This window comes from Polypterus senegalus, chromosome 3, assembly GCF_016835505.1.
Source record: "Polypterus senegalus isolate Bchr_013 chromosome 3, ASM1683550v1, whole genome shotgun sequence".
In the NCBI taxonomy this organism is placed as follows: domain Eukaryota; kingdom Metazoa; phylum Chordata; class Cladistia; order Polypteriformes; family Polypteridae; genus Polypterus; species Polypterus senegalus.
In genome coordinates, this window is record NC_053156.1 from 231,864,759 (window position 1) to 232,127,923 (window position 263,165).

General features: G+C 39.0%; 4 protein-coding genes across 12 annotated transcripts; all 4 read right to left on the reverse strand.

The window, feature by feature from the left end:
* Positions 1-346: 346 nt before the first annotated feature.
* On the reverse strand, positions 347-62,678 carry tnnt2a (troponin T type 2a (cardiac)). 4 transcript variants are annotated; one of them, XM_039748722.1, is made up of 16 exons: positions 62,619-62,678; positions 53,332-53,380; positions 42,194-42,204; positions 42,003-42,047; positions 40,664-40,744; positions 29,599-29,625; positions 29,324-29,342; positions 28,145-28,205; positions 23,802-23,918; positions 23,063-23,140; positions 19,102-19,209; positions 18,908-19,017; positions 17,233-17,323; positions 16,823-16,863; positions 12,519-12,524; positions 347-525 (listed from the first exon to the last, which is right to left on the reverse strand). In XM_039748722.1, the coding sequence occupies exons 2-16, from the start codon at positions 53,364-53,366 to the stop codon at positions 474-476; spliced, it is 882 nt and encodes a 293-aa protein (XP_039604656.1). In that variant the 5' UTR covers positions 53,367-53,380; positions 62,619-62,678; the 3' UTR covers positions 347-473. The 4 variants fall into 4 exon arrangements, with proteins under 4 accessions (XP_039604656.1, XP_039604655.1, XP_039604658.1 ...); XM_039748721.1 differs by having other exon boundaries at positions 29,324-29,345; XM_039748724.1 differs by lacking the exon at positions 29,599-29,625.
* Positions 62,679-64,049: 1,371 nt separating this feature from the next.
* Positions 64,050-153,309, reverse strand: lad1 (ladinin). Of its 4 annotated transcripts, none has more exons than XM_039748726.1 (16): positions 153,117-153,309; positions 119,893-120,024; positions 112,411-112,651; positions 91,863-92,042; positions 91,339-91,560; positions 86,011-86,078; positions 85,073-85,235; positions 83,299-83,412; positions 77,620-77,663; positions 76,874-76,928; positions 73,862-73,905; positions 73,660-73,726; positions 71,573-71,710; positions 70,890-70,979; positions 65,508-65,593; positions 64,050-65,079 (listed from the first exon to the last, which is right to left on the reverse strand). In XM_039748726.1, exons 1-15 carry the CDS (start codon positions 153,152-153,154, stop codon positions 65,519-65,521), a joined length of 1,671 nt encoding a protein of 556 aa, XP_039604660.1. In that variant the 5' UTR covers positions 153,155-153,309; the 3' UTR covers positions 64,050-65,079; positions 65,508-65,518. The 4 variants fall into 4 exon arrangements, with proteins under 4 accessions (XP_039604660.1, XP_039604659.1, XP_039604661.1 ...); XM_039748725.1 differs by lacking the exon at positions 153,117-153,309 and adding an exon at positions 121,617-121,702; XM_039748727.1 differs by lacking the exons at positions 91,339-91,560; positions 153,117-153,309 and adding an exon at positions 121,617-121,702.
* A 12,779-nt stretch (positions 153,310-166,088) lies between these two features.
* tnni1a (troponin I type 1a (skeletal, slow)) lies at positions 166,089-190,779 on the reverse strand. Of its 2 annotated transcripts, none has more exons than XM_039748730.1 (9): positions 190,704-190,779; positions 186,260-186,287; positions 184,507-184,513; positions 184,216-184,257; positions 182,574-182,705; positions 182,384-182,473; positions 180,720-180,896; positions 176,810-176,921; positions 166,089-166,298 (listed from the first exon to the last, which is right to left on the reverse strand). In XM_039748730.1, exons 2-8 carry the CDS (start codon positions 186,265-186,267, stop codon positions 176,814-176,816), a joined length of 564 nt encoding a protein of 187 aa, XP_039604664.1. In that variant the 5' UTR covers positions 186,268-186,287; positions 190,704-190,779; the 3' UTR covers positions 166,089-166,298; positions 176,810-176,813. The 2 variants fall into 2 exon arrangements, with proteins under 2 accessions (XP_039604664.1, XP_039604663.1); XM_039748729.1 differs by having other exon boundaries at positions 166,089-166,413.
* Positions 190,780-212,183: 21,404 nt separating this feature from the next.
* Positions 212,184-251,067, reverse strand: phlda3 (pleckstrin homology-like domain, family A, member 3). Of its 2 annotated transcripts, none has more exons than XM_039748745.1 (2): positions 250,287-251,067; positions 212,184-212,417 (listed from the first exon to the last, which is right to left on the reverse strand). In XM_039748745.1, exon 1 carries the CDS (start codon positions 250,712-250,714, stop codon positions 250,307-250,309), a length of 408 nt encoding a protein of 135 aa, XP_039604679.1. In that variant the 5' UTR covers positions 250,715-251,067; the 3' UTR covers positions 212,184-212,417; positions 250,287-250,306. The 2 variants fall into 2 exon arrangements, with proteins under 2 accessions (XP_039604679.1, XP_039604678.1); XM_039748744.1 differs by lacking the exon at positions 212,184-212,417 and adding an exon at positions 232,780-235,810 and having other exon boundaries at positions 250,287-251,063.
* Positions 251,068-263,165: the final 12,098 nt, after the last annotated feature.

Below are 263,165 nucleotides of genomic sequence, written 5' to 3' on the forward strand. Positions count from 1 at the left end.
CCCAGAGTCTTTTAATCATCGTTCTGACACCTGTGGCTGCCCCAAAAGTCAGGTTGTGGCTTGTTTTCAGAATGGTACAATCTAACATGGCAGATCAAAAAGTCATGAAGACTGTGCCCAAGTGAACAGGAACATGTTTAAGGATTTTTGACACCGGTGTGAAAGTTTCTGCACTGCCCATATTATGGGACTTAGAGAGGCTAGGCTATCGCTCAGCATGACACTCTTTAGGGAAGGACAACGTCGGTACAACAGGCTACAATTTCAATGACTTCATCACCCCATACCTGTTTATGTGAGATATTTGGAAAGGTAGGCGCTAGATCATTTGATAAGGCTGACTACAAATTTTGGAAGTTGCTTTATTTGCAATCTGGCCCTCATGTAGACTACTATAACACAAATGTGCACACACACAGAGGAAAGGAACACATATCTCCTCCTCAGGGCTCCACTCTTCAATCTAAGGAGGCTTACTTCCAACGGCCAGCCACTTTGCCTTTCCCACCTCGGCCTGCTTTTGTGCTGTAAGGATAAAAAGAAAATGGATGAAAACAAAAGAGGAAAACAAATTGTGCAGAGCAAGAGACACCTTTTAATGTCTCTTCAGTGATGAGCAAATAGTGTTGCAATATGGGCGTCAGTCACTTAGAACTTCACCGAAAGCTTTTTTCTTTAGCATTAACTTGGCATGTTACTTACCACAGCTGGCACTGAGATCACTCAGTTTAAAGGAAGGTATCTGCTTTTTGCCTTTAGCCTTCTAGAGCAGTCATTATTCCCATCAGAGGGTTTTTAGTCAGCTTTTTTACTCAAACAGGCCACACATCATTCATGACGCACATCTCTCAGACATTAAAAAAATATTTACTCTTGGAACATCTGTTCAAGTGGCCTTATGAGAAAGTATGAAGTAGTTGCAGAATGAAGCACATCTGTCTTGATTTTAACCCATGTTCTAGCTTGATGAAAGAGAAATGACTTCCCATAGTTCACCTTGTCTGTATTCCTACTCCTTGTTACCTTGCTTTGCTATTCCATTGCACCTGACCTTTTCAATAATGACCTTACTTGGATAGCCCAGTCTGCTCTACTTGGCTGTTTAGAGATTCTGGTGTACTTAAGAGAACTTGTAGGCAAAGGTCGGGCTCCCGCTTCAGACTGACACACTTTTGTGACATGTTTCTTAAATAGCCCTTATGGCAAATTGTCTGGGTTGAGTTTTTGTATGTATGACACATTTGTGCACATGTGGGGTTCTGATTTCAGGTGAGAGTATATCAATATTAGACTTTTTCTTATGATCATGGAAGCCAGAGACTGTTACTTTAAAATTAGCTCAACAAAGAATACAGGGACACAGTTGATAATTTCAGACACACATTAGAAACTTTTTCTTCACTTGGAGACTATACACATACAGAATAAATTAAAAAGCAGTTTTGGTGGACAGGAGGACTACACTGGATTGGCAAGTTATGCTGGGCTGAATGATATATTCTTGTCAAAAGTGTTTCTGATGTTCTAATTTCTCAGTCTTGGAATTTGTAATGTAGGCAACAGTGGGCCAGGAGGATAAATGGAGTAACCCCAGAGGCAATGGCATGTATGTTTAAAGTGAGCGCACCCTGATTACAGGGGCACAGAAATAGAAAGTGGGATTTAATAATTCAACAAACGAATCACACAGTCCTAGTCCTAAGGCAATAAAAAGTTGTGTTACAGAATGCTTGGCCTCCTTAATGTATTATGGCAGCCAGGCTACCTGGGGTTTACCTAACCTTTTCAAGTGTGTGCCAGAGCTCTGACATACAGAGATGCCTCAGGCTGGCCTAAGAAGTTCCAGAGGGCAAGTGTTCAAAGGGATGACCAATGAAAAGTTCCAGTGAACGTGAAGCTTGGAGATAAACAGGATATTGGGCTCAACTGGCTGGATGTCAACAGGCCACTGAGTGGAAAGAGCAGCACTGAAGTACTTTTAGTGGCCACCGTACTACATAAAGAGGAGGCCATTGTTGCATTTATAAAAGCCCAGGAAGACTTCTTGTTGTTTTCTTCTTTTTATATTGACTTTTTGTCAGCTTCTTTTGTTATTGCCTTCCCTTGTGTTTATTATCTATATATATAATTTACTAAGGGCACACAAGACAGTGAGCGCAAGCAAGACAGACAGCCACGCCTGCCAACTCACAGAGCCCCGCTCGCCAACTCTAAGACCATGGAATACGCTCGACAGAGCCCCGCCTGCCAACTCTAACCCTCCTACCGCGTCATGGGATACGCACAACAGAGCCACGCACACCAGCTGTAATCATCCTCCTGTGTCCAGCGTCGCTCTCGAAGGCATGTGCACTGCCTGCTCATGTGCCCGCAAGCAACAACTCACCAAATACAGCCTCAGTCGCTTTCGTCTGTGCAAAAGTCCACATGCATCTCTGAGCCACGTTGACTTTTCACCACACGCAAGACAGAGAGCCACGACCGCATAACTCACAGAGCCCTGCCCATGGGTTACGCACGAAAGAGACACGAACGCCCACTCTAACCCTCCTCCCACATCATGGGGAACGCATGACAAGGCCCTGCCCACCAACTCTCACCCTCCGCAGGCTTCCAACATTGCTCTCGAGGCAATTATATGGCGACATCAACTTCTCAACTGTCACTCTGAAACAACTCAGCACACGAGCTATATTAAGCGTGACCAACGAAGACTCAGCACACCTTAATGAACAGGTGCTGAAACTTATCCCTAACAACGAAGTAACTTTCACCAGCGTTGACTCCATTGTCACAGACGATCCTGCAGATCAACTTGCATTGATTTCTTAGTAGTCTTACTCCCACTGGCATGCCTCCATATAAACTCAAAATTAAAATTGGTTCAGTCATCATGCTTCTCAGGAACCTCATGCCAGCAAAAGGTCTCTGTAATGGCACTAGACTTTCTGTTACCAGCATTCACCGCAATGTGCTGGAGTGTAAGACTATCACATCTACTACCTCACAAACTGTCCTTATTCACCGGATTTCACTGACCCCATCAGATTCTAATTTGCCTTTTACTTTTACACACAGACAATTTCCTGTTAGATTGGCGTTTGCAATGACTATTAATAAGGCACAAGGATAAAAACTTTCAAAAAAATATGCCTGTATCTGCCAAAACCTGTTTTCACTCACGAACAATTGTATGTTGCTCTCTCCAGAGTTTCATCTTTTCATTCACTGACAGTTGTATCCTCAAACCCTCCCCATTTGGACAACTGTGTCTTTCAGGAAATGTTCACTCATCAATAAATAATTATATACGGTGTATGCTACACCGCGGGTTGGCTAGTTTATAATGATATCAATAATTATCATATAAATTAGCATTCTTGGTATTTATATGGGGTTTTAGATTACTTTAGAATGCACCAACTTAATTCTTTTTAAGACCAATGTACCCTTTCAACACACGGGACTATAAACTAATGCTTTTTAAAAAAGGCAGCAGTACATTATGTTTTTTAGAGTGTGTAAAACTGGAAAATGAAATGTTTTAGTGACTTTCTAGTGGGCTGCAGACACTGGCATCAATTATCATGCACAGCCAATATCTTGGAGTTTTCATAACTCAACATGTTCACAGGGGTCTTGAGAATTAGTCACCCAGAAAACACCCAGCCAATGAGAGTTTTTATGGTCAACAACAGATCACTGTCCAATTTCATCGATGAATTTGGATGCAAAATTGCTGGCAAAATGTTGAATTAGTTGTCTGCAACAGGTTACATTTATACAACTCTTTGCCAATCACTTTTCTTTTATTCAGTCATACTATGCAGCAGATAATACTAGGTGCCTATTGCATATATTATATGTAGGCTCTTCCCTGTTTCAACCAGCAGCTATTCTCTCACTTGATGCAGAAAAAACTTTTGATCACATAATCGGAACTATCTCTGGCTGTTTACGATCTTGAGGGTGTTTGGTGAACATTTTATGATTAAATCTTTATATTCTTCCTCTAAAGTTTGTATATCTTGAGCCTCTCAGAGTTTCAAAGATGTTAGTCAAGGTTGCCTGTTTTCTCTCTTTACTTTTTAATGTCACTCACCAACATTCAATCTCTCGATTTAAGATCTCCTATTATGGCCTATAATTTCTATTTTCATTGATGATTCTATATTTTGCTCTTTCTTGGTAATGATCTTAGATCATTAGTTAGATTATTTAGTACATTTAAAAATGTATCCGGTAAAATCTGCTCTTCTTCCCTTAACTCACCTCTTTTGTCAATGCATGTTCCCATCTTACATCCCATCAATCAAGTCATTGAAATATTTTGGTATTGATATAAATACTTTATCTACCATTAGTATGTTCTATGTGTGCACCCTTGATGGCCAGGGACCTTTCCTTCAGACTCAATCAAATCCCCCACCCCACTCCACCTAATTCGATATAAACTTCAAGTGTTTGGTGTTGAATTCACAAAAGGAGACCCCATTCAAAGAAACGATTGAGTCTCTTCAAGTAGAGAGTAAAAGTGGGAATTGCCACACTGCGTGAAACACCTGGGCACCCAAGTTCCATGAGGCAGTGCAAATATTGGGCTCGGATGGGCTTAGATCAACCCACTTTTCTCATTGGCCTACCCTGTAGCTTAAATGCTTACATTTTTTTTCTTCAAATGAATTTTGCCAATATTGCATGCAGTCATTTTAATATGCATCTCCCTTGATTAAAATATCAGTTGATTATAAACTTGCACAGCAAAATTATCAGTGTTCACTTTATCACTAGAAAAGTTTATTTAACTCTTAAAGGAATATTTGGAAGTGTATACAATATATGAATAGTGATTATATAGCATATGTCTTCAAAACAAGGTTTAGAAAACAACATTGACATAAAATTTTGCCAACAGGAAAATTTTATTTCTCAAAGGTTGATCTTTAATTCTTAACGCGGTTAAGCGCGTTACCGGTCCCGGACATAACAGCGTTTTAAAAAAGTTACAGTAATGTGTGCATGCCCATCTGCCATGCATCTCGACACCCTACCCATCAAATGAAACTTCAAAGTCTCGTCTTACCGATGATATAAACCATTTTGACACACAACAACCACAGCACTGACACTAAAGCCTTTTTTACAGAGAAGTACATACTTTTAAGAGTTGACTTTCCCTACCTTTGAAGACCCCCTGCAAGTCAAACATCAATATTTCCGAGCAGTATTGATCCCATTGTGTCCGTAAGGCTCCAGCGAATATAATCCAGTAAAACGATTTAGGTCCAAAACACACGATATATTCTCAAAGGGACAAAAACTCCAGAAAACGTTTCATAACTTGAGACCACCTACGTAATTTTTTTTCATCTATATTGCTCATATCAGACATAATTTGTTTCTGTGGCGATAACCATGCTACCGCATGAAACACGGAAGTGTTAGCTTCGAAAGACACCTAAGTTGGCCAATTACGACAGGTCTGGGGTTGACTGGCACCTCGTATAGCCAACCAGTGTCACAGAAAGCTTGGAGGATGATGTATAGCTTCAAACTCTGGTAGAATCTACCAGTTTGATTGGACACTGTGACTGACACTCAAAACTTACAACCAATGAGCAGCCGAGCATTTTGATATGTAACTTGCCATACTAACTTGTAAACAAACGATCGGAGCTGCGAAGGTGGCATTTGTGCCAGTCTGCAGAGTTGGTGCGTGGTTGTTTATTGTGATTTCGCCAAGTTTTTTCGCATTTTAAATATGAATAAAAGTAGAAGTTTAAACGTAAATAAACGCTCAATTAAATAATAGATGCATGTACGCATTGCGAAAGTATTCAACCGGCCCAGGAGACGTGTAATGGCGGAAGCGACGTGCCACGCCCTTGTGCTTTCTGCTTGCTAGTGATTGCTGCCATCAAGTGGCACATGGAAAACGCTGAGCTGTGTTGTAACAGTTTGTAAAAGAAATATATATAGTTTGTGTGCATTTTATAAAAAAAGTAAAAATAAAAATATAAATATATTTTTGGCCCATAAGACTTGTATTGACTATTTTTACATAGAAATGTGTATTTTTTATTGTTTTTATTATTTTTATAACTAATAGAGTGACACTGTGTGTAGATATAGATTCCTTTAGGTGTAAGCTTTCAGTAGAGCCCTCATTGATATATGTGGGTTGAAGCATTCAAAAGTTATTACACTTTTCCATATGTTCCAAAATGTGGATAATGGTCCCTCTAAAAAGCCCCTGGACATGCCCACATACAAACTGGTGTAAAAAATGTCATTTTACAGGTATTCTTTTCAAATTTGAAATTTGAGTAGTCAACAAGTTATTCTGTTGGTACATAGTGTGTTTCTGTCCCCACCAACCTACTGCAGCTTTATTTTCCTTTATTTTCATAAAAAAACTTAGGCGAGAACAAAAAAAATCATTTTTTTTTGTGAGTTCTAATGTGCATAACTTTTGATCAGTCACACCTACAGTGATTCTGACTACTAAGGGTGAAACTAGAGAATGTTACCTTTACAAAGAGACCAAACATGTGTTCATACTCCAGATAGTTCAATAACAGCAATGATTCTAATTTGGAGAGGTCGAATTACAAGCGATTTAGCAAAAATGACCCCGCTTGATAAGGGGTTTGGCTCATGAAACTTCACATTTATGTCTCATTCAAGAATCGGCTTTGTCACATATGTTTCTCCTTAAATTCTTTAGGAGAACTAGCTTTAGACAAAAAGGAGACATGAGATACAACTGAACTAAATGGAAACAAAATTGAGAAATTGGCTGGAAATGCATGGTATATTTTGTGAAATCCAGATTTTTATTTATTATTAGACTGATGCCTTTATCCAAAGGACTAACAACATTTGAGGTATGAATGGTTGCATTTCTTTTGCTAATTGAAGGACGGGCAGATGAAGGGACTTTCTTATGCTCACAGAGGTGTCAGTAGTGGGATTTGAACAAACAAACACAGGGTTTGAAGCTGGAAGTCTAAATCACTAAGTCACACTACCTGCCTTTTCTTCCAGAATGAGTATTATCTAACTAAAGTTAAAGCAGTTACTTAGAAGCAAGGACTACACCTTTGCAATCATGATAAAGTGTTTAATTACTACTGTCCATACATTTCACCATATATTACTTAGCACACAATGCAAATACTTTGAAACTGCAAGAAAAAAAAATGTCAAGACACTACTTAGAAGATCTGAGCCCATTGTATGACATTGCTGAGACTTTCACTGAAACTCAGAATGAGGCCATTGTGAGAATATGGGTGTATTTTTTCTCAGGAGAAAAATCTGAGAAACAGAAGATAAAAGACAATGTTTCCATTTTTTCTCTTTCTGATCTCATTGATATCGAAGGGAAACTGAAGCTGTTCCAATGAGCGGCTACTCAAAACACGCAACCTTAACAGGAGTCAAACAACTACTAACTTACCGACGTTGTTTCGGCACTCCCATGGAGCTCCACTGGATCGATTAGCATGACTCACTGAAAAGTCTTTCAGAAAGAATGAATTGTTTGCAAAATCGTCCATCATTGCTGTTGGGTTAGCTCTTGCTGGAGGGAAACATGAAGGATATCTCAACTGACTGCCATCTATGTGTAATGAGTGCTCCAGGCATATTTTTGCCCGCAGGTTCCTGATTTCTGGTCTATTATATCTAATTCTCTGTCTTTTCTTCTTTTCACTTATATGCCTCAAATTAAGCTTTGTTGTCTCCCTCCTACACTTATCAAAGTGAGGTTATTCCCTTTAGGTACAAGCACTGCAAAAAACCTCATTAGTATCTTGCTGGAAATCACTTGATTCACTTACTTTTTCTTTATGACAATCTTCTTTTGATAATTTAATTTTACTCAAACTCTTTACATTATGGATCAACAAGTCATCTGGCCCCAATATTGAAAGGTTGAGCTCAGTGATAAAGCTAGCATGCGGTCAGATGGCAAGTATCATCCCACAATGACCTTGCCATTAGCTTTTTTTTCTTTCCTTAGTCTTAATTACATGTGTGGCCTTCTTTCTGTTTCTGGGTAGCTCTGGCAGGTCTCGGACTCTCAGTTTTTCTTATAAGGCTGTAGGGCACCAATGGATGGGTACTCATATTTTTGTTAAATTTTAATTCTCCCTTAAATTAATGGTATCATCCATCCATCCATCCATCCAGTATCCAGCCCACTATATCCTAACTACAGGCAGAGGCGTAGCTAGGGTTTTCAGCGCCCGGGGACAACTGAAGATTTCACACCCCCTCCTGTTTGCCAAAATGCAATGGGTAAGGGAAAGAAAATTTTAAAAAATGTATTTAAAATAACAGTATTTGAAGAAAAAAATTTTATATTTTTTTATTTTAAACAGTTTTAAATTTTTAAATATTTTAATAATAATAAGTCAAGAGTAGTGGGGGGATAAATTATTGTCTGTTGGGTATATAGAACTAATACCTGCTTTCAAAATCAGAAAGAGACAAAAAACATAGGAAAAAGATATCCTCATACTGATGGAGTGATGGACTGAGTATGAAAATGTTATTTATTTACTTTTTAGTGCATTTAAGAATATAAAACATTTCATTCTAAAATTTTATAACATCAATTTGGTGCCCCCTGGTTGCTGGGCCCGGGTACAGATGTCCCCGCTTGCCACCCCCTTAGCTACGTCACTGACTTCAGGGTCACGGGGGTCTGCTGGAGCTAATTCCAGCCAACACAGGGTTCAAGGCAGGAAACAAACCCTGGGCAGGGTGCCAGTCCACCGCAGGGCATGCATGCACACACTAGGGATAATTTAGAAACGCCAATACACCTAGCTTGCATGTCTTTGGACTGTGGGAGGAAACCGGAGTACCCAGAGGAAACCCATGCAGACACCACGCAGGGAGGACCCAGAAAGCGAACCCACGTCTCCTTAACATGAGACGGCAGTGCTCCCACTGAGTCAAAGTGCCACCCTAATGATGTCATTCTGAATCTAAGTTTGCATTTAATCTTTGATTGATAATAAAAATTTGATTAAAAGAAAAAACAGATTGTCGATGGGATGGATTAACAGTGGCTTTCATAACTGTCAGGATTAAATCAGTCAGATGGTGAATGGCAGCCAGATTCCCTCCTATCATTGAATAATAAGATGTGGTGGCATTTGACTAAGAAACATAAACACTAGACACTGATTGATACTCACGATGGGACCAAGACATGATGAAATGCCCACAAGCCCATGGAATCATTGTGCAATAATGTAGGGCAGTGGTTATGATGTAAATGTGCAGGGTGTGCTTTGTGGATTGCATTGGAGCTTGTGACCTGACCAAAGTTTTCAGTGCCATGGGATAGCATAGCATCATTGCTATTTATGGACGTATTTTCTTGATTGCAGGATAATGATCCATGACATAGGGTTAGAAAAAGTCCAGAAGTGCAAAATGACCAGTGATCTGTGCATCACTGTGGCCTGTAAGCAGGGTTGCTTTTAATGCATGTGTGCTCAATTCCCTAAGCAAATGAATTGTAAAAGAAACATCCTTCCAATCAAGTATAGATATCTTAATTAAAACTAGAAGTAGCACGGTCATTTTGCTTTAGAGCAACTAAAGAAAAAAGAAGACAGTAACAACTTAAGGATCAACTAGGCAAATATGTAAGAGCATAAAGCACAGCTTTAAATAGATACTATAAACGCTTCTGGTACATGCTGACTTGATAGCGTCACCCAGTTTTTTTAGCCACACACATTCATGATGCATAATTTCCTTTCCACGTAAGCCCAAATACGCTCTGTTGGATTAACATCTTGAAGTAAACTGAAACCACTGTCATGAAATAATGTGTATTTAACCTGTTAGTGGTATCGACATGAAAAAGAGTGTACTTTAGCCCTAAAGGGAAGTATGCTATAGCATTCACATCATACTCAACTGATATTGGGGGAGAGATAATGGGTAGCAAGAAGGCATATCCCACCTCACACTATCACACCTAGCCTGTACCATTCATACAAAGCTGAAGTGAATCTATAGGTTCATGTTATTAATTCAAACTTTTGCCCTTACCACAACAGAACTTGAGATTTATCAAAATAAACAACACAATTCCAATCTTCACATCACATTACACGAGCAGAGAAGAAAATCTCAAGCCTTGTCCTTCTGTTCATAGTGGGCAGGAGAACATATCAATGTGGTCTTCTGCTGCTGCAGTCACGTCATCTTCAAAGTGTGATGCATTATATATTTAGAGATGTGTTTGCATTAACCACAGCTTTAAAAAGCTGTTATTTGAGTATTTGTGGTCTTGCTGTTAGCTTGAACTAGTCTGTTCATTATCTAAGCTCTTTCATTAACAAGCAGCATTGTTTCTCACTGGACATTTTTATACCATGATATTCTTAGATAACTCTACAGAGTGTGCATTAATATGGTAAGGAAGCTTTTTCTAAGATGCTGGGGCCAAAACTGATGGCCACTATGTATATTTACAGGGCCTATAAAGAGTATTCATAACCTTGGAAGTTTTCACATTTTATTGTAATACAGCATAAAATTGCAATGGATTTAATTTGGCGTTTTTGAAACTTTAGTGACAAAGTCAAAACAGATCTCTCTAAAGTGGCCTAAATTAATAAAACAAATAAAAATGATCATGTAAGTATTCAGCCCCCTTAATATGATACATCTAACTCATCCGTTACATGTGTTCATTAGTTAAACGGAGATCGCCTGTCTGGGGTTTCAATTGATTTCGTTATAAATGCACTTTATCTGGAAGGGCCAACTGGTAGGGAGTCCGTATTGTGGCCAAACCTAACAGTACAGACAAAAAGAACACTCCAGAGTGACTGAAAGGCACAAGTCAAAGGACGGAGACAAGAAAATATCCAAGTCAATGAAAAAGCCAGTGAAATCAATAATTTAAAAAATGGAAAAAATATGACACAGCTGCAAATCTGTCTCGTGAATGCTGTTCACAAAACCTGAGTGATAGTGGAAGAAGAAAATTAGCGAGTGAGTCCACCAAGGATCCTATAAGAACTTTATAGGGGTTACAAGGGGCTTTGTAGCTTTATAGGAAAATAACAAGGAGAAGTCATCTTTCAAAAAAAGCACATGGCTTTGAAGAAGCTAGAAGAAGTTTCTGTGTTCTGATGAGACCATAATTGAGCTTTTTTGGCTCTCAGACTGAAAGCCATGTTTAATCACCACAGGTTATCAAGAAACACGTGGTCCAACCACCTTGAAGCATGCTGTGGAAATGCTTCTGTTCAGCAAGCTTGTGAGGGTAAAATGATTAAAGCAAAATACACGGACATTCTGGAGCAAAACGCGAGGAGGTCTACAAGAAACCTACTTTGCCAGAAGATTTGTTTTCTAGCAAGGCAATGACTGCAAGCATAAAGCCACAGCTACACAGCAATGGGTTAATTAAACAGTAATGTTAATGTCCTGGAGGGGCTGAGTCAGAATCCAGATCTCAATCCAATTGAGTATTTGAGGCTCGACTTGAAAAAGGCCATTCACTCACAAACCCAGTGCTGCCTGACTGAGCTTTAGCAGTTCTGCAGAGAATAGTGGGAAACATTCCAGTGTCCGGATGTGCAAAGCTGATAGAGAGTCCTGCATGCACAGACTCAAGGCTAACAAAGGCACACCTACTGAATACTGACTTGCAATCTATTATTTTCTGCTTTACATTTGTATTTATTTTAGACCACTTTGCAGAGATCTGCTTTTTCTTTAACCTTTTTTGTCAAAAAATCCAAAATAAATCCACTTTGATTCAGTGTTGTATAGCAATAAAATGTGGAAACTTCCAAGGGGGTGAATACTTTTTATATGCACTGTACATACACATTTCTAGCGTGTACTTTACAAGTGTATGAGTTGTGTGTTGAGGATTAGTATATGACTGCGGTGGGCTGGCACCCTGCCCAGGGTTTGTTTCCTGCCTTGTGCCCTGTGTTGGCTGGGTTTGGCTCCAGCAGAACCCCGTGACCCTGTAGTTAGGATATAGCGGGTTGGATAATGGATGGATGAACTCTGTATATCCAATTAAAATATTCTGATGATACATGATAATGGATGGATGGATGGATTAGTATATGAGTATTGAGCATATAGGACATTAAGAATATGCACATATGGTTGTGTGTGATGATCATGGGTCTGCGTGTTTGAGCTGTGTTCTGAGTTGCCTCTGTGTGATCGTGGTGTGTGTTGAGCATGTCTCTGTGTATTTAAGCCCTTTATTTTTGTGTGTTTAAGGCGTGTTGAAAGTGCATATTGTGGATTAATGGTGTGTGCCGAACTTGCGCTCATATGTTGAATGTGTGTGCTAGTGGGTTTTTCATGGCTGTGTGCCTGCCAGGCTTAATGTTTTCTTTTTCTCACAGCTAACGTTGCCAGCATAAAAGCAGACATGCTGAAGCAGGTAAAAACTTTCATGCACACAGCAGATATGAAAGAATCCAAGAAGAAAATAAACAACCGCTCACCTTTTTCTGCAAGCACAGGCAGCCCAGGTGAGGAGAGAGAGAGAGAGAAAGAGAAGAAAAAAAAAAGAAGCAAAATTACAAAGTGAGTCAAAGCACTTCCTAAAGCAACATCAAAGGAGATACTTTCTCTACATTCTTTTCAATTACCTCTCCCTCTTAGCACTCCACCCTTCCACATCTTTACTACAGCCTGTCAGTCTAGTCAGCATTCACCTTATCACCTCTGGACCCAGCGTGAGAAGGAAGACACAGGCTTTGGTAACGTGCCCTTTGGTGCTGTCAGCCTAATATGGAGCAGCACAAATGGTGCAACTGGATCACATAGGAAAGATTTGCTCAAATTCTGCCCTCAAAGTGACACCTTGCTAAGGATAAATGACTTTTAAAATTTATCTGTGCAACCTATGCGTGTCAGATACAAAATCTGAACCGGGCCAACACCCAAGTAAATAGTGCTATTAAATGTCTAATTACATGCACCTAAGCTGTAGACACAGAAGAGCATGTTGTCTGGCAGCTACTGTTCTCAAAGACGAGGTGGAAATTAAGAGCAAGTGTATTCAGGACAGAAGCCAAGGAGCACAAGTCCTTTAAATAGGGTATAAAGATTCTGGAAAAAGCCCCTCACATGAAACAAAAAAATGTCTGAATGACAAACTGGGACACTTGTATGGCTCATTTTTGTCTAGCTGGAAATAACTGGAAGCTGATTGATAGTGAAAATGAAACAGGAAGTGTCTCAGACACATACACGTGCGTGTGCACACACACACACACACACACACATATTCAAAGTAGACAGGACCTGCAGGTGTGCTGAGTGCCTCCAGCTTGCAATGTTATGCTTGAATTGTAAGGGGAATGCTTTGTGCTATTTGGATTACTCAGGCTTTTTTAAAAAGAAAAAATGAACAGTTACTGTATTGTTTCAAATTTATTCATGCAGGCAGAGCTCATGTTCTACTACCGCTTATGTGTTTGAGGTATGGAGCAGTGGAAATTGATGCATAGTGTGGCACCTGACTAGTTTAAAGACTAATATATGAGAGGGGGTTGTTATAAAAAAAAATAACGCCACTAAACAGTGAAAAATGTATTTAAGGACTGTTCAGGCAGCAGAATATGCTGGAGTTTGGTGCTGACTAAATCTTGAACTTGTTAAAGGTGTGCTCACTTGTTGTTGTTGCTGACATCTACTGGCAAATTGGGGAACTGCAATAACATAACATGTGCCATCACCGTATATAGCAAAAATTACGGTTGGGCACGGGGTTGGGAGTGGTGGTGGGGGGTGGGGCGAACACCCTATAGATTAGGCCAGTTGGATGCCCCTCTAGAAGTGTCCGAATGAAGAGTGCAAACAGATGGGGAACACGCCTCTCTCTCATTGACTATCCTTTCTCAAATGACCTCCACAATGGTTGGGACAAAGACATATTTTTACATGATTGACTTTTCTACCTCACTGTTTAAAATTACAAATCAAACAATTCAGACATGACTAAAGTGCATATTGCGCACTTAAATTTAAGGGTATTTACATACATTTTGGTCATGGTTGGACTGAAATGTGTGCAAACAACATTAAATAAAGATCTGCAATTTGCACTTTAATGATGTCTGAATTGTTTGCTTTGTAGTTTTGTGGAGCAGAGGGGTAAATCAAGTTAAAAAATGTGTCTTTGTCCCAGCATTATGAAAGGACACTGCATATGAAACAGCTTATTTGTAATGCATGGATAAAGTTGGAGGCGTTCACCCAACAATAATAATGCCTTGGATCTCTTTGGCTACTTGCACAGTACTGCTGCGCTCAGGACCCCAGAGCAGAACCAATGGGAGTCTGGCCATGCCTCCTGGGTGCCTCTTTTGAGAGATGTACTAGATGCAGGCAACAGAGGAAAGACTCAGAACATATTGACAGTATTATTGTTCTCAAATTGCTCGCGAGCATTGAGGAATTCCTCAGAAAGGAGGGCTGTAATAAATTTCTGAGGATGGGGTGGCCCAGTCTGTCCAGCTTACCATGTTTCCACCCTGACTGACCATCATTATGATAAGTTTAGTGAAAGTGAAGTAGATAAAGGTGGAGAATAATTCAGTTAATGGGTAGGCTTCTCGACCTGTTGAAAATATTTTGTTTGACACAGCAGGGGGACAATGAAATGGATTGAAGAGGTGGGGATGTGTTTACTTTAATGGAAACACTACGGGGTGCAGAGTGGGACAGAAGGTTTCCTGAAACTCAAGGTCCTTAAGATGATACATGCCAGCATATGCAGGCTTAGGCAAAAATGCTCGGTGCCTTTGTAGCTCTCACCTAGTGAGTTTGAAGCCCAACTGATTGATAGCACAGTCTTGGATGGATTTGTAATAAAAATATAGGGCAATGTGTAAATGATTCATAAGGAGAAGTGTTGAGGGTATAGCAGGAAGATCACGGTGATCAAAACCAACACCAATGCATCTGGTCTTGAAAAGCAACTCTAAATTTAGAGTGGCAAGAAAAACCATCCCTTTGGAATTATCTGGTTTTCTGCATTAAATGGTCATGAAATGTGAGCTGATCTTCATTTAAGTTACAAGTATAGACAAACACACAGATTATTATAATCTCTCATGTCTTTATTGAGCACACTAATCAAACATTCACTGTGTGCTGTGGAAATAGTAGGTGAGCACTTGGATTGAGTAACTGGTGCAAGCTCCCTTGGCAGCAATAACCTCAAACAAGAGTTCCAGGCAGAGGCAGAATAGACCTGCATAACATTCAGGAGGACATTCGGACCATTCTTCAGTTCAGAACTGATTCTACCTAGCCATATGATTTGGAGTTCTGGTGTGAACAGCTCTCTTGAGGTCATTCCACAGCGTCTCTATTAGGATAACGTCTAGGCTGTGATTGGGCCACACTGGATTGTCTTTTTTTGAAGCCATTCTGTAGTAGACTTACTTTGACGTTTATGGTCATTGCCCTAATGCATCTGCTGAGCTTCATTTGATGGACAGCCTCCCTGATGCTTTCCTATAAGATTCATACATAAATTTGGGAATTATTTTCCCCTTTATGATAGCAGGCTGTCATAATGCTCAGATCACTATTTTCCACCATTGTTTTCGGGTTGGTGTGCTGTGCACTTTTTATATCACATGAACTTCTGCATATTCTTCCTGACCAGTTCAACCTTTGTTTCATCAGTCCACAAAATATTTTATTGGTGTTTTTGGCAAACATCAGGCGTGGAGCGATGTTTTTTTTTTGTTTTTTTTGGAGAGCAGTGTCTTCGTCTTTGGTGTCCAGACCCCATGTCTCTTCAATGCTTTGTGTATGGTAGACTCATGAATAGAGATGTTAACCTGTTCAAATGATTCTTAAGAGGGGTTAGTTGTTACTCTGTGGTTCTTTATATCTCACTGAGCATTCTGCATTGAGCCTTTTGAGTCATCTTGCCTGGGCGCCAACATATAGGGAGAGCAGTCACAGTACTAAATCATCTAACGGTGGACAAATTAAAATATAAATCCTTTAAAATTACTTTGTAATCCTTTCCAGCTTTATTCAAATCAACAATACTTGAATGTAGATTTTCTGAGATCTTATTTTAGCGAGGTATGGTGTATACCACCAGATGCTTCTTGCGAATAGGAAACGCAAAATGTCTAAGTCTTTTTTATAGGTTAAAATAACTAAACAACACCTCCAATTTTTATTTCTAGGTTTGCCAGTTGCTCACTCCAGTTAGCTTTTCTCGAAGCCATGCGCCTAGGGGTTCACATACTTTTTCTAACCTATACCTGTGAATGTTTGAATGAGGTGTTCAATATGTACAAGAACAAAACAATCATTTGTGCATGATTAGTTAAACCAGACTGTGTTTGTTAGTTATTGTATGTATGTTAGATGAAGATCAGACTATATTTTAAGACAATTGTATACATAAATGTAGTTATTTACAAAGGGTGCACATATTTTTTTGTGTCACTGTAACTACTAAGTTATGTGTAGAGGGTTTCATCAAGAATGGCCTATTGACCATTCTAAACAGAAGGATGCACTAGTGAGGTGTCACTTTCCTTTGCACACACCAAAGGGCACAAGCCCAATCACACCAATCCAGACTTTTATAGTGGTGGTCTCCAAGTTTAAGATATCTGACTCCTCAGTGATTTTGTTTGCTATCCTGCTTCTGTTTAGTTTAACTACTATGTTTTGTTAACATATGAATGCCCAATTTTGCTAACCTCCCCTACATTAAGTATGAAGCATGCAGAACAGCAAAGACCCACACACATACAATACTTACAGCTTCTGGTGTTCACTGACACGATTTATCAGGACATTAATCTGAAACAAGCAAAGTCAAGTGAATGGGCTTGTTATTGAGAGTTTCCATTGTAACTACAGTGACTTTTTCTAGTGATCCCCATCTAAAAGTGGCCTTATCGATAGAATATGATATAACTGCTTTCATGTTTCCACAACTGAAGTACTGGCAAATAGGGTCACATGGTGACCAACAGTCTTGTTGATTATAGTTCAGTAGGTCATACCCCTCAGCCCAGCTTAGTTTATGTGTAATACTTTATGTATAATTAATGCATCTCTTTCTCTGTTCAGTTTAAAAAGAATTACACTGCTACACACTCTCTGTACATATGATTAGATTGACTAAAAGTAAATAAGTCTAACATGTACACTAATAGTAAGGCTCACCTCGTATCTCTGCTTTTTAAATTTGTATTGGAGATCAAATTTCTCTGCTTCCAGTTGATGCATCCACTGCCAGAGTTCCTTGGCTTTTTCCCTGTGGAAATGATAAGTGGGGCAAAATGTTTGCTTTACTATTCTAGACACGTTAGGCATGCCTGCTTGAGAAAGTGCATACATTGTATCAACAATACTTTTTAGTAAGAAGGACATTATAATTTCTTTAGGGCAATGGTGAAGCCTCATAAAGTTTTCCAAGGAAATTATCATTTTATTGGTAAAGAGTTAAAGACTCATTAGTCATCTCTGTAAGTAAAAGCCAACATTGATTGCATAAGAACTCTAGCTAGAAGGAGGTTTGTGGAAACTGTTGTGGCTATTGATTTGATTAGATGAGATTATATTAGACCTTTATTGTCAGATGGATAGTGAAATTCTTATGACCCAGTTGCAGGAAATATGTGCTTGCAGAGAAGTTTACTCAGGCAATAAGACAATATGATGATAAATAATAAATAAATACTGTAAGTAAGAATACCAGAATGGCCTAATGTAAACAGTGCAGAACAGAACTGTACAGACAATACAGATTATGGGAAAAAGGTAAAGTGCAGATGGCAGTGTATACTGTAACATAAAACAGAACTAGAAATAAACCAGCAGATGGGTACAGCACAGGACAAGTAAAATCAAGTTGCCAAGAATTTAGTGCTCTTATGACCCGGGGAAGAAGATATTCTTGATGCACATGGAACATGTGGTGAGGTTCTTGTAGCCTTTACCAGAACACAGAAGTGAAAACAATGGATGAGCTGGATGGCTGGCATCAAAGACGATGGATTCAGCCCTCCTCAGACATTGAGTAGATGGTATAAATATTTGGAAGATCAGCCCCAATGACTTTGGAAGCAGTAAGGACAGTCCTTTGGAAGAGCTTGCAATCCTGGCAAGTCAGGTTAGGATGTATTCAATAGTGAAGCTGTAGAAGTTCACCCCTGCTTCAAATCTCCTTAGCCTCCTCCGGAAAAAATCCTTTGCTGAGCCTTTTTGAGGATACATGTGGTGTTGACAGATCTCAAAAAGCAGTCAGTGATCTGCACATCCAGGGGAGCTGTTGATATGGAATGGAGGGTGACTGATCTTTTGTTCTTCCTGAAGTCGTTAAAGACCTCCTTTGTTTTGTCTATGTTCAGGGAGATGTTCTTGTCATGGTAACATACAGTCACATCTTTGATCTACCTTCTCAAGGCAGCCTCATGTTACCCTCATGCTTTGTTACATAGTCATAAGTAAACAAACTATAGAGCAGTGGGCTGAGGTAGCAGCCTTGCAGAGCACCAATGTTGCTGGACAGTGCCAATGAGGCTTAGTATATTTCATTAATTGTAGATTTAAATAAGACTTCCTATCATCAATTCATTTACATAGATTTTAAATTTACAGTGTCATTATCTATACATCATTTAACAAATCAACTCAATCCAATTACAGGGAATAAGGTGATGTAAGATACATCAGACAGAAGACAAAAAGGATTCAACCTCATACTGGGGCAGTTCTGAGCCACAAATGCTTTACCACAAATAGATGACATATCCAATTATTTTTTTGTAAATTCTCCTCATTTGTAAATTGTGGGAGTAGCTATTCTATAATTACTTTAATGTGAAGGTGGACTGACCTCAACTGTTCTTCACTTAGCACGTCCACATCTAAGGACTTGTGTCGCTCACTCAAGATTTTCTTCTTTTTCTCCCGTTCTGTCTGCTTCTTGCCACATCTCTTCTCTGTCTGCACATAAACAAGATGACAGACAACATTAAAGTGGTCTTCCTGACCCCTTATGCCTATGAATGCCTACAACATCATATTCACCCTTTGCATGTATCCGCCAAAGTGCAAGCTGGTGAGGGTTAACTTTTTTTTTGCATCTTCTTCTGCCTTTTTCTTCGCTTCCTCTTCCTCCTTGCGTGCTTTCTCTTCCTGAAATGTCAAAGAGCAGGGATGATTTGACAGCAAAAGTAAAACTGTGACATTCTAGATGAACGGTTGAGGGGCAGAAGAGGGACAAGGATACAAACAGTCAGAGATACGAGCTTGCATGTTCTTGATACAAATCCATCAATAAAAAGCACAAGGCTCATCCTCAAACAAGTCCCTAAGAAGGAAGCCACTTAAAATGAAGATTGTTTTTTGAACTGATCTGTTCTGAGCCCTGCTAGCATTTTAAACAGAAGCACAGTTTGAGAGTAAGTACAATTCTCTAAAAGAACAGAGTGGCCACTCATAGAACTGCCAATAGAAGCCATAAATCCTAGGCTGGATGTCCAAGAATGCTGGTAATCATTATACTGTAACTGTGCTTTGGCTCACCTAATAAACAACAGAAGGGTCCCAAAAATGAGTCAAGATATTTGATTTCATTGAACACCATGAAAAATAGATGATGAGTAAGTGTCAAGCTGAAGATGTGTGATGGCATGAAGGAAACAGCTGTCCTCCTGGAATTTAAACACTTTACAGTCTGTGAAGTTTGTAAAGAATGGCATTTTAAAATAAAATTTCAGTTAAGTGGCAGTTCATCTTGTAAAACCACCATGCTAACATGAGAGAGTTGAGAGAGAAATGGCCAAACTGGTACAATTTTGTGTTGACATATGCTATGGTAAATATTGATTTGTCACAAAAGTCATGTGATGAGTTTACACTCACTGGCCACTTTATTAGGTACTTGTACTTGTAATGGGCTGGAAGCCCTAATTCTTCGTGGCATAGATTCAACAAGATGGTGGAAACATTCCTCAGGGATTTTGGTCCATATTGATACTAGAGAATTACGCAGTTGCTGCAGATTTGTTGGATGTTGAATCTCCCATTAAACCACATCTAAAAAGTGCCCTATTTATTTTAAATCTTGTGACAGTGGGGGCTGTTTGAATATAGTGAACTCACTAAGGTGTTCAAGAAATCAATGTGAGATGATCTGAGCTTTGTGACATGGCATGTTATCCTCCTGGAAGTAGCCATCAGAGGATAATTACACTGCAGTCATAAAGAGATTGACATTGACGGCAACAATACTCATGTAGGCTGTGGCATCTAAATGATGCTCAACTAGTATTAAGGGTCCTAAAGTGTGCCAAGAAAATACCTGCACACATAATTACACCACCACCACCAGCCTGAACAGTTGATACAAGTCAGGATGGATGTTGTTGTTCATGCCAAATTCTGACCCTACCAACAGAATGTTACAGCAGGATCAAAACTCATCAGACCAAGTAATGTTTTTCCAATATTGTATTGTAAAATTTTGGTGAGCCCATGTGAATTGTGGTCTCAGTTGCCTGTTCTTCGCTGACAGGAATAGCACACAGTGTGGTCTCCTGCTGATATAGCCCATCTGCTTCAAGGTTCAACATTTTGTGCATTCAGAAATGCTGTTCTGCCTCAAGTGGTTAACGAGTGGATATTTGTTTTACCGTTGCCTTTCTATCAGCTTGAAACAGTGTGGCCATTCTTCTCTGACCTTTGGCATCAACAAGGATTTTTTCATCCAGAGAACTGCAACTGGATATTTTCCGTTTTTTTGACCATTCCCTGTAAACCTTAGTGGTGGTTGTGGGTGAAAATCCTAGTAGATTCACAGTTTCGGAAATACTCAGACTAGCATGTCTGGCAACAACAACAATGACATGTTCAAAGTCACTTAAATCACCTTTCTTCCCCATTCCGATGCTCAGTTTGAACTTCAGCAGGTTGTCTTGACAATGTTTATATGCCCAAATGCAATGAGCTGCTTCCATGTGATTGGCTGATTAGACACTTGCATTAACAAGCAGTTGAACAGGTATACCTAATAAAGTGGCCAGTGAGTGTGTATGTTATTTCTGCTTGCTAAAGATATTTCGGAATATAATACCAACATGTCCTGCGGTGGGTTGGCACCCTGCCCAGGATTGGTTCCTGCCTTGTGCCCTGTGTTGGCTGGGATTGGCTCCAGCAGACCCCCGTGACCCTGTATTCGGATTCAGCGGGTTAGACAATGGATGGATGGATAGTACCAACACAACAATTAGCCCTTCCCGGAAGCATTTACTAATTCTGCATATGTCTGTCTGTCATATAGTATTTCAATAAAGATCTCTAGTTAAAAGAAAAACCACTGGACTCTTTTCTTATCATGTGTAGACATTTTAAGGAGTCACCAGACATGTTCTGGTAGTACAATCCCTACTTTGCCAGTTGTAATGGCGATCTCTGTGATCACAATCCTAAAGATGTATAGGGGAAAGAAAAGAAACTTGAAACTCCATAGTGCTTGGAGAGTATAAATCCTCAAGTTTTTCTGCAAGCATCGAGAAATAGGAAATGGTAGTTGTTAGGTAACAGGGGAGGGCTGGATGTCACGTTTAAAAAAAAAAAAAAGGTGATATGATGTGAATACAAACAATTGATTTGACATGGTTGTGACAGGTCACATGCATTACATAGCTGTAGAAGAGGACATAGGTACACACTGAAGTTTTTCCATTCTTAAAAATACTTTAAACCTCCCAATATCTCATTTTAGTTTTTTTCACGTTTCACGAATGCAAAATAAATTTGTGTGTCGGATTCATAAAATTGCAATCCAAACTTGCCTGCTTCGCTCATCATTAGCTGCCACCTTTAATGTTTTGCATGTGCCACTTTGTTTTAATTTTCTGCTCCTTTCATATGGTCACCAAAACTGAACAACTGAATATTGGAACAATGTTACCTTGTCTAACAAATCTTGACTTCTGCTGTGATACGTAGATAGTAGGATTAGTAGTCCAGTCTTGTGTCAATGTTACAGGCTAGTGGTGGGTAGTACAATGAAGAGGGAATCATTTCTTGGCCCATATTAGGTCTTTTACTGTCAATTGAGCTTCATTCGAATACCACTGTGTCCCTAAACATCATTGCTGACCATGTGCATCCCTTTAAAGCCACAAACTACAAGTGCAAGATGACGCACTATTGTCTCAGGATGGGCCCATGAAGGTGACCTAGATTACGTTATATTTCAATGGCCTGCGCAGTCTCCACAGCCCATTGTAGTAGACTACCTTTGGGATGAGGCAGAATGGGAAATTTTTTAGCATCAATGTGTGGCTGAAAAATCTGCACAATTGACATGATGCTGTTAAATCAGCATGATCCAAATCCATAAAGAATATTTACAGCACCTTGTTGAATTCCGTCACTCAGATAATTTAATCTTTTCTGGAGGCAAAAGATGGTCCAACCCAATACTAGTTAAGTGTACCTAATTAAATGGTCACAGAATGTAAGTCATACTTTATCTCTCTCTTTTTTGTCTCAAACTACTGGCATCTAAGCAGAGTTGGTAAATGCAACACTCTGTGCCATAAAGCAAATTAAACTCCCACTTGGAATCTACCAGCAACTTCTGGAAGTGCAGAGTGATTGACATGCCAACGTTGTGGTATTTTTTATAACTTACTTACTAGGAAGTTCAATATTTTATCCCTTCACTCCAAAATCACAAACCCTTCTACCAGGAAAATGAACCTGGCTATCTGTCCCCTGGGCTCACTTCACTTGAAAATTGAAAAGAGATCAAAACTGAATGAAGAAGTCCTACCTGTTTTAATTATAATAAAGTATTTTATACAATGTTCTTGATAGTTAGAAACACCACAAAGCACTGTTTTCTATTAATTCAAATGAAGCATTTTGATACACTCTTGTTTAGCTTGATGCTGGAGAGTATACAGGCAAAGAAACAGTAAATTTGGGGACTCATAATGGCTGACAAGAAGAAAAGAGGAGAGTCTGATCAACTTACTGCGACTCGTGTTTGCCTCTCCTTCTCTCTCTCTGTCCGGATTCGGATCTGTTCGGCTCTTTCTGCCCGCCGATTCTCCTATCAGAACACATGCATAGAAAATGGGGAGACATCGAAAAGGTAATCGTAATTTTAATAAGAAGAAATCCATCGATCCCACTTCTCCAATCCTCCTGTATTAAGGCCATGCCCTAGACAGGCAGAAAAGCTCTGAGTTGTGCCTTTTAGATGAGAAGTGCAGGGGACTCAGTGGCAGACATAGAGTTGCCATTTCTCAGTTGTCCAAATAAATGCAAAAGGAATGCAGGATGTGACAAACATGCTCAAGATTCACATCACAAAAAATCAGAAGACATCAAGCCAGCAGTTCATCCTGCTCAGCCTTTTCTGCTCTCTTGTTCATAAATGCAGAAACAGGCACCTTCTGACCTGACCTGATACCAGGGATTCTGGTAAGAAGGGAAATTGTAGTTAGTACACAGGTTATATTTCACACATATCTGACCTTCACTGATCAATGTGTGTTTTCTGGCCTATAAACGGTCTGTCTAAGAACAGTACTTGAGTTCTTCATTATCACTTACCACTGGCAAAGTTGGTACAGCTATTTTTTTTGTGTGAGGAACCAACTAGTAAGACTTGATTTTGCATTTCTTAAATTTGAATGGGATTGCCTTTCACACAAAGATCACTCAGTCACTTGTCATAACTGCATATCGAAAGTAATGGATCTGCTTACAATTCTGTCCTTCAGGCCGATGAGCTCCTCTTCCTCCTTTTTGCGTCTCTCAAAATGAGCCTCGATCAGTGTCTGCAGTTCATTTAGATCCTTCTCCATCCGTTTTCGGTGGATGTCCTGCGCAGCAGTCAACCAAAAAGAAAAGCAGAAAGCCATTGAAACTCTTGTTGTTTGCATTTGTCTTGAAAAGACAGAAGCCGTCTAACCTTAAACAGCAGGCAAAGCTTTGGCAAACACTAAAGAGAAAAGTTACCTAGAAAGTCTTTCCTGAAGTCAACACAGATCCCAGTGCTGAGCTGCTTTATTTTATATAGTGCCTTTATTTCCATGTAAGCCTCATGTTACAAAGGATCTTAATTAATTCAGCCTGCAAAGTTTGAAAGGATTTTTTTTTCATAAAATTCACTTAAATAAGGCCGAATGCTTGTTGATCTGCAGAATCTTTGCATACATTGACTAAGCTTCAACTACTGCTGTCACAAACCGTATCGTTCTGCATTTGTTATTGATCTTGAGACATAGTCTAAGATCACAGGTTTATGTAGAATATTACAGTGCTTTGAGTTGAACTTACAACCAGAAAAAGGGTACCTGCAATGATCTGTAATTAACTAGAGGTACCTTTGACTTGTAAAAATTCAGGTAGATGACTACCAGGGGGCAGCATGCCTCCTAAAGTTAAGAAGACACTCCCACAGTGAAGTGGCCTTTAAAAAGTTAATGGTGAGCACCAGAAGTAATTAACTCGAGAACAGATACCTGATTAAAACACTTCCCCAAACCAACAGGGGACAGTAGTGGGTTCCAGCACCTTCTGCCCTGTTATGTAGTAAGAGTGTCTGAGACAATGGCTCCTTGACTACGTTTTGTTCTTTAGGATGAAGCTCTGGGTAGACAGCCATAAGATATTTCAGGGGATTTTTGACCATGACAAAATTAATAGGGTGGATCATAAAGCATTAGGCAGAGTCAAGTGGTCATCTGGGCAGAGGCTCAAACTGGAATGGACATAGTGGGGCTGCAATTGTGAGCATTTAGGGTTGTCTGTTGCTAGTGGAATGACTACTTTGCCACTGGATAGGAAGGGACTGTGTATTTGGGTGTTGTCCACATGATTATTCTTGTCTTCTGTGAATTATGTATTAAATAGAGCAAGACCATCACTACATGTATATTTACACTAAGCATAGTGCTTGATCTAAGATGGCACCAAACTCACAAGGAGATTTTGTAGAGAAAGGCCAAAGGAGCTTCTGAGCTACAAGCTGACAGTACTGGGGGGACACTACTGGGGCCCCCATTAATGTAAACGGCTAACTAGAGGCAAGTATTAATGCAGAAATGCTATATCAGTTAAAGACAACCAAATGCCACCTGGGGTGGCCTTTATTGTGGAAAACAAAGATGTGCAATCAGTATGTTATGGCTGCAGGGTTCTTAAAATTAACTGGCAGCCATGGAAGCTGTAAAGTTCAATCGTATTCATGAGGTTGAAAACTATGAATTCAAAAACAGGAGAAGAAATGAAACTGCTGATGAAATGAGAAAAGCACTGTGAGCAGCTATGGAAAAGAAGGATGCCAGATTTAGCTTAAAGGAAAAGAAAAAAGGCAATAGACATAAATTGTATGTAAGAGCAAAACAAAGGTCTGGTGCTGGCGGTGGGCAATCAGCAGACATAGCCGGAGACTGCAGAATGTGGTAATTCTAGTGGAGACGGTGATGTGACTAAAGTAGAGCAAATTACTACAAACCTGAGTACTGTATTCTTACAAAAAGACTGGAGTGTTGGCCGTGGCCACTAGAGGGAAACACAATCACATAGTTTAGCAACAACCATTTAAAAAAAGAAAGAAAAAAGTGAACGATACTAAAGTGAAAAATTAGGAGGTGAAAATGGGCATATTTACGTTTCTACTTCTGAGCAACAACTACAAGCCTGTTATCAGATGGCAGCAACACTCTTATTATCTCAGCCAGACGTTCGTGTGTGTGTTGTGGTGGGGTTTTGGTTTGTTATATTTATTTTGAGCTTCCCCTATCTATCTATCTATCTATCTATCTATCTATCTATCTATCTATCTATCTATCTATCTATCTATCTATCTATCTATCTTTACTCATTTCATATATATAGTTCTCTGTATGAGTAATTCTCTCAAAATATTGGAGACAATTATATAATCTTTATAATCTTAATCATACTCTATATTTGCCTCTTTCTTCTTTCCAAAGAACTGATTTAATTAAAAAAAAAACCTGACGTCCACGACACTTACTACATCATTTTAAACACTGGCATGTCCTCATCTCCATTTGCCCAGACTTTCTCATCATTTGCTCCCTATGCTTCATTAATTATTTCTGAAGCTCTATTCTTTCTCCATGTCATAATTCAGCATTTGTTTATATGTAGATTCAATCTAGACATGTTTCATCTAGCTTTATTACATACACCTTATTGACAGATAAATATATTTTTTTTGTGACATCCTTACGGCACATTCAGTATGCAATTATGGATGTCCTAGTTTTGGGATTTTCTCTAAAAACATATTTCTACTTAGAATTGGATGTATTTTTATTTCAAAACCATTGATTTTTTTTTAAATTTAATTTTGATGAACAGATTTTTAGGTTTTAAAAATGAACCTTTTATGTATCAGACTGCTCAATTGTTTATGTAATTACATTGCCTGGTCTTTAATTTCCTAGATTTCTGGCATTCATGTGCCTCTGAATAAATCATTACACTACATCACTTTAATGTGTTGTTGTTATTTGCCACTCTGTTAGAGATTTGGCCTAACAAGTGCATTTCAAATCTTAAGCAAAACCTCTCCTGACATCTGTTCCAGACAATGTGCTGTATAACCCAACAATCTATTATCATTTTTAATTCCTTCTGTTCTATTGCTAGCTGATGGCAGTTTCAAGTCTACTAACACTTCCTATTGTTTTTCCTTATATACTTTTCTTCTTTCAACCCCTTATATTAAAGACCTAGGAGTTGTGGTGGCTTAGTCACTATCAACCACCAGGCAACTTTCAGAAACCAATAGAAAGACTAACAGAAAGTTGGGTAAAATAGCACAATGTGTAGAGTTCAAGTCAAAGGAGGTTATGCTCAAGCTTTATAACACACTGGCAAGGCTTCACCTGGACCACCGTGTGCAGTTTTGCTCTCCAGGCTACAAAAATGACACAGCAGTACTAGAGAAAGTCAATAGAAGAGCTACTAGTCAGATTCGAGGACTGCTGTTTTTGTGTGTAGACTTAAATCATTTACGATATTTATTATTTCAAGATTTTACGCATTAGCTTAGCTTTGGCATCCTCTTCATTCATTAGGGATAGGAGGGGTACATCAAGAAAACTGTTTTGTGTTTTCTTTTAAATAATATGGAGTTCTGTATTTTAACACATTCTTGTTTTTCATGTCCCCAGAGAGTGGTGATATGTGACATGGCCTAACATGCAAGTAAGAATTTCATTGTATTCTCAATATATTACTACTACTATCGCTAGATACAAATGTTGTTGCTACTATTATCAATCTATGTTATGTAAGCTCATAATGATTCATTATTTAATTTATATCATATTTTAAAATGTCATTACACCTGTTTTGTTTAGTGTGTCTTCTAAGAGCATCATTGTTTTGCGCATTGTTTTCTGTTGAGCTGCCATATTGTTGTTGGTAATGATACGGCTGCTAACCACAAGGGCTAGCAGCAACACAATGTGTGACATCATCATGTCACTGCATTAAAACTTCCAAATTTTATATTCTGCTAGCTGTGCTACCTGTCTAAAATCAGTTGAAATCTGAGTAATAAGGGTTAGTGTTAATTGTTTTTAGTGTGCCGTGTAATGCATATGTCTCCATTATATGGTAATTTGGTATGAGATTAGTAAAAGCAGTGTTTGTGTTTGTGATGCACCACCTGTTGGAATGACAAAGGCAATGCAATTTATTACAAAAAATGTTTGTGATATGCTTTCTTTTGAAATGACAGAGACATTCCAACCGGATGGACGCACAGACAGACACTTATTCTTTTATTAAGATCTATTACTAATTCACTATTATTCTGATCTGTTTTAAGTTTCATTTTCTTTTAACTACTGCTTTCACATCTTGTAACGCACGTCAAGCCAGAACCTGTGTGCTATTGAAATAATTGCTGTTGTTCCCATTAATTCTAACTACCAAATGGAAAAATGGCATATTCCCAATTCATCCAGTAAATTCTGAAAGTGGGCTGTGGATGTTGAGAGGCATCATCTTACAAAAAAGTTTAAGACATTTGAAACAACAAACTCTTAAAAAATGTACTCACATCAAAGTCGACACGTTCTCCATCTGGGATTTTAGGAGGTACGAGATTAGGCATGAAGAGCCTGTAAAGAAAAAACAAGTTTAAAATGAACTCCCCAGGTGAAGCAGACAGTACTGTCACTGGGTTTGTCTAAGGAGAAAGAGCAATACCATTAAAATCCAAAGAGAACTTGGGGACTGCGCTCTTCTTTTACATCTTTCACCAAGAGAAAAAAAGATCTTTGCATAACTTCCTTTATAATACTGTTAGCATTGTTTTCCTTGTGAGCAGCTTTATAACACTGTGGGCAGAATTTGTTCATCACGTGCACATACACTCTGTGGCCATTGTAGCAGGTACACCTGCTTATTAACACAGCTTGCTTGAAGACATGGCTGTTCAAACAAATATTACTATAGGCAGCATGTATGAGATAATTAATTTTTTTGAGTATTGAAACCTAATTGTTCCAGCACCTTAGAAACAATACCCTGTCACACGATGTAGTCTCTAAAGTCACCAAACTTACATCTGATAGATCAGCTTTGTGTCCCTTTGGGAAAACAGTAAAAATTTCATCTGAAGTCAATGATGAATTTGATTGGAGAAGCAAAATTCAGAACACTACCTTTGGAAAAGTGTAACGATCGCATTTGTAATCCACGACGTCTATGAACACCCAGTTCTAATTACTTCTGTGGTTGGGTTATTATGAAGTTGAGTCAATGAATCCTTTAGCATTTAGGCCTCAACTTAGTATCCAACCCTCCAAGTTATACAGTAAATGCATTTTCTTTGTTTTAAGGCTGTGTGGCACTGGAGCCTAATCCATCAGATGGGGCATCAGGTAGGAGCCTGTCCTGGATAGGATGCCAGTCCCTCTGTGGGTACAATCCTTATTACTCATATGGGACTAAATTAGGGCCACCAATTAACAGAACAGCCAGATCTTTAGAATATGGGCATCAAAGTATGTGGAAAAAAACATTCGGACACAGGTAGAGAATGCAGACTTCTCACAGATGATGAACAGATTGTGATTTAAACTCTGGTGAAAGAATAGCTGAATTGGCAGCACTGATCACAGCACCATCATGACGCTCACGTCAGCACCGCACAATTTCCAGAAGCCACTACACACCTTGTCCTATTGGAGGTGCTGCTGCTTTCAGACAGTAGTACACTCACACCAATACTTACTTTGGCTTGGGTTTGGCCTCTTCTGGGTGCCAATTTAAGATGAAGAAAAAAAAAAAAAAGAAAGAAAATGAAAAATACTGTTAGATGCAAGAAAAAGACACTTTTATGATGCAACAGAATATTTTTGCTTAATTGTGTCAGTAACAACCTTCTCAAACAAGACAGTTTCCTGTATTTATTGCATTAATATTATTATGTAAGTAATGCAAAAGGTAGCCATTAGTTTGAAGCGGTCACTTTAACTGCTACTAATGAGAGCAAGGCAGATTCTTTACCTTCATCTTCATGCACTTCCTTGTGTCCTAAAAGCATAAACATTTTACATTTGCATGATATTTGTTTTTTTATCCTTATAGGTAGCAACAAAATTTGGGATTGACTAGTAGTATTTTTCCTCTGCTAATTCAAATTTTTAATCAAGGATTTACAAGTTACTGTAAGAGTGTCAGGAAGCCTCGTGACGCAGCCGTAGGCTCTGCTGATCTTTAGCAGTGTGGTGTCTGCACTTTCACTACTTTTCTCTTTTTAGTTTTCTTACAGATACTCCCAAGGCTTGTAAGTTAGGATACCTGGCAAATTCAGTGGGTGGGTGTGTGAGTGGTGCCTGTGTTGGACTGGTTGGTTCTTATTTTGTGATGTTGCCAGGGCAGGCACCAGTCTCCTGTGACTCTGAATTGAAATAAGTGGCTTTGAAAGCATCACTTCATTAATGGAAGGCAGTATGATAGCACTCTGTTCGTACTGCTACTAAAACAGCTTTTGGAAAATGGATTTCAGTTCTAATCTGGTAATGGGAAGAACTGGCATTATTGCTATGGCACTGCAGGTATGTTTGTCAAGTTAAATGGTGATGTTATGTTATCCTTTCACAGGCGAGTGTGAATCAGCTTACCTAGAGGTTGCTTTCTACTTTGTAACTAGTTGTGTCCCTGTGGCTGGCTACTCATAACCATACAATTAAATAGGTCAGTCCATTAAATTGGTTAAAGTACAGTTGGGATGATGCTATGGTGGTCAGCAATCCACCTTAATATAAGGATGCGTGTCTCTGTGGCTCTGTGTGTCCATCCAGTTGTTAGGTGTCTGTCATTCCAAAAGATGGAGCATCACAAACATTACCTCTGCTTTTACAATCCCATACCAAATGGCATACACCAGAGACATACGCATTGCAGGAAACAATGCAAATGTTAACTCTCAGGTCTACATTGACTGCTTAGAATTCAACCAGTTTAGCAGACCTAGTAACACCTTATTACCACATGCACCCAAGCTGAACTCTCATCCTATCCCTGTTTGCGTGGCATCTGCCTGATTGCCCCTCATGCATTGATGGGTTTTCCTCCTTAATCCTCAATATTTTCATGTTCATGTGTGACTGGACTGATGCTTCATTCCGAGTTTGATCCTGCATGGTACTCAGTGCTGCTGGTGTAGGCTCCACATAAAGTGGAATCAGAAAAGGGACGGATGAATAGAGAACACCTCATCTTCAGAAGGTGGCTCAGTCATGGATGATACTTTAGTCCAGAGGTCTGCAAGTCAGTCCTGGAGAGCTGTAGTGGCTGCAGGTTTTTGCTCCAACCTGATTGCTTAATTTGAAAGCAATCTTTGTCAATAACAGATCTTGTTTAATTTTGCAGCTTGTTAGTGCTTTCTAATCTTCTAAAGATATCAGCCAAATGATTTGTATCCTGGGCAGCATGGTGGCGCAGTGGTAGCGCTGCTGCCTCGCATTAAGGAGTTTGTATGTTCTCCCCATGCCTTTGTGGGTTTCCTCCCACAGTCCAAAGACATTCAGGTTAGTTGTGTTGGCGATCCTAAATTATCCCAAGTGTGTGCTGGGTGTGTGTGTGTGTGCCTGCAGTGGATTAGCGCACTGCCAAGGATTTGTTCCTGCCTTGTGCCCTGTGCTGGCTGGGATTGGCTCCAGCAGACCCCCGTGACCCTGTGTTAGGAGACAGTGGGCTGGAAAATGACTGACTGATGACTGATTTGTATCATAAAGCAGATTAGTAGTTTTTTCTCTTTTTTTTTTCTGTTTCCTTCCAAATCTTTGATTAAACCAGGAAGTTCACTCTGAATGCACTTACATGTAATTGGAGACAAGTTAGATGCAGAACTACTGGTTCCTTTGTCATTTGCATCTCACATCTTGAATGCAAATGTTCAAGGCAAGCAAATAAGGGTGGGAAATCATAAAGAAAACGAAGCATAAAAGTGTTCCTTGTGCAATAAGTTCTCATTATGAAAATGGGTTAGAACAAAACCTACAGCCATTCTAGCCCTCCAGGACTAACCTTTGCTTTAGTCCCGTGGTTCCCTGTCCCAGTCTTGAGGGACCCCTGCAGTTGCTGGTTTTAGTTTGGACTAGTTACACAATCCATGAATCATTTCACCTGAAGATGTTCTGAGTGTTTAATCCATGTATACTCGCATATACGTCGGGTCTTGAAACCCAAAAAATCAACCATAAAATCAGACCACGACTTGTATGCCCGTTCCAAAATGCAACATTTATATTTTTTTAAACCTCCAATCTCACATCAGTTTCTCAGATGCATCGAATTTTGCTGCAGCAGTGCAGTTACTAATTTCTTTCGCTACTTCAACGATGTTTAATTTAAAGCCAGCTTCATATTTTCTTCTGATCAAACACTCCATTGTAGATAAGGGATGCTCTTACAATAAAGGTGTATAAGGGTGTGAGATACAAAAACACAAATCAGTGCAAACTTCGCTTCGGAAAAGTTCGGGTATTACCGTGTGCTCACGTAGGCACAACACATAGGGCAAAAAAAGGAAGCGTGCTCCGTGATTACTCTCTCAGGTGGGCGTTAGCATATCATAATCTCTTGGACCAATATCGTGTGTTTTCCACATTCAACTTATACGACCGACATTATAAAATACAGGTAATTATACGGTAAAATCAAGCCCCAGCTTATCCGTGGGAGAACTTATCCGCGAGTATATTAGGTAGTTTTTTTTTTTTCTTTTCTTATTCTGTATTTCTTAAAGTACAGAAGTGTGAGATTTACATTGAGAAAGAATTTACAAATATGTATATTTTTGCTATATTTATTAGTTCTTAACTATCTTTTTTAATTTTAATATTAATTCACATTTTTCCCTGGAATTTGATCTCTTATCCTACTCAAAATTTAGAAAAAGAGAAGCAAACAAAGACCTGCTAATTAAACAAATGAAGGTGAATTTGAAGTAAATTAATCACTGATTGTGAAATACTGCGGTGGGCTGGCGCCCTGCCCGGGGTTTGTCTCCTGCCTTGCGCCCTGTGTTGGCTGGGATTGGCTCCAGCAGAACCCTGTGACCCTGTAGTTAGGATATAGCGGGTTGAATAATGGATGGATGGATGGAATATGAAATAAGATGAAACAAATATCTGCAGCCACAGTTTTCTCCAGGACGAGAACAACCACATTAGCCCTCTTATTAAACTGTAGACCAGGGTCCCACTGTGACTTCATTTCCCCAGTTTCACAAATCAGTGGGTCAGGCCAAATTATTCAACTGGCTGGCCTTTTGTGAAATTGCATTCAGAAAAATCTGCTTGTATTGTATTTACATGTAAAAATAATTGAGAAATTTGTCCTTTTCCATAACTTTAAAAAGCTTAATAATAATAATTCTTTGTGTTTATATAGTGCTTTTCTCACTACTCAAAGCTCTCAGCAATTGCAGGTTAAGGGCCTTGCTCAAGGGCCCAACAGAGCAGAGTCCCTATTGGCATTTTACAGGATTCAAACCGGCATATTCTTTTTACTTCACCTTTTTTTATGGAGTTTGCTTCTTTATCACTTAATTGTATCCAAACACTGCAGAACAAATGACCCTGAATGATAAAGGGGGGCAGCTACTTCAGTGTCATATCAGCTTGCATGCTAATTAGCCAGAAATACCAGAACCTTAAAAATGAGAAAAATCTTAAACAGCAAGAAAAAGAAAATAAAAATTCAAAATATGACAAAGAAATGCAAGATGCATTCCAGTAAAATAAGAACAAATCTGTTCTGTAATTTCTGGATTGATGCAAAAAGGCACAAACTGGGAAATAACCGCTTTCTTAATGCAAGCAGGGGTACATTTAGAGCAGGAGAGGTTTGGATGAATGCCTGCAGAAAGAACTCCTGCGCAAAGCTTTTCCTTCCTGATTAGCACACAAGTGAGTATGAAACAGTGGTGGCAGCTCTGCTTGACCGGTCAATGTCATTTGGCATTGCTTGTCAGTATTTGGATACAATTAAGATAGCAAACTTCTCAGAAGAAGGGAAATTAAAAAGAAATAGTGGAGCAGGGCTTCTTCTGAGTGCTCCATAGACATGCAGGTTAGGTGAATTGGTACTGCTAGCTTGGCCCCAGTGTGCACACGTGTTCACCCTGTGATGGGCTGGCATCCTATGCAGGGATTGTTGGGCCCACTGTTTGTTAGGATAGACTCAAGCTTCCCCTTCACCCTGATCAGGATAAGCAGATTTGGAAAGTGGAAGGTCAGATAGCAGAACATGGCTTTCATACTCTGCTCCTGGATGGCTGCAGTGTCTGCAGCTATTTTCTATCAAGTCACCAATTACTGCTGCTAATGAAACATTGCCTACCTTTTCATTGGCTTACATTTTAAGATTCAGAACCCTTAAATATTTCCAGCAACCAAACAAAAATGAGATGCAAAGCAATCCAACAGATGACCTCCTACAGTATATGCCTGCTTGCCAACTCAGTGTCTAGTTATGCCGCTTCTGCATGGTATCAAGTCTCAATCCACACTTTTTTCTGGGTAGTTCCTAGACGGTGAAATGAGCTGCCCACCTCCATCCAAACTGCTGACTACCTCAATGTATTTAAGAAGCCATTGAAAACTCATCTGTTCTGCAAATATCTGTCTAATTGATAAGTAAAAAAACTTTGCTCTGTGATATTTCACATTGTTGGTTAATTTGTTGTTTAAATTTAATTACTGTGTTGATTGTAATTTCAATAATGATTGAAAATTATTAATTATCACATCTATTCACTTGTGGCAATCAACTTTAGTTACTTGTCCTATTTCACTTGCTGAACAAACAGGCCCTAGCCTAATGTTTTTCGATTATGTCTACCTCTGTTGTAAGTTGCTTTGGATAAAAGCATCTTCCAATCAAATAAATGTAAATGATCTGCTAAATTGATTTTCAGTATGTCCACCATTCAATACCTGTTTCAATGAAGTATTTGAGACAAAAAAACTGAAAGCCTAAGAAATATTAACCTGCTATAGTCCACAAAACATTTTGATTTTACCCTTCCAAAGAAAATCTACAGCTCTGGAAATGTTTGGTGTTAAGGACTGAGAGCACTAAGGAGCCATAGAATTACCTAATTACCTTTCAGTAACAGTAAGAATGGGCTTCTAATTAATCCCCTTGGCATTAATCCCGAGTGTGACTTGGACTCAGAATTCTGTGTAAATGTGGTAAAGCCTAAGCCAGACTCAGAGAGACATGAAATGATCTGCACTACAAAAATGCATATGCAAAAACTAAACTAAATAATCATAAATACAATTTTTTTGATAAGTCAGTAATTCTTACAAGGAAAACTAGATTTAATGTCATGATATTTTGACGTGTGAGTCACTGTCTTGCACTCCAAAAAGGAGGCTGAGTCTCAGTACTTTATCAAAACCAGCTTTATTCAACTTGAAATAGGAACAGCACAGTTAATTATTGTAGGGGCATCCACCACTCTCCTATACACAGACACAGCAATCAGGCAGGGTCATGGCCAGGTTAATGGCCAAGTAACACTGTTTCCTGCATTTATAATGTTTTTTGCATAACCCATCGGCGACAGGCATTTATAGCGCGACCGCGACTGGCTCGTAGTTGTTTCCACGGCGTTATGCTGACACACTGTGAATCTGAGGTTGCCTCTGCGACAAGCAGCCCTCCACAGACAAAGCAATCACGCTTCAGTGTGGGTCCCAAAAGAGTTCAGAAATCTCACAACATAAATACTTTCATTTTCTGCAGCTTGCTTTACTCGTGTTGAGCGTGCATAACTCTCGGGATAGTGTTCTGCTGCCATCTAGTGGATTAAATAATAATCATGCTAGAAAAAATCTCATGAACATTTCTAGGCATTCTGCCGCTTTATGGTAATTCTATGCTGGGGTCCTGAACTCTGGTCCTGGAGGCCCAAAGTGGCTGCATATTTTTGACTTTTTAATTAGTTATTTTTAATTTTAACTAATTTTAAAATTAGATGGCAGGCTTAGCTGATAATGAAAAGCAAATTAACTAATACTAAACCCAAAAAATCATATTGCTTTTGTAGTAAATTAATGGGTTCTAAGAACCCTTAACTGCCTATTTTATATTTTAAAAAACTGCATTAAGATTTTACTTTTTGCCTGTTTTCTTCACCAGCCATCATTTAATAATGATGTTCAAATGAAAATGGAACCACCAACTCCAATTTTTCCATTTTAAACCTATGTATATGCATCATGAAGTATTACTAAAATGTCTTGAAATAAATTAAAGAGGAAAGGGAAGGAGCAAGAGGTATACATGTGTGCCAGAACATATAGATAATGTTCTCAGAAGATACAAAATTTACAATGTGATGAAGATCTGTCTTAAAGTACTAAGAAGCCATATAATTAAATAACAAGTTTCATTGTCTGCTAGGCCTGGTCAATAATTCCAAAACCTGCAGCCACTGCAGACCTCCAGGACAAGAGCTGAGCACCCCTGCTCTATTGTCATCAATATTCACGAGTGGAACCTTCAACATAAAACACAATGGCAAATGAAAAGCCAAAAAGATAGTTTTAGAACAAACTGAAACAGAACGAATTGCTTGAATTGAGTGATAGTGATGATGATGTAAATTTGTCAACTAATATTGACATGGACAGTGAAACTGACCCTGTTCAGTAAATATGCCATGTTTATGTTTGATGTCACCTTCATACTACTGCTGAATATCCTGCAAAAGTCACAGTAAACTATTTGCTTATTGTAGTTACTGGCAGCTTGTTACTGCAGACACTAGTGGGTGTTTTTCAGCTTCCTGATACTGCAGAGCAAAAGGAGTAAACCAATCCAGGGATGGTACTGGTCCACAAACGGTTGTTGTAGACATTCATTTTCAATCAAGAGTGTTTTCTAGTCTTGCAGCACAGAGAGATGCATTAGCTCTGGTCTCTTCTGAAAGGTGTTATGTTTTGTTAGCATATTTGTTGAGCAGTGTAATTATAACTTATATGTCAGGGAAGACCTACTAAAGATTAGAATTACATGCAATAAGATTCCAACAAGAACACATCCCGAACGAGATCATCCACACAGTGCGGTCTCCATGGATTAAGATACAGGTCCGGAGACACAGGGGGCAGTGTAGAGAAAGGAAGCAACACTGGTGTATGGACCAGGCTAAAGAATGCTCCTCACAAAGTCTACATTTACATTACTAATTCCAAATTGCTCAGCAATAAAGTGGAAGAATCGGAAAATGATCATTTTAGCACAGAAATCAGTGTGGGACTACTCAGTCATGATAACATCTGAGGCCTGGCTACATACAGGGATCCCTTACAAAGTTATTGTTCTAGGAGGCCACACAGCTCACCGTGTCGACAGGAACAAAAGGTCCAGTAAGATTGGGCCAGGGGTGCTATGCATTCACTCTAATAATATGTGGTGCACTAATGTAACCATCATAGACTGGAACTGCTCACCAAGTTTAGAGTACGTGACAGTAAGATACTGACCTTTTTATCTGCCATGGGACTTTCATAGTCATTATTATTGTGGTGGTGTATATTTCACCAAGTGCTAAAACCAAGACAGCACGAGACATCCTGCTAACAGCAATCAGCAAGCTACAGACTTCTGTACTAATGGGATTTTTATAATAGCTGGAGACTTTCACCATGCAAATTTGAAAACAGTCTTCCCTATGTTCTACCAACATGTGACTTGTCCTACAAGAGGACTAACCCACATTGGACAATGTTTACAGCAACATTAAGGAAGGATACAGAGTCTCCACCCTCCACTCCGTAGGTCAGGCCAACCACTTATCTCTTTCTCACACCTGCATACAGACCTCGTATTAGCAAAACAAAGACAACTATGAAAGCATCCAGACCTGGCCTGAAGGGGCTTCCTTTCAATTCCAGGACTGTTTTGAGTGCATACACTGGGATATATTTACACAAGACTTAGAGGAATACACATCCACTGTCTTGTTTTATATACAGAACTATGTAGACAGTGTCACTTCTAGAAAGTACAATCGATGCTTCCCTAACAGTAAACCGCAGATGATCAGAGACATTAAGCTTCGGCGAAAAGAGTGTAATACAATCTTTAGGTCTGGCAGTGGTGAATTATATAGTGCTGCCAGATCCAATTTGAAGACAAACATCAAAAATGCAAAAGCAAATTACAGGCAGAAGGTTGAAGTTCATTTCAATGATTGAGACTCCCAACGTGTATGGCAAGGCATCCAACACTTTACATACTATAAAGGCAATAAAGACCCAACCATCAGCAATAGCGATTCACTAGAAAGGGAATGCATCCACTTTTATGACCATTTTGAAATGAATTAGATGACTGAGGCAGAAACTGGGACAGCACCATTATCAACTACTAACAGTATGGCATTTACAGTTAGCATGAATAATGTCAGATGAGCACTCCACAGTATTAATACAGCTCTACACACTGCACACTCACTTGGAACACCAGGGGGCATACGTGAGAATGATATTTGTTGACTTCAGTTCTGCCTTTAACACGATCATCTCTAGCAGGATGGTGACCAAACTGCTCAACCTGGATGTCAATCAGCGCACATCTAGATGGGTCAAGGACTTCTTAACAAACCGACCACAAACTGTTAGTCTGCTGACCCACCACTCCTTGACACTGACACTCATCACTGGAGCTCCACAAGGCTGTGTGCTGAGTACTCTTCTTTATTTCTTACATTCTCACGATTGCACATGAATACAAAGCAAAAATACAATAATCAAATTTGCAAATGACTCCTTTTTGGTGGGACTGATACATAACAGTGATGAGTTTGCCTATAGGGATGAGGTCAGCAAACTGTCTGAATGGTGCTTCATCAACAACTTGACACTCAACACCTCCAAAACAAAGGAGCTGATTATCAGCTTCAGGAGGCAGGAAGAGAAACCTGCTCCTCTATACATCAGAGGTATAGTAGAGAGAGTGCTTAGGTTTAAAAATTTTGGCACACACATCTCCTAGGACCTCACATGGTCTGTTAGCATAACTTCTCAGGCGAAGAAGGCACAGGAATGACTCTATGTCTTTAGGATGCTAAGAAAGGCTAACGTCTAAGTATCTGTGGGTGTTCTTCTATATCATACTTACCTGTGACTTTTTGGAATGGCATGCTGGCTGCTCCATAGCTGACAAGAAGGCTCTTCAGAGAGTCATCAAATCAGCACAAAAAATGACCAACAGCCAGTTACCTTCACTAGAGGACATACAGAGAACTTGATGTTTACGAAGGGCCAAAAAAATCATTTGGGACCCTTCTCACCCAGGCCACCACCTTTTTCCTCTGCTGCCTTCTGGTCTTTTAAGACACACACTTCCAGGCTACTAAAAAGCTTCTACTCGAGTGCTATTAGAGAACTAAATTTTGTTAAATAACTTTACTGCATCTGAGTGCTTTTAATCTAAGGTTTTTCACTGCCACCCATGACATCAATGGGACAAAAGTGAAAGATTCAGAGACTCATTATAATCACTGTGAAACTGCTCCACTATTTACTTTTATATTTTCCACCTTCAAAGTTTTATTGGTTTTATTGTTTTATTAGTTTATATTAATGCATGTGTGTAACTTAAAATGCAGAGTATATGTTGAATCTGTTGAAGATGCTGTTTTTATTATATTGTATGTACTCTACATACTCTACAACTAAATTTCATTGTACATGTACAAGATTCTTCTATCAAATAAATGCATTTCACTAATAATAAGCTCAGAAATTGCACAAACTGTGGAATATATTTCACATGATCACCAAAAATATGAAGAAAGTGTATGTTCCTGATCATGACATAAGTATGACAAAGTTTCATGGTTTACAAAGGAAGGCTGTTGTGGATACAATCTATCATATCCAAATGGGCACAATTCAGTATCGATTTGTACATGCTATGCCAAGCAAGCTCTAAGTACATCTGTAATATTATGAAAATTTTTTTTTTTTTTACATCTGCTCAAATAGTGCCTATGTGCATTGGTGACTGCATCAAATGAAGCACATATCACACAAAACATTACATGAAGCATGTATACTAAATCTGCATCAGTATAGTAGTGGATATTACACTTATTGTACTTTTTCTGATGTGTTGACGATTTAGTTTTACATGTTTCTATTACACACAACAGCAACAATTGTATCAGTTTTGCTAGGAATAAATGTAACACTAAGGAGTAATGAAAATGGTGGCACCCAAAAAACTAAGTTTCATACCCCTGAGGTAGCTGGAAATCTTCAGTCTCTGCATTGCATTATTGTTTAACTGCTGGTCAAACAAAAAGACACAAGGTGTTTTAAATTTTAAAAAGAAAATAATTTAGCATGAAGGCAATGAAGGTCGTTCCGTTAAGCATAAACATTTGGTTACTAATTTAAAAAGTAGCAGGAGCAGAAGCCTGCAGCCACTGCATGTAGTACAAGAAAGTTAAGCATTTATGCATTTTTCAGTTTCTTCTAAATGTAATTATTACCTTAGAACATTTTTCTGAATGCAAAATAAGAGAAGAAAAAACACCAACTAATTAAACAATTAGGTACCAGAGTGACTCTTTGATTTGTGAAAATAGTTGGAATAAAACTTGAAGGTATAGTGGCACCCCAGCATGAAGCTGAGACTTTCTTTTCTAGACCAATGCAGTTTATACCCATGCAGCGTCAAACATAAACCTCTTTGGAGTACATAACTTTAAGTGGATTCTCACTGCGAGTCATGTTTTGCTGCCAAGTTTATTCTTTAGATGTCATTTGACTGAGTAATAAGAACAATAATGTATGCGCCACAGGAGGTACAGAGCACAGGAATGGCTTCTTCCAGCAGCTTAGCTGTAAGTGCAGAATTTACAAGGCTGAAATGAATAATCAACTTCCCTGTCATGGGTATGCATCATAAAACCGCACCCCTAAAAGACATATTCATAAATAGAATTAGAGGAGCAGGTTGCATTTTTTCTTCCTGACAGTCAAAAGTTAATCTGAAAAGGGTTTCACTTACAGATTCACAGCTTTCAGATATTTACCTTCTTCAAGCTCCTCATCTTCTTCATTCTCTTGATTCACTTCTTCATCCTCCTCCATGTATTGTACTTCTTCTTCATTATCTAAATGATGTAAAAAGTAATGCAGCTATGATTTTACCTGATACTCGGATTTTCTAATAGCAGAAATTGAATAGATGACCTAAAAAGATCTAAAAAGACAAAACCATTTGTATTGAGAATTAAAATTTGCTCAGAAATGATAAAATACTGAGTAGAAACGAACTGATTTAATGGCCTGCACAAAGTTACATTTGTTTTATGAAGCATTGCTTTGTTAGTGTTCCTTTAAATTTGTTTCACTTTTCCATGTATTTGTAATATATAGCTTTATGATATTTATTGTATATTATAGGAGGAGAATATATTGATGACTTAAAGAAAGAGGCAGCATTCTAAAAATAAGCCATTATAACTCACCATAGTGTTAGCAATAGGATCATAAAACATAACTTCTGTTAAGAGCTCTGGCCATCTGTGATGGGGACGGGAAGATTTGACCAGAGTGGGACAGGTCAGAGGCATTGGTTTAGCTTATATGAGCTTACAACTCTTCCTCCAAGGAAGAAGGCCTGGACTCAAAGGGACAAATAAATATATGACTCTAAAACGAAGCAGGTTTGAGGTGGCAGTTTACAACTAAATTTCCTGTATATCCTTTTTTTCTTGTTTGTCTGAAGCTACATTTGTGCATCCTTTAAAACTGGAGAAAATGCTGGCGGGATCAAAAGTTGGCTAGTTCTGGTGGAGAGGGAGGCTGTACTAGGGTAAAGAGATAGCTAAATAGCATTGTTCATTGAATCAGGAGAGTCAATCTGTACCATGACACCCCATTTGTCAATGAGGCATGACAAGAAACCAAAAGAGTGGTATAAGCTTGGTTTTTCTCTCTCTCTTTTTCGCTCACTTTCTGTAGACACTTTCAGAAGGCCATGTAACCTGTTACTGCTATTCCATCCATGGGCCACACTGAACCACATCAGACCAGAGACCAATCAACATAATAAGACAGAGAGCCACCTGGTAGTCTCTTATCAGGTTGTAGTTTTTACCAATGTTTATTGTACTCTGTTATTCTGGGCATATTATGTATAATGGATGAATAAACATGTAAGTTTCTTTCCTGCCTGTTCTGGTATTCCATCTAATTGACTGAAGTTACAGATATAAATGAAAAAGGGAAATGATGAACAACAGTAGCAGTCGACCCTGACAGTATGTTTAGAGTAAGACTAGATGATTAAATGACATATCTGAGAGCTGAGCAAACACTCCAAAAATGGGATCCAATGGTTTTGTGTGACATATACATAGTACCGACCTTCTTGTAGTGTTTCTTCAGCCACCATCTCCTCATCTTCCTCTTCTGATCATAAAAAGAAAAGCAAAGAATCAATATAAAGATGAGAAAGGCTAGGAGGCTAACTGTGAGGCCAAGATGGTTTGTTCCTGCTGAACAGTGGCTTCTCTTCAATTCCCTACTTCATAGATAGCTGAAGTGTTCCATCTTACCTTCTTGTTCCCTAAAAGAAAACAAATAAGATTTTAAATGTTATTGAAATAGGGAACAAAACTTCAATATTCTATAACATTACCAAAACACAACATTCTCCAATCCCCTTTTCCAATGTAGGGTTGAGAGCCCATTTATGAACACATTCCTTGAAATTGGCTTTTTTAGAATGGCCATTCCGTATGTACCTCTTTGGAATGTGGGAAGAAAAAAACTAAAGAAATCCCACAAACACGCAGGCTTTTTTGATTTAACATTGATAAAATGTCTGCTCTGTTCTGTCTCATTAATTCTATGAAGGAGCACAGACGCTGGAGCTTTCTAGACTTCTGAATGTTATGTGGGCTGGGTTACTTGCACAATAAATGATGTAACTGACAAGTATTTAGGAGACTATATGTTCTGCACAAAGAGGATGAAAGGCTGAGAAAGGAAGGATAAAGGATTGAAAATCTATCTATATTGGTATACGATTGCCATAATGCCAGATGCCAAAAATTACATTAGATAAGAGGAAGCAAAATGCTATGGAATGGCTCAATAACAGTTGTGGTTTTGCACTCAGCACTCAATTGAGCTCAGGAAATTTAATTGCAGTGACCCACCTATATGTCTGTCTCAAAATGATTGATTTCATAATCCCACCATTTTATTATTTTTTAAATGAAGGATGAATTAGTAAATAGCACTTAGTTCGCATGTGCTATGGCTTTTAAGTGTTTAATCTCTGGATGGGACAGATCCTACTTCTATACCTCTGAATGGGAAGTTCTCAGAAGTAATTTTCTATCTCATGAGCCCCATGTCTGCCATCGAGAATCTTAATTTTCAAATGAATCGATAAATAGAAGCCCTATGGAAGAATGTAACTTGGCAGCATCCATTTCTGTCTGTCTGTAATTTGTTTAATTCAAGGGTTGTGGCTACTTTTGATTTATAAAGTTACACATGTAGATGACTTGTGTAGAAATTATAAACAGGCAGAAGCTATCCTGGCACCACTTAGCATAAGACAGGAACTAAACCGGGATGGGTTGCCAGTGCATTGTAAGGAACACTCACAGACTCATGAGGGCATATTTAAAGTTTCCATTTGGCCAAACACAGAAATCGTAGGATACGGAGGCACCTACACAGTGAACTCTTCATCCCCACACAGAGGATGACTGACATGGAAATGAAACACAGTGTACTCAGTTTGTGAGGTACCACTAACCCTGTGGCTCCATTAAGCCCAATTAAACTGTATCAAATAATATTTACTACTAAATGTGCATACAATCATAATAATTCAGTATTTATGTGTTATCTATACTAATAAAAGGCAAAGCCCTCACTCACTCACTCACTCACTCACTCACTCATCACTAATTCTCCAACTTCCCGTGTGGGTAGAAGGCTGAAATTTGGCAGGTTCATTCCTTACAGCTTCCTTACAAAAGTTGGGCAGGTTTTATATCGAAATTCTACGCGTAATGGTCATAACTGGAAGCAGTTTTCTCCATTTACTGTAATGGAGATGAGCTTCAACGCCGTGGGGGCGGAGTTTCGTGTGACATCATCACGCCTCCCACGTAATCACGCAGTACATAGAAAACCAGGAAGACCTCAAAAAAGCGCTCAAGAAAACATGCATTATATAATTGAGAAGGCAGCGAAACAATAAGAAGCGAGCGAGTGACATATACAACCATATTTATGAGTTCTGCTACTTTGGAAACAAAGCACGATGTAAACCTACACTTTAAATTAAGTTCATAGACAGGCTGCCGCTGGCGTTTGTAATTTAGTGCCTGCCCATATAAGGCCGTCCGTCAGCGGCAATCCAATAGCAAACTGCCACGGGTAAATATTCACGGGTGAAGGACTGTGCTTAAGGAGAGGAAGATGAGATGGTCAGGGTGGTGTCTGACACAAACTCAGCGAAACTGCGAGAGAAAGTTTTAAGTGCCAGGACTAAGGTAACATTAAATAAAGCTATGGACATAGCACGAGATGGCACCAGCACAGCTGGGAACCTTCGATGCAAGTACACCGAGTGGCTCACGTGATAAAAAGCAACAGTTCCAAAGAGCGCTGAACAAAACCCGAATTACACAATTGAAAAGGCAGCAAAAAAATACACTCACAAAACAAATACTGTATATTGACAGTCATGTTAAGTTATTTTTAAAATGTTCCCTTTTCTTTTCTACCTTTTTAACACACTACTTCTCTGCAATACGCGGGTATATATATATATGTATATATATATATCCCGCTCTACATACTCGAATAATGGATACTTTATTTGCCATCAATGATTGTTTTGGTAAAGACATACTCAGTGTATTCATTAGATGAACGGTAAAAAGTAAGAGCGAGGGAGGATGACTCATTGAGGCATGCAGGCTGTAGTCTTGGCGTCAACTCTATCTGAATTGCGATCACATTTGAAAAATATATCTTTTCAAGTTCTATTTAGTCCATATGTGTCAAACTCAAGGGCGCGGGCCACATCCGGCCGGCGTGTAATTATATCCGCCTGCGAGATCATTTTATATACTGTATTATTGTTATTAATGGCGGGTATATGAAGCGCTGGTAACACAATAAACTACAGATCCCATAATGCAGCGCTTCAGCTGCCTTGCGAACACTTACGCGTTAATCAAGTCTACCTTATGATGCTGCAAGTTATTGCGAAGCTAGAGTTATTGCGCACTGAGTTTGCACGGCGCTTTGGTGACTTTGAAGAACAAAAAAAGTCCGTCTACATGCGGCTCGAACCTTGTGCATGTTTGGTAGCACATATCTGTGTGAGAAGCTCTTCTCAGTGATAAAGAATAACAAAACAGCACACAGGAGTCGCCTCACTGATGAGCACCTGCAATCCATCCTGAGAATCTCCACAACACAGAACCTCACACCAAACAGAAACGAACTTGTGGCCAAAAAAGATGCCAGGCGTCCAGCTCTAAAATGACATATGAGCAAAGACAACTGAATGATTTGATTTTTATTGCACGTAAGAGCGGGAGTCAACCGTTTTAACAAACAGCGTATTGCACTGATATGAAATAGCTGTGTGTGTATATATGTAGATATGTATGTATATGTATATATATGTTTATATATGTGTGTGTATGTATGTATGTATATATATATATATATATATATTTGTGTGTATATATGTGTGTGTATGTATGTATATGTGTGTATATATGTGTGTATATATGTAGATATATGTATGTATATATATATATATATATATATATATATATATATGACAACAACACTCATCACTCACAACAGTGACAAAACAATTACATTGACAATCAGGTTACGTTATTTTCAAAATGTTTCCTTTTCTTTTCATTGCTTCTTTAACACACTACTTCTCCGCTGCGAAGCGCGGGTATTTTGCTAGTTATATAATAAATAAGAAGAAATGTATTATATGTCCCCAATAAATAATAATAACAAACAATACCCCCAAACACATATAAGAGCTTTGGTAACAAAGAGCTGCTGCTGTCAATAAGAGAGCTGTAGCTGGCAAGAAGATGAGGTCAGACCTGCTCAGATTGTACCACAGACTTATATTTCAAGATATTAACATTTAAATTGAGCAAATCCAGCTTGTAGTGTCAACGAACAGAACATGCTGATTGAGTTTTGTTTGCTTGTTTGAACTCACCAGCATTCAGAATGATTCATCATTAAGCTATTGGTACAGAGTGAATCATTTCTGTTGCTGAGTCAGCCAGGGTAATCTAACTTCTTTCCCTGGTCAGTAACGCAGACAAATTCAGTCTGCATTTTAAGATCTGTATCACATATTTGGTTTACATTGTACTGTGCTCCCTTTTTCACCATTTCTCATTCTCATAAATCTCAAGTCTTCCTTCACCTTTACAATCTGATGAAACATGTCCGCCATTAAAATAGTGTCTAAAAGAAGCAGTTTAAGCCAGTTAGTTCTCTGCAGTACCCAAAATGTCACAATACCTGAGCTCACCATGCCTCACCATGACATTTCTCATTATATGGAGTCAGGCCAGGTCTAAATATTTTTGTCCTTACATTTATCCCCACTCTGGATCTTTGCTTCTTCAACTCTTGGACAAGCATGTAATTTTTATTTTCATTACAGATCTGTGTCCTTTTGCCCATGAGCAACTCCTCAGATAAAGTTTAACAGAACTCTTTGGGTAGCAGTGATCTCAGTGCTACCAGGTGGATATGGAAACTTTTAAATGATCCCACTCTACATTTCCCAATTTATGAAGATTTGTTCTGTTCTGTGTATTGTATTGTATTGGATTCACCCTCTTCTTTTTGACACCCACTGCACGCCCAACCTACCTGGAAAGGGGTCTCTCTTTGAACTACCTATCCCGAGGTTTCTTCTATTTTTTAATACTGGGTTTTTTTGGGGAATTTTTCCTTGTCTTCTTAGAGAGTCAAGGCTGGGGGGCTGTCAAGAGGCAGGGTCTGTTAAAGCCCATTGTGGCACTTCTTGTGTGATTTTGGGCTATACAAAAAAAAAATTGTATTGTATTGTATTGTATGATATTTCTCAGAGTGTTAAATGTCCTCAGCAGTGGCATAGCTAGGGACGGGGGTTGCTGGGGGGTAGTAATGGGGGAGGTTGGGGGCAATTCGTCCCGGGCAGCACATTTTTTGGGCCGGCATTATTGGCCAAAAGGCTCAGTACAATTCATGTGTAAGCAGCAGGGTTTAGAAAAATATCACTCATGAAAGAAAGAAATAAAATTCTCTGATTTTTATCCAGAAAAGCTTCAAAAATTATTTTCAAACTGTCCCTCTGTGACAGCACCAGACACAGTAGTTGAAATTTATGAGGCAATATCAAAAATAAACTTTACACCGATAATAATTTCTAGGAAGATAAACAACTAATTTACAATTTATAATTTCATTTCGTTATCAATCCAAATCCATTCTGGCTCTGCGGAGAAAACATCCCCACCTATCACTTGTATACTACACTAGTTCTGGTTTTCACAGTGTAATTATAGTAAACTATTAATTATAACGCGGCTTATCAGTGCGTCTATACTATATTCTTGTCTAGCTGATGCTTATAAATAATTATATGTGAAAAAGTATTGCTGTTTCTCTATATATGACCAAACCTATGCAAAATTGATCTTAAATTTTCTCTATACGTCATTTTAATTTTCTATTTAAATAGGTTAACATATTCAGATATGTTGGAGTTCTGCAAATTGAAGCACTGCCCCACCCCGAGCGGCACGAACTCAACCTACGCCACTGGTCCTCAGATGTTATAGATGCAGGCAGCCCCCAGACTTTTTACTCTCACCATCTTTCTCAGGTTTGCTGCTTTTGTCCAAAAGCTGTTTAGGCCAGCCAGCGCTCGGGTCTGCATTAACAGCAGCATCTCTTCAGTTTAATTTTAAAAATTCATTCATTCATTCTATGTATAGTAACTAGCCAATGATCAAATCTTAATATTAATATTAATGAAATTAAAAAGATGTTAAAAAAGAAGGAGGGAGAGGGAGAGAGCATCTTTGAAGGCTTCCACATGGCCTAACACGCTTTCACATGGCCTAACACAAGGATTTGTTTTTCTATTTTTTGTGCCACTCTTGAACTGCTGAGTGCCTATTTTTATAATATAACTAAGCTGGATTTCACATACAGTTACTTTGTCAATTAATAGTAATAATAATATATAATATATACCTGTAATATTAATGCATGTTATTTAATTGAGCTTAGTCACTCAAGGACATATTGAACGATAACACCATAAAATGGAACATTTAATAAATTAACAAAATTAAACACCTATTAAAAATATAATTAAACAACAAATAATCAGAACAGTTAACGATAATATCATTTATAGCACTGAGAAGGCAATTCTAAAAAGGCGAGTTTTAAGATTCTTTTTTAAATTCAGCCACTGAAAATCATGAGGCAGGGAGTTCCACAGCTGATGAGCCTGACCTCCCATGGAAGACAAGCAGACTGATGGAACAAGAAGAAGGCCAGAAGCAGAAGAACAAAGTGAGCAGACTGGTGCATTATCATTATGAAGATCTCTTAAATAAGTGGGAGCCTGGTCCTCTAGTGCTGTGTATGAGGGGACATGAGTGTTAAAGTCAATACTGTACTTGAGTGGGAGCAAGTGAAGTTTCTATCAAGCAGGGGTTTTGTGACTAAGAGCCTTAGTGTGATCTAACAGCATCTTGTTCACACGTTTAATCAGGATATACTGTATGACAACAGAGTATTACAATAACCTTGACATGACGAATGCATGAATTAGTGTCTCAGATGCAGAATAGAACATGGAGGGGCACAGGATTGTCAAAAACTACAGCAACGCTCTTGACTTGAGGGTGTAAAGAGGGAGTCATCAATGCTGATGTTACCGTTTTCAAATTTTCTCCACAAGGAGAATTTCAGACTTGTCATTTATTGCACAATTTTTGCCTGTCATTTTGTATTTAAATGAAGACCTGTGCATATCCTCAACTAGGGTTGCTAGGTATTCAAGTGAAAGGCTGGCAGTGACAATGTTCCGTATACTAAATTTTTGTTTGGAGAAGACACAGTCATGTGCACGATGGTGTATTTTAATGTCTTTATGTGGAAAATAAAAAGTATGTGATATATTAAAAAACCATACCACACTCCTCGGTTCAGCTCAAAAGAAATACTAAAGTATGAACAAGGCTTTAGGAAGCAGTATTCCTTGTTTTACAGCCAAAATCAAAAACTTAAAAAACACAAAAAAAATTCAATGGGTTTTCTGTTTTAGAATTGTGAAATTGACTACAAAACAAACTTTATTTTCAGTTTTGTGAAACTATGGAAATTGAAACTTGTCTGTTTCGATTGCCCGTATAAACCACAGGTCACTAACAGGCGGACCGCGGTCTGGGTCTGGACCCAGACTCTGTTCTGTCCGGACCCAGACATCATTTAGTTTTATTTAGTTTTGGTGATTATTTTTACCGGCGACTCTTTTCTGACACCACTACTCAGTGAAAGGGACCTCCTGCATGTCTCTGATTGGCCAATACTTGTTGCCTTCGTGGGTTCGGGATGGTTGGGTTTAAGCATGAAGACTGATACAGTATTGATCAGAGTGAAGGCAAGAATGTCAGCCAATCACAGGCAGAGTAGGGCGGGCGTTCACTGAAAAGAGAGCAAAAAACCTGCATTCTGAGTGAAAACAGCTGGCACTCGTGTGGCAGCGGCAGTGGCGTGGAGAGAAAAATATACAGGAGTGAGAAGACAAGAGGGAGAAAAACGACGAAATTGTCAACGTGCCATGGCTTTTGGTAAACGGCGGAAGCTTCCCACTGAAAACCTGGCCTTTAATCCGGAATGGACCGAGGCGTTTATGTTCATACTTCCCGTAGGAAGCTTGAAACAACCGTGTCTCATCTGCTCTGAGACTGTGACAGTGGTTAAAAGCAGGAATGTGAAACACCACTACGAAACTAAGCACAAAATTACATTTAGGAAAAGTTACCAACTAAATTCGCCAGTTAGGCTTCAGAAAACAAGCCATCTTAAAACCAACTAACGATCGGTCAACAAGGATTTTAACAAATTCATTTACTGGCCAACAACTCGCTAATGAATCTTCCCTCAGAGATGCGTGGATTTTGGGACGTCACAAAAAACATTCAGTGATGACAATCTTCACACATGCATGAGGATGGCACTGACACCATTCCAGTCCAGATTTGAAATCCTGGCAGACGAAGCAAGAGCTCATTTCTCTCACTGAACAAGAGAAAGTAGGCAGTGGGATATGAGGGAAAGAAGGAGGAGAAGATACGTTCAGTTATGTAAAGATGTTCAGATTTACTGTGAAACTGGTTATGCCTGTTCAGTTGTATTAAAAACTCATATATTTTATTTTTATATGTCTTTATTAGTCTTTTTTTTGTTGTTAAAACGTTAAAACATTATTATTATTATTATTATTATTATTATTATTATGAAAGTACTTATTTATAATTCTCAGTTGAATGTCAGTTACTTTGCTTTTACTTACTTTTACTGTTATTTATTTTTTTATATTTTATTGTATGTAGCCCCCAACAAATATTGTTGAAATGGCATTGAACTTTCTTCGTTTGATTTGAGTCATTGACTTCACACAGTTGATACAATGGCAATGCTACTTCAAAATACACTCACCTAAAGGATTATTAGGAACACCATACTAATACGGTGTTTGACCCCCTTTCGCCTTCAAAACTGCCTTAATTCTACGTGGCATGGATTCAACAAGGTGCTGAAAGCATTCTTTAGAAATGTTGGCCCATATTGATAGGATAGCATCTTGCAGTTGATGGAGATTTGTGGGATGCACATCCAGGGCACGAAGCTCCTGTTCCACCACATCCCAAAGATGCTCTATTGGGTTGAGATCTGGTGACTGTGGGGGCCATTTTAGTACAGTGAACTCATTGTCATGTTCAAGAAACCAATTTGAAATGATTCAAGCTTTGTGACATGGTGCATTATCCTGCTGGAAGTAGCCATCAGAGGATGGGTACATGGTGGTCATGAAGGGATGGACATGGTCAGAAACAATACTCAGGTAGCCCGTGGCATTTAAACGATGCCCAATTGGCACTAAGAGGCCTAAAGTGTGCCAAGAAAACATCCCCAACACCATTACACCACCACCACCAGCCTGCACAGTGGTAACAAGGCATGATGGATCCATGTTCTCATTCTGTTTACACCAAATTCTGACTCTACCATTTGAATGTCTCAACAGAAATCGAGACTCATCAGACCAGGCAACATTTTTCCAGTCTTCATCTGTCCAATTTTGGTGAGCTTGTGCAAATTGTAGCCTCTTTTTCCTATTTGTAGTGGAGATGAGTGGTACCTGGTGGGGTCTTCTGCTGTTGTAGCCCATCCTCCTCAAGGTTGTACGTGTTGTGGCTTCACAAATGCTTTGCTGCATACCTCGGTTGTAACAAGTGGTTATTTCAGTCAAAGTTGCTCTTCTATCAGCTTGAATCAGTCGGCCCATTCTCCTCTGACCTCTAGCATCAACAAGGCATTTTCGCCCACAGGACTGCCGCATACTGGATGTTTTTCCCTTTTTACACCATTCTTTGTAAACCCTAGAAATGGGTGTGCGTGAAAATCCCAGTAACTGAGCAGATTGTGAAATACTCAGACCGGCCCGTCTGGCACCAACAACCATGCCACGCTCAAAATTGCTTAAATCACCTTTCTTTCCCATTCTAAAATTCAGTTTGGAGTTCAGGAGATTGTCTTGACCAGGACCACACCCCTAAATGCATTGAAGCAACTGCCATGTGATTGGTTGATTAGATAATTGCATTAATGAGAAATTGAACAGGTGTTCCTAATAATCCTTGAGGTGAGTGTATATAAATTAATTGTAATGTAAAAATTATAATGCAACTTAAACATGATGATGCTGCAGACCTGTACATGAGGAAATTTTCTCTATCTGGACCTACTTAAATCATAACTGACTACCCCTGGTATAAACCATTGTATTTCTTACATGTTGCTGCCCCTTATTAGAGTAATTTTAATTACCCTTAGTCTTATTGAAGGAAACAACTGTGCTACCAAGCTAAGGCAGGTTTGAAATCTAAGTAATCAAAACATAATTCAGCATTAACATTTACAGTACAGTCCACCGTCTACTGGAATGTATTTTGCAATTCATGTGAAAAAGAATTGCATTGCAGTTGTCATTCCAACAGACAGCACAGTGCAAACATTTATAGTAATAATCTACTGTAGAACACAAACATATGTATTATGTACAACCCCAAAGCTTATGCCTCTGTTATGTGCCATTTGGTATGGCATTTGTAAAAGCAGTGTTCATTTTTGTGATGGGCCATCTGTTGGAATGACAGAAACACAGCAACTGGACAGACACAGATACACTGACACATAAACACTTATCTTTTTAATAAGGTGGGCTAACTGTGCTGTCCTTCTAAGATGGGTTGAAATCTAAATAATCAGCATAGACCTCAGTGTTAAAGTTTGCAGTTCACAATGCAATACGCACATTATATGCCATCTGGTAATGAATCGTAAAAGCAGCGGTAATGTTTGTGTTGCGCCATCCTTTGGAATGACCGTGACATAACAACTGGATGGACACACAGACAAACACACAGACACTTATTCTTTTATTAATGTGGATTTTCTCCATGTCTCTTCTTGTGTATGTCTTGCAGTTAGATTAAATTGGTGGAGTGAGCACAGGGGTTTGGATTATATGATTAGATGGTGGGTGCAGTATGTAATGGTTGACAACACAGCTCACAGAAAGAGAAAAAGAGTGGCCCACTGGGAATTGTCCCACTTGACCAATGGCCAGTCCATCCCTATTCGCATCAAATTTAAAAATGCATACCAGGGATTCCTAGTCCAATCCTTAACCACTATGCCACATTACGTAAAATAACTGGGCAAATCAAGTGGAATTTCCACAGCCACCTTCCAAGTGGTGAGGGCAGAGACCTGCCCAGGGTGACTAGGCATTTCTCATGACCCACCATTTCTCATCTTCAGCACCAGTAGATTGAACTCGATCGATGCAGTAAGCAGCTCATGCTTGCTCAGAAAGATGCAAGAGGTTGAAGAGAGGTGCTTAGGTTCACCTAATGGCCACCCGGCCCCGTAAATCCAGGACACAAGGAGGTAAAGTGACTTACTCAGGTTCACATTAAGCATCAGTGCCTAAAATGAGCAGCTAAAGACCCCCACCACAACACTTATATGTTATTAACTAATCTACATGAAGGGTACAAAATAAGAGAGTACTTGAGGGGACCAAACCCTGCCGAGATAGCGGTATCGGTGGCAGGAACACGCAAAGTGGCTTGCATAGATAAGTGTGGACGTATAAGGCAAGATATTTTGAGCACACTAAAGTTTGTAGCCACAAAAGGGGAGCCTTTGACAGTGGATGGTGTCCTGGCGTACGTCACAGATAAGGCTGGCAGAAGAACCTGCACGCAATTTCAGAACTGCCAGCTTTAAGTTGACGAATAGTGATTTCCTTTTGGGACTTTAATTGGACCAAAGGCTTCTCTTTGAAAAATACAAAGGTGTTACTTACTCGTACTCTTCCACAAATTCCTCTGTGTCAGACATCTTTAAAGGGTTTCCTGGAAGGGAACAGAATAGATTTGTGATTTCCATGAAGTGCTACTGCCAAATATGAGATTTCTGGTTTTATTATTGTATATATATTGAGTTTTTGAAATTAGAAATTCAAGTTCAAGACTTGTGATCATGCCTTGCAGTAAGGAGAACTGGGATTGCTTCCCAGGTCCTCCCTGCATGGAGTTTGCACGTTCTCCTCCGGGTGCTCCGGTTTCCTCCCACAGTCCAAAGACATGCAGGTGAGGTGCACTGGCGATCTGAAATTGTCCCTGGTGTGTGCTTGGTGTATGGGTGGTCTGCAAAGTCAGTCCTGGAGAGCTGTAGTGGCTACAGGTTTTTGTTCTAACCTGATTGCTTAATTTGAAAGCAATCCTTGTCAATAACAGACCTTGCTTAATTGTGCAGCTTGTTAGTGCTTTCAATTAGATTTTTTCCTTTCTAAAGATAACAGTCAAATGATTTGTATCCTGGGCAGCATGGTGGCATAGTGGTAGCACTGCTGCCTCGCAATAAGGAGACCTGGGTTCGCCTCCCATGTCCTCCCTGTGTGGAGTTTGCACGTTCTCCTCCGGGTGCTCCGGTTTCCTCCCACAGTCCAAAGACATGCAGGTTAGGTGCATTGGCGATCCTAAATTGTCCCTAGTGTGTGCTGGGTGAGTGTGTTCTGTGGTGGATTGCCACCCTGCCAGTGATTTGTTTCTGCCTTGTGCCCTCTGCTGGGTGGGATTGGCTCCAGCAGACCTCGATGACCCTGTGTTAGGATATAGTGGGTTGGATGATGAGTTTGTATAAGAAATGGTTAAATTAGTTGGCATCAATTACTGCTGTGATGTACATAAAGGCAGGACCCCAATCTGGGTAGGAGGCAAGATCCCACATGCACTCTCAATTATTTACAAACCACAAACCACATAGACATGAAGACAGACATGATTTACATGTTAAGCAAAGGCAAACAATTGCTTAAGAGAGTAAGATTATATGATTAATCATTAGATTCAAAGCCAAAATTAAAAGAGGTGGCAAAGTACTTGGCGCTGCACCTCTGGAGTCCTGCGTTCAGCTTCTATCATGGGAACTGCCTGTGAGAAGTTTATGAGATCTCTATATGTGTATGTGTGTGTGTTTGTGTGTTTGTGTGTACGTGTGTGTTTTCTTTGGCTTCCAAAGGTTTGCCAGTCATGTTATTTAAAGTAGGTAAGCACTTTGTGAAGTTCTCTTACGAATCCCCCAGGAAGTTAACATTGCATGTTGTTTTAAGTAGGCAGTGCAGTCCCATGAAGTAAATCCATTATATCATTAACTACCCAAATCAATTACTGCACTTCATGATTCGTACATCTCCCTTCATGCTGTGCTGCAGCTGTTGATGACTTCTCCATTAACATATTTACTATTTGCATAATCACATAATGAGCTTAAAATAAAACATAATATTCTCAAACCCACGTAATCCAGTTCTGGGCCACAAGAGATGGAGAGCATTCTGACAGTATTGGCTGTAAGATAGGAACCAACCCTGGAGAGAGTGGCAGTTTATTTCAGGGAACACTGGCATGCACAATGGGGCCAAATTAGAGGAAACCTAACATGCACATCTTCAGGATGTGGGAGGAAACTGTGCAGAAACACACGGAGATACAGAGAGAACATGCAAACTCCACAGAGACAAGTGCTGGGGTTACTGGAGGATGATAGTCTCAGAGGGGATGGGTGGCACTGACACACTCACGCTGCGTGAAGCATTCAAACCAACAGAGCCATCGTGCCACTTGTGACTTTGTTATATATTGCTATTGGAAGCAGCATGAGTTACAGATATTCACATGGGCATTAATTTAGTGCATGGGCATTGAACTGAATTATAAAGACTTATCAGTGAGAAACTAAATTGTTCGCTCTACTGTATGATGATATTAAAATTAAATATCCAATTTATTTTAAAAATGTCAAAGTACTTAATCCTCATCTTTCATTTTAACTGAAGTTTTGTCTTCAAGGACTTGCTAACATTTAACAGCTGCCTTATGCATGTGTTGGTAGCAACTCACAACATAATAGAACTTGAAGTAATATCTACACATTATGCTACATTATTAGGGAAAATCAGCTTCCAGAGCACAAGAAATGAATGAACGAGTTAACTAAATTAAACTAAAGTCTAACTTAAAATAGCTCAAGACAACCACATAACATGCCAATGCTTGGTCCGTCACCAGCTTCTGCGTTGGTAACTGAATGCTTTTGATTTTTGGTGCTGATTTTGTGATTTATTTATTTGTTTGTCTGATGGCACAGTGGTAGGGTGTTGCCTCGCAGTAAGGAGACCTGCGTTTGCATCCCAGGCCCTCCCTGTGTGAAGTTTGTATGTTCTGACCGAGTCTGTGTGGGTTTCCTCTCACCATCCAAAGACATGCAGGTTAGGTGAATTGGTGATGGTAAATTGGTGGGTGCATGTGTGTTCACCCTGTTAAGGACTGGCGCCCTGTCCATGTTTTTTTCCTGCCCAGTGTCCTATGCTGACTGGAAGTGACACTTGTTTGGATTAAGCGGGTTAGAAGATGACATTTGTTTGTTTATTCTTTTAAGCCTAACATTATTTGTTTCCAGCATTCATTCCTGCTTACAGGATAGCCATTTGGGACCCTAAAGTGTATTAAATGGATGCCTGATGGATAGTTATTTGTTACTTTGTAATATGTTTCAACCCACCAGCCATTGTAGCAGGTCTAGTATGTCATGAGGTTACTTTGCTCTAGGCTCTGATGTCTGTACAATTGGCTGTTAGTCAAACTCATTTATTCCTTCAGCAAACTATTTGAAACGAAAGGTGTCCGTCTATGACCAGTGTTAGCTGGCACTAATTTAATAAAAATTATGAATCATTTTATCTGCCTTTATAACATTATGGATGATGAGCTTCATTTACAGCAGCAGTCTCAGTGTCTGCCTTGCCATAAATACAACTGAAACTATGGCTCTTTAATTTAGTGAACTTTTATTTCTATATGGCTGAAAATTAATATAATAATCATCTCTGGACATATTCAAGAAAATGATGTAGCTAAAGTATGAATTAATTAATTTGTGCCTTTCCACGTGTTGACCACTAAATTTATGAATGAATTCATTTTCCAAGTGTGAAGAGGATCAGACATAAGGCACCAAGTTTGGGCACAAGTACAGAACATCTAGTGCCAATGTGTGTGACAGGGTACACATGCTCATGCATGGCCAACTGCCAGTCTGTCTAATCAAAGATATTAGGAGAATATTAGGAGAAAGCCCAGAGAGGCACAGAATCCCACATGAACTCCAAAGCATTTGGCTGAGATCTTGACTGGTGGCTCAAAGGTTTTAAGGTTTTAAAACTCAATATTCAGAATATAATATTAATATAAGTAAGTTATGTGCATTCAAACCAAAAAGAAAGAGAGAAACTATGTAACACTTAATTTTAAATCTTTGAGACATGGATTTGGGTCAGGTAATTTAGCTGCTCTAACCTAAATTTGGTATCTTAATCAAAATCTGTATGCAACATAACATGACATTCGACAGATCCCAGTGCTTTACAACAGAAAGTGCTGTCTGAGAGGTGGATTCTTCAAGCAGCCATTACACTCTGTGAAGAGCCCCCTTACTGACTGGGTGGTGTAGACCATTAACTCTTAGCAGGGTATTGAGTTATTGCTTGCACTTCTACTGACCTACAGCTTTCTTTATTGCAAATGTCTGTAGTATATAATGGCTGGATGTAGTTCCTGGAATTTCTTTTAGATCTATCTATCTATCTATCTATCTATCTATTCTCAAACCACTTCATTATCTCGACAATTATATTGTGTTGGGCTCCGATGGGTGCCAGTCCATTCCAAGAGGTCATTCATGCATGCCCATATTAAAGCTCCTATTTGCTTTGTCTTAAGGCCTTGTTTGGACTGTGGAATAAAACCTGTAAGCCAAACTGAAAGCAGTGCAAAGTTTTAAATAAACAGAAATGTACGATGTCTGAAGATAAACATAATACCAAAATGAACTAAATATTACCAATTTAATATATTTAAATGGCGGCACAGTGGCACAGTGGTAGTGCTGCTGCCTCGCAGTTAGGAAACCCGGGTTCGCTTTCTGGGTCCTCCCTGCGTGGAGTTTGCATGTTCTCCCTGTGTCTGTGTGGGTTTCCTACGGGTGGTCCGGTTTCCTCCCACAGTCCAAAGACATGCAGGTTAGGTGCATTGGAGATCCTAAATTGTCCCCAGTGTGTGCTTGGTGTGTGGGTGTGTGTGTGCGCCCTGCACGGGGTTTGTTTCCTGCCTTGTGTGCCCTGTGTTGGCTGGGATTGGCTCCAGCAGACTCCCGTGACCCTGTAGTTACGATATATCGGGTTGGATATTGGATGGATGGATGGACTCCCGTGACCCTGCAGTTAGGATATAACGAGTTGAGTAAAGGATGGATGGATATATTTAAAGGTGAACATAAATAATAATGTGTCTAACAAATAATGCAGCTGAACTGTGCTTCTTAAACTGTAGTATCCTGATAAGGTCTGGCAAAAGACGATAAGTTGAAGGGAACGTTGATTCCTTGCTGGAAGTCACACTGACCCACAGATCCAAAGGGCTGCTTATCAAGCTAACATTTGTGCATTCATAATGACACTGGACACATAAACATGGGGAGTGATCAGGCAGACTCTGCCCAAACTTGAATCTGCACCCCTGAACTGTGAGCAATCAGTGCTAAAGCTGTCCAGTTCTTCACAAACCAATGTGCCTTACAAACTAAAACTGCCTGCAGGCATAAGACGTAATTAAAGCAACTCAGCAACCGTCACAGCTTCATTATCTGAAGCATGTAAGGTCTCAAAAACATGTAGTTAGATGATGGACGATCACCAAAATCTTTTATGTTTGTGTGAAGAAAACAAGTGACCACAATTTAAAGGCAAAAGAAGTCAAGCGTAATCTTTAGTTCTGACTTATTTAAAATCATTATATTAAAAAAATCCTTGTAAAGAAAGCGTTATTTCAGAGACATGATAATAGTAACATCTGGCACAATATTAGCACACACTTTGGGAAGTTTTTCTTTCCACAAAGAAGCACAGATATATGGAATAAGCTACCAAGCAGTGTGGCAGACAGTAGGACCTTTTAAATTAGACTTGATATTATTCTTAGAGAATTATGTGGACAAGACTAGCAAGCTTTTTTGGGCTGAACAGCCTGCTCTCATCTAGAATGTTCTAAATTCAGTCAGCCTACCTGGACCTAGCAGAGGATTAGGATCAAATCTCTTATGAAGTCCTTCTTCACTCATTTGGCTGACGCCTTTATCCCAGGTGACTTACAACGCTGGAGGTACAGTTGGCTACATTTCTTATTGATTTTATCTATTTGGAGCCCAGGCAGGTGAAGTGACACACAGTAGAGGGATCTGAACCCACCATCTCAGGGCTTGAAGTTCAAAACCTTAACCACTGCACTACACTACCTGCCCCATTTGCAATGTCATATGTGTTTTCATCAATAAACCTCCAACTAAAATAAATGAATTTCTTCAGACATTTATAAAATTGGTATATCTCAGTTCATACATTCAAGTAATTTACATTACTATTGAAATTTGGGATTGAAGAAAAAGCATTTGTACCACCAGAATAGGGGCTGCCTCGGGGCATCAGTGAGTCAATTACAAGACCTTAACAAACACTTTATTTGGTGTTAATAAAACCACCAATAGCAGCACAGTAGAACAGGGACACCAATAGTGCATCTGTTAGTCACTTGCTGTTATGTAACCAGAGCTTAACAAAGACATAGTTTGTCCTAAAATGGCTTGCAAAGCACCAGCAACAACACGTTAGAATAGGGGCTAATGGTATGTGTCAACTAAACAGGGACCCAGACAAAGCATTTGTTCTGTCATAATTAAAATACAATGTATCAGTGATGGGTGGCGCAGTGGTAGCGCTGCTGCCTCGCAGTTAGGAGACCTGGGTTCGCTTCCCAGGTCCTCCCTGCGTGGAGTTTGCATGTTCTCTGCGTGGGTTTCCTCCGGGCGCTCCCGTTTCCTCCCACAGTCCAAAGACATTCAGGTTAGGTAGATTGGCGATTCTAAATTGTCCCTAGTGTGTGCTTGGTGTGTGGGTGTGTTTGTGTGTGTCCTGTGGTGGGTTGGCACCCTGCCCAGGATTGGTTCCTGCTTTGTGCCCTGTGTTGGCTGGGATTGGCTCCAGCAGACCCCTGCGACCCAGTGTTTGGATTCAGCAGGTTGGAAAATGGATGGATGGATGGTATGTGTCAACTAAACAGTGACCCAGACAAAGCATTTGTTCTGTCATAATTAAAATACAATGCATCAGTGATGGGTGGCACAGTGGTAGTGCTGCTGCCTCACAGTAAGGAGACCGGGGTTCATGTCCCAGGTCTTCCCTGTATGGAGTTTGCATGTTCTCCCCATGTCTATGTGTGTTTCTTCCCATAGTCCAAAGACATGCAGGTTTGGTAGATTGTCATTTCTTAAAATTGTCCCGTGTGTGTATGCCTAATGATGGACTGGCACCCCATCTGGGGTTTGTTACTGCCTTGTGGCCTTTCCTAGCTCGGATAGGCTCCAGCAGACCACCATGACCCTGTTCAGGACTAAGTGGGTTAGAAAATGACTGACTGTATCAGTGATGAAACTTTAGAATAGGGGCTAACTAGAGCACATATCTCAGTCACCTACAGCTTTGTAGGACACTTTGTTTGGTCCATAGTATGTTTTGCAAAGCACCAGTGACAACAGTTTAAGTGTGGCTACCTATAGTGCATCTGTTAGTCAGTTGTTGTTATGTTATAAGTGCCTAACAAAGACTCTTTTTGTGTTACGCTATTCTTGTTACTATATTGCCTTCTTAATTACACCCTTGGAACTGTTTTTCTCATACTCCATGAAGACTCCTTTTCCCATAATCCTAATTTTGATGACACACTTCATGGTTACTGAACTCATCATTTCATGAGAAATGTCACTCGAGTGCTCTAGGTGCTGTCTCAGAAATCTATATATATATAAAAGTCAATGTGTGTATGTATATATGTTCTAGCATCACTTCCGAACGGCTGGACCGACTTTCATGAAACTTGCTACACATGTTCCTCATTGGTCAACTAAAAATACTGTACGGTGAAATCAACCCTAACCCACCCCCTTCTGGGTAGGGTGGGGGGTGATCTTGTGGTCTTGTATGCATGTTATCATCCAGTTGGCACTCAGATCGACCACCAGAGGGCGAACTGGTGGTGACTGCCAGCATTCCTTATGTATGAGCACCACTGCACCCCTGTTGCTTCTGAAATAAAATAGAGTTGGCCCAGTTGGCATCCCAACTATTTTTGGGACTCATACTGTCTCTGTGACTCGAACAGCCATATATATATCTTATATTATAAATGTCTACGCGTGGAAGTGTGTGTCTCTGTCCAGCCCGGAAGTGAGACGTAGAGTCGGGGTGAGGGATCCAGCTCCAAGGATACGCATGCGAGGCCGGGACACCAGCAAAAGGAAACCTCAGAAGAAAGACAGTCGCTTAGCTGCTAAAGCACAAACAATGCAAGCATGTCATCAACACGAATCCTCATAGCAGAGAGATGCCCAGAGAAGTTCTGACGATTTCCATACTTTCTAGGATCCTGTGCTTTTAACAGCACAGGTATACACAGTTAGTATATAGCAGGCAACTGCCACCATTCTTTATGTTTAAGCACCCCCGTGCCCCTCTTGCTTTTCAAATTAAATAGAGTTGGCCGGTTCCGAGCGTCACATGGATGATAACATACATACAAGACCGCAAAACAAGCACATTAGTGAGACTTTATCGTTTTTTTAATTTATTTTTATTTTTAAAGTTCTTTATGTTTGAGCACCACCGCCCCCCTGTTGCTTTTCAAATTAAATAGACTTGGCCAGTTCTGAGTGTCAACTGGATAACATACATACAAGGCCGCCAGACAATGACATAAGTGAGTCTTTATTGTTTGTTAATTTATTTTTAAAGTTGTGTTTTTTTAATTATGTTTTTCTCAAACAATTAAAAAAAAAAACACTTTATTTTCCTCTCTGGCAACGCTGGGTATTTCAGCTAGTTAAAAATAATGTGCATTTTACATCTCTGTGAAATTCACAATTATCACTTATTGTCACTTATTGCATACCTTCCATGATATTTAGTGCACAGAAGTATCTTAATCTTGATTAATTTTAGTTCACTTTCTAGCATAAAAAGTTTTTTTTTCTATCACTTTTTTATTAACCTGAAGGCAATTCACTATGAGTTACAAAGACAACAGCTCTTCAACTGTTTAAGCTATATGTGTGCTCGTCACTAACTAGCCATCTTTAATTAAAAAAATCTCAAATAAAAGCAGACAGGATTCAGCTCCATCACATCGCCGCCAGCTCACACACAAATCACCAGTTAACTTACTAACCAGTCTTTATCTGAGGATGTGGCCAGCATAGTGAGAATGTGCTGGTGCCACACGCAAGTGCAGATTTTGTCATTGGATCAATGAGGCAGCAGAACTAACAAACTGTGCCAATGTCTTGTAGCCGAGCCAACAATGAGTTGATCCAAAACAAATATAAAAATGGGGTAATAACTCACTACAGAGTCTGCAGGCACAATGGCAATTTTGAATCGTTAGAATAATGTCAAGAAGAACAGGCTATTAGGCCAAGCATAGCTCATGAATCTTTATTCACCTAACTTGATACACCAGCTCAGCACAGTAACATTCAGGTTACCTGCCTGACAATTCTTTTGGTTACAATTAACCATAATGAATATCTACTTACTCACCACAGACTGATAAGGAACCTGTAAGTACCTCAGCATTGTATTGTCATCATCTATCAAGACGGCTCAGCACAGGAATTTTACTCAACCTGTTTGTCTTCAAATAACAGACTTAAAGAATGAACACCAACCTACCAAAAAACTGCTAGGTCATCACTGGCATGGTACTAAAGACACTGAGCCTGTCCTCCTTCACACCAACCCGCTTATGATCTGGATCTGGAGACACTTTGTCGGTTCACATCTTTTGCTTACTTGTCATACCAACTGAATGAAGCTGGCTTGTCAGTCTCTAAGTGTAGTTTACAAACAGACAAAGGTTTGCTAGTTTGCCATTCTGTTTCTTCAGGCTTAGTGCCGGTATGATCTTTCTTCTCTGAGACATTACTTACCTTTTCCAAGCAGAGAATGCAGCAGTGTTCCCAGAAAGCCAGTGGCAGCAACTTAAATTTTTGTTCTCCCAGTGACTTTAAATATTCCATGTGCCACGTGACAAATGTAGCTAAGCACTCAATATGGTCTATTTATAGGTAAAGTGATAACCAAATCAGGGGACTTGATGAGGCCGCCAAGGAGCAGTGTTAAGTGAACAGTGCCAGTGACACATGACAGGTCATGGAGACAGCAGCAGTCACCCCTTTCAGCCTTCCTCACTTGTTCTTTCTGTGCTTTGCCACCTCGCTGCCCTAAATCACTACTGAAGGAACTTGAGACACATGAATGTCCATGAGGGTCCTCGGCCTCCTAAAATCCACCACCAGCTCCTTGGTTTTGCTGGTATTCAGTTGTAGGTGGTTTGAGTCGCACCATTTAACAAAGTCCTTGATTAGTTTCCTATACTCCTCCTCCTGCCCACTCTTGATGCAGCCCACAATAGCAGTGTTGTCTGCAAACCTTTTCACGTGGCAGGACTCCGAGTTGTATTGGAAGTATGATTTATATAGGCTAAACAGGACCGGAGAAAGTACAATCCCCTGCGGCGCTCCTGTGTTGCTGACCACAATGTCAGACCTGCAGTTCCTGAGACGCACATACTGAGGTCTGTCTGTAAGATAGTCCATGATCCATGCCACCAGGTATAAATCTACTCCCATCTCTGTCAGCTTGTCCCTAAGGAGCAGAGGTTGGATGGTGTTGAAGGCACTAGAGAAGTCTTTTTCTCCTTCATCAACAACATCCTGAGCTGACTGATGTTCTTTTTGTAAAATGGTGTCCAATCCACTCTGCAGAATTTCAACCCTGGAAAGATCGTATGCCACATAATTATATTAAGTGACTTCATTTTGGATTTTCTGTCTTCTTGACTTCTAACTGTAGATCAGTGGTTCTCCACCTGTCAGTCACCTAATGATGTGATCCCCTGGAGGGCATCAGTGTGATAATCTATCACAAGTAACAGAAAAGGGCTAATTTGGGGCACAAAGATGTGAAAAAAAGAAAGCAAAAATCAAAAATATGAAAAAAAACATCTGTTGAAACCAAAACAAATTAACTTAAACTACATTCTGATACTAGAACAATAAATATATAGAGTTAAATAAATGTCGATAAAAGTTAAGTAGGTATAATAAAATATGCATCTACATTTCATATATAGAGTTAAAAAATGTTAGTAAGGGGCATCTAATTAAAACTGTTATGAAAACTCGGGTCGCAAATACTTAAAGGTTAAGAAACGCTGCTGTAGATTTCTGTTATATAAAAGGTGTTCAAACCCCCAAACTAATTCTAAGCCCACTATTATGTTGAGTTTAAGAATACAGAGCCCCCCAGGTGCTTTTGACTGATAGTCCTAAAAAGCAAAAACACTACAAAGACAATCATGCATTTGAATAATTTTATTCTTTAAAAAATGTCACAGTAAGCTTGTACATTACAATAGCATCTCTTTTAAGGCAAGGTTTCCTTGGGAGTGATTGCATGGTTCAGAACATTCAGGCACACCAAAGCTTCCTAATCACAGACCTAGAAAGAGAGAAGAGCAATACCACCTTCAAGCAGTAATGGTCCTTTGGAGGTCTCAGGCTAGGGACACAACCTCAGCTTTGCCTTATAGCCTGCAAACCACTCGGGTACAAAGATGGCGTCACAGAAGTGAATTTCTTTGAGGCTTTACTGGTCACCTGGTTTGCCCCCCCTAAACATACAGTTTTAGTATATCACTAGGAGCACCATGAGTTACAGAACGTCTGCAGAGTGCAATGAAGTGGCCTCAAATTTTACAAAACAACTAGGTTATTACACACAACAGGGATTCCTTGAGACCTGGTCCATAGTCCAGAAATAATCAAGACCAACAGGAGGTAACACCTGATTCTGCTGTGTATAATAACCCCTTAACTCAGACCTGAGACCATCTTGTAACAATGTATAATGGTGAACCAGTAGGAATCTTAGGCCCAAATATGAGATGTTTGAGGGTGCAAGAATGAGTCGACCCTTTCTACAGTTCAATGAGTGAACCATGGTCTGCTGATGCTAGTTTTACTCAGTGCTGTGCTCTCCATTTTTCTTTCTGTTCCTTTGAGTCAATGCCATTCATTCGCTGTGCCCATTTTGCATCTGAAGGGTTCCTGAAACTCTGAGAGGCTTTTCTTTCAGCACTCCATAAGGAAATAAGACATTGGAGGTGATGAGAATGGTTAATCATATTTTAGGAATAAGCTGGTGAGGGGCCACTTTGTGGTCAGCTGTAATAAAGCACCTTGTGCCAGACGCTCAGAAATAACTATTAAATGACTACTAATTGTGTAAGTTAAAGTGCCAAAGACATGCAAGGTGGAACAGCTTTCTGCCCTCTGGTACCACAGTGCACTTATGAGCGTGAGTCTTCTGCACACCATCTTGCGTGATCTGAAAAACAACCCAACATTAGAGTTAAGGAAGAGCTGGACCTCACCATAACACTCTCTTTTATGAAGTGTCTTTAATTTTGATTGCTTGCCCTTACTGATGCATGTGCACACCAGTGAAATTATGCATGTTTAGGTTTAGGCAGACTTTATTATCCCAGAGGGAAGTATGTTAAACCAGTAATTTTAGGCCTTGACCACTAAACCAGTCAGCTCATATTAAAAAAATAGGAAACACCACAGTGACCCTGAAAGTGTAACTGAGTGCACCCTGAATGATCCTCCATTAAACCCCCTGACTTACTGCATTGGCCTAAAGGAGGAGAAACATGGCAGCTCTAATTGTATTTCTAATCCCAATCCACCCCTGTACAAATTGCGGGCTGGTTGCACAAAAATGCTGAAGGGATCACTGACTGCACCACTCACCAAAGCAGGTGTCACTGCTTATTTTGACTCTCCCCTTTGTCCTCCCAGATGTTGCGTTTCCTAGAGACATCACCCTTGCTGTAGTCCTGCAGCAAGAAAAGAACAGTAAGCCCAACTTGTGCTCATCAAATTCATTAAGAGGAAGTTCAAGGGAACCATCAACAAGACAAGTGCTGGAGTTATAAGGCAAGACCAACAAGAAGGAGAACATAGCCACCATACAATATAATCTTCTGCACTGAATGAAAGCCGGCACCCCGATTTACACTTCAGCGCTTATTTAAACCACATCAGAGCTTTTCTAGAGTTTAGAATGTTCTGAAGATTTGGGAATGTTTCATATCATTTGTGTCATTAAAAGTACAAAAAGCATGAAAAAATATCTTTGTCTGAGAAATAAATCTGAACTTTAAAAATTCTTGGTAATTTCAATAATGTGTTATGAAAGCAGGAGGATCCATTGTCCTGGGTATAAATCCTCTTTCTGGCTGCTGTCTTTGTAGAGTTGTAACAATCTGTTCATGTTCCTGGTTTTTCTCTGAATACTATGATTTGTCTACCACATCTCAAAGATTATTTGATAGGAGACTTCAAACTGATTTACATTGAACGACTAGATTCTTATTCTGGGTGGATTCCTGCATTGTACATAGTGTAGCCAAGATAGGCTGCGGCCTCCTGTGACCTGGATCAAGAGGTGGGTTTGAGATGAGAAGATTGTGTTCTATGTATGTTGTGAAATATATATATATATACAGTATATATACATATATATATATATAAGATTTTATATATAAAGAGTAGATAAATACTATATATATATATATATATATATATATATATATATATATATATATATATATATATATATATATATGTCAATCCTATAAAAAATATATATATAAAAAAATATATATATAAAATCCTAAGCCTAAAAGTGCAATGATTTTATGTGACTTTTTATGTCACATATTTTGTAACGCTTTAAATCTGGTTTATTTTAAAGCCTACATATACAGTATATGCCAAGAGATTTAACCACGCCCGGGGCCGGAAATTAAAGACAAAGAGTGGGACAGCTCCTTTACACTCTTTTAAATGTCTGAAGTGCCGCGCAGGATGCTGATCATGTGGCACGGCAGCAGCAGCAGCAAGCCAGCAGCTGATCGAGCAAAGAGGAGGTAAAACAAAAACTGCATTTGTTTCCCATTGCTTCACCATTTAAGAGGGGGTTTTGGAGAAGTGTGCCATGTCTCCTTGGGGTGCGTTCAGCCCCCCTCTTCACAACACAAGCAGCAGAGATGCTAAGTGGCTAGTGCGAGTGGAGGCGGGGTGGGGGGGTTGTAGAGCAAAGCGAGCTGGTGTGGAACCCCTAGTATATATATATTTAGAGTGACACATGTATGTTTGGGAGTCAACTACAATGCTTCCCAACAAAAAAAAGTGTAATTTCTCAAAAAAAATGTTGCTGCTGGTGCACACATGTAATGTGACTGGCATGTGACAGCAACTAAGGAAGAGTTGAAGCAATTGAAACAATCCAGTGAGAAGGACTGAACAGCACTGGGAGTATGGCAAGAAGCAAACATGGTGGATGGTAAGTCTGTCCTTTACCAAGCACAACTGTACAGCCAATCAAAAAAGGGTGTGCTACATGCAATCCAATGATAAAAGCCTATAAATAACTATCTATTTATTTTTAAGGAGTGTGAATTATTGTTCAGTATTAGAACAAGTAGTCATCCACAGCTATGCACATTCACTAATATTGATCAGCCCAGAAATGTATAAGCAGAACCTATGCTATCACTCCGCCTGTATGTTAAAACATCTCTACTAATCTTACTAAATTTCAACTTGATTTAAAACTAAATGTATACCTTTTGTTCAGATCTTGTCACCTGATTGCAAAATCCATGTGTACTTGACCCCCTCCTTAATGGCCGTCACTAGATGACCAAAGCACATGTGTAAACTACAACACCAGCTTTTTTATATTCTAGTTTCGATGAGCTGCTTCACTCATTGCTCATCCAGGAAAAGTAAGTGACTTCCTGTAAAAATGCTTCAAAAATGCTTTTTTTTTTGTTTTTTTAACCAGCATTTTATGAGCGCTACCACTGATTTCAATGGAAAACACTTAAAAACTGTTGCATATGGGAGATTATTAAACTGCTTGCTGCAAAAATGCTTAGCAGTGAATAGTGTCATTGAAAATAATGGCACAAAACTTTACAAGCGGTTTAGGAGCGTTCTGGTCTAGTGGTAAAAAGTCAGAAAAACACTTAGGTGTGAATGGACCCTTATAGCAACGTGCTGATGTCGTTAATCATGTTACTTCCAACACCACATTCCTTAGTAACTGTAGTCATGACATTTAGACAATACAAAATTGGGGTGACCTGGGAAAAATAACTTCTAAAAACTAAAATTCTGCTATAAAACTAAATCCAAAATTCATACCCACTGCTTCTGAAACCCCATAATGGGAAATAACTAATAAGAAAAAAGGCTTAAATAAGTGTGCAAAAAACTGACAACATGGATAATCATAACACATAGCACACTGACTCAAGACATGGATTTTAGTATTTTTACATTTTGTTTCAACACAGGTTCGGCTCCTGCCTGCTCAATGTATAGTTGTGTTTGAAAGTTTGTGAACCCTTTAGAATTTTCTATATTTCTGCATAAATATGACCTAAAACATCAGCAGATTTTCACTCAAGTCCTAAAAGTAGATAAAGAGAAACTAGTTAAACTAATGAGACAAAAATATTATACTTGGTCATTTATTTATTGAGGAAAATGATCAGATATTACATATTTGTGAGTGGCAAAAGTATGTGAACCTCTAGGATTAGCAGTTAGTTTGACGGTGAAATTCGAGTCAGGTGTTTTCAGTCAATGGGATGACAATCAGGTGTGAGTGGGCACCCTGTGTTATTTAAAGAACAGGGATCTAACAAAGTCTGCTCTTCAGAACACATGTTTGTGGAAGTGTATCATGGCATGAACAAAGGAGATTTCTGAGGACCTCAGAAAAAGAGTTGTTGATGCTCATCAGGCTGGAAAAGGTTACAAAACCATCTCTAAAGAGTTTGGACTCCACCAATCCACAGTCAGACAGATTGTGTACAAATGGAGGAAATTCAAGACCATTGTTACCCTCCCCAGGAGTGGTCGACCAACAAAGATCATTCCAAGAACAAGACGTGTAATAGTCAGCGAGGTCACAAAGGAATAAGGGTAATTTCTAAGCAACTGAAGGCCTCTCTCACATTGGCTAGTGTTCATGTTCATGAGTCCACCATCAGGAGAACACTGAACAACAACAGTATGCATGGCAGGGTTGCAAGGAGAGAGCCACTGCTCTCCAAAAAAAACATTGCTGCTCGTCTGCAGTTTGCTAAAGATCACATGGACAAACCAGAAGGCTATTGAAAGAATGTTTTGTGGATGGATGAGACCAAAATATAACATTTTGGTTTAAATGAAAAGCGTTATGTTTGGAGAAAGGAAAACACTGCATTCCAGCATAAGAACCTTATCCCATCTGTGAAACATGGTGGTGGTAGTATCATGGTTTGGACCTGCCTTAATTGATGGAACAATGAATTCTGAATTATATCAGAGAATTCTAAAGGAAAATGTCAGGACATCTGTCCATGAACTGAATCTCAAGAGAAGGTGGGTCATGCAGCAAGACAACGACCCTAAGCACACAAGTCGTTCTACCAAAGAATGGTTAAAGAAGAATAACGTTAATGTTTTGGAATGGCCAAATCAAAGTCCTGACCTTAATCCAATTGAAATGTTGTAGAAGGAACTGAAGCGAGCAGTTAATGTGAGGAAACCCACCAACATCCCAGAGTTGAAGCTGTTCTGTACAGAGGAATGGGCTAAAATTCCTCCAAGCCGGTGTGCAGGAATGGTCAAAAGTTACCGGAAACGTTTAGTTGCAGCTTTTTCTGCAAAGGAGGGTCACACCAGATACTGAAAGCAAAGGTTCACATACTTTTGCCACTCACAAATATGTAACATTCGATCATTTTCCTTAATAAATAAATTACCAAGTATAATATTTTTGTGTCATTTGTTTAACTGGTTTCTTTTTATCTACTTTTAGGACTTGAGTGAATATATGATGATGTTTTAGGTCATATTTATGCAGAAATATAGAAAATTCTAAATGGTTCACAAACTTTCAAGCACAACTGTATGTGTGTTGATTGTAAATCATATTTTACTTTTGTTCTCTTTTTCATCAATTCCATTTTCTAAACCCAATTTTATCAGAATCAGTGACACAAAGACCTTATGGCACAATAGCCCTCTGAAGGGTCCTTTCAGGTTCATACTTTTGTTTGCCTTGGTTGCCAATCAGTCTAACATCATGGCTTTGGAAAGCAGGAGTAAACCAGGGCCATTTAGGAGGAAGACCAAATAAACATGAGGGGAACATGCCGAGTACACACAGAAGGCAATTGTGCTGGAAGCTGAACCAGTGAACAAGCACTATGGAACAACAACACTGCCTGGTATGTCATTGGGCTGCTTTGACATCTCTCTGTTTATAAAGAGAAACGTGGTTTAAATCCATCAATATGAAATGTGCACGTGTGTAAATGGAAGTAATAAGAGAAGGATTTGTTTGCTTCTCTTTTCTACTGTTTGCCTTATAATGTAGCAATAAGACACTGGGTCACTACACATGGCCAACTGTAGTTTTTTTTTTTTGGTGGCGAGCACATCTGCACTCTGCTTGCTTGTCATCGTCACAGTTTTCACATGTGTGAGTTGTATTGTAAATGTGTTGACTATGTCACCTCTGGGTCATCTTCCTGATTCTGCCAAGCAGTCAGCAATAAGAGGAGACAATGTCGCTAACCTTGTCTTCTTTTCTTTACACAATTCCGACAGGTAGCCCAAAGAAGACACTTTGCACCTGCCTTCAGTTCCAAGATGACTCTGCCCTTTCCAGTATGAACACAATATAAAAGGACCACCCCCTGAGGATGGCAACTCATTCTGGAACCAAATGGCAAAATAGATGGAGCTTCTTTTAACACAGCATGTTATTTGCTTTATTTAAGTTGGCCAATTTTGTACTTATTTCACTATTGCTTGTGAGTATAAAGTGTGAAAGTAAAACATAATTTTTGTTTATTTTTCTATGGCTCAGATGTCAACAATTAAACAGGAAAGCCTAGCTGGTGCCACAACTATTCTTATAGTCGGTGCACCCATCACAACTGCTTTGTGCTCATGTTTGCTATGAAATACGAAGTAGATGGATGGAGCTTACATCAGATGTGCTGCTGGATCTGTATTTCAGGTCCAATTTTACTTCAAGTAAACAGAACACTCTTTGATGTTTACCTTGGAGCCAACTGTTGTCTGGGAACTCTGTGTTTTAGCTACCCACTGGCTGATCCTCTCTGAGATTCCTTTAGCAAATCCAAATTTCTCCTGTGAAAACACAGAAACAGAGGAAGGCACTTGACAGGTTATGCAGTCAGCATCTCACAATGTGAATGAAAGTAGGAAAGCAAATACTAAAGTTTTGTTAAATTTTAATCATTCTTCTGGGGAGATGGAAGAATTAGCAGCTCCATCCAAGGGATGAGTGTCATGCCCATTATGGTAACAATACTGCAGCCCCTTTCATTCTAAATCTATACTACCATAAGACTTTCATTCTAACTGAGACCCTCTGCACATCCAAGCCCAAATGCATTATTGTTTCTTCCTATGATATTTTTTCACCTAATTGTTAAAAAGGTAAAAAGAAGAATCTTAATAAGGCTAATCCACTGCAGAGTTCAAGAGACACAGAAATAACCATGCGTGCCTCACACCAAAACAATTAGTAAAGGAGAACTCTAAAGATTCCATCAATATTTTTGGAATTGGAAGGATCATCACAGCATAAATTGTTAAAGTGGCTACTGATTCCGAAACAAGTTGGAATGAAAGCAGCAGGGACATCATAGCAGGAGCTATGGGACTGGTAGTGATGATAAAAGATAATAAAGGCCATGCTAAAAGCAAGATATGCTTACCTTCCTGCTACTGCTTCCACTGCTATTCTCTGCGCCTGTGGCTTCTCTCTCAAAAATGTCACGTTTTCTTGCAATGTCATCAGCAGGGAGGTAAAACTCTTTGTGAGCTATGGTTGGGGATTTCACCAGTTCTGATTTCTGCAAAAAAAAAAATCACAGATTCTGTCACCACCTTGCTGTCCTTCTTGAGAGTTAAGACTGAATAATGAGTTACACAATTCCTGTTCAAAGGTAAACACCACTAAAAAAGTATAGAATGGAATTAAAGCAAGTCACTGGACCACACATCGGAGGAAATGCACTGTATGGTATCCACTGAGGTGGAACAAAAGCAACTGTGGACTCAAGAAGCAAATGAATGCTGCTAGTCTACCATAGCCATAACTCACAGCCTTGGATTCTCAGAAACTGTTACATACAGTAAAGATGTTTTGGGGGAGATATACATCACCTTCTTTGAAGTGGAGATCAGGATATGGAGTTGCTTTCAACAAACGTAAGGGTCTGTAGAATACAGGATGCCTGTCTTGGTTTCTTAAGATATCAGCAACTTTCTCAATACCACTAACACAATGCGAGTACAAATAACTATCAATGTACATCAATGTATATCAGTGTATCCAGTAAACCACTGTGAAACTCTCAAAAAGTCTCCTTAACAACACCAGGCCACACTCAGATGTCACCGTTCACCTGTGAAGAACATTAGGAACATTGGAATATTTCAGACTCTTATGAGGCAAACCAGTAGGTACGAAAACTGTTCTTGGTCATAGATTGACCATGATAAAGGTGGCCTGTTCCATGTCCTTAGGGTTCTGCTCAGTGTGATAGTCGATTCGTGAACAAATCATTGTTTTTGAACAACGTGTGCCCACAAATCAATTCAGCTGAGTGTGACACTAGGACTAAGGCAAATGTGTGATGTTTTTAGCTTTTATTATTTTTCAGATACATATCTAACAGTAAAGTAAAGCTCATCGGGTTCACAATTCTCATGATTCTTTGAGCATGTTTATATTAACATGTACTACAGTAACTCCTGTTAGGAAGACTTCCATATATAAAAAAGAGCAAAATAAATGCAATAATTTAAATTACAGCCACACAAAACTTTGTTTTATAAAACATTATTTGTTGTTGTCCTGTACCCTATCCCAGACTTTTTACGACTCACTATCTGCACCCAGCCTTACACCATTTACTGTTTCTTGAGAGTTTAGACTGAATAATTACCCACAAATGAGTGACACAATTCCCATTCAAGTGATTCTCAAACAGACTGATTACTCAAAAGCGACGTTCTTGTTCACCAATTCTTTTGAGTTCAAGCTGAATCATTACCAATGCACTTTAATGTAGAAGCTATGGAAAGATTGAATCTCACAGTTCCACTGAAGTGCATCATGCCCTCATTTGTGTTCTTTTTCAAATGAGCCACCCCCTCATATGAGTTATGTATTAATAAGGACTGACTATGGCAGCACTATATTGTGTTGTGCTGCACACCCAGTCCTGTCTAGTGAAACCTAGTGGTGAATCTAATGAATTAAATGAATCAAATGACTTAACTGGGTAGTTTAAAGTAATTGAATCAGTGAAGGGAACCACAACGCAATTCACTACTCAGGAATAGACAGAAAACACCTTGGTCCATGGTCTCTTTCAAATAGCATTAGAAAAATGAATAGAATTACTGAATAGAGTCATCTGGTACTCCAGCATGTTTGTTGAATTGCACTTGAGGGAGATTAAACCTGTTTAGAAAAACTAAATTGAAAGTAATGGCTGCTAAAGCACCTGTTTATTTGGTATGGTCTCTTCTAAAGGACAAAAGAAGACGAGAAGACCACCTCAGGAGCATTTCTCATGGTCTCCTCCAAACAACACAAGGTAACAGTTGAGACTCCGGATTCATCGCTGCTGAAATGACCTGACAAGAGTGATACATTTGCCTACTGATGTTTGATAGTCTCCAGAAAATAGGAAAACAATTAGATCCTTTATAATGACATGGAAAGTCAGAGGGTACAGCACACTTCCTTCACAAACTCATCTTCCTTCCTATTTAGATTCCAGGCTCATACCTGTGCAGCCATAGCCAGTCTTTCCAGCTTTTCTTCAATGGTTCTTGAGGAGATCCGAAGCTTGGTGCTGCCAAAAGAGGTAACAATAAATACATGAGTTCAAACTAATTTTCTCTGTGGATTATGTTCAGTATGCGTCGAGAACATCTCTTTTTCATTTTGTTAGAAAATGAAGTTCTAATAAACACTCTACTGTACTTACTTCCTCTGGAAAGGTGCTGTTGATTCTTCCTTGCCATTTGAATCCTGCAAGAGATCACAACACCTTCTAAATAGTCTGCTTGCCTTATTGTGTTGCTGTTGCTGTGTGGCACACTGATATTTATGGTGGCTGTGCTGCCCTGTATTCATGGACATATGGGTGGTGTGGTCATAGCTTCACATCTCACAGCTGAGGTACAAGATGGGAGAAACTCCATCACTTTAGGTTAGGTTAATTGGGGAACATCACCTCTTGGTACACCCAGTGGCCCAACTAAACCAGATATGTAATGGCTTCCATCACAATATGTTAAGTCCATCCTCCTTAGCCTCTTAGTAACTTCCAACTATAATACATTTACTCCTGCAAGTTAAATTGTACTAAGAAACAGGGGGAAAACAACAATAAAGAGACTTTATGTGGAGAAATGGAAGAGGAAACATCAACTGATTTCTGCAGAAAGAAGCATGTAACATATGCCGCACACTACACCAAAAAGGGCTTTATGGGCAAAGGCCAAGGAGGACCCCACTGCTGAAGAAAAGGCATCAAAAGAAAGATCTTTGCCAGAGAGTACCAGGACAAACCACAATCCTTCTGTTTACAGATGAAACCAAAGTACAGCTTTTTTGGCAATGCACATCAGCAATGTGTTTATAAATGGCGAAATGAAGCTTAGAAAGACAAAAACACCCTACCTATAGTTAAGCATGGTGGAGAATCGATAATGTTATGGGGTTGCTTTGCTACCTCTGGTACTGGAGGCCTTGACCATATGACAGAAATCATGAAACCATTGTGTCACCCAGTGTAAGGAAACTAGGTTTGAGTCGAAGATTGTGAGTCTCCAGCAAGTTAAAGATCCAAAGTACACATCCAAAAGCACACATGAATTGTTGAAAAGGAAATACTGGGCCATTTTAAACTGGCCAGCAATGAATCTTGATCTCAATCTCATTGAAAATCTATGGAAATAGCTGAATTTTACAACTGGGGAAAGGAATCCTGCAAACATTCAAGAGCTTGAACAAACTGCAAAAGAAGAGTGGGAGAAAATTCCAACTGACAGGTGCAAGCAGCTTATAGATGGCTACAAAAATCGTTTGGAGGCAGTAATCGTGGCCAAAGGCTGTGCAACCAAATATTAAGGAGGGGCACCTTTATTGCTATCCATGTCCTATTTCTTCTTTGAAATTACTACATGTACAATAGAGGCCAAAGGTTTTAGCAGTGACACAAATTTCGTGTTTTGCTAAATTTGCGGCTTCAGTTTTTATGGTGGCAATTCACATTGTTTTAATATTATTATGCAGAGTGATCAGATGCATATTAATTCATTGCCAAGAGCTTTATTAGCATAAAAAGTTAACTTTATCACAAAAACCCATTTTCACTTATTTTGGCCCGGGCACAAAATGATCAGCTAAAAGTGTCCAGCAAGAGCCAGGACCATCTTCTCCTGAGGAGTCAGCTACAGAATTGAGTTTCCCGCAGTGCAGAGTTTTCTCAGTACTGCCAGCAGGTGGGTGTGAGAGCATCTGCATGCACAGTGAGGTTAAGACTTTTGGACAAAAAAGCCACTTCTTTCCAAGCAAAACATCAAGGACGGACTGAAATTCTGCATGCTGTGTGTTTTCCAGCATGATGGAGCACCATGTGACAAGGCAAAAGTGCCTCTGTGATCATAACATTCACTTGGACCCATGACCAGGAAACTCCCCAGATCCTAATCCCATTTAGAACCTGTGATCAGTTCTCAAAATGCAGGTGGACAAGCAGAAGCCTGCAAATTGTTATTAACTCTAAAAAGGCAAGAATGGATCACCATCAGTCAGGATCTGGCCCAGAAGTTGATATCCAGCATCCCAGAGCGAATTGCAGAAGTTATAAAGGAGGATCAACACTGTAAATATTGTTTCTTCACATAATTGTGATGTATTTTCCAATAAAAGCCTTTGAAACATGCAAAATGTTTATAATTGTTCTTCATTATCCCATAGAAATGTTAAAAATAATCTGAAAATGTTGAAGCAGCAAAGTTCACAAAGTACAACATTTGTGTCACTATCAAAACTTTTGGCCACTAATGTAAGCTGAACAATAATGTTTTTTGGTTAAAGTACTCTGGATATTGCCCTGCGGTGGGCTGGCACCCTGCCCGGGGTTTGTTTCCTGCCTTGCGCCCTGTGTTGGCTGAGATTGGCTCCAGCAAACCCCCGTGACCCTGTAGTTGGGATATAGCGGGTTGGATAATGGATGGATGAACTCTGTATATCCAATTAAAATATTCTGATGATACAAATTTGGTATGTTCCATTTATTTCTGAAGATATTCCACAAGTTATGCAAAAAATGAAAGGGCGTCAATAATGGTGACCCGGACTTTGTGTAATAAGAACATAACAAGGAATGTATTGGTGTCACATAGCAGTAGATGGCTTGATGAATAATAGCATGACCTTGAAGTCCTTTGTCTAAAGTGTTAATCAGAAGATGATCTGGTTAGTCTTTGGTAAGACCCACCATTACATTATTATACTTGGGAAGAGAAGAGTTAGTATCCCATCAGGCCCATCAACTCAGCAAGTCTGATAAATTCGAGCATAAACCTGTATAGGTCCTGAGCTCTACCACTGAGGCATGGGGCACGGTGTAAATACTAGTATTATTAGTAGTAGTACTAGTAGTAGTATTGGCACATGTAGAGAGTACAGTGAAGCTCTTATCTGCATGTCTAATCAACACGCTATTACTAGAATAGGCACAGCTTTGTATAAAATGGAGAATAACACACTGAAGAGGAGTGAAGATGTTTGGTGGTGAGACAGTGACATGTATGATATGACCCCTTGGCTATGTTATTGTAAATATTATAGATGTTCTAGATATGTAGATATTCTTCACATAACAATCCCTATTTACTATCATCCCCCCAATCCAGCCACAGCCAAACCCCCCACCACCCTTAATGGGCTTCTCTTTATCTGACACACAAGAAGGGTCTGTTTTAACCTGCTGCAGTCTTCCCATCTTATCTTCTTTCCTTGAAGGATATCTGAGACTGGAGCTGTGAGAGAAAACAGAAACAGAAATGTAATTCCCAAAGAAGAAACTAAGTTTTGCAGCATTTAGAAATGAAAAAAAAAAATCCAAAATGTAATAAAGACTTTGAATGCTTGAGCCACACAATTGTACATATGATCTTCATAAGTGAATGTTGAAAGACTCGTTTTTTGCTTTATATAGCACCCTTCCAGAATGAACAACATTCCAAGGCATTCTAGAAGTACTAAGCTACAGTGCACTTCTTCATTTTTGTTTTGCAGGTGGCACAAAGGAGGGTGATGTGATCTGATCAGGACATCAGAGGCAGGTGCATCACTAGACTGTAGATAACATGTCGGCCATCAAGTGTGCAGTGTGCATTGTGCTTTAACATCCACATTACCAAATGTGATTTCTAAGATGCATGATAAATTTAATGAATTTAAATGTGTCAATCAAGCATTATTTAATTTTAATCTTATTAATTATTCATTCTTAAGATCTGAGTGCAGGTAAAATGGAATGCCAAGAACAGGACGGGGAAAAGAGAGTGGAAGTGAAGGTTGAAGACACATTTATTTCTATACATTGAAAAGAAATGCCAGTGCAGAAGTATTTTTTTCAGTCAGTTTTTATCTTTGAGTGCTTTTGTTAGACAGCAGACTCCTCTAGCAGCCCACCTCAAAGGGAACAGCTCAGACAAAATTGCTCACCTTCTTTTGATCCGTGAAATGGACACCGCTGGTTCTGTGGTCTGCTGCAAAGGGAACAGAAATGGATTGAATCACTGAATCAATCAAGCTTTATGTGAAATAGTGCTCTTCATTTCAGGCACTGTCTACAAAGCGATTTAATATTAAGTATTTCAGTTTTCACATCAATTACCATCACAAAGCATTTTATAAATCCAGGTGATCAAGCAAATGCTCTTTTCTTCAAAAGGAAGTTGTTATTGTTAATAACGTTATAGACCCAACAGCTATCTCTGATGAGCAGAAATGGGTAGATTTAATCTGGATTTACATCCTGAACAGCGAGAAAAGAAGGGAAAGCTAAGAATGGTAATAAATAGGAACTACCACTAGAGGGCAGCAGCATGCTACTATGTGATACCGAGGTGGAGTCTGAAGCACTAGGGTGGGAGAGCAGTATGGTGGGCACACACTGTAGCTCAGCCCAGGCTTGCTTGGAGTATTCAGCCATTCAGTCTATAACACCTACACATGGATTTAAGTCCCACTTGTTCTTTAAAATTCTTAACAGCAAAAATGACTTCTTTCAAATGTAAAAATCCATTATGTCCTTCGAGGCATAATTTCAGGCCAAGTGGGAGGATGGAGGATTTATTTTAATTCTGTTCCACTACCATGTGTTGTTTTTCAGTATGATCCTCTTTGCTTCATAAAGCTCTGTAGAGCACCCTTCAAAATATCAATACCTTTCAAAATATCAATAATTTCTGACTTCATTCAATACATATTTTCTCCTGTTTACATACATCTATTCTTTACAAGTTTATACCAGTAACAGCGCACAAATACACTTGACTTGAGCATTCCTAGTTTTCAGACTCTTTGTATGTTGATGCCTTGCTGTTTCCTGAGCAGCTCTTCTTTTCTCCACACTAGCGACCTGCTTCTTCTCTTCTTCTGTCAGCATCTTTTCGCGTTAAAACTGATTAAGTCTGTTTTTATGCTGCAATTACTTAGTATATTTTCTTTAATTCTTCACATAAGCTGGCACTTAAGTCTTCAATCTGCCTCAAGAATGATTTAAGATATGAAGAGGTAGGGGAAATGATGGTGAAGGTGGCAGGGAAGAGAACGGCCAAGAGTTGATTCTACAATAAAATAAAATTAAAATAAAAAGAGGACTAACCTTGGAGGTCAATCATCACCGCGAAAGTGGATATTAGACGTCACGCAGTATATACTGTATGTACCAAATTTCAGGTCAATCGATCAAACGGTTTGAGAGCTACAGGTGATTTAAAATCCTGGACAGACAAACGGACAGCCACGGTAAGCGTATTATATATAAAGATCTCTGTATTTAGACATACCATATATCTGTACAAACTGTTCAATATTCATATCTATATACCAGGGGTGGTCACTTACGAATTTGGAAAGCCAAAGTAGCTGCAGGTTTTCATCCTGACTGCCTTCTTAATTAGTGACTGGTTTTGCTACTGATTAACTTCATTTAATTTATTTTGCTATTTAAGACTCAGACCCTTTAAATAAGAGCTGAGCAACATCAGCCCCGGAGGGCCGCAGTGGCTTCAACTTTTTGTTCCAACCCAAGTGCTTTATGAGAAATCATTCATTATGTAACACTTTTTGCTCAAGTGACATTTTTCCGCTTCATTTTTGTTGTCTCACTTGAAGATTTTTAATCCTTAGTTGCTTATTTTAGTCTTAAACAACTGTATTCATTGTTTTAACTGCTCTTTCTTAACAATAAGATGGCAACAAAAAAGAAACCAGCCGATCTACATCTAGCTTGTGTCCATTTCCAGCCATGTGCATTCATCATTCACTGTTTGGTTTAATTACGTACTCAGAAGGAAAATTAAAATTACTCATCTGTTTTAGCATCAAATCATTTGGATGATACATTAGAAAGGAAAAAAAAAAGCTATGAATTAAGAATGAATTGACATGGCAGAGTTAAAACACTAACAAACATTTAAATTAAAGATCTGTTATTGGTGAGAATTGGCTTCTAATTAAGCAACTGGGTTGGAATAAAAAAACCGTCAGCTACTGCAGATCTCAAGAGTCAGAGTTAGCCACCCCTGAATACTCTTCCTTGTGTATACTACTACCTGTATGTGAAGTATTTTCTCATTTGTATGCTGCATTACTGTACCTTACTCACAATTTCAAAGTGGTTTCCATAAACAATATAATCTAGTCAGGCAGCATGGCAATGGCCAGCAAAAGTAATTTGAGGTTGCAATGCTAAATGGGCACCAATCTGACCCACATGTCAAACTCTACATGACTGGAAGAAAGTTATCATGATTGAAACAGTGGTAGTAGTAATGGTTGTCTATTCAATCCATTCATTTTCAGACCCACTTATCCCCAGAGATTGGTGAAAGGTGGAGCCTCGGGAAAACATTGGGCCCAAGACTAAGAAAAATTTGGACAGGGTGCCAGTGCAGTGCAAAGTGGACCCAAACATGTGCACAATCCACCTAACCTGCATGTCTTTGGACAGTGGGAGGACACACTTGTGGACTGTTGGAGAACATGCAAACGTCATGCAGGTAGAAACCCAGTCTCCTTGTTGAAAGGGAGCAGCACTACCACTTTGCAAACATGCTACCCAGTAAAAATTTCATTGAGTGAAATTCTTGTCTGGGATATGTAGTATTGAAAAGTGAGCCACCCTATTGAGTCACCTATTTGGCACATCCAGTGGGCCAGGAGGGCTTTGCTTCAACACTTTGTGAGATTTCCAGTGCTCCCTCTTCTGTATGTGCAGCACTGGGCTGAATAATCTTCTGATAAAAGCCCCTGTTCAGAATGAATCAATTAACCAATCAATTAAAAAAGCAATCACAAAATACTTCTAAAGTATTGTCCAATATTCCAATTAACAATTAACTAATCGATCAGGCAAGCAAGAAAGTACTCTTTTTACATCACCTTTCTCATCACAACCCAAGCTGCTTATCATTGCAGCTTTTATTCTTCCTGTTATTTTAAGTAAGGGCTATGAATTACAAGTTCTCCTCTACTGGTATGTTTGTGGTGGGGTGGAGGGGTATGGAGATCCTGACCCAGACACAAAAGGCCAGAGTAAACACAACATATTCTCATTCTTACAGAGTCAGATTCCTCTCTAGGAAATGTCCATAATGTCCTTTGACAGATTTCAATCCAAGCACTCTGTGAGGTCACTGTTTTTTATTTTTTTTACTATTAAGTTGGCGCCAAGGGAAGATAAGGAGCTCTCTTGAAATCACTTCCTCCTCGTGTTATCTGTATAACTGTTCTGCTCCCCCGCTTCTGGGAGGACATGTGGGAAGAAGCAGCCATGCAACATCAAAAGATAAAAATGAAGCATTCCTGAGACTTGAAACCTCCTCTCACTATTGGTTTCCCGGCAAGTGGCTTCCTTGGCATTGATTAGACTGCCAGATGCTGGTTAAAAATGGCAAATAGAAGTAAAGAAAATCAAAAGCTCTCTGACTTGTACTTATCTGGGCACATCATTTGGTGGCTTAGGGCTGGTTTACAGTATATTTCACGCTCAGAACGTGTATGTGCATGCATCATGGCAGCAACATGTTCCCAGTGTTCACTTGACACTTCCTCTGAGCACATCCTCAGAAATGACCGCGAGTTGCAGTACCAGCTAAAAGTCAGGGGGTGCAGTGTGATCAAGTCGGAATGTGACATCAGAGTCTCTGTTTACTAGCTACATGTGACAGAAAACCATTTTGCTGGTCCTACAGGATTGATGTGTGTGTTTCGGTTTTTAATGAATGGTTCCATGTGGTGAAGCAAAATGCCGAGTTACAAATGCATTTGTGGTGCTTTTATAATCAAGTGTCGCATATTCCCCAATGTAGTGGCACGATACATTTTAAAAGTCTCACATACCATCTTCTGTGCCATCTTTTTTCTTTTTTTGCACCTTCACAACAGTATCAGAATGTACGCCTGCGCATTTGAGCCACTGAGAAAAAACTTAAGGGCACAGTGATAAGGTCAATTCTGTGATTAAAGTGGAAATTTCAGGTTTAATCTCGAAATGTTCACTTTAACCTCGTTGTTTATTTTATCATTAAAATTAAACATAATCTTAAAAACAACCCAGTGACGCTATGACCTTCTCTGGCTTTCTCCTGAACTGACAACAGTGGCAAGCAGCATCGCCACAATTAACACATTAAATTTATGATATTCTGCACATTTAGAATCCTTAGATTTATACTTGATATCACTTTCATGATGAAATGCATTAAAGTATGTTACATTTTACAGATAAATCATTAACTTCATTTAAATAATGAATACTGTTAATAATTACACATGTGGGGGCGGCACGGTGGTGGAGCGGTAGCATTGCTGCCTCACAGGGAGTCACGTCCCTGGTGTTCCCTGCCTGGAGTTTGCATGTTTTCCTGGTGGGTTTCCACTGTGTGCTCTGTTTTCCTTCCAAAGTCATGAAGGTTTGGGGATTTGGTAACACTAAAATGACACTATTTTGTGTGTATACTTGTGTTCACCTTTCAATGAGCTGATGCCCCGTCCAGGGATTTTGTTTCTGTCTCGTGCCTGATGCTTGCTGGAATCAGCATATCCCTGGATTATTGGATGTAATCATTAAACATCCTTTTCAGAGATATTGTGGCAATGTGTCCTCGGAATTTAATGGATGTTTCAAGCCAAACGTTTTCTCACTATGATGATATCTTGCACTGCCACCTGGTGGAATCTTCCATATTAACGTAAAATAAGTATAAATAGTACAATGCTTGTATAGCAGTAGCATCCGCTGGAGCACAAGTCACATCGGGTGAAGTATAAACCTGGCCCTAGGCTCAGCCTAAGCACTTTATGTGAATATCATCCTTCTTATTAGACTTTAGCCACTGATAGGATGAGCCCCTGTACCAGTCTGGTTCCCCAAACTCTGAACTACTTTCTGGAGTTTACATGAGTGACTTAAGGCTCATATGGATATCCCAACATTGGATAACACATGTATATATGGAAGCTGAACAGCAGTGAAGTTCCTCAGAGTTTCAGTAAATTTTACATCTTCTATGGATTTAGAAGAAAAGGCCATGGGCCAGATGTGATATTAGTAGGAGCTTTACATTATGACACCCAGTGAAGTAACCTCATATACAGAAACACGATAATCTCAGACCTGCTTAATACATTTCATGGGCTGGAGCCTAATCTGGATAAACCAGGTGCACAGCAGGAAATGGCCCTGGAAAGGACGTCAGTGGATTCTAAGGCTGACTCACAAGAAAACACACCCATATTCACACAAGAGCAATCTGGAGTTGCAATTCAACCTAACCAGCATGACTATGGGAGTGCTTGTAGAAAATCAGAGCATCCAGAGAAAAAATCCACATGCAGACTAACATAAGACAATGAGTAGATGTGCGGATCAGAGTGTTGGATATGTAAAACAGCGGTGCTACACATTGCTCTCCGATGCTGTCCCACCAAGTCAAATGCTCAGCTATGCTGTTTCTACATCTACAGTACTCATGTGTGGCACTATTTGGCACTTGTGGAGATATCAGATACCACAGTTTGCCCAAACAGGCTAAAAAATGCTGTTTTGAGCTTCAGTGTGCACAGTTGGAGCAGCATTTCCTCAGATTTGCATAATCTGCAAGAAAAACTTACCCGGAAGGAAGTGGATCTGGAGCTCAGGCGTTTGAAGGCATCTTCTTGAACATGCTCAGACCTGTCAGGATTAACTTCTTGCTGTCTGCTTACTTCTGCTCTCTCATTAACATTCTAAAAAAAAAATGAAAAGCAAACACCGAAGGCCAAAAATTACATTACTCAGATGTTCACTTGGTTGGCCATCTGTTAAGCTACCTTGTTTTTTCTTGGGTCTATATATAATGGTTGGTAGATCTTGAATTATAAGGATTGAATGATGACATTTGACTGACTTTTTAATGAGGGAGCTGCTTGTCCTGTCTCTGACGGCCATGCCTCAATGCCACAGAGAACCTGGAACATCAACTGGAGGCAACCCCAATTCCTTGAGGCTCCTAGATATCAGCACATGGTCCAAGAATGGGACTGTGTGATGGTTTTAGGAGGACAGCTTCTCAAGACCGTAGTGATCTGACTCTCTCAAAGCTAAGCAGAGCCCAAAACTCTGGTGACATTATCAGCTTAGTGAGGTCACCAGAAGGAAGGTGGGTTTTAATTGTTGAAGCATTTGAAAGCCTGTATCAGGGTACTGGAATTGAATCCCCATCCAATAGCTGAACCTTGGGTTTAAGAAAATTAATGTGGATTCTATCCTGGGACCTGCACTTGTACATCCATTACACAGACATGTCTGTTTATGACAGTATGTGTGGGTGGAGACAAAATGTCACTACAGTAGTATGTTACACTGCTAATTTATGTCATCCTTTTTTATCAGAAATGTTATCAAATTTGATCAACAATTTGGAGACAAGCAGACCATTCACCCCAATAAAGCTTGCCAATCATATTCACAGATCTTTTATCAAATATCACTGAATCATGTTTTGAAAGTTCTCAAACCCTCATTTCTTGGTAAAAATGTTAATGTGTTTATGGTTCTCTGCATGAAGAAAAGCTTTTTAGCATTTATGTGAAAGATCCTCTTAACAAGGTTTCAACTGTGTACCCATATTCTTGTGGAAGAATTTAAAGTAATAATAAAGATAAACTGTTCTGATTACTTTCATAATTTGACATATTTCAATCATAACACCTTTTTATTTCCATTTGCCTACAAAGGTTCATCTCTTTCGATCTTTGCTCATAACCAGGGGTCCTCAATCACAGTCCTGGAGGACCAAAGTGGCTGCAGATTTTTGCTCCAACCCATTGACTTAAATAGAAAATAATTCTCCCAATAATTCAATTTCATGGCTTGTTAATGTTTTAACTCTGCCATGTCAGGCCATTCTTATATCCTAGATTTTTTCCTTTCTAAGGATATCTTCCAAATGATTTGAAGTCTAAAATGGATGAGCAATTCTCAATCTTTCACTTTTTTCTTCATTTTCCTTCCAAGTATTTAATTAAAACAAATAGTGCATGATAAATACACACAGGTGTAAATGGTAACAAACTAAATGGAGAAATGCTGGTCCCTTTTGTCATTTGAATGTTATTGCTAATTAAGAGCAATTAAAAACTAAGACTAGAGCTGTTTAAGACTAAAATAAGCAATAAGGGTTCAAAATCTTAACGAGCGAGACAACTAAAGTGAAGCAGAAGTGTTACTTGTTAAGCAACTGGGTTGGAACAAAAACCTGCAGCCACTGCGGCCCTCCAGGACTGTGATTGAGGACCCCTGCTCATAACTCACACATTGCAGTTCCACAACCAGCCTACTTGATGTTTGCTGGACTTTCTCTATTATTGCTGTATCTTTTGGGAATATAAAATTTACAATTATTACCTTATCCGGTCCATTCTCCATATTCTCCTGGGTTCTTGTTGCTGGGATACTCTTGTCTTTAAAAACAGTTCTTAAATGTACAGGATTAGAAGGACTAACTGGTGACAATGGAGATGGTGTCTTCCTGCTGTCTGCACTCTTATCAAAGGAAATGGACAGTGAACTGTAAAACACCAAATAGAGTGAGAAAAAAAAAAAACTTGACTAACTTTGATGAGTACAGAGTATTTGGTCAACTCGTGTCATCAGCGGTAGAGAACGCAAATGGGAAAGCCCAGTCCAAAAGCACCTTATCAGCATGTGGAACACTTCAACAAGATCTACAAATTAGGGCAGGTGTTATCCTTTGTGAAAGAAGAGTCCAGGCAATCTGAGTTGCTAAAACCTTGGGATTTTAAAACCCATCTGTATCATTTAAGGTTTTACGGGCAACAAACAGAAAAAAGTAAAAGGCAAGCTGCCCCTTCTTTTAAAGTGGCTACACTCAGAGTTTCCAGTGGCAGGTCCAAGTCTATAAGTGTATCCAGATGCGGTAATGACAATTTACATCCCCTACGATAGGCAGGTAGAGTCTTTTCCAGCATTAGTTTACCATAAGCAAAATCAAGAGGATGTATGTACTTCACATTTTTGAGTTCCTTTTCACATGTTTGGCATCTAATTCAGGAAACCCAGTCTTTCACTACTTTTCAATTAGAGTCTAGCACTCCACTATGTTTACATATGGAGTATAATATCTTCACATTCCCTCCATCTCCACTCCTAAATTCGTTCATTATTGTTAACCATCACCTGGATACAAAAGCTGACAACCTAGTCTTTACATTCAGCAAACTAACTAGACAGTCAGAGAGCAATCATTAAAATTCTGGTATGTTTCTCTCTGGTGGCTTTTGTTATTTGTTGATATAAAGTTCCAAAGTTTCCCCATACTGTACCTTACAAACTTCTTTGAAGGGGACTTGTTTTCAGACTTCTGGACAACTTTATCTTTGGCATCTGCAGCCTAAATCAGGAACAGAAAACACAAAAAAGAGTTATCAGGGAAGAGCAAGCCATTCCCACTTCCATTCATGTTTGTATCCCTCCAGGGAATCTGATTGTTACTTAAAGGAGGCAGCTCACCAACAAAAGCACACAGTGCATACAGAAAAACGTGTGCAGCAACAAAAGTGCTCAATAATGTTTTAGCATTTAAAATAAGGTAAACCCCATTTGGTAATAATTTCTTTATGATACACAGAATACACATATAAGCATCAGTTCAATTATCACATATAGGTCTTTAGTGAATTACAGTGAAAGGATAGATATGTTTGCTAGTGTCCTGCCAAGAAACACAGAACTAACCCTTAAGAAGCTCTTGAAAATCAAACCAAAACGAATAAAAATAAACCTAGCTACCAAATCCTAACGAGAGACAAGAACTGAAGTCAAAGAAATAGGCAAAGAATAAAAGTTACGAGAAGCAAAATAAGAAAAGGTTTCTTTAAAACATTTTTATTTAGGAAGGTTGTATCCACAGATCAGATAAAGAAAAGACCACCTAGCTGACCTTTAATTCCATGGGTCACAACCCTAGAAGCCACACCCCTTCCAGGAACATGCACAAATGACAGCTCTCAAAACAATGGCGATACATGGGCCTAAAAATGGCATTCAAGTTGTAGAAAAAAAATTGCATTCACATGAAACCTAATCATGACAGCTAGAAAGATATTATCTCTCTATTATAATAATAAAATCTTGGGTCAAGACGTGATTTTCTCGGAGATACTTTAACATCCCGCGAGACAAGGAAGTGAGACAAAAGGACAGCTGCTGTACAAGCTTTTAAATGTTCAATGCGCTGCGTGACATGCAGATCATGCAGCACAGCACAAGCAGCAGCAGCAAGCCAGCTGATCGAGCATAGAGGAGGTTAAAAAAAATATATTTGTTTCCCATTGTATCACTGTTTAAGAGGGGGTTTCGGAGGAGCGACCGAATCTCCTTAGCGTGTGTTCAGCCCGCCTTTTCACAATGCGAGAGGCAGAGATGCAAAGTGGCTGGGGCATAGCAAATGATTAATTGTATTGTGCAGTGTACAGCACCACATTACATGAAATTCCATACAAAAAGTCTTAACATGGCACCCATCCACATGTCAGTATTAACTGCTGTTGGTAGCATTTAACCTGGACATTTCTTGATTTGGACACCTTTGGCTCTGGGGAGGAATCCAAAAGCTCATCCAACCAGCAGGCACATCATTACAAGGCACAAAACTTAAGACTTACAACATTTGAATATGCAGACAAATTTTTTCATTGTTGTTGTGAATTCTTGCACTTTTCTCCGTAGTGGCTGCCGGAACATGGAAAAAGTAACCGACTAGCTGTACGCACTGGTCACTGTGATTTGGTTGGTGCACTTTTGTCCCAGATACACAAACTTCCTCCAAATGAGTCATCATAGAAAAAAGCGTTCAAGATGTCTTGCCAGGATGATAACCAGGGTTTAAGACATTTAATTGTGTTGGTGTTCTAACCAGTATTGCCAATGGTGTTCATTTTTATCTGAATGCATTTCTGTTGGGCAAAGTTATGCACTAGTGCCTTGGAATTGTATTTGACTTAACGTGGAAACTATACAGGCCAACACTGTTCAGTTTCCTATACATACCTTATTTTCCTTTTTACTTTGTAAAGTACAACAATTATGTTTACACCGTGACACTGGGCTACCCAGGCACCTGCAGGTTCACAGTGACCCATCAGTGTAACAAGAGTTAAGCTGAAGAAGTAAAACAAAAACAGAAGTCATTGCCTGTGCCAGCATATCATAAGCTTGGGGTCATCTGCCCTAGAAATAAGAGCTCCTGGCAGAAAATGAAGGAAGAGGAAAGGCTAGGAGGACAAGCATAATAATAAATTCAGAACAACGAATTATAATTTTCAACTTCAGAAAGGCTTTTCAACATGGCAAGACACAGGATTAACCAAGTGAGTGTTGTATGGACTTTTTAATAAATCTCACAGCAGGCTTTAAGTGAAGGGGATAATAGTCTTAGTGATAAGGTATAATCTCTGGAATGTCAGTGGTTCAAAACACATGTAGAGCCTGGCAAATTTCAGCTACAGACTAAAAACTAAAGGATATTGGTGATGGTCTGGACACTGTGAAGCTAGCAGGGTGTTCTCCTGTGAATACATTCTGAGCCTAACTATTAACCTGCGACAGCTACAGAGATATGTGGGCTTTCTGATTTTGAACGATGATTTATGGGACTGGTGACTACATTGTCATTAGGGCTGAATGTTTTCTGAATAACCCTCTATGGCTGCAATCATTTCAATATAAAGATAAAAACACATCTAATGAGCTATAATAAAAATTGACACCCTGCTTCTTATGAGGGAACACATTTTCTCTGTGTCTGCATGAGCTCTTCTAAGGGCACTCCTTTTTCTTCCCACATGCCATACTCAGCCATATAGGATAACTGGTTACTCAATCACTTTTCTATGAGTGATTGTGGATGCATGAATGAGCAGACAACATGGCCCGATCTACCACCAAGGTAACCTGGGGGTACTTCCTTGGACCCTCTTTGAAAAGTGGTGAAAGAAAAAATATTTAATACCAAGAAAAGTCAACATTTTCACCTACAGTACAGAACCCACATCAATGCGTTACTCCACACACACCTCCGTCCCACTTTGATCTTCACAGTTATAAACCTATACAACCACACGTTAATAAGAAGTTTTCAAAAGAAAAATAAAGGACCTGTTTGGTTAGAATGGGTGGGACAGGATCAGAACAGGAGTCTAAGGGCTCATTTATACTTCACGCTCAGAACACGTATACGCCCACATCATGGCTGCCACGCGTTCCCAGCGTTCATTTCACGCGTCCTCTGAGCAGGTCCTCAGAAATTAGCGCGACGTGTGCGTGAGTTGCAGTACCAGCAAAAAAATTTTGTGGGGGGCGCAGTGTGCTAAAAGTCGGTATGTGACGTCAGAGTCTCTGCTTACTGTTTACATGTGACAGAAAGCCTCTATGCAGATCCTACGGGAAGAATGCTTCGATGTGGTGAAGCAAAATGCCGACATACAGATACATTCGTGGTGCTTTTATATTCAAGCGTCACATATTCCCGATCGTAATGACACGATACATTTTAAAAGTCTCACATACCATCTTTTGTGCCGTCTTTTTTTTTTTTTGCAATTTAACAACAGCAACATAATGTATAGAGCTATATTTGAGCCACTGAGAAAAAAATAAAGGACACGGTGAAAACGTGTATTTTATGATTAAAGTGGAAATTTCTGCTTTAATCTCGAAATCTCCACTTTAACTTCGTAGTTTACTTTATCATTAATGCAGACCATCGTAAACGTCATCCCAAGTTTTTAATCGCTACGAGCTTCTTGGACCTAACAGCAGCGGTAAGCAGCAATAGATCGCCACACAGAACACATGACATGTATGATATTCCAACTCTCTGCACATTTAGAATCTTTAGATTCATACTTGATACCACTTTCATGATGAAATGCATTAAAGTGTGCATGTTACATTTTACATATAATTTCATTTAAATAATGAATACTGTTAATAATTACACATATGGGGTTGTCACGGTGGTGGAGCTATAGCACTGCTGTCTCACAGGGAGTTATGTTGCTGGTATTTCCTGCTTGTATTCCACACTGTGCTCCGGTTTCTTTCCAAAGATATGAAGATTTGGGGATTTGGTGCCGCTAAAATGACGCTAGTATATGCGAGTGCTTGTATTCACCTTGCGATGAGCTGAGTCCTCATCCAAGGATTGTTTCTCACTCGTGCCCAATGCTTGCTGGAATGGACACATCCCTGGATTGGTGGATTTAATCAATAAACATAATTTTCAGAGATATTGTGGTAAGGTGTCATCAGAATTTAATGAGTGTTCCAGGTAATTCACAACACGGAGAAGCCGAACATGTTCTCACCGTGATAATATCTCGCACTGCCACCTGGTGGATTTCTCCAGATTTATGTAAAGTACGCGCGCAAGTATAAACACTACAACGCTTGCGTAGCAGGACCATCTGCTTCAGCATGCGTCGCGTGAAGTATAACTCCAGCCTAATAGGTTACTTTTATGAGAGTTTACATTTGATGTTTTATCAGCCATAAAAGGGAAAAAGTCCAAATGGATGGATATCCAAAACATGCAAAAAGAAAAAAGAGAGAAACAAAAGATGCTATTTTAATAAAAACTACACATGAAAGTTTAAAAAAATAAACCAAATATGATGATTTAAAAAAGCACTTTAAACAAGCCATAAATATTGCAGTTGAGACTAATGAGACTAAACCTTACAGGTAGTCAGGTCAGGTAACGGCTAATCTCGCTACTTCTAGCAGAAATGTGTATTCTGATTCTGTGGTGTCCAAAAACACTTACATGGAGATGAGCAACAATGTGAAATTGCTCAGTTAAATATCACTTTTTTGCCACAAAGTAGCACAGTTCTTTTAAAAATGTTTGATGTTCATTACCTGTCATATCAGAAGAAAATTGATTTCCTGAAGATATAATGTTGCACTCATCAATTAACAAAAAAGGAAGGTGAACTTGACCTGATATAGTTTGAGCATTTTTTTCTATTTAGTGCAAATACCTGATTTATTGTTGACAGATGTGATGCTTATAATGTGTTTGTGGTATGGAGGTGAGATGGGTGGAGGGCTTTTGAGTTTAAATATTAATCATACCAGCCTCGGTGATGTGCTGGCACCCAATACTGGGAACAGTGCCAGCTTACTGCAACACTAAAATGGATTAAAGGATAAATTTGCTATTTTTCACGTCAAGGTTATATCTTCACAATCATGGTACTTTGCCACATAACATTGTGTTCAAAATGTATGCATTTTATTACAAAATTTTAAAATACTGGCTGTTCTTGGAGCTTAAAATGGAACTTAACGGTGCATGACTCCATATGTAAATGACAAAGTCTTAAAACTTTCTAAATACATACATTTTTCAAGCCCAAAATGTTATTGATTATTGATCTGCATCTTAAGATTACATACATATTACAAAATCGCACATTCTAGTATGAAAAACTACAGTTCCCGGAGGAAAATCCACGCAAATATGGGGAGAATATAAAATCTCCATATAGGCAGGACTATCTTGGAATTCAAACCCCATCTCCTGGAGCTTCTGCTGTGACATAGATGTGGTATATATTAGACGGAGCAGCCAAAAGTAAGTTTCTTACTTTACTGCCAGCATTTTCTGTGTCTTGAGGTCCCGTGTACTGTGTCGGTTGTGCAGGTGACTGGTGGAGTGGTTCCTCTTGCCTCTCAGACTCTATGCTTGCACCCATAGATTTCAAGCTCCTCCGCTGCCTCCTCGACTCCTTTGTCTGTAGCATCTCCAGAAACTGACGGTTTATCTCCTCATTATCATCTGCTTCCAAGCCACTCTTTGGACTTTTTGACTGAGAGTGTGAAAAGAAGATAAAGGTGGTAGCCACTGTTAAATGAAACTATGAGGTCTGGTAACAGACTAATAAGAGTGGTGCTATAGACAGATAGAAGGCTGATTGTTTAGCCACCATGTGTGCTCAACCTATGCAGCGGTAGAGAGAATGACAGCAGTTACACTTAATTATTTATAGATACAGTGCGATCTCTCTCATCTGTCACATTCAAGTAAAGGTCTATCATTAACAAATTTCATTTCACAGCAGAAGGAGGCAAATAAGAGCCAATGGTAGTTCCAGATAGGAGAAATACTCACTGTCATCCTAGGGGGGCTTTTTGATTTTCTTGTTTCTCCCTCACTTGTATCACTGTATTCTGTGCTGCCATCTTTCTTCTGCCTGGTCACAGCCTCTATGTGCCTCCTCTGTTCCTGCTCTTCACGCATTTCTACAGTCTTTATGTTTGCTTCCTCAGGATATGATTTCCGTTTTCCATTCTTAAGACAAAAATATCAAAGGATTAAAATTACATACTGATGTGATTTTTTTTTCTCTGAAGCCAGTCATGTTTTGGAACTTTTGCAGTAAGTTTTGATGTTATCTACTTAGCCTAAGCTTTTATGGCAGGTCTTAGTTCTTCCTTGCACCACTCCTGCTGTTTTGGTCTCTCACAGAATGGGGAGTGATAGTATAAAAATTAAAATACATCTTTGATTAGCATGGTGGCACATTTGTGTTGTTAAACTATTAATAACATGGTTATAGATATATGAGGGGGGATCCAAAAACATCCTGGACTCAGTCAGTAGCATGGCAATAGGGTGTAATTATTGACTATGCTGCTAGGTATCGTATGCCTACAGTCTTGTTAATCAGTCTGCTGAGTAGCATTGTGTAAAGTTGTTCAAGTACTTCAAGCCAAAAAAAGCACATTAGGTTATATTAAACATCAAAACGACGATGATCACATTTTTGCAGATTGCCAGACTTGTTAATAAATAGTTCTTCCATGAACAGACTGTTAATCAGCAATATTACACTGAACTGTTGAGGTACCTGTGGAAAAAAATCAGGAAAAAAAACGTCTACAGCAGCGAGGCACACAAAATTGCATTTTCCACATGGTAGTTAGGCTCTTTGAGTAGTGAGAAAAGTACTGTACTATATAAATGTAAAGAATTATTATTATGATTATTATGGTGCATCTGCACACACCACACTGTTAGTCAAAGAATTTTTGATGAAAAACATAATTATTGCTTTACAAAAATAATAATAATCACCAGATCTCACTCCCTGTGACTTGTTTTTGCAAATAAGGGGAAGAAGATTTACTACTGTGGAAGAAATTCAGGAAAAAATGCTGGAGGCTGTAGTCATGTCAACAAAATATGAGTGCAGGAAATGCTAACAAGAATGGGAGAAGTGCTGGGCAAAACATATTGCATCTCAAGTATTAATGTACTAAAGTATTTTGAAGGTGACAGGAAAGGAATAGCTGTGTGTTTTAAAATAAAGTTGTTTTTTTTTTTTAACAATTCCAGGAATTTTTGGGTCTCCCTCATATACAGTAAGTTACAAATCTTCTTCCCTTCAGTCTCAGGTGTAATTTTCAGGATCTGGTGAATATGGGGACTCCTCAGCAGTTCAACATGATGTCATTGATTATCTGTCTGTCCACAAGGAATAAACTCTTTAAATACAAGTCTGTCAATGTCAAAAAAGTGATCAGCAATGCCTCTTGAAAATCTGTCATGGTGGCTTGGAGAAAAAAATTCTTTAGCATGACTGTAGAATAAACACCAGAAATATGTACAACTCAGCACGATGCCACTCAGTGGACTGATTAACCAGACGGTAAGCATTAGATACCTACTAGCATATTCAATAACTTCACCCTACTACCATTCTATTGACCAATTCCAGACATTTTTTAATCTCCCTTCATATAGACAGTAGGGATGGGCAGATCAGTATTAAAATATTGGTGCTTCTAATCCTGATTTTTGAATTTAAACATTGATGTTCACATTAAAAGCATTGATATTACACATTTTCAATAATATGCAAGTTTACTAGAAATTATTTTTAAAAGCATTTGATGGTGAGAGCAGGATTATTAAATTAAATGTGTCATATTGTGTAAAATGGGAGATATTTTTCCTTCCGTGCTTTTCTTCATCCTGCATTCACACTGGCCAAAGCAGTGGACAGTGAAGAAATGGCAGAAAGAAAGTGAATGGAGTTATTTAACTCCATTCAACAATAATGATGCAAAATGTGTTATGTGTCAGAAGACCATATCTTATTGCAGCAACACCACAAACCTGGTAAAGCACTTGGAAGTCAGTCACATTTCCAAAAATGAGAAGTTACAACAGAAACAATCAGAAGAGGGCACAGACACTCAGGCAAAAAAGCCTGGCATGGTTGCCAAAGGGCAGTAGAAAGGCAGGCAGTACCCAGGTGATGTTAGTAATGTAAACTGATGTAGGGTTGTTGTAATTGAATAGAGAAAAAATCAAAGTCTTCTTTTAGTGAAGAGCATATTACATTTATAGCTTGATGAATGGACATATTAGAACACATTTTCAAACTTTATATATTTAATAAGTCCATTTTGAAAAAAAAAACAGCTTTACTTCACTTGAGCTGTAAAAACAGTGCTAAAAGCAGTAGCCCCAAGCATTACCCAGACAACAGCCTAGCCTCATCATCTCCTCTCACCTGCAGGCGTGCCTAGTAATAATGGCGTCTCGTAAAAAACATTTTACAAGTGTTTAAAAAGTGAGTTTTTGATGTTCACACATACTGTAAGATTTTATAGAAGGGTCCAGAAAAAAGGCAGGCTGTAATGGGGTTAATCAAAAGAACAAAATGTACCTTGAAAAACTGGAGAGCATTCACACCACACTGTAGGTGTCAAATTACTTTATATTCTGTACTGATCTCCTGGTAGCATTTATGTGTACAACCTTTACTGTACAAGTTATGCCGTGTCTACAATCTATTTTGGAGCTAAACAGTGTGGTATAGTGTGTCCGTGGCTTTATATAAAAAGGGGCCAGTTTTCAATCCATAGAGCCATGTCGCTCTCCGTGGGCGCGATTGCACGACCGTGGGGAGTTAATGAGACAGTTGTGGCATGGGTGCGATCGTTCTGAATTGCTTCATTGGCTTCCTGCGGCGTGTGATTAAGGCGCTGCACCCACAGAGATGTGAGTGTATATATATGGGTGGGCAAAAGGAAAGTGGAAGAAATCAAAGAGGTGAGGAATCAAAGAAATGGGGAAAAAGATGCAAAGGAAAGAGGTTAAAAGACGGTTAAAGGCAGTCTTGGTGATTATCTGGCCACCTGGAGGGAGGAAGCAGAATGAGCTGGGGCCCCGCGAAGGAGCGTTGGCTGTGGCGCTCTATGGGCTAGTTCGACCCATTTAACATCTGGGCTGAGTGTAGCGAGCAAGGCCTGTGCCCTCCCTAGGCTTCCGAGGTGCGATCATGTGAACGCGAAGGAAGAAGGTCTGGCCGTGATGCCTGGAGGCAGCCAAGACGGAGGTTGGGTGAAAGGAGCTTGTGGATGCTGAGTCTCCCTGCCGGCTACGTGAGCAATGGCGAGCTGAGGAGAAAGAGAAGGAGGTGGGCTGAGATCAGGAGGAGTTAGTCTGCAGTGTAACCTCGAATTTTTAATGGATTTATTTATTTTTATTTATTTACTATTTTTATTCCCACCTTTCATTGGATTTGTACGGATTTATATATGTACTGTTTCTTTAGAACACTGCACAACTGACACTTGTTGGTTTTTACTTTTGTTTTGACTGGTTTTTAATAAAAGCACTTGAGCACTTTTTCCACCATCTCCTGGCATCATCGGAGAATTGACTTCATTTGTCAGCTCATCTCGGTCATAACCATCGATAGTATTGGTTCCGCAGACTCCCATGTGGGAAGAGGGAGTCTGTAGGGGCATCGTCACAAACAGTACAAGGCGAACATTTATACACTTGAAAGTGTTAAAAATGAGTGAGTGCCTGCTGACAAGACAGACTGTACACAATGGCAGTGATACCAAATGGACAATAGCATTCTTAGTTTTGGTTAGTTTGTACTGTATTTATTTTAATGTGTAGCAGGTTAGATAATTTTTAAAACTAACAAGCCTGAAATAAGTGGCGTACCTGAGTCACACCTGCTCCTGGCACTTCTCTTTTTGGTATATTGCATGGCTCTGCACCTGTTTATCAGTGGCATCTGGGTGTGCCCATCGATATACGCTTACACTTATCTCAGAGTCAGCCTCCAGCTCTCTCAGGTTTGCAGTTTGCCTTTGTTTGTTTCTTTGTCAGGTTTGTAACCTTTGCTTCACTTTTGCAATGGAAGATTTCCAGTTTACTATTTTTTTTCTGCAAAAGTTTTCCTTGTTTTCTAATGTAGGCATATATACTGAAATGAAGAAATACTAGTATGCACAAACTGTGCAGTTGAGTTGAGTGTGACAAAAAACAATTATTTGGGACTTGAAATGGAAAAACCTATAAAACTTTGTTCACCTCTCTTATACTGGAAAGGAACCCAATAAACAAGTATCCTCACCTGGAAAAGTGACTTTTTGTGATGCCTGCAATAACTTCCGTAGTCACACATTATAAGACTTCCACACTCTTTATTGTAGCTGGAAAACAGTTAAGGAAAACTTCCAGCATGACACCACCTGCTTGGTTATACTTACTGCTCACACAAAGGCAGACCTAGCTGACCTTAAGGTTTCAATAATCTTTCTCAATTATAACATTTCTCCCCCTTTAATTAGTTTACCCCATCTGTGATAATAACAGTAGCAATAAATGATAGCCAACAACAACAATGATAATAATAAAGCTTAACAGCCCAACTAACAATTCTAAAAACTGCATTTAATCATAAATTCAGTCTCTCTGGGCCTTTCCACTAGTGAGATCTCATTGATATTCTTGATCACTTGTCCAACAGAAGCATTTCAATATCCACTGGAACTGTAGATGCTGAAGTAGATGGAATACCTTGAGTCAGATCGCTCACATTAATAACAAACTTTTTTTCAATTCTGAAGTAGAAATACCTGAGAACTCTTCTTCTGTTCCATCCAGCTTATTTGCTTCATTTGTTTGGTATAATGCTACATCTTGATCTGAAACTTTCTCTTTATCTGGGACATGGGGCAAACTAATATAATTTTGATGCCAACATAATGATTTCCCATTTGTATTACAAACATGAGTGGACATTGCCTTTCAAGAATGATGTCTACGTTCCAGCAACAACCAAACACAGTGTCGTTTGGCTTTAAGCAACGCTCCTTAGCATGCTGCTCATGTCTCACATTTTGCTTTTCTAGACAACCTGCTACTTTCATCCTAATGTCTGTCTGAAGTAGATGTGACTAGATTTGACATAGGTTTCCCACCATGAGCTTTTCAGCAGGTGTCTAGTCTGTTGTACTGTGTGGTGTAATGTGGTTCTTGGAAGAGGAATTGGTAAATCTTAGTTTCTAAGCTTGTACCTGTCATCTTCCTTAGTCCTTCGTTCAAGGTCTGTATTGACCTTTCTGCCAGCTCATTTGAAGCAGGATGAAAAGATTAGTGTGACAGAACCCATTTGTAGTTTCAAACTCTCTGAACATTTTGCCAGTAAAAGTTAGACATTTATCAGCTTCAACAGCATCTGCAAAACCATGAATAGAAAAAACTTAATATAAAGTTTCTGGAACAGTAATATTGGTCATGATATGCCCTTTGAGCCATTTGGAGACAGCTTTTATAACATGCACCTGATGAGTGGTCTTGTAAAGTTCAAATGCAGTCTAGACCAGGTATGTATAGCCACTCCCAAGGAAAAAAGGGAGCAGATGTGACATTTTCTGCAACATTTGACACTCTGTATAAAATCTGACCTTATCTACCAACTCTTGGTCAACATTAAGCCACTATACATAAGAGATTGCAAGTGTTTTCATGTAAGAAACTCCTGGATTTTTTTCAAATCATACCCTTGGTTTATTATATCAAGAATGTACTATCATACATTATCACAGTCTCCATGGGAAATGTTTAATATCATTTCCTATGTTTATTGTATTGGAACTGTTTAAGATCATATCATAGGTTTATTGTATTTGGACTGTACTTTCATAAGATATCTCAACTTTAACCTTTTCTACACCACTGCTGGATGGTTTGTTTTGTTATGGATGTGCTCTGTCTCATGTGGATCAGAGTACTGGGAATTTGTGATGTGTGGTCTGCCTCATTTGGGGATACAAAATGCTAGCTCTTATTTATCCTTTCTACCACAAAAACTGTGAATACTAACATAACAACAAGCTACATAGCCATAACACCTGGCAATAACATGTACTACCTTAACTTAAGACTACAAAATGTCAACAAAAGCTCAGAAGCAATGTCTCTATGACAAAACAGTGAACTTAGTGAGCTGGAATGTCAAAGGTCTCACCCATGAATTAAAGATAAAGAAAGTATTCTCTCACCTAAACGGTCTAAATGACAAGATAGTATTTTTACAGGGGACTCAATTAATAAGAAAGGACAAGGTTAGGTTGCAAAGAAAGTGGATTGCCCAAAATTTCCACTCCAGCTTACAAAGAAAACTAGGGGTGTGGGAATTTTAATACAAAGAGCTATTTCATTTTTAGTATCAGCCATAATATCTAATCCTGAAGTGTGATGTATTTAGTATTAAAGTGATTTTGATAAATATCTATGCAATTAATGTGAATGATAAAGATTTCATCCAAACTGTATTTGCATCTATTCTTAATGTGAACACTCATAAAATTATAAAGGCTGGAGTCTTTAATTGTGTTTTAAATCCAGACCAGGGATAACATCTAATACTGTAAAAATAATTGCAGTTTGTAATGGATCAGAACTTTTCAGACCCATGAAGGTTTTTAAATCCTTACCTAAGAGCATATTTCTTCTTCTCACCAGTACACCATTGTTACTCAAGAATTGAATATTTCTTCATAGACAATTTTTTGCGTATTATCAAATCTTGTAAGTGCAACACTATTGTTATCTCTGACCACTCTCTCCTGATCATGGAGCTTAAATCACACTCATCTTGTAGCTGGAGTCTTAACCCCCTGTTATTAGCTGATAAGAACTGTACAAAATTCATATCCAAGTAAACTGATTACTTTCTTGAGACAAATGCATCCTCAGAGGTCTCTGTAGGAATAATCTGGGAAACACTAAACATATTTTTAAGAGGGCAGATTATTTTATATCCTTCTCACAAAAATAAATTGGAACCCAAGAAGGCATCTGAATTAATTAAGCAATATTACCAGAACAGATCTAGAATTATTCCAGGTCTCCTAATGAGGCATTTTATAGGAAAAGATGGGTTTTGCAATCAGAATTTAACCTCATGACAACTAAAGAAATGGAACAGCTCATCTTTAAATCACGACATCATTGTTATGAACACAAAGAGTAGGCCGATGAGATCTTAGTCCAACAAATTCACAACCAGAAAGCCCACAATACAATAACAGTAATTACCAGCACAGATGGAGATAAAATTATCTCTATATATAAAAGTCAAAATATGCATGTGTGTATGTATATATATGTTCCAGCATCACTTCCAAACATCTGGACCGACTTTCATGCAATTCGGTACACATGTTTCTCATTGGTCGACTAAAAATACTGTAGGGTGAAATCAACTCTAACCCACACCCTTCTTGGTAGGGTGGGGGGGTGATCTTACAGTCTTGTATGTATGTTATCATCCAGTTGACACTCAGAATGACCACCAGAGGGCAAACTGGAGGTGACTGCCAGCATTTTTTATATTTGAGCATCACCATGCTTGTTCCTTTCGAAATTTAATAGAGTTTCGAGAGTCAACTGGATGATAACATACATACAAGATCTGAAGACAAGCACATTAGTGAGACTTCATTTTTTGTTAATTTATTTTTAAAACTTCTTTTTTATTGTATTTTTCCTCAAACAATTAAAAAAAAACCACTTTATTGTCCTCCCGAGCAACACTGGGTATTTCAGCTAGTTAGACCATAAAAATATAACCCAGACATTTAGAGAGTACTATAACCCTTATATTCTACTCAGTTTAAAGACGATAAGGTGTAATCTAATGTGTTCTATGATTCATTACAGATACCATAGCTAGACACTCTTAGTGCAGGGGAACTAGACAAATCTCTGACACTCTCAGAATTATTAGACACTATAAACTCACTTCAAAGTGGGAAAGCAGCAGGCCCTGATGGCTACCCAGTGGAATTTTATAAAAAATGTTGAAATAAGTTAGCTTCGCTATTATTAGCAACATTTATAGAAGCTAGAGACAACAAAATTCTACCTCAAACTTTTTGTCAAGCATTAATTACCGTCTTTCCTAAGAAAAATAAGGACTTACTACAATGTGCATCATTCAGACCAATCTCACTCCTGAATAATGATGGTAAGATATCTCCAAAGTTCTAGTTAGAAGGATTGAGAAAGTGCTTCCTTCCATAATATCACAAGACCAAAATGGATTTATTAAAGGCAGACTCTTAGCTTCTAATCTTTGATGTTTGCTTAATATAATATACTAGCAAAATACCCGCGCTTCGCAGCGGAAAGGAGTAGTGTGTTAAAGAAGTAATGAAAAAGAAAAGGAAACATTTTGAAAATAACGTAACATGATTGTCAATATACAGTAATTGTTTTGTGAGTGTTATTGAGTGTTGCTGGCATCAAGGATTTGATTATCATTATTTCTTTCAATCAGGTTCGTATTTGTAGGATGTGTTGTGTTCAAGTTACATTCCGTGTTTGTCAATCATTGTAAAGATAACATGTTTCATTCATCGATTCGTTTCTTACTGCATCAATAAACAGCTTGTCTTCCTCTTTATCTGAGACGTGACACACTGCATGCACAGGTTTTTTTTTACACTGTCTTCCTTTAGCGGGATATTGACTTTTTGTACCGTGTGCTTTGTTTCCGCAGTAGCTGCACTTATGAATATGCTTGTATGTATCAGACGCTTCATATTTTTTTGCTGTCTTCGAAAACTTTCTCTCGCAGTTTCGCTGAGTTTGTGCCAAACACCACCCTGACCATCTCATCTTCCTCTGCATAAGCACAGTCCTTCACCCATGAATATTTAGAGGCAGTGTTTCTATTGGATTGCCGCTGACAGACGGCCTTATATGGGCAGGCACTAAATTACAAACGCCAGCAGCAGCCTGTCTATGAACTTAATTTAATATAAACTTACGGTTCACGCCGTGCTTTGTTTCCGCAGTAGCTGTACTTATGAATATGCTTGTATTTATGAATACAAATGAATAGTGTATGCATCACTTGCTTCATAATCTTTTTCTGCCTTCTCAATTGTGAAATGGCGTTTTTTGTTCAGCGCTGTTTGGAGGTCTTCCTTGTTCTCTACGGAGGCGTGATGATGTCACATGAAACTCCACCCCCATGGCCATCCAGCTCAACTCCATTACATTATATGGGGAAAAATAGCTTCCAGTTATTACCATTACGCGTAGAATTTCGAAATAACCTGCCCAACTTTTGTAAGTAAGCTGTAATGAATGAGCCTGCCAAATTTCAGCCTTCTACCCACACAGGAACTTAGAGAATTAGTGATGAGTCAGTGAGTGAGTGAGTGAGTGAGTTAGTCAGTCAGTCAGTCAGTGAGGGCTTTGCCTTTTATTAGTATAGATTCACCCATTAAATCTAAGGGCTCATTTATACTTTACAATAAGAACGCATACGCACATACATCATGGCTGCCACGCGTTCCCAGCATTCATTTGAAGCATCCTCTGAGCAGGTCCTCAGAAATTAACGTGACACATGCGCAAGTTGCAGTACCAGCAAAAAGTCGGAGGGCGCAGTGTGATAAAAGTTGGAATGTGACATCAGAGTCTCCGTTTACTATCTACATGTGACAGAAAGCCGCTATGTGGATCCTACGGGATCGATGAATGGTTCGATGTGGTGAAGCAAAATGCCAACATGCAGATGAATTTATGGTGCTTTTATAGTCAAGCGTGGCATATTCCTGATTGTAATTACACAATACATTTTCAAGTCTCACATACGATCTTTTGTGCCGTCTTTGTTTTTCTGGGGCTTCCTCCTGACCTGACAGCAACGGCATACAGCAATAGATCACCACACAGAACACATTAAATGTATGAAATTACAACTCTGCACATTTAGGATCCTTAGATTTATACTTGATATCACTTTCATGATGAAATGCATTGAAGTATGTATGTTACATTTTAGAGATAAATCATTAATTTCGTGTAAATAATAAATACTGTAAATAACTAAACACATGGGGGATGACACAGTGGCGGAGCGGTAGCACTACTGTCTCGCAGGGAGTCACATCACTGGTATTCCCTGCCTGGAGTTTACATGTTTTCGTGCTGGGTTTCGACAGAGTGCTCCAGTATTCTTTCAAAAATATGCAGATTTGGTGACACTAAAATGACACTAGTGTATGTGTGTGTTGGTATTCACCTTGCAATGAGCTGATGCCCTGTCTAGGGATTGTTTCTGACTCATGCCAATGCCGTCTCAAAAAACAAGACCCGCTCATGCCTGTGGTGACGTCACATTCGAGGTGCTACAGCAGCAACAGACGCATATAGAGAACCTGTCGCGTTGTACGCGTGTAAATAAATTATTCCCGTGTAAAATTAATTAATGCAATGCGTGAAATAACAAAGGCAAGTCAGTTGCGTTATGCATTTCATTTATTTTTATATAAAACGTCACACATAACGTTTAAATCACATATTTGACATACTTAACAGCGACCATTATATAGATATCAGCATCTCAACATTAATGCAATTAATGCCTTAAACATGAGATTAACCTAAGAGTAACACTGAATACTGTATTGAATAAAACAATGCAATACTGAATGTTCATATATGAAAATGACTATGATAAAGTAAGAAAAAAAAATAGAAAATCACAGCGACGAGTGGTTGGCACCATATAAAAAATGAATATTTACATGCATCTCAGGAAATCACATATTCCTGGATTAAACAGAAGTAACATGAAAAATAATGCAAATTTACCCGTTAATAATCACAAGAAAAGCTACATTTAACACTTTGTTAATGTAGTTAAATCTAAAAAATAACAAGCAACACCAGATAAAATACAAACAGCCATTATTTTGAAATGACTAATGATAAACGATGATTTTGTTCATACCATCATAAAATAAGCAAAATTAACTAATGTGCTGATATTAATCTGTACGAAAGCAGAACGTTATATCAAAATAACTGGTTTATTAAGTTACCTCTTTTTTGTCAATGTAGCCAGTTTACGTTTGAGGTTAGCTTTTTCCTTAAAAGTACCACGTTTATCTGCAGCGCTCTTGCAATACTTATTTAAACAGATGTTGGCCACTGTAGACATGGACAACTTCAGTAAGTCACAGATACTCTTCCCAGAAACACAATTACCAACTTGCAGTCCACATCTGTTCAGGCGTTCGTTAAACAGTGAGATTAATGCAGATTTTTGATTTTTTAACAGTAAAAAATTTGACTCATATTCAGTATTAGTAACAATTGACTGGAAAATCTAAAACATTTGTGTAACACATTCAACCCACAAATCAAGCAGGTAATTATATTCCTGTGAAAATTCTAAGACTTATCCATGACTAGCTCATTTCTGCACATGTCACACTGAAGTGACTGAACTGCGCCTGTAACCATTTTAAACCCTACATAACCAGCAACAAATATAAGTGATTTTACATGCCCTAACCTCCATTTGCAGCATTATCGATGTTACCCGGCACGCGGTGCAGTTGTTCTCCATTAAAATAAACAAAACACATCAAAATATTACCTTGTACTGCACCACAGACATCTGAACTTATAACCTTTACGACTGCAATAACTTTATATAAAAAACTAAAACGCCATTAACTTTCTTTACAACTTCAACGACGATCTTAGACAGAAAGTTCAGCTGGCACTGTTTGTAAACATAGCACCTCGATTGTGATGTCACCGGACCAATAAGTAACGCATGAGCGGGCCTTGTTTTTTGAGACGGCATTGCTCATGTCCAATGCTAGCTGCAATGGACACATCCCTGGATTGATGGATTTAATCATTAAACATTCTTTTCATAGATATTGCGGTAAGGTGTCATCGGAATTTAATGGGTGTTCCAGGCAATTTATAACAAAGCGAAGCCGAACCGGTTCTTACCGTGATGATATCTCGCACTGCCACCTGGTGGCTTCTTCCAGATTTACATAAAGTACATACGCAAGTATAAACAGTAAAGCGCTTGCATAGCATGAGCGTCCGCTGGAGCTTGCGTTGCGTAAAACATAATCCTGGCCTAACACCCCAAAGATCTTATTATCTTTGGATGCAGAAAAAGCATTTGATATGATTGAATGGGACTACATATTCACCATATTACATAAATTCGGATTTGGCCCAAATATATGTTAATGGATTAAACTACTCTGTACTATTCCAGAAGCCCTAGTTTGTATTAACAACTTTATTTCAGACTATTTCAAAGTAGAACTAGGTATTTGAGAACAATGCCTGTTATCATCATTGCCCTTTGCAATCGCCATTGAACCATTAGCTCTTCACTTATGAATTGCATCAGAGATAAAGGGGATTTTCAGAGAAGGACTTGAACAGAAATATCACCGTATGCAGATGATATGATACTGTATATATCTGACCCACAAAAGTCCATGCCAGCAGTCCTAAAACCACTAGCAGATGTTCAAAAGTTATCTGTACTCAAAATCAATTTGAATAAAAGTGTGCTTTTTCCATTGAAATCTCTAGCACACAATATTGGACACCTTCCGATCTATCTTAGCTGATCAGCTTAAATATCTAGGGATACATATTACAAGTAAATATAAAACTCTTTTTCAATAAAATGCCTGCATGGAAAAAATTAAACAAGATGTGAACAGATGGCCAGCCCTGCATCTCACATTAGCAGGGAGAATCAACATCCTTCCTAAGCTTGAATCTGCATGAACAAATCATTTTTTAAGAATTTTGATTCAATCATAACCTCATTTATTTGGAATTGTAAACATCCATGCATTCAAAGGGTGCCTCCACAATGACCTAAAGCAGAAGGGGGCATGGCACTACCTAACTTGCAATTTTATTACTGGGAGGCAAATATGCAGGCGATAAAGACCTGAGGCCTCATGTATAAATGGTGCGTACGCACAAAATTGTTGCGTACGCCCGTTTCCACACTCAAATCGAGATGTACAAGATCTAAACTTGGCATAAAGCTACACACATTTTCATGGAAGCTCAATCCCTGGCGTACGCAAGTTCTCCGCTTGGTTTTGCAAACTGGTGGGACACAGCATCAAAGCAGTGCTATTGTTCCAGTGTGGTTTTCCTTTCTTTTTTAGATCCACATCCCTGATGGGGCTTTATCAAATACAATAGAAATTAACAGCATATTGTTTTTGAGTTTAAGGCATCTGATTGTAATTAACCTGTAACAATATAATGGTCCACGGAATGGCCATACAATTCTAAATACCAAAGCTGCTTTAGTGTTGTTACTCTCACTGCACTACTCAGAGTATTTATCCCATTGTATCTGAGTGTGGAATCACTGCTCTACAGCAGTTGATCGGAAAGAGAATTATCAGTATACAGCATCAAGCACACGCTGCCTCAGCCATGCGCACAGTCTATTTGAACTTTTCACATACAGCAAACGCTTCAGAGCCTTTCCTGTAGGGCCCTCGCAGTTCAGAAATAGTTTCATCCCAAAAACTCAATCAAGCACTCCTGGTAGAACTGTTTGTACTTATAAGTACAATTACCTCAGTGTAAACTTGTGATATAGTTATAATATTGCACAACCTGAGCCACTTTATAAAGCGAATATTTACATATGATGACGACTGGCTTCTAAGTTGACTTAGATTTCCAAGCGCTATCTTCTTTGAACTCTTGATATCATTTTTAAGATGAAATGCAGCAAAGTATGTTTATTACATTATATGGATAAAATTTTAACATAATTTTAAATATTCTATATTATTAATAATGAAACACGTGAGGACACGGTGGACAGTGATAGTGACGAGCTGGCACTCCATTCAGGGATTGTTCCTGCCTCACACTGTATGCTTGCTGGGGCTGGCACAACCCTGGATGGACAGATGGTTAGAATAATTGAATATGTACTACAAAGATACTTCAATGTTCCCTAAAAGTTTTGAAGAATCAGCGTTCTCAGCTTACAGTATTACATCTTTTATGATTGTGTGGTGATTATTTACTTGGATAAAGAACAATAAGGACAGAAATTGGACGTTAGCCCGTTTGAAAGAGACAATCCTGCTGAAATAAATTATTTAAGGTTGCGCACTGCGAAGCAAGCATCTTGTGTGTGGCAGGAACAATCTCTGGATGGGGCGCCAGTTCATTACGATCACTGCACCACCATGTTCCCATGTTTAATACATGCATTAATTCCTATCATCATGAAAATGACATCAACTATACATCTTAGTATTTAAATTGTTCAGCGACCTGTAATATCATAAATGTAATGTACTTTGTGTCCTGTTGGAGGAAGAAAAAACCTGTTTAAGAAGCATGTAGTGATTCACACACATAGAAGAACACATACAAAACAAAACATTTAACATGCTACTTTAGTTACGATGGGATTTTAGCTAGTAAATTAAACAATTTTAAGATGAAGTGATGTTGATGTTCTGATGTTCTGTTTTAATGACAAAATAAACTACGTGATTAAAGTGAAAATTTCAAAATTAAAGTTGACATTTCGAGCTTTCTTTCCTAAGGTGTCCCTATTTTTTTTTTCTTTTCTCTGTACCCTAATAAGCTTCTATATGACACTCAGACTGTGGGCTACGACTCACCTTTTCACTGCGACTTTGATATCTGACTTCTCTTTTATTTTGGGAACTGTGCAACTTTGTGAACTTGAGCTTTCGAGTTTCTCTGCCACTCTATGTCACTCAATCAAGTTTCTTTTGTTGTTTATACCACTGTTTAAAGCAACAAATAGCACGTTTTTCCTTGCCTCGACTTGGTACGTGCTGAAATTCTTATATTTTCCCCTGTGATTTTGCCATTGTTTTTCCACAAAATGCTGAACTTAAGAGCTATTTTGATTTGCATATTCTAAGAGGCGTAATTCTGGAAGGAGATGGGGTGGGGCCGCAGGTGCATGCATGAGCATTAATTTTCACGCTGACCAGGATTTATACAGCAGGAGAAAGTGGAAGTTGGCATACACACAGATTTATGCATCTGAATTTATTTGTGAGTACACACATTTCCGCTTTTGTCCGTATGCCATGTTTTAGTGTGAATTCTACACACAGTGTTATGCATAAGGCCCCTGAACATCGACACAAATTAATGAATATATATAAGCCTTTTCTGCTTGAGAATTGAAATCTTGCAGTATTTCTTTATATATCCTGCTCCATACACAAGTAAATACAAATTATCGTAAATACACTAATAATCCAATTGCCCTTCATTCATTCAGAATATGGAACCAATGTAGGAAGCAATTTAAGACAGAAAAGCTCTTACCTGTTGCAACTCTACATGACAACTATTTTCCACCCTCTCAAACATATACAATATTTAATGTTTGGAAAATGTATCGGATTAAAACACTAAATCTAACTTCTAATCAACACAATTTTTCCACTACTTTCAAATTAGAAACTTTTCTAAATGGAACCTGCCCAATTTTCCTGACTCATATAGCATCTCTACTATATATAAAAACATGCAATACAAGTACATGTCCCTTCATTTCAAAGATCTCAGAGTATAATGGAGAAAGGATCTTTTACTTAATATTTCAGAAAAGGAGTGGAAAGCAGCGTTGCACATAATACACACTAGTTCCATATGCGCAAACCACTCAATCATTCAACTTAAAATCTTTTATTAATCACATTTATCTTGTTTAAAATTGTCCAAAATATATCCAAGGGCAAGATGTAACTTCTGAACATTGCAGTCGAGCTCCAGACTTACTGTGCTCCATGTTTTGAGCGTGCACCAACCTAACAACATTTTGGACAAAAATCTTTAAATGCCTGTAATCCATTAACAACTGTGTTTGAGGTACAGTACTACCAGATGGGATTAAGTACTGTTGAGAACGTCAAACAAAATGTAATTGCCTTTACAGTGGAACCTCGGGTCACGACCGTAATTCGTTCCAAAACCCGAATTAATTTCCCCCATAGGACTGTATGTAAATACAATTAATCCGTTCCGGACCGTATGAGCTGTATGTAAATATGTTTTTTAAAGATTTCTAAGCGCAAAAATAGTTAATTATACCATAGAATGCACAGTGTAGTAGTAAATTAAATGTAAAAACATTGAATAACACTGAGAAAACCTTGAACAGAGAAAACTGTTAAAAATAAAACGCAATAGCATTATGAACCTCTCTCTGTAAACACTTTTTTTGATTAATTTTAAGCACAGGGAAAAAAATTAACATTTGAAAAATCCAGAATTTATACAAAACTAACCATAAACAACCAAGAAAACTAACCTTACATGAGTCAAGTGCTGGCATGAAAGAAGTGAGGAGGAACTGGGTGGAGAGGAGATTACAGTTTTGAGTTAAAGTCTGTGACGATGCTGGTTTGCTGCATGCTCCCATCTCGCTTTCGGGAGCCCTTAAACCCGTCACTGTCGGTAAAGCTACCGATGAGCACGACAGTGAGGCACTACAATGGATCAATCGGATGGTGCAAAAAGTGCCAAGTGCTTTTATTAAAATCAACAAACAACAATCAAAAATAAAGTCTAAATTAAATAAAGTGCAGTGCTTTCAGAATCCTTCAATAAATAAATGATCCCATAAAAACTGAAGTGAAGTGGAGGTTAAAATCCAATAGAAAAAGTCTTCATTAAATTCAACGACATTAAAACAATGTTCAAAGCAGTCTCTTTAAAAACAAGCCTGGTGCATTCTTTAACCGCCTTCTCAGCCTTACTGTCTTCTTTAACTGCCTTCTCACGCTCTCTCTCTCTCGCACTCTCTCTCTTGCTTAATGCACAGGGAGAGACTGAACATGTGCGGAAATCATTGGCACGTACGAACCGGAAGGGAAACTGGCTTGTTCGTCACCCGAGTGTGTGGTCGTGAACAGATGCAAAACGAACTTTTTGGTCGTAACCCGATTTGTACGTGATCCAAGACGTACCTCACTACTGGGGAGTAGACTTATCTTGCGCACCTGGAAGAATCCCACCCTACTGCTTTTAAGTCAGAGGGTAACTGATGTTCTATACATATTTGAAATTAGAAAAAATCTAATTCTCAATTAGAGGATCTGTTCAAAACTTTTTTAAAACTAGGGGGCTCTGCCCCCTGCTTGCATCTTTTGCCTACCCCTGTGCAGGTGCTACACACTAGCCACTTTATGGCTCTGCCGTTTGCATATGGGGAAGCAGATGTACAATTTAAATACAGTAGGTTGCTATTTTTTTGGAAATTGTTACATATGCATAATAGACCTATCTATTTTACAGTACATTACAGCAAGTTTTTAGACAATGCAACGTATAACTGCCCATGAGTGAATGTCTTTTCTTTCCCTCTAATAAATAAACCAACTTTTTAAAATTTTTGTCCCTGTGATTTGTTAATTGTCATAGCAAAAGCTATTCTAATGGGAAACTGTAAATGTTGTAATACGAATAGCATATCAAGATCTCCTTTGGTGTCTAATGTTTTCCACGGAAGATGTACTACATTACCTTTCTTGTTGCCTGTTAAAATTTTACATGTCAGAATTGTTCGACCAATTTTGAATACAACTTAACGTATTCTACGGGATACTGTAAGTTGATGTTTTCATCTTCCACACCATCACCACCAACTGTTCCAGCATAGTCTATTGATACCCATGTAACCAATTTGCCATGTAACCGATCGTTAATATTTGTGTAAATTCATTTGACTTCATCGTTTCTCAGTACTAGGATTGCCTGTGTACTCATTTCTTCTGTTGATAACCTTTCAGGATGAAATTCTTTATTAAGATTGGGACATAATAAGTCTTCTTTTGTTGGGAACTTAAAGTGAAGAAAATGTAAAAATTTATAAGAGCTCAGAGTGCAGAAACTGTGTCTGACATAAGCATTCACACGAGTGAGAGGTGAGAGGACAATGGGTGTGGGCTGTTAATGGTTGAGAGTAGGGTGGGACTTGATAAAATATCTTGGCAATAGTCTTGTCTCATGGGACTTGAAAAAATCTCTTGGAAATAGTGTTGTCTCATCTCAAGATTTTTTTTTTACAATAGAGAAATATGGCAGGATCTAAATCAAAACATTTTAGAATAAGCGTCTATATCAGGAAAAATGATTCTCTTCCCTCCCTGCTTCTAAAGATTTGCTCTGGTTGTTGGCTGTCCTCTCTTTCTTTCGGGTGTGGGTTGAATTTTGGTGTGTTAAGTTTGACTTGATTGTATGGAATGTTATTTGCTTCTAATTAAAATCAATAAAAAAAAGAAACTCCTGGATTAGCTTCATGGAGTTACTCCAGTACATTCCTGCGGCATGCAGAAGGAACAACAACCCTAGAACCCCAAAGAATGTAGCCATTTTGGACACAAAGCTCATGATCTCTGCTTTTAAATGGCTTCAACAGACCTACTCTGATGATGGCCAGATCTGTAGCAAGAACCTTTTAACTTGAGACAAAAACAGACCCTCTCTATCCATATATGACTTTCCCTCTTGAGCTATGGCAGACCACCATGCCATTTCCAAATTGCCCAATGACTGAATGAACAGCCATACAGAATATTTCTTTCCTTTATTTAGGTCTTCACCTTCAAACACAAAAGAGCACAACTAGCTTTAGAAGAGCATGACCCACTTTACCTCTGTGGTGGACACTGCTGTGATTTGGTGCTCTTGAAATTTTTCATCAGCACACTTCACCATCAGATAGATGAAGTGAAGTAATTAAAAAATATCCCTGTACATCACATTAGAACATTTCCATAAATTGTTCTCCCAATTTGGCATCTGGTGTGGATCTGGGACCATCTGGTCTAGATAAAAAAAAGAGGAACATACTGACTACATGTTTGCTATTAAATTTTCTCAAGCAGGAAACTTTAGTACATTAAGCTGAGGAGTTTATGGAAATGGTCAGAGGTTGTGCTTTATATGCCCACTTCTATGACCATGTCCACTGTGTCTTCTAGTCACACCCCATGTGCTGTCAAAACATTTAAATCCTTGAAACAATGCAAGACTGCCAGACATACAATGCAAAATGAAAACTAAAAAAAAACACAAAACCAGCATGAAACTAAATAACTATAGAACCTGTCAGCTCTGCCTGTCTGAGATAATTACACCAACTTTCCTTCCTGTATTTCAGCTATATCACACATGGGTACCTGCAGATCACCTTCATAGCTCTTCCAATGTATGCAATACTACACCAGGGCAGGAAGGGGCACTGTCACTATGGATCTCAACCAAGAAGGCACCCAATGAGTGCATTCAATCCCCAACATCTATAGAAGGCACCATAGCTTCTAGTTGAAGGCTTATAACTACAGGTATGTCAGGAAGGAATTGTCTTTTTTGTACCTGGACTTTCAAAAGAACAGAGCTCCTGAACCAACCTGCTGAACACAAACACATTAATGAAGAATCCAGTTAAGGCAATTTACAGGGCCAAAAAGCCTAAGTTTTTGTTCACATGGTGCCATCACACACTCATGCCAGAAAATTAAACAGGGTGGCCCGGTTGGCTCCCCAACTGCTTCTTTGGACCTCTTTAAGTTTTTTGGACCATGTCAGCTGTCTGTTGCACATTATTGACTCCACATTAAAACAACACCACAAACAGCTCTTCATACCGACAGAAGTCAGTATGAAATATGGCACAGCTGGAAATAGTGAGCCAGAGTGAGTGGGGATGTTTTCTGTCTTTGTTTTCAGTTGCTAGAAATTTAGGGACGCATCCAAGTTTCTTTGTTTGCAGCTGATGTGGCCAAGTAAAGATGAGTGAATTAAAATTGAGGGTTAGTTCACATCAACCACTAGAAAATTTTTTAAGCCTCCACAGTCCAGTTGAACCCATTCGCAAAGTCTTGAAGATGAGAAATGTGGTGATATCTCCACAATGGAATGCACCAGTAGGTCAGTCACAGAAAAACTAAGGACTAATTGTACACTTTTTTTATAAATATATAGAATAAGCAAATGTAGCACAAAATTCAAAATGTGAACTTTGTAACAGTTTGTATTTAACAATATAAATGGTTACTTTCAATGGATGGTTGTTCTCACTTATCGATGATACAATAATGTTTTCGTTTGAAAAGCAAGCTACTTTTTTTTGTAGTTGGTGGCCACATTCTAGCAGACATACTGAGATGTTTAGGTATTAACTCTTTATCCAAATAATCCATAACTTGTCCTGCAAGGAGTTCTGGGGAATGAGTACAGAACAAAAAGCAGAATTAGAAGAGATGATGCCCAGGCACTTTAATTCAGACAGGGTCAATTTATCTTTTGGAAGAAGGGGGGATCAGAGTACCTACAAGAACATAAACAGATAGTGAATGTGCTACCAACTGAAGCTTTATCGATGTTTATCAACTGCTCCACAGAGCCGCTTCCCTGTTTAATGTTAAAGGTAATTTAGAGTGGAAGACTGTTGTGTGAAGATGTTCAGACCTTTAGCAGACTTTCTGAGAGTTGCTGTTTAGCTTACCGGAACCGCCATGAAGTTATTTTCTGGAGAGGACACCTGCTTTGATTGTGTTTCTGCCATACTCCTTTGTTGGCCACCATCTTCTCCCTTAATTCTGAGAGTTCCTTCCTCGTCCTCCTCTCTTTGCTGCATCAGAGTCTCCAGCTGTCTTCGTTGCCTCTCCTCCTCTCTGGATTTTAACATGTCCAAAAAGTGAAGGTCTCCTTCTTTGGAATGTGCAGTGTCTGGCTCATCTCGAGCACTGTAAGAGAAGTGGGATTTCAAAATTAATTTAGACAGAAATCAAACAAACCACAAGCCTCTCATTCTACTCAGACAGATAATTTTTAAAATAACTATGGAGTCATCTGGCCAAGTTACAGAAGAAAGTGAGTGCATGTCAATCAACCGATCAACGTAACCAGTCATTAAAAGCCTTTGGGCCTTGTCACTTTGCCAGCTTTGTGTTTACCTTCCTACATAATAACAAGAGAGGCTTTTCTCCACAAGATCTGCCTAGGGCAATTGCCTGTCAGTTGTGGGTGAGAGAAGGAAAAAGAAGTGCAGACAGCATTATGTCTTTATCTTCTTACGCAATTTCTAACAACAGAAATAACAATAACTAGGACGCACTTCACTGACTAGCCTTTAAAACACAATGGTGATGTATGCCCAGCCAGACAGAGGAGTGGAGTAGTGAGAATGTCTGTAAAGCCAGCAAACAGAAGATGAATGCTCTAAAAGAAGCAAAGGGTGTGAAAAGCCTCAGTAATACAGAAGAAGGGGTGCAAAGGTCTTGAACCTGAGCTTCAGTGTTCATCTGAGTAAGTGAAAATGTAAATGATGTGTGATTACAGGGTGACATCTCAACACTGCTTGTCCAACCATTAAGATAATATAATTTCAGATGAAAAGATAATATTAGAAATAAAAATGTACATACATATTTGTAGTGAGGGACAGGCAAAAGTTCAGAACTGGCAGATTAAAGCACCAGGTAACCAAAACCAAAGAGCAAAACGAAAGTCAGAAGTTGAGGACAAAAATAAGTTCAAAATGAAGAGCAAAATCTGACGCTAGTGCTTAGTTCAAGTAAAGCTAACTACCACTAATAGAGATTTGCACAAAGCAAAGTGTACCCACCAAGAGATAAGCAGTAAAGGACCACTGTCATATTTAAATTGTCACATCCTGTGACATAAACAGCACAATAATCATGGTCATGTGATGAACAAAAATAACAAACATAATTCAAAATTACACCATCTCACAAGAGACAGTAAAGATGAAATGAAAATAACTAGGAGTACCATAAATCAAATAGGCTAAAGATCAAAATTGGCAGTCAAGAAGACCTTTCATCAAAGCCAAAATACAATCAGAAAAGTCAGAGTCAAAAACAATGGTGGAGATATGAAAATCCAGAAAGACTAAATAATGATCTTTTATTGCAGTGAAACAAGGTTTATCCTTCAAGTTCGGATACCCTAGAAACACCTGGGTGTCCTTTGTATCCTCATCAGATTACCATCACAAATATGTGCACCGCAGAGAATTCTGGGCAAGATCACGGAGAAATAGAAACTTAACAAAGCAGCTCCTAAACGAGTCATCACAAAAAGGAATTAAATAATGAACTTTCTCAACACAGATTCTAGAAAGAATCAAATCTCATATTTGAATTCTTTGAGTCTTAAAATCATGTAATCCCTATACAGATTAATAGGAACTGCACAGGAATTTTCATAAAAGATAATCAAAGTTGGACATCATAACAGAAATAAGCCCAACTCCCCACTTCTGACGTCACGCTTCCCCCTCTCCTCAGCCTGCAGCCACTGTCTTGGATTAGCAAGAATATATCGTTCCTGTAAGCAAACTATGATACTTAGCCCGATGACAGAAGTTGCAAAATCAACTGGAATGTTCAAGCAAATTATACAAAAAATAAGTAATCTAAATCTGTAAAGTAGTTCTCTTGTGAAAAGCGGACAGATGTTGAATTTTATATATAAGGAGATGTGTTTCTTTTTTGTCATATTTTTATTCTCTATTTTCTGTAGAGTATGCTTCCTTAACTGTGTCCAACTCCTGACAATTAACAATTTTAACAAAAACAGTGCAGGTACCTACCAACATTAACGAGCTCCAAAATGAACATTCACATTGGGAAGACAAAAAGTCAAACAACATGGAATACACCAGAGTTACTTCAGTGATATATTCACTCGTATGGTTATTAGGAAACTAAATTCACCAGACATTTTAAAATTGAAAAATTTGCTGAAATTATATTGAAAAGACAACAGTTATAAAAACAAAGAAAACAGTATCACTAAACAACTACACATGTTCAAGAATACAAAGAAACTGAGCAAAAAGCACAGGGCCAGATAGAAAAACACCTTCAAAGTATTGATGCAACCACATATCAAAATGAGCCTTCCTTTTAATGGTCATGCTTCTAGTTCAATTTATATAGTGTTCTAAAATGATTACTAAGACAATGTTACCACATGGTGTTGTTGTTGTGTTATCGTAGGTTATCCTGTTTCCTGTCACTTCCTTTATTTCAGTCTTTACATTTTTCCTGTTATTTTAGTACAAGTATCATATCTAGTTAGCTTTTTCTGATGATGATATTTTATAGTTCAAACTTTTGTGTTCTCATGCGCTTTAGATAAACGTATCTGCTAAATAAATAAAGGCAAATGGCATATAGGTGTCTACATGCTGGCATGACACTTCTTATAGGGTGTGACATTTATAAAAGGACTTGACAAAGGTCTACATGGGAGAAAGTCTATCTACCGATCCACCCACTCCTTTCATTTCAGGGATATGGAAGGCTGGATATTGTTCCATAAGGTAGAAAAAAATTGTTATGGGCTTTGCAGAAAGTAAGGTAAATTAAATTGCAAAGTTCCTTCACAGAGACATCCATACTGTATAATACTCTCCCTTTACATTCATCCCTTATATATTCCCCACATCTCTTGTCACCTCGACTCTGACTTCTATTCCCTCTTTCATGCCCTATGTCTTGGCTTAGCTACCTCTAGTCCCATGGTTTTCAAACTTTTTTGAACAAGTACCACTCCGCGAGGACCAGTAAACTGAAGTACCACTGTCAATGAACCGTTAATTTACGCCCGTGTTGTTTTGAAGAAAAAGTCACTATAATCACTATAATGACTATAATTATGATGTTAAAGTGATATTAAACTAATTAAAGAATCGTTTTAAAAAAGTGTGAGGTGTATAAACAGGTAAAACGACTGAAAAGTCAAATGCGCGGTTATATGATGGCAGATTCTTGCTCACGAAAAGAATTTTAATAACTTTGTTCACATGCAAAATACATTATCACTTGTAAGGTTACTCACTCTTACTGCCATGCGTAGTGTGAAACGTGCTCTTTTTTTGTCATCAGGTCCTGGATCCGTGGAGAAAGTGTGCTTACCGAGACCACCAGATCGTATTCCAAATACAAACAATTTCTTGGTTTCGTCTTTATGCTTGTCATGGAAGAAAATGCCTTTTCACATAGATACGTTGAGCCAAAGGGTAGCAGAGCTGTAATCGCCTTAGCACCAAGTTCATCATGCTCTTTCCTCACTTGACTCCAGAATTCTGTCACTGATTTTTCTTTGAACATTTCTTGGAAATGCTGATCTGTCATATCTGTCAATATCAGTTGCTGCTGGATGGAAAGATAGGCACTCATAATGTTCTCCATATTAAACGGCGATGTAATCCAGCTCATTCTAACGTCGCTTCCTGACGTCAAGAATGGAAAATATGATACAAATTCCTAATGGAGCTTCTTCAGATGGTTGTTAATAACTTTCTGTATTTCCTTTGTATCGACGGCAGCATTAATTGCTAGAAATTCCGAGAGAATCGGAAACATTTCCAAGTTTCCATTTGCGACCCGATTCATCCAGAAACAGAGTTTCTATGAAAAGCTGAAACTTTCTCTTCCATTGTAAAAATGTTGTGTCCATATCCCTGGAGAGACACGTTCAGTTCGTTTTTCATTTTAATTTTTTAAACACGTCTGCAAGGTAACCAAGGCGGCAAACCCATGACACATCTTCAAACTTATCTGCAAGGGATGACAAATCTTTCAGGAAAAGATACACTTCATTACGGAGCTCAAAAATCCTCATCAGAACTTTTCCTCTTGAAAGCAATCGAACTTCTGTATGGAAAAGCAACGTCTTATGGTCAGAACCTATTTCTTGGCACAATTGATGGAACAACCGCACGTTCAAAGGGCAGCTCTTGATGTAATTAATCATCTTTATAGCATCATTCAAGGTCTCATGCAAAATCTCACTCATTCTCTTCGATGCCAGCGCATGTCTATGCAGGATGCAATGAGAGGAAACTATTGAATTATTTTGTTGCTTTGCTCTCGCAATGAAATCAGCTGTTCTTCCTGTCATTGCTGCTGCTCCATCTGAACAAATTGCAATGCACCAAAAGCAAAGATTATCAAGTTCGCGGAAGAAATCATCGATATGTTTGAAAATTTCCTCACCAGTTGTTCTCTCAGGTAAAGGTCAACAAAGCAAAATACGTTCGATAATATCTTCAGAATCTGGAACACGAACAAAAACGACCAACTGGGCTTCGTCTGAAATATCTGTGCTTTCATCCAACTGCATCGAAAACTCCTTAGCTGCAATTATCTTCTCAGCCACCTGTTGTATCAAATCCTCCGATATATATTTAATTCTCCTTTGCACAGTGTTATCAGAACATGGAATACTTTTCAAAAAGCTGGCCATTTTGTCGTCGAACATGATTGATACGATTTCTATTGCCGAAGGAAGCACAAGTTTCTCAACGACAGTATGGGGTTTATTTTGTTTTGCTGCTAGCAATGACAGAGCATATGATGCCTGCAAACACTTGTCAGGCACACTTCTTGTTTTTCTGAACACTGTCTGCCGCTTCAAAAATTCGTTTTTGGACCTCTTTGTCAAAAAACGACGACGGTTTTCTGTTGTGATCTATGTGCTTAGTTGTAAAATGTCGCTGAAGTAAGGATGGCTTCATACACTGGTTTGACAGTACCTCATTGCAGATAACGCACACAGGCTGCTGATGAGTGTCGCTTTCAATGTAATAAAACCCCCATTGCAAATAGTCTTTGCTGTACTTGCGATTTGGTTGGGCTGTCTTTATTTTCTTTTTTGGTTGTTCTTTCGGTGTATCTCGTCACTCAGCATTCAGTGGAAATGTTGTTTCGGTAGCACCGGAAACTTTGCTGTTTGAACCGCCTCTTTGTGATTCTTGCACAGATGTTGCCACTTTTCTGATAACAAATTTGTCCATCTTGAAAGAACTACGCATGACACAACACGGTAAAATAGGTAAATGGCGGGTAAATCACTTTGCACGCAGATCGGAAACGTACCACCTTCCTTGAGACAAACCATAAATCAAATTGAAGAAATGAGAATGCTGAGAAGCCAGTTGTCAATTCAACCCAAATTCTTTCGTTTGTTCAAAGAAACAGACACGAAAAGGTAATTTCGCAATTCACTTTGAAAAAGGGTAGACTTGAGATTAAACCTGCGAGGGTTTAAGCTTGGGCACCTGGGGCATAATAATCCATTTGCTCCAACATCTGGTGATTCACCGGCTGAACAAAACTTGTTGTCTATTTCTGTGCTATTCCAATTTTAGACCAAAGACATCAGTAGGTAACAGGTTTTTGGGAAATGGGTGCCCGCGCTAATAAAAGCCAGCTTGGAGTCTTCCACGCATTTACAGTAGTATACTTATACTATATGTGATTATATGCAACATATTGGCATTCTAGCAACATCGATTCGTGGAAAATAAAGGACCACACGAGTACCACTTGGCATGACTTGAAGTACCACCAGTGGTACGCATAGCACAGTTTGAAAACCGTGGCTCTAGTCCACTTCCTCTTGCATTGACGACTATAATCTTAAAGTCACCTTCTCCAGGTCTTGTAACTACTTTCTGCTTTTCATACCACAGCTTTTCTTTCAATATTGCTATGAGAATATTGCCCTCAAGTTCACCTTATGCCACAAACCTCTGCTCAATCTTGCATGACACTTTCCAACAGTCCCACCCATCACAGTCACTGACTTGGCCTTTTTCCTTCTTTAGCCTCATCTCTAAGTGTGCCACTCCATGGCTGGACTATGAATTCTATATGATGTAGAGACTCTATGGTATCTGTCAGGCTGTCCAGAAAGATAAGACCTTCTGTCTATCATTACACTCTAACGTATCTTATGCCTTATTTTTTTCATTGCCCTTGTCACTTGAATGAAATTCCAACCACATGTCTTGATCCACAGCTCCTTGTATGACTCTGCTCAACACTTTCTCTTATCTCCGCGTAAAATATCTTCAGTCCAGCTTTATTCTTTTTTCCTTTTCTCAAGTTGTGGAACTGCTTGACCCCAGCCTACTATCTTTAAGGTGTCTCTTAAAGATATATGATTTCTTCTGCTGAACTTTGGATCTACTGTATTCTTTTGTAAGCCAATTCTCTTTTGGTTCACTGTGCTTATATTTATGGATTCCACTTTTGTGATCTAGTCCTTGTGCTATCATTATGGTATTTCTATATGTTTATTAAAGTTTCTCAAATGATGGGTAATTGTGCAGTACTTTGCCAAAAACTCAGATATAGTTCTTATTTCTTCTATGTTGCTTGAGAAAAGGTGTTGGCTAAATAAATAAATAAAAATCAGACAATAAAATCCCACGGATGAGGACCATCTTTAGACATGAACTGTGTTAACCTGGGGTCCCATCACTGATACCATCAAAGTTCAAAATCACTCTTTTACTATCAAGATACTTGATGTCTGAGCTCTCACTCTCATATTAGTCTGCTGAGATGAATTGTGATGTGTGTTTAGGCAGTATTTATGGCCCATAGTGTAGCATATTTAATTCAAATACATTTAAGAATTTTACTATACTCAACACATATCAACACAACTACGTCCCTCCTTCTGAAGGGACACACAGTAAAACTAGCCTCTCAAACAATGGTGTCCTCCTGCGGTTTGTGAACATATATTGTGTTACTATTAGGCAATTCCCAACAGGCATAGTGAAAACAGGTCTTGCGAGTTGAATGTCAGCCATACCGGCAGCACTTTTAATAGGCACATCACAAGCAGAGAATAGCATGGAGGCTGGACGGTGAGAAGATAGAAATAACCAGAAGGTATGAATCTACAGTACATTAACAATGTCACTGACAATGTGTGTCATCTCACCACACGGGCTGCTAGCTTGACATCATTGGGAAGTAGTGACAACAGTCACAAAGGCTCTATCAACGTGAGCAGCTCACCACGTTGATGTGTCATTTGAGTGCACACGGAACATAATATGTGCATGCTAGTGAACATTTAAGGAAAATGAGAGAAATACAGTAAAAGATGTAATCCCCTCTCCCAGTTGACACCCACATGTCCTATTGTTGAGTACCTGTGATGAGGGAGAGCTGCAGCTTGCGCCTCCTCTTCAGGAGCTTCAGATGTGGAGCAGAAGCTTCGATTCCTCCGCCTCTTCTCCCTTTCCACTTCTTCCTCATCCTCCACTGTCCACTGTCGTGTCAAGCTGTAATGAAATCAAGAAAGGTTGATGTCAACTTGGCATAGGTGATTCTTGTGAAACAAGAATGAGATTTTTGAGATTATGAAAACAAGTTAGCCATGAAATGTGCACATGCTCCAGGTATACATGATGTAGTGGCCACACCAGTCTGCCCAGGCTGGACACTCCATGTGCACGGGTGTCAGAGGGATGATGGGTGATTCCAATTCAGCCCATTGGTACTTAGCACTGCGCAGATACAGTAACAATCAAGTACAGTTGTAGCCAGAAATATTAGCCTTGTTGCAGTTTTTTCAGATAATGCAGCAATTCTTCCAAAAAATGTATGACATTATAAGATGATTGGTGAAAAAATATGTATTTAATTTACTCACAATGGAAGAACACCAAAAAATCTGAAGAAAATAGGCAAATTTAATCTTATTTCACACACGACCCCAAAAACAGTATAGACAAAATTCTGAGCATTCTTGACTTATATTTGATTATTTGGTGGCACACCCTTTGAATAGAATAATTATAGTCAAGCTCTTCCTGTAGCTGTGAGTGAGTATATAGCACCCCGCTACTCTTCTTTAGCCAGGTCATCTTCTCTCAATTGTTCTTTTCAAATCTCCCCACAAATACGTAATGTAGATCAGGACTCATTGCTGGCCACTACAATCTAATTATTTCTTACAACTTCGGATAATTTAGTCTCTTTTTTTTTTAGTTTTTTTGGGAAAAAAAGTTTTTTTTTTCTAGGTTTTTTCATGTTTCTCCAATGTAAATAAATGAAATATATATATGAACACAAATCATTTTGTAATGTCATACTACTTTGTGGAAGAATTGCTACATTATCTGCAAGAAATTGCAACAGTACCATTTTTTAGCTGTAACTGTAAGTAACCATTCAGATTTTAAGTAAGTAACAAACACACATTTTAAGAAAGATTATATAGAGATTAGAAACATTTGCTGTGTTCGAGGAACATGAAATTGCCAGCTAACAGAGACAAGAAACTCCCTAGGCTTCCCAGGCATTTGAAACAAGCAAATTCAAAGTTTAGCTGACTTAGGCCAGCTGGTTGCTATCCTCCTTCTGGGTCAATAACTGCTGTGTAACAATGATAGCCTGCTGTTATTGTAGCAAAAATTGATGCAGTGGAAGTCTTATTCTGCGGCCCAGAATAGTAAGTTTTAAAGGCTAAGGCATAGGTAAAGAAAGATAACAGGAAGTAAAACAAAATGGGGATTATTAGTTATGGCAGGTAAGGACTGACCAATGTTTATGAAAAATAGCTAACAAATAATTTTGTACTATGAAGATCTTGATCAGCAGACTAAAGTAGGGATTCAAGCTACTAAAGTAGTTTGGATGTAATGGCTTACACCAGAAGTAGATTAAATTTTAGGGATCAAACAGTTAAAGGATCTACAGCTCCAAAAATGATGAACACCAATCAAATATCATCCACATTGGGAACTCGATTATTCTCAGGTAGAGTCAATCCTAGCACCATTGAACGCAAGGCAGCTGCCCACCTTGGTTGGGTCCTCGCCCCATCACATGCTCACAACTTACTCACTCATGCCAGGCAAGTTAGACTTACCAATCATTTTGATCTGCAAACCTGACGAAAATCAACGTAAACATGAGGAGATCAGGCCTGACTAACTAAGTAGCTTTTAAGTCTCCTTTCATTCCCAAACCTGATTGCACTTTTATAACCTGAATTCCACCTACACAAATACTAAACAGATGACTCCTACACCGGAAGAGGCTGGAAACTTTTTTAATTTCCAAACACAAAGTGTGAATGAATGCCAACATAAAACCTTGAGACACGCCATTAAAGTAAACAGCAAACATACCTGACACACCCTGACAGTATCACAAGTTGGTGTTGAGGGTGAGTGAGTGTGCCTATATGTCTGTGTACTGTTTCTGTTTGCCTTCTATATTTGTGTATGTGCTCCCAATTTGGTGTCTCCATGTGAAAAATTCCATATGACAGAATGGAGAAAAGGTAAAAGAATAATTTGAGCCTTCTTATCCCAGGTGCTTGTGGAAGGTCTTTGGACAATAATAGACTACTAGACATTAAGCCCGTTACAATAACGGGTGCTAGAACAGTAGTGCATAAACATTAGTAGGAACAGTCTATATTAAATGGCAAGGACCTTGACGTCATTCTGTTTGTTGTCTTAATTTTTTTTTTTTGTCAAAAATATTTTTGCAAGAAGCCTAAAGTAAAATAATAATAAAAATAAAATAGAAATGTATATGACAACACAGTAAGTATAATTAATATTGTCTTAGTGTAAAACTTTGTAACAATCTGTAAGACACAATATCTGAAGAAGATATTTAGGTAAAATTTTCTATTTTTTTACCTCATGAAATTTTTCTATACAATTTCATTATAGACAACATTTCTTGTAAATATTCTGCCTGAGTTTGGCAACAGTTTGCCTTGTTCAGGACCATCTACAACCTTGACAACAACATCTGGAAAACTTCTAACTCTTGATAATGCAACATATAACTGACCGTGTCTGAATACTGGCTCTGGCAAGTAAATGCCAACTATTTCTAAGGTTTGCTCTTCTGAGTCTTTCTCTTTTAGCGTTTTTCTGACGGTCATTTTTCTTCAATCGATCTATTTGCTCGTATTTTTCTTTGTCTTTCAGCATTTCTTTTGTTGATGTTTACTTGTTGAGCTGACTGTTCTTCCAGGAGATGTTGCTTATATAGGATTTGATTGTCCGTGTCTTTTGTCCTACTTGACGTGTCCTTTTTTTTGGGTGGCATGTTGTTAGTAGATACGTCCGTAATATTTTCTCTGACAGTAATACTGACTTTGTTGTCCATAATATGACTTTAATTTTCTTTCACAACAGTGGGCAATCAGCAGAGTGTCCCCAGAAACTGATGTAATGTGTGGTGTGTAGCTGATAATCGTGCCTGTGGCGTCTCCCCAGCAAGTACTGTTTAGTTCCTCAGCAAGTATTTTAATCTGTGCTGGCGTGGAGCTGATTATTGTATGTGTGACGTCTCCGCAGCAACGGGATTTATGTGCGTGGCCGCGACTACCCAATCAGCACTCTTCCCAGCAATGTTGTCCTTTATTTCTTATCATGCGCAGCCGTGGCAAGGCCATTCATTGTGTGCCCAGCTTCTAGTGTGTGTGCTTTATTTACTTATCATGCTCGGCAGCAGCTAGGCCATTCACTGTGTGCCCGGCTTCCACTGTGTGTGCGTCCACAGTGCCGCGCGCATGGGTGGGGCACGGTACGATGCACGGCGCAGCCCGCACATGTGCACTTCGCCAAAAGACACACACGCACGGACACCTGGATGCACACAGGGGTTTTATTAAAGAGGATAATGTAACTGTCCTCACCACAGTGAGTGCTGACACCTCTCCGGCAGACAAGCCGGTTAATTTCCACATGCACTTCGATGAGATTGCTGATATTGTCAACCAGCAATCCAGCACATATGTGAGGAAACCATGCTTACTGTGTTGGAACAAAACATAAGGAGAGCTTTCAGGTCAGTGAACACCAGAAAGTCAGCAGGTCTATACAGCAATCCAGGACATAATTTTAATCAACTTGCACCAGTGTTCACTGTATTATTTAATCTCTCCTTACCTCAGTATGTCATAAATACATCACTGTCCGTGTACCTCATAAATCACATCCAACCTGCCTAAATAACTAATGTCCCATTGTACTAACACCTATAGAAATGAAATGTTTAGGGAGACTAGCTAAGAATTACATATTCTCTTCATATTCTCAGTGCTAAGCACTAGATCCATTATAGTTCACATATCACTCCAATAGATCCATGGATGATGCCATCACCTTGATCCTACATATAGTACTCACCCGCCCAGACAACAGGAGAAAGAACTACATGTGAATCCCATATATAGACTATACTGTAGTTCAGTATTTAACACAAAACTCCTCTAAGCTATTCATCAAGCTCAGTGACTTGTATCTAAGCATTTCAATGTGCAGCTGGGTTTCTTACTATCTGAAAAGTAATAACAATACAAAACAATTTATTTTTGTATAGCTCAAAATCACTCTTCAGTGGGTTTTAGTTTAACAATTCCCTGGTTAATCGACAGCCCCCCTGCCTAACTCACTAAGAAGACAAGGAAAAACTCCCAATAAACCCTGCAGGAAAAAAGGAAGGAATCCCCAGGTGGTTTGAGTGGGTGGTCACAATTCATCATTCCTCATTCTCTATATAGGGGCTCCACAGGGCTGGGTTCTGACTCTTCTGCTGTACTCCCTCTACAATATGACTGGAAGGCTACAAATGACTCTAACATCATTGACGTATGCAGGTGACACTCAGCTGTGGCAGGCCTGATATCTAACAACAACAAGCAGGCTTATCTAGATGAGACTGAGAGTCTGTCACACTGAAAATAGGACAACAGTCTTGTCCTGAATGTCAGCAAAGCAAGTTTTGTTTACTGTTGACTTTGGGAGAAAACAGCAAAGGAAATTCCATCCCCACAGTATTAACAGTCAGACATGGAGGACATGGTGGGTAGTTTCAGATACCTCGGTGTCCACATCACAGAGGAACTGTCCTGGTTCAAGCACATTGACATCTTGGTGAAGAAGGTGACCTCAGATGCTTCAGGGATTGTAAACTGCCCTCCCAGATACTAAAGAACTTTTCCATATTGAACATCAAAAGTATCCTGTCAGGAAGTATTATTGTTTGTTTTGGAAACAGCATGCAGCAAGACCGTAAAGCTCTTCAGAGAGTGACTTGGTCAGCCGAATCCATCACTGGATGTGCACTGTCTAACTTACAGGAAATTGATATTAAGCAATGTTGGACCAGGGCAAAGAAAATTATCAAAGATACCAACAACAGCCTCTTCTCTGTGCTGTGATCAGGGAAATGCTTCCATTGCTTGAAGACAAATGCAGTGAGACTGAGGAGGAGCTTTTTTCCACAGATCATCTACATCCTATCCTACATAATGAGGACGCTGCTTAGATACACATGATGCCCTATTGTTTATTATTTTATTTTTTTTAATTCAATTGATTTTCTTGTAATCATTCCATACCGATAGATACATTTTTACAAAAAATAGGATTGAAAACAAATCAACCTAACCCCCACCCCTGAGAAAGAGAGCATGGCCAACGGAGTAAATCTTAAAGCTGGTCAAAATACATACTGTAAATTGATGAGTATAATAGGCGGATAAAAAAAAAGGAAAATGGGAAGAAAATCTATTTCCTCAATGCTTTAAGAGCTTATTCTAAAATATTATTAATTAATTAATTAATTAATTAATTAATTATTAATGCCAGGTTTTGAAAAAGTTCTGCACAGATCCTCTAACTGAGAATTTAATTTTTTCCAATTCCAAATAGTATAAAACATCAGTTACCCACAGACTTAAACGAGGAGAGTTAGGATTCTCCCAGTTTAGCAAAATAAGTCTGCGTGCCAATAGTGTAGTGAAGGCAATCATAGTTTCTTTGTTCTTCTCCACTTTAAGACAATCTGGAAAAACACCAAACACAGCTGTTAATGGGTTAGGAGGAATTGTGTCACCAAGGCTGTCTGAAAGGCACTTAAAATTTTTTATCCAGAATGGTGTTAATTTGGGGCAGGCCCAAAAGACGTGACCCAGTGAGGCTGCGACTTGATTGCAGCATTCACAGGTTGGATCTTGCCCTGGAAACATTTTGGACAGTTTTAAGCGAGACAGATATGCTCAATATATCTATACTAATAAAAGGCAAAGCCCTCACTGACTGACTAACTCACTCATCACTAATTCTCCAACTTCTCGTGTAGGTGGAAGGCTGAAATTTGGCAGGCTCATTCCTTACAGCTTACTTACAAAAGTTAGGCAGGTTTTTTCATTTCGAAATTCTATGCTTAACTGGAACCTACTTTCATCCATATGTATGGCCATAGCCTGCTGCTCGGTCACCGTGTGAGACGGAGTTGCGTCCCGCATCATCACGCTTCCCATGTAATTGAGTGCCTGCCCATATAAAGTAAATATCCGTGGGTGAAGGACTGTTCTTAGCATATTTATAAGTGCAGCTACTGCGGAAACCCTCTGATGCTGAACAAGCCTTTGTACACATATCAATAAGAAAGCAAGGTGTAAAGCTTAAGTTTAAATTACGCTCATAGACACACTGCCTCTAAATATTCACAGGCGAATCCACAACTTAATACCGGGAATGCCTATTAAACATCTTAGATTCATGAGTACCGATTTGGGTAGTGATCACTTCGATGAATGAAACCTGTTCAAAAAATGCATTACACAATTGAGAAGGCAGCAAAAGAATATGACGCGAGTGACATATACAAGCATATTCATAAGTGCAGCTACTGCAGAAACAAAGCACGGTGTAAACCTTAAGTTTAAATTAAGTTCATAGACTCGCTGTCGCTGGGGTTTGTCATGCCTGCGACGAATACGATATTCACTAGATACAAGTTTAATGAGAAGACGCAGGGTGTAAATGAGACTTTTGATCACTTTGTAAGGGAGTTAAAATTGCTGTAATGGAGTTAAAATTGCTGGTGAAGGGCTGTGCTTATGCAAATAAAGATGAGATGGTCAGGGATAGAATAGTGTTTGGCACAAACTCAGCGAAAGTGCGAGAGAAACTTTTAAGTGCCGGGTCTGAGCTAAAATTAAATAAAGCCGTGGACATCGCAGGATCGCACGAGATATTCGCGAGATACAAGTTTAATGAGAAGACGCAGGGTATAAAGCCTTGATGCTAAGCATAAGAACATGGAAGGACGAGTTCAGATTATACACAGAATTTGCAATGCCGGAGGCAGAGAAAAACACTAAGGTCAGATTATTCTGTTATCTTATTGGAGACAGCGGCAGAGAATTGTGTCAGGCGCTGACCGATGATGTAAGACCTGATGAGTTAACCATGAGCTTGATGATACATAAATATGATGAACATTACAACCCAAAAATAAACGAAACTGTACAGAGGTTCAGATTTTTTTCAAGAAATCAGGGAAGGGGAGAAAATATAGACAACTATGTCACAGATCTGAGAGTGTTAGCAGGCACATGCAATTTCGGGAAGATTAAAAACTCCCTTATTAGTGACCGAATTGTGTGCGGAACCAGTGATGCAAGTTTGCAACAAAGATTACTGATAGAAGACAAACCGACTTTAGAGAGGTGCATACAAATATGCAGAGCCACAGAACTGTCGAAGGAGAACAGCAGAACAGTCACATGGGCTTCCCTTTTCTATGTTTCTCCCAGTGCGTCTCCCTAAACCCTCCGTGCGGGAACATTATCATAAGGCTTAACAATCTTATTGTTACACCTTCTACGTGCACCCAACCGGCCTTATTACGGAGTCTTCCTTCCTTTACCACTTTTAAATTTCTTTATTTAAACAGTTTTCCTTCTCACTTTTCCACTCCTTCGCTGTCTTCTCCCTTTTCGTTTAAAATACGCGCCTCCTTGCCTTTTTACAGTCAGTTCCTCTTACGTCACACCATGGTACATTTAGCAAGGATCCACAGGCGTAGTTTCCCCCAATTCTTCTTAAACAGATATCCCACAGACAGTTGATTACTGGGACATAATCTCTAAAAGGAAGCATGCGGCAAAAACAGTTAAAGGCACACAATAAAAAATTTTGTGACATCCGTTACAAGACGCTGTCACTAAATACTCGCAAGAGATTCCACAAGTTCATAGACACGCTGCCGCTAAATATTCGCAGGAAAATTCACAACTTAATACCGGGAATGCCTGTTAAACATCTTACATTCACGAGTAGCGATTTGGGTAGTGAACACTTTGATGAATGAAACCTGTTATCTTTACAACGGTTGGCAAACACGGAATATAACTTGAACACAACACATCCTCCAAATATGAACCTGATTGAGAGAAATAATGATAATCAAATCCTTGATGACAGCAACACTCAAAACAGTCACAAAACAATTACATTGACAATCATGTTACGTTATTTTTAAATTGTTTCCTTTTCTTTTTCATAACTTCTTTAACACACTACTTCTCCGCTGCAAAGCACGGGTATTTTGCTAGTAATTTTATATAAGTTGAATAATTTTATGCTTTGCACGAATGGAGCTTGAGTGAATTCTCTGCATTGCTACCTTCCACTCCTTTTCTGATATGTTGAGTGATAGATATTTATCCCATTGTCCTCATGGATCTTTGAAAGGGAGGGACTGTAAAATAATTTTATATATTGCAGAAATGCTGTCTGAGTCCTCCAAACTGAGCAATATTTTTTCCAGCATGGAGGAAGGTGTGAGATAAGGGAAATCGGGCAGGTTCTGTTTGATAAAGTTTCTAATTTGAAGATAGTGAAAGAAATGTGTTGCTGGAAAGTTAAATTTGGAATGTAATTGTTCATAGGATGCAATGATGTTGTCTATGTACAGATCTCTAAGCAATTTAATCCTAAATGTTTTCCAGATATTAAAAACTGTATATGTTTGCGAGGGTTGAAAAAGGTGGTTCTCATGCAGAGGTGCCACAGATAAAAGATTCTCCATCTTAAAATGCTTCCTACATTGGTTCCATATCCTGAGTGAGTGAAGCACCATTGGGTTGTTAGTATATTGGCGATAACTTGCATTTATTGGGGCACAAAGCGGGGAATATAAAGAAGTACTGCAGGATTTTATTTCTATTACTGACCAAGCCTGTGTATTTTCATCTATTTGTATCCAGGCTTTTATAGCTTGTATGTTTGCTGCCCAATAATAAAACTGAAAGTTGGGTAGAGCCATGCCACCTTCTGCCTTAGGTCTTTGTAGGGTCGCTCTTTAGATACGTGGATGTTTGGAGTTCCAAATAAATGAGGTTATGGTTGAATCTAATTGCTTAAAAAATTATTTATTTATGTGTATTGGAATATTTTGAAATAAAAGGAGAAGCTTAAAAAGGATATTCATCTTAACAGTGTTAATTCTTCCAGCTAGAGTTAGACGAAGGGTTGACCATCTGTGCAAGTCTTGCTGAATTTTTTCCATACAGACGGCAAAATTTTGTTGATAAAGACCTTTGTGTTTACTTATGATATTTACCCTTAGGTATTTAAACTGATCTGCAATGATAAAAGGGAAGGTGTCTAATCTGATATTGTATGCTTGAGAATTCACTGGGAAGAGCACACTTTTATTCAAATTAATTCTGAGACCAGAGATCTTTTGAAATTCTATAAGTGATGTTAGGACTGTGGGTCTGATATATGCAGTACCATATCATCTGGATATAGAGAAATTTTCTGTTCAAGTCCTTCTCTGATAATCTCCTTTATCTGATACGCATTTCAGTAGTGAACTGCAAGTGGTTCAATGGCAATTGCAAATAGCAGTGGTGACAAGGGGCATCCTTGTTTGGTACCACGTTCTAGTTTAAAATAGTCTGAACAAATGTTGTTAATACAAACTGAAGCTAATGGATTGATATACAGTAGTTTGATCCATGCACAAATATTCGGGCCAAACCCAAATTTCTGTAATGTAGTGAAAAGGTAGTTCCATTCAATCATGTTGAATACTTTTTCTTCAACCAACGATAATAATATCTCTGGGGTGTTTGACTTTACTGGTGAATATATTACATTAAACAGGTGTCGGAAGATTGAAAGCTAAGTGTCGGCCTTTAATAAATCCAGTTTGATCTTGTGATATTACCAAAGGCAGCACTTTCTCCATCCTTCTAGCTAGGACTTTGGAGAGTACCTTAACATCATTATTCAGAAGTGAAATTGGTTTGTATGATGCACATTGTAGTAAGTCCTTATTTTGTTTAGGAAAGACGGTGATTAATGCTTGGTGAAAAGTTTGAGGTAGAATTTGATTATCTGTAGCTTCTGTAAATGTTGCTAATAAGAGGGGAGCTAGCTGAGTGGAGAATTTCTTATAAAATTCTATAGGGTAGCCATCAGGGCCTGCTGCTTTCCCGCTTTGAAGCTGACTTTATAGCATCTAGTAATTCTGACAGCGCCAAAGTTTTGTCTTCTGCACTAAAAGTATCTATTTGTAGTATCTGTAATGTATCTAGAAATGTATTATATTGTGTGTTGTCTTCTTTAAACTCAGTAGAATATAAGGATTTATAGTAGTCTCTGAATGTGTGCATTATATTTTTATGGTCAATGATTTTATCTCCATTTGTGTTGGTGATTGCTGGGATTGCATTGTGAACTTCTTGCTTGTGGATTTGTTGAGCTAAGAGCTTATTAGCTTTCTCTCTGTGTTCATAGTAATGATGTCTTGATTTAAAAAAGAGTTGTTCAGTTTCTTTGGTTGTTAAGAGGTTGAGCTCTGAATGCAGAGCCTGCCTTTTCCTATGAAGAGCCTCACTTGGACACCTGGCATGTTCTTCATCTATTCGAGTAATTTCACTGGTTAGCTCTGATACCTTATTGGTTTCTAATTTATTTCTGTGGGAAAGATATGAAATAATCTGTCCTCTTAAGGTGCCCTTTAGAGTTTCCCAGAGTATTCCTGCAGAGACCTCTAAGGATGTATTTGTCTCTAAGAGGAAACTGATTTGTTTGGGTATAAATCCTGTTATTACTTGTCTAAAGTTCACCCACCATTTCCCACTCTCAGCCTTCTTGTCATTTGATCCCTTGCTCCAGTTCCCCTCCCCAACTCCTGTTTATAACTTATCTCGGGGTTACCTTTGTTATAGGAATGCCAATCGTTCTGCTTTATGATTGGTCATCACACCTAAATGCAGTCCTGTGCCAAAGTACAGCTCCTTTTGAGACCAACCTGTTTGGCTGTATGTCAAATTGGCTGTATGTCAACGTGTTTGTGGGTCTTGTGTGGGTCGCATTACCACATTCGCGAGTGGATTGTTGTGGGTCCTGATTTGGTAGACAAAGCAATCAGCAGTGTTTTTCAAGATTTTTTCCCATTTCTAAGTGACATAGGATTGGCACTTGTTTCACCAAGGTGGACCTTTGCCATTGCTGCTAGCGGGTCATCAATGAATGTAAAATAGCAATACTGGGCTTCAGGGCCATAAAAGTTGAGTAACACTGGTGTAAGGAAGTGGTATGTGCCGAATGCACAAGAATTAACCACGTGGAGAAGCAGCGATCAAAACAAACCTTAAAGGGCCTACCAAGAATCAGAAAGCATATGAGAAGACCCTGTAAAATGATAATGATAGTGAGGCTAGTTTTAGCAGTTTTTTTAGATCATCATGACCCTATCTATCTATCTATCGTCTTCCTATGGCTCTCAGCCATAAGTACAAATCACCTCAACTCGGTTAGACGAAATTCAGCGTTTGACTGTATACCGTTTTAATTAAACTGTCAAATATCCTTAGGTAAAGAGAGAGAGAGACAGGTTAGGAGCATGCGCTGATACAGTGCATTGCTGCACCCACCACATGACAAACCAACTCAGGATCCCAGATTAGGACCCGAGTGCACCCATGCAACGGGTAACATCTCAGCACTACACTTGTTCAGATGGAGTGTGAGGTTTTTTTATGTTGGCTGGAGTGCCAATTCTGCCAGCAACCCTCAGATTTTTCCCTACAGGTTGGAGGGCCTACATGCAGGGCTGGATGCAGGTTAACATCATACCCAGGATGGAGCATTTCTCAAAGGCCCAACGAAGTAATCATATTTGGCGTTTAACCTTCCTATTTCCAGTGCAAATCCCTAGCCTCAGAGCCACCATCCCGCCTTAGGTAAAGCAAGACTTTTAAATTTAAAAAAAACTGTTCATTGACTTTAAAATTTCACCTGCTTGGTAGATTCAGGTTAATCCGGCTCTGGTGTCTCTTATCTTCTATAATTCATTCTGTTGATTCCTATGCAAATGGAGGTGGCTGAGGATTTCCCCTTTGCATTTTCCCTCCATAGAATATTTTTTCATGCTAATATAACCTCATTTTCATTAAAATGGCTGAAGATCTGCACTGAAGACAGCAACCAATTCATATGTCTTTTTGCTTGTAAAAAAGAACATACTTTTTGAGAATAATAGCCTAAAATTAAGCATTCTACCTCAGCTATTTTTTTTTCTCAAAAGAGTAGACACGAAAAACAGACCAGCATTGGCCTGAAACTGTACAATCTGCCAGCTATTTCTTTAAAAGGGTAAAAAAAACAGTGTTGGCACATGGGGAACGAGAAATAAACCACAGAAAGGTGAGGCATAGCCACGTCACAGCCCAACACACTTGTTCAAATAGTGAGAATGAATAATCATGGCTGAGTTACACAGCACTGTCAGGGTGAGAAAGTAGAAAAGTGTAAATATAAAAAAGTGATACATTAGCAAACTTTGTTACCCTTAAATTAGTTATATTTAGTATGCAGATGCTGTTAGTATTGGAAAGCTTCTCTCTATATGATATTGCTGTTTTTTCTTGGATGCAAAGATTTCCACATTTTTTGGAGACAATATGATCCCACCTAGGTTGACCTGGTGCGATAATAAAAATATTGAGGCATATCCTTCATTAAAAAAAAGCTGAAATTTGCACGGCTGGCACATAAGGTGAATCAACAAGGTGATTACCTCAGGTGGCCACTTTGGTAACAGTGGCATTTTCATGTAACAGCATTTTTCTATTTTCTGAAAGAATAATTTAAAAAAATGAGAATTAAGTATTCACCTTAAGATTTAAATAAATATCCAGTGTCTCTTTAATATAATTTATATGTCTGAAATTCTGCATAACTCAGTTTGCACCATCTCAGTTTCCTGCAACAGGAGCTTCCAAGAATCAGAAAGACGCTTGTGCATTCCTAAGCGACAGGTCAGTTCATTGTATTGGTGTTCATGATTTTCAAATATTGTATTATGCATGTTGATTTGTCATTCAATAATAATTACTGAATTTCTGGAATGTTAATAAAATCTCAGTCACATGTAGACTGTCTGTGTAAGGTCTGCGTGTTTAGTTAAAAATGGTTGGTGCCCTTTAGTCTACAGGGTGTAGAACAGAATTGGAAACTGCTATGTTATTTAGAAAAGCATCTATGATGAAACAAACAAGTTTAATTTCTAAATCATAAAACTCATTAAAAAAGTTTTTTGTGGCTGGTCTGTCAAGTCAGAGTTTGTCCAACTTCACATCATGACATCAATCCAAAATGGCGACTTACACCACAAACTTTAATGAGAGCATACTGTTTTTGAGTACTTCTGTCATGAAATCAGTCATACACACAGTACTACCCAACCTCTATCTCTAGACATGGTACTACAGTGTTTGGATATGCAAAATACCACATAATGAGTTGTATCCATTCCAGATGAGCAAGCACAACAAAGGCTTTCATATTGGTTTTCTGAATGCTTTGCTGGAATGTGATCAACTCAAATATGATCTCATTCCCAACTCCAACATCTGACTTCCAAGGTAAATGCAGCATTACTCTGTTGACAGATCACACTAAATATTTTGAAACCATAGCTCTGATTCTCAGGTTTATCAGGGTATTATTTACAAACTTTCCTGTAAATTTAAAGTGGGCAAAAGTTAGGCTAAATGTGATTGGTGATCTGAATTCTTTCTGATATTGGAGTCAACTTTGGAAATCCGACTCTTTGCTGCAGCTTCGAAGCATACCCACCACCAGGGGCACAAGGTTGAAAGTTATATGACACTTTCAACAATAAACTGCTATTAATTACTTTAGAGACAATATGGCCCTATCACTGTTGGCCTGAGGCCATGACAAAAAAGTGAGGAAAATACTTGATTGAAGAAAAAGTGAAATGTGATAGGCAAGAATCAAAGCTAAATGTCTTGGTGGAAAGGCACACATGCTAACCTTCATACCAACATCACAACCTGAGTGCTGCTCTTTCTCAGTTGATAGATCACACTGCAGTATTTCTTGACACTTGCTCTGACCCCGAGTCATTCCAGCTACCCTATGGGAAGGGTGGCAAAGGCCAAAATCTATTCAACAAAAACCTGACTAGCTGCATGTACAGTGAAATTGATATTTGCATGTCCAACCAACATGTAGCATGTCGCTGCTCGTCAGTGCAATGACAAACAACAATGTATTAATTGTAAATTCTTTAATAGAATACACAGATCTGCATCACACATACTTCTTATGCCGGCTGTGAGCCAAACTTTGAAGTCTTTGCTTTGAAAACAAAGCTGTATATAAAAAGCAAGCAGCAAATGGAAATTATGCTTCATAGATTTAGAGATTATAAAAGGGCTGTGGCTTTCATGTTCCTCAAGGACTGAAAACTTTCTTATTTTGACCGGGCAAATGTCCATCTATGCCTTATAGGCGATCAACTTGATCCACCTTAATTTTGTAATTATCCACTCCTCCTGGCACAGAGCTGTTACCAATTGAATAACAGTATTGCATAATAGTGGAAAAGGATTTAGCTCCATAATGATAATATTGTGAAGAAGTAAAAGGCTTCTGTCAGTGCATATACTGTTTGGCTCAATTCTTTGCTCAAAGACTTATTTAAATACAGCTATGAACGTTTTAATTCTCCCTAAATTCAAAGCTTTATTGAAACCTTGAAGATAAAACTTAAATACACTTACATACAATAGAATACAATACAATTTTTTTGTATAGCCCAAAATCACACAAGAAGTGCCACAATGGACTTTAACAGGCCTTGCCTCTTGACAGCCTTGATTCTCTAAGAAGACAAGGAAAAACTCCCAATAAAAACCTAGTAGGGAAAAAAATGGAAGAAACCTTGGGAAAGGCAGTTCAAAGAGAGACCCCTTTCCAGGTAGGTTGGGCATGCAGTGGGTGTCAAAAAGAAGAGGGTGAATACAATACACAGAACAGAGCACTAGTAATCCTCAATACAATATAATAGTGCAACAGAAATATTACAAGTACAGAGCAGAATTTAACAGTAGATGATATCACATAGTATGATTTGGGTTTGGATACATCAGAGTGGTGAGTGGTGAGCTGAGTATTGTGAATATGGTGCATAAATATATACTAGAAAGACAACAGCAAAATTACACCAAATTACTGTTCCATTTCAGCAATGTTAGGAAAGTATATTTGTGTGTGTTTTAATGTATGTGCATTTTCAGGTATTTTTGCAAGTGAATTTACAATTTTGATATATAGGTTTATGCACTTCCGCATGCTATTCATCATGCATCTACATGTCGTTTGCCTGGCACTTGTGTTAAATATAAAGTTTTTCTGACTAAAAACATTGATATTATTTGCTGTCACATGCAGACATTTTGTTTTGCTACCTGCTTTGGCAACTCTGATGGCAATCATAGCAATTGCAGTCTTGAGGGTTAATGACAGAGAGAGATGGTCACATACTGTAAATTAATTTTCTATTGCTGCATTATACATGTCCACAACTAGTGCTGAGAGAAATTATTTGTGCAAAATTGTATTTAATGCAGATTTCAGTATTTTACTTTACAAAAAAAAATCCACAAAACTAATGATGTTTCAGTTTGTGTCATTAACAGAATGCATGGAATCATTTACTTGAATTAATTCAAATTAATGAGCTTAAATGAATGTATCTGTGTGTCATTTAGTATTTAAATAAAGATCTTTAGTGAAAAAAAAGATTACCAATCACGTTTAGACATTTTCTTGAGTGGCCAGATGTAATCTAGTAGTACAATTCCCACTCAATTATAACAGTCATGGTAACTGCAATCCTAAAGATACATCAAGGACAGAAAAGAAGCTCCACCTGAAGAGTGCATATCTCAAACACTTCTGTAAGAATCAAGAAACAGCAAAGGGTGGTTGCTAAGTAGTGGTTGGAGCCAAGGCTTCCTGTATACTCAAAATTTCAGTGGAGAAAGCACAGAAAGATGCACAATGGGGACTTTCTAGTATTTGAATTATGCAGCAGGTCACACTTTTAAAAGACGCACGGCACTTCTTTGTGGCAAGGTGAATGAAAGGCATAAAGAGAATTGATTTGACTGGTGTGTCACAGATTATGCACATTACCCGGGTGAAGAAAATAACAGTGAACAAGGCTTTAAGCAATAATATGCCTTGTTTTTCAAACAAAACAAGTTGAAAACCTCCAAAATACCCTTTTTAGTCAGTTTTTGCACCTGGGACATCACTTGCCAAATGGGTTTTAATGTCAGTTTTGTGCAACTGTGTGCAAACTGAAATGTGAGTGTTTCTCTCATTGCCATTCTCTACCTTGCTCAATAATTCAAAGGGAGGACTCTGGGAAGAGAGCTGTTATCTAAGCACACATCACACGGCACAGGGCCACCAGGAGTGTGCAAATGCTCAGCCTGGTCTGCAACAAACAGGGCTAGCAGTGGGCTTCCTGTACTGTACAGTTTAATGCTGAATGGAATTTGCAAAACACGCACATTGTCATACTTCTTGTGCAGAAATGGAAAATTTGTAGTATGTAACTTTTTCTCTAATTCACAATGTGCTCCTGCACAGGAATATGAAGGGGAACCATAACTGGTGATTGTTTGACTGTTGTGCTATGGATTCTTTGTGGCATGTGGTTGATTAACTACCAGAGGTAACCACAGATGTGTGGTGGCAGCCTTATTATGATCATCATCTCTCATCTCATTTACACTGGATCGCAAGCCCCAGTGCAGTGATGGAGACACCATGCTGTCAATATAGCTCTGCTCTTCAGATGAGATGTAAAATCAAGATCCTGTCTCTCTATCTTTTTTAAAGATTCCTCCCCATCTTTCAAAAACAGTAGGGCGTTTCCCAATATCCTGGCTAAATTACCGATCACAGTCTTGTCAATTTTGGCCCCTTAATCATCCGCTGTTTTTGACTGGCAATCTCTTTCACCCCAAACCCCCTTCACCACCTGGTGAGCATACTGGCACAATAATGGCTGCTGTCAGATCATCCAAATAAGTGCTACACATTGGTGATAGTTGAAGTGGTTCCCCACTGACTATGTAAATCATTTTGAGTAGTGAGAAAACACTATGTAAATTAAATTTATTATTATTAATATTATCTATAGTCTAATGAAAACCTGCCACTAGCTTACTAAGAGGTACATCAAGAGCAGAAATAAGGAGCAGAATGTGAGAGCAGTGCTATGAGTTGGGTACTTCTACTGCTTGGTCAATATGGACACTCACTGTGTGTCTGCTGCTGTGCCAGCCCACTCACTGCAATGCTCTTTACATTTATCTTGAAAAAGGCCACCTTCAGACAATAGGTGAACTGAAGAGCCAATTTTCATTGTGCTCTTTCTTTTTTCTGCTTCTTGATTTTGGAGCTTTTTGGAACAAAATGGATATGCTTTACAGTGAGACACTTTAAAGTTCTACTGCTAAAATGAGATAAATGTGAACAAAACAAATGATAGGTTTGCCTAACCTGAGTGCCATGTCCAAGCTTTTTAAATTCTATGGATGTTCCAAGGAGTTTGTGTTTATATACAATTTTTTGATTTAAAACATTTTTAGGTTACACCGCCCACTTTCTGATGAATATTATTGGATGAACAAAAATGATTGGAAATTTAATTCTTCTTTGTACTGAATATCATGTCTCCCACTGAGAGAGGTTGTCTTATTTGAAATTTTTGTGTTTATTATATTGCTTAGACAAGAGGCTAGGGGTCTACACTGGCAATCCGAAGGCTGCCAGTTCGAATCCTGTAATTGCCAAAGGGACTCTGCTCTGTTAGGCCCTTGAGCAAGGTCCTTAACCTGCAATTGCTCCGTCCTGGGTATGACGTTAATCTGCATCCGTCCCTGCACGTAGGCCCTCCAACCTGTAGGGAAAACTTGGGGGTTGGTGGCAGAACTGGCACTCCAGCCGCCATAAAAAACCTCAAACTCCATCTGGTGTGGTGCTGAGGTGTCACCCATTGCATGGCTGCACTCAGGTCCTAATCTGGATCCTGAGTTGGTTTGTTGTGTGGTGGGTGCAGCAATGCGCTGTATCAGCGCGTGCTCCTAACCTCTCTCTCTGTCTCTCTTAGACAAGAGATTAAATAATTGTAATATAAATAACCTAATTAACATGATCCTTGAGCTATGAAATCAGGACTGTCCACACCCAGAGGGACACCCAAAGCACATAGATAACAGCAGGTGCACCAAACCAAGTTTGATACATAAAATCTATTAACTCTGACTGGAAAAAACACATTAGAGTGTGCTCAACACCTTTAGTAAATTCCTATTAAAAAGATGGACCTCATTTCCTGAAGACCAGACAGCTGGAGGATGCAAAGAAACGTTGGGTTCAATCAGGTTGCCCTTGGGTTTTTATTACAAACAAGATATGATGAACCCCTGAAGGAAAAGGAGAGGACAGGTCTATGTAAAACTAGCTAAAAAGTTGAAGAACTGCTACTAGAACGTATGCCTAGAAACAACAAATAGCAGAACAAGGGGTGTCAAAAAGATGTTAAAAGTAAATATTATCCAGTTTGACCACCTTCTAGATCAGGAGGCCTATATCACACTTATGTTCTCTCAAAGCTGCTCTCTTAATCTAATACATGTATAAACACCAACACAGAAATTAAAATTAAAATAAATAATTTTAACAACCTGATAAAAAGTATTAAACAAGACATTATCTGCTGGTTGTGTCTTCATTGTACATTAGCCTGGATAAGGGACATTATTAAAATCCTTTTTTAATTTTATAGTATACTCATATTGATATCGACAAGTCATTCTTTAAAAGATAAAGTCCAATCATATTTTTTTTTTCATTTGAAACAGAAAAGAGACCACAGATAAACAAAACATTCTTCAGAAATCTAAAGAGAAGGAGGATATGGCGTTGTCTAACCTCCAGTTCTGCTGCTTTCTTGTGAATACACATTTTTGAGACTTTGGAGTTAATTAGAAAGAACTTGCTTTGTTCCTGCTTGATTACTTGAAGGAAAGTATATTCAGCACCTAATTCCTAGCCGTGTTTTCTGATCTGTGCACCAGTTGCCATTAATTACCGTTCTCTGTGGTTCAACATTCACTTAGAATAAGATATCAATGAACAAGACACTCCAAGACTGAGATGTCACTCTCATATGCAGCCTTACCAGACAATACTGTATTCCAGCCATCCCAAGAGTATGCACAGTTTAACATAAGGAACAGGACTGGTATTGGGAACTTTAGTTATTTTTATGTTCAAAGTATACAATATGAACCATTTGGACAACTGTGCCTCAAATATAACTTTACAGTAAAACATTTTAATACACAATTTTGTAAAATTGTGCCTCACCTTTCTCAATATCTACTACAAAAATTGTACAGGTAGATTGTCTAAACTGTAGCAAAAATAGCACAACACTGGACAATCAGTGAAGCAGCTTTATGAATGCTGCCTCTCAATTTGATGTGCAGATAATGAGAATCAGCCGTTGATAAAATGCATCTGTCCAATTATTTTCTTCAACAATTCTTAAAGAGAATGGCCGAATTCAACTCAAAGTTGTACATAACACCTCTGTCTCAACTCAGATTATCTGTATTATAACCTGTTCAAGAACATAATTGTAAGTGTCAACAGGTCTTGCCTTACTGGGAGACATTTTTTAGGAATGTCCCAGTTTAAACAGTCTTCGATTAACAATAATTCTTGATTCTCTAACAGCTCTGATGGGACATCACTGCCACATGAATAATCTATCATAATAATTTATACTTTTCTGCTAGCACACCATCTTATCTTAATCTGCTGAAAGAATCGTAATCCACCTACTACAAAACAATGGGAAAAAACATAGAAAAAAAAATCAAATGTACATTACATTTTGAGGAACTGTCTAAAATGTATTAATTAATGCCATTCTCAACTATTTTGGAATGTTGAAGCTTTCTAAATGCTGTTAGATCTGTCAGTGATTTCTTTAAATGTTGATATTTTTGTTCTCTAGATGGGTAGGGGAATTCCACATCAAATCTGATTTGCATAAGTTTGAGAGACTTGTACCTTAATCATTGTAATATAACCTGCAAAATAAATAACACCTGATAGAAAAATACCATCTGAACTAAAATCAACAGTTTATAGTTTATATGAGGCGAATCTGTTTTAAGTTTTTGTGATTTCACTGGTTTGCTTTTTTTTTCATTTTAAAGCCATTTTGGGCTTTAAATCATGCAGAATTCCAATGTATTAATGATTCTTTGGAATAAAAATCTACGAGTAGTTAACACAGTTAAAATGTTTTGGTGTCTTTTTCAGTGCCATCTTGTTTTACGTCAATAAAAAAATGGACTAGAAGGGCACAGTGAATCAGGATAAAGGTCAGCACTAGCACTTCCTCGTCATTCTAGACTGAAAATAAATCAACCATGAAAATATCTTTGGTTTTTGTTTGGTAGAATTGTTGGCTGCAGTTTTGTTAACTTCAACTTAAAGTTATTGTTTTGGGTTTGACGAGAGATCGTTTTGATTTGCTGGCTACGAACTTTGGTTTCATTCACCCCAACATCTTATCTTCTGATCTTTTACTTTTTCCTCACGTAATAACACTCATCTGACAGAACAGAGGAATTTACAAATAAAATAAAACCTTTAGGTTATTTTTTATTTTATTACAAAGCTCGAAAGGCTGCACATGTGTGATTGACTACATTTTGGCAAACCGTCAGTCAATTTTAACAAGCTGCTCACGTCTCAAACACATCGGCATTTGTGGTGACCAACATTCTGCATCACAGTGGAAGATCCCAATAGCAAGTGAAAAGGACCAAAGAATTAAAAGGATGAATTTCAAATAAATGTATCAAATTCTTCAGTGTACCAGTTGAGCTTTATATTATGTTAATTTATTAGGAGCCAATGTTAGCTGAGGGCAGCACGGTGGCGCAGTGGGTAGCGTTCCAGGTACACCCTGCGTGGAGTATGCATGTTCTCCCTGTGTCTACGTGGTTTTCCTCCGGGTGCTCCAGTTTCCTCCCACAGTCCAAAGACATGCAGGTTAGGTGCATTGGCGATTCTGTGTGCTTGGTGTGTGTGTGTGTGTGCATGCATGCCCTGCAGTGGGCTGGTGCCCTGCCCAGGTTTTGTTTCCTGCCTTGCACCTTGTGCTGGCTGGGACTGGCACCAGCAGACCCCTGTGACCCTGTAGTTAGTATATAGCAGGTTGGATAATGGATGGATGATGTTACCTGAATCTCTGTTATTAGGTGTGAAAGAAATACGTGGCATGGCAATGTAAGGAGGTCCCTCCCCTTTGGCTTAGCGTATGAAAGACAAGGAAGATAATTAACAGAATTAAGACACAGCAAAATGAAGAAACATGAAAATACTAGTCTATGTATAACAGAATACAAAAAAGAAGCCAAAAACATGTGAATAACAAAGTGCAAAGAATTTTAATTTAAAAAAAATAAACAGAAAAGAAATTAAATCCAGTGATAGGGTCCTTGTCAAACCATGACACATAGCACACACTGAATTAAACAAGGCTTTCTAAAATAATTTGCTCTGGATACTAAATAATGTCTCCAACAATTCAGCTTGACTGAACAGAGCTCAGTATTCTATGGCTGCAGTAACCCTAGTGCAAGTTCAGTTCACAACAACTTGCTGCACAGTTCTCATATTTACTGGCAGACAGTGTGCTGTACTGACTTAGACATTGGACTGGAAAACCTAAGGCTGTTGCATAAACTTGATGATGCCAAGCAAATTTCTTGAGCCAGATATGCTTCATTTGTAAAAAGAAATGAAAGTAAAAGCATATGTAAACAATCATTGCTTATTTTGATCGTGGATTAAAGCATCTGTCAAATATGTAATAACAAACAACCTAATTACTGAATGTTGAGAACAGTTGTTTAGAGCCTTATGAAATGCAAGTTGAAACTGACTCTTGAAATGCATCATCAGATTCGATTTTATGTCACGTGATGAAAATGAGGAGCAATTACAGGTCATCAACCATCTACAAGTCGCTGGACCCAGCAGACATGAGAGAAGCTAATCGCAATCTTAAATGTGGGTGAAGATGGGGATATTAGAGACATTCTGAAACCAAGGGATTACAAGATGCAAAGTGTGATCAAATCTATTTTCTTGCTGCCTAAAAGAAGAAACATGTTATCCTTCTGGAAAGACATTTAAATAATAATTTTTACGAGACTGGTGTCCAGTATGATCTGAAGAACCACTTACCTTATTTCTGGCCCTGTATGTTTTACTAACATAAATGATTCCAAAACAAATTGAAGGTATGTATTAGATTAAGAGAAAGCTGGGTTCAGATGAAGAATCATCATTATAGATCTTATCCAGATACTTCATATTCTGAAATATTGTAATAAATGACAAATGCTAGCACTGTGCCTTGTCTTCATTGTTTTTGAAAAAGTTTTTGTCCTGTTAATATAAGTGTAATATTTAAAACCATGCTAGGACAAAGTGTTGACGAACCTTACGCCAGCCTTCATTTTTATGTATAAAAGTCAAGGTGTGTATGTATGTTCCAGCATTACGTCTGAACTGTTGGAGCGATTTTCATGAAACTTGGTACACATGTTCCTCATTGGTCGACTAAAAATACTGTAGGGTGAAATCAGCCGTAACCCACCCCCTTCTGGGTAGGGTGGGGGTGATCTTGTAGTCTTGTATGCATGTTATCATCCAGATGACACTCAGAATGACCACCAGAGGGCGAACTGGAGGCGACTGCCAGCATTCTTTATGTTTGAGCGCCACCGCGCCCCTGTTGCTTTTGAAATTAAATAGAGTTCTACGCCTGGAAGTGTGTCTGTCTGTCCGGCCCAGAAGTGAGACGTAGAGTTGGGGTGAGGGCTCCAGCTCCGAGGATATGCAAGCAAGGCCAGTACTCCGGCATAAGGAAACCTCCTAAGAAAGACAGTCACTTAGCTTTTAATGCACAAACGATGCAAGCACTTCAGCAACATGAATCCTTCTAGCAGAGAGATGCCCAGAGTAGTTCTGACGATTTCAATACTTTCTAGGATCCCGTGCTTTTAACAGCACAGGCTTACACAGTTAGTATATACCAGGCAACTGCCAGCATTCTTTATATTTGAGCATCACCGCACCCCTGTTGTTTTTCAAATTAATTAGAATTAGCTGGTTCCAAGCGTCAACTGGATGATAACATACATGCAAGACGCAAAAGAAGCACATTAATGAGTCTTTATTTTTTTGTTAATTTATTTTTATTTTTTAAGTTGTGTTTTTTTAATTATGTTTTTCTCAAACAACTTTATTTTCCTCCTGGGCAACGCTGGGTATTTCAGCTAGTCAAACAATAATTACTGCATAATTGGCAGTTACAATCTATGGAAGTGATCAAACTGATGCCATCAAAATACAAAATTGCATTCTACAAGGTAACTACAGTTATTCTCAAGCCTATTTAAATAATACGCTTGTGAGAACCAGAAATAAGTGAAATCTGCATTTGATGATGATGCTGTCATTTTCTCCAATACTGAAAACTGAAAAAATCTAAATGAACAACAGTAGCAAATGATTACTTTTGAATATAACTATTGTAGAACAGAGGAGTTGAATTGATCACCAAGTTAAAAAATTATTGGTTTTGTCTTCTGCAATGCCTGTAATTATTTAACAGAATTAGCGAGACACACTCAAAAGGGAATGCTAAATTAATGTAGATTGAGTGAGGGATCTATGTTTCACTTTCCAGCCAGAAAGCCAGAAATATGAACATATCTTTACAATTAATGAACGAGGTTCATAACTCAGTGAGAGACTATATTAGACTTTTTCACTTTCTCTGTTGTGATCCAAACTTGGAAGGTAGTAACACAAAAAACACAAAATCTAAAATTAAGAAAGCTTGGTTGAACTTTTTCTCCCCAATAGAAAAAGACACACAACTTATGAATTCTCATCTTTCAATTAATTGGTTAAGATGGGTAAGTTCTTTAGATAGTTAAGATAAGCTCCTATTTAATGCACCATGAAGGTGGCATTGGTTCACTCATGGCTAGTCTACACTGGCTTAACCCCATCCCAACACAGCACCTTCAGTGTGTGAGCATGTGAGATACTGCTTTACACTTTCTTACTGGATTTAAGATAGAAAACTTATAACAGCTAGACTTTATCCTTCACAAGGTTATTACCTTTTAATTACAGTTACACCAATACCATAACAGATCAGCAATGCTTTGTTGTTTCATGGTCGGCTTTCTCCAAGCATGTGGAAGAATCTTCAGCACATTGTATGTCTTTGTTTTAGGAGCTTATCTCCTTCTTCACCATGGTTGCACATTCTTTTGAGGTTCAAACACATTATGTCAGTCTTCTTATTACTAGCAAAATCATGTTTTCTGTGCATCAGCTGTTTCTCAGCAATGTGAGGACTAAAAGCAAATCCAGTACAGAGAAATCGTCCACCCTTCCAGTCCAGCACAGTTGTCCTTCGGAGTAAAGGGATTTCTTCAACTTATAGACTATGGGGTTGGCAATGGACAACCAAAGTTATGACCAGATTGGCAGTAGTGAGTTTGGTGAGAAGAAAGATGATTTGGGTTTCACAAGGGTTTTTAAAGGAAGGAACAGAGGTCTTGCCATCTTTTTGGTTAACAATTGGTGCATAGTTCTGTCCATCAAGGTTGCCACTTGTTGAATTATGGCTCTTTCTTTGAACTTGAGCATCCTGTTACTACCTCCAAGAGACCCCTGTTAATTGGTTTGAGATTGATTGTCTTATCAAATAACGCGCAGAGGTTGCATTCCAAGGAGGGGCCCCATAATGAAAACTGTGACTTTTTAGCTGGCATTAAGAGTGTCTGGCCATGGCTTTTTAAGACAGGGAACCGTGTTCTTTGGAAGTTAAGAAAGAATAATTCCAGTGTGTCCTATAATATTATTCTGAAGAAGATGAAAGCCGTTTTGAACATCAATTAACACCACTGACAGAAAAGGCTAAAAATCACAAACCAGCAGTATTTGCCTTAGTAAGAAGATTACAATCAATGGGGATAGTATGAATTAATCCTAACTAAACAACTGAAAGCAATATTCATCACCAGTATGTTGACTTGATGGAAATGTATTTGACCATATGGCAGTAAAATTTGAGCAACAAATATCAAAGCAACACAAGAGCTAACAGTTACCCAAAGAAGAATGAAACAACAAATTCTCAACTTGTCTAACCATGACAAAAAAACAAAGAAATGAACCCATGGAAAATATGGGAATGAAGGGTCTGGATTCTTGTTAATAGCAATGTGCTGTTCACATAGTATGACAGTCAGAGCAAAGTTGGACAAGATCAGTTTTGGACTAAATACAACACAACACAGAAAAACATGGGAAACTCATCAACTGATAACACTTGTTTCAAAGACTTCATTTCTGGGTAGTTAGAAAGAACACAAAGAGGCCTGAAAATGATGACAAAGATGATGATATTGATGGTGATGCCAATGCTGATATGGAGTAATTGATACCCACTGTGTTGACCACACAAGTACGAGCGTATTTCAATTGCAGCTTCATTGTACACAATGTGAAGATTAAAGTATATGCTTATACCTTAAGAGGTACTGTATGTTAATATATTATCAATTACATTCATAATTCTAAATAGCTGGTTTAAAAAAAACACGCCTTTTTTTAAAAAGTACTACAGATTTAAATGTTGTGACTGTTGAAAAAACCAAGGATTTGTTTTGTAAAAAGCATACACTTTCCATAAATGAACAGGATGGAATGGAGGAGGTTAATCACCTATGGTAACTGCATATGAGCTGGCATAAGAACATTCACGTAGTAACAAGCCTGTCCATAAATGTAATAATTTAATAACTGAACTTTGTTCAAAATATTGAGAACGAGTCATGAAAAACAAAACTGGGTCATCAGATTGGTTCTGCGTGCTGTGCTGAGAAAGCTCCTCATGTCTTTCTGAAGTGGCACTAAAGAAAGAATAAAATGCTTTGCCAGGATTCTATGAATGAGATCTTCAGCAGCGAGAAGAACCCAGTAGTGTGCTTCTATCCTTTGGAACCAATGATTTTGATGATACCATCTACAGGAGGCTCAAAAAAGGAAATCCATCCATCCATTATCCAACCTGCTATATCCTAACTACAGGGTCACAGGGGTCTGCTGGAGTCAATCCCAGCCAACACAGGGTGCAAGGCAGGAAACAAACCCCAGGCAGGGCACCAGCCCACCACAGGGCCCACACACACATACATCCACACACCAAGCACAATTTAGGATCGCCAATGCACCTAACCTGCATGTCTTTGGACCGTGTGAGGAATCCGGAGCACCAGGAAGAAACCCACGCAGACACGGGGAAAACATGCAAACTCCACGCAGGGAGGACCTAGGAAGCGAACCCAGGTCTCCTTACCGTGAGGCAGCAGTGCTACAACTGCACCCCTGTGCCGCCCCAGATAGTGTTTTATATAGGCAATATGTAGTTATGTTGTTGCAAAAAATGCTTTCTAAAATGAATATGCTTAACCAGTACACATCATTGGTGTGTGAGTATCTCACAAGAGAGGCATTCAATCAGTCCTGGCCAATCTTGAAATCTGAGATTGTTACTGTGGCCACTTCTGTGGTTACTTCTGATTTTAGTTTAGTCTTATTCAGTTTGCATGTGCTTGTGAATATACAAAGTATTACTATATGGAATAAGATGCACATGTCTACATTATGTCTGCTTAGTCTTCTCAATCCTTTCTCTTTTTTCGTGTAACAGAGATCATGGTAGCTTTTCAGTGCCTTTCATACTAAAAGGAAATCCTTGATGCTTGACCATCATCCTTATTTCACTCACACATCTTAATAAAGACATTAATGAAGAGTAGGAGCTGGATGGGGTTGCCATAACAATTCTATATACTCAGCAGTGAATTTTGACAATTTAGTTAATTTGATGTGTTTTGTATTAGTTAATAATGATCTGCCTTCTATTCATATAGATGTTTTACTAATCATGATCAGTTTGGGATATTTAGATGTACCTACTGTTAGGGTTGTGCAACTCAGCTATGCTGGTAAAGTCAGTTGTTTGACTACTGCAAGACCCTACATCAACTTGTGAGGTGATGAAATCAAGCCATTCATTAGAGAGTGGACCACTGGTTTATCAAACTCATCAGATGACATGCACCATAGTGAAAGTACAAACCAGGGTGAGTCTACAGGTAAAAGACATGATGAGCAGGCAAAACAGATGGAATTTTATTATTCAAATCTATGATCCAAAGAGTAATAAAAAGCATTCAATAGGTCAAAGACAGACCAGCAAAAGGGAACAAGCAATGCTGACCCAATCAGCATAAAACAAAAGCAAAATCCAAAGTCAGGTAAAATGGTCCAAAACTACCAATGACTAAATGTAGAGAAGCTCAACAATGCTTCAGCAAAGGTACTTTTTCATTTTTTTTCAGCCACACCACTCAATGTGATGCCTTTTGCTTAGTAAAAGATGTGGAAGGGTGGGGCCAAAATGAAAGTGCATGTAGGAGGTGGAGTTTAGGGCGGAACTCAAGCTCAAACCCCACCCTAATAACATTGATTGTGTTTCTCAAATGGTAAGACTTGATGGTAATATTTAATATTTTCGTTAAGAAACCTCCAGAAGGTTTTAGAATGGATAAATAGTTGCAACTGTAGGTTTGATACTAAAAATATACCTAACACTAATGGATAAGTATTTTGTAAAGTCAAGTCAAGTCAAGTAGAGCTTTATTGTCATCCTAACAATATACTTACAGTACACAGTAGGATGAAATATCATCATCCAGAGTCAAAGGGTGCAATACACAAGATATATATATATATATATATATATATATATATATATATATATATATATATATATATATACAGTGTTATGTAGTGCTATGTAATCCAGAGAGGGTAAAGAGTAAAGAGTCCAGTGTGGAGGAGGGCAGCATGGTGTTCAGGAGCCAGGCTGTCTGAGGAAAGAAACTATTGCTCAATATAGCAGACCTGCTCCTGATGCTGCAGAGTTGTCTTCCAGATGGAAGAGGAGTAAACAGTTGGTGGGAGGGGAGGTGGGGATCAGCCATGATGCTAGTGGCTTGATGAAGGCAGCGTGAGGTGTAGATCTCCTGCAGACTGGGTAGTGAACTGCCAATAATGCGCTCAGCGGTCCGCACAATCCTCTGAAGGGCTTTGCGATCGGAGGCATGGCAGTTTCCATACCAGACTGTGATGCAGCTGGTCAGGATGCTCTCTATGGTGCCTCTGTAGAAGGTGGTAAGTATGGGTTTGGGGAGGTGCACCTTCTTCAGTCGTCACAAGTAGTAGAGACGCTGCTGGGCTCTTTTTGTAAGATAGGTGGTGTTTTTGGTCCAGGACAGGTCCTCTGTGATGTGAACTCTGAGGAACTTGGTGCTCTTCACTCTCTCTACTGTGACGCCATCAATGCCGAGTGGAAGATGGTCAGCCTTGGTCTTCCTGAAGTCAACAGTCAACTCTTTTGTCTTTTCAACATTAAGAGACAGATTATAGTCTTTGCACCAAAGTGCCAGCCGTTCCACCTCTTCTCTGTACACCGCATCATCGTCGTTCTCGATGAGTCCCACCACTGTAGTATCATCGGCGAACTTGATAATGTGGTTTGTGTCAGAGTTGGAAGTGCAATCATGGGTCAGCAGCGTGAAGAGTAGTGGGCGCAGCACACAACCCTGGGGGGCACCTGTGCTCAGTGTGATGGTGTTAGATCTTAAATTCCCAATCTGTACTGTTTGGGGTCTTTCAGTGAGAAAGTCCAGAATCCAGTTGCAGGTGGAGGTGTTAAGTCCAAGCAGATTCAGCTTACTGATCAGCTGCCTGGGGATGATAGTATTGAATGCTGAGCTGAAGTCAATGAACAGCATTCTTACATGTGCATTGCGGTGATCCAGGTGTGACAGAGTCAGGTGGAGTGCCATTGAAATTGCATCGTCAGTTGATCGGTTTGATTGATATGCAAACTGTAAAGGGTCCAGTTTGGGGGGCATCTGGTTCTTTATGTGGCTCAAGACTAACCGCTCAAAGCACTTCATAATGATTGGAATAAGTGCCACTGGGCGGTAGTCATTGAGTTCCGAAGCTGTGGCTGTCTTTGGGACAGGTCTGATGATGGTATTTTTAAAACATTGTGGCACAACAGCTTGGCTCAGGGAGATGTTGAAGATGTCCACTAGGACATCAGTCAGCTTGTCAGCACAGACTCTGAGCACACGTCCAGGTATGTTATATGGTCCAGCCGCTTTGTGTGGGTTGACCTTGGTGAGAGTCCTTCTCACACTAGCTGCAGACAGGGAAAGGACTTGATTGTCTGGCGAGGGGGTGGTCTTCCATGCTGGTTTGTTGTTTTGTGTCTCAAACCTGGCATAGAAGGTGTTAAGAGGGTCTGGAAGAGAGGGGTTGTTAACACACATACGTGGTTTGGCCTTATAATCTGTGATGGTTTGGATGCCCTGACACATTTGCCGAGAATCTCTTGAGCAGGCGAAGTGATCACTAATTTTCTTTGAGTACACCCGCTTTGCTAGCTTGATGCCTCGGGACAGGTTGGTTCTGGCTGCTCTGAGTGCCACTAAAGTATCATTGTATAATGTTTAGTCAAAGACTTTTTAATGAAAGTTACTCTAAAGTGTTACCAGTATATACAATATACCGATATATCCATCCTCACATCTTAATAATCCCACTATCATGTTACGATGGGAAGTTTTCTTTTATTATTAAAAATGTTTTCATTTGTTTAATTTTTGTATCACTTTTATTCTAAATAAAAATTTGCTTACAATAAATTATTACTTATATATGAATTATCGTTTAACGACATTTGAAGCTCTTTGGATACACGTGAGCAAATCCTGATAATGTTTATTATTGACTTATTAATTAAAGTTATTATAAAATGTTGCCTATCAAGCTTATGCAAAATGCCATGCTAGCAGACAGCCAATGCTACAAGTGACCAATAACACCACTGTGTTTGTGTTCGTTGACAGGCCCACAGTTGAGTGCCTATGAAGTCAATAGTGCTCGCTTAATTTTAATTTGAAATCTTAATTTTAAACTTAAATATTAATTTTAATTCTAATTTTAGTTTATTATTTGCACTTCATGTTATTACACTGTGGACCCTGAGCTTTGCAATTTCGTCTATCTGAATACTTATATATGGTTGAGTTGACAATAAAGTTCGCTTTGACTTTTAAATTTGACTTAACTTTTCTGGTTTGTCATAATAAAAATATAATTTTACAAGAAAACATGCAAGAAGTAAATTAACCCCAAGAGCACCACTGTAAAATGAGTTACATACATAAATGTATAACTAATTGTGTCTTCTTGAACAGCACATCATAAAGTAAAGGTTGGTCAATTGACTGCCTAATGAAGTGCTTTTTAACACTTTCTTTATTACCTGATTATGGTATGAAAGTATCATACAGGTTTATCCACAAAGGTGGTGTATGTATTAAATATTCATTTGATTGCTTTATCAAGCTATTTGGGTTACATATGAAAGGCAAATTATCAAAGAAGAGGATGTTTACCACATAAAGCAAATCTTCACATTTATAAATTGTAAAGCAAAGCAGAACTGAGATGAAAAGTGGTACAAAGGAATGGTAGCTGTAACGGACAACATGGGATGGCTTGCATTCTAGCCGGGATGGATGGTTAATTACCTGGCCAGGAGGTCCTTTAAATGGAACAATGTGGATGGACACAATCCTGACCAGGTTGATTAATTGTACATTTCCTGGTCGGAAAGCCATTATAATGGATGGACAGAGGAAGAATGCTTCCCAGGGCCATGTGCTTCCCCAGTACACAGGGTGGTGACATCCCTCTGGCATGCATCCCATTTGGACACCTGCAGGGCTGCATGGGAGTTGAGGTTTTAGTGGGCCGCCCTGTTGGGTTTCTCGAATGCTGCTAGGGGAGCTGATGGAGGCAGACTGTCCCATAAAACAGGGAGATTCCCCCAACCCAAAAGGGCTTCCTAGATGAAATGTGATAGCACCAAAGTACTCCTGGGTCCGGTGTAAAGGAAGCTGCAGAGCTGGGAGAGTGGAGTGGAGAAAGGAAGTCTTATTGCTGGAACTGTGGATAAAATTTAAGGTATTTGTGGCAATAAATCTCTTTATTGAAATCTGAAACTGCGTCTGTGCAGTTGTGTCTGGCGTTTGGGATGCTGCAACACCCCCTAGTGGTTCACACACTGACATCCTGGATATAAGTACACATTTATTCCCAAAAATTTAAGTTTCTGGGCAGCAGCTGACAGCGTTTTGATAAAACAGATTAATAACACCTCCCCGCCTGCTTTGCTTTCTTTGTCTCAATGGCTTTCACTTCCCCTGACTTGAAGACTCTGAAATTTCTCTTGATATATCCGGTTGTTTTTTTTAGTATCAGTTGATGGACACCAGTTTCACTCTTAAGCAGGTGGAACTGGTTGATCAATGGCAACTCCCAATAGCAGAAAGGAAACAATAGCATGAAAATGTAAAGGTGAGCCGATATTAAATGCATTGTGTTTGATCATAACATTACATTTTTAAACGACTCAGTCTGACTCAGGGTTATGAAAGGCTGAAGATTATGCCCAAAACAGGAGATGCATGGTAGGAAACAACCCTGAGTGGCATGCCAGTCCTTTGTAATGCCCATTCATGTGCATGCCCTAATTTAGAGTTTGTAACCTACCAAACATGCATTTCTTTAGGGATGTGGAAGGCAAATTGGTGTACTTTGAGGAAGACTCATATAAATATGGGAACAATGGGAACAATAACAAAACAGAAGTGCTAATTACTACCCCACCATGCCACTCACGTTGGATAGCACAAATGTAAATATAGTATGTTGCTTTTCTGTCCCATTGCATTGCCAAGGACGTTGCAGAGAAATATGAGCAGAGGTGAATTTAAGGCTGCTTATTCTGCTCTGTTCTGCTCTGTTTCCAGATTTGCATGCCACCTGGTTTATCCTACTTAGGTACTATAGTAAAGAGTATGTTTTGACAGCCCACATCATTTAACTCAGACCTCACCATGAGACTGGCTTCAACAGAGAGAAAAAGTTGATCATTTTACTGGAGTTCATTAAATTCTGTGTACAGCTTTGATTAGGTCGGCCAGATCATCACACCAATTCTTTAACCGATCAACTGACTGACTGATCAACACAAAGCTCCTGCCAGATATTCTTCTTTGGTCTCAAACAAGTGAGCATTCCACCATACTGCCAACAGCTCTTATGGTATCCAAACATGTTGTAAGCTGTAGTTGAGATATTATTTAAGCCAGTGGGTGGCAGAATTTCTTTTATGGTGTGTGCCATCCTCAAGAATTTATTCAATACTGCCCCTAAGTGATGTAACCAGAGCATAATTAGGCAAAGCAACTGGGCAAGAATCCAACTGCATAGCTGAATGTCCCATGTGGTACTGTCCACTCAAGCTCTTTAGCCACTAAACTGCCTGTAAGGAGGAGGGCTCAGCCAACATAAAAAATCAGTCCGGTAGGCTATTTTGGTTGCCGCATTTTTGGAATTAACTTAGCTGGCCTTTACCTTCACAGAGCTATTTGTACCCAGAGTAAATAAAAACTATTAACTCTGGGTGCCACTCACCCAGCATGTGAAATGGAACAAGCAAAATCTCAGCCGTTTTTGATGGCAAGTAGATTCAGACACACACATTACAAGGAAGTGTCAAAGTATAGATATAATGACCAATCCATCTGGTGGGTAAAGCCTCGCAGACAAGCTCCTATATCCAGTATAGACCCACTTAGGCAAGACTATCACATGAGCAGATATACCTGGAGGACAGAAGCACCCAGACAATACCAATAAACCTGATCAGACTTAAGTAGCCTTGCTTTCAATATTACAAAGATGGGTCCAGAATGAGTGTCAGTGTCTGAGACAGCAGGGGTGAGCAGTACAAATGCTTAACTTTCAGCCTGAACACAATATTCAAGAAACAATACCTGTGATGCATGTCACAGTGTGACAACCAGGTCTTAACCTCACCACCTGCTGCACTAAACTTCTTCGCAAAGAAAAGTAAAGCCAGAACTCACCTAGAGAGAGCAGACCAGTTCTTGCGGCTTAGGGACATGGCGGTCGACTCCTCTGGGCGCTGGAAGGTGCAAATTAAAAATCAGACAAGCTTGCCGTCCAAGAAAGAAGAGAGCATTGTTTAACTAAGACAGAGCCCACACCCACACGTCTCTCCTCGGCTTGCCAGGTAACCTGCTGCTGTTGCAGATGTACCTTCGCCCTGCTGCTGTGGGATCACATGATCTCTTATCTGGCAAACCTGTCGGCTGTATTCTCCCTATTAGAAGCACCTTGCAAATGTATGCTAATGCAAAGTGAGAGACCTGATCAAATAGTTTGTTTTGTCCCAAAGTACAGATCTAGAGAACAGAGGACTGAGGGTTTTTTTGGCTACACTATATGGCACATTTCTTTTAATATCCCACTCCTAACCCAATTATCTCTTCCTTTCATTTTAGGTTTTACCAATAACAATGAGGTTTCTTTGGCAATCAAATTAAGTCTTGTCTGAATCAAGTGAAGAGACTGTGCAGTTTTAAATGTATATAGCACCTTTCACTGCATGAATCTCATTCAAATAAGAGGAAAGGAAGTGGTGAAACAGGTGAGCAGGACAGCCCAGCTTCTCATTCTCCTTGTGTCCGTTTTATTTTTATGTTGCCATTACACAATGTAACATTGTGGGCATTTTTGTGTACAGTATTTTTAGACACATGGAGCACAGCTGGATTAAGTGTCACAGGGTCATACAGAAACTTGAACTGGCAGGGCAGGGTGTTAACCCTGTAGCCACTGCATCTCACTGTCAGCCAAAGTTTTCACATTAACAAAGTCTGTTCTTGTCAATTGCTTATTTCTGATGTGTGATGGAGGATAAAGATCTGGCACTAACACTGAGTTCACAGGATTCTTACTGTACTATCCTTCAGAAACACACATTGGATTCAAGGCCCTCTTAATTTCATTCACTTGTGACTTCACCAGCACTAGCGGTACCAGTTTTTTGACTTTCCTTGTAGATTTTCTAGAGGAAAACAGTGCTTAGCAATCATTCTAGAGGTTCTTCTTCGTGCATCCACTGTGACTTTACTTTCCATCGGAACGTCATCCAGAATTCAGGCAGACAGCACGGCAGCAGAAAGTCAAGAGTGAATCTAAGGAAGGCAACTGGGTGGCATGCTCTGCTGTAAATGGACACTGCATTACATAACATAATATTCTCTGATCAGCTTAATTCAGATCAGAGTTTTGGGTGTAGAAGCAGAATTTTGCACAAGGCAGACTGCAAGTGCATTACACCTGGAGACGCAGGGCCAATTTGGAGTCATCAAAAAAATTTTGGTCACTGTAGAACATTACATACTGATTGTATCTGAGCGTTACGTGAGCAACTAACATCTAGAGATGGCAAGCTTGTCCTTATTGCATTAGGCAAACAATGTAGACAGAGTTCAACAATGTGTTGATGGCTACTGTCTTCTGGCTTGAGTGAAGCTGACTTTAAGAAAGTCACACAGTTCCGGTGGCTCAGAAGATTGAATTTTTTACAACCAGTGGAATAACTTCATAAACTCTTTCCATGTGTGTATCCACAACCAGACTGAGAGACACCAGTTTATCAATAGCTTGGTATTCAGGTCACTTTGTGACAGTACACCCTCCTGCTCATATCTATTGCTTATGATGGGCCCAATTCATTCCAAATAGGGCACTTGATACCCAATCAACCCAAGTGAATTCACTTTGATTTGGATGATGAATGTCTAACTTGGCTTTACAGGAAGTGTAAGTCACCAGAGATCCTGGCATCTGGGCACACCTCACTCTGGCTGCTACTTTAGAACTTTGGCCTTGGCAAACACTGAAACAAGATAAGACCATGGATGAATGTTGATCTGTTGGCTGCCAAAGATGAAAAGATAAGCCTCTTGGCTTCACACCTTCCAGGTTCCTTAGGAAGGGCCCATCTGTACATGCAGGCCCCAGTACAGTTGGGCACTTAAACAACTTTAAGGACATCCCTTTAAACATAAAAGGAGGACTCTGCATGGTGGGTTGTACAGAGAGAGGTGGCTGAGTTGAGACATCTGTATGCTCTTTCCGGTTGGTTGGACCACTGCTCTGAACGAGTACCCATTTCTGTGTGCAGGTAGGGGATCAAGCCTGTGTGTGACTCCGAGTGGATGCTTTTCTGTCAGTGGGTTTCCTCAATGAACTTTAATAGTGAATGATATTTGAATTGATGCCAATAGACACTCTTGTCGTGCAGCAAAATGACCCATTAAGTAGTAAAAGCCAAAATAGGAAATAAACTAAATAAATAGGAGGCTGCAGTGACAACCATATGAATCAGAATAAAGAAGAGAGAAGGAAAAGAAACACACCAACAATACCCACCATGGCTAAATGGTGATGGGTGCACATTGCCCAAGACTTGCAGTTTTTCCATTCCAGTGATTTTTAGAGCTGCAGGGGGGGCTTAAATATTAACTGAATTTAAGGTGGGCCGCACAAATTCCTGTCCTTCGAGCTCCTCCCTCACATTCTGCTTGCTGGCTTTTATTTTTTTTTTCTTTATTAAGGCTAGCCTGCAACATGTTGCCAAGGTACAAAGCGGAAGGATCTGCATTATGCTGTATGTTGTAGAGACAAGTTCAACTGAGGTGCACAAACTCACAAAGTTTCACTCTTTGTAATGCCCACCACATTGAGTGCCCATTCTATTTGTTTCTAACTATTTAGGTCCCACTAACTGCCAATTAATACTTTGTACATGGGCAGGGGTACAGGTGTGGGTGTTCAGGTATTGAGTACAGATGTCTGTGTACTATATAGAGGACACTCTGTAAAGTGCCTTATAAAGATACAAGTTATTAATGAATGACATTATTTAAAATAAATACTGGATGATTGCTCAATTGGTTGAAGTAAAGCTGAATGATAACGTGAACCACAGCTGTTCATAATAAAGTCTCACTACAAATTGACCCCTTGTTTATGTTCCATAATGTTTCCAAAAATAGCATTGCACTGACTATGAGGTTCATTTGTTTAGCAGCAACTTAGTGAGATGTGGCGCCCACAGCAGTTTCTGAAATGATGGCAACATACAGGAGAAATGTCCCCCTGACAATGCAGCCTAGAGAAAATAACTTCAGCTGATGGAAGCGGTGGGATCATGGGAATGGAATAAGCACTGGCTTATAATCCATTTCCTCAAGTCTTTGAGGACACCTGAAACGACATATGGATCTTGTGTCAGGTCGTCAAGTGTTCAGTTTAGTGGCACACTGGGTTGATGTTTACCATTCAGGTGATATGGTACATAACAAAGGCCTACTTACTCTGCCACGTATTTCTATTCAAAGTGTTTTTTTTGTATTGATTTTTTTTTCATCTTGTGATGGAATGGGTAAAATTAAAGGAGAGACTGAAAAAGTCTTAATTGAGTCTAATGCAACCAAGAAAAACATGACAAGCTAAAAAGGCAAATACAAACTAGGACCAGGCGATGAAGTCAAAAAAGTCTGAATTGCTTTAAGCTGCCCTAATTCGGGGTGTTCATAAGAAATATAATGATTTACTTCATGAGGTAGGTCAGGTCAGGTTAGTTAGGGGAGCATGCACTGGTACAGTGCTTTGCCACACCCACCACACAATGAAACAGCTCAGGATCCTATTTGGAATCCCCCCAGGGCAGACAAGCGGTCAAGTCCCACCCTCTGGAAATGACCCTCTATCTGCCGCAGCCAGGTGTTACGTGGGCATCCCCTTTCCCTGATCCAGCCACTCAGGTCCTCAACAGTGAGAATCCTGTGAGCCGGATCACCCTAGGGGAATCGCTCCACATGGCCATAGTGCTGGAACTGATGCACGCTAATGATGCAGGTCATTTCCCAGTTGATTCTGGGGGCTGTTAATGATGTAGAAGTGTCAAAGGTTTGAAATATTAAAATAAATGCTTCAGTTTATATGTTTAAAGTCTAAATATGTTTGGTTGTTATAGAAACTTATAATTATTTACCCACTGATAGAGGATCATAGAAGAATAGTAAATTATCAAAAATTAAAAATAATATATTCATTGCCACTGACCTTAAAATAGTCTTAAATGATATCCCACATGTTTCTGTTTGTTTTGTGTTTCATGAATTTTACCATTAACTATCTGGGAATGGCTTTTAGAGGTCTAGAACCACTGATAATCATATTCTTCAGAATTATCATTACCATATTTGTGATCAGCAAATTCGAAATCACTTCTCACCATTTTATCAAAGTTGTATGAAAAGGAGTAATTTACTCCTCATAATCCATTAGGTGGTGTGAACTTTGACCCGGACACAGACAGACGGACATCTTTAGGTCACCCAACACACTGTTTATTTACAAATTATTTACAAGATTTACGTGCACTACAAACCCCAGTGCCTCTTGCACCGATTCCCCAATTGTCCAGGCTCACAGTCCTTTGTGCCTTTCCTTCCTGGCCGCCTCCAGTCCTCACTCCAGCTCTGTCCACTACCGCCCGACATCCACTGCTGACTGGAGGGAGGCGGCCCCTTTTATAGGAACCCGGATGGGCTCCAGCTGCTTCCCGGCAATCAGTCCTAGCCACACCCCAGTGTGGCGGAAGTGCCGGGTGTCCCCTGTCGTCTTCCCCCCAGCACTTCCTGGTGTGGCGGAAGTGCTGGGCTCCAGGGTTCCTCAGGCACCTGGGGCTGCCTGGTGGTGGCCACGGGCCCCTACAGGGTTGGGCTTCCAAGCCCTTTACCCGAGGCCCCCAACCTAACCAGGACGGACGCCCCCTCGCGGTCTGGAGGAGGCACAAGCCTCCTCTGGTCCTCCTGGGCGTCCCGGCCGGGGACCACAGTGGTGAACCCCTGGTGTTAGATAATGTGGCATACACAAGTCCTTAATTTTTGCTGAAGACACCTATTGGTTAACTCTTTATCATAAAGGTGTCATTTCCTGTACACAATCTTGTTCAAAATGTCCCTGAAATTAATGTTTTTGGAGTGTAAAGGCCAACAAAAGGGGGAAACCCCAATAAGCTTGATGCATTGCATAACTAGACATCAAGCTGAATCGAACTGTATATTACATGTATTGATTTTCTCATATCAGTTGAGTCAGGAGGCGCCAGGAAAAAAAGATGAAGTAATTTCAAAGCATTCATAAGCAATTCTTATTATAACAATAACTTGGAATCTTAGCCAGAAGAGCATAGAAAAAAGAACTAAGCACTAGACTCAAAAAGCTATTTAAGATTCAAAGTTAAAGAATACAGGCAAGTTCTAACTCCCTAAAATGATATAAATTGCTGATTAATCACAACCAGGGTTTTGGTAACAAATCGACTATGATTAGCACACCGCCACTTTGAACAGCAGCCGGCCAATGATATCATGTGCCACAACACAACCGGAAAACAATAAGATAGATAGATAGATAGATAGATAATGATATCATTATAAAAATTCTTAAAAAATAACATTAAAATGAAAATATGACTGCAAAATGCATGCAGAATTGGGTTATACATATTTTATACCCTGTATTTGCCTATTAACACTTCTACAACAGCCAGCAGTTTTCAGCAAACAAATACACCACCTGTTTTCTGCTTTTCACCACACTCAAGTGGTCAGAAAGTACAGGAGGTTGCCATCACGTCAGAAGACTAAGAAGTATTCAGAATATTTTGAAAAAAATAACATACACAGAATGTCATTGACTTTCATTGGTTGACATAAGCATTTGTCCAACTCTAAAAATGAGTGCAAGAAGAACCACATGATGCCACAGTTTTGGAGGTTCTTGCCATATCAGAGAGTAGTAGTACCACAATATTTATAGAAAAAGCACCTTCTCCCATGCCTATTCCAGATTAAAATCTAGTGTAGGCCCACCATTCTTAACACAATGTATGTTCACAGTTGAGTAGAATCATTGGTGATCTTCGACCAGATGAAATTTTTTTTAATTAAGAGTGAATTCAGCCAGAGTGTAAGACTGCAAAAATAATACAACTTCAGAGATCCCTTTTCTTCACATGTAACGAGAATAAGAATTTCAGAGATGTGCTGTAAGCCAAGATCTATTCTCTAGAGCAAAAATCCAAAAAAGATCTGTTCAAACCATAGTAGGCAATGCAGAGGTTGCAGAAATTAGTCTTTTGTACAGTTCTAGTGAGCCTGTTACATTATGGTCTGTTCATTCAAGAGGAAGCCAGAGCATTCCTCAACCCAAGCAGCATTGCTTATTGTGAAAATTTCTATCCTAACAAGGACTTACTTTCATTGTATTCAATCCAAGCATGAAAGTCATCATCAAGGACTCTGATGAGAAAAGGACAAAAGGTGAAGAAAATGTGTTTGCACAGAACCAACTAAATTGGTGGATTGCTAAAGTAGGACACAGTAATTGACTTAACTGAAGACATGACTGAGCACGATACATAGATTAGCTGGCTACAATGCTGTCCAAATAGTAATCAACAGGATTATGGTGAAACACTTTCTCTTTCTGTCTGTCTATCTCTATCTCTCTATGTTCAGCCGCAAATAAAAAAATGGAGGAGCACAGGAGCAAGGAATAAGGATTTTAAGATTAATTGAAAAATGATAAAGTTTTCAGGGGTTAAACCCTGGGAGACAAACAATTGCATAACTACGCATAGTACATGATCTAGAACTTGAAATTAAAATAAACCTATACAAAAAGTCATTAAGAAAGGCACATTTTTGATTTGATATCCAAAAATTAAGATAACGTCTGACAAGCAGCATCAGTGTAAATAGTGTTGCACTGGTGATGTCACATAACACTACTTCTGCAGGGCACAAAATGGCGGCTTTCATAAAAAAACAAGGAGCTATAATGGAATAATCTACTATATAATAACACACTAAGGTTTGTGTGTCCAGGGGACAGCCTAAGGGCCTGATGGAGTGAGAAAGAATGAAATTTGAGGGATTGGAGCAGATTATTAACACTTTTTTTCCCTTCCTGAACCAAAAAACGGAAGATTAACGGTCCTACCTTATGTAGCGCCCATATGTTAAAGTCCGTTCTGGCTACAGAAGTGACTTCAATTCCAGTTCCTAGTAATTACTTCACTTCTGGTCTCTTCCTGATGACTTTGTTTCCGTCTCCCGATTATGATGTCAGATCCGGCTCCTTCGATCATCATCACATCTGCCAAAATTCCATTTCCTGTTTTTCATTGTATTTCCTGCCATGTACCCATAAATGCACTGCAAACTAATGTTGTGATTGTCAAATGTCTGTTTTATGCATCTTTGACCGTGTCTTCAGTCAAAAATGGAATCAAGGATCCACCAACATTATACGGGGCGTTCCCTGAACTCTTGATCTTTCTTGTTTGTGCTTTATTTTATTACAGAGGAGAAACGGCATGGAAGGCATGGGTTACCTTCAAAGGCGGCAATTATAAAAGTGAACAGGATACGAGAAAGCCACTCTGAAAATAATGACAGAGGAAGGAGTGGGAGGACTGGTGTAGAAATATTCACACACTTTCAAAAGCAGCTGCATGTGTACATAGGGCAAGATATTACAATATTTTTAAATAATTCTGTTATCTGTCTTTGACAGGTAGTGTAGCTAGTAATAAAATAAAACCACATATGTTTAAAGTGGGGAACAAAATGAAAGTAAAAATGGAAAGTGCAAGGTTCATATTTTCAGAAAAAAATAAGCTATCAAAAGAAATTATCTGAGCCCGGGAAAAAAAAACAAAGCCTGGCACTTCCTCTTAGTCTCTCTGTTTCACTTCTTACTCACGCTATTTCTTCTTTAGCAAGTGCCATCTTTTGCTGTACCATGCACATTCCATATTTGTTATCTGTTATAAATGATGTTATCATTTAAAGATTTATTTATGCTGTGGTAAGTCCTAATGCATCCCAGCTCTCCAGGGGCCTCATGTATAAACGGTGCGTAAGCACAGAAATGTTGCGTAAGAACTTTTCCACGTTCAAATCGCGATGTATAAAACCTACACTTGGCGTAAAGCCACGGACTTTTCCACGGTACCTCATGTCTTGTCATACGCAAGTTCTCCGCTCGGTTTTGCAAACTGGTGGCACCCAGCGTCGAAGCAATGGTACCGTTCTTGTGTGATTACTCATTATTTTCATGACGCGGCTTTATAAAATACACCGAAACTAACCGCATATTGTTTAGTGTAATGCATCTGATTGTAATTAACTCCTAACAATATAATGGTCCAGGGAACAGCCATAGTATTCCAAATACCATAACTGCTTTAGCGTTGTTACTCTCACTGCACCTTCCTCTTCTTCTTATATTTCTTCTTCTTCTTTTAGCTCCTCCCGTTAGGAGTTGCCACAGCGGATCATCTTTTTCCATATTACTCTCACTACACCACGCGGAGTATTTATATCACTGTATCTGAGTGTGAATCACAGCAGCAACTGATCGGAAAGAGAATTATCGGTATACAGCTTCAAGGACACGCTGTCTCAGCCACGGCAAAACGTTTTAAAGCCTTTCCTGTACAGACCTCGCAGTTCAGAAACAGATTAATCCCAAGAACTTTAAATGCAGCCAATCAAGTGCTCCTTGTAGAACTGTTTGTACTTATAAGTACAATCACCACACTGTAAACTTGCACTACAGTTATAATATTACACAACCTGAGCCACTTTATAAAGCGTATTTACATATGATGACGATATCATGTTTAAGGTGAAATGCAGCAAAATATGTTTGTTAAATTATACAGATAAAACTTTAACTTCATTTAAATAATCTATATTCTTCACTGGGAGTGTCGTTAAGGATAGAATAATTAAACATGTACTACGAAGATATTTCAATGTTCTTTAAACGTTTTGAAGAATCGGCGCTAAGCTTACAGATGGCTTAACGTCTATTACAGAGCTGATTGTATGGCAATCGGTTACTTGGGGAAAGAAAAGCACTGACTGTAGTGACAGCTACGCCAATATATATTGAATATAAAACAGAAAGAGAAAATAACAACACAGCAAAAAACGCAGCGACAAATTTCGGCAAAAGTTAAATGCTTGTGTCATGAGCACAAGGCAGCTATGCAGTGTTTGCAACGGACGTGGCCATCCACCGTGCATGACATTGGCGGCGAAGGAGCCACCGATTCTTCCTCTGCTCAGTGCCACCACAAGCTTAGAGCCGCCCCTGACTACTGCTGCAATAAATTATTTCATCGAAGTGAAACACATGTTTAATAACGTGCTTTAACTCCTATCATCATGAAAATGACATCACGTATACATCTCAGTATTTTAGTTATTCAGAGAGATGTAATATCACAAATGTAATGGACTCTGTGTCCAGTTGGAGGAAGAGAGCCAGTTTAAGAAGCAAGTAGTGATTCACACACATAGATCACATACAGTAGAAGATCAAATACAAAACAAAGCATTTAACGTGCTACTTTAATTACGATGTGATTTGAGAAACTGGTTAATTAAACGATTTTAAGATGAAGTTTATGATGTTCTACTTTAATGACAAAATAAACTACGTGATTAAAGTGGAAATGTTGAGATTGAAGTTGACATTTCGTGCTTTTTCCCCACTGTGTGCCTTTTTTTCTCTCTGTACCCTAATAAGCTTACATATGACACTCAGACTTTTCACGGCGACTTTGATATGTGACTTCTTTTTTATTTCCGGCACTGTGCGATTTTGTGGATGTGAGCTTTCAAGTTTCTCCAACACGCTATGTCACTCGATCAACTTCCTTTTGTTGATTATACCACGGTTTATTTGAACAAATAGTATGTTTTTCCTTTGCCTCCACTTGGTATTCGCTGAAATTCTTATATTTCCCCCGTGCTTTTCCCATTGTCTTTTCACAGAAGGCTGCGCTTAAAGGTGATGTATATTATTTTGTATATTCAAAGATTCGTAATTCTGGGAGGAGTTGGGGCGTTACATAAAGCGCGTGCACGGGCGTTAGTTTTCATGCTGATCGGGATTTATGTAGCGGAAGAACGCAGAAGTTGGAGTACGCACAGATTCCTGCATCTGGATTTTTCTGTGTGTAAGCACATTTCGGCTTTTGTGCTTACGCCATGTTATAGTGCGAATTCTACACACGGCGTTATACATGAGGCCCCAGGACTGGGTTACAATCCCACCCACTTTATTTTCTGTGTGGATTTTGTACATTTTCCACATGTCTGCAGGGAATTTTCTTTTACATTATAGTGGGTTTGATTGATTTGTGACTCTAAATTGGCCTGGTAAGATAGAGTGAGGATGTATGTATGTGTGTGTATGTGTGACCAGTGATAGATTTGTGTGTTCATCGTTGGTTCTTCTCTTGTGCCTGTTGGTTATGGAGGCTGTGGATAAAAATTTCAGTAAATGAGTGGATGGATGTTTGTGCTTACCTGTGATAAGCCCTGGAGTTCTGTCATTCCTTGTTCTTAACATTCTTTAATACTTTCATTTTTGCTTTTTTGTGTCTTCAGTCAGCAACGCATCACCCGACTACATCCTTAAGAGACAGTTGCTCAGTTGAACTCTGAGATGAGAAAGCCATGTCTTGAGGATGGCAAGAAAGTCTGTGCCCTGTCAGGCTTGGAGGGAGAGTGTGTGATATTCAAAAAGTTCAGACAGGAAAGAAACGTCTTGGCATGTAAAAAGGAAAAGTGAAGTTGTTTTAATATTCCAGAGTGTTCAAAAATGGGCAGATGGTCTTACATGCATAATCCAAAGCAGCAGTAACACAAAACAGAATCTAATTTCTAAAAATACAAAATCAGAAGAATACTGTGTCACACATGTGCGATTAGGACACAGCTAAAGGGCCTGAATAAAATTAATAACATGCCTGACCGGGGACGGCAGGGTGCACTAATTGTCTCTCTCATTCCCTTACAGACCATTCTCGGGAAATCCCGCCCGGTTCTGGCGCCACCGATGACTTCACTTCCAGGTCAGGCCCTGCCAATGACGTCACTTCCGGTTCCGGCCCTGATTACATCACATCCTCTGCTTGTATTTGAAAGCCGACATTTTAAGGCAAGCAATTCAGTTCTGTTTTGGACTCATACCTGTGAGCATGTCTGCTTTAATGTAATCAATTTTGCAACCAGGAAACATTATACGGGTGGCTGGCCCAAACCTTTGTAATGACTCTGTCGTTCTTGTGACAATTGTAAAACACTGAAATGAATCAAAGAAACACCTGGAGTATCTGAGATAGTGACTTTCGCAAGAGTACGCAGAGCACAGTCCTATTCTAAACTTCCCCTTTTTGTTTTCAATGCCTCTCCATCTTGTGTCACCTACATTATAAAGAGTACAGAGCAATATAATAATAGCTATTCTTTACATGTATATAGCGCTTTTCTCACTCCTCAAAGCATTTCCACACAGGGAGGACCCAGGACAAGAACCCATGATCTTCTTACTGTAAGGTAGCAGCACTACCACAGCACCACCAGCATGGTAACATGCACATTTAGAATGAGTCAGATTTGAACAGCAAAATCATGAGGGCCCAGAAGACAAAGGCCAAGTCAGTTCTGACACAGAGGCGGTCAGGCTGATGGTTGAACCCCTGCATACTTTAAAGATAAAGAAATGGCGTACTTTGGAGTCTTGGTTCCATCCTGACTGTTTTCAATTCTATGGCAATTTAGCTTTAACTCTTCTCTGTATTCAGAGTTCTTTCTATTACTTCCAGATCTCAGTGTCCCTCAGATTTGTCTGAAACATTATTTATTTATTTATTTATTTATTTATTTATTTATTTATTTATTTATTGGTGATCACATTCAGCCCTGGTTTCCCAGAGTGTGAACTACTTGATATTATGGGATGGATGTGACAAGCCGTCAATCACATGTTTGGAGAAGGTTTGTAGTTCTTCTAATGGTCTAGCAATTAGGAATTTCATTGGTTGTCTTTGACCACAAAAATGATTTCAGAGATAGTCCTAGAAGTAACCACAGAGAGAGATTTAAGTGATCACCACTTGCCAGTTGCAAATTAAGTCTAAAGTATGCATGTGAATCAGGATGTGGGCTGCAGTGGCATTCAGGGAGTTTTCTTTTTTTTCTGTTACTCCTAATATTTATTCTCTTCCTTCTTCGATGAGTAAAATAATTATATTTATGAATGTAAATGTGCAAGAAATCTGTTGCCATCTTCTTATATCTTATTTCCTTCAATACCTTTGAATGAACCCTTAAACGTGTTTTGTTGGATCTTTTTTTTAACATTTTCCTCAGTCACCAGCCCGAGGAGTAGGACACCGATGCAGTCAGCTCAAGAGTGAAGTAATCATAAATCACTGCAAATGTGTGTTTTCAGTCATACCGTGAGGGTCCATCACTTCTCGAGGTTTAGTGAGACAGAATGAAGTTTTTCTGATTAGCCATATCAGTGATCAGCACTTTCAAGAGCCTGTCCATGGCTTATCAGGTTGCTCTGTCTGCCTTATTTTATGATACCTGCAGCAGTAACAGTGAGTTGGTTAAGACAAGTGAATGTTTTGATTATCCTATAAGGTATAAAATAATTTGCATGAAGTGATCCAAAGGTCGACTGCCTTACTGTTTGAAGCTAAACACATCCATTTCAAAAAGACAAGCCTGAAAGACAGGAGTTAATAATTACTAGAAGTACTATAAGAAACAAGACAGTAAATTCAATGCAAAGCTTCAGCGGTCACCCACTTATGTGTGAAGGAAATCCAAGAGACAAAACTGAAGACCGTATTTTACTAACATCATTCACCAAAATGTATTTTATACAGTGTATGCAGCATCTTTCACCAAATGGAATTACAAGTCAAAGCAGCACTAAGCAGATTTATTAACATTTTGAAAAGATTCTACTTATTTAAAAATAAACTGGATGCATACACTGACTACCTCACTGTTGCCTGCCTGCTCATACTTGTGCTGCCAAAGTAAAGCATAGAGCAAGTCACACACAATTAATGCTGGCTCATTTCACATGCTTTATTATGAAATCCACACACAGGGACACTTAAGGCTCTCAGCCTCAGCTTTTAATCGAAAATACAATAACAAAAAAAAAAAAACAGAAAAGATGTATCCCACTTAGTGCATTTACTCGTTTTTCTGGATTTCATCAGCTCATCCTTTCTTATCCTTTAAATGCGAATGACCTCAGACATGTCTTCTTAGCTGTCAAGAATGAAAAAGTGATGCAATTAAATTGGCCTAGGGAACAATCTACGTGTCTCTACATCTGTCCAGTTTGTTTTCCATGCGTTCAGCCACAGGGTCTGTGATGCCACACCTAAAATGATAAAAAAAAAGAAAGGGTAGACATGAAAACATGACCAACACACAGACACAATAGATGGGTTACGAGAGGAGTGCAGGGAGCTGAGGGCAAATGTTATTTGCTTTCTAGGACATCTTTGTCACCATCCACCTTAATAAAAGGTGGGCATCTGTCTGTGTGTCCATTCGAGTGCTATGTCTCTGTCATTCCAACAGATGGCGCATCACAAACATTTGTAGTAATAAAATGCATTGCATGTAGAGATGGTAGATCAGATCTGGTGAAGCGTTCTGCTGCCTGGATCACTCTCTATAGTAGGATAGGAGGGTATACATTGATGAGACTTTGGGGCTCCTTTTGGAATAAATGGGACCTGTTACACTCTGATGGGTTAAATTTGAGGTGGAAGGGCAGCAGTGTGTTGGAGAGGTAAATGAGAAGGTTAGTCGAGGATTGTTTAAACTAGAAAATGGAGGGGCAGGGAGTGTAATACAGGCCAGGTATACAACTGCACATAAAGAGATGAAAAATGGTATAAAAACAATATACATACATATCTATATCTATCTATCTACTGTACTAATGTAAATTCCAACCCAAAGTTTAAGTGTAAAAGTAATAAAAGTAACACATTAAAAATAGCTTGCCTTAATGCTGACAGTATCAAAAATAAAATAAATGAATTGGAGTAGTAAGTAGCTGAGCATAATTATATTACAGCAATAACAGAAACCGGGCTAAACAACAAAGAAGGGAATGAGTATACACATTTTTTAGGAAGGATCGAAAGAACAGAAAAAGATGGTGGGGTAAGATTCATGGTAAACAGAATTTAAATGCAAGTATTCTTAAGCTGGATGAAGAGCCAAATCTTACTGAGTATGACTAAATTTGTCTTGAAAGCATTACGGTAAGAGGTCTTATTTTAGGAGTGTGCTATACACCTCGCCAAGGCAGAAAGTAATTTCAATATACATTTTTTAATAATATTATAAAGGCAGGTTTACAGGGGACTATTACAGTCATGGGGGCTTTAACTAACCAAATATTAACTGGGTCTGTTTACAAATCTTGGCTTACAAAATCTGGAGTTTAAACATCTAATCAGTGACAAGTTTTTTAACACAGTATACTAAATCACCAACATGAGGAGAAGCCTGTCTAGATTTAGTATTTTGTAATAACAAAGATAGAATTGAGGGTGTTAAAGTGATTGTACCATTAGAATGAAGTCACCTCTGAGGCTAGGGATCTGCACTGGCAATCAGATGGTTGCCGGTTTGAATCCCGCAAATGCAAATAGGGACTCGGCTCTGTTGGGCCCTTGAGCAAGGCCTTTAACCTGCAATTGCTGCGCACTTTGAGTAGTGAGAAAAGCGATATATAAATGCAAAGAATTATTATTATTATTATTATTATTATTATTATTATTATATAACACAATTCTCGGTGTTTTGGAAGAGCATAGATGCAAAGACTAAAACTGAAGTTTAACTTTAGCAGGTCAAATTTTGAGCAGATCAGGCAAAGTCTAAAAGAGATAAGCTTCAAAGTGTGGAAACAGTTGAGGAGTAGTGGAACAGGTTTAAAAACATTTTACATGTAATGCAGGACATTTACATCTCAAAAATTGGAATTGGTAGTACCAAACATGTGCACATGGGAGGAAGCCTAAAGGCTTCAGCAAATTAATGGAAGGGATTATAAAGGATAAGACTGAGCAACACATGGCAATAGCTCAACAGTCAGCATGGGTTCAGATGAGGAGGTCGTGTTTTACTAACATGCTGAACTTTTATAAGGAAGCATCAGAAGAATATGATCAAAGTGGAGCATAAGATATTATATATCTTGACTTTCAGAAAGCATTTAATAAGGTGCCACATGAGAGGTTGGGTATCAAACTAAAAGAAGTGGGAGTTCACAATGTGGTGTGTAGATGGATGCAAAATTGGCTCAGACACAGTAAGCAGAGGTATTATAGTGCAAAGAACCTTATCAGAATTGGATGAATTTAAGAGTGGTGTCCCTCAAGTGTCAGTGCTAGAGCCAAAGTTATTTTTAACATATATAAATGAATTGGATAGGAATATAAGTGACAAGTTGGTTAGGTTTGCAGATGATACCAAGCTAAGCACATTGGCAGATAATTGAAAATCTGTTGAATCATTACAGAGGGACATTAAGAAAATGCTAACAGACTGTTAGGTCATATAGATAGATAGATAGATAGATAGATAGATAGATAGATAGATAGATAGATAGATAGATAGATAGATAGATAGATAGATAGATAGATAGATAGATACTTTATGTGCGAAGTGCAAGTCCAAGGAGGTTTTGCTTGAGCTTTATAACACACTGGTGAGGCCTCATCTTGAGTACTGTGTGCAGTTTTGGTCTCCAGGCTGCAAAGAGGACATAGCAGCACTAGAAAAGGTCCAGAGTAGTAACTAGGTTGATTCCAGGACTGCAGGGGATGAATTATGAGTAAAGATTAAAGAAGCTGAGTCTTTTCAGTTTATGCAAAAGAAGATTAAGAAAAGACATGATTGAAGTGTTTAAAAATATGAAGGGAATCAGTAAAGTGGATTGAGGAACTGTTATTTTAAAAAGAGTTTATCAAGAACACAGGGACATATTTGGAAACTTGTTAAGGGTAAGTTTAATTTTTTCTTCAAACAGAGAACCACAGATACATGAAATAAGTTGCCAAGTAGAGTGGAAGACAGTAGGGACCTTCAAAGCTAGGCTTGATGTTATTTTGGAGGAATTAAGTAGATAGGACTGGAGTTGGTCTAATGTCCTAATGTTTGTGAAGAAATCACTGTATGAGCTTGAGCTGCTCATTTAATCTGGTAGCGATCACAGCCTTCTTAATTAATTAACTCTCTTTACTCTGAAATACTCTCTCTCTCTGTCTCTCTCTCTCCCCTTTCAAAAATATTAATGCTTCACTCATAAAACCTATTTATTAAAAAAGCAAAATACAATCCATTCATAGCAGATACAGTAAAATATTCTGGACATATCAAGTCTATCATTCTTTCTGATTTTTTTTATATTAAAGGATCAAATTAATTAAGATGGTCTCCTTCACCTAATGAGTGAGGTGTATCTGATGCCAAATCCTGCTTTGTGGCCAAGCACATTGATCCTATTAGTTCAGCCTGCCCAGTTTCCCGTTTTTGGGTTTACTTCTGAGTGGTTCTTGATGTGATGAAGCCTGTGGAGGTTTTGTAGGGAGGCAGGCAGCCGTTCCCTAGAAGACTTTAGAATTTTTCAGTTTCTTCCCACTTTTCTTGTCAGTGGTAACTGGTTGCTGCTCATGTGTACCTCAGTGTGCCCAGTGATACACTGATGATTCCAGAGATGGGGGACTTGAGTCACATGACTTGACTCGAGTCAGACTCGAGTCACAATTTTCAGGGCTTGAGACTTGCTTGATTGAAGTAAGAAAATGACTTGACTTGACTTTGACTTGAGAGTAAGTGACTTGAGACTTGACTTAAAGTGGAAGACTCAACAATGACTTGAACTTTTAAATATAATTCATTTAACAAAGTAAAATAATTTAATAAAATAATTATGACTCAGCAGCACCATAATTGGCGCCTGCGCCCTTAACGCTGCACAACTCTTAACGTTACCAAGAAGAAGAAGAAGAAGAACACTGCACAACTCAAACCGCGCCAAACATGGCAGACAATAGTCGAGCTCCTTATATAGTCACGTTTGGCTATAAGGACTTTGAACTAGACCGTACTAACAAAAAAAGATTTGCCAGATGCAGAGAATGCAACGCAAGAGTATCAGACACGACAACCACAACATCAAATTTCATCCGGCACTTCAAAAACCACAAGGAAAGGTAAGAAAGTCGAATTCTTTATAGTCAATTTAATAAAACGATTACTAATTAATTAAATGAATCTTTTCTGTTTGTCATAATTTGGCCTTGGTTGCATGTTTTTTTTATCAGAAATGTGATGATCATCTCATAAATAAAACGCTATAACGTTACCAGTGGCGTAGCCACATTTTAATGTTGAGTGCAACTTGAAATGAAAGGGCTTCTCGATATTACATGTAAACTATAATGTCTATATTAAATGTGCGCATTTTCAAGCGTTTGTATGGACTGACTGCGTGTGGTTAGTTGAATGGCAGCTCGTGTAACGTTATACTGCATGAAAATCTAAGATGAAAGCGTTGGTGCAATCACTTCTCCTTCAATAACTCGTTCAAAACTTTTTGGTCATACAGACAAGAATAATTTCATCGTTCGAATCGGTTACGTTAAGTGTCTATAATTTTTTTGTGTACACTCACAATAACAACAAAATGTTGTGTGCTGTATAACAACGAAACCAGTTCAAATAGAAAACAAATATATCAGATTATATATTATGTATGAAACGTGTATATTGCGCGTCCACCGCAGAGATAACGATTAAGCTTCATAACTTCATCACTGGGCTATATTAACATACATTATATTTATATTCTGCTGAAATGAAAAAGATCCATTCATTTTAATTAACGAGATTTATCACTAACGTTAGATTAAAAAGAGTGGATAAATCCCCTACTGTGCCTTATAATGGACAGCATAAGTATTAAAGCATCATAAATAAAACATACTAGATAAATCTTCAGTCACAATACTTTAATTTATAAGGTTCATAGCCTGTATAAATACTTAAGTCTTACATTCTGTCAGTACATATAAGTATTTCAATTTTTGTGTGTGTAAACATGAAAATCTGTAACTGCTGGAACCTAACTTAAAGCACATACATAGGCAAGAGATCAACACTTAAAATTAATTTTGCTTTAATGTTTACTGTTTTCCCTGATTGGTTTGGTATTTTTTTTATCCTTGCAGATATGATGAATATCTTAAATCCAAGATACACTGCAGCGACCCACAGCAGCCATCCATGTCGCAGTTCATTGTGCCCCAGACGACTACATATCCAGTCAACCACCCTCGACAAAAAGCCATTACAGAAGCAATAATATCCGATCTTATCATTAATTGCAACATGCCCCTGTCTATCACTGACAACAAGCACTTCAATCACTTTCTGTCCATTATGGACGCAAAATATACTGCAGTGAGCCGCAGAACAGTCACCTCAAGACTTGACGCTATGGTATCTGAGAGACAATCAAAACTAATAAGTCAAATAGCCGCAGTTGAAAATCTGTCTGTCACTGTGGACATCTGGTCAGATAGAAGAATGAGAGGCTACCTTGGCGTCACCTCTCACTGGATGAACACTGCAGCAGATGCTATAACACTGAAATCTCATCTACTAGCTTGCAACTGCTTCAAGGGGTCACATACAGGAGAGAGAATTTGTGAGGAATTTGAACAAATATGTGATCAGTATAAAGTTAAACAAAAGATTGATTATATAATTTGTGACAATGCTGCAAACATGAAGAAGGCATTCACCACATGTTTTCCCAGTCCAGATGAAGCAGATGAGAATGATGATGACTGCCTGAATGATGCAGAACTATGGAATGCCCATCCGGTTGAAGAGGAGGAGAGGCTGAACGTGACATTGACCTCCAAAAGTCAGTATAGACTACAGTGCTTTGCACACACACTACAACTGGTTGTTGGTGATGGCCTTAAAGAGACCAGGGCAGCCAGTTCAGCTCTGGCCAAAGCATCGCGGATCAGTTCTCTGCTCCACACAAGTACTTCTTTTAAGGAGGAATTTGAGAAAGAATTTGGCCAACGTGGAGTTCCTGCTTCAGTTGTTACTCAATGGAATTCGACATTCCGACAGCTGAGGTCTTTGCTTAAGTGTGACTACCAAACTTTGTACAAAGTGTTAGATGTTAGAGGGCAAAGAGGGACTATTTTCACTCTAAGAGAGTGGGCTCAGATTAAAGAACTGGTCAGCATTCTGAAGCCGTTTGCTGATGCCACTGATCTCACACAGGGAGACAAAGTTGTAACCATACAGTAAGTGCTGTGATTCCCTGTGTTCTCTCTCTCAACCATCACTTGGAAAACCAGAAAGAAGGAACACAATACTTGATCAGCCTAAACCACAGTCTTCAAAAATCACTGCAAAGAAGATTCAAAGGCATCTTCGTCAATGTAAAAATGTCTCATCCAGAGACCAATGAAGGAATTCCACCATTCTCTGATCCTGTTTATGTCAAAGCAGCTGTTCTTGATCCAGCCTTTGGGGTTATGTGGATCGAACACGATGTATTGGTTGATGACAAGCTAAAAGAGCAGTTGACCATGGAAGTAAAAAGTAAGTGACCAATTTTAGAATAATACCCCATAATGGTAAATATTATTTGTTGTTGTTTTTACAGAAATTAGTAGTGCTGCACAATAAATCACTAAAAGATTGTAATCTTGATTTAAACAACAAAGCAATCTAATTCCTAAAAGACAATGTTTAACATATGACCACAGCAAACATTCAGTTCTGCGTTGGCACTGCTGCTGGCCCAGAGAGAGCAGTTATCACGTACAAGTATGAAATAGAAATACATATACTGTGCTGTTGACTGTTACAACCATTCAAATCATCACATAAATACGGATCTATACACACTGATGTCTACAGTAGTGATAGAAAGTGACAAAAAAAAACTACTTAAAGTAAATTTGAAATTAAATTGATGCACCAAATAAAGTTTCTGTCAGTTACATTGTTGCATTAGTAGGTGGAAACAAGTGACAGTTTGTCTGTAAATGAGATTTTTAAAACACACTGCATCCAGTAATGAAAGAAATGAATCCTTTATTAATGAGACATTGATTAATTTATTCAGTTTATGATAGCTTAAATGGGATTTTGTTTAATTGTCTATTTAGAATTGTGGGAGAATCATGGAAAAAACATAATGACTCTCAATGTATCAAGATTCATGCAGCTCACAATATAGAATATTGTGTAGGTTTATTTGTAATTTTAAGTTTTTGTGTTTTAGATCTGATTCTTCAGGAGACAGACCATACCAGTACGGAACAAACAGGTCATGGGGATGAAGAAGAGCAAATCGAAGATGAGGAAACTAGGCTGTTCTTTTACCACAAAAAGCTAAAGAAATCCACTCATTCCAGCCCTGCTGCCCAGCTTAACCAGTACCTGGAAAATTGTGATGGCCAGAACTGCCTTTTGTTTTGGGGAATGAACAAGGAAAAAATGCCTTCACTGTTCCAAATAGCAATGAGGGTATTAGCTGTGCCTGTGTCAAGCGCACCTGTCGAGCGCGTGTTCAGCCATGGAGGGATTATAATGCGGCCCCATCGTTCACAACTTAGTTCCAATGTCTCGGCAAACCTTATTTTCTGTAAATGCAACACCTTTTAGGCCATTTCCAGTAAATTGAACGGTGTGTGTTCAGTCACAGAGGAATTAATATGTGGCCCTAGCGTCAACAACTTAGTTCCAATGTTTTGGCAAACCTTATTTTTTGTAAATGCATGTTTACAGGTTTCACGTGTTTTAGACCGTTCCAGTTAAAGGATTAGTTTAGTTTGATAACAACAATGTACAGATAATGTACTCACCCCCTTGTCATCCAAGATGTTCATGTCTTTCTTTTCTCGATCATTAAGAAATTGTTTTTTTGAGGAAAACATTTCAGGATTTCTCTCTATATAATGGATTTGTATGGCACCCCAAAGTTTGAATTTCCTAAATGCAGTTTAAATGACAGCTTCAGAAGACTCTAAACGATTCCAGCCGAGGAGGAGGAGTCTTATCTAGCGAAACAATCGGTTATTTTCTAAACAAATGGACAATTTATATACTTTTTAACCTCAAATGCTGGTTTTGTGTTGTCTCTGCGCAGTCTGTGTGATTCGGTAAATACAGTCTTAGATTGCAGCAAAAGTGCAGACACAGTGTTTACACAGTTAACATGTATAGAAGCTCAAATGCCCTTTACAAAAAAAGGTAAAAGCAGCATTGCAGGATGTTTTTGACATTAAAGATATAAAAGAGATTGTTGTTTTTTTGACATCTATTAACTGTATTTACCCGAATCACACAGACTGCACAGAGAGGAGACAAGACCAGCATTTGAGGCTAAAAAGTATATAAATTGTCAATTTGTTTGGAAAATAACCAATCATTTCGGGCTTTCTGAAGCTGCATTTAAACTGCATTTTGGAAGTTCAAACTTCGGGGCACCATACATATCCATTATATATAGACAGAAATCCTGAAATGTTTTCCTCAAAACAAAACAAAAAAAAAAAACAATTTCTTTATGACCGAGGAAAGAAAGACATGAACATATTGGATGACAAGGGGGTCAGTACATTATCTGTACATTGTTGTTGTCAAAGTAAACTAATCCTTTCAGATTGAATTGCATTATACATTTTAGACTGGATTTCTTAGTTTTAAACATTTTGTATAAGCAACACAATTTTATTTTCAGATATTAATGTAGCACAGATATCCATATAATTTAAATATAGCAATGCAAATAAGATACATAATATATGTATATAAGTTCATCTTTTCTGTAAAAATTTTCTGTGCAAAAATAAACGTATAGAAAATTTAACCTCTGTTTGTTTTAGTACTGCAACTTGACTTGACTTGGCTTGAAACTTATCAGGACTCGACTTGACTTGCTTAGGGTGAACCCTTGACTTGACTTGACTTGCTTGATTTGTCTTAACTGTGACTTGAGACTTGACTCGAGACTTGATGGTTAACACTTGAAACTTGCTTGGACTTGATCATATGCGACTTGTCCCCATCTCTGGATGATTCACATATTATAATGGCATGCCAGGCAACCACAAGACTGTAGAGTAAGAAACATTGAGGAGCCAACCACAATGGAAGGCACCTCCAGATGCCAGTGCTGACAAATAGGTTAGGTAGACTTGATTTTGTCAAGGATTCCCATGGCTAGGCAGCTGTACACAAACCTAGGATCAAAATATCCAAAGCCAAGTGTTGGCTGGAATGATACAAACCACCTCACTATTGGACTCAGAAGGAATGGAGTTCTTTGGAGTGATGAATCAACCTTCACTATCTGCCTGGCTGATGGGCAAATCTGAGTTAGGTGGTTGCCAGAAAAACACTATAACTTACTGTGCTTACTGTGAAGTTTGGTGGAGGAGGGATAATGGTCTGAGGCTGTTTTTCAGGGTTTGGGCTAGGGCTCCTTAATTACAGTGAAGGGTACTGTTAATGCTACAAAATACATAGACAAATTAGACAATTGTGTGCCACCAACTTTGTGGCAACAGTTTAGAGAAGGCCCTTTTCTGTTTCAGCATGGCTGTTCCTTAAAACAGGTCCAAAAAGACATGCTTTGAGAAGTTAGGTTTGGGGAGCAGCCCACACAGAGACCTGACCTCAACCCTTCTGAACACTTTGAGGATGAACTGGAAAGCAGATTGCAAGCTAGGTCTTCTCATCCAAAACATAAGTACCTGACCTGAGGCACAAATACAAATAAACACACTCCAAAATCTTGTGGAAAGTCTTCCTCAGAAGAGTGGAGGCTATTACATCTGTAACGGTGGAACCAACTCCATATTAATGGCCACAAATTCATATAAGATTTGATGGCCAGGTGTCCACAAACTTTTGGATATAATTGTATGATCTGTACGGTGCCTCATGAGCTTTACCGTAGTCTTGGTGGCATTGCTTAATGCCATCTTCACGACGTGCTTTGCTTTGGGTTTCTGAAGGTATTCCTTTGCTCTTGCTTGTGAACTTTATTTATCTTTTGTTTTCTGGTTGTATTTTTGTTCTTATCTTATTATTATTACATTTATTTTTGTAATTTTATAAAATTTTTTAAAATGTATTATTGTCATTTGTTACTCATGTGGATATATGTAGCATTTTATAAACATGTATAATGAATATGTTGCATTTCTATGATAAAAACTTTTTGGATCACCTATTTTTGAAAAATGTAATTTTATTTTTCAAAATGGAACATTTCAATATAGAGTTAATAAACCTCAGCTTTGCTAAAATGAACACACAGCATTTTAGATCTGTAAAGAATTATATGAGAAGCTTCTTGAGGTACCGTATGAGGAGCTTTGTAAGAATGTGAGAGAGAAGTAGCAAAATAATTAACTTCAAAAAGACACTGAGAAGCGCAAGTCAGAATTCCATCAAGAGCACTATAAAAATGCTGAGAAGACATTTTTGTATATCTATTATGAGTTCTGTCAGAGCATGTCTAACACTTTAAGGACCAGGATGAAAGGAATTTCAAGGACAGGTTATTTGAAAAGGAACAGCTATCATCCTTAGGACTGTATAAATGCAGCCAATGTGTGGGAAACAGTTGAAGGCTAAAATTTCATTTTGCCCACGCCTTACTGAAGGCTTCCAGCCAAAGTACTTCACTTATTGCAGCAGCATACCTGTCTATTGAGGCGGTCCGGACTTGGCAGCATCAAACATCTTCTTCCTGCCCTCCATACCAGACATGGCCTCCACATTCTTCCTCCAGTCTCCTACTTCCACAGGCCTTTCCTAAAGGTCAGAAACAGACAAGGGTCAGTGCTGCAGATGATTCATATGCAATTGCTTTACTTTCTGGCTGAGTTCCAGTTACTGGAAATGACTAAGTGCTGCAATACCGGAAAAACTGGAAATAGAAAACCAAAACAAAAGGGCCGTTGGATTTAACTGCCATAATATAAGCACAAAAAATATTGCCATTGACAGACTGCAGGTTTTAAAGGGACAGTCACATTGGAGATGGAGGTGTCCTGCTGTAAAATTTGTCACTACAGCTATCCTAAGAAACTACTTTTGACCTTGATTTCAACGTGGAAGCCCCAGTAGCAAGCCCTAGCCACAAAATGTCAAGTACTCCAACCCCTGCCATTGACACTGTACTGCAGTTTGATCTGAGTGCAGCGAAGAAACCAGTACGGGGTCTAGGAAGTCAGTTGTCTACGCTTTAAATGGAGTTTTGTTTGTAATGTATTGATAACTTTCATTAATGTATATATCTATACAGCATTGTGAGCCTGAAAACTGAGAATGGGTTGTTTAATAATAAATTAAATTATAAGCATGCAAACAGGGGGATCAGTGCAGTGAAGGAGTGCCTGGAACAAAACAGAGTTACGTCTCACAATAAGCATTCAGAGGTGGGACAAATTCTGTGTATGCCAGTGTGGAACTGCTAGGGGGAGGTCTGACCTGTTTGTGTGTGCCTTTGATGAGGGGCAATAAGCAAGGATATCTGAACAAAGACTGATAAGTGATGGCCCTGGCGGAAGCACCCAATGCTTTACCAGTAAGGGGACAGGTGACCCAGCAGAGGCTTGCATCTCTAAGGCAAGAGCCTGAAAGACATCCTAGACCCTAGTGACAATCCCATCCCAGATATGAGTGTGTGGGACTGTGCCATTTCATTAAAAGTGTACTAACTGGGAAAGCAGCAGAAGGCCTCGGAGATGCTAAAAGGAATTCTATCCTGCAGCAAATGTAAAGCAGCCTTTGACCCTATGAGAGATGATGGGGTTTGGTTAGACATTATCCCAAGATTGGGTTTAAAGCTGCCTCACTGCCAAAGGTTTATTGAGTTATGAGGTGAGGATGGAGAAATCTATGACTTATTGCATTTAAAAAGCACATGCTAGTGCCCTACAAAATACCAATAAAATTAAAAGCTAATTAAACTGGATGGCCCTTCTCAAATAATACCACTTGTTTAAAAAAATTAAAAAAGAGATACAACACAACCAATTTCCTATTTCCCACAAACAGCTGTTCATTCTCATTATCTATCTTTTAAAGCATAATGCAAAACAAAAGAAGTTCTGACAATATAGTTCCCTGAAATAATGAAACAGCAGGAGGTGACAGTTCATCACCAGGTAAGAACAAATCCAGTGCATAATGGTGTTAGTTGAACAAACGTGACTGACACTCACCACCAAATGTGAATACTTTCAACAAATAATGAACGAGGACTGCAAAAGCACATACTTGATGTAGAGGAATAGTCTTATGTTTCCTCTTCCCCACATCCCATGACATTTAGTACAACACTTTCCACTTGATCATCCAGTTTAGACATGGACCACATTGAGCAAAAGGGCATGTCAACTCCTCAACTGGAGTATTCTGCCCAATCAGTTTTGGAAAAGTATTTTTAAACACATTCTACTATTTAGTTTGCATCCTAAAAATAGTGGTACTTCATCAGTGGTCAGATAATCATACCCAACAATTTACACCAAAAGCGACATATTGGCACAGCAGAATTGCTCATTTGCCCAGTTTACACGGACTCCTCTCTGTACTGAAACGCTACAAAGTGGAAAAAAAGAAACCTCTGTAATTTTCCAACAATCTTTTGAGTAATTTCTCAACAGTTATGGGGTAAAGTGCATTACTGACAATGTTACTTTCATTTTGAGTCTATGTCATTTATTTAGCAAGCAAAGTCAGCTTCCCGATTAAAACAGTTGCATTTATTTTGGATTAGCATTTATAAATGTGCTCTCTGTCTATCTATCTATCTATCTATCTATCTATCTATCTATCTATCTATCTATCTATCTATCTATCTATCTATCTGTTATATAGAGCCTTTCACATATCTATCTATCTATCTATCTATCTATCTATCTATCTATCTATCTATCTATCTATCTATCTATCTATCTATCTATCTGTCTATTTAATTAGCTTTTTTGAGCAGAGATTATTAATGGGATAATGAAATATTAGTTAACTAAATAACAACCTGACTGTTTTTATAATTTCAAATTTCAATGGTGCGCATTTGCAGTTTATTGGGACTGAAAGTAAGAGCAAAGTTTACTTTGGGTAGCTGCAAAGGCCAAAATTAATCAAATATCCCCACCCCCTCAAAATTTTAGATTTTTTTTGACAGCTCTGATCCGGATCAGAGTGATGAGGGGGTGGAGCCTATCCTGGCAGAACTAGGAACAAGACAGCTAACAGCCCTGGAGAGAGCACACTCATAAACTTACCACACTGATACACAAACCTTTGTAGATGGAAATGAAAGTGGGTGAAACTGGGGGAAAGTTCATGTAGACATGGGGAGAACATACAAAATTTAAACAGTAAGGGAATTCAAACCCATGATGAAGGATCTATGAAGTAATAACCTAACTATCACAGTACTGTGCTGCCTCCTACGTAATACTTGCCACAAAGTGTATTTAAAAAAAGTATTGGAATTGCAAAATAATAATGCTATAAATGCTGAAATTAGATAGGAACCCAAACTGCTTTGTGAACACCACAAAAAAATAAAGAAAATGTTCAAATACAATTTGAAGCACTTGATCATTTTTCTGGTAAAGTCCACACCTCTCCATTGAAAGAAAGTGGATGTTTTGACACAATACTTAGATTCTTGCATTGTAGTCATTGTGAATGGAATTTGCTTCTACCCTCCACAACTCGTAAATGGGATGAAGTGGGTTCAGTAAATAAATGGATTGATGGACTACAAAAGAATTAGCCATTAGCCATCCTGGCTTGGTTGCTTTTTCCATTACACTATTCAGTAAGAGCTCTCCAACCCATTTGGGACGCCGGTCCTTCTGTGTTGCCATTTACAATATGCATTTGTGACACCTTATTCAAGAGTTTATTTAATTTTAGTAAGTCTAAAAATGTTATGCTTTCCTCCTCACTTGATGATCTGACTAAATGGTAATCTTTTGCCTTTATTGGTGTTTTGCATCTATATGTCAGACATTCTTTATTTTATTATATATCCACACTGCTACATTTCTTTAACTAAATGTGATCTCTGTCCATGCTACCATTTTCACATTGATTGGTTCATATTGAAGTATCACCACCCACACTAAAACAACCAAAAATGCATTTGGCATAGCTATTCACCTACATGCGGAGAAAGCGGCTAACAAAATGTAGGCCCTGTAATAAGCAAAAACCAATCATTTTTTAATTAGAATCTATGTTTTCAAAACCTTTTTTTACTTTCACCCATCCACACTGCAATGCTAAGCTGGCATTTTCAGAAATACACGGTTCTGTAGAGTGTTTTTAAAAATCTCCGTTTTAAGGGTTTAAAGCAGCAGAGTAGTGTGGACAAATGTGAGTGTCTTTAACCCATTACCAAAAACCTAGTAGTGTGGACTTAGCCTTAGACATCACCTTGAAAGCAGACATCATCCAAAATGAGCACACTCAGTAAAGCATCTTATTCTCAGAGAATAGAGTTGTGACTGCCTGTTCACCATATGACAATTTGTTTTGCATCCCTGCTCTTAGTAGAAGAGGTCAGACCTGCTCAGCTCGCTTTACCTTCTCTGTGTCTTCCTTCTTGACGGACTTGAGGTTGGCTCTCAGGTCCATGGACACCTTGTGCTTCGATCCCAATAAGGAACGCAGGATGGCATCAGCAGAGACACGGACTCTCCTGAGGTTGGGCCGCTTGAACTTCCCTCGCAAGTCAAACACCTTCATGTTCAGGTCTTGGATCTGATGGCATAATCAGTTTTAGTATATTGTATATTTTAGATATGCACATGTTATACATGGTACTCAGTGAAGAGCACCACACAAAAATAGCTTGACTTGGTAGCATCTGTCAGTGGCAGATTCTTCCACCTTTTTTTCTTACTGTGCTTTCTTCTCAGTACTGGCTGCTGTTTTTTTCCCCACCCTGGATGGTTGATCCCTCATAAGCAGACAGACTATAATATCATGCAACCATGATGTCAAGAGTTTCCTGCCTAAATCTGCCTGCCTAGTTCGGTGGCAAGAGGTCAGGACAGGCCTGGTCTGAGGGACATAGCAGGCGGCTCCCCACCTCGAAGACTGAGATGAGTCTGCTCATTGGAACTGCAGTAAACTAAATAGCACAGTATGTCTGTTTAATGTCACCTAAAGTCCTAATTTTGAAATACCAATCATTATTTATTGGCAAATGCAGTATGTATATTTGATTCACTGGTATATTCAGGGACACTCTGTGAGTCAATGGCGGATATAGAAACTCCAGCCTTGAGGTTTTCAGCCCAACACCTCATTCTCTTGACCACATGCATTAATCCATCCCATACATACTGTCTGTCTGCATATATGCAGTCCTGTTACCCATCTACCCCTCTCTTTGCACACATATAAATCCTTCCTGCCAGTCCAGATGTCTGACTCTCTTTGTGTATTTATGAGTCCTGCCACTCTATCTAGATATCTATATGTCAGTCAGTCATTATCCAGCCTGTTGCATATATCCTAACACAGGGTCACGGGGGTTTGCTGGAGCCAATCCCAGCCAGCACAGGACGCAATACAGGAACAAACTCCGGGCAGAGTGCCAACCCACCGCAGGGCACACACACACACATACCCACACACCAAGCACACATCAGGGACAATTTAGGATCGCCAATGCACCTAACCTGCATGTATTTGGACCGTGTTAGGGAACCAGAGCACCAAGAGGAAACCCACGCAGACACGGGGAGAACATGCAAACTTTAAATGCAAAACCGGGAAGCAAACCAAGTTCTCCCAATTGTGAGGCAGCAACGCTACCACTGCGCCACTGTGCTGCCCAATATCTATATAAATAATGTTAATCTTAAATGTTAAACAGTCTCCCTGTCTGTCTGTATACAGATAAATCCAGTCTGTCTATGTGTCTTTCTGCAGACACAGTTCCATCTCTGTCTGCACATAAATACATTTTCACTGCACTCTACACACATGATAATGATGATCCGATGAATAATTAAATATAGGCATTAGGGCTGTCTGTCTGCAGCGAGGCAGTGTGGCCTAGAGGCTAAAATGAGTGTCACAGATTCTGTCTTCAAGTACCGTCTCACCATCATCAAACTTGCACAAGTGTGTCCACCTGCTCAAATGTGCTGACCAAGTCTGCCACTCAGCCTCTAACATTCTACCCCTTTGCCCTTTCCCTATAAAGGCACAAAATCACCCATGACAAGCCTGCTTACTTCTCGGGTGTTGTGGATGACTTTTGCTTCAATGTCATATCTTTCTTCGTCTACAACGTCGATTTTAGCGTGCAGTTCTCGGCACAGTTCCTGCAGCCACAAGAGGTAACAGATAGAAGTTAATAAAATATAATTATTTCCCACTGCACCCAGACAGCAGCCACATATTGCTTTAGTTCTGTAACAGCACCTGCAGCTCATTGTAGGAGAGCCCACTGGTTCGGAGTGGGGGCACCCGTTCAGTCAGGTAGCGATCCTTCTCCTCTTCTTTGTCCACAATCTCCTGTTCCAATTCCTCTTTTGCCTTTGCAAGCAGCAAGCTCTGCAAACAAGAAAACATAATTTTGTGATTGAACATCACCGGATTCCTTTATTCTGAGACCATCGGGACATGCTTCAGTTTATTTAATTGCTTCTAATGTGGTGGCTATCTGGGTGATCCACATCATAAGACATGTTCATTACTAAAGTGTGCATCTCATGTGCACTGCAAAGGAGCCTGTAAGTGGGCACTCTTGAAGTGTGCATTCACTGTACAACCCAGCATGCACAGTCTCAGCCCTGGCATACGTGTCAAAACAAGAGAAACAGGGACTTCTGGGAGCAGAACAATCACTAGGGCGAGTGGTAACTGATGCCTGTACTGGTAGTACTGGGCCCAAAGGTAAGAACAGGTAACACACACAAACTCCCATTCAAACAAGACCAGTTTACAGCTACATTTTAACTTAACAAATAAAAAAATGGCTACGAGAGCCACACAGGCATGAGGAGAGCAGAAAGCACATTCTGTAATGTTCTTGCCATTATGGATTTTCATACCTTAATAGCACTTTTGAGGGCACTTAAAATATAACATTTGCAAATCTAGCCTGAAGCAGCACCATGAAATTGAGTCTGTTAACTTTATTTTAAATTTTGCAAAAATCATTTGCTCCCCCTGGTGGGCAAAAACAAAGTATTAAGAACTACTGGGTGAAAACCAAACGCAAACACTTGGTGAGACTTTATAGCTTATTTGGTCTCATGGATGAGATCCCTTAGCTCTCTGTAAGTCAATAAACTCACTACACTTATTCCTAGATACAAATGTGCTTTGAAATAATATCTATTCATCTATAATAATAATAATAATAATCATAATAATACCATTCCATTTTCTAATCATGAGCTGAGTCATAGGCAGCTGTAGCCTATCTCAGAAAGTAAAGGGTGCAAGGCAGGAACAATCCCTGGACAGGGTGCCAGTGCCCATTGCATGGCGAACACACTCACACTCTCATGTACACACCGCCCACACACTAGGGCCAATTTTGCATTGCCAATGAACTTAACCTGCTTGTCTTTAGACAGTGCGAGGAAGCAAAGCACCTTGAGAAAATACATGCAGACATGGGGATGACCTGGTATGTGAATGGTGCCACCATTGTGGAACCCTGCTGCCCATAATAATAAGAATAAATTTTATTTATATTGCACCTTTCCCATGCTCAAATTGCTTCACAGACATTCAAAATGAATAACAGGGCATATAAAATATTGCTAAGAAATAATATCTGCATAGAACACTAAACAATCCCTAAATATAAAAATAAATACAGGAAACACAAAGCTTTGAATTTAGAATATGAGACACTAAACCAGAATGAGAATACAAAATATACACAATAATGTAGGAAATAACACAATAACATAATTTCCATTTTCCGAACCCGCTGATTGGGTGTTGTATAGCAGTTTAGTATTGAAAGTGTCTAGGTGGGAGCACCATGAGCTAGAGAGTGTGGGACAAGCGGGCACAGACCACCATTTGCAAGTGTAAGCTTACTCACCTTCAGCATCAGCTTGCGAGATGCCGTGATTTTGGATTTCCTCTATGGATAGAAGAGAAAAAAACAAAAAATGGAATATGTCATTCAAGTAGAAAGTGAACACATGGGATTTATGAAAACAGTTTAGGAAACATGTAGCATCACTAATGACTGACTAATCTAGGACAAGAAAATTAAAGATTATAAATGGAAATTATAGTCATAATTAAAGAATTTCATTATAGTTTGTACACATGACAATAATTATCCTTTATAAACTCATATAGACATATATAAGGAAAGAATACATACCTCTGGCCTGAAATAGAAATGAAAGAAAGAGTTAGGTCACATGGGATGAGCAGTATGCCATGAAAAACAAGCAAATGCAAACTTTACAGAATCCATCTATTTTAATTCTCTATTGTGTTGGCAGGCAGCACAGGGCATCAGAAGTAGACAGAAGTCAGCAGTGGTGAGCAGCCTTGGTCCTGCTGGGCCACTTGACTGGTTTTCTTTTTTTTTTAATTCCCATTGGTCATTGAATTTCGCATTTAATTAGAAAAATGATCCCAGCTCTCTATCTGTCATCTCAGGAACTGCTTGTATTATATTTTTCTGAGCTTCAGAAGAAGTTTCATTGCCATTACAGTTTTGTTTTTGCTATGACCAATGTTTATTCATTTCATATCACTTAATAAGACAGTGAGCCCCTAAGTCTTTGTTTTTTCAATCATCTTTTAACAATCAAATGTCAATAATAACACTGACAGGTGCCTGGCACCAATTATACCTGCATGTGTTAATCCTATTGTGCTGTTTAAATAAACATGTCGAAAGATTTAAAAAAGAAAAATTTATATTGACAGTACTCATTTATTTTGGTCCTCTGAAAGTTGATTTCTTAGAATGAATAAAATGATAAAATATACTCTTAAAGTAATAAACTATGCAGCACAGATTAAGTCAAGTCAAGTTGGGGAGCATGCGTTGCCGCACCCAACCGCATGCCCGGTTGGCAACCCCCCAGGCAGACACGCGGTCCAGTCCCACCCTCCGGAAATGACCCTCTATCTGCCGCAGCTAGGTATTGCATGGGCAACCCCTTGGCCTGGTTCAGCCACTTGGGTCCCCAACAATGAGGATCTTATGAGTCGGATCACCCCTGGGGAAACGCACCACATGGCCGTAGTGCTGTAACTGACGCTCCCTCACAATGCAGGTAATGTGCCTCATTCGGGACTCCATGAGCAATCTCTCATTCGACACAAAGTCAAACCATCGGTACCCAAGGATTTTCCGGAGAGACACAGTACCAAAGGAGTCCAGTCTTTGTCTCGAGCAGGAATAATTATCTTATATATTCCATTTGACTTCTAATCAACAGAATGATGGTAATGAAAACCAGGAGCCATTGTGGACCTCCACAGCCAGGGCTTGTTACCAGTGTCATGCACTCGCCAGGGGATCTTCTTCAGGGCTTCTCAGAAGTACGCACTACCATCTAAATCCAACTGGAGGTGCTGTTGCTAACTGTCCTTTCACTTTCACCTCCAGCTCCAAGGAGACGCCCAATGAGGGCATGTGGCCCTGCCCCCAGCACTCAGAGTATGCTGCACCACTTCTGGCTATGACGCCAGGCCCACAGAATGGCATCTCTTTTGAATTCACGCTTGCTTGAGAGCCGATCTACTCTGAGACTCTATTATCTTTGTGCAACCAAATTAGGCATTTGTTTTGTTGTGCTGTCTGCATATTGTTTTGTGCTTTACATTTTCAAGGAATTAAGCAGACTCCCAAAAGTTGTTTTTTGTAGACACCTCACCTATTTCAGACTGTGACACCAGGTATAAATGCATGGGTCAGGCTGTCTCCACAATTCACAGATTAGATGAAGCATCTCCCCTTGGCATGCTGGGGGTATTGGAGCAGACAGCATAACTAATCAGCCTGTTTGTATAAATCTGTCAAGATTCGACGGGTAGTGGAGGGGGAGGTCAGTTGTGAAGGAATACAGATGCCATACATGTGGCATGCGGCTACTTTCAGGTCAGCTTTTACTTACTCTGGCATCTTTGCAGGTGAAGTTGATCCTGAAAAGGGAAGCAGATTGCAGGTTACTGTAAGTCACTTTAGGCATGTGCACTTACATCAGAGAGTGAACCCCAAAAGAAACATCTAGAAAGGTGCACACTGATTACAACAAATTACATGCTCAAGCAACCCTGGGAAGCCTTAAATCTGAGGGACAGAAAAGGCACAATGGTGGAAGACAGACACCCCCTGGTGTCTCCACCTGGGATTGGCTTTTACATCATAAACATTTGATCAGTCCATCAAATACTCTCCTGTATAAACACATCCAGTAGTAGCCAACATATGAAGCATAATAAAAAATTTAGACACTTAACCAACAGAAACAACTGATCATGGACCTCTTCATATCGATCCATGGTCATTTACCATTAAACAAGCTGAAGGTTTACTTTTGGAAATCTGGAAAGTGGTAAGATTGATAGTTCAGTTGGTAATGTTAGGGTAGCAGTATCTTTTTGTCCAGTATCCATAGTATTCATGTGAGACCGTGCCCCACATGCATCACTTGCATCACATCATTCATGACTTATGTAATCATTTGTATTTTACCGTTGTTCTAATATGTCTGTTGTACACACTATTATACAGTATACAATACAAGTTGTGTTTCCTTGTGTGTGTGTACTGTTCACAGTAAAGAAACTAAACTACCATGAAAGTTGCATTCAATTCAATAGAGTCACCTTTGATTATTTTGGGTTCAATAGGTAAATTGAATAATTGTAATTATTTTCTCATTCATCTTATCTCATCTTGCAGTAAACATTCCCACTTTGCTCACAAATGCTGTACTCATTGATACTCTTTAATCAATTCTTTCTTTTTTTACCTAAGTCATTACATGGACAACACGATTTCAGAGAGTGCAGCATAAAACAGAGCAAAGGACAAATCAAAGCTCCAATAGGAGTAGATCGGGGCCTCCTTTTGCTTAATGGCACCCCCTGTACAAAAGTCTTACTCAGTGTCATTGGCTGTCCAGGAGCCAACTTAGTTTTCTCTGCCCTACTTTGTCTAACGGATTGATGGTGACATCTTGGCCCGAGACATTAAGTGCTCTGTATCTCAATGATCTTTGTAGAACTGCAAATCGAATTCTATGAGGAAACAACAAAAGGATATGATCAAAGTGGTGAATACAATATTATTTATTTTGATTTTCAGAAAGCATTTGATAAGGTGCCACATGAGAGGTTGACCATGAAACAACAAGAATTGGAAGTACAGGGTGCTATTTGTAGATGGGTGTGCAATTGGCTCAGATACAGGAAGTAGAGGCTTATTGTGCAAGGAACCTTATTAGAACTGGCCGATGTTAAGAGTGGTGTTCCACAGGGATCAGTGCTAGGGCCACTGCTATTTTTAATATATATAAATGAATTGGATAGGGATATAAGTAACAAGCTAGTTAAGTTTGCAGATGATACCAAGCTATTTGGATTTAAAAATAATCAATAATCTGTTAAATCATTACAGAGGGACTTGGAAAGAATACAGGCTTGGGAATATGTGTGGCAGATGAAATTTAATGTAAGTAAATCTAAAGCATTACACATAGTAAAAATGTTAGGTTTGAATACACAAGGGAAGGTCTGAAAATCGAAAGTACACCTTATGAGAAGAATTTAGGAGTTGTAGTGGACTCGACACAATCAACTGCCACACAGTGTTCAGAAGCCATTAAGAAGGCTAACAGAATGCTAGGTTATATAGCATGATGTGTGGAGTACAAGTCCAAGGAGGTTATGCTCAATCTTTATAATGTCCCCAATCTGGAATACTGTGTGCATTTTTGGTCTCCAGGCTACAAAAAGGACACAACAGCACTAGAAAAGTGCTGGAAGAGTGACTAGGCTAATTCCAGGGCTATAGGGGATGAATTATGAAGAAAGGTTAAACAAACTGAGCCTTTTTAGTTTAAGAAAAAGAAGATGAAAAGGAGACATGAGTGAAGTGTTGATAATTATGATGAGAATTAGTACAGTTAATCGAGACTGTTAATTTAAGGTGAGTTCATCAAGAACACAGGGGACACAGTTGGAAACTTTTCTTTACTCAGAGAAACATAGACACTTGAAATAAGCTACTAAGTAGTGTGGTAGACAGCAGAACTTTAAGGACCTTCATTACTAGACTTGATGTTATTATAGAAGTGGACAGGACTGGTGAGCTGTGTTGGGCTGTATGGCCCGTTATTGTCCAGATTGTTCCACTATTTTAATCTTATTGATAACTAGAGGGCAACAGATCTATTGTCATTAGTAAGCAGAAAGTCCTTTTATGTTTGGGTTATTACTTGTTATAATATTTTTTTTTTCCTTGAGGTTAGTCTTGTTTTATGGAGTAGTGATGTATATATTAGAAGTTGACTGATTGATGAATGATACTGTGAGTTTCCTGTCTGATTTGATGAGTTTAAGAATGAATATTTTAAACTAATATTCAACACATTTTATGCCAGGTTCAGAATCACTTTATTTTGCCAGTACTTAAAGTACAGGAATTTGAATTGATAGATTTGGAACGGCTTATAAAATAACACAACATTACATATGGATAACATAAACAGCATAGTGCAATTATAAAGGAGATGTACATCATCATTTGCACAAGTGATAGTGTGAATATGCAGTGTGTATGCACATGTACACATATTTACAATAAATGCACACACATTCATACAGTATATGACAGAGTGCATGAATATGCAAAAAAGACAGGCTTCGTTACTGGTTTGTGAGGGCTAAAGTTGTGAGAAACTGTTTAGGTATTTGTTAGTTTTAGTTTTAATTGACCTGAAACGTTTACCAGAGGGAAGTTTTTGGAACAAGTGATGAGCTGGGTGAGCTGAGTCCGTGGTGATCCTTTTGACATGGTTAGTGACACAAAATGTATACAGGTCTGCAACAGATTTTTGTCAGCAGACCTCACAAAACACTAATTTATTTTTGGAGTGTACCATTGTTGAACGAAACCAGACAACAATGGAGAATGTGATTACACTTTCAATTGTGGCTTTGTAAAATTGTAGTAGGATTCGCTGGGAAATATTTAATTTCTTTAATTCAAATGCTTCCCAAAGTTATTCAGTTTTGAGTAGCCATAGCAGCCCTTGTGCTGCCCAGTTTACAACATTTCAGTTATTTTAACCAGCAAGGACAACTCAGGGCAGTTTACTTATTTCTTCTGACTGTCTTTCCATCTGATAAGATGGGGGAATACTCTAACCACTAACCACCAGAGCAGCCTTGGTTCACACAGCATTTCTTGCGGTCTCACCGGTTCCCCACAGAAGATCAAATTCTGCAGTATGGTTTACTCATGGATACTTCACTCTGATCTTTACTCCCATCAGTCCATTACCGTTGAATGACAAGGTGGGTTGCAGGGCATCTCTTTGATACCCAGATTCCCAGCTTGACATTCTGTTTATGCTCTGCACAATTAAGGCAGTGTTCACTCTGAAGGGAGCTATATAACAAAAAGACTGAGGGGTGCTGCTGGCTGCCATGCCTTAGATTGTTTAAAACAAAGGTATTCTTTAGTTTAGGCTTTGTCTATATTTAAGTTAAATAGTAAAATGAGGAAATGTTAAGGAAAGAATAAATATGTGACATCATGTGGCAGGTGAATCCTGCAACCCTACAACTCCCCAAGCTCCTCATTATTAGAGAGCTTCTTTTATTAGCAGCAGAATCGGCTTATGCGTCAGTCATATAAGCCTCAAATAGAACCACAACCCCCACCCCCACCCCCTCAACCAGCGCCACCATAATGTGTGACTGCCTAATAAGAAAAAAAAAAAAGCAGAGCGCCATTTAAGTTCCAGAGAGAGAACAATGAATGCGTGTGTGCCCCAGATTAGACCGGCTGACACGCAGGCTGTCTCCTTTAAATAGATCTGAAGAATGCCAGCCTGGCACCGGGCTGCATTACATGGAAGCAGAAAGTCACATTTCTATATTTGGGCAAACAGACAAAAATGGCAGTGGTGAAAGACAATAGTGGACTGGAGTTTTATACACCCATATGTTTTCAAATGCTATGTCACAGGCAACACACAGAGCAGAACCCCCATTTGTAAAAGGAGGGAGATAATTAAGATAAATACAATGTAACATCTGCAGACATCTGTAAAAAGCCAATCTGTTATCACAATTATCAGATCATAGGAGTGCCAGGTGTGCACTTGTTCAAAAAAGTAACGTATGCAGTGTAACACTTCAAATGAGACCACTGCAGTAAAATGTAGTTGATGTCTGCCTACCTGCTGTAATAATATTAACCTTACAAGTTAAAACATCTCCTATTGAATCTTGACAGGCCTCGGTGTGCAGGTTTTACTGGTTTAATTTGCTCAGTTTCATCACCCATACCCATCTTTCCTCCCTCCCATTCCCTTCAGTCCTTACCTTGTCTCTGAAGATGTGAAGACCGCAGAGCTGGGCTGACAAAGTGTCAAGTCGCTTCACAGCAATTGTGCTCACTATTTAACCTGGACTCACATTGTCCCTTCTGCTTTGCCACTGGATAGTATTATTAGAAACAACTGTGATACACAATGGACAAGGGGGTGGGAGATAGGAGGGTGGTCTGTATTTGTGGCTGCTTGTTGTTCACCAGTGCCTCGCTTTGTCTTTTCTGTTTTCCACTCCCCTATAAAAAGGATCTGCTTGACACATACAACTTATCTCTGTCAGTGCCTGTTTCTTGAAATTCCTCCTTGCCACACTGAAGAAACTGTACGCAAATGGACTCAGTGAATATAGACCTGAGCACAATAAGAGGAGATATTCTGGGGTGGACAGTTTGAGGGCAAAGTCTTAATTAATAGGGAAGTTTGTTTGCGCTTTCAGTAAAATGAATGATGATCAGCAAGTAGACTCAGTGTCACTCTGATCGGGATGTCGACATGCAGGTATGAAACCTGAATTCAGCCGGAAATGACTTTACAAGATCAACAAGCAGTAAATGTCAGTGTCAGTCCATCTCAGAATGAAGACAATGCTCATAAAGACAAAAAAAGCACACAAAGGAGTATCTTTAGTGCAGGGGTCCTCAATCACAGTCCTGGAGGGCCGCAGTGGCTGCAGGTTTTTGTTCTAGCCCGGTTGCTTAATTAGAAAGCAATCCTTGCCAATAATTTAATTGCATGGCTTGTTAGTGCTTTAACTCTGTAAAGTCAGGTAACTCTCATATCCTAGATTTTTTTTCCCCCTTACTAATTATATCATCCAAATGATTTGAAAGCTGAAATGGATGACTAATTCTCAGTCCTTCACTTTTTTCTCTTCACTTTCCTTCCAAGTACTAATAGTACATGATAAATACACACAGGTGTAAATGGTAACAAGCTAAATAGAGAAATGCTGGTCTCTTTTGTCATTTGCATGTTATTGCTAATTAGGCGCAATTAAAACTAAGAATACAGCTGCTTAAGACTAAAATAAGCAATGAGGGTTCAAAATCTTAATGAGCAAAACAACTAAAGTGAAGCAGAAATGTTACTTGAGCAATAAATGATTCTTATTAAGCAATTGAGTTGGAGCAAAAACCTGCAGCCACTGTGGCCCTTCAGGACCGTGATTGAGGACCCCTGCTTTAGAGGAACAGTGGCACACTGGTTAGCGATGCTAACGAAGCTTCACAGCTACAATGTCATGGGTTCAAAAACCCACACACGCATCTTATGACTGCATAGACTTTACTCCCACATCCCTGTCTGTTTAAATCCAATCGGCAGATCTAAACTGATTGCCCTTACATGAAGCCTAATGATGCTGGCATTGATTGTTGCTCCCCTTTACGCTTTAATTCAGATTCTCAGAGTGCTGTTCCCAGTAAAAAAAAGCAATTTTACAAGTCTAGGATGATGCCAGTAATACCACCTCTTAATGTAAAAAGGTGCTGCTGGTAACTTGAGGACAGACCACCCACTACACTTCCTCTGCCACCTAACTGGAAAGCCCGTCCCCTTATGCTTTGGACAGAACATAAAAACTGACAGAGCTGGAAGATGGCATTTAGTTGCAGAGCCAATATCCAAAGGTGCGCTTCAGCTCTTGAATAGTGAAATTGTGTTTATTTTGTGATTTTGATAACCATTTAGATTACTACTACGGTGGGCTGGTGCCCTGCCCAGGGTTTGTTTCCTGCCTTCCCTGTGTTGGCTAGGATTGGCTCCAGCAGACCTCCATGACCCTGTAGTTAGGATGCAGCGGGATGGATAATGAATGGATGGATTATGATTACTTTTGTCTAATTCTCTGGGTTTTTTTCATCATTATATGGGACATACCAAATGATTGGGCAACAAACTCCCGGGAAGGGCGCCAGCCCACCACAGCAAGTTGGGTAAATTACTTTAATAAATGAATGCATTCAGAAAGCATGTTTTGGGCAAAAGTGTTACTCTTGTGCTCCTACCCTTGTTGTTCAGCATCCTCTTTTGCTCCTACTCTTATTAAAGAACACATTTTCAATTAAAACTCTAATATCCCTCATTTCTTCCTCAATTCTGTTAAATCTATAAATCCTGTTGTGTAAATGCTGGCTCATCATGTTGCATGATCTTCAAACTTCCCAGGTAGGAATGTCACTGTTCTCTGTATGTGTAACAGAAAATGTAACTTGAACTTGAAATTGGACCTCCTTGGGGTGTATGAGAGTGGGCACTGTCATGAGTTCCCTGCCTTTTGCCCAGTGCTACCAGGACAGTATCTGGCTCCATCTGCTCAGTGGTGTGCGAATGTTACTCCTGCTTGACCAAGACTGAGCTCCATGTATCCAGTGATGGGTAATTGCCAAATACCTGCACTAGTCCTGTTTTCATTGTGCCTGAATGTTGTGGGCTGAATAGCGGAAAAAAAATGAACATGGCACAAGTGACAGAATGAAAGGTGGCTAAGAGAACAGAGACTATTCAAAAAGTTGCTGGTCTCAGAAGTTTACTGTGAGCACAGAGGGACAGGGTTTCATAAGCAAATGAAAATGTGTGAAATATTTTAGAATACTTACTTTACTGCATTGTTTTAAATGGGTATTTGCCATTTACAAGAACTGAAGTGAAGTTTATCTTCTACTCAATTGATGCATGGGTGGATAACTAACTGAAGAAACTCACCAAAAGTTAACAAGATTATCAACTCTGTACGGTCTGGCAGAACATTGCAAAACATCAGCTTGCAAGGAACTATCACCTCATTTACCTGCCAGGCTAATTACACTGCTAAGCATAGTGTTCATTTAGTGTATGTCCCTAGCTGAGAAGTTCATGGTGAAATGTTAGCCGGGTGTAGCCATGCCTGAAGAGGACTGATGTGGAGAGACATTGGAATAAGGAGAGACCTGGATGAGTAGCCAGTCACTGTTCCTTTCCTGCATGCCATGTTCATGTAGAGCCACATGCTAAGTCATGGCTTTTTTTTTTAATTAAAGCAGTCACAAATCATACAGCTCTGTTTTTCATTTGGTCACAACTAGCACTCCAAGATGGTTAGCAGCTTTAGGCAAACTTGCAGAAGGATTTCACCAAATCGCTCCACATACTGACAGCCAATTCTGCTTTTCAGATCTCTTAATCGGTTCCTACCCAATGCTGTTGGTAGCTTCTAGGACTACTGCACTACTGACCGCAAGTGCTTGTTATCTACATTGTGTTTTTGGTCAATGAAGACTACCACTTCCCAAGGATCGTCCTATCACGGGTACCACTCATGTCATCTGGGCACAGTATGCCTTGATATCTATAATGATACTAATTAGGTTAGACTTTGTTTTAAAAAGAAGGACCGAAATGTAAGTGGCAATAGTCTGGAGGGCTAATCAGCATCCAATCAAGGGATAGACTCTGGCTTCCTCAAGGAAACGTAGGAATGTGATACAAATCCAAAAAAAAATGAAGGAAATTGGCATCTATGTGAAGGACAGTGGACGGGTAAAGAAATACCATTAAAAATCTGAAGGAGTCTGGTGTCTCATCCGGGTTTTGTTCCTGCCTTGTGACCAGGCCTGCTGGAATATGCTCCATTCCTCCCACCGCAGCCCATAAACAGAATAAGCTGGTTCAGGAAATACATAAATGGAAACTAATTTGGGGGTGGCGCAGTGGTAGCGCTGCTGCCTCGCATTTAGGAGACCCGGGTTCACTTCCCGGGTCCTCCCTGCGTGGAGTTTGCATGTTCTCCCCGTGTCTGCGTGGGTTTCCTCTGGGCACTCCGGTTTCCTCCCACAATCCAAAGACATGCAGGTTAGGTGGATTGGCGATTCTAAATTGGCCCTAGTGTGTGCTTGGTGTGTGGGTGTGTTTGTGTGTGTCCTGCGGTGGGTTGGCACCCTGCCCAGGATTAGTTCCTGCCTTGTGCCCTGTGTTGGCTGGGATTGGCTCCAGCAGACCCCCGTGACCCTGTATTCGGATTCAGTGGATTAGAAAATGGATGGATGGATGGAAACTAATTTGAGTATGAAGGTAAACAGAAAAACCTTTTAAGGGATAGCTACCAGCTTACAATAGCAGTAACATTAACAGGGGCTGCTCACTCTATTGTGGTTTTCCAAATTTGTTCCATCATCATATTTTTTTAATTTTGTGTGTTATTGTGAAGTTACCACACTAGCTGCATATTTTGCCTCATGTGCTCTTAAGTTCATCAAAGCAGAACCGCAGTTTCCTGTCGACTAGCAAGACCAGCTGTCATTGCTGCCACTGGTGAAATGGGAACAAGTCAAGAGCACGTCCAAGGACACACACAACAATCTGCATGCCTTCACGCTGATTTGTCTTGCTATTTTTTTGACCTGTAGAAAGTTGATGAGCTCTGGGGCATTACAAGGGGATTACATTCAAGGCCATTCTTCACATGTCTCGACTGCTTTTGGAGGAGCATGTGTGTGTGTCTGTCTGCTGTGTGGGGGTGCCTGGGTACCAAGGCATGTTCATGAAAGAGTGTATACACATGTGTTTAATTAGATCCTATATTCACTTTATATTACAATGTTAGTTTTAAGATTTTTATTTTACATTTTTTAAAATAAATTAGTTTTTAAAAGTTTATTTCACAGTTTTGGCTGAATTACATCGATCAGTTTGTGAGTAAGTTGGGTGTCTCAGTGATTAGTGTTGTCATATTACAGTTCTAGGGCAATGGGCTCAAGTCCATACCCAATAAATATCTGATTGGATTGTGAATGTTCTTCACAGATTTTATAAAGGACTTGCATGATAAGTTCATCTGTGATGTAGCCGTGCCTCAATTGATTTTGATTCCTGCCTCTCCAACTCTGTACTCAATTGATTTTTTGTGGCTGACTTTTTTTAATTAATCACTAACTAATCAGATTTTTTTGCCCTTTGATTTCTTAACTGATTAAGTTAAATGTGAAATAAAAGAAGTATCAGAACCTGTCCTGCCATGGCCAGCACCCAGGCAACACAGGGTGTGATACTGCAGAAATGACATGCTGACAAAACAATGTTTTGCAAGCCTGATATGCACAGCACTCTTTTTAAATTATGTTTCTCCTTATCCATTGAACAGGCAAGGCAGGAGAATCCTTAGACCTGACATTGGAGCAGGAAACAAACAAGAAGAATGAAAGGAGAGGTCATGGACTGCTGGAGTTCAATGGAAGACAAGCCTTTGCTGCATTAGCTTGCAGAATAGTTAGCAGTGGCAAGACCAGCCAAGAAGATCCAAACAGAACAATTGCTCCAGTGTTTAAATTGAAAATTAATTTTTAGTGGTGTACAATTTTATCACTTTAATTCTGTGTATACAGTGAGCTCCAGATGGTACTTTGAAAGAGGCCCAACCGGCACAATCTTGCTCCTTCCTCTCTAGTGTTCTAACTAGCTGCCTAGCACCCACCTTTGGTACTGACGCTTTTTACACAGCATGGTTCTGGAATCCAATGTGAATCCATAGATTTGTCTGGAAATTCACTACACATGACCATAGAGAAGTAGAACATAGACTGAGAAGTTATCACTGTGCCTTTGGGGCTGTTAAATGACACACGTGAATGACAGATTCACTTCTCTCCAAGCTGTACTAAGTCCAGGAGACAACTTGTGACAACTTATTTTGAAGATTGTGTGATTTGAAACATCTCAAAATAGTAGTCACGCTTTTTATAATTTATTAAAAGGAATACAGATAATCTAATACATTTCTGAAGAGCAGAATTCATTCAGGCTTACAGAGCATCAGTGCTGGGAAGTGACTGGTGTTTGCTAGAAAGTAATCCATACGACCACTAGAGGGAGGAGTGGGTTATGTTTTCACAATTTCACATTTTTCAGCACTGTTAGTTAAATAATAAAAAAAACCAAACCTAATTGTGTGAGGAATATCTGTAGATTAACCAGTTACATAACCTGCTTAATCCAAAATTAGGATGAGGGGAGCAAGATTCAATGTCAGCAGCAATGTCCACGAGGCAGGAACCAATCCTGAAAAGCATTTGGCAGGGCACACTTGTACATACACATAACTATACACTCACACCCATTATAGTCAATGAATTAACCCAAAATCCACACCTATAGGATTTAGAAGTAAAAACAGACTGCATGGTGGAAACCTAGCTCAAGCGTTGAGAGAACATGCAAACTCGAAACATACAGAATGACTGTGCTGGAATTGGGAACCAGGTCCATAGAGCTGTACGGCAAGATTGTTAAGCACTGTGCAATACAATTTCTAATCTATCTTAATTAAGGGCTAAATGTCTGTGTGTCTGTCTGTGTGTCTGTCCTGTTACTGTGCCTCTGTCATTCCAGCAGATCACAATTTTTTTAGTAATAAAATGCATTGTATTTGTCATTCCACCATATAACACATCACAAACATTTATGGTGATAAAAGGCATTGCATTTGTCATTCCATCCATCCATCCATTATCCAAACCACTTTATCCTAACTACAGGGTCATGGGGTCTGCTGGAGCCAATCCCAGCCAACACAGGGCATAAGGCAGGAAACAAACCCCAGGGTGGGCGCCAGCCCACCATAGCATTTGTCATTCCATAATAGAGAAATATGCATTACATGATGCACTATATAGGTTAATGCTGAGGTCTATGTTAATTACTTAGATTTCAGCCTGTCTTAGATGGATAGAACAGCTAATATAATCTATATATACTGTATAATTCACTAAGGCAAGACACCCATGGAAAGCACGCCGGAAGGGGCGTGGATTCACTAAGTCGCCGACAAGTGAGGCACCTATTGCGCACGCAGGAAGGAGCCACGCCCACCAACTCCAAGACCATTGGACACGACGACAACTCGCAGAGCCATGCCCACCAACTTGGACACGACGACACAGTAAAAACGGTGTCGTTTATATTCGTCTGTTGTAGAGGCCACATGCGATTCTGAGCCACGTTGACTGTTCATAGAGGCATGTTTCCTGCCCACCAACGCTCCTTTTTCACCGGCCGGTGTCTACCCTCGCTCTCTAGGCATTCACACTGCATGCCCATTTGCCCGGACGCAAAAACTCACCGACCACCCAGTTAGTCCCTTTCGTCTGTGGTAAGAGTCCGCATGCACGTCTGAGCCACGCGGCATTTGTTATGCCGTGGGTTCACTATTGTGTTGTATTTTGCTCTCTCCAGAGTTCCATCTTTTCATTCACTTACTGTTGTATTCTCACACCAACCCGTTTTAGACATCCATGTCTTTCTAGAAGTGTTTAGCATTCAATAAATAATTATGCATGACATTGACCGTGTGTCTACCCAACGCAGACAGCCATGGGTAAGCCGTTGAACCCCATTCGGGCTGCAAGCCATGGAATTTCCACTAAATGTGACTCATACGCTCCCACTCATTACGTCCCTACCCTTTGTGCACACCCCCCTCCTACCGTGGTCGGGTATCTTGGTGGATTATATATAGAAAAGCAGCCAAAACCGAGGGGTATCCCATGGTGTCCTTAAAACATTCCTTTACAACTGAGGTTAAAACACAATGAAGTAGGCAGTCTTTAAAAAAAAGAGTTTTCGGTTACGACGCACGCCTGCGTGCACCATAGCAAACTGTTTTACACGCTACATGCAGCAATTCGCTTCAGTGACAAACATGTGTCTTCTTAGATGCTCCTGCACTTTGTTCACACCCCCTTCCACCTCGCTACTACCGTGGTCGGGTGTCTTGGTGGATTATATATAGAAAGGCAGCCAAAACCGCACAGAGCAATGAAAAGTCTAGAGTTCCATCTTTTCATTGTCATTCTGTTCTATCCTCAAACCCTCCCTTTTTAGACAACTGTATCTTTCCACCAGTGTTCAACCATCATTAAATAATTATGCGGCGTTTGTTATGCCACGGGTTCACTATTGTGTTGTATTTTGCTCTCTCCAGAGTTCCATCTTTTCATTCGCTTACTGTTGTATTCTCACACCAACCTGTTTTAGACAACCGTGTCTTTCCAGAAGTGTTTAGCATTCAATAAATAGTTATGCATGTCATTGAGCGTGTGTCGACCCAGCGTGGGTAAGCAGTTGAACCTCATTCGGGCTGCAAACTAAGTCCCACTAAGTGCGATTCATACGCTCCCACTGGTTGCGTCCCAACCCTTTGTACACACCCCCCTCCCACCTCGCTACTACCGTGGTCGGGTGTCTTGGTGGATTATATATAGAAAAGCAGCCAGATCCACACAGAGCAATGAAAAGTCTACGTCACTCACAGGTACATCTGGGCTATGTAAAGACGGCGACTCGACAAGTTGGAGGTGGGCACATGAGCGGGCAGTGCATACTGAACGAGAAATCAGCACACTAGCATGACGGATGGAGTTGAATGGACATCATTCTCCTTTCCTCCCGTTCCACACTCCGCGCCGTGCGCCCCCATCCCTCCGTCTGGCAGGAGAAGGCGTGAGGACGGTGTGCCAGTTTTCAGTCACTTCAGACGATTGTGTGTTGGTTCGTTCCGTGCATTGTTACAATGTTGCTTTTCTTGCTGATTTATTACATTACCGATTTTTCAAATGTTAATTTTCGCCCTGTGCTTAAAAATCATTAAAAAACCGGCTTGATTAGGCGGCGTATGGTACGCCGCGGGTTGGCTAATATAATATAATATAATATAATATAATATAATATAATATAATATAATATAATATACAGCTGCATGAAAAAAATTCTTAGCTTTTTTCAGACAACCCAAGGAAAAACAGTTTTCACAAAAAGAATCAATATCGTGGCCATGAATAATTCAGCCAGACCTGAAAGTTATTTTAATGACGATAAAAATCAGAGAAAACCAAAATTGTTTTATTCACTTGCAAGCTGCCAGTTTACAGCAGCTGCAGACAAGCACAGATTTCTGATTGAAAACCAGCAACACTGTTGTTCACATCCTGCCTGTATCCTTTTTCATCTTCATCTTATTTATGCTTTATATACAAAAATATATGCAGAAGAATAATTATCAACAGTATATATGTCATATCAAAAATCCAAAAAATATTTGTTTACTCTTCTATTTTTTTTTTGTTCTCATCATTAATAAAAAATATTGCACCACATTTTTCAAAAATGACATTCACATATTTCAGTCCTTACTTCTTTCTGTTTCTTGTGTATTAAGATGTGCATTTTATGTTGTTTTACTGTAAGGAAGCATAATACAATATTTTGATTTCCTTTCCATTTTCCTTTGGCATCTTTGGTTTTCTGTAATGTAAAATGATAGTATCAACAGTGTCCCTTAAGAAATAAGAACCATCGCCATCTCAGTTCCTTCTACATTGATCAATATCAAATTACACAGCTGACCATATTTAGCTATGAATTTAAAATTATCACTCCAATTCATAAGTATGTAATTAGTATTCTATAACTTTCCCTGTTCCTTTATTATAACTGTATTATCTATTCACAAAAAAGACAAATTTCTTTCAGAATGCAAGCCTAATTACTACTAGGCTCAAATATATGAAGCAGAGCGTGTGTTCGTCTGGTATACAGATTCACACCATTGTATCTGTCGCCACCAAATTGTATGCAGATTCCCTATTTGTACAAAAGGACACCAAAGGCTATGCTTTGTTCTGCAATTTTGTTGGCAGTGCCAAGTACACCAGCTAGTACATAATATAATATAATATAATATAATATAATATAATATAATATAATATAATATAATATAATATAATATAACAGATATCCCGGCCACAGACAGGCATGACACCAGATGTCCACAACACACACGGTTTATTTACAATATTTACAGTGCAGTGCACAATCCAGTTCCGCTAACTCACACACAGTACTCAGTCCTTTCCTTCAGCCGCCTCCACTCCTGTCTCGCAAGCTCCGTCCTCTTCCACCCAACTCCGGCTCCCCGAATGGAGTGAGGCAGCCCCTTTTATAACGTACCCGGATGTGCTCCAGGTGCTCCCAAGTCTATTTCTATGCTCCCGATGATCTCCCTGCAGCACTTCCTGGTGTGCGGAAGTGCTACATGAGCACCCGGAAGAATTCCAGGTGTACCTGCATTCTGGTTTAGCAGAAGTGCTGTCCTCCACGGCTTCAGAACTGTCCAGGCTCCCCCAGGTGGTGGCCACGAGTCCTTCTCTGTGACCCTGATGGAATCCAGGAGGGGCTTCCCTCTTACACCCACGGAAAAACAGTGTCCCTCTCATGGTCTGACCTTCTTCCAGGCGTCCTGGTGGGGCAAGATCCCTGGTCATCTGCCACAATAATATAATATAATATAATATAATATAATATAATATAATATAATATAATATAATATAATATAATATAATATAATATAATTATAAGATCTGAAATGTTTGACTTTAGGCACACAATACCTATAACAGTGTATTGAGAATTTGCTTGTACAGTTATAAACTTTGCTGTCAAGTTGGTTATCTTGTTCCTTAACAAAGAAATCTTTACCAAGAGGTTGAAGACTTAAGAAATTTTATTTTCTTTAATTTTACTTAATGTTGCTTATTTTCTGCTATTTAGATGTTTGACAATGATTTTGTCATCATTCCACACTTTTGGATGGTGTTTGGTATAATGACATGCGTTGTTTTTAGGTGGTGTGGCTATGAAGGTATATGCATTAGATATTACTGGACCGAAGTCATGCAGTTTCAGTGGGTATCTCATTTTAAGACTGCACCGTATGCTCCAGCGTTGCTCAAACATTGATTAAAAAGGAATGACATTTTGCTAGCTGGAATATCCTAGCAATTTCTTTTCAAGGATTTTTGCATTTTTTCTTTCACATACTTTGGTGTTCACCCTCCCTCGTTTAGTCCTTCTGTTTGAGTTGTTGATTCCATAGAAATTAATGAAGTGACCCTTGCTCAGTTCACATGTCCCCTCTAGAATTACCCTAAAATAAGACCTCTATACCATTCATACAACTATTCTGACCTTTTCAGCTTTTAAGAATAGATCATATCAGTCACAACACTCTGCTTTATGTTAAAGATGCCAAGAATCCAAGTGCCTTTGGCTAGGACCATTCACAAACCTGAATGACTTGAAACTGATGTCAAAACTGCTGCCAAGCCAGCCTACATGTATCATATGTTTCCCTTTTATTTCAGCATTTGTGTTTGTGGACCACCAAATGGTGACATAATCAGTTCCTGCTATTCCCTTCATCTGTGTAAAATAAAAACACACAGACGTGTTCAGTTCAGGTCATTAGGTATGATTGTTCCAAGTGCTGCCAGCATAATTTCATCAAGGTTGCATACACTATGTTGTTAAAGGATATTCATCTTTTGCTTCCACACTGAGTCCACTCACACAATATACAACCAATGTACTGACAGGTAACTGCTGCCAGGGACAGAATTAGCTTAAAGGGGCTACCGTTTAAACAAATTGCTGTTTGGAAGCCCTATTTTGATAGGACCCTCAGAGAAGGCAGAGTGGTGGCTCTGAGGTAGGGATCTGCACTGGTAATCGGAAGGCTGCCGGTTTGAATCCCGTAAATGACAAAAGTGACTCTACTTCATTGGGCCCTTGAGCAAGGCCCTTAACCTGCAACCTGCAATTGCTCCGTCCTGGGTATGACATTAACCTACATCCAGCCCTGCATGTAGGCCCTCCAACCTGTAGAGAAAAATCTGGTTGGTAGAATTGGCACTCCAGCCACCATAAAAAAAACTCACACTGTTCCACTCCATCTGAATTAGTGTGGTGCTGAGGTGTCACCCGTTACATGGCTGCACTCGGGTCATGTGGTGGGTGCAGCAATGGGCTATATCAGCACATCCTCCTAACCTCTCCCTCAGAGAACTGAAAAAAGCCAATAAAGTTGGATAGGGCAGCTAGAGGTAGAAACACAATTGCACATAAATGGTGTCACTGTATGGAATTTAGTAAGAACAGAAGACTTGGAAAATTGAACTTGTGTTTCATACAGTAAGTGCTTCTAAATCACATAAGCAGTTGGTTCAGACTCTGACTTTCTAGAAAACACACACTTTTCCTGATTTCCATCCTGAAAGCAGGGTTTCATTGAATTCATGTGTTTGATGAACTGACACTGAATAAGCCCACAACTCAAAATTGAAGTGACAAAAGTAATTTCATATGTTGCTCTTTGATTTAGGAATGCACTAGCCCTCCATAAAAATCCTGTGACAGATTTTACATTTTGCAAGTAGTAGCATCGGAGTGAACGTCAACTGCCATAAGACCACATATGTACATATTTGTACGCTTTAAGCTGATTTTTCTTCCAGTTTTTTTTTGTGATATTGCTTAAAGTTTAGTACTAGGATGAGAATGGAGAGTTGACAAATATGTTCCAATCCCCATTAGAAATTACATCTTGATTGGATTGTTTACACCCTTCTTTAACATCCTTCCTATTTAGCTTTACTTTAGATAGATAGATAGATAGATAGATAGATAGATAGATAGATAGATAGATAGATAGATAGATAGATAGATAGATAGATAGATACTTTATTAATCCCAAGGGGAAATTCACAAGTTACTTTAGTTACACTTTAGTTATAGTGTTACAAAATTCTGCCTAGTACTCGTGATATTTTTTTTTTCATTTTTAGGAATGTGTAAGAAATAAAAAAAAGTTCTCTCCCATGAAAAAGTTTATTTACAATACTTGAACCTCTCCAGGCATGTTTAATGCCTAAGCGCTGCGCAGTGTACTTTGGTCCCAGTGTAACGCAGACAGCACTGAGATGCTAGGCTTCAAGAATGTGGTTGACGTCAGCCTGCAGCTTTTATCCGCTGTCTGAGTAAAACTTCCGAGAATTCCTAGAAGACATCTCGCCCACTCATGTAATTTAAAGCCAACTACAGTTTCCCAGCACTAGAAAATTGAAAGACTGTTAATAATTCGATACATGTTTAAGCAATATGGCCTAGTAGCTGTTGTAAGTCTAGGCCCCAAAAGTTTTAAAAGAGTCTGATCCAAAAAATAGACATGAAACTCAAAAACAAACCTGGGGTTTGTACCCTCAAAAAGTGTACAAAAGCTTATTAATGCAAAATGGGAGAAGGGAACCATTAAAAACAAAATGTATATTTCTTAGAGTATAAAGTTTATTAAATAATTCTAAACAAAATACATTCAAGGCAAACAAGTTGGAAATGAAATTCCAATGCAAAACCACATAACAAAGGCAACTGAAAAAGGTCTAAAGAGCAGCAAATGTACAGAATCCAAATGGTAATGAAAACAGGTGCCAAAAGTTGCAAACATGGAGCTAATGCCTCAGTCCAGGTTTGAAACATCCAGTTCCCTTAAATATGCCCCAAGTAGCCAAAGCTGTGAGGGGGGCCCTACACCCTTGGGTTCAACTTATAATGAACAAGGAAATAACTTAACAAAAGAGAACTGTTCTTTTAGCAAATTGGCAGATAAATTTTTTGAGCAAAAACCAACATACAAAAGATATAAAATTAAACAAAACAGAAGTCCAATATGAGAGACAATAATAGTGGTCAACAAGAGGGTCAAAACCAAAAGTTCATGCAAGAAATGAGCACAAAGATAAACTTTGATCATTCCAGAGATTTGGTATCCGCAGATCGAATAAGGATTTGATTTCATAGCTGCCCTTTTATCTCAGCAAATTGATTATACATGGGTCCTGACCTCAGAGGCCACACCTCTAACAACGCTGGAAACACACCTCATGTCAGAAATAAACACTAGCGGTATTTGAGGAGCCAAAATCATACCAAATCATGACAATAACAAGAAGAATAGTGCAAAATGGTTAATAAACAAGAATATACTAACTAAAAACAATGTTATACAAAAAGAAAGAAAAGAAACTAAAACCAAAAATGCAGCTGTGATTAAATAATAATAATAATAAATCTTATTAATAATGTGCCTCTTTTCAGTTTAATGATGTGGTACAAAGCATAGCAAACATAGTTAAGAATGCATAAGAGGAGAGCAGAAAAGGATGACACAATAGATTATGCAAAATCTTACCAAACAGACACCTTTTAAATCTATTTCTAAAAAACTGATAGTGACTTGACTTCTTGGAGCTTCTGAGGAAGAGCATTCCATGAGGGTCGAGCTGAGCACAAAAGTCTCTGCCAAACACAATACTCTTCATAGTCCTTGGAATGATAAGAATGGGTCAGATGATTGGAGTTGGCAGGCAGGAGCATACAGATGTAGAAGATCACAGAGATAAGATGGAGCCTGGTCATTTAAAGCTTTCCAAGTTAACAGAAATATTTTATAGTGGATATGAGATTCAGCTGGAAGCAAAATGTAGTTTCCTCAAAGTTGGCGTAATGTGTTCCCAGGGCTTGGTGCAAGTGAGAACCCTAGCAAACTGCCGTTTCTTTAGAACAGATTTTGGAAGACCATACAATAAGGCATTGCAGTAGCCCCGCCATGATGTCATAAAAGCATGGGCTAAACATTCAGCATCTGCCAAGGTCAAAGATGGTTGAAGTCGGGCTACATTCCTTAGATGATAAAAGGAAGTTTTGGCTAAGTTATTCATGTATCTAAGGCAATGGATGTGAAAACATGCAGTTAAGATTCCCTAGCCCTGTGTAACTTTGTAAAATTAATTTTTAGAAATATAGAAACAGGCAAATTGTACCTGTAAATGGACGATGTTAACTTTGTAATTACACCATATAAAACAAAAATTGCTTTTGCTTGTTATAAGCAGCTAAAGCATTAGACTACAAAGCATAAGCAGTAAGTGCATGATGTACAATAAATCACTTAAAAGGTCCGTCTATGCTATATTTATAGAATTATTAAAGTGTTTCATGAACCTGTAGAGTGATTTATATGCCCACATAGCAAAATGTGCTACACAAATGGTGGAATATAACGGAACCATTTTCTATTTAAAATATGAAAGCAAGAATACTGTTCCTGTAAATGGAGGGTGCTCACTATGGATACTGTAAATTCCATTTAAAGTACAGCTTGCTTGTCACATACAGTGTGGTCTAGTGTTTAAAGCATTTGAAACTGATGCACAAGCATCCTGGTTCAGTTCCTACAACTTGATATTTGGAAGATATTTAATGTACCTGTAAAGTTTCATGTGTTCAAAACCATAATGGAATGACGCTATATAAGAGACTTTTCCTATAAGTAGTGTGACCTGTTGGTTGCACTTCAATTGCCAAATATATTCTAGTATTGCCACTTCTATCAGTCTGATGCTAAGGAAGTTATTTCTTGAAATGTAGAAAAAATTGTAGCGTACCTGTAAACTTATTTGGCATGTAACACTTGGCTTCCTATAGGCCATGTAACCCCAACCATGGGTTACAGCATAAAGAATAAAATTCCTGGTTCAATCACAACCACTGAGTCAATCAGTTAAAGAAATACGGTTGTGCTTGAAAGTTTGTGAACCCTTTAGAATTTTCTATATTTCTGCATAAATATGACCTAAAATATCATCAGATTTTCACTCAAGTCCTAAAAGTAGATAAAGAGAAACCAGTTAAACAAATGAGACAAAAATATTATACTTGGTCATTTACTTGTTAAGGAAAATGATCGAATATTACATATTTGTGAGTGGCAAAAGTATGTGAACCTTTGCTTTCAGTATCTGGTGTGACCTCCCTTTGCAGCAATAACTGCAACTAAACGTTTCTGGTAACTTTTGCTCATTCCTGCACACCAGCTTGGAGGAATTTTAGCCCATTCCTCCATACAGAACAGCTTCAACTCTGGGATGTTGGTGGGTTTCTTCACATGAACTGCTCGCTTCAGTTCCTTCCACAACATTTCGATTGGATTAAGGTCAGGACTTTGACTTGGCCATTCCAAAACATTAACTTTATTCTTCTTTAGCCATTCTTTGGTAGAACGACTTGTGTGCTTAGGGTCGTTGTCTTGCTGCATGACCCACCTTCTCTTGAGATTCAGTTCATAGACAGATGTCCTGACATTTTCCTTTAGAATTCTCTGATATAATTCAAAATTCATTGTTCCATCAATTAAGGCAAGCCTGCCATGCATACTGTTGTTGTTCAGTGTTCTCCTGATGGTGGACTCATGAACATGAACACTAGCCAATGTGAGAGAGGCCTTCAGTTGCTTAGAAATTACCCTGGGGTCCTTTGTGACCTCGCTGACTATTACACGTCTTGTTCTTGGAGTGATCTTTGTTTGTCGAACTACTCCTGGGGAGGGTAACAAAGGTCTTGAATTTCCTACATTTGTACTCATTCTGTCTGACTGTGGATTGGTGGAGTCCAAACTCTTTAGAGATGTTTTTGTAACTTTTTCCAGCCTGATGAGCATCAACAACTCTTTTTCTGAGGTCCTCAGAAATCTCCTTTGTTCGTCCCATGATACACTTCCACAAACATGTGTTGTGAAGAGCAGACTTTGTTAGATCCCTGTTCTTTAAATAACACAGGGTGCCCACTCACACCTGATTGTCATCCCATTGATTGAAAACAACTGACTCTGATTTCACCTTCAAACTAACTGCTAATCCTAGAGGTTCACATACTTTTGCAACTCACAAATATGTAATATCTGATCATTTTCCTCAATAAATAAATGACCAAGTATAATATTTTTGTCTCATTTGTTTAACTGGTTTCTCTTTATCTACTTTTAGGACTTGAGTGAAAATCTGATGATGGTTTAGGTCATATTTATGCAGAAATATAGACAATTCTAAAGGGTTCACAAACTTTCAAGCACAACTGTACAATAACAATTAGATCATACCAGTAAAAGATATTCTGCTGAGTTTGGAAGGATGTTAAAATCAAGATTGCCTAGTATATGCAGTTAGTTTTTGTGGTTAAGCTTCTGGACTATTAAGAACAATGCTGTCATTTCAGTCCCCTGGAATGACTCACTGATCCAGAACATGTCATTTGTACCAATCTGCAATCCAATGTACTGTGCTTGAAATAGAATGTTGTTGTCTGTGGAAAGACATTTTATAAAATGATGTTTGGTTGTTATATGCAGGATATTCTTGTGGAAACACTTCAGAAGAGGTCATCTACCTGTTTGGGAATGGCCAGTCCTAGGATTGGAAACCATCTAGAAAAGCTTGGTTTGCTGCTGGAAGAAGTGTTGGAAAGTTATGGCCAGCAGGAGTGAGTACAGTGTCCTACACAATCCAAAGGTAACTGGAAACTGGAAGACACTCTGACAGTAAGAGATCTAGCATTCCAAAATCACAAACCAATGAGATGACAAGTTTCTGAGGGTCAGCAGCTTGAGTGATAGGTGCCTCACAGCATGACAGTTTCAAGCGCAGTTTAACAATGGTCAAGAAATGCAAGTGTCAGTTCCTGCTGTGACGTGGAGTCTTTGTGCTGCAGGTTTGACAGGGGGAGTGGCAGTAAGGAAGCCATCCCATAAATGACAAAATAGGGCCTTGAAATACCGGCTATGGCTATGGATTACTTCAGGTTTTTTTTTATTTTTGTTTTTTTTGCAATTTCTCTAAAATGAAATACCTATATTTCTAAGATTAATAATGCTCTGTCTCATTTTATTTGATAATTGCAATTTTCTTGCCATTATTACTAGAAATTACAACTTTTCTACAGTGTAATATTGTCCAAGTAGTACTTCAGAGGGTGTAGTAATACAGTCAGTTCCAACTCTGTTTTAAAACAGACAGACAGTTTTTAAGTAACAGCACAAGTCGGGACACCTGTGCAAATTGCTTCAACTTGTAAGACTTAATGTTTACTTTAATTGCTGCAGAACATCTGTAGGTTGTAACCAATTAGTTGTTCTGTGATGGAGGCCCGTTTGTAATATTGTGAAATTTTTTTTTTTTTTTTGTTTTTGCTTACCTAAACTTTAACATTAAATCTCTGCTAGTTGACTGCTTACCTACTCCTTATATTAGGTCATTCATTGCATTTCAACTGGTTAAATTTGAAGAAACACTGAGGTATTCTAAACCTTTTGCCCGGTAGTGTATATAGCAACCTTTTCAATACTAAAGGAAGCAGTTTTAATAACAGACCAGATACAGAATAGACAGTATTCAAACATTTAACTATATTTTGACTTAATTTAGGTCACTTGGGGGAAAGCCAAATCTTCTGCAAATTAAGACTATTTAATTCTTTCTATAAAATTGTATTTCACTTAAATATTTTAATACGAAGTGTCACCATTTGTGAAATCAGATTAAAAAGAAAAGATGAACTTGCGCAGCCCTGTCTAATGATATCTTGCTTAGTCAGGGAGTAGAACAAGAGATTTTAACTGAGCTTAAATAGAATCCTTTACATTAAACCTCTAATTTTCATAAAACATAAAAGGAGCAGTTGTCGTTGAGTTTCACAAGGAAAGTAATTAAACTCACAGCTTTTGCCACCATAATAAATCTCACACTGTTCCATTTTCATCTGTACTAGTGTGGCGCTGAGGTGCTACCCGTGGCATGGCTGCACTTGAGTAGTAATCTGGGATCCTGAGTTCATTTGTGTTGTGGTGGGTGCGGCAATGCTCTGTACCAGCGCGTGCTTCTAACATCTCTCTCTCTCTCTCTCTCTCTGTCTCTCTCTGTCTCTCTCTCTTCTCACGGATTCAGCGTTTTCCATTCGAATCAAAGTCCGAAACTTTGCACGTGTCCCTGTTCTGTTTGTTCGCACGGACTTGTGTGTCAATTTAAGTTGCGATTCAAAATTGGCTCCGCTGGAGGGCGTGCGTGAGTGATCCTTCTGAACATGCCTGTTGCCTGCCAGGATAGGCTATATCCTGTCGTAGCCCTGACGTTGATTTATAGAGTTTGGGGCTTTTATACAGTGTTATAAAGAAATTTATTATGGTAGAGTGGCGCCCTACACAGTCGATTTGTGTCGCTGCTAATTTTGGCACTCGTGACTCCGCGCTGGATTAAACAAGCGTATAGGAAATCATTCCACGGGAAGGCGCAGGACGAGTAGGAGGTTGGTAGCGCCCAGTCGCACCCACCACATGACGAACCACCCGGATTGGGATCCGAGTGCAGTCATGAAACGGGTGGCACTTCAGCACCACACTGGAACAGTGTGAGGTTTTTTTTTTTTGTTTGTTTGTTTGTTTTGCGGTGGGTGGAATGCCAATCATGTCACCAACGGGAAGCATCGGGCGCAATTCAGGACCCAACTCTGGGCGGGATGCCGGCCAACATCTAAATCATTAATGATACCTAAACTTAGTCCGATTTCACCTGATGGTAACAGTATTTGTCGTTGTTTATCACAATTAAAAGGGAAGTAAGGGAAATCACCCACCCCAGTGATCATTTAAGTAACCGCCACGTAGATGTAGACGACCCCACCACATCATTGCTGGTAAACTGGAAGGATAACGAAATGCATCTCGTGTGACCAGCTTGCTGACATTTAAACGTGTAATTGTTTCAGTCAGGCGCCGTTTTACATTCGTTAAGTAAGAGTGGCTATTGAACGCTAATCGTGCATCCCTGATCATAGCGGGTAGGCAATAAAGGATAAGGCTCTGTCGTAATCAGCGCGACACCGAGGTTGATGCGAGGCATCGCGCCCCCGAAGTGTTCCGATGGCTTTGATGTAATGGGCGTCGGCGGTTATTTTAAGAATGGCTGTTTACTGAGAAGGAGGAGGAGGAGGAACCGACGTTCTCACCCAGCAGATATGCAGTGCGACCTTGGGATAAAGAGCAGCGGAGAAATGCGAGATGACTTTAAAAGGGCGGACAGGAATGCCAACATGCGTCTCCGCCAATGATTTGCGGCAGCGAAGGGGTTACGCCGTCTCCAGCCAGACCGAGGCCGGCCGGTCTCCAGCGCAGCTGCCGTGGGGGCGCGAGGTGTTTACGGTTGACAGTTTACAGTTTCTCACGCAGCTGAGACGACCGATCACACCCGGAGGAGATAAAGGTGTGACTGGTATGAAAGCGTCGCACCTGGACAGGCAAACAGGAGGGCTTCTGAAGAAGACCGTCAGCAGGACAGTGCTTACCAAGATGTCACACTTACTGCTTATCTGTGCACATATACTCACACCATATAGTGAGTGGGCAGAATGAAGTAATATTATTTCTAACAAGGAAACGCCTAGGTTCAGCAATGTGGGTTCATTAAAACTGGTGCAGTGACACCAACTCTCCCCAGTGAAAAGAATTTGAAGTCACCATGGCTATGTGAATGGTCCTTTTGGACTGGGAGTGAGGACTGCAATCCTCAAGGTTCAAGGTTTAGCTTCTTAAGCCAAGCACCAACTTAGGTGGCTCATATGAGTAGTCTCCATCCCAGGTGATTACGGCAGGGCACAACATTACAGGGTTTAGTATGGGAATGATAGAAATGGTGTACACTAGTGATATACATCCCCACAGCCAAAATGGACAGGCTACAGAACATAAGACAGGCACTTCATACAACTGTGGGAACATCTTTTGGCCTCCGCTCAGGACCAAGGCACCACTGTCTTTCTATACAGCTTCTTGTTAGATTATTTTGATTCACTGCCTACTAATGATTGAGACTGGTACTCTAACTCTAGAAGCAACATCTAAGCTGTGTAGCTTCTACCAGCTATGCTGATTCCTAAATGCCAAAAGTCCATCTCCAAACTAAGATATAGCTTGCTATTGACTATGATACACACTGCACCAAAGGCAGTAACAGAGCGAGCAGCAGAAACCCAAGTATGAGAGGAACTGGCAGCTGGGGCCTCATTATTGTGCTGCCCACTTTGAAAGCTGAGTTTGACCCTATAGTCTGGTCAATTTTAAATTTTCCACAGACACACATACAAACTAAACACTACAATATTTCTCTACATTTTCGGTGCTGTAAATTCACAATCTGAAGTTAACTCAATAGTGAATTTTTGACTCCATTACCAAACTGCCATTCACATGAAAGTAAAAGGCAGAAACTGTCTTTATACAGTGCCCTCCTCTAACATTGGCACCCTTGGCAAATAAAAGTAAAATGGGCTGTGAAGAAAAGTCTTTATCGTGTATCTTCTTGATGTTGTGTTCAAAACAATAAGTATAACCTTTAATTGAAATAAAAGGTCTATTTCACAATCTGAGCTCCAGAAATTCCAATAAATGTTAAATGATGTTTGGATCTGGTGAATGGGGAGGTTATGGGAGGCATTGGAATTCATTGTGTTATTCAAGAAACTTGAATTAGTTTAGCAGTATGAACAAGAGTATTATCAACCTGAAGTAGGAGAACATCATGACAGAGCAGGGTTAGTACTGTAGGCCATTAGTTCTAAAACTCCTGAAAGTGGCATGTGGCTGCAGTTTTCATTATAACCACGTTCTGTTTTTGATTAGTCTAGCCTAATTAAGCAAGCTCTCACTTCCCAGTTTCTGTGTTTGGTGTACAAATTCTAAAATGTGGATGAGTGAGGAATTACAAGTCCCAAACAAAGAAAAGTTGGGGCACCAACCCAGTCATCTCTGTTTAATTCTTTAACGAATAATAAAAAATACAAGCACCAAATGGCACAGAGAAAATTAAATAAATCAAACAAAAAGTAGCCACAGTCTCTTTTAGGTCCACTGTCCCCTGTCATGCTCTGTTCACAGTGTGACACCTCCTTCTGTTGACCCCGTGATTTATGGGTGGGAAAGTGGAAGGGGTGGAGTCAGATGCACTCACTGAGTTTCTTCTTACTGCTGTGGGAGGAACAGGAGAGGACATAATTAGCAACAGCACCCCCTCTCGACCGAGGGAGGAATCACATGCCACATGCCCTGAGGGTGACCCACAGACACGCATATGTGACAACAACTACATTTAGTCATTTTTTCTTTTCAAATGTACCAAATATTTATGTATACTACATGGGTGTAGTTTAGTAGCTTTTCAAGATTTCTATCATCATCATTTTCATTCTTTTTTTCCAAGCATTATACATTAATGAGCATATTAGTGGGTCTGAGACTGAAGTAGATGCAGACTTTCAGTATTCGGTGTCATTTGCCTGGGTGTCTGCTCTGTTTGCTGTTTTTCGTCATTATTAGCATACAACTAAGGCAGTAAATTACACCAAAAAAAAGCTAATTATCAGGAAAACAACAAAACAGAAAGGAGCTTTTAAAGATACAGCACAAAAACAATTATTATGTGCTTTTCTAAATGTAGAGTTAAATGAGACCAATTAGAAGCAAAATGACTTACTGATTATAAAACTGGGTGGAACAAAACCCTGCAGTCACATGGAGTTTTTAAGGACTGAATTTCAGAACCATTGCCATTGGGTGTATCTGGTTCAGTACAATAGATGGATGTTTTTTGGCCATTATATGAACTCGCTGAGCAATCATTGAACATGAAGACTTCCAAAAGAAGGCTGCCCATACTGTTATGGATTCTCTACCATGTTTAACTGTTGACAATTGACATTGTGGGTTAAAATCACTCTTTTTTTCTTTTTTTCAAATGTAAACCTGACCATCATCAGAAATAGAGTGAAAGACGACTCTTCGGACTATACTTCTTTTCTCTATTGCACAAGGCCAGAGGTTTTCTGCTCCTTGCATCAGGTTGTGCAACTTTTTGTGTTGGCCTTGAATCCAAGCCATGCTAAATGGAAATCCTACTATAAATTCCAGCTTTGTGAAGCTCATCGTGTTCTGTTTTTGTTGAGACTGGTTCACAGATTTGTTGATTTAATTCTGTTGCTATTTTCAAAGTTGTACTTTTGTGGCAATTAGCAGCTAACATAAGAAGTGTCAGTCCAGTCAGTGGGGCTTGGCTTGCGACTCCTGTTTCTCTTTGCTAATGCTGTTAGTCTAAGTTTGGCATATGCCATCGTTATTTTTCAGGCAGCTCTCCTTGACACCGTTTTTGTGTCCAAGGCACCTGCAAGTCAGAATTGAAAACTGTCAGCCCTCTTTAATAGCTGACACATACTATTAATAAGCAATCAACCTAATACTACTCACCTCTGTACCTGTATTTGTAATTAGGATTTAGATTCTTAAAAGTCAAATTCATCATTTTTGTGGTGTTTGTTATTTGGCTCACCCTTTTTTAGAGCAGAGTGAGGAGTAGGGCCTATCAGGCCATTGTGACTATCAGGATGCACCGCTGAGCCCTAACACCAGACACAACTTGACAGCAGCCAGTTCAAAGTTCACTTAAAAAGTGATTTATTAACAAAAGAACCATTTTCAGCTTTAATCCAGCAAACAAAGAATTATATAACACACACATATCTTCTGTCTTCTTCCCATCTTCCCCTTCAAGTATCATCTCACTCCCTCCCTCCCAACTCCAGCTCACTGATACAGTGATGCGCCTCCCTTTTATCTTAAACCTGGGAGTGCTTCCAGGGTTAAGATGTTAACCTGTGAATGCACATCCAAGTCACACAGAATCTGGAAACTCCTTTTCTGTAGTGCCCTCTGATGGTACCGAAGAACCCCTACAGGGCCCTACAGGGCCCTTCTTGACTCCAACTCCCAGGCAACCCCGAAGGTGTCTGACTTGAAAGTAAGTCAGATGAACACTTCCACCTCTTGTGCCAGGGGATGAATTGCCCATAAAAAGTCATTTGCCCTGGTTCTTCTATTACTCATCCCTCATACCAATTAACATACTGCTCGGCTGATCTGCAACTCCACCCCAGCAGTTCATCCATTACATTGGCCCGGCCAGGTACTGTAAGAAATTTTCCTCAACCACATTCAGGAGGTCAGACTATCCTCACCGGTACTTATATCACTAAAATATATAAAGTGGTCTAGTCGTAGTACTTATTAAACAGCAGGCTGACACTTTGGATGGCTTTACTGCTAAGATCCTCATCATCCTCCTCACAAAAAAGCCATGAAGATGCACAATGAAAATAATCTTTGCTGTAATCTGACCAGTATCCACAGTGTACCCATTTTTAATGTGGTTTAATGTTTCATCGACCTAGGCTACCTATTCCACGGTCAAGTACCTACACTGCCCCATTCTTAACATGCAAGTCTACACTGCATAACCCGTGTAGTACTGAAACAGGACAAACTTTAAAAATCAATAAACAAAAAAGTATTGCTAGCTAAGCAGAGGCAACACAATGTGCAGTAGACACTTTCAAGTTCTTTAGTTCTTCTTTCACATGATGGTTTTTAGCATCAAGCACTCATTTTATTCTGCATGTTATACAGTAGGCACCATTTGACTTTCCACCCATCCATCTATCTTTCTTGTAGGATGGCAGAAACAAATGTATGACAAGAACATTTTCTTAACTGGATGTCCATATACAGTATATATAAGGTGTGCTAGTATTTATGAGTTAAAAAAATGAAATAGAACTGCAGTAATGTGGAATAACATACACGTCCCAGTTTTCCAATTTCAGTCTGCCTTTATTTTGCATGTTCTCTCCAAATTCCCATAGGCTAAAATAAATAATCAGTTTCAATGCTGATGGAACATTTACATTGTGAGTGATCAAGGGTGTGGATGTGGGTTTGCCGAAGGCTCCTTTCAGGGTTGATACCTGCCTTTGTGCCTGATGCTAGTGGAATCAACTTCTTCTCTCTCAGTTCTGTTCATAGTAACACAGAAAGCACTTCCAGTGTACAAAAACGTGCAGTGAATCCACTTGAGCATTCAGAGTTTTCATCCTCTTTCTCTGTACGTTTATCATTCATTTGCTCAGAGGTTGATACGCTTGCTGCTTCCTGAGCAGCTCTTCTTTTCTCCACCCTAGCGGCCCGTTGCTTCTCTTTTTCGTCTGCATCTTTTCGCATTAAAACTGATTAAGTTAGTTTTTGTGTTGCAATTACTTAGTACGTTTTCTTTAATTTTTCACTTAAGCTGGCACTTAAGTCTTCAATCTGCCTCAAGAATGATTAGCGAAGGTGGTAGGGAATGAGAACGGTGCTCATACACATGCGCCGCACAGCCACCCTGTTGCGCGCTGCAGAGAGTTGATTCTACAATAAAATAAAAATAAAAAGAGTAATAAAAATCATCACCCCAAAAGTGGATAGTAGATGTCATGTAGTATATGTGTACCAAATTTGAAGTCAATGGGTGAAACAGTTTGTGAGCTACAGGTGATTTAAAATCCTGGACAGACAAATGAACAGCCATGGTAGCGTATTATATAAGAAGATATATGTTGCTTGTAAAGTTTTGTTTCCTGTCTTGCATTTGTGCTGTTAGAATAGACGGTGGTGTTACTAGAATGTCATTCGGGGGAGGGCATTTGGATATGAAGTGCGGGCAACTAAATACCAAAGTAAGCTAAAATTTTATTTTAACTGATTTTTACTTTGGGAGGACAGATGCCGTGCTCACCTATAGTCACATCCTTGGGAACAGACACATATTCCCAGGGACCATAGGCTGGATAAATGGGTTAGACAATGAATGGAAGCATGCTGTACATGGATTGCCTTCTGATTTGCAAATTTTGCTTGGATACTATCAGCCAAAGAGAAGAGGGCTGCCCAGTGTCTTTGTGTGTGCTTCCATCTTGAAACTGAAAAGTTAGGCAACTTGATGACAGAATGGGCTGGTCAGTCAGTAAGATGTTAAGACAAGAGAATTGGAAGAATGACACAAGGCATGAAAACATCCTAAGGATGCCAACCTGGAAATGAAAGGTCCCCTCCTCGTGGAAACATGAAAAACCAGGAGCCATGAGGTTCTGTACATTGTACCCAGAAACTACATTCTTAGGGAAGCCAAAGAAAATGGCAGCACAGGAGTCATGCACTGCAGTGCAGGGACAGAAAGCAAAGGAAGATGGTATTGGTTGTTCTTGGATGAGGTGTTTGTGATGCCAGCAGGGGGTGGTTACCTGTGCTATGTGTGTGGACCCCTATGCCCCAGATGTAAAGCTGAGGTCCTTACTCTCTATAGTTATAAAAGATCCCTTGGCACCTATTGAAAAACGTAGAGTGAACTGATGTCCTAACTAAATTGAAAACCACTGCCTGGCTATACAAGCCCTCTAATCATCCTCTGTCCCATATTGGCTAACTATCTTTTGATCCCCTTCCCCAATTAATAGCTAATGTGCGGAGAGCATACTGTTGCAAGAATGGCTGCTAGTCGTATCATCCAGGTAGATGCTGCACACTGGTGGTGTGTGAAATGTTCCACCACTGTCTATGTAAAAGCCCTTTGACTACGTTAGAAAATTTCTATATAAATGTAATTTATTATCCAGTACTTTCACATCCAGCCACTGGAAGGCAGCACACAGTTCAATAAGAGAATAAGTGGAGCTCTTTTGCCTCTTTGCATTATGTATCTTGGCAGCTACCATGAGTCCTGGTGCCCTAAGGACTGCTAAGGGCTCACAGATGCCACCTGCTAGGAGAAAGTGCCAACCAAATTTTCCTGCGGTCAAAGAGGACAACTTTTGACCCCTAAAATGATTTCTTGATTCTGGGACCTGAACCTGGGAGGTTAGGCTAATGCTGTATTGAGTGAGGACACAGAAGAGAAATCTTAGGGAAAGGCTTAATGGCAGGATCATGGAGTAGTGAAGAGAAGATGAGAAGGCAGTGTTTTAGAGGTGGACAAGCAGGTGAGCTTCTTTACCTGCCAGACTGGTCACAAAGGCGTACTATCTTGTTCCGTCTTTTTTTTTTTTTTCACTTTGGTGTTTCCTAAATGAATCCCCCTTAGTATGTGTTGTTTACTGTTTGCAGTGTACAGTGTGAACTAAATCCAGATCCCTGAGTTTGTGAGAAAGCATCTTTAACCACTACCTTCATGCAAAATCAATTAAACCAAACTAATAAAAGTGTAAAAGACATATTGTTAGCAGGCAGACAAGGTCTGTAGTATTAGGCCAAAGATCTGGTGAAATTTGTCTAGATGAAGGTGTCTCAAAGAAACAAAGAAAGTGAAAAAATATGAAATATAAGGATGTAAAAAAAACAAGCAAACCACAGTTTCCTCCCTGAATGTGTACGTCCAGGACGTGCAGGCAGACGCTTGCATCCTCTGTCAACTCCCAGGCTCCATGGAAGCAGTTTTTTTTTTTCTTATACTTTGCTTTGTTGGTATCGCCCCCTGTTGGGTATATTACTACAAGACCAGTACTCTTCTGCCAGGTGCGATCAAAACGGAGCATCCATTTGAAAATGGTGTGATGTGAACGGAGCTGTAACGGAATTTTATTTCTTTGTTAATTTCGCTCAGAATTCCTCATGTGCTTATTTGTATTTAATTTAACTTACGACAAAATTATTTAAAATTATTTTGTTGGCTTTTTTTTAAATCTTTGACCTTTGCCTGAACTGTGAGTTCAGTTTAGTTTAGTTGTGAGTTTTACGCGCCTTCTCGTCACAGTCCACACTAAATTTGGCCGAGGTGAGAAATTTATGAGCGTTCGGTCGCGTTCTGTTAAAGTTGATATAAATGTGTAAATAGTACATCGCTTGACTAAATGACCGTTGTATATTTTACTAATATATAAATAAGATGACATATTTAAATATTTACATTAAGCCTTATAACTCATCCTTCCTTTATTTTTCTATGTCTTATGCTAGCAGCAAGTAGAAGTGAAGAGGCTGACTCTTTTTTATCATCTTATTAAGGTAAGGTTTTATGAATCAAACATTTATTAGGCTGATATGGCTGAGACAATGTACAGCGTTTCATTTGGTCCTTTTTGTGCAATATAATTTCGTGTTTGGTTTTAAGGAATTAAAGTATATTCTTTTATAATAGTGCAGTTGGATTAATTCGCGTATAATGAGTCTGCTTTACATTTGGCTGGGAATGGAGAGCGGGTGCAAGTTAGCACTTAAGTTGACTACCGCCAGGGCCAGCGCGTTATATAAAGCCTTATGTTTTGCGAAGGCGAAATAAAACCTCGTTATTCTACACATCCTGCACAAAAGGCGTTTGTCCTTTTTAAATTTCAAAAAGATAATATATTTCACGAGTCGTAAATACAAGTAAGGCACTGGATATGCTTGAAGTTCGTACGGTTCATATTAAACTTTTGTTTTCTGTAATGCCGGGCATTTTTGCGTGACTTGGCTGTGGTTCCCAATAAAGATGCCCGTCAGGATGCCAGATGTGAAGCACGCAGGCGCATTCAGCAGTACCTTCAGACTCTGCAGCCAGTTGCTGCATTACCGGGCAATAATGAGCGCTTTTGATCTGCGTCCATACGTCAATTTTATTAGCAACCAACTATCCTGCACTCCAGTAACTACATGAGCTGTGAATAAATGTTACTTTTCAGCATAGAAATTGCGGAGCGAACACCTCGAACTTCACTGGCCACAGCAGTATTTCTTAGTGAGTAAAAATAAATAAATTTATAATCTTTAATGAAAATGCAGCCCTTGGCAAAGGGTCGCATGTTGCACTGGCTACTACAGTTAATGCATAGAGAATATTAGTGCGGCAGCTGGGTGACTCCACTGTTACCCCTTGCATTTTACTCAATGCAGTACAGCTACAGAGGACCTGCTGCATAAGCACTGACCCACTTCCCAAAAATGAAGCCCCCGGTACTTGGCGCAGGATACTGGCTATGCATGCACTCATCACTCAATTGACTTGTAAGTCTGTGAGAATTTGAAAAAAGACCCAAAAGAGATGATTCATGCTGTTCTCAAGGAAGACATTTCTTAGAGTTGTTTCCAATGTTTACAGCAGCCGTGTTCACTTAAACAAAGCGAAGTCCCAGGGGCGTCAAGACCTGTTTAAATGGTGAAACAGGAAAAAACACTATGTTGTAATCGTCCAGTATATACTGCCATTATAGTGCTTTCAGAAGACATTGACCTTCTTGGAATCTTTCCCGGTTGTTGCAGTCACAGTCTAGAAGATAATGACATATTGTGGTGATGTGTTGACACAGAGGTTAGTGCTAATCAGTGACATAAGCAGAACTATTGTTGGGCAGTGCATGGTTTAAAAGGGAGAAAGAGCACTTGCTGGATCATGGCTTCTTACATTTTAATCCTAGGCACAAATTTGTGATAGTTTTTTTTTTGTTTTTAATTTCATTGGAAATGTGGATAAATTCGCAGGAGCATTGTAATATTTACAACCTTGGCAAAAAATGTTTCACCATGATTGCTAATTGTGTTAAATTATCAGAATAGATACCATGCCTTGTCTACTGGGCATATGCAGTATCTTTTATTTTCTTAATATATCAAGTCTTAACAAGACAAAAGCACAAATAAAAGCAACCCATCTAGTTACATGTAACAAGTACCGATTGACCTTAAATGCAAGTGTTCACTTCACATGCAGTACACAAAATCAAAAATGTAAAAAAAAAATCCACCATAAATTTCCTATTGTGGGTCAAATATTCAGGAAGCCACTAGAACAGATCAGCTGGTACCATATAGTACCATATATCACCATTTCTTTTTTGTATACAGGTGTTAAGATCTTTCAATAGCAAAAAAAAATATCTTGAGTTTTAAAGAAAAACCTTTTGATAGATTGCAATGACATCATCTTTATTAATAATTTAAATTTTCTCTAGCAGCAGAATCAGAAGATCAGAGAGCTGCTATTGTTCATGTAACTGTCTGAGTCTGGGCTTAATTTAATTTAGCTTAGGAAAAACTTTTGTTCATACAGGCAATGTGATATAGAGTTTGAGCAAATAAAACAGTGTTGGAAACATCAAATAACTGAAAATACTCTTTTGTATATACTCATTACTGTCTGAGCATTATCTTTTGGGCAGAACTATACAAAATGTGATGCTTTTGGCTTCGTCAATATACCTGACCTATAATGGAACTGCCAAATCTCAAACTGAAAATCGATTCTTTTTCTCTATGAGAAAACACTGAGACCCACATTCACAAAGCTCTTCAGTTTTACTATGCTTTGTTTGGTGGCAATGTGCTTGAGTTGATGGTTGAAACAAACTGTCTGCTGTTATAAACAATTTTGTAAATCTCTAATATCTGAAAGTGAGTAGCAGCTAACATCTGTCACAAGCCAATCCGAAACCCTGACATTGTAATCAAAGTGAATTTGTGCGGCTTGCGCACAGCCATTACAGCTACCTTCCACTTCATAACATCATACAATCCAAAGTGACCAGCACACAAATATTTATTATAGGGTTATTGTCATGTGTATAAAGTGCATAAAGTGAAAGTACATTTTTATTTTTTTCCAGAATTAATAGTAATAGCTGTAAACCAGGCATGGACTAGGGTCAAAAACTAGCCTTGCACTTTTGTCCAGTCTGGCCCACTATAACAGCCTCCACCTCCATCCCCAATGAATGATTACATACCATTCAATGCTGATTTGTAAGATTTTTAGTATAGTGCAACAGTTCTCAACTTAAGCCTAATTGGCTTATTGAATACAAGTCTGAGAATTACTAAGTGGTTATGCTAAATTTTTACTCATTGAATCAAAAATGAATGTGTGTTAGATGAATTTATACTTTTTTCTATTTTTTTAAGCTATTAATAAGAACGCAGAGTTTGAGAATGAAATAGCTGTTGTCATTTAATAATCAGTGTTGTCTACACTAGTGTTTACTCTGCTTCTCATTAATTATGAATAAAGATGGATGATAGCTGCAAAATTAACAGCTCATTATTACTACCTTTTGATATTGTAGTTGCAGGTATTAATTTTGATTAATAGCACTACGATGAAATATGTATTTTGTGTTGCCAGCTGCATATAGTGTTTTGTATATACACAGTACAGTAGAACCTCCATTTAGCAGTTTTCCAGAGGTTTGATTAAACATTGTTGACATGAAATTGTTTAAATGAAAATTTCAAAATTGATTATTTAATCATTATTGATTAAAATGCAGACGTTTATCATGATTAAGAAATGATTAATTACGCAGTCCTAACTGTTAATATTTCAATATGATTAAGGGAGCAAAACAGACAGAAAAAATGAGCTTTTAGAACATGACAGTTAGTTAAGCATATTAAGACATGGCATAAATACAAATTTCAAAAAAAGTCTTGTAAATGAAACTCTCGCACTTCTGTGCTTTTCTGAGTGAAAAATATGAGAAGAAAAAAGTGGTCTGTATCTAAACATTGGGATCAATTAAAGATGAAAGTGACTCTGTGATTGTGAAATTGGGTGGAACAAAAACCTGCAGTCACAGGGGGACCCTCACCTTCATCAAAGCACATGCTGGTGCTAATGCTGCACTGCCTGCCACCCCACCCACTCCAACTTTCTGATGCACCTGCTCCTCCATTGTCATGCTGTCTTTTTCCAGCCTTGATGCACTGATGTGCTGACCTTGCTCTTTGCTGAACGTTTATAAAAAAAAACAAAAACTAAATAATGTGCAAAATTAGGTTTTAAAACTAACAAATTTTATTCGCTGCTTGTTAGCTAGCATTAATTTCACTACACATGTGTTTGAAAGTTGGTGTCTTTGTAAACTAAAACATGAAACTGTTTAGATCATTGGTTATATATAGGTTACTGTTAAGTGTGTAAGACTAGACATTAACTCTACACTCCTGCCTTTTTAGTTACCCTACATCATAGTGGTCATATAAATCTTATTTTAATTTGAACATTGTCATAAAGTGTCTTTGCTTATGCTGTGTCATAAGTACAGTAAAGTAACTGCTGATACATTAATTTGGGTATGTTTTGTTGCCTTCACATTTTTTTCCTTATTATTTCGGCCATATAGGATAGTAAACAAAAGTTGACCTAGCTTTAACAAGGCACTTGGCTTATGACTGGTTTTTCTCGCTTTTTACAACAAAAATCTGGTACACACTTCTGGCAAATGATGGGAAAAGGACAGGGGCTTGTGCATGTATCTGGTGTCTGAAGGACCATCACTTTGGGTTTAAATTCAATGCCTTGTTATTCTCTGTGATTTTAGTTTATCTATCTATCTATCTATCTATCTATCTATCTATCTATCTATCTATCTATCTATCTATCTATCTATCTATCGATCTATCTAATTTATTCCCATGTTGTCCACAAGCCTGTGGATTTTTCTATGTGTACTCTGGTTTGATTAGTACTTCTAAACTGAACCTGTGGATTTGTGCAAGAGCTTCATCTGGGGTTGGTTACAACTTTGTGCCTAATGCTGTTCTTATAGGCAATGGCTTCCCACAACCCTGAAATTGATTATGTGGATGTGAGAATGTTATGTTATGTTATGTAACCTGGGTTTTTCGATCATATATAAGTCAAAATTGAGCAGTAATTTTCATATTACGTTTACTCTCCTGTCCATTTACCCATCCTTCCATTTTCTGAACCCACTATTTGGGGATGAGAGTCTTATTCAGCATTAATATGCACAAGGAAGGAGGCAATCCAGGTTAGAATTCCAGTCCATCAAAGCTTTTAGTAATACTGTATAATTCCCCACTGGTCAAAATAAACCCACGTTCCAATAAAAGGTTCAACTATTGACAGTGCATGTGAGAGTACAAACTTGGCCAAGAATACCAGGTATGTGCAATGCTGTGATAAAATGCTAACATGTCACATGTCTGGAAAATACAGGGGTAAAAAAAGAATAATAGGAGCACTCCCAAGTGTAAGCCATCCTCTGATACTGAGCATCCAAAAAAAAGACCTCAGTTAGCAAAGTGACCGCCATGCATTACACAGAAAAGTACATCAAATTAATATCTAGCCTAGGAAAAATGATTGTTTAGCTTGTTGAAACAGCAATGGACCTTGATAACTTCTGGGCAAACTGATTGCAGTTGTGTAACACCATTCTTAATATAAACCATACTGACCCCAAACATTCTGCCAAAATGACCCTAAAATGCATTGCCTGGCTTGGAAAATAAGAGATGTGACTGGAAGACTGGGGTTCAGGTTTTCTGCAGTGTGCTTATCTGAAAGGATGACTAAATGAAAAACCCCAAATTCAGATGAGTAATAAAGAAATAACTAAGAAGACACACACAAATTGCTGTCAAAGTTTCTTCCGCTAAGTACAGACATGTGGCCTGAGATATTTAAGAGTTTCTTTCACATGTGTCTGCTCAACTAATGCATTTTTGTACCTGGCTGTTTCTTTTCTGAGATGTCAACCTGTCTCTAGACACACTTCTCAAATTCTGAGTCACCAGTCAATAACCAGTCTGACTGTATGGCTTTAGATGTTGAGAGGAAACTGACATGCATACAGGGAGATCATAACATTTGCAGACCTTCTTAATGTAACTCAGAGTCCAAGAGTACTGGAGGTGATCCTTGCAACACTGGGCACAGGGCTCAAACCATCCCTGTACATGGCACCTGTCCATTGCTGGGCCAGCTCACACAGTGTGAATTTAGAATTGTCAATTAAAGTAGCAAATCCATTTTTAGAGATATGAAAGAATGTTTAATTATTAATTATAAAATGAAGGTACTCCAGTTTAGGCGTGGCCCTGAGAAATATGCACTGTGATGTGCTTCTGTAATGGCCTTTTTTTTTTAACAAAATACAAATTTTTGTTGTGTAAATTGGATATGTTATGAGTTACAGAAAAAGGGAGTTCTCTTTGTCGCATTATACTGTAAATGTAACCAGTGTTAACTTACCTTTGGGCTGAAATGATTTAAGCATTATTATATCGTATCTGTCAAAGGGTGTAGGTCCACAGTATTTACACACACTTACAGCTGTAATGCAACAAAAGTAAAGTACTAAAATACACTTACAGTACATTACTTTGTAAAAATCTTTAGCACAAGAAAAAAATATCTAAGGTAGGATGCTATGAAATTAAGTCACTGGAATGAAGCATTTTTTAAATATCAAACAAATATAAAGAGCAGTAACCTGTAAGAAATAGATCAAATCCATAATTAGTATGACCACTTTTTGCCTTTAAAACTGCATAAATTCTCTTTGATACACTGTTGTGCAGTTTTATGAGAAAATCATCTTGCAGTTTGTTCCAAACACCCTGGAGAACTTACCACAGTTCTGCCATCTTTGGCAGTCTTGCTTTTTCTGTCTCTACAGGAAATTCCAGAAAGCCTCGATGTTGAGATCAGGGTTCTGTGGAGGCCACATCATCTGTTGCAGAGCGCCTTGTTGTTTTTGTTTTAAGATTATTCATTTTGGCCTTGAATATTGAGATTATTGTCATTGGCTTTTGGGATCATTGTCCTGCTGTAAAATGAAGTTTGGACCAATCAGTCCCTTCACATATAGTATGTTGTGACGAAAAGCAATCTGCTTGTATTTGTCAGCTTTTAGAATTTAATTAATTCTAACCAGATCACCAACTTTGCTTGTAGAAATGTAGCCTCAGACCAGCAAAAAACGTCCAGCATGCATCACTGTTGGCTACAGATACTCATCCATATAGCACTGTCCAGCTCAACTATGGACAGACTGCAGTTTAAGCCAAATATTTCAGATGTTTTTCCTTGTCTGGAAAAAACAGTGTTGGCTTTATACATCACACTTTACTATTTGAGATAGCGTGGCAATGGGATCCCCCCATTATTCCCTTTATTTTTTGGATTTTCATTTCTAGAAATGTCTTTCATTGTTAAGAAATCCAACTTATTAGCAGACCCCATTCAACTTTGTTCACAATTTATATCCCACCCCCCAAAAGTGGCTCTTTTATGTTTCCTGCAGTAAAGAGTAAAAATGGGTGGAAAGAGGTTAACAACATAAGAAAACAGTTTTACAATCTGACTACGCAATGGGATGTAGTTTGGGGAGTGAGCATGTTTAAAGCCTTGCTTCTCCAAAACACTTCTCATTGTGAGGAGTGATTGAAAAAGGCCATTTACAAATTATTTATTAATCCTATTTTTTTTTAACAAATTATCTCCTTTCTTTACTTCTCAGGTAAATTCTTTACTCTTTTCAGACAAAGAATATTCAGCCTTTTTGCACATGAAATTGAATGCATCTGAGAGGACTTTCTCCAGTGTACTGACATGCTAAAAGATGTTCATTTGAAGTATATTGGCTGTTTTAATTTTGATGAATGTTTGCAAGTGTGCCCTGAAATATCCCAGCCAGTGTTTGCCTTCATTCATCCACTTCTGTATTCTCAGGGCACAACAGTAACGGTTGCTAAGAAGGTAGCCATTTTCATCCAGGCTGAGGCATTTGGCAACCAGTCCTTGGATCTTGGTTACAATCAGTGACAATCACTTTATGGATGCACTGGTTTTTCAGCAATGGATCCAAAGTAGCAGGTTTTTTGCTCATTATGTGTTTAACATATAACTGGCCAATCACTAGCTGGTTTTACGATTAGAACAGAATTTAAGTCTGTGTAAAGTAAGTTAAAAATATAGTAATGACCAGCCAACTTGCAAAGGTGTGTGAGCCAGTTGTGCATGTAACAGGTATTTTAAGTCTATTTTAACTCTGCTGTGACATTTCTGTCTTGTGATCAGAGCGACCCGTTTGAATCAAGCTGGGAAATGAATGTGGAGCAGTGGCGGTTTGTAATGCGAGGTGCATTAAAAACTTTAAAAACTACTTAAATTAATTAGATAATGCAAAATAATCATGAAATAAATTTGTTTATTTGCACAATGTGTCTGGTGTCAGTGCATGTCAACATTCATTAAAAATTGGTTCTAACTTGTACTTGTAATTTCTGTGTGAATATCTATATTTCCAGAGTGAATGATGCTAGCCAAATGAGTGTATGTATATCCTTGATCTTTTGGCAAGCTGGTGACCCGAGGCTGCCCTTTAATTGGTTGCTTTCAGATTTTTCTGGTGACGCAGCTCTCTGTTCCCCAGACACTCCCACATTTATTGGCAGCGAATTAGTATTGGTTTAGTTTTTTTTAATCGAATGTGATTTGACAATCGTCATGTTGACTTTAATGGTTCACAGTTTATACCCGCCTTTCATATTACATAACTACAAATGAGCGAGCATGACTTTGATAAGAACTTCAAGCAGAACTTCAGAAATACAAGAATATCCAGTTATTTCATTAATTAAACACCCCTTCATAAATTGTACACTTGAAGAAAAAAAAAGAAGATAAAAGATCTTGGAACAGAGCGACCTGACTTAAGAATTCGGCAGCAAGCAAGTGATCAAGGATGAGCTTACATACAGACTTTTTATAGCTCTTGTTATGGCAAATGGAGATGGCTAACTGGGTGTGATGTAAGTAATGTCTTTTATGCTTTCCCTGTTTGCTGTTTCAAAGCATTCGGGACCTAAAACATCTTTCTGAAGCATGCAAGTTGCCATGAAAGTAGTCTCAGTCATCTAGACAATAGCATGAGTCTACATTTTTTTGGCAGGCTTAGTATTGCTAATCAGCTAGAAGAAGGCTACAGGATTCGCATTAATACCACAACAAAGAGTTAACCAAATTTGACACAATTTGTCCAGAATAATAGATGAGATATAATGTGTTTGTGGTTAGTAGAATAGTGTGCCTTTATTTTGTTTGCAAAAAGTTTGTCACTACAGAAATAAAGGGTGGGAAACACTGATTTAGACAATAGTTTGCGGCTAATGTTTTTTTGGCAGGCTTAATGAAATGACTCCATTTAATGAGAAAGTAACTGAGAAATTTTCAGGCCCAAAGGAAAGTAGGGCAAAAAGGAAATATAGGTATCCTGATCATAAAGGCAGAATAAGATTTTGGTTGGACTTGTCCTGTGCGTGTGGAACAAGACAGATTTGGTGGAGAGTTATGTTTTAAGATGTGACAGTCTGTGGATCTTGCAATATGAATTTGTGCAAATTTGAGGTAAACCTGGCAAGCTTGCATAGGACTGGGCAGAATGGCAGAAAATGTAGAATTACATTGGGACGGGAATGACTCTGAGGATGTGGTAAATGATAAACTGGGATGCAAGACTTGAGAAAAATCAGAGGCCTATTGATTGTATGAAATATGGTGGAAATGGCCAAGGACTGGACACTTTATTAGCAGTGGCAGAATAAGATTTGGATTATACATATGCTATGGATGTGTTATAGGACAGGCAGAAATCAATGTTACTAGAAGATTATGGAGGTATGGTTTGAACATTGTGGTGTGGGTTATGGCAAAATAGGGAATTGGGCAGAGGATTGGGCAATTTAGAGACATGTGTAGGATAAAATCTGGGTGGCAGGTGCGCCTGTTCCTTTCCATATCTATAGGGCAAGTTATGGGAAGAATAAAGGGACTGTGGATGTCACAGACTGAAGTTTTGGAGTACAGCAGAAATGGGAAAGCTGGCATCAGATTGGGCAGCATGGTGGGAAGGGTATATTTTAGCCAAGTTTTGACCAATGGTCCTGGTACTGGACAGGCCAAGATGTGCATTGACACTATGATGAGGGCAATGAGAGCATGTTGAATGACCGGATAGATAGATATGAAAGGCACTATATAATAAATAGATGTGAAAGGCACTATATAATAAATAACCGCTCCTTCAGTTTGGCCCCCCAAAAGTTCTGCCCCGCCCAAATTTTTTTCACCTGCTGCCATCAATGAGGAGGGCTGAAAAATCCCAGAGAACTACTATAAATGTCTGCTGTGTGTACATTAACATGTGTGAAGAAACACAAACTGACTGCAATATGTATGTGAAAGCAAAGACATTAGGCACTACTAGTTTAATAAGACATTTAAAATTATTCCACAAAGTAGAATATGCTGACTTTCAACACCTTTTATTAAGGTTAATAAAATTAATAAAGTGCCAATATATTTTTCACTTGCAATAATTATCTAGCTGTAAGGAGTCCTTATATTTTGTTTATACTATTGTGATTTAGGCTCTTATGCTTTTAAGATGGCAAAACAATGACAGAAGTAGAAAAACCTTTTCATTTTGTTGGGTTTGGAGCTGGGTTGATAGTTTAGGCTTATTTAAGCCATTTATATTCGGTGCCGGGCGGCACGGTGGCGCAGTGGTACTGCTGCTGCCTCGCAGTTAGGAGACCCAGGTTCGCTTCCCGGGTCCTCCCTGTGTGGAGTTTGCATGGTCTCCCTGTGTCTGTGTGCGTTTCCTCCCACAGTACAAAGACATGCAGGTTAGGTGGATTGGCATTTCTAAATTGGCCTTTTGGTGTGTGTGTGTGTGTGTGTGTGTCCTGCGATGGGTTGGCGCCCTGCCCGGGATTGGTTCCTGCCTTGCGCCCTGTGTTGGCTGGGATTGGCTCCAGCAGACCCTTGTGACCCTGTGTTTGGATTCAACGGGTTGGAAAATGGATGGATGGATATTTGCTGCTATACAATGGCAGACAAAACAAACATATAAGAATGTAATAGAGGTTTTAACCATTGTTTTGTGTCATGTTTTCATTACTAAGCTGAAACATACAGTATATATATATAATATATATATATATATACAGTATATGTAATTGCATAAAATCTTAATTGCTCTAAATATAGGCTGTTAAAAATGGCAACCATATTTTCAGTTTCATGCAACCACTTTTAAAAGTTAGTGTTGACCTTGGATTCTGTTTATTCTGTTCCAAAGTCATGGGTTGCAGAAGTTAGCCATGACACCATTGAGTGCAAAGCAAAATTGTTAAATTGAGTGAAATTTACATAACATAACATTTTTAAACCGACTTAATCAAGTTAGTGGAGGACCAGAGCCTATCCTGGCAGCATGAATAAAAAAGCAGCCTTGGAGGGGGTGCCAGTTCATTGCAGTGCTCACTCAAAAAAGTTGTTTAGTGTTGCCATAGTAACCTACCCTGCATCTTAGAGGGTGTGCAAGGAAAACTCACATATACACAGGTGAATGTGCAAAAAGTCCAAACACACAAGGAGTGGGCACTTTTAATTTAACCTGAGAAGCCACAGCATTTACATCTGCAACATCATGCCACGCCACCCACATGGGTCATTAAGTCATGGAAAATGTGAAAAATTGGTAATCTTCTACGAAAAACTTAGGCCAAGCTGGCAAATGGGTCCTTTGTGAAAGCTAGAAACACAAAGCAGATTTGTCCATTTTACTCAGTGTCAGGAAAAGCATAGCTTGAAAATGCATCAGTTTGGTTTAAATGAATAAAATTAGTCAAATATAAATAAGAGGACCTTGTCTATAACGAGGGCAGAACATCATAAATGTCTCCCAGCTCCCACACTCACTAGCTTTCACAAATCTCTCATTTTTAGGCAATTGGAAATCCCCACTGGTACCATCATCCCACAGGTCAGGCGTTACAATAGCTTCTATTATAGGCAGAGGGACCTTTCAAAAGCAAAGGCGGGTACTTGAGGGGACAGCTCACTGTCCATACTATTGCTGCCCACTTGTAATGCTTGCACCACAACATTGCATCTTCCAAAATCCAAGCAAAGCATATGAGCTTCCTTTCATTACGCCTGCTCTCAGTGCTCAGGTGCCAGTGGTCATGAGGTCACACAGATTTGAGCCACTCTTAATTTGTTGTTAACAAATAAAATAGTAAACTTCAAAATAACATTTAAATGTCTTGCTGCTGCCATCTCCCTGACTAGTGCTTCAGATTTAACTAAAATATAAACTCCATAATAATTGTAATTATTTACTGCCTACTCTACCCTATAGGTATGCCTTTTGACTTCACTATTGTTAAAAGATTTTAATTTCATGCACAGTAAAAGTTGGACTTTTGGAGTTTGACACAGGAACATTTAGATCAATGTTTCCTGATGTTTTTACTATGGTGGCACTCCTTTTGTAACTAAAACCATCCCAAGGCACACCACTATTCCACTAACCACAAGCACACTATGTTTCATACATATGCTCAACTGCCTGAATAGACTGGATGTCCGGAGAAACCGGTGTGATGGATGTCCGGCAAGAGTTGCCGGCCCTCACCCCCAGGCCGCCAGGAGGAGCTCTCCTGACAGCATGGACGTGCCCCGAGTTCCAGCAGGGCTTCATGGACTTTGTAGTTCTTATACACAGCCCTGCTGGATACCTTGGGGACCACAAGGAGTCGCTGTAGCGAGGCTCGTAGACTCATATGTGCCCTATAACCTGGAAGTGCGTCCTGGTCACGTGAACGGGAGGAATGATGTACTTCCAGGTTGAAGAAAAAGAGAAGTCTTTACCTGACCCGGAAGTGATAGAAAGTCACATGGACTGAGGGACAAACACTTCCAGGTCAAGGACTATAAAGGACTGTGAGAAATCCCAGATGGACGAGCTGAGTTGGGAGGCAGGGTGGCTAAGCTTCTGGGAGAGGAGGATTGTGATTGGTTATTGTTTATTGAGTATTGTGGAGAGGAGCGTGCTTTGTGCACCTTATTATTATAATAAATAATAATTATTTGGACTTTTACCTTGTGTCTGACGTGTGGTCTGAGGGTACAAGGGGGCGAAAAACCCTAAACTGTCACACCGGTAAAAACCAGCTTAGTATTCACAGACATGGCACTTAGTGAGCACTTTGGTGGAATCTCCCAGCTGCTTTGTCCTTTTGCCTGCCTTTCTCTGCCTCAGACACAACTCGTATGCCCACTGTCCATCTATCCTATGAAATTCACTGGCAACCACACACCCAGCCAGATGGACTGAAGCAGCCAGGAGATGTGTCCAAAGTGCTCTAAGTACTGTGTCTGCAACATAGCCATCGTGGAGCTGCTTTTATGTCAGCTTCTCCAGGTAGTACTGTCCTCCTCAGACAGATTTTGACCACCTGAGGACCTTGAAACTCTAAGATTCAGATCCTGGTGTGCTACATTATTATTTTAAAGGTGCAGCAATGGGCTGCAGCAGACAGGCTGAAAAAAGCTTATTTAGATGCTTTAGTGGATGAATTAATATAGTAATTGAATGAAATGCTTTGCCGTTTAGGGCACTAGTCTTGTGGTCTAATGTTACTGTTTATTTCCTACATCGAACTCAGTCCTGATCTGTAGCAAGATACTTGACCTTCCAGTATTCCAGATTTCAAACATACAGTATATAAAATAACTGCAATGTATCCTGATCTTGTTAAGCCTGGAAAGTTGCTTTGCAAATAAAATTCATTGTTATATTAGCAATCATACTCCAGCTGAAATATTCTCTGTAATCATGTAGCTTGGAAACCTAATGCCAATGAGCTAACTTAGCCTGCCTTTTCTCTGCATAATCTGCGGAAGCTACCTGGACAATTATTTCCCAGTGGATCTTGTGCAGTCAACAAAGTGTATTGAAAACATAAGACAACTATGTTTTCCCAGCTGTAGTCTGAAATCTGAATGTGCAGATGCAACATGTCATTTGCTGCTGTATAGGCCTCATTTACACTTCAACTCTGATATGAACTGGTTTCACAAATCTAGCAGATCTGATTTTGGTGTAAACATCTAAAACCCACGTGCTATCTTTTTGTTTTTTAAATCGCATACAAGTCACTTTTGTATGTGGTACTGAATTCCTTTTCATTTCACATCTCTCATATCTGTTCTGAGTTTAAATGGTCAGATCAGTTTTCTGCTCAAGGAAATAACTTCAATATTTCATTTTTGTGCATCATGCATGCAAACAAACATGGTGGACAAAGCAAATAGTTGTGTAGAGAGGATGAAAAATATTTAATGCATAAATATTTGAATGTTATTCATCTCATTTTAAAGATTGCCAGCCAATGGGAGTCATCAAAACAGTGAACAATACAGTCCCACTGCTCTTGACTCCTTTTGTATACATGTACACAAATTCCTCGCTGAATAGAGGCGGAAGAAGTCATGGTGTAATATGCAAAGACAGGGGTTCTGAAACTTTTTAATCCAAGCACATAAATTAGGAAAATCGGTACCATACTAGGACCCAAAAAAGAGGTTTACTATTGTATAGAATAAAAAGTAAATTTTTTGTTTTCTTTCTTGATGCTTGGGATTACACCTTGTTCTCTGTTTTGGCTGGCTTGTGCACATTTGAAGGTGTGCTGTCTACAAAGGAATATTTCATCTTATTCAAACATCAGTACAACATGTGAGTAAATACAACAGATACCCAAGAATAACACAATTTGGCTTGTGACTTACAGGAATCTCTGTAAAAAATGACTTGTGACCCTGGATTGTCCACTTTACTAAAGCAAGCCCTGGCAGCACTGCACAACTGTCATTTGATAAAAGAGGGCAACACAAAGAAAGTCAGCATAATGTCACTTTTATTACTTAACCCACCAAAAGAAATCATTGGCATTAAGACATGAAAAGAGAACATGGTGAACATTTGGTTGACATCCTGAGAGAATAACACTGAATTGTAACTTTTCATTTTAAGAGAACACTGGAAGATCTGTCATGTGGCTTTGCCTGGACTGACTCCACACATGACAACTCATCTCCAGAAATGTCTAAAAATTGGAATGATGTGTAAAATGTCACAGAAAATTTGAATCTGGAGGAGTACAACCTCAGTCCCTGTCTCGCAATACACAGCCATTTCAAGATCTTTGGCAATTTATTATATCTCTCCTTTGGCCTTAAATATAAACGATAGCTATAGCAGCATATAAGAAAAGATTAATATTTGTAGGCATTATGATACTACAGTCTCACAATGTAGGAGCATCAAAGGTGGGATCATATATTTTACCTAAGATAATGGGACCCATTTTCCAATGATTCTGTAGTTGACCAATTACAAAATATTAAAGCTGGAACACTGCAATTTCCAAGGCAGCTGGGAAAAATTTTCCCATGTGAATATATGACTATATCATATGTACATTGCTGAACACATTAGACACATTTACCCATTGTGGGACTCTTATCGAAAGCTAACAAGAAATGTTCAGTTACACTCCATAAACTTAAATACTTTGACCCTCATGGCCTCCGATCTGTATTTGTGCACAAGGTCTTGTGTTTTGGGGATGTGGAAGAAAACAAATGTAACATAAGAAAGCCAATGTAAGCATGGGGCAAATCTCTAAACTACACACAAACATTGTCTGGGAGGGGATTTGAACCCAAGTTTTACATACAAACATTTATTTAAAAAGCAGGTTGCATTAGTCAGTTCTCAAAAAATGTCGTCTTGTAGCAAACTCATTATACTGGGTAAAGCATTAGAGACATTGTCTGTATATATGCAAAAACTGGAAAGCTCCAGGAAATTGACCTCCTAGAGCCTAGTTTGGTACAGTGTTTACACAACGACAGATTAAATGCTATGACATTATAGCAGTCAGGATCTGTACTTGTTCTCACAGAGGAATAGTATTTTTTTTCACCCCCTTCGGTTCACAAACAGGGCACTTCTGAAACAGGCCATCTTTATACTATATACAAAATTGTGATTGGCTGAGTGCAACTTTCAGTCATTACTCATACTGCCTGTTCAATATGGCAAATGTTTGTAATGACTGGCAGTGTGAACTGGTGCCACTGTCTAATGCAACATTAATACATGAACAGAGTTTGAACTAATTCAACACACTCGGCATACTTACGCAATACTCACTACACTACTTGAAATTTAGAAATAAACATGGAACCCATCAAGCTGTAAAGCAATGCAAATGGCAGATGTTTCTTCATTAGACTGTCAGGAGATGCTGGTGATTAAAAAAAATTAGCTTCTCAAGGAAACCTCTTTCCCAGAACTTCACATTTTATAACATACAGCTGGGAGATTTCTCAGGTTTGGCAAGATCCAATTTCAGGGAGTGATGATTTCCGTTTTTAAGCCTTGTATCTTCATCGCAGTTTTGTAGGTTTAAAAAATAGGGTGGTATAGTCATCAGCATTGTTGTCTCACAACTTCAAAATCACATGTTCTCTCCAAATTTCAAAGACAGACATCTTAGCTTACTTGGCAACTATAAAATGTCTCAAAAGGAGCGAGTGTATGTGAGTTGGTGTGCCCTGTCATGGATAGATGACACATCCAGGGTTGGTTTCAGTAGCTGAAATACACTCTGATTCCCAGTGGCCCAGGAATGCATTAATGGAGTTCTATGATAGATGAATGTTTGAGAAAGGTAAAGCATTGGCATTGTGTTATGTAAAGCATATGAGATGAAAGGCCAATGGTTTCTATGCATTGTTCTATGACGACAATGTCATTTAGAACCTCCAGTTTTCCCAGTATCTCTCCAAAGACTTAATTCATATGTTCCAGCGCAAGAACTCCTTTAAAATAGCATTTATCCCTGACAAAGACAATAACCAAAGCAAGGCACCTCTCTCTAATAGTCAACTATGTTAAATTACGGGTTATCAGGATGTAATGTTACAGCCTTTCAAATCCCAAGCACAAATCATTCCAGGCTAGAGGTAGACAACATATACCAGCCTGTCAATGATAACCTCCTGTATGGCTTGAATTGTCAAGTGCACAATTGTCTAGTGGTAAATACAGTAAATACTGGAAGCAAGACCAAATCTTCTTTCTACCAAGTATATCACCGGCTATGAGACATGAGAGGCCAACAGGAAACTAGAGAAGGGCCTTTTGCTGACTCACTAAAAGTGTATAAAACAGATCAGGTACCAGTCTTCTAGATGCTGTAAATTATGCTATTAAGTCATTAAAATAACATGTTTTGTTTGAGAGGAAATGCCAGCTAACCTTTTCCCAAAACTCTGAAGTTGAGGCGTTTGGTGAAAAAGGAGAAAAACATATATTTGCTTTACAAATTCTTTGGTATGAACTTGAGATGACTGTGGTTCTGTTCTATGTTTCCTCTCTGAGACTTGAACCTTGGAAAGATTCTTACTTTAAAGAAGATCCCATTACATTTCATGTACCTGAACGACCACCCTGCCAGCAGCTGCCTTTCATTTGTAACACCCAACGACCAAATTCCTGCGCACACAACTGAAAAGCAGGCATACTTCCAGTAGTGCTTCACCAAGCACACTCTGGCCCCAGGAGTACGACATTATAGGCTGCAGCTGATACTACAGAAAATCCTGCTTGAATATCAAAAGTAAGAAAATACACTAGGCAGGAATCTAACTTCTGCAGATTCTCAGCAGACAGCCATCCCTGCCATTGTCTTCTACTTTAATTTGGATTCTATTTTTAAGGAGTTAAGTTGCTGAGAGCAGCAAAACTGAAGGCTGAGCCATTACATCCAATCATTGATGAACTTGGGGGGTCATCACCCCGAAACTGTGTCATCTGCTCACTTCCATTTGCCACTTCATTGGAAACTGGGGATGTGAAAACCTAAAAGGAAAAAAAAAGGTCAGTGAAAAAGAGGTGATTGTGCAGGGGTATCCCAGTCTTTTATATTTCAAAACAGAACTTAACTTTCATAAATAATTTTTTTGACTAGAAATGGGAATGTCTGAACTCTGTTTAAAACCACTGCACGATGAAACGTGTATAAAGTGTTACTTAATGTAAGGATTTGAATTGGTATATTTACTGGAGTTCATGCTTTAATACAGTAAGGACAGACACACACTGAACAATTTTCTTGTGTGTTGCAACATTAGGAGACTGGGTGCCTTCTCAGTCTTATAAATTATTTGTAAAAGAAAAGCTGGCATACACTAAGCAATTTTTCAGACTCACAAAGGATGCTTTTTCAACAATCTTACACGATTGCATAGGTGAGAACATCAAGTGTGTCATTACAGTACCAGATTAACAGGATACTGTAAAGAAAGGAAACCGAGGAGGTAGTGTTTTTATTATGACGATTCAATTTTAATTTGCTGCAAAAAAGAAAAAAAATGATTGTGCTTTTACCAGTCAATTTGTAACTGCTGGATAAAGTTCCTCAGTATGTCTTCTTTAAAGGCACCATCACATCATACAGGGAAAGGTTCTCTTGCCACTGAACCAGTCTTTCCACTAACATTTCACTGCCACATTTGCAAAAGTATAAACACAGAGTCTCTTCCTGACTGGTCAGTGGGCACTGAAATGCAGAATTAGTCCAAAAGGTCTCTCACACCTGATGAACTGAAGTCCGTTGGATCTGAGATTTGTTTTTGAAATGTTAAACAATTGAAGCCCATTTGCCATTTGCCATTTGGCTTGTGTCACAATGTATTTCATATCTTGTGATTAGCAACTTTACACCCTTTATTAACTTTCCTGTGATTTTGAGCTGATTTCAAAAAGTTGCAAGTCTGGCTAAAATCATTCAGTATATCTGCCTGCCCTTTCTAATACTAATAAATAACTTGCTGCCCTTTTATTTAGATGCATTTAAATAAGGCTTTAAAAACAGCACTAATGAGAAATCTTGGAAGCTACAGCCAGGATGGTGCACATTGCTGTCACTAGGATGAAGTCTGATCCTCAGTTGTACTTTTGTTGTCACAGCTCTATTTGAACCATTACCATATTTGTTAAAATTCATATCTATTTATGTTACTGCACACTAGCTTTTAATTCTAAACAAAAAGTGGAAAAATCAGTGTCTTTTGAATGGTGCTTACCATTTTCCCTTTATTTCAGCACAATGTTAGCAGTTCTCATACCATGCCTTTTTTTCTCATTATATTTTATACTACCTGAATGCTGTCCTTTGAATTGTCTTGCTTTGTGTTGGTGTCTTTGGAAACCTCTAGCTATGTGCTTATCGCTAAATGTCAAGGGAGGTACTACCCTTCTCTCAATCAGCCATACATGAGCATAATGGGTAGAACTGACATTCGATTTATCAGTTTACTAAGTGTGAACTGTGTGGATAGTGGTAAACTCACCCTGTTTTGGAGAAGTTCTTCTTCCTGGTCGTGGCATTAGATATGCAACATAAACATAACATTCTCAAACCATCTTCAGGATTGTGCAGTGCCACAGCCTACAGGCAACAATAGGTGCAAGGCATGAAACACCCATAAATAGGGCCCACCGATGCAAACACACACTCTTACTGAGCTGACAAATAATCTAACTTGTACATGTTTGCAGGGAAACTGGGAAGCCAAGAGGAAAAACCTCTTAGAGGCACAAGGTGAATGTGCAGACGCCACACGGACAATGAGGAAGAATAGTAGTTGAAAACAGGCAGCAGGAGTTAGTGCTCAGGAGTGTGACAAAAAGTTAGAAGACCCCTGACTGAGGAGGTACCCATACTTTTGAAAATGTTACATTCACCCACACTAATGTATATTGTGTAAAATCAGAGACATTTGACTTGTATAATATAAAATGAAGTCAAATTTTATATTTGCAGTAGCTAAAGTATATTAAATACTTGCCAGGAGAAAATGTGTTGAATGTGACACAAGCAGCATACGTAGGATAAATAGGATGGATGAGGGTAATGAAATAATAAGCCAGTAGCTGCCACTACTGCATTCAACACAAGCGCTTTGCTTTCATATGGCCACAGGCTGCTTTGATTAGCTAATAGCTACATTGTCCCAACAAATCATCCAGTTACCTTTTAAAAGCTGTCTAGGAGTATACTTCAGGTATGAAACTTGTTTGTTTCAAATTCTAACAATTCCCTGTGTGAGGAAATGCTTCCTAACTTCAGACTTGTATGCATTTCTGACTTAGATGCAGGTCTGTATCTCTAAATTGTCCTGCTCTGTTTAAGTAAACTGAAATGCAGAGGTGTCCACCCCAGGGTCGCTTCCTGTTTTGCACCCAGTGCTGTAGGGATAACATCCTTCTTCACATGACTACATACTGTACAAGAATTAGAACAGCAAATTCAGATAATCAATGAATGGACAGAGTTTGAGCATTATACCAAACAGAAAGAACATATTCATTTTGTAATATGAAAACAGAATTAATGTGTGTCAATTAAGTCTGTCAGTTTTCTAAAAAATGTTAACTCTACTCAATGCACTTTGTGCATTGTTCTAGAAGTCTGAGGAAACCTGCAGTAAAATTGTTCCACTTGTGCGTGAACAGCTGGAGCCTTATAGAGCTCTATTTCTTTGTTTTTTTTTTTGTGATTAAATCTTTTATTGAAACAAGACCTGCAGTCAAGAAACATGAAGACAACCTGATTATGAAGGGAACTATGTAACTCAAAGCTGCTTCCTCCCATTAATACCCCAATTACAGCCTAGGAACAAAATAAACAAAAACAGAATGGTGAATGGATAAAAAGAGCCCAAAACAAACAAACAATCAGGGAAACAGCAAATTTACCAAACTGTCCAAACAGGAGAAGATTAAAAAGAACAACCTAGGTAGGAATTGACTGAGTCAAGGCAAATCAAATACTCCTGATGGATTTAAATGAAGCATGGCTGATTTGGCATAAGGATGGTTCAGAGTAGATTAAATTAAAAAATGAGGAACACCAGTTGTTGAAAGTGACAAGCTTTGGGGTTTCCATCAAAAGGCAAGTAGTAATTTGGTGGCTGAAGCATCAGGACAGAACAATTCATGCTAGTGACAACACAACAAGAGAAAGTATGGTCCAAATACTAGAAGGGTCAGTAGCATCAGAGTAACAGTCAAAGAAAGAAATGAAGAGAGAAAGCGCCAGATTTTCCTCCAAATGACACACACCAGTTATCTCCAATTATTTTGTTGATTTTATTTCTTTGCTGCTTTCAACTAATGTAGTTTACTATTAGAATGCTGATCTGCGATGTCTGTATTTTAATTATTACAACATGAATTCATGTTTGAGTGTCAGCTGTAGAGATTTCCTCCTTTGAAACAAATTCAGTGATTGAGATGTTCTTAGAAAGACATGTACTTGTCAATCATTTTCTTGCACTCGGCTGTAAATTATAACCGAGGCAGGTAATTTCATGTGTCATTTGGGTATGGAGCAGTAGATGGAATGAATAGTTACAATGACACACATTACAGTACTGTCAGGCACTCCTTTGTATTTCCAATATAATCATAAGAAGAATGATGACATGTTGTATGCTGTTTGGACTTGCAATCATTATCTAACACTACTACTACTTTTGGTACAATACACCTCAAAATGTGCATTTAAAAAATACAAACTGAACTTCTAAATATAATTAACTAACTTGCTGCATGTTATGCAAATTGTATTTTCTACCTGCACAATTTAGGAAATGAAAGAGATACTGTATTCTCACTATCAGTGGTGGTCACCTGACCACACACAGACTAGGCACCCACAAAACACTTGTCTGTAACAAAGCAGCAGGAAGGCCTCCAGCATACATACTTGTAAACATCTAGGCTCTGGGAATTTGCATTCTACAAGCATCTGCAAAATATCTGTTAGCTGGGTAATAATTAAGGAAAATTAAGGCTTATTTGCCAGTTACTCAGCACTGCTGCCTCTTAGCACTACAAACTCAAGTTCTCCTCCATCAGTTTGTGTGACCTTTGCTATTGTTTCATGTACGATTTTTCAAATGCTTCTGGTTTATAAGAACTTTAGCTTGACTGCTGTTAACGTTAGGGAGTGCTTTTGGGCAGTCCCCAAATTCAAGTAATACTAAAGATGCCAAGATGTTTTTGGAAAAAATGTGTATTTATTACTAAACAAATCACACAGCAATGGGTGAAACACAAGGAGCAGACAGTATAAATAAACAAAGAGAAAAATAAATGGCCTACTACCCTGGTACTCTTTACTATGTTGTGTTTGTAGGAGTAGTCAGCCACAAAATCTGGCATTCTACTCAAATGGATTTCATAGCATGTATTCATATCTTTAAAGATAATGGTGCAGCTGCTTTTTCACTCATGCTTCACACTACCAAATTTAAACATATATACATTGTTAAGCCTGCTTAATCCAATGCAGAGTCATGGACCCAGCATTGACTGATCAACCAGGCTGAACTGCACATCTCTCTGAGCAATGTTCTTACAGGAGCTTGTATTATAAACAGTTCAACTACAAGCCAATACAGACATTCCTTTAAGACATGAATACAACATAAAGTCACATATCCTTTTACACATACAGATGTTCATGTTTTGTTATATGATGTGTTTTATGTTTAAATGTGTTCACAAGTTTTCCACCAGTTTTTGGCTTACCAGTAAAATGTTTTTTTCAAAATCCATAAAAAACGCAGGATAAAACGGTTTATTGTCCACTCCTAAGTTCCTTCATTCTTGTCAACAGTCTTCTGCACTCTTTTACCACAGTATACTAAAAGCTGTTCTTTTAACACAACTCTCCTATATTTCTTCATCTTCTCCTGCCTTTCTTTCTCTTGCCAGTTGAGCTATTATTAAATGTCTTCTTCCTAACTCCAAGCTTAAAGGCCTTCTTGACAGAAGGGTTTTTAAGCCCTGGACTGGAACTACTTCCAGGAACATCCTAAGGATATTTTCCAGAGTCAGAGCTAGCCAGTAGAGCCTTTGATATGATAGAGGGAATCCTAGAAGAATGGCTTTAGCGGTTCCTTGCTGTCCAAATAAACACCAGGTCACCTGTCCATTATAATGTGTTGTTGGGAGTCAACCACTGTCACCTATTGGCCAAACTCACAGACCTCTACTATCCTTTGAGGTAACTAACTCTTGAACATTTTTCCAAGCCAGAAGCATACTGCCTTCTGTCTACAATATCTCTGTACTGCTTGCAATATTGTGAAATGCCAGATATTCTGAACCAAGGTATTTTATGACCCAGCTTCCATCCCAAATTGCACATAATTATCTCCCTTTGAGAAAGTGTTTACATCATCCAAGGTTGACTTCTGCCCTGAATGCAGTGGTATAGTGATGCATTCCTGGCACTGTGAACCTGTACTTCAAAAATGAGTTTTAGTAATAGATTACAGAATAGAATACAACAAAAGAAAAACACTACAAATAAACTGAAAACTGACTAATGTCAGTCTGTACAGCAATGCCTCAGCAGAATTTTGCATATTTCTAACTTAACATGGTTCAATATTGCTGTGAATCATAATATCCATCCACAGCTGAATATACACAACTGACTGTGGTGCAAGGTGTCAATCTACTAAACACTGACCATGAATGAGGTGATTCAACACAGAGAAGACATACACAGGTACAAGCAGATCATAGTACAACAATGGAGAAATGAGCCAACTGCACCCAAGAGGCTTTCCAGTCTAAAATGAAACTTGACATCAAAGCACTAGAAGATGCCAGGGAAGATCTAGTGACATGCAGAAAAGCCAACAATGGCTTTCTGTTGTTGAGCTCTGGGCAAGCTTTGCACTCCACTTTGAAAGGTTATGAATTTTGCAATGCTTACAGTAGCACACAAAGGTCTGTGAGACAACTATAGCTACGAGTCAAAAACAAGCATACACGTCAAGCATTTGTTTCACTCAAGTCTTTATGAGCAAACAACATGTTAACACAACAGTTTAGTCTGTGTTTTTCTTATTCGTTTTAATTAAATCCATTCACTCCAAAGTCATGCACAGAACCAACATTAAACACAAAATGTGCTGACACTTAACTTTAGTTTAAAAGAAAATAATAAATAATCAAGCCATCCATTTTTAAACTTGCCTCCTCCAAATTAGAATTGCCAAGGGAGGAAAGGGGCACTATTTCAGCAGCATTTGAGGAAGAAACACCACGTGACCTCTGGGTCTCCTCTCACAAAACGGTGCTTACATGGGGGCATTTCAGACTCGTGAATAAACCTAACCTGTCTGTCTTTACAATATGAGGCTCAGTGGAGCACCTGGAGAAAATCCCTTTTACATTTTGAGTTCATGCTTAATATATTCTTAATTTATAAGTGGTTACAATCGTAAAATTATTAAAAGGTGTATTGTAGAAAGATTAAAAATTGTTTTGTTTGTCTTTATTAGATTGTCATGTCCAATGATTTTACGCAAATAAAGGCTTGCACACTCTCACTTTGCGTGAAAAGTAGCTTTTGTAATTTAAATGTCTGTATACTAAAAACCTTCTGCTTTACAACTTTTGGAAAGCATTTTTCAACTTATTAAAGGAAAGTACACTGGTTTCCTCCCACATATCCTAACATGTATTGGCTAGGCTGATTAGCAACTGTAAAGTGGCCTAATGTTAGTCACTATCGACTGTGTGTGTGTGGATGTGCCATACTTTGAACTGGCAGCCCATCCAGGTTTGGGTGTTTTGATACTTGTTCTCTCAAAAACTCTGTAATGAAATAAATGGATTACAAAATGTAGTGGATGGAAATTGTTAATAGTTAGGATGAATTTAACAAGTTTTAGAAAATGTTTTCTGAGTCTGGCCACAGATCATAATTAAACACGATTAAGGTATGTTCTTCCTGAAAAATGAACATATGACTAATTAAAATAAGAGGTTTTGCATTTACATTTTGCTGTATTGTGCAAAAAGATGCACTGCAGATAGCACTAAGACAACATAGTTCAAAATACACCACATTGCAGCCAATTATTTTACTTAAAATTTAACTAAGATGTCATTGATCAAAACAATTAAATAAAACACCTCACCTCATCCACAAAGGGAGAAACCGAATCATCTTAAAATAGTTTTTTATTCTTAAGCTTTCAATTCCTATTGGGAATCATCATTAGAAGAAAATGATTAGTCGTACAGGAATCCATCCATCCAGAGAACTGGCTGAAACATGGCTATCCAATGAAAACGCTATTAACAGACACTTGGATATGAATCCAGCATATGCAGGCTTAAAAAGAAAAATATGCACATAATAAATAAGACTTTATGAGCAGCACCCTCCAAACCCCACATCATTAACCCCCCACACATTCACCTACCCTCCTCTTCTTATTTGCTATATGCAGTATTGCCATGGATTCCTATGCGTCTAATCATTTTCCTCTGATGATGATTCCTGAATGGAGTCAAAAACGTAGGAACAAAGCTGTTTTAAGATACGTGATCCATTTTCTCCCTTTGTGGATTTCCAGCTACATAAAAAAGTAGGAAAACAATAGTGTAGGGCAATAACAGCTACTACAGGCCACAGAGGCTGCATGCTTTACTTTTATCACATACTTGCAGCAGCACTGCCAATCATAGAATGATGCACACTGAATTGAAGCAGTAGGAATAGCGGTGGTGGAGCTGCAGAAGTAGCAGTCTCTCTGCAGTCTGCCTTCCTGTACTGATACTGCAACCAACAAAGGGCCACAAAGTAGCAGTAAGCAATAAAAAAATATGTTGTTCTCACAAGGATCGGTTTCCGCTACTCTGTAGTGGGGGTTATAGTACACACAGTAGACACACAGAGCCTCCACTGCAATGACCTTGGCATTTTTCTGACAGACATACAACCAAATGGCTGGCACCAAATGGAGCTGTAAATCAATATAATACAAATATAATGTGTGTGAATTTATATACTCAGCAAAAAATGAAACGTCCCTTTTTCAGGACTGTGTATTTCAACAATAATGTTTTAAAAATCCAAATAACTTTACAGATCTTAAACAATGTTTTCCATGCATGTTCAATTAACCATAATCAATTAATTAACATGCACCTGTGGAATGGTCGTTAAGACCTTAACAGCTTACAGAAAGTAGGCATTTAAGGTCACAGTTCTAAAAACGCAGAGAGTTTACTAAAGAGACTTGTCTACCAACTGTGAAAAACACCCAAAGAAAGATGCCCAGGGTCCCTGCTCATCTGTGTGAACGTGCATTAGGCATGCTGCAGGGAGGCATGAGGACTGCTGATGTGGCTAGGGCAATAAATTGCCATGTCCGCACTGTGAGACGCCTAAGACAGCGCTACAGGGAGACAGGAAGGACAGCTGATCATCCTCGCAGTGGAAGAGCCCGGATCTCAATCCCATTGAGCACGTCTGGGACCTGTTGGATCTCAGGGTGAGGGCTAGGGCCATTCCCCCCAGAAATGTCCAGGAACTTGCAGGTGCCTTGGTGGAAGAGTGGGGTAACATCTCACAGCAAGAACTGACAAATCTGGTCCAGTCCATGAGGAGGAGATGCACTGCAGTACTTCAAGCAGCTGGTGGCCACACCAGATACTGACTGGTACTTTTGATTTTGAGCCTCCCTTCATTCAGGGACACATTGTGAAACATTTTTAGTTTATGTCTTATGGTGTTGACTCTTTTAGTGTTCATACAAATATTTACACATTAAGTTTACTGAAAGTAAAAACAGTTGAACGTGTGCTGTCACAATACCAAAATTTCAAACTTCAATATGATACTAAAATGTATTGAGATTCAATACCATTTTCAACACAAAACACAGTACAAAATGTAACTCAATAAAGAAATTATTTAAATAAATTGAAATTATGTATGTATCGATGAAAACAAATACTACAAACTTTAGTCATTAAATTTAAATACTTCAAGTATTGCAAGTTTCAATCGGTCTATATTTTTTTTTTACATTGATGAAAGCAAGCAATTGTTACTGAGGTAGTACAATGAAGTGTTACAAATGTCAATAAATATTATTTGAATAAGTATTCAAATCTTTTGTACATAGTATCTATAAAAATATTAAAACAAACAATAAATAAAACATTCATGTAAAAAGTACATTAATGCGGTCTTGTTCAAAAGAGAAATACACAAACAGACCATTAACACACTTAAAGGCTTTATATAAATGCAAACAGTGCACATTGCATTTTTGTGTAAAAAAAAAAATCTACAATGTCTTTTTAACTTCCAACTTTTTTGCAAGATAGACTAGCATGTCAATGTGCTCTTGTTTAGCTGCAATTGAGCCTTGACATACTAAATACATACAGTACTCTGAAGCACAGCTGGAGTAATGACACTGTTTATGCAGTTAAGCAAGAAAAATTATAGTGACCTACATTTTATAATAAATTCGTGATTTTAAAATAGTGAGTAATAAAATAAAAAAAAGTAACACGCATTGGCAAGACTGTTTGCGGTGAGGGAACTCTAGTACTAAAGAGCATTGCCCATGAATGAACACTGCAGAATTAAAGTGACTTGCAAGTAAAAATAATTGTAAACCATTGTCTTGATGCATTAAAGATTTAACTCGCTACAAAAAATGTTTTAACCTGTAGAAAAAAATAAATGTCACATCTATTCTTAAGATGAAACAGTTTACAGGTTTATACGTATTAAGGTTTCTGTAATTTAGAAGTAAGATTTTTTGTATTGACTCGCCCGCAGATCTTGCACACATAGGATAGCATGTGTCTAAAGGTTTGCTGTCCCCATTTGGACGAAAGCCAAAGTATTTCCAGATACCAATCTGACTGCCCTCTTCTTCAGTTAAGCATTCTGGTGAAGGCTCCACTGCTGAAATTGGCATCCTATTAACTCCTGTGAGTGGATGGAAGTAGGGCTGTAACTCAAGCTATGGCGAACTGGAAGTGCATTCATAATGTAGGCTGCAGTTTGGATACCTGGAAAAATTAGAACTGAAGTACAGTAATCTTAAAATGTTAAAATTGACACTTATCGATATTTCAATACTTTTGATAACCGTGCGTGTGTGTGTACAATTTGTTGTTGTTCTTAGAAAATATTAAATTAACCTAATTAGCACAACTTTGGGAATTAAGGAAGGAAAACCATGCAGACACAGGAATAATATGCAAACTCTATGCTATACTACTATTGTGTCCTATAATGAGCACTGAAAAATATTTAAGGTTCACTATATTTCAAGAAAGAACTACTAAAAACATGCGGCATGGTGGCGCAGTGGTACCGCTGCTGCCTCGCAGAAAGGAGACCTGGGTTCACTTCCCGGGTCCTTCATGCGTGGAGTTTGCATGTTCTCCCCATGTCTGCATAGGTTTCCTCCGGGTGATCTGGTTTCCTCCCACAGTTCAAAGAATGCAGGTTAGGTGCATTGGCAATTCTAAATTGTCCCTAGTGTGTGCATGGTGTGTGTGTGTGTGTGCGCGCCCTGTGGTGGGCTGGTGCTCTGCCTGAGGTTTGTTCCTGCTTTGCGCCTTGTGTTGGCTGGGATTGGCTCCAGCAGACCCCCGTGACCCTGTGTTAGGATATAGCGGGTTGGAACATGACTGACTGACTGACTACTAACAACAAAGCAAGACTAGAGAATTCTGAGCAGACATGTGTAAAGAGTAAAAGGCCTTAGTGGGCTCTAGACAATAAAACATAAAATCTCCGTCACTTGGAAAAGCTGAATCTGTGGCTTTCCCGATAGATCCAAGGGAAGGTACTTATTTCATTTTCCATGTTAGAGAAGTTTGTTGGAAGCCCAGTGTTGTTTTCCTCCATATATGATTTTTATGCTTCATTTAATTCCATATGATTATGGGACAGCAGAAGCAAAATGGAGTACACACCTGTATTTGAACTGAGTGGAAGAATGTGCATAAGACTTCTGGAAAACTATATTTCCACAGCCAAACATATGAAAGCAATCAGAAAAGGGCGGCATTAGGCACTGCAAGCCCTTTTGTTGGAATTTATATTTCATCCTAAAACGTCTGCCAGGCAACCCCTGAAAATACAAACCACATGTTTCTTTAACAGAGAGTAATAAAAAAGTGAAAACTCTGCTTTCCTACAGTACTTACTTCCATTTTTTTATAGTAAATTTTACAACTGCCCTTCTGTGGTTTCTAAAGAAAATAAATACAAGTTAAAATATTGAACAGCATAATATTTAAGACAAGAATATCCTCTCCTGGGTCTCCTCCCTTACTCCCTGCGCTTCTAGGGTTAGCTCTGGCCCTGAATTGTATAAACTGGCAGGAAACTCTCCTGGACAGAGAGCCAATCCATAGTTGGATATTTTGCAAAACCCCCACATCCATCCATTTATTTTCTAATTTCTATTCTATCTCGGTAGCATTAGCTGTAAGGCTAACTCTGTATTGGGCACCGGTACACTACAGGGCACTATCACACAAATGCCCATTTTCACTCACACCAAATAATTTAAAGTTGCCAGTTAACCTTGATATTTCTTGGAGGCTTGATGGAAACCATAACACCATAGGGGGAAAAACATATGGCTACTGAGGATGTGCAAACTGTGCACACACAGTTACTAGGCCAGGATTCTTATCTAGCCTCCAACAACTATGGGATTGCAACACTAACTGATCTAAAAGACACTGTGTCCACATTTTTTTTTTACTTTTACTGACTAGATATCTAAAAGAAGACAGTTCTTATAATTTCATTTATTTCATACTAGAAGTTTAACTAGCTTTGAAATTGTGCCCCAGAACAAAAAGTGCATCAGTCATAACTGTGATCACATTGTCCATAAAGCCATGGACTATGAATGTTTAACTTCTACATACGGCCAGATGCTTCTGTATAAATTTAATACAGTGGCATGTTGTGGCAGTAGCATTAGAACAGGAAATACCATCCGACTTAAGTTAATCAGGAAGGTCAGTTCTGTTGTGGTTGCTAGCCTGAACTCTGGAGACAATACTGAGGAGAAAGAAACTGTACAAGTTGCTGGCTATCAAGAACAATTTCTGATACTCACTGTGTGACAATTATTCAGGTCAACATCCTAAACACCATCAGCACAAAGCCTATTCTCCTTTCTTTCATCTTCTTTTTTTCACCAGGTTTTACAACATATTATGTGGTTATACTGTGCGTTTCAGTCATTTCAAAATGTAATTTTAAATAGATTGCCAGTCTATGAATAGCTCCTAAATATTTATCAATCTATCTCTTCATCTAAAGATAAATTTCTAGCAGTATCTTTTATTGTTTTATTTTTATATTATTTTATATTTTATTTTTATTTAAGAAGCCTATATTGTATCTCTTTGCTTACATTTCTTTTATAGACTGTATTTGTGCTACCAACATGGATATTCCGCTCTTTATACATATACAGTGAAAATGAAACACATGACCAAAAATGTGGCTGAAAAAAACCGAGAGTTAAATGCCAAAGTGAAAAGAGCCTAAATTATTTGAACTTCTTTATTAATCTTTACCACCAAGATGACCCAATGCCATTTTCAATTAGTCTCTCATATATTTATTTCTATGACTCTACCTTTTGGGTTTTCTTTCTATCAGGTCAACCTTTTTGTCACAATCAACAACACTGATCTCAGTTGCTTGGCAGTCTTTCTGGAGCTTCTGATCTCATAGCCTGGACCGACTTTTGTCAAGTCTTCAGATGGCTTAAAAGTCATAGGTATCTGACTATTTCTTTTGGGATTCATTGCCATTTCAATAACCCTTTACCACCCTCCATTTTACTCTTTGCTACTTGGCTCTCTCAGATGGGTTCCTTGTAACATAGATGGACCTTTGCTATGCTTCCAACAGGCTGAATGTTCTTAGGTTATAAACTATCCCCTCTGATGTTCTTTCACTATTAAGTAGTCTCAAGGTTCATACTCACTTTGTAGTCCCACTGGACTCCCTTACTCACTTAATGGCCTTTTGCAGATCATGCTCCATAGTCACTAGACTAGTGCCCCAGATCAGCGATTTGCTGCCACCTTCCACTTTCTGCCACCTGGTTGAGCCATCTGATTTTTTTTTTTTCTTTGTCAGTCCCAGTGTACTCATTGCAACATAAAGGTGTCAGAGAGAAGTTCTTCAGAGCAGTACCTTCAGTATAAAGGTTTCAGAAAGGTCCTTTATTTATTTAGGTCAGTAACAGGCTCCGTAAATAACCATGAATAGATGATTACAGATTTGTAAAATACCAGTGAATTCCTGATTTTAAAAGGACTCTTAATGCGTATAATAACATGTAAGTTCAGGTGTTCATGATCTGTCAGTACCCATTGGTAGGCTACTATACATTAAAGATGTCTTACTCGTCCTTATATTATGAGCCTTTACAAAGCTCAAAGAGCCAATTTCATATGTAAAGAATCCTTCATAACATGAAATGGTTCTTTATCAAGCAATAGTTCTATAATGGGGTGTCCAATTCTGACCCTGGAGGGCCTCGGATTTTTCTTCCTGCCACTTTCTTAATCACCAACCAATTTCTGCTGTTAATTGGCATATTTTCTCTTCATTTTAACTGCCTGTTTTCAGTCCTCTGAATTGCTGCTTTTTTTACATAAATGGCTTCCAAACAATAACGAGATGTGAAATGAGCCAACAGAAGACCAGATACGTTTGGTGCCTCAAACTCCAATTCCACTCCAACCAGTTTCATAGAAACTTCAGTTTAGAAGCTGGAGCTTGCTGTCAATTTAACTGGTTATGTAATTGGTTTGTTGTTTCTTTCATTCGACCATAGCAGAAAGCACCATTAAAATGTTTAGTGAACATTTGCAGATCGGATTTACTGAGACCTTCACTTTTCTTTATTTTCAGATATTGTATGATCAGCACAGGTCATCTGTTCATGTGTTGACTTGTTTTGTATCTCATTATTGTTTGGCTTGTAACTAATGAATAAAAGAAATAGTTAATGGATTTGTCTTAAATAGCAAGTCAATTAAAATGAAGGGGAAAGTCATTAATTAGCAAAAACTGGTCATTAACTAAGAAAATGGTCAGAATGAAAACCTGCAGCCCTCTAGGATTGGAGCTGGAAACCCCTGTTCTATAAGAACCACACAACCCAGCAGAGTTAGAACCTTGATTTTTAAAGTGTGTGGTTCTGATTACCTGGCTGCACTTTTGAGGTGTAATGCCTGGATGACTTTGACTAAACATCCAACACACCAGAGCATTTCGTTACCTTACCTTTACATTGTATGAGGCTGGAATGGCTTTTTATTAGCACCTCAATTTTGGGGATTTTTTTGACGTGCTTGGATATCATTTAGCCAATTTTAAGTTCATCCAGTGGCTCCCTCGGTATTCCTAATTCAAAAAAGGTCACTAACTATCCCGTACCTTTCTGAAGCAGCCGCACATCACAAGTCGGGCGCCTCCTCCTCGCCAGTGCTACCCAGGTGTGCCAGGTGGCGGGTCCGCCCGGACTGCACAGCCAGCAGATTTTTAAAGCGGACCAAGCCCAAAGCGATCTCGGCGTTCCAAGGGGTGCCTTCCTGCTGGCACCTAAAGTCGATTTCCTGCCCTCCGGCCATGACTACGGTGAAGTAGACGAGCCCACGTTTGTACTCAACGCAGTCGACAGTGGCCATGCGCTCGAAGCGCAACTCCTTAGCTTTGGCAGACGAATCGGAGCCACTCCGTTTCCAGTCGTAGAGTCTCAGGCCGTCATCAGTGAGCAGACAGCGCTTCTTCTTCCAGAGCTGCAGAAGCCCGTTACTCCGCTTCTCCAAAAAGCCTTCTTTCAGAACTCTGTTCTGTGAGCTCATAGTGCCCTGCCAGTATCCGTTACAAAGTTTCCATCTACAACCTCAGAACACCCTAGCGACGTAGCGCATCGACATCGATGTGATCACCGTAACTAGTTTCTCAGTTGTCCTGTGCGCCCCCAAACTCTTATGAATAAAGCGGACAGTTCGGATATATATTAGAACTAAGCAGAGGCAGCAGGGATCCCCCGGTCACTCCGGCTACAGGGACTGAACTTGTTTCTACTTGTCCCGCTCTCGCCCCACCCCTTTGGATGACGTTACGACTCCCTGAGAGCGAGATACACATTAAGGAGAGAGACTCGCACAAAACACAAACCGAGAGACCACATCGAGACGACTATACACCCCTCTCGAGTTAAGGCAGTCTGTCAGGCAGTTTATCAAATGTCAACGTGCTGCACTGCCCCAGCAAGTGACCGGTTGGATTGACCATTCTTCATCAGACAGTCTTTGCGATTGCAAAAGCGTTAAAATCTGATCTGATTCTAATTTTGAACACATGAGCACCCAGTTCAACAATGAGCTCGAGATTAGCCCTGCATTGGACAGGTGGGCGGTCTGTCCATCAACAGCCACACTGTTTAGAACCTCCAATTATTAGCGTCTTTAGTAAATCAGGGAAGATCTCAGGTAGACGGGTGGGATGTCGGAACTTCAAACAAAATGTCATCGAGATTCGAACATTGTCTCCGGTGCTTGTGAAGCAGCAACAAACACCGACACATCGTTTTGCTCCTGACAAATTAATATAATCGAAATTCTGTGGAAAAAATATTTGCTTAAAGAACTCGTAGTCTGAACGTCAAAGTGTGTATTATTAATTTTATTAATGTGTTATGATTTGTATGTCTTACATATGGTTATAAAATCAGACGGAAAAAACGCACGTTGCAGATTCATATCAAATGTCCTCTAGTGCCACCCTGAGCATTTGAACTAAACTGCAGCTCAATTTGTAGAAATATACATATACATTATAAATATATTTTCAAAAAATGTTTTTTTTTCTCAGATTTAGGAGTACAAAATGTAGTGTGAATTTACTAACTCATGAGCCAAATTTGTTTGAAGTTTAAGGCCCCAAACCTTGAGCTTTGGATTGAACACAAAATCTGAAAGTCTTTTTTTCAAAATCCCAAATGTTTCTCAAATGATGTGATGTTTCGAGCAATGCTTTGACTGTTTTGATCTCCTTTAACACCTTTCAAAACCTCAAGGTTATACAATTGGGATTCACTTGAATCTTAATCAGCTAGTAAGACTAATGAGTGCAAGTTGTCCGCAAAATTTTATAAGAATTATTTCCAATTTTTCTCAAGATACAGTGCCACAAATTTTGTACTACTAACACACAGAGATATCTTTCCAAAAATGCTCAAAACATGTTCTAGTGATTTAAAAACAGGTTTTTCCACTGAAAACCCGAAGTATTTTTTCCATGAAAAACCATATTTCAAATATAAAGGAAATATAAAAAGCATAGGTCTACTTATATCTAGTAAAATACTTTCTGCCTTCAAAGACAATGCATAAATTAAAGGAGTACAGTTTTTATAGGTTGTACAAAAAATACTCCTTCATGTTGCCACTTTGAAAAAAATCATGGTGTGCAACCATTGTCATATGAATCATAAGAGGAGAATAGACTGGAGATATTATTGCTCTAGTACTGAGCTGGTGAAAGAACACAAAATCCCGGTGTGAGCTATGCCATGAATGGTCAGCCTGTCACCTAACTGCTGTGCTGATTCTTGGGATTTCTATGAAAAAATCTTTTCAAAGTACAGAAAATCCTCATGGAAAAGTACACTTTGCTAATAAAATATAGAATAGTGTGACTGTACCCCTTTAAGTTTTGTTTTTTTTGTCGTTGTAGTTTTTGCCTTTGCTCTCTGAACGTGATGTGAGTTAGGCAGTTTTCATAAATGATGAATCCCTTTCTACTTTTTCGCTGGAGTAGCACTCTGTCTGATGTTGGTTTCTATTTCTAACCTAATGGCTCCTTTGATGCCATCAGGCTTTGATGACATCTGTTGTGGAAATCGTGTGTTTGGTAGATGGATGAATGTATGTTTGTAAGAGACTTCCAATTAATCTTTTTATATAAGTTCTTTGACATAGTGCACCATAACACACCGTTTTGCAAAGTTAACAAAAGGACAATTCTAAGTAACATACATTAATATAGAGAATATTATGGCAGGATCGGGCACAAAGCAAGCACCAATTCAGGGGGAACAGTCAGCCACAATGCTTATAAAATATATTCACCCCTTTGGAAGTTTTCACATTTTATTGTTATACAGTATTGAACATATTTTTTGCTACTGATTTACAGAAAAAGACTCTTTAATGTCAAAGTTGAAACAGATCCCCACAAAGCAGTTTAAAATAATTACATAAAAAATACTAAATCATTGATCATATAAGCATTCCCTACCATTAATATGATACATCTAAATGCTCACTGCTGTCACTAGAAGTCACCTAACTGGTTAAATGGAGATCACCTGTTTGTAGTCAAGGAGTTTCAATCGATTGTAGTATACAGTAAATGCTCCTTTCCTGGAAGGTCCAAGTTATAGTGAGTCAGTATTGTGGCCTAACCTACACAATGAATACAAAGGAACACTCCAAACAACTCTGTAAAAAGGTGATTGAAAAGCACAAGTCAGAGAATGGATACAAGAAAATATCTAAGTCGCTGAATATCCCATGGAGTCAAGTTAAATCAAGCATTAAGAAATGGAACGAATATTGGCAAAGCTGTAAATCTGCCTAGAGAAAGCTGGCCACAAAAAACAGTGATCTTTCAAGAAAAGACTAGTAAGGAAAGCCACCAAGTGACCTATGATAACTCCAGAGGTGTCACAAGATACTCGACATTGGCTAAGATTGGAAAAGCTGTGCATACACCAAATACTGCCCAGATGCTTCACCAGTGGCAGCTACTTGTAAATGGAAGAGTGGCAAAGAGAAAGACAGTTTAAAATGCATAGAGAGCTTGCTATAAGAGACCGGGAGACTCTACATTCAGTTGAGCTTTTGACCATTAGGATAAACACCATGTGTAAACCAAACACAACATGTTAACAAAAACCCACTATCCCCACCATTAAGCATGACTGTAGCAGCATTACACTGTGGAGATGCTTCTCAGATGGAAAAACCTGAAGCAGTCTGTAAGAAACCTGTACCATGGGAGAAGATTTGCTTTCCAGCAAGACAATGACTCCAAGCACAAAACCAAAACAACATGAGAATGACTTAAAAACAATCATGTAAATGTCCAGGAATGGCCAAGTCATTGTCCAGATCTCAATCTAACTGAAAATTTGTGACTAGACCTGAAAGAAAAGGAATAGGGAAAGTGTGCAGTGTCCAGATGTGCAAGGTTGAAAGAGACCTGTGAAGACAGACTTAGGGCAGTAATTACTCTCAAAAGGGTATTATTTTGTTATTGCAGAAGCCACATACAGTAGACTAGGACTCAAAGATGCTCGGAACTAATTTTGTGGTTAGAAGGCAGGGGTTGTCATTAGGTTTGGCGTGAAGATCAGTACCAGCTGTAATCAGTAAAAGATTTTGGGCAGAGAGAAAGAATTTGTCTTTGGTTTCTTTAATCTTATCCACACTCCCACAGTTTTTCCTCAGGTCACTTTGTAGCTCATGCCAGCCTCTGTGCTGTTTATTTTCAATACTCTCCATCAGTAAAGAACATTATTATTATTATTATTATTATTATTAATTAGTGGTGTAGGGGTTTTCAGTTTTTGAATTTGGTTTTTGCTACTCACCAGTGTGGTGGTGCTGCCTCACTGCTTCAGAAAACTGAGTGTTAATCCTGATCATTGAATATGTTGAGATTGTATATATTCTTTGTATCTGTATGCACGTTCCCTCAGTTTTTTCCCCACATCCTCAAGATGTCCTTGTTAGATTGATTGGAGACTGAAACTTTGCTGGTATGAGAGAGTATAAATGTGTTCATCTGTGTAAATCTAGAAATTATTTTTCTGAACCTGGTATTTCAGCACAAAGACGACACAACCTGATGTTATGATTTTGTCAGCACTCCATCTCTGGTCTCAGTTGCTTGGCTTCTTCTTTTTCTTCTTGTTCTTTTCCTCCTTTTTCTCTCATCCTACTTCAATATGGGGTCGATGTTTTATAGGTTTTGGCATGATATTTTTTTTCTCCCGTTTGTTATTTTTTGTAAATATTCTTGTAAGTTTCTCATCTTAAATATTTGTTTTTCATTGAGAGTTTTCTCTGAAAACTATCTGAAATAATTTTGTTTTCTTTTAGTTATTGTAACGTAGTTATTTTCTCCTTCATTCTTTATATTGAACCAGAGGTGTGGCAGGAGGGATTTCTCCCAGTGCTTCAGTTGCACAGCTAACAGGGCTGCCATCAGAACTCAAATATAAAAAACTACAGAGGCCCCAGGAGCATTGAGTTATTTTCTATAATGGGACTTATTTTTCTGACCTGTTTTGTATTTTTGGCCTTTGGATATTGCTTGATATTTAAGAATTGCTTTTTATTTCTTGACCTTTATTTTAGAGATTTTCACCTTTATTTTGTCCTGATTCTGTACAGGCAGGTGAGCTTTTTCAAAGGTTAACTAGGAGATATACATAAGAACCAAAACAAAACAAAAAAATAAAAATAAAAATCGAAACCAAAACCAGAAAAAAGGCAAGAACCGAAGTCAAAACCAAGAAAGACATGAAGAACAGAGTAGTGATTAGAACTTTTGCTTTTAAGGTATTGTATCTGGAGATCTAATAAGGAATTGAGCTCCTAGTTGACCTTTAATCCTTATGAGCTTGCAACCTCATAGGTCACTTCCTAAAAATGCAGGATGCGACCCTAATGACGGAGCCAACATTGTCGGTGATAGGAAAACCTCAAAGTGGAATCAAAGACGATAAAATATATCTCAAAAATTAAACCTGATCACAACAATGATTGCTTCACCCTCAATTTCCATGTAATTGTACTATATTTTGGTATCTTGACCTATGTATTGCATGGCATTTTGTTTAATCTATATATATAATCCACTAAGGTAAGACACCCATGGAAAGCACGCCGGAAGGGGCGTGGATTCACTAAGCCGCCGACAAGTAAGACACCTATGGCGCACGCAGGAAGGATCCACGCCAGAGGTGAATCGCCATATGCGGAGTGAAAAACGGTTTGCGAGGGGTATCCCATGAGATCCTTAAAACAATCCTTTACAACTGAGGTTAAAACACAATGAAGTAAGCAGTCTTTAAAAACCGAGTTTTCGGTTACGACGCACGACCGCGTGCACCATACCAAACTGTTTTACACGCTACATACAGCAATTCGTATCCGCGACAAACATGCATCTTCTTAGATTCTCCTGCAGGGACACGGAAAGTCTACGTGAGTCACAGGTGCATCTGGACTGTGCAAAGACGACAACGACTCAAGTGACGAGTTGGAGGTGGGCACATGAGCGATGGCGGTCCGCCAGTTTTCAGTCACGGACGATTGTGTGTTGGTTCGTTTCGTGCATTGTTGCAATGTTGATTTTCTTGCTGATTTATTACCGATTTTTCAAATGTTAATTTTCTCCCTGTGCTTAAAAATCATTAAAAAACTGGCCTGATTATGTGGTGTATGGTACGCCGCGGGTTGGCTAGTATTTTATATTTGCCTTTAAGACTCTTTGAAAGATTTGTAATTGATGTGAGTAATTAATTGAACACATTTGGGTAATCGTGTTTTTTGGGATATGTAGTTCTCCTTTCTAATCTATAAACCGTAAACCACAACAACTGGAGTTGAATGAAAGTCTTGGATCACAAAGCACATTCATATGCTGACCTAGACTTTGCCAGATTAGAGGTGCCAAATACCTTAATGCACATCCATAGAGAGAAGAGCAGGGCCAGCAAACAAATTAAGTAGAATAGTAGTAGAATAAAGGCAGAAAACTAGCCATGCATCAAGAAACTGGTAGAAACTAAGAGGTTTTGAATTCTGGTGTAGTCTCTTTCTTTGTGGATTTTGAAAACTCTCCTGTTGTGACATCACACAGGTGTACAGAATATTAATCGAAGGACTGGGAAATGAAACATAGTCAAAACAAAGCATGGGTCAAATCTTAATTAATCAATCCAATCTTATCAAAAAGTGGAATTAAAAAAATCTAACTCAAAGATCCCCACTAGAAGTTGTTGGCCAGAACAAACAGGAGATTGACTTGCAAAGAGTAGCCACAGTCTCCATAAACTTAGACAAACCAGGAACTGTCCAATCACAGTCCAATGTAATCCTTTTAAGCTACAACTCTGTGATGTCATACATCACACACTTCCAGCTGACTTTAACTAACAACTGCATACCAACAAAGATAACAAATAGCACAAAATGGTGCTGCGGCAAAAGTCATTTGTTTTTAACATGGTGAAAACACTTCAAATCCAAAAAGTAATGTAAATATGGTATTCCTTGACCTCTAAAACATACACTTACACTAAAGGAATCATACAGAAAAATGTATAAAGCAAAAAAAAAAAAATTCTAAAGAAATCATAACATCATTTTGTGGGATGGAATTTTCTCTGTGTACTTTGTTGCACATCCTGAATACATCCAATTCAAGAGGATTAGTTACATTATGTTGACCTGAGTATGAGGTGGTGTATGTGTTGGTGAGATTAGTCACAATGATGCTATGACAGTCTGAAGCCTTGTTCAATTTTGTTGATTTTTTAGAAAATAATAAATAAATGGAACTGTAGAGATATGGGCGTACCCAGCCTGCAAGAACGAAATTCAGTGTTCATAAGCTCACCATGAAGGGTGCAACACTCAACATTCACTGATCAAAGAATGAAAGCAGACAAAGGCAACTAAGCTGAGGAAAACCCAAAATATTAACGCATTGTGAAAGCAAATGCTAGTAGGCAGTAGGCTTTTGTCTGCTTTCTCTGCTGCCTAACCTTTATATTTTGGCTGAACAGTGAAGTAGGCGTCTATATTGCCATTGTTGTTCACATATTGGAATATTTAAATACTTGCTTTATTTGAATAGGCACCCAGCTGAGAGAACCTGGCATTTCCCATTGGTGAATGATTCATGCTTTGTGTTTCCAGCAGAAGTTAACTTAGGGTGCTGTTCAGACTCTGTTGGTACTATTCTTTTACTTGTCATATGGATGGTTTAAAAAAACAGAAATCCATTTTAAGTTTTCTTCATTGAAAGCACTTCTTCCAAGATTTTTAAAAAACACAAAGAAACTATAAGCAGAAGGACAGAATGACTACTTGCTGACTTTTATTAATTTTGAAAATGAAAAGAAAACTCCTGCCTTTGAGTTTTTTTTGAAAAATCTAAAGAAACAATTAGCAGTAGAGTCCTATGTTAAGCACAGCATTTTATCAATCCATTTTGTGAGCTTTTTTTTTTTAATCACTCATTCACTCACTCACTCCAGCCAATTTAGAGTTGACAGTTAACAGAGAAATATGTACCTTCTGAGTTAAAGGGAAAACCCAAAAGAAAACAAAAGACTGGGTTTCAAATGAACCTCTAGAATGCAAATAACTGTGCCCCATCTTTCTCCAAGTGACTTTCAGACTCTAGCCCATCAGACATCACGGTCATCTGTTTCACACACACCTTTACTGATGTGATTATCAGCTTGTCTATCTGTTGACATGCAACATTTTAAAAATGACCCATGTGAGCTCATTCATATCTTTCTTCATTCCTCCTATAACTATCCAACACTTAAAACACTAAGTAGTCTGTTTGTGTCTTAGCAGGTTGATGCTGAACCTCCCCGTTCTCTGTAGCATTTCTATTGGTGCAGCTAAACTCAGGATATCCATGCTTGTTTCACCATTGTGTCTGACACCGATGACCACAATGACATCTCTGACTACACCCTGTGGAGACTAAAGCATGTATTCACTATGTTTCCATGTTTTTCTGTTTGGTCAGTGTTTTTCCATCTTTTGCAGGAGCTCCCAGGGTCACCTGGTTTAACCTGAACAAAATGCAGCATTCCAGACATATAACATAAAGTATGCAACCACATACAGTATGAATGAAGTCTGTAATTCCATCCTGGACAAGTTGTGTTCCAATCTTAAAGATGCTGGTGCTTGGATGTTGCTAATCACTTGAAAAATGGAGTGTGTTCTTGTAGGGCTCTCAGCACAATTGTGGACAATTTCTTCATTTTGATCTTCACTCCACAGGTGGAGTGGTTGGTCTGAGGCTAGGGATCTGCACTGGCAACTGGAAGGTTGACGGTTTGAATCCCGTAAATACAATACAATTTATTTTGTATAGCCCAAATTCACACAAGGAGTGCCACAATGGGTTTTAACAGGCCCTGCCTCTTGACAGAACCCCAGCCTTGACTATCTAAGAAGACAAGGAACAACTCCCAAAGAAACCCCAGTAGGGAAAAAATGGAAGAAACCTCAGGAAAGGCAGTTCAAAGAGAGACCCATTTCCAGGTAGGTTGGGCGTTCAGTGGGTGTCAAAAAGTAGGGAGTCAATAAAATACAATACACAGAACAGAACAAATACTCAATACAGTATAAAAATAAAAATGATTTGGATTTGTTTATAGTCCTAGAGACCTTATCTATCAAGCTGCCTCCCCCATTTGGCCATTCCACAACTGAAATGGTGCTGGGCCAGCCAATCTGATGAAAGGACCCCGCTTTCCCATGATTCCAGCGATCCTCCATCAGGGATGACTTTACCATAAGCAGGCACAACAACTTGTAAATGCTAAAAGAGACTCTGCTCTGTTGAATTCCTGAGCAAAGCCCTTAACCTGCAATTGCTAAGCACTTTGAGTAGTGAGAAAAGCGCTATATAAATGCAAAGAATTATTATTATTATGAATTTCTTGTGTGTTTATGGCTTTTACTATAATTAATGTGACATTTTCAATGTGTAATTATATGCAGTAGGTTTAAAGGGCCATTTTGTTATGTATGGAGTACAATGAAATTCTTACTTGCATGTGCTAATCAGTCTGCAACATGTTGCCACTCTTCAGTGCCAGGATTACTGAGTATAATTACCTTTCCTCAAAAAGTTTCTTTCTTACATGAAATAACTATGTTGACTTGAAATGTTACTGCAACAGCCCATGCAGCTCAGTGATATATTTTATGCATGTCTTTTTAACTGTATCTGACTGTGTTACAACAATATAATGACCAGCACAGCAAGTTTCACTATTATTAAAATTATTACTGGACGTACTCACAAGCAAGGAAGAGTGTGTTGAGCAGATTGACAGAGTACTTTGAGAGGATGAGGAATGAAGAGAATGAAAGAGAGAGAAGGTTGAATGATGTGGAGATACTGAACCAGGAAATGCAATAGATTAGCAAGGAGGAAGTAAGGACAGCTATAAAGAGGATGTAGGATGGAAAGGTTGTTGGTCCAGATGACATACCTGTGGAAGCATGGAGGTGTTTAGAAGAGATGGCAGTGGAGTTTTTAACCAGAATGTTTAATGCAATCTTGGAAAATGAGAGGATGCCTAAAGGATGGAGAAGGAATATACTGGTTTTGATTTTTAAGAATAAGGAGGATGTGCAGAACTGTAGTAACAACAGAGCAATAAAATTGATGAGCCACAGCATGAAGTTGCAGGAAAAAGTCGTGGAAGCTATGTTAAGAAGGGAGGTGATGATTAATGAGCAGTAGTATGGTTTCATGCCAGCAAAGAACACTACAGATGCAATATTTGCGCTGAGGGTGTTGATGGAGAAATATAGAGAAGGTCAAAAGGAGATGCGTTGTGTCTTTGCGGACTTAAAGAAAGCTTATTGTATGACAGGGTGCCTACAGAAGAGTTATGGTATTGTATGATGACGTCAGGAATGACAGAGAAGTATAGGATATGTATGAGGGATGTGTGACAGTGGTGAGGTCTGCAGTAGGAGTGACAGGTGCATTCAAGGTATAGGTTGGATTGCACCAGGTGTCAACTCTGAGCCCTTTGTTATTTGCAATGGTGATGGACAGGTTGACAAACAAAATTAGACAGGAGTCTTGGACTATGATGTTTGCAGATGACATCGCGATCTGTAGCAAGAGTAAGGAGCAGATCGAGGAGACCCTGGAGAGGTGGAGATGTGCTCTAGAGAGGAGAGGAATGAAGGCCAGTAGGAACAAGACAGAATATATATGTGTGAATAAAAGGGAGGTCAGAGGAATGATGAGGATGCAGGGAGAAGAGTTGGTGAAGATGGGTGAGTGTAAATAATTGGGATCAACAGTACAGAGTAACAGGGAATGTAGAAGAGAGGTGAAGAAGAGAGTGTAGGCAGGGTGGAGAAGAGTATCAGGAATGATTTGTGGTGACAGATGGGTACCAGCAAGAGTTAAAGGGAAGGTCTGCAAGGAGTGAGACCAGCTATGTTATATGGGTTGGAGAATTTGGCACTGACCAATAAACAGGAAACAGAGCTGGAGGTGTCAGAATTAAAGGTGTTAAGATTTGCGTTGGGTGTAACAAGGATGAACAGGATTAGAAATTGAGTACATTAGAGGGTCAGCTCAGGTTGGATGGTTGGGAGACAACCAGAGAAGAGATGATGGGTATATTGTGAGAAGGATGATAAGCATGGAGTTGCCAGGGAAGAGGAAAGGAGGAAGGCCTAAGAGGAGGTTTATGGATGTGGTGAGAAAGGACATGAAGGTGTTTGGGGTAACGGAGCAAGATTCAGAAGACAGTTATATATGTAAAAAGATGATCCGCTGTGGTGACCCCTAATGGGAGCAGCTGAAAGAAGAATAATTTATTATCTCTCCAGTGTATTGCTGTGGTATTATGGTACCCGATTAACTGTGCATGTAGACTCTTCCTGGCTATTCTTTTATCCTGGACAAGCTCAATTACTGCCTTTATAATGTTTATGTTTAGATATTGTCAGTCTGTCTGCAGCTAAACACCATTAAAATGAATTTCCCATTGCCAGGACCCTAGTCTAATTCAACTGAAATGTTTCCTTTTAGTTCACCAGTCTTGCTGACTATGCCATTTTTTTCTGTGGTAGGTTTTCAAGTCACTATGGTCAATAGCCTCATTTTGAGAATCTTCATCATTCAGTCATGTCATTTTCCAGCACAGGGTCACGGGGGTCTGTTGGTGTCAATCCCAGCCAACACAGGGCGCAAGGCAGGAACAAATCCCTGGCAGGGTGCCAGCCACCGCAGGGCACACACACACACACACACACTAGGGACAATTTAGAATCGCCAATGCACCTAACCTGCATGTCTTTGGACTGTGGGAGGAAACTGAATCACCCAGAGGAAATCATATTTCAAAAATAATTATAACTTTTCCTTTGATCTATGTCATATTCAGAGTGATTATCTGTTAATGAAAGGGACTAGTTTACTTAATTGGACATTTTTAAGGCTGCAAAACATATATTTGGCCATGTTTGAGGGAGAAAGAAAAGCATTGCAACATGGTATCAGAATACGCAATACAGAATTTGAACAACACAACCTAACTAACAAGAACTTAGTAAATTAATAATTTTGTGCAGTTTTTAAAAAATTTGCATTATTATTTAGTCTTGCAAGGGTGTTTACAACCCAATTACAGTCAAAATCCCACCGAGTTCTATAAAATCTAGCCCACTATTATATACAGTGGTGTGAAGAACTATTTGCCCCCTTCCTGATTTCTTATTGTTTTGCATGTTTGTCACACAAAATGTTTCTGATCATCAAACACATTTAACCATTAGTCAAATATAACACAAGTAAACACAAAATGCAGTTTTTAAATGATGTTTTTTATTATTTAAGAAGAAAATAAATCCAAACCTACATGGCCCTGTGTGAAAAAGTAATTGCCCCCTGAACCTAATAACTGGTTGGGCCACCCTTAGCAGCAATAACTGCAATCAAGCGTTTGCGATAACTTGCAATGAGTCTTTTATAGCGCTCTGGAGGAATTTTGGCCCACTCATCTTTGCAGAATTGTTGTAATTCAGCTTTATTTGAGGGTTTTCTAGCATGAACCGCCTTTTTAAGGTCATGCCATAGCATCTCAATTGGATTCAGGTCAGGACTTTGACTAGGCCACTCCAAAGTCTTCATTTTGTTTTCTTCAGCCATTCAGAGGTGGATTTGCTGGTGTGTTTTGGGTCATTGTCCTGTTGCAGCACCCAAGATCGCTTCAGCTTGAGTTGACGAACAGATGGCCGGACATTCTCCTTCAGGATTTTTTGGTAGACAGTAGAATTCATGGTTCCATCTATCACAGCAAGCCTTCCAAGTCCTGAAGCAGCAAAACAACCCCAGACCATCACACTACCACCACCATATTTTACTGTTGGTATGATGTTCTTTTTCTGAAATGCTGTGTTCCTTTTACGCCAGATGTAACGGGACATTTGCCTTCCAAAA

What these genes read in the sequence shown, in the direction of transcription:
- phlda3 (XM_039748745.1), bottom strand. Translation starts at nt 250,714, where the DNA reads ATGAGCTCACAGAACAGAGTTCTGAAAGAAGGCTTTTTGGAGAAGCGG.
- tnnt2a (XM_039748721.1), bottom strand. Translation starts at nt 53,366, where the DNA reads ATGTCTGACACAGAGGAATTTGTGGAAGAGTACGA. An exon ending in GGAAGTGCATGAAGATGAAG is followed by an intron (nt 29,346 to 29,598) that starts GTAAAGAATCTG and finishes ATTGGCACCCAG; the next exon opens with AAGAGGCCAAACCCAAGCCA. An exon ending in GAGGCCAAACCCAAGCCAAA is followed by an intron (nt 28,206 to 29,323) that starts GTAAGTATTGGT and finishes TTTTCTTTACAG; the next exon opens with GCTCTTCATGCCTAATCTCG.
- tnni1a (XM_039748730.1), bottom strand. An exon ending in TCTCCTACAATGAGCTGCAG is followed by an intron (nt 182,474 to 182,573) that starts GTGCTGTTACAG and finishes TTGTGGCTGCAG; the next exon opens with GAACTGTGCCGAGAACTGCA. An exon ending in TCATCCACAACACCCGAGAA is followed by an intron (nt 180,897 to 182,383) that starts GTAAGCAGGCTT and finishes TTATGCCATCAG; the next exon opens with ATCCAAGACCTGAACATGAA.
- lad1 (XM_039748725.1), bottom strand. Translation starts at nt 121,660, where the DNA reads ATGTTTACGTTGATTTTCGTCAGGTTTGCAGATCAAAATGATTG. An exon ending in ATAACTTCATGGCGGTTCCG is followed by an intron (nt 92,043 to 112,410) that starts GTAAGCTAAACA and finishes TTTTGTCTTAAG; the next exon opens with AATGGAAAACGGAAATCATA. An exon ending in TGGAGAATGGACCGGATAAG is followed by an intron (nt 83,413 to 85,072) that starts GTAATAATTGTA and finishes TTTTTTTTTTAG; the next exon opens with AATGTTAATGAGAGAGCAGA.